The 207,758-nt window shown below is 40.3% G+C and overlaps 1 protein-coding gene across 4 annotated transcripts; it reads right to left on the reverse strand.

Moving 5' to 3' along the window:
- Positions 1–36,102: 36,102 nt before the first annotated feature.
- PDGFD (platelet derived growth factor D) lies at positions 36,103–174,099 on the reverse strand. 4 transcript variants are annotated; one of them, XM_063148924.1, is made up of 8 exons: positions 173,664–174,099; positions 94,755–94,941; positions 90,602–90,782; positions 89,892–89,933; positions 66,316–66,375; positions 60,880–61,081; positions 50,327–50,541; positions 36,103–39,496 (listed from the first exon to the last, which is right to left on the reverse strand). In XM_063148924.1, the coding sequence occupies exons 1-8, from the start codon at positions 173,791–173,793 to the stop codon at positions 39,362–39,364; spliced, it is 1,152 nt and encodes a 383-aa protein (XP_063004994.1). In that variant the 5' UTR covers positions 173,794–174,099; the 3' UTR covers positions 36,103–39,361. The 4 variants fall into 4 exon arrangements, with proteins under 4 accessions (XP_063004994.1, XP_063004992.1, XP_063004996.1 ...); XM_063148922.1 differs by having other exon boundaries at positions 94,755–94,959; XM_063148926.1 differs by lacking the exon at positions 89,892–89,933.
- Between the last annotated feature and the right edge of the window lie 33,659 nt (positions 174,100–207,758).

Raw genomic sequence — 207,758 nt, forward strand, 5'->3', positions numbered from 1 at the left:
GTTTCTTCCTCCTTCACATTAAGGGGGAGGAAGATACATTATGCAAAATATTGTTACAATCATCAGCACGGAGGCATGAGCCCTTCAATTTCTGACACTTAGTTGTCTTTTTCCTGAAATTTGAGCCTTTTAGGTTAAGTTGTAATAATTTCTAATGTATTTTCTCTGGCAGAATCCATCAGGACCTTAGCTGCTGTAGTCACCAGCCATTACTGCCAGCCAGGAATACTCTGCCTCCAGTGCAGCTGTGGGCTCCTCTGCGCAGTGCAAGGAGACACACTGGCATGTAAGCAGGGAATTTTCAGAAAACACAGTGAGCTAAATATGATGTGTCTAATAGGTGCAGACATTTGATGGATCCCTGCCATTTAAAAGCAGTGGATATCCACCTGCTCTTGGCATTCCCATCAATGCATCCAGGTCAGCACTTTACCATCCATGAAGGACCTTAAAGTCTACTGCCAATGTGCTCCATAGATGAGGTCTGTGTCCTCTCTTCTTTCCCATAATTACTGAAGAGTGTAGTTAAATAACTCATGACTCTCTGTCATGCTCCTGTGTTTTCTTCCAGAAAGAAGAAATTGTCACGTCCCTGAGCTATTCGACTTAACCTGCTCCAAGAAATGTACTTCTCTGTGTTTTGTGAGGATAATCACCTTGTTTAGCCTCAGATGGGGTCAGCAGCAGCTAAGGTCCTGATGGATTCTGCCAGAGAAAATACATTAGAAATTCCTGGAACAGGAATGCAGACATGAACAAAAGCAGACATGAACATAAGCAACTAATGGATGTTGCTGTATGTTTAGGCTCTCAGCTGCTTTAATGTTAGGCTGTAGTTGGGCAGAGGGCTTGAGAACTGAAATGGTACTTAGACAGCCAGTCCAGTGTGTCTCTGGAGAGACCTGAAACCTGTATCTGCCATGGTGTGGGTATTTGGTTTCCTGCAACTGAGAAAATGTTCCTTGAGAAAAAGGAAAACACACCTTTTGAGGGGAAAAGGAGATTAAAAATGATGCAAGAATTATAAATTAATTTTGTCTTTTTTCTCCCTAAAGGATTGAAACACAATAGATGAGTAGGTCCTACAACAAAACTCTGATAGTGGTGAGAAGGTTGTGTGACCCTACATATTACAGATTTACTCTTGAAGCTGAAGTGGGGTTTGCAGCAAAACAGCAGTGCCTATGGTGACACCTGGCCTCTGTGAAATTGGTGGGAAAACTCCAGCAACCCCAGAGGATGAGCAGCCTTGAATGTGGGAACCAGTGAGCAGGATCCAATCTGCTGTCTGTCCTGTCAGCTTCTGAATCTCTCACAGAGGGGCGCTCAGTTACAAGTACTTTGGAAGAATATTGTAAGTGTAGAATACTCAATTCCTAGGCCAGTATCTTGTAGCCAAGATATTTTCACTGCTTTTTTGTCCTTAACCATGATTTTAGATTATTTAGATATGTTTATCTCATTGCATGAGATATTACATGTGTTCTTTGGACATGGAAAAGCCACATCCTCAGCCCTGAAGACAAAATAATTCAACATTTCAACTTCTTTTTCGCTGAGATTAAGGTGATAATTTGTGCTCTCTTTGGAGCAGAATGCATTTTTTCATGGTCCAGACTACAGTTTTGTCCTATGCCTTCTCAACCAAAAAGATTCTCCCTTCCCCAAGGGCGCATCATCAAAACCCACAAGATACCAGCGCACTATGAAGTTTTCTTCTTTCCATTTAGCATTTACCATGAGTTGTACAGGGAAATACAGGGTATGCAGAGCCCCGAGACAGTCTGGCACAGTTGCTGAGACACGTCAAATGCATTACTGCGTGTCAGCCTGGGCCAGGTTCTGCACAGGTTGGGAAGTAACGGAGCCTCAGTCCCAGTCACCACTGCCCTCCCAGGGGAATTCCGTGCATGCTTGTGAAACTTCTCCTAGGGGATCTCCCTGGCTGGGAGGGTGTGAGAATAGAGCAATGGACACAGCTGTTTTCCTCATTCTGTGCGCTGAATGTTTTCCCTTCTTGTTTACAATGCTATAAATTATTTTTTAGTTGAACCTTTGTTCTGGGCGCAGCTTAGCCTTGAGCTGGGTTTGCTTGTTTGTTTCCGTTCCTGCTTCATTTCCTCTGCTTGCCTCCCGGCATGACTAACGCTGTCTGTGCTGCTTCCCTTGTCTCCACAGCTTCCCCTCCAGTGCTCTGGCCTGGACATGGCAGCTGCCATGCTGGTCCTCCCTATCCTGCCTTCAAAGAGCAGCCTGCTCGGCATGGGGCAGCACGGGGAGGCTGCTAACAGCGACAGAGAGGTGCTGACTTCATAGAATCACAGTTGCGTAGGTTGGGAAAGACCTCTGAGATCATTGATCAGGTCATTAATCCAGCGCTGCCAAATCCCCCAGTTAAGGACGTCCCTAAGTGCTACACCCACACATCTTTTAAATACTCCAGGGACAGTGACTCCACTATTTCTCTGGGCAACAGGCCTTTGTTTCTCGTTATGAAAACTTTGCTAGGCTTTCCTTTTTTTCCTCTTGCGCTACATGAGCAGAACAAGATGGCTGTGTGACAAAGAGAAAGAAGTCCTGTGTTCCCTGATGATGTGGTCTAGCTGCCAGCAGCTGACCCCCACACAGCTGCTTGCTCACTGCCTCCAGGGGCGTGGGAGAGAGACTCTGAAAGGTGTAAGAAAACTCCTGGGTTGAGATTAAAGACATTTCAATAGGTAAAGCAAAAACTGTGCATGCAAACAAAGCAAAACAAGGAATTAATTCATCCCTTCCTTCGGTCAGGCAGGTGTTCAGCCATCCCCAGGAAAGCGGGGCTCCATCACACAAAACCATTTTTGGGAAGATAAACTCCATCCTTCTGAATGTGTCCCCCTTGCTTCTTCTTCCCCTGCTTGGTATGCTGAGCATGATGCCATAAGGTCTGGAACACCCTTTGGATTGGTTGGGGTCAGCTGTCCCAGCTGTGTCCCCTCCCAGCTCCTTGTACACCCTCAGCCTCCTCACTGGTGGGGTGGGGTGAGGAGCAGAAAAGCCTTGGCTCTGTGTAAACCCTGCTCAGCAGCAATGAAAACATCCCTGTGTTATCCACAGTTTCAGCACAAAACCAAAACACAGCCCTATAGTAGTTACTAGGAAGAGCATTAACTCTGCCCCAGCTGAAACCAATACCCGATGTAGTTTTTGATGGATGAATATGTCTGGGAGATGTAAAGTGGCACCTGCCTTCATTTGATCATTCATATTCATTTGAACTGATACGCATTTTTCTTCTTTCACTTTGTCCTATATTTTGCTGGTCTGGGACAAGCTTTTTGCTCTCCTGTAATCGATATGATACATCTTCATACATAACAACTCACTTTATCATTTCAAGCCTGCTAAGCCTCCCTGCAGACCTTCACCACAGTCCTTCAGATTCTGCAGTGTCTTTGCTGCCTTTGCAGCTGCTGGCAGCCTCTGAGCTCGTGGGTTTTCAATGATTTCAGTGAGCTCTGCTTCATGGGTTTTCAGTACTTCTCAGAAAGTGCAGACAGCCCCTTAGCACAGGAATGGCTTTGTGCAATTGTGGGTGAGTATGCACTGCAAGCGTGGACCTGGTGAGCTGACTGGCTTGAGCAAAAGGGCTCAAATATTTCCCTTATTTACTACTCCATTCATGTCTTTTGCAAGTTGAAGTGAAAATGAACTTGAACTAAATCCCACTGTGATCAGTGAAAAAATTACTGCTTATGTCAGGGGATACTAGAAACTGGCCCTGAAATCTACAGCTCCTCGGGTACCTACATTTACCAGCTTTGCGCCTCAAGTTATCCTACTGACTTTAGGCAAGTATTTAGAAGCTTTGCTGCATCCATTGGGAGTTCAGAGACCGTGCTTCAAAGGTTGTGTGGCAACAGAGTGATAACAGCTCAAAATTCAGCAAAGTAATGGGAAAAGCAAGAGTTCTGTTCCTTAGCAGGAATGATTCAACAGAATCAAAATGAGTCAGTATAAGTTTGTGAGTGGATTTAATGAAAGTTTTGCCAAACCTAGCACATGTTTTGGAATGGACAGATTTCACAAAATACCTCTGTTTCTTATCTGGTTTTTTTTTTATTTCTCTGATATAAATTAAGATGTTGATGGCAGTATTTTTCACTCTGTTACCTGTTTCCTCTCAAATGTTAAAAACAGTGCTTTTAACACTGGGAGTTATTGTATCCACAGCCTGGGACACCTGCTGGGACTCAAAGGACCTGGATCATTCTATAGCTTCATCATGGACATCATGGATGGTGTGTGTCAGCTACTGCATCTCATTTCCTCATTTATAAAATATGGATTGCAGTGCCTCTCTGTTTTAGAGAATGCTGTCAGGATAATTTCTTCTAATGATTATAAGACACCTGATAGTGATTGAAAGCACACATGTGGATAGATGAAACCTGCTGAGAGACACAGATTGACAAAAATAAATGGGGATGATCTGAATCCAGGGAATTGTTTTCTGCTGAACTACACTGTAGAAAATCTGCTATTACATGCATCACCCCAACACAAAAATACAAACATTGTGTACATCCTTTTTCGGAATCTTTCTGAATGTATCCGAGGTCCCAGCAAACAAGGGAAAGTATTTCAGGATATGCTCTGTGCACAATCTTAGTCATTACTCACTGGCAGGAAGCCAGCTAAGCATTTCCCCAGCTTGTCATCTTTCTGGGCAGCTGAAGCCAGGTCCTATTGCTAGGCAGGACTGCCAGTGGAAGGCTTGTCTTTCTTGTCCTCCTTTCTGTGGAGCCCAGCCCTGGACACAACACCCCAGATGTGCCTCACCAGGGCTGAATAGAGGGACAGAATCACCTCCCCTGACCTGCAGAACTGCTCTTCCTGATGCACTCCAGAATCCCACTGGCCTTTTGGGCCACGAGGACACTGCTGGCTCATGGACAGCATGTTGTCCACCAGGACCCTCAGATCCTTCTCCACAGAGCTGCTCTCCAGCATTTGGCCTCCAGCCTGTGCTGGTGCCTGGGATTATTCCTCCCCAGGGGCAGGACCCGGCCTTTGCCTTTGGGTATCTCTCCTCCCAGTTCTCTATCCTCAGCAAACTTGCTGGGCTGCACTCTGTCCCCACATCCAGGTCACTGATGAGTAAGTTGAACAGCTTGTTCAGTTTAGGCAAAGCTGCACAACCTGCTGACCATGTATAATGTATTTCTGATTGCACATTTATTACTGTAAAAGTCTGTTAAAATGTTCTAGCATGGAGGCATATGAGCTTAAATAAATGTTAGAATCCTGTGTAAAAACTACTTGTATTTTAAGCAGTAAGTTCCCCGTGTTGTATGGTTCTTTTAGGTATCATTCAACAAATGGAATAAGGAATATTTATCCTTATTGATTTAAAATGGACTACAATTTAAAATTAAAAATAAAATTTAAAATAGTATTAAAATTTAAGTAGGCTGAAAAACAATGTCTGTTACCCTTCCTGGCCTAAGCCAAATATCTTACTTGTATGAAGTCTATATGCCAATTATAAAGTGTACAGTGCAGTGCAAGTTCCTGATGCCAGAACATTGCATTGCCCAAGTTCTTTATTCAGAGTATCAAACAACATGTTCATAAATTATTTAAATGCCAGTGCATCCAGTAATTTCATGTTTTGTGATTTAATTTATTCCCTAATTAAACTGAGAAAACTAAGGCAGGAGAAGAAAATAAAAAAAATGGCAACGAAGGTGAGATTGGAATGTAAATGTGACTCCATCAATGATTTGAGGTTGGGAAGAAAGTATGCATCCCATAATCCATATTCTTTATCAGCAAAATAAACATAAAATATGGTAACCTAAAAAAGGTAGCATCTGGACAGCTCAGTGTATAGACAATGCAGAGAGAGAGAAAACCTTTGGCTTGCTCTGAGAAACTTGTTCCAGAAAATTAGTTATTGAGGTCCCAAAGAAAACTGAACAAAACTAAATAACTTGGAATAAAGAAAGGATAAGAAAAATTATAAAATAATTTTTCTGCATAAGAAAAGGATAAGAAAATTTATAAAATGATGCAATGTGCACCACAAGACAATAAGAATAACCATCTAACCTCTCCTGAAGAAAAGGAGGAAGACATATTGCTCCCAGCCTTCCTCCATGCATAGACCTCAGGATGCTGACACCCCCCAGACTGACTATCAGTACCCAGAGCAGCACTGACAAGAGTGAGCAAAACACCAAAGAAAAGGAGGACATACTAAGAGGGCTTTTCTATATAAAATATTTTAAAGATATTGCATTTTTTCTGTATAAAATATTTTAAAGATATTGCAGTTTATCTGTATTAATTTCTGTACTAATTGGGTTAGTGTACAGAGTGGAGAGATGGATGTGATGGGTACATTGTGAGATGGAGGGGAAAGTGGTTAGATGGTCACATCCAGAGGGTGGTAGTCAATGACTCAGAGTCCCAGTGAACATCAGTGACAAGTGATGTCCCTCAGGGGTCCATATTGGGACCAGTGTTACTTAATATCTTCATTAATGACACAGGTTAAGGGATTGAGTGCACCCTCAGCAGGTTTTGAGAGGACACCAAGTTGAGTGGTGCTGTTGACACACCTGAAGGACAGGATGCCATCCAGAGGGACCTGGGCAAGCCTGAGAATGGGTCCATGGCAATCTCCTGAGGTTTTACTAAATGAAGTGCAAGGTGCTGCACCTGGGTCAGGGCATCCCTCAGTGTCAACAGAGGCTGGAAAGAGATGGAGAGCAGCCCTGCTGAGGGGGACCTGGGGGTGGCTGAGAGGCTGGCCATGAGCTGTCAGTGTGCTCCCACAGCCCAGAGAGCCAAACGTGTCCTGGGCTGCATCCAGTGGTGGGCAGCAGGGCCAGGGAGGGGATTCTGCCCCTCTGCTCTGCTCAGAGCCCACTGCAGGGCTGCATCAGCTCTGGGGCACCAGCACAGGGAGGACAGGGACCTGCGGGAGTTGGTACAGAGGAGGTCACAAAAATGATCGGAGGGATGTAGTACCTCTTATTTGAGGAAAGCTGAGAGAATTGGGGTTGTTCAGCCTGGAAAAGAGAAGGCTCTGGAGTGACCTAATTTCAGCCTTTGAGTACCTGAAGGGAGCCTGCAAGAAAGACAGAGAGATGTTGTTTACAAGGGCATGTAGTGACAGGACAAGGGTGAATGGCTTAAAACTGCAAGAGTAAGTTTTGATTACATATGAGAAAAAGACTTTTCATAATTATTCTTGACATTATAAATAATGTATCCGAGTTTCTGAAAATAGCCTAGCTGTTCAGCAAAGCAACTAAAGTTCCTCAGACCATGGGGAGCCTATCCCTTTCTATATGGTGGTTTCACACATTGTAATAATTCTTCTTTGCAAGGCTATGATGTGTTTTATTTCCCACTGGTAGTATTATACACCATGATATAAGTTTTGGAGTACAGCATTTCAGTTTAAGTAAAACTTCCTTCACCGAATAATTTGCAGTAAAGCTTTTTTCAGTGACTAAATTATTATTCTGTTAGCAGCTTCCTGTTCTATTTTATTTCTACAAAAAAACCCCTGTCTATTGAAAGGAGTTTAAAAGAATAAAAAAATATGGTTTAATTAGGAGTTCAGCTGCATCAGAATGGATTCATTTTTGACAACCTGCTCCTGAGCTGTTAGTTTGGCTGTTTAGAGAGTTCAGGCACAGGTGAAGTTTCCAGGTACTTCATAACTATCCTATAGGTAAAAACATGATCCACAGGAAATACATGTACCCTGTTGTGGCATTTTCACTAGAAAAACAACTTAAGCCTGAGAGACCATATTTTAGGAAATGAGCGATTAAGTGACTTCCTTCAGAAGAGTATTTTCAAACCTAGTTTGTTTCTTTTTTAATCAACATTTTGGTGACTGAAAATAGGACAAAGTTTTTAAAAGAACTTAAATGCTGCAAAGATTAGAAGTGAAGTGTTTGATGCAGTGTAATGCCATAGCCTTTGGCAAATCAGGTAATAGTTTTTGTGCTGGGTTATGCAGCATGAAGCTGGTCCCCACACATAGAGGAGCCCACAGAATCAGTGTGGGGAACCCCAAATATTTCCCAGGTTGCTGCTCTTTGGGCATCCAAAGAGGGTGGCTAACCCCCTGAGGGCTTGTTCCCTACAATGAAGGCCCCTAAGGCACAGAGACATGCAGACTCCTGGTGTCCCCATCATTGACATGGGGCCCAACACCCCTCTGGGGTGTTCTGGGGAGCCTCAGGCCCTGGGCTGGAGCACCTCAGCACCACAAGCCAAAGGAAGAGTTGCCATCCCCCCATTGACAACGGGATGTGAGGATCACCACTGAGGGGCAGGGAATGGATACTTTAGGATTGAATGGGCTTTAGGGGATGTTCTGTGAAGGATGGGGGAAAGGGGGACTGAGGTGCTTTGGTGAGAGGTGAGTGGGAAAACAGTAGGATAAGGGGATGCAATGTACACCTGTGGGATGGTGAGGGCACCTGCCTGGCTGTGCCCTATGTGTGACCAGTGTAGTCCATCCTGGACTCTGACTAAACCCCACTTGTAGTCATTTTCCCAGGGAAACAGCCCTGTGCTCTGTGCAGGGTGTCTCACTGACAGCCCCTGCACTGAGACTAGGGGCTGGAGGGCACCACCCTTATCTGGTGAAAAAGAGACTCTGGTGTCTGGAGAGACCAAGTTGGCTGCTGGAGGGACCAGAGGGTCCAGATCAGAGAGACTGGAATTGGGATGTCTGAGACCCACCTTTGTGTGTGTGTGTGTATGTGTGTATGTGTGTGTGTGTTTGCATGTCAGAGAGCTGTCCACAGCAGCAGCTGCAGGGTGGCAGCCTCAGAGGCTCAGATGTCCAAGTGCCAGCAGCTGGGGAAACTGGGAACCCAGGACAACTGCTGAAACAGCTGAGTGTCTGAGCCCAGTTACTGCAGGAATTCACCTTGCAGGATCACATTTCCCAGCACAGGACATTCTGCCTGAGCTGACAGACAGAGGACAGAATGAGGCCATTTTGGTGTGGTTTGTGTCTTTTGGAGAGCTGTATTCTCTAGCTCTGATGCTCTGTGTGGCTAGCCAGGTATATATGTACATATTATGGATAAATGTGCTGTATATGCACATGTGCCTTTGGGGGACACCAGTGCACTCTCACTGATGGCTGGATCTGGGGCTATGGAGATGTGACAGCCTTGCTCCTGTCAGGTTGCAGGATTTAGCAACCTCCTAACATCATGTGTAGCTTCACCTTCCTGTAAGTGCCAGCAGCAAGGCAGTCCTCTGTTCTCTAACATATGAAGTTCAAATTAAAGAAGTTGTCCTTAAACAATTTTTTACTTAGAAAAAAAATATGGTGTTCAAAGGACTCAAAGCTATGGTTCTGTGATTGTGTGGTTGCTGATCTGAGCTGAGATGTGAGGCCAGGCAGTTCAGGTGAATAAGGAAATTATCTGGTTTCCAGGAATGGGAGTGCAGAGGAAATCTCAATGAAATCACTTGGAAACTCAGGTAGAGACTGAACCATGAGGAAGTTATGGCTATTGGGCTCTAGTCTTTTTTTTTTACAAATTTAAAACTAAGTTGTGTTAATTTCCTTATCTGTGTTGAGATTTTGTTTCATGAGTCAGTGCAAATAATTGTCTGGAGAACTACAGTAATTACTGGGAAACAAAGCTGAAATCCCAGACAGTGACTCTTGGGTCAAAGCAGCTTTGACATTTATCAAAGATTTGTTTTCTGTCCTGTACCCAAGCTGTGCTGATGTGACAACTTCCTCTATAGCAGACAATAGGGAATGATTCCTGAGACCGAAAACACCAGGCTTAGCCAATGACCAATTTTCAGTCTATTTTTTCCTTGACATAAGAGGGTCATTTTCTATTTCATATTTCTACCCATGTCTTGCTGCCTGAATGGCAACAACATTACTGACATGTGAGGTGAGATGGATTGCTGTGATGGATTGCTTGAGCAGCAGATCCAGTGTGGGGAGAATACCAACAACATACACAGAGAGAGAAAACAAATAGAGCAGGAACCAGCAGATGGCTGGGATACACATCTATGAGAAATGTTTGTCAAGCACCAAACAGAAGCTCTAGAGAGTCATTTTATGGGCACATTTTATGCATTATCTGGTGCTTGTTTAGAGATTTGCCACATCTCTTTCCCAGTGAAGCCAGGTTGCAGAAAAACATAGCAAGCAGTTACATGTGAGACATGGCCCATGGATTCTGGTTCAATTTGGTAATTGGTGTCTAATGGGCAGTGGAAATTCAGTGATGTAATAATAAGTATTAAAATTAAAGGACAAGTGATTTGCGGTTTCTCAGGGTCTCACGATGCAGTGGGGTGTATTGCTCTGTCTTTGAAATCCTCATTCTTCTTGTAGGAATCAAGGATAATTTTTGTCCCCATAACAAGAAAATCCTGACCCTGCAGCATCTCTTCAACATTCTCTATCCTTAATTATTTCTCTGTATCTATCATATTTCTCTGTATCTATCATGTGGTTTGCTTATTTAATTACAGAGCCCAGAGAAATCCAAACCCGTGAACCTTTGTTCTTCATTCTAAACTATGAAGTGAAGAGAGGTGAAGGAGCTAGTTGATAGACTCTTTTGAAGACAAGGGTCAAGTAAGAATATATTCAGCTTATTGGTAAGTAGGATGTTGTTCATGGGAAAGGCACTTGGACTTTCCATGCAGTTCATCTCACAAGCTGCTTGCACAAGCCAAAAAATATGAAAGGTGTGGGGGCTGAGGGTTTTTGTGCACTGGGTGAACTTATCATATAGTGGTGCAATACTGCAATGTTCAGAGAGTTATAAGCATAGGCAAGGTTATGCACAGGAGCCAAGGACCCTCACACAGGCATCAAATTTTATAAGATGGGCTCTTACATTTAAAACTTAAAGCAATGTATTACCACCCTGAAAGTTTTTTTGCTTTTAGAAAAAATGCCTTTAAGAAAAAATGTTTTGTTGCAGAGCACAGCCATGCTTGCCTATCCTTGTCCTGTCTTCCTAGAATTTGTACACCACATGGGAGCAGATCATCAAAGCTTTGTCTGCTCTGGCAGTGTAAGAGAATCAGTTCTCAAGCCTAAAAACAATATACAGATTACAGCACCTAAAGGCCATGGGTATCAGCATTCACACAGAGCTGTGTTGCAGGATAGGGGTTTGGGTCCAAAATATCATTCACAGGAGAAAAAACCAAAACAGAATACACCAGTCTCAGAGTCTGTTTTGGGGGGTTTTTCCTCAAAGGGGAACATGAGCTGATTTTCAGCAGTGTTTTTTCCTCATGATGGCTCCTCATGACTGGCAGATTTTTGAGTTTAGATGGTTAAAACAGGTTAATAAAAGTGGCACAGGGTTGATCTCCCCAATCCCCACTCTGAAGTAGGGCATTTGGAATAACTGTGCTGAGTGTTGCTGACTGCTGCAACTTGTGCAGGTCCATGCTCACAGCTGCATTGTTTCTATGTGCATGTGCAGTTCACCAAGGGCACAATGGTATGTTAATTCTGCAACTTGTGCTGCAGTTTGGGGAGTTTTCATGATATTCTCAGTATTTTAGGTGAGGAGGGTTGCTCTTTGTGGACACCACCAGTCCCTCCAGCCCCCACTGTGCTGCCTCCAGTCCCACGGTTTGGCCATCCACAGACAGCTACAAGCAGGGGTAGTGGGTGCTGCTGCCACCAACAAGGCTTCTGCAGCTGAGCTTGCACTGCCACAGCTGAACTCACAGCTGGCTAAGAGCAGGGTGATCTGTGCAAATGCAGATTATGATATTCTTGGGTTTAGATCACCTTCTATAGAGTGGCAGGGACTGCTTTGCACCAGCAGCTGATGGGATGAAGCTTACGTAGTCACAAAATCTTATCTCATGGTATTGACATTGCCAGGATGGGCACTCTCAGATTCATTATTAGATGATGGTTAACAACCCTTAGAGACAGAGAGGCTATACAGTGACAGTGATTTAGTGCCTGGGCATCCAGATGCTCAGAGCTTTGCTGAAATCAATACCTGTTAGTTATCTGACCAGCTCTGAAGATCTGGGCCAATGGACTCTAAAGCTTCATCAGCTCAGCAAGCACAGCTTTTGCTCGGAAAAACAAGGACAGAGGCTCCTGCTGAGTGTCTAATAATGCCTCATTATGCCTGCTGATTTTACATAAGAGGTGCTCAGACCATCTGCAGATGGACAGCAGCACAAATCTTTCAGGAGCTGCCTAGAAAACAGTGTTGGTGTTCAGTCCACTGGATGCTGCTGTTTCCCATCGATGCTGCTTACGCTCCTTCTTGTTACGGCAGTGATAAACTGTCAGGCTTATCAGCAAGTTCTTGTCAAAGGTGTGACTTGCATGTGCATTCAGAAATCTCCTTTTTCAGTCCTACTCTAGAGCTATCTATCAGCATAAATTTTAATCATTGCTATCTCAAGAGGAAATGCTATACTGCAATTAATGGCTCAAATAATTGTGCTCAGTGTGTGATTTGGCTGACAGTCACAGCTCCTGTTAACTGTATGATCGCTTCTGTGGCGTGTACTGGAAAATCATGTTATTACCATTCCAAGATAATCAGCATTAACTCTGTGAATTGGAGGCTGAGCAGGTCAGAGGCACACAGACCAGAGTTACTCTCTGTAACATACTGCATTGCAGCAAGACAGCTAATAACAGTGCAGCAAAGCACATTAGCTGTCAAGCAATACACTACGCAGTGGAGAACAGAGTGACACCATGTCATATTTTGTAATCATGCATACACTGGCGGATTTTTTAGGAGCTGAGGTGTACTTCTAACAGGGATGCTAATATAATGAGCACTCAAATGCATTTCTTTCACTGTTATTTGCAAAACATTACCACTCTGCTATTTGTAGGTGTTGGTGAGATAATTCTCTATCTGTTAGAGTGCAGTTTGTCTGATGGCATATCCCGATGGGGACAGAGAAGGATGTGATGTTGCAGGAGTTACACCCTGGTTTAAAGCAAAATCCAACAGCAAGAATTATAGAGCCATAGCATTTTAGGATGAATATACCTTTTCTGTGAGGATTTTTTCAGCCACACAAACCAGAGATGGACCTTTGTTTTCCATAAATATGAGCTGTTCCTCTAGAACAAATGGAATTTTCACTGCATAGTTATCATTGCTGTAATGGTTGTCACAGTTTAGCCTTGTAATTGAGGATCCTTGCAGAGAAAGTATGAGAGCCAGCCCTGCTCCCATGAGTAAGAAACTACAGACCACAATACATTCTCCCATGTCTTTGCAAGCAATTTGGGAAGCCCCTGTTAACTCAGCTGTCCTGGACATTCCCACTGGCCAGTAAGGGTGGTGGTGGGAGAAAAGGCCAAGTCTGATGGGCGGTCAAGTACCTTTACAGACCTAAGCACAGTAATCACACTTTGCAGCACCTTTCAGACTGTGAGGTGACTTGCACTTGTACCTTTTGCTTTGCACCCTTTCCTTACACAAAAACATGTACCAATCCCAAGAACTGGAGGTTTTTTCCTCCCTAGGGCATGTCAAGTAGTTATGGGTGCAAATGGAGTGGTTAATAAATCCCTCTCAGACAAAATATCCCTTAAGTCTGTCCTTTAAAATCTGTCATGAGAAATTATCCTTCCATTTTCTACACATCCAAGTTATCTAGAAATGCCCTGGTAAATAGGATTTAGTAAAGGCTAACCATTACTTTACTGCATAGTTGTACACTAACACATATTTAGCGTCACCTAGGAGAAAAAAATCTGCTGGTTTTCTATGCACACATGGAGGAAAATTTTCAAAATACCTCCAGAAATATTAACAGAAGACGCCATTTCATAAGTGGGAGGTGAATCAGGTGGAAGACTTCTGCAGATTTTATTTTATTATGACAAATAAATAAAACAGCTTTCTGATTTTGCACTGAAATACTGAAACTGCTTTTAAACAGCTCACATAAATTGCACAATGATCCAAAGTTAAAATCAGAAATTTTTACCATGAACACCGCAGTAAGATTTAGCAAATTCACAAGGATATACTTTAAAAAACCACACTCATTTACTGTATACAAAAGTAGCTACAGAGAAAACTGAAGAAAGGAAAGCATCTTGCTGCCTTATATATGCCAATAAATGGTTACATTATAGATATACAAATCAGGTATAGCAAATTTTAGTGCAAACATAAAGAAAACAAAGAAAAGCAAGAGACAATAGCTGCCTGTCTGGCTTCTACATTTCTGATTAATTGGAAATGTATTATTGTGGAGAAGAATTTAACTGGTCTATAGTCTATAAGGTCTTTTAACTTTGTCATGAAATAAATGAAGAATCATGCATAGAAATGTTGATCTCTTTAAAAGTGCTTTATATGAATGGAATATTTTAATAATAAAACAAAACAAATAGCAACAGCTGTTTAATGACCTTCAAGTGATTTAGCTCAAACTCCCTCCAAATGCTCCTCTTGTCAGAGATAAATACAGAAAACTCCAGGTTTATAGACAGCTTTTTGAGAAAAAAATGAGGGGTACATGATAATTGTTTCCCGAATTCATAACCTTAAATATAGTGCCTTTTTCAATAAATTAGGACTATTTTTTTGATTCTGAAAATACAGATTTGTCTTTGCATCTTTGCATTCATAACTTCTATGAACATAATGATATTTTTATTAAGGTGATTGCTGAAGTTGATTAGTCTTTATCAAACAAATTTTAGGTTATGGGCAATTTTTGAGTGGTTCTCTGCACTATTTCTTCAACAGTGTGACAGTTTTAAACCATCATGATGCTTGTGTTGCTACTGAAGAATTCAGAAGGTGAAATTAGTTTTGTACAAGCAACCCATGCAAATTATTTATGCCTGCCATGAATAAATCGATCGTGATTTCCCCAGCAGTGTATGATCAAGGAGACTTGTTTTTTATGCTACTGCTGTTATTTCCATCTTTGTAGCATCTATAAATATTTTGTCTCTAATTACTTAATTCTGGTAACAAGGCAACCTTTTAATCAAAATGTATTCTGCTCCATATTCAGGGAGTTAGTCTTTCAGCATCCCTCTTGCTGACCAGTTAAAAAAATCTCCTGTAAGGTACACGTGAGAGGCAATACTAAGTTAACGAAAAAATATGGAGATGAACAAACTACCCTTTATTTAAGAGTATTGATTTCCTGAAGTGCTGAGTTGTAGAGCTCTGTGCTCCTTATTTTAGCCTCAGAGTGAGGTTTTTTTAATATTCTTTTAACAATTCGTAGGATTTTGGTTTGGAGAAGAAACAATATAGCCCAGCTAGGAAACATCACTTTCCCACCAGTAGCCTTGAATATTTTATCTCCAAGTAGCTAACAAAATGGAAAGTACTGAAAAAATATTCTCTTTCTTTAAAGTCATTTGGGCAAAAGAATGGCATCAAAGAAACATTTTCTGCAGAGGATGAAAGGTTTCTGGGCTACCTAGCTGCTAGTAGAGCTTTTTGTGCTGTTTTGGGGTCAGTTTTTGCTCAGAATTAGGCCTATGTCAATCTCAAATGGAACATGAAGAACCATGATGGTCTGAGAATAGCCTGGCTCCATCTTCTCTGTAATATCCCATCAGATAACTGTAGACAACATCACCTGTTTTCCAGCCTTTTTTACAGGATGAGCAGTGCCAGCTCACTCAGCTTCTCCCACCAGGACAGATACTCTAAAACATAATCCAGCTTTATTTCCCATCACTATCAAGATCTGCACTCTGCAAAGCTTAGTTACAAATACCACACCAATGGATTGCATCTAAGCATTGGCTGAAGAAGTGAAGGATTCGTATGTTCAGCATCAATGGATCTCTGCTGTCACAAGCTTGAAAAGTTATAATTTCAGCAAATTCAAAATAATTAGCATCACTGAAAAAAATACAATCCAATGCACTAATTTTGGAAATGGTCATGGCTCTCTTTGTCATAGAGAAAGCAAGTGTGGTTTTGAGTCACTTGGCCATTCTTGTGAATTCGAATTTCTTCTGTTCTTGTTTGCACAGAGCCCTGTTAAGGTTCACTTTCCACCTGCTCTGATTTGAAACAGGCACTGAATAGTTATCTACAACAGAGACAATGCATGTCCCCTATCTACTTTTGCAAGTTGCTTTCCTGGGCACAGGTAAAACAAAGCATCCACAGATTAATTTGTTCCATGCTCAATAAAAGAGTGTTAATCATTATGAACTAATGTGTTTTTAATGGGAATGTCATAAGTTCCCCAATGCAAATTCTATTTTAATGTAGCCATTAATTGTGCTATAATTTCACTAAATGAGATAGCTTGCAATGCAGCATTAGAGCTGGTGCACTGAAATGATGTGACCTTTGATGCAGACCTGTGTTACTGACAGGATCCTCCTACACAAACCTTGAAAACAGTGTGGGTTGGGTGGCTGGAACGAGGTACGTACAGTCCAAATTTCATTCTCTACTCTTGTTCCTTACAAAGTAATTACGCCAACTGAAGGAATCAAAAGCAGGCTACTAGAGGATGGCTGGCCAATATTTGGGGTAGAGATACCTAGTTTATAAATCAATTAAGGCAATAATCCCCAGTTCTCACAGGGAAAAGGACCTCTGTCTGCACTGACCAGCATGACTCATCTACCTCTACTGGCACTTTCCCATTGCCTGTAGCATTTCCAAGAGTCGTAGACAGAAGAACAGACCTTCCCATCCCACAAAGAAGTATAGAAACTCCCTCTGTAGTGCTGCTGAACGAAATGGCCATCTTCCCAGTGAGCTGGGACAGTAATGAGGGCACATAGCCCTCAGTACCTGCATCAACAGCCAAGAAACAGCTGTTTGGAGAGGTGTTTTGAGGCTGATATGCTCTGTCCCACACTTCTATGACTACCTTACACTGAAGTGATCTTCTCACACTGCCCAACCCATGTGATATCAATCATAGAACTGCAGTGACCTCCAAAGAGAGGAGAGAAAGGGGTATTAACTCTTCACAGCTACTGACAGACACAGGTGGTTGTCCTGACTTTGAGCAAGTCTTCTCTATCAGTGCATAAGGGAAAGGGTGACGTCCAGGTAACTGGATACAAGCAGGAGTCAGGCTTCCTCCCAGACATATTCTGTCCTGTCAGCTGGAATTTGACTTGCCTTCTTGTGCAATACCCCCAGTTCTGCTAGTGTTGTGGCATTTTTTGTGAACTAAGGGCATATTCTGGGAAGGGATCCAAGAATAAGAAATTCAAACCCTCAAAGCCTGAGAAGGAAAAAAAAAAATCCCAAACTTCTTCTTTTTCCTAGGTAGCAGTCTGGTTGGTCTTCCAAAGTAGATCTCTTCTGAGGAGATTTTGAATGGTCAAAGGTGCTACTGTGTAAAGAAAGGGTTTAAAGGTAGGTTGCAAATAAATTGATGCTGGCTCATTGTGAAAATATGGATAATATTTCTCCAAGGTGAGTAAGAGTCATTTGAACTCTAGGACTTCTCTGGCAGAAAACATAATTGGTATAAGTAAATTGGTCATAAATAAAAATAGGTCAGAATTTACAAGAAATTTCCGAAAATTCTAAAGACTGAATCTTTGGTAGATTTTTCCAAAGCTCCTCCAACTGGGGAAAGAAAGTCAACACTCTTTAAGGCAGAGTTAGTTAAAGATAATTAGGAGAAACTTATGGCTTGGATGAATGTAACATCAAGAGACTGGACTGAGTGAATCAGGAAGACTTTTTGGTTTATATTCTTATAGCTATCATCTTAGCAAGTACCTCTGGGGCAAGACTTGGCAGCTTACATGAGAAGATTATGAGGGAATTGCTATTTTTCATCCAGTCAATTTTGCCTCTTGTTTCTGCCATTTCATTTCCACTTTTCATCCAAAGTGATACCTGTGATCAGGTTTTGTTGTTCTTGTTTTCAATCAGGATGAACAGAGGCAATAAACACCTGAGATAATCCCACAGCTGTTAGCAATTGGATTTTTTTTAGGAAAGCCTTACAGCTACTGAAGTGGAATCAGAAATGAATTTGGAAGTCAAACAGTTCCCTGACTGATGCACATTCCTGTTTTCTAGATGAGACTCCCGTCCCCCAGAGCAATGAGAACTACACACAACTCATACAAAGCTTGAGCCTTCACTTGTGGCTGTTTCCTGCAAAATGTTTTCAGAGCAAGTTCACTCTGCAGCATATATCTCAATTACACATTTATTCCAATGGCTAGATTCATTGTCAGGAGGATAATAAGGATAGTGGGGACAAGTAAGATTTATCTGGCTACGAAAAATCACATTGTGTTCAAACTCCCTGTAAACCTTTCATTGACTCTGCTGCCAGCACAGATTAGTGCAATGCAGAAATGTTAAATACAAAACCAGCACTTCCCATTTAAATGGTTCAAATAATTAACAGTTCTTTCCAGTTACATCTTTTTAAGAGCTGGCAGACTCATTTTCAAAAATATATTTTCATGGATTTATCTGCCCCTTTACCGCTTCTGAATTCAGTCTTTTACTGGGCACTCCATAACTATGGATAAACATCATACCCAGTGCAACACCTTCAGAAGAATATGCAAATTAATATATTCATTTATATCAGTCATATAACTCCTATACCTACAGGGTTTTACATTGTGTGGTAGCAAGAATACAATAAATTACTTTCTGATTCTCTTTCAATCAGATTTCTTTCCACTAACAATAGAGAGACCCTGAAGGCATTCAGTCCTATCTTGACTTCAGTATCTAATAGTTTATAGAAAGCTGTCAATGTTTGCTCCCAGGTGTGAGGCAATGCACCCTTTCCGACAGCCTGGTATTCAGCACAGGATAGGAAGGAAGTGAAGGAAGAATGAATCTCCAAAGTGTATTACAGTGTATTGGGTTTTCATGGACATGTTTTGGAATTGGGAGGGACCAGAGGAGTGGTGAGAAGCTGCCAGAAGCTTCTCCCATGTCTGAGAGAGTCAATGCTAGCTGGCTCCAAGACGGACGTACGGCCACCAGCCAAGGCCAAGCCAACTAGCAATGGCGGTAGTGCCTTTGGGATAACAGATTTATGAAGGAAAAAAGTTATTGCATAGATGTAATTGTGTCCAGAAGAGAGATGAGTGAGAATATGTGAGAGGAACAGCCTTGCAGACCCCAAGGTCAGTGGGGAAGGAAGGGAAGGACGTGCTTCAGTCACTAGAGCTGAGATCTCCCTGTAGCCCCTGGTGCAGACTATGGTGAGGCGGCTGTGCCCCTGCTTCCCCATGGAAATCTATGATGGAGCAGAGATCCACCTGAAGCCCCTGGAGGAACCCCACTGGAGCAGGTGGCTGCCCAAAAGAACACTGTGACCCTGTGGGAAGCCCACGTTGGAGAAGGTCCCTGGCAGGAACTGTGGCCCATAGAGAGAGAAGCCCACACGGGAGGAGATTTGCTGGCAGGACTCGTGATCCTGTGGGGGGACCCAGGCTGCAGCACCCTGTTCCTAAAGACTTCACCCTATGAAAGGGACCCATGCAGGAACAGTTTATGAAGAACTGTAGCCTGTGGGAAGGGCTCACTGAGGAGGAAGCGGCAGAGGAAACACCACCATATGAACTGACCATAAATCCCATTCTTGTCTCCCTGTGCCACTGGAGGGGAGGACATAGAGAAATTGGAATTAAGTGAAGCCCAAGAAGGAGGAAAGGGTGGTGGAAAGGTGTTTTTAAAATTAGTTTTACTTCTCATTACTATACTCTGATTTTGAGTAGTAATAAATTCAAGTAATTTCCTTAAGTCAAGTCTGTTTAGCCCATGACAGCAACTGGTGAGTGATCTCTCCCTGTTCTTATTTTATGCCATGAAAATTTTATTATAATTTTTTTCTCTCCTGATTGGTTTGTACAGTGCCATATGAAATTTTCCTTCTTCTGCCTTCTTGTCTGGCTGAATGATACTTGAGGTCTGCAGTAGAAGAGGCTCAGAATTTCAGAGATATGTGGAGAAAATAGTGACAGAGAGGAGGTGCATGCTGTGTATAAATTGTCTACCTAAGAGATGCTGTGTATAAATTGTCTATCTAAGAGCGATTATTGGTTCAGACAAGTTGGGACTCTGAGGGAAAAAAAAAAAGAGAAATGGGACTCTAAAGTCCCATTTCTTAATATATTTCTTAATATTTTTCTTAATAAAGTAAAAACAAGTCTGACCCTGCCAGAAGCCTATCCACCAAGCAGGTCAAGTTCCTCTTCTTGTTTGCATAAGCTGACTTTCCCCAAAAAGCAACAGCAGTGGGATTAAAGAGAACAGCATATATGTTGGCTGTACCATGCAACAACTGCAGGTCCAGCACTAAGTGCAGTGTTATTTTATTATTAGCTTTGATTTTTGCCTTGCCTCCCATTCTTATATCAGATTCTATCTCCTATATCAGATTCTTTTGAGCCTGATATTTGACTTCAGAGAACAGCCTCCATGAATTTGCAGGAATCTCTTTGCTTAATTTTTTTTTTTAATTGCTGGTGACTTCAGGGTGTAAAATGGGAGACAATAATTTGTAGTTGTAATGACCACATGGCTGAAGTCCAACCCTGTAAAAGCTGCTGCCTTCAAATCCTCTGACCTTGATATCATTGTATGTTCCCAGGCAAAGGGTCTTTACACTGGTAACTGTGGAAAATCAATTTTGATTCCCTAAAGATGGAAGAGCTCTTGCTAAATGTCACTGAGAGTTAGCAGCTGCTTTTCACTGGCTGTAGCTTTGAAGAGAAATTTTAAAAAGTAAACACTGGTTTGGGGACTGTATACAGGTTCCAGTGTTTGAGTCGATGTTTCAACTGGGATTTTAAATTTTTGGTATCCATATATGAAGAGATTTTGTCTCAGTGTACACTGTTGTCTTTACCTCTCCTAAGGTTTTTATGTCTTTTGGGGGTCATCCATAGAGCTGTGCATGTTCTGGGTTCTCATTACAGGCAACGAAACTGTGTGGGACTGGTGTTCACATCATTCTGGTCCAATAAATTCTCTGTGAATAATTGGTAAAACAGAAGAACTGAATTCATTAGAATATCTTCTTCTATTAAATTTAGCCAAATAAAACTCAGAACCAAATATCTTAGGAAAAAGACTCCACAAAGATTAATTAGTGCAACTGACAACTGGAACATGCAAATGCGTCCCAGTGTATCTGTGTTTGTGCTTTCTGCTGGGTCTAATGCAACCAGCGATTGAGGTAAATTTTTGTATCTTTGTTGGTTTCTTGATGATTGATATTTTAGGAATATAAATAAATAAATAAAATTAATAAAAGCCAAAAACAACCAAAGGAAGAAAAACAGTACAGGTGATTCAACATGGAATTAATAATGAAAAGTTCCAGAGGTCCCTAGAGTCAGCTAAATCCCTATATTTCCTCAGTGTCTTCAGGAACTCCTGACTCCCTTTTCTCTCTGGAGCATGGGCATTTGTCTAATTCATTGTGAATTTGAGGCTTTCATAATAGATATTTTTATGTCTTAACTGTTGCTACTCAATTTTTTAAACACAAAACTGCTGAAAAACATAATCTTGGAAAAAAAATAGCTATGCTTGTCTTCTGTTTTTCTGTGGATATTTAACTTCTCCTTCAAACCAGCAAATTATAACCCTGCCCAGATAATCCTGTATCTTCCTTTTCTTCCCAAATTGGTAGTATTACAGTTATTAATTTGGATGACTGTTATTTATAATCATTAGTGTCAGTCTTGAATACACAGATTGCAGGGTTAAAGGAAAATAGTGGTTAAAATGTAGTTGTATTCTCCAGGATATTCATAAAGCCTTTTCAGTGTGTTTGATGACAAATACTAGAAGAAAGTACCCTAAGACCCTGAAAATTGTTTCAAATGAGATATTGCAATTTTATGTGTTAATCAGCAGTATCAAATTATTGCTAGCATTAACTATCTGCCACAATTGACACATTTAAACAAAAAAGCTCCACTAAAATATTGGTCTAGCCGCTGTGCTTTCTCAGAAATTGTTTGACTAACAGGGTGGGATGAAGTCTTCTAAATACAGGTCTCAAGCTGCCTTTCCGCACGGGTCTGGGACTCTCCAGACCTTGTTTCACATCTGCTGATCCCATCTGGGTGTCTCAGATACCACAGAGCACCTGAAAAATGTAGTCCTGAATATCAGTGTTCAGGCAACTCTTCTCCTCTCGCTATGTGCCTTATCAAGCAGTTGATCTGCCCTGGGGGAAGGAAGGTAGAGGAAGAGGATACAAATTAGTTGCCAATTTCATATTTGGTGCAGTTTTAAAAGGCCTTGAAATTACTTGACTAATTTCTGAAAATTAAGTCCTCAGTCATTTATACTTTTCATATGCATAAGGACTAAGTGCAAGTCTTGGAGAGTCACTTAAATTGCTGGGAGGAAGTCCTGGAGTCTTCTTGTCCAACCTCTTGCTCAAAGCAGGATTGTTGCTGGCACTAGATGATAGCTACGTGGCTTTAGTGACATGAGTCTTGAAAGCCTCCAAGGATGGAGGTTTGAAAATCTCTCTAGGCAGCCTATGCCAGGGCTGCATCGCTGCAAAAAAAAATTTCTCCTCATGTCCATGCAGAATGTCTCAAGTCAGGAACTGTGACTGTTGCTCCTTCTTACACCATCTTATATCAAAATGAGTTTCACACTGCTGCTTCTCTAATTCTCCTTCAAGCAGCCACTGACAGCTATTAGCTTTTCCCAAACTCTCCTCTTCATCAGATCAAACAAGCCCATTTCCTCAGCCTTTCCCTATGGGCCATGAGCACAAGGTTTCCTCACCATCTTGTGTTTTCTCCAGTCTTTTGATGCTTTTCTTGAACTAGAGGGACTAAGTTTAGACATGGGATTCCTGGTGTTTCCTCATCAGTGGTAAATGTTGGGGGGCACCCACCTTCTCTTCAGCTGATGAAAATCACCCTAAAGTATCTCAGGATGCAGTTTGCACTATTTGCACTGAGAGCACACAGCTGGCTGATGTTCAGCCTGGTGCCAAAAGTAATTGTCCTTTGATCATGACTCTACTCAGCTGGTCATCTCCCAGATTATATTTATTGGTGGACTGAGGTAGTCCACCAAGGCACAGAGGTTTTTGGCTCCCACTACTGAAATCTGTGTAATTTCTGCTGGCTAGAAATAGGGTCCTTCTGGACTGAGACTTTATAATGCACTGTCTTCACTGTGCCTTCCTTTTTTTAACCTCCTATGTATTGTCATTTAAAGATAAAGTTTTTACTTCTCCATATACAGGACAACAATGAAGACACTAAACAAGACTGCTTTTGTACTGGCCTTTGGTTATCTTGTTTACAGTCTTGCAGAAAATTCACATTTGTTATCTGGTTTACATAATTTCCCAGTCAATACTTTGTTGTTTGTTCACATGTATCAGATTACACTGGCACTGCATATTCTTAAACTCAATAGACCTCTTAAATTAAAACAGACAATTAAGGTCTAAGTGCTGGGAACATATACTTCCTGAAGAAAACAAAGACAGCTGGGTGAACTCAGTAACTTTGAAAGAGTAGAGAAAAAACTAGTTTAAATATGGACTTAGGTACTAAATTTTTGTGATTAAATGTCGTATTATTAACAGAATTTATGGCTTGTACAATGTCCAGAGAATGCAATAATTTCTACTGTCAGATACCTAACAGATGCCTAAGGTAGAAGCTGCATCTCATTACATTAAATTCAGTAAAGGAAGATAGGAAAATAGGAAGAGAGAAGCACAGTTCCAGCCACACATAATTTTGTCCAGCGGGTTCTTCATCCCACGTCAGAGGCACCTTTGACTCCTACAGTGAGATTCATCTCACCTGTTGTTAGAGGTCTACAGGCAGATACTGGACATGTTGTTAAAATTGCTGTAGGGAAATAAGCATTTTCAGGCATAATTATTCTGACTAAATGTAGGAATCCATCTTAAGTTGTCTGTTTCTCTATCTTTAAATATATATATATGGGATGTTTTATACATGGGATGTTCTTATTGTTGATTTGCTTGTGAATGTTTATGTTATAGACATCTTCACCTGGTCAACTGAATCTCACCCTTGTTGACTATAGAGGGATCTCATGGTTTACACAAATTCCAAAGTTCCATGCCTAAACCATGTAATTTGAATAAATATGTTTCTTTTTTATGTTCTGCAATGAAATGAAAGCTGTGTCTCACTGATTTCTATGATCTTAGATCAAGTGAAGTTCATCAGTTGCTGTCAAATATCTAAGTGCTTTGTAGCAACTTAAATCCATCTTTGCTGTATTCATTTCTGATTTACATTTTGGTCATTGCAAGAATGGGAGTGGTTCCAAATATCAGAGTTTTCTTTTCTCCTGTATAGCCATAATGAGAGGACACCTCTGGAGATTATCAAAATGCATCCTAGAAAGACATGTGGTTTATCCAAACTATAAAACAAAGAGTGATCAGTAGTTGAAACTGCAGATGACGAAAATAAAAATCTTTGATAGAATCAGAGAGGAAATATTCAGGAAGGATATCTAGAGGGATGTTCTTCCTGAACAAGATACAGAACTCAATGCAATTCACTATCCAAACAGAAAATTAAATGAATCTTGGTTTTACTCAGGTAAGACTGACTCCGTCACAGTGAATAAGCCACTTACATAAGCTGTCATTTTAGTATTAGAACATATGCACAAGATTTTAGTTTCTTGTAATTGAACACAAATAACTAGAGATTTGAATCATTAACATTAACAGGATTGAAGAAGATATCTGCTGTTATTGCCATGTGGGAAGAACAATGGATTGTCCATAAAAATAGTACAGTGCAATACCATTAGCAGTATTAGGTAATTACTAGTATCAAAGAATCACAGAATCATAGGATTTCCTGAGTTGGAAGGGACCCATCAGGATCATCAAGTCCAACTCCTGGCCCTGCACAGGACGCCCCAAGAGTCACACCATGTGCCTGAGAGCATTGTCCAAATGCTCATTGAGCTCTGCCAGGCTGGTGTTGTCAGCACTTCCCTAGGGAGCCTGTTCCAGTGCCCAGCCATCCTCTGGGTGAAGAACCTTTTTCTGGTATCCAACCTAAACCTCCCACAACTCAGCTTCATGCTGTTTCTTTGGGTCCTTACTTTTTTTCTCAGCTATTTCTTGTTACTTGAGATCTGCTACCCAGAAAAACTTGCTTCTGATTGATGTGGATCTTCTTTTGCAAGCCTCAGCAATGTGTTAGCATGGAAGAGCCCTGACATAAGCCTGAGAGCACTCAGAGGCCTTTTTGTGTTATGGAACCACAACTTTCTACTTCAGTGGGGAAACAGGATTCTTCACAAGGCAATGCCAGCCACTACCTAGAAATCATAATTTGTTTGAAAAAAACCTATTTTCTACTGTTTCATATTCTGTTTGTTACATAGAATTCTAGTCTGGAAATTGGAAAGTTGCCCAGTTGATCTCAGTGGGAATTTTCGTAGTGAAAAAAGAGGTAGTTTATGTAGTGTTGCATATGATAAAATTCCTTAATGAAATCATGCTTTTATTGGCTGTAAAACACACCCCTCCTGGTGTAGTAAAATTCTGTAAGTTCTATGGAAAGCGCTGGTGTGCACTGCTCAGATAGTATTTCTTCTCTGGCAAGCTGTTGAATCTTGCCTCAAAATCCAAAGTGGTAATGTATGCTTTTGGCAACTAATAAGGTGGTTAAAGTTTCATCTCTTTTAAAGACTGTGTAAAACTTACAGCCTATTTGTTCTGACTTCAGAGGTTTAAGAATCATTTGCTGACTGCAGTACAGCATTACTCAAAAAAAATTGTTGAAAAATTGGCACTATTTACTGTGCAGTCAGCAGGGGTGGCAGGTAACATTTAATTACATATTTAAATGCCTGCATGTTCTGCTATGAACATTCAAACAAGGAAAAATATGACATTTTATTAATAAGAATAATTCCCAATCTTACTATTATTCCACATGGCAGGTGGTGTTGCTAGGATCACAAAGCTGTAATCAAAAGGGCATTAAAGCAAGATTGATCACTTTCAGAACTCTTACTTTTTTCAACATGCAGGGTTTTTACAGTCTTTCACAATTGTCTCACTTTGTGCCATTGCAACTCCATGCAAAGGCATAATTTTCTGCAGTTGCAGCTCTCTCCTTAGGTGTTGGATTTTTTTATTTATTTATGTGTTTCCGTCTCCTTCCTTCCTTCCTTCCTTCCTTCCTTCCTTCCTTCCTTCCTTCCTTCCTTCCTTCCTTCCTTCCTTCCTTCCTTCCTTCCTTCCTTCCTTCCTTCCTTCCTTCCTTCCTTCCTTCCTTCCTTCCTTCCTTCCTTCCTTCCTTCCTTCCTTCCTTCCTTCCTTCCTTCCTTCCTTCCTTCCTTCCTTCCTTCCTTCCTTCCTTCCTTCCTTCCTTCCTTCCTTCCTTCCTCCCTCCCTCCCTCCCTCCCTCCCTCCCTATAAGCTTGAGTTTAGCTAGCTAAAACAATTAACTATTAAAATTACCTAATTTATGATAAAGAATTTACTTGAACTGCAAAAATACAAAGCTGAATAAGCTCCACACTATGCTGTCAGGGAACAAGGTGATACTGCCTTCCCCAGCCAGACTTTGCTAACAGCTTAAAGTGATGATTCTGAGGTTTTGGGGTTTCAGTTAATTTTAATGCAGATACTTCCATGGTGTAGCTCACTTCATGACTATGTGTCAGCAACAGTGGAGGTCAAGCAGAAGAAGCTAAAGTCCACTAGACTGATATCAAAGCTACTGGAACTTAGCTTTTTGGATGAAGTACAAACCATCCTAAGTCAATGTGACAACATTACCAAACCTCATTACCTTCAAGAAATTAACTTAAGCGTGCACACACAAGCTTTGCTGAAATTCTGTTATGAACAATTCTCTTTGAGATTCAGAGATTGAAGATGTACCCTCTAGACATGCTCAGATCCATGAAACCAGACCAGAATTAACAACACAGAAGTTAACTTATTTTCCAGTTTATGATGAATTTTTCTCAGCTTCCAGCTTTGGGACACTTGTACCCCTCTGGCACTTCTTTTTTTTCTTTAAAGTTATATCTTAAACTCAAAATCTTTTTAACTGCTGGAAACTGATACTTTATATATTCTGTATATAAATATTTCTACCTCATTGTAGAACAGTTCTTGCAATTGCAACAGTTCTTGCAATTGGTCTTCTGGACAATGTTTTCTGTCTCAAAAACTGCACAGGTAATTATTTTTAAGCTCACTTATGATATTTACTGTCTATAATTAAAAAAAAAAATGTTTTGCAAAATATACTGCAGCACAAATTTGTTTTAGTGTTTAGAATCTGTCTCTGTTTACTGGATCAAAACAAAATTAATCCAGTCTTTCTCTACAGCATGAAAGCAGCATTAAATTAAATGGTATCTTCTCTATCATTCTGCCAGTGCTGCTAAGAAATACAGCACTAGAAATAAGATGCCATAGTACCTATCTTGTACTTTAATTCCTGCAAGGCTTCTGTCATTTGTTTCTCTGCAATCTGGGATTTCTTTAGGACAGTAAGAAACACAGAGAAGATTTTTGAGAGAGCAAAAGCATAATTTATAGCATGCTCCTTGACCCATTCCTCAACTAATAAGACCAGTTCTATCCTCTGTGATACCTGAATGTCATGGGGAGTTAATCATCAGAGCTTTTGGCTGTTGTGAAGTTCCCACCAGGCATACTGCACCACGGTTTCTCAGTCTAATGTCTCTTCCCAAATTTATATTGCTTATCCTGTCCATATTATTCTGCTGAATTATTTCTTTGGGATTTTACTAATGCACCACACACTTCAGCTGGCCCAGCATTGATTAAACAAACACATTAGGTTTTTACAAAAATTCTGAATTTCAAAGATGATTTTCAATATCCAGTTTGTCTTTACAGTGACTGGGAATTTATAATCAGCTATGTTAGGCAGCTAGAAAAATATTTTTATTTTTCTGCAGCCAGAATTAGCATATATGTCTCTTAAAAAAATAATCCTGTGAGTGCCAGCTTTCTGTCATTACTTCTGCAATATCTACAGTTTCCTGGAGTGCTCAAGAGTTCAGCTTCTTCTGGCACATTTTATTGGCACCCATTGCTCAGGAATGAGCACTGGCCGATGCCGATGAGGTTTGACTGAGCAATGTTGCTGCAGGGACTGTAGGTGGAATCAGGGGGTCCAAATCACCAGCTGTGCACAGGTTGGAAAGGAACCTGCTTTAAAAATTGGCTGCTTTTCTCAGAAAAAAAATTGGTTTTAGGTGGGATTTTATCTTCAAAAACTCAGGAAAGCCTCTACAGAAAATAAGTATTTGTGAAGAAGGTATCCATATATTTATTCTAAGTTTCGCTATTTTTCCAAATAATATCACACATCAGGAAATATGGGGAAACTGAAACCCTGAGTTATATTCATTTTTGGATGTGTGGTCTTAGAATGTTTTTCTAACTTGTGGTGACATCACTTTGATCCAGGTAAATAAATACTCAGCACAAGCTGAAAACTACGGCTCAAGAGAAGCATGGCTGCTCTGATTTGCACAAAGAGGTTTGCCCTGTCATTCCACCAAAATAAATTTATTGCAGTCAAGATCTAATGTAAAATAATCAGCAGGACAACCACAGAAGGAATAACTGTTTCTTTGTGGACCAGAATCAGTTGACCTGTGAATCCACTGGGGAAAACAACTGACATGGACATGGGGTTAAAATTAAACCTTGCTTTTGCACACTAGCTGATATGGAGGGACCTGAAAAACCTGGAGCAAACTGGTTGTGTTGGAATATAAATAATGGAAATTCCAAGCTCTGAGTTTTAAGCATGTACTCCAGCTAAGCTTGGGAGCTTAAGGATTGGTATTTTCCTGTAGAACTACCTCTCAAAACAATTGTAATGATCCACACCGCAAATGACATGATATATGACATTGTACGCCTCAATAGAATTAGTACTCTACAAGCGTGATAAATCCATCTGCCATCCTTCCCAAAGGAAAGAGGAATTTCTATAGCTTCCTCTGCCTCACGCAATCCATTTCAGCTGAATTCCAAACAACAGTTGGGCAGGGTAGGTTTCCCAGCCACTTGTACATTCTCTCATTATAATTCTTTTGGGGGAACTCAGTCTTCCTGTTATTAGTCAGAATGTACTTTAGAATTGCCCATTGCTTCAGTCTGTCCTAACTGTTCAGAATGAAGAGGCAGCTCAGAATTAATAGACGGGAAGTTTCTGTTTTCTGCAGTTTTTATGACTATTTTGTTACATTGCATCCTGCCATTCAGTCATCACTGGAAAGAACACAGAGCATTGTTTGCCAATAGATACGGGAGAGGACTTTGCAGTGATCTGTCATTTATTTTTAGTTTCAATGGATTTTAGTGTGAAATAATGGATGATGTAATCATCATGGCCAGTTTAGTTGGCGAAAACTGCCTTGGACTAGGCAGTGTGAATAAACAGCATTGTATTAGTAATTTTCTTTAATTAAGAAAATTATTTATTTGCACTGCAATAGTGTGCTTGTGCTTGAATTTACCTTACATTCTACAGAACATGCCAACATATCTGCACTCTAGTCTTGTAAATGCTGCCTCAAGGCCATATTTAACAAATATAATTGCATTTAACCTCATATTCAGTTCAGGCCTGTGTAGCAATAACATGTAAAACCACTGTTTTTGAAGGAAGAGGTGGGGAATGGTTACACAATCAAGTAGGAACAGTGAATCTACATGACCTTTATTCAAAACTCAGGGAGAGGTGTGTTTAGTTACCAGTGACAACTCAGTCCAATTATTCAGCTTTCCATCTACAAATGCTTCTACTGGGACCAGCCTTCAACCTTCATCAGAAAGGCTTCGTAATCCTCTGTATTGCCTTGTATGAGATACTCTTTCCATGCCTCACCAGTCCCCACTTCTTATAGTACCACCTGCTAACTGGTATGCATTAGGAACCAAAGCTGTACAAGTTGTACCAAAGTACAACTTGAGATTTTGGGTGACCTTGACAAGGGAGTGCTTCTTCCTCTCTGTTCTGCTTCCCTGACCTGGTTTAGATATTTGTGTTATGGTCAGGGAAGCTGCCCTGCATTGACTTGATTCTGCCTTGTGACTGTCAGAGCATAAAAGGCCGGGCCAGAGATGCAGTACCAGACATTTTAACAATGCTGGGTTTCTGGGCCAAAGACTCCATTAATTATCCAACTGATAACAGGGTACAGTCATGATATAAAATGGAAGGAAAGCCAGACTCAAAGTCTCAAAGCCAGACTAATCTTGCTGCTTTTAGAGGAAAGAAGGCTCATACTCATCATTCATCCTTGTGTGTCTTTTCCCACTCTGTCAAGACTGCTGTAGTTCATACTGGATAACTTCTTTAAGGTCTCCTCTCTCCGTAGGTTGTGGCCCTATGAACCTGAGACTAATTATCACCGTGGATGAAAATGATGGTGCTAGAGGGTTTTCTAGGAGTCACAGCTCAAGGTTGCTGCTTGCAGGCGAAATAAAGAAAGGGGGGTGTTCATGCTTTCATGCAGTTCACCATTTGCTATATATTGAGACAGTGAGACCTTGGGGTTCTTCTAACAGAGATCTGAGGTCAACAGCAATGTCTAAAATTCAAAAACCTTGGCAGATGTATATGTAGCATTTCCTCTTTTCTCGTGCACTGCATTTCTCTATCAAAGGCACATTTCTTTGATGTAGGCCTTAACACCCAAAAGACAAAGTGTAGCTGCTGGCAATCTTTCAAGTCTTGTGCAGAAAAGCCAAACTGCAAAATGCACAGAAAGAAATTCAGCTGAAGAGTTTCAATGAACTACAACTAACAACCTTCAGTAACTGTGCTGAGCAGACATCTCAGGATTTCTTGTGTGAACAATGGAAGCCTGGAAGAAAAATGAGACTGTCTTGCAGAGCACTTGTATTAAAAGCCTTCAGTGATTTTTAAAGAAAGGAAATTTACCTGCAGTGTAAGAATATTTCTCTTTGCCTGCTGATGAATTTTATCTTAGTGGAGGATTTGAACTTTTTCTGCCTATTTTTAAATATAGAGTTATGGAATAGTTTGTATACTTGTATACAATTTTTTAAAAAAATTTATATATATTATGGCTATAATCCTACACAGATACGTTCCCAAGATGCATTTGATCAGGGAATTGTTGGGGTTTTTATTAAACTGAGGAGAAGCAGGTTCTTGGAACAAAATGCAGTTAAAGAAATTACTCTGGAAACTTCCTGAGATAATAAAAATCACTACATCTTAAAGAGTAATTTATTATACACTACTGTCCAGCAAGTTTCTCTGTTATTTGGTACCTTATCAGGTGCTCTACATGCAGCAAAGTTCATAAGGTCCTTTGCAGTTTTCAAGGACCACCTAGATAATTTGTTTTTTCTGGAGCATGCAGCCTCCATAAATTTTCTCTGAGTTAAAGGCTTTAAAATGGCCTTTTAAAATTTCCAGCATTTACCTATAGGCACCTTTTTTCCTGTTTTATGCTGCCTGTAATTTTGTCACTTGCACACATTTTATAAAGAGTAAATAACAATATTGTGTGTCAGCTTTCACTTTGATAAGCTAAAAATGTCAGGTTGATTCATTGGTCAAACCACTAGTCGAGTGTTTACTTGCACGTTCCTGAAGGTCAATGTCATTGGGAATCAGACATTGCAGTTTGTGTAATGCTAATCTGGTTTAGTGTCAGGATGCAGTGGAAAAGGGAGGAGGTGTCAGTGGGAGGAACAGTTCACTTAGCAGATGCCTCAAATATGGTTTATAGGTGGGTTATCACTTCCACCTGATAGGTAGGTTATTACTTTGCCGACTTATAGTAGGGTCTTACATGAATATTCAACATGGTGTTTTGGGAACTAAAAGCAAACTGCTGCCTGTAAACACATCAGCCACAAGAAAACTCCCTCAGCATACACCCACAATCATTGTAAACATTCTGTGTTGTTTTGTTTTTTGATGTATAGATTTGTGCGTCCATGGGAGCTTTGGTCTATCCAATGAGTACCCTTTGGTCTCTGCTTTTCAATAAACACTTTTGTGAGGGGTAAAGAACAGCAGTTTAGTATTTGCTGAACGCTGCATAGCTTCTTAAAATGCTTGTCAGCCAGAACTCAGATAAAATAAAAAGCTCTTGATGCTGGCCATAGCTCATTGCAATCAGCTATGATATTAAAATGCAAGGACTAGTTTTCATTTCCTCCTTGAATTAGCTTTATGTAGAAGGACTTTTCAAGGGATACTTCCATTTTGATTATTAAAATCGCTGACTCATTTGCTCCTGAACATTTCAGATATGCGGTAGCCGCATTTCCCAGTGAAACTAATTTGCTTACCTTTTCTTGTCAGGGTCCTAATTTGGACCCAAGTGCCTTTATTTTAATTGAAAAAAACAATTAGTCTTCTTCATGCAGCCTACATGGCTTATCTTCATTTAATAATCAGTTGTGTAATTGGTGCTCAGATACAGTTTAACTGAGAAAATTGCAGTGTTTTGCCAATGTGGGGTTATTTGAATACTGAAAGTGCAGCTTCCTATAATGCAATCAATTCCTTGAGGGCACACAAATCCTTGCATGACCTTTTGAAATAAATTAGCAACAGAATCCAAGGGTTGGTATTTTGATGTAAAGGTTGCAATGAATGCCATCTGCCGGGTATCAGAACAGTTTAATGAAGGCCTCTTACATCAGGTGCTCTACAAGTTCAGGAAGATGCTCTGGGGGCTCAGCTCTGTACTGCATCTGACCTGTATATTCTGGGAAAGCTGGACAATTTGCTTTCCTATGCCTTAATGAGAGAACATGTCTGGAAGCTGCAAAATAACTGCAGTCTCCAGTCCTTCCCTGGTGTATAAGGATCCCTGTGATGGCTTGCTGAACAGTGTTAGTGGCCCCTGAGTCTGGCAGCTGGATGGAGGCTGATGCATTCACCCTCCCATGACGGTCCCCTGACAGTGACACCCTCCCCTCTGTGAGGTGACGGGGACCCTGTCCTCTTGGCTTGTGGTGATGCGTATCCCACATCCCTGAGACTCCCCAGGGCAGCCTGGAGGGAGGGTGTTGGTGTCTCCATTGCTGTGGTGAGGTGACTGGGGCTCCCTCCTGGGCCATGTGTCCCTCTGCTCATCTTGTGCACTGGCAGAAGTCTTTAGTCATTTAAGCTAAAAAATTGTTACTTACATTGGGGGAAAAGCCTCCAGCACGGATGTTTGGGCCTCCTTCCCACACCACCTAAGATGCTTTTTCTGGTCCTGGAATTTACCATCCTGGTGATACTGTTGGATATATGTGGCAGGGAGAAAGGCCTGGTCATCACAGACTGGAGAATCTGCCATGAGCCACAGTCGTCGGTGGAAGTCCAAGGGCTCATCAGATTTTTCTCTGTCTCCACACAATTTGTCAAAACCAATGCCTCACCTTTGCTCTACATAATCTAGTAAAAAGAGCTGAATCTCCATCGCTGAAGAAATTCAAAACCCAACTGGACTGGACTGAGCACTGCTGTAGTGCTGTAGATGGCCCTGCCTTGGACAGAGGGCTGGACAAGTCCATCTCCAGAGGTCCCTTCCCACCTCAGCCAGCCTGGGATTCTTCAGTGTAAAATGGTCCCCCATTTTGAGGGAGGGAATCCTCTTTCTTCCCATAATAAATGCAAATGGAAGGACATTATTACCAACATTTTTTTTTTATTCTTTGACAAAAAGTGATGAGAAAGGGACCACAAAGAAAAATTTGACAGAATTGTATTGGTATGAAGGGTGGTTCTCCGGACCACCTTCATCTCAGAAAGGGTAAACTGGTTTCAGACTGAAACGAGAGAGCTCATTTCAGTATCCCCTACTTGAGATGTATCCCCTACTTGAGACGATACTCTCCAAACTCAAAACAAAAAGGTTAAGATGTCTGCTCTTATTATTTTTTTAAGGAAATGCAATGAATAAAAGTTAAGGGTTTTTTCCTTATGTCAAAGAATTTGACCCTTTATGTCAAAATATTTGAAGGTACCCAGTCGTTTTTATCCTATTTGCTTTGTACTAGCTCTGAAACTGAAATTCTTTCAAGTGAAGCAAAAATCTTTGTCAGCTTGAAATTGGAGCATCAAATACATTAACTGTTATTACATAACTATTTCCATTTTTATTAAAGCATGTCTTTGCCACAGCAAGTTTCTATAAGCAACACATAAATGAGGCTTTGAAACTCAGTTTCAAAAAGCAGGTTATATAAACTCAGTTTTGAAATATAAATTTTTGCCAATAGAACTTCAGACTATCTTAAGTCAAATCAGTTTTAAAAGACAGACTGAACCTAGAATATTTCCCTCCTATTATTCATGGCAGAACATTTGCTGGTTTGGAAATTCCATTTCTAGGAGAAGTATTTGGAACTAGATGATCTTCAAGATCACTTCCAACCCAAGCCATTCTATGAGTCTTTGAAAAGAAATAGAAAATTGAATTTGTACTTTGAACATTTAAAGCAGATTTTCACAGCCTGTCAATGAATGACTAAATAAACTATGAATGTTTATTTCAGCATATTTGACCAAGACTGTCAATAAACAAAGTTAAAACTCCTATAATGAGGGACAGGAATACTGATTTCTAAATTTTCATTATGTGCTGCACTGGAGTCCCTGGGAGAATAAGTACAAATTGGACCTCTGCTGAATTTACATTACAACAGTGTGTATGGGCAGTGCACTCTGGACAAGAGCAAGAAAAATCTTGACTGAATTTACAGGCAAGTATTTTTACAGCTGTCACAGTTCTTAAAATTAGCTAGAGGATGATTCTCTTCTTCAAAAAGGAGAAGATGAACATTTAAAAAACCCACTACTTTTAGAAAAAGGTGATGGTAAGTTCCTGAATGATGTTGTGAACCAAATACTTTTACAGATGAAGAGACGCAGAGCTGCTTCCTAAGTTTCAGATTTATTAAAGCTTTCACTTACACATTCCTTGAGGACAAACTGGTGTTAGCTAGTCATTAGTTATGGAGGTGTGTAGCAATGCCAGGTGGGAGGAGCTTTATGCCATCCTTGAACATTTTGGAGTTGCTGAGTTGCTGTCTATGAAGTTTATTCAGTGCATTTCCAAAAGGCAAAAAATATCTCCTCTACCCATGAACTATGGCCCTGTTCACCGTATGCAAGAGAAATGAGAAATTATTCCTTTGTTAGCAAATGTTAGCAAGTGTTATCTTCTGACTGCCTTAAAAAAAAAAAAAAAAAAAAAATCAGTTTTTTTTTTCTCTGAGTAACAAGGAGCAAACCAAAGGGGATAAATATGCTCATCTGAATGTCTGACTGCTTCAGATCAGTAGCACTGTACAGAAAAAGGTGCTCATGCATGAGGACAGACTAAAAAGCTGGGTTCCCAGACTACTGTATGCTCTCTATTTCCCTTATCAGACAGGGGATCTGGCTCGTGAATAATCAATTGGGCAAAAATTTCATGTTCTTATTCAGTTCAAGATCCAATGAAGGCCTAAGGCAGCTCCAGCTTAACACAAGAACCTTAAATTGAAAGTAGTTACCAAAGCTTTGAAGGTTACTATTTGCCGCAACACAGCAAAAGCTGCTTCTGGCAAAGCTGGAGGAAATGCCCAAACCCAGGAGCACAGCTCGAATTTGCCCAGCTCGAGAGGCCCCAGGCTCCTTCAGCTGCCCTGCAGGCATTGCATGCTCAGCTCTGCCCTTGCTGAGGTGAGAAGCAGAGCTCCTGCAGCAGCCTCCTTTGGCAGGAAGGAGCAGCTATAGCGAGATGAGTTCAGACGTCTTTCCTGGAGCCACGCCAAGCCTGCAGGGGCTGAGATCAGCACCAAATATGGGGGGATGTCCTAATCCAGCTCTGAGAAATGCTGTGCTGCTGTCACACTGCTGCTGCTCCACAAGGAAGCTGTCAGCTCTGCCAGCTCGGGGGTTCAAACTCGATTATCCCAAAATTGCGCTTTGGTCCTTCCCTGATGCTCCTGGAAATGACTCCTAAAATTCAGGAGACCTTATGAGCATGGATGGTGTCAAGTTGTGGAAATGTCTTTGATTTTTTCTTCATCCAAATATGAATAATCACTCAGAGTGTCTTCTTTCAAAAGCAGTATTTATTTTTTCTTCATAATAAGACACATTACATACTGCACCAAGTAAAACGTACTGCTAGGAAAGCTGCATTTAACTGAGATAAAAAAAAATATACATGGATTGCACTTGAGAAAGTAGGCTCTATCCCAGAAGAATATAGTAAATAAAAAGCTGATGAGTGGTTTGAAATCAGGACTCTTTCTGAATTGCCTTTGAAAATGTATTTGTTTTGGGGGGTTTCCAATTCCACAAATAAAACTTAACCAGATTAGGTTTTTTTAACATCTTTGTTCTTTAAGTTTGTAAACAACATAACAATTATACAAAGACAAAAGAGGGAAAAAAGTATGAAGATACACCTTTGCAATTTCTGCTAATAAATAAAAAGGAAAAAAATTTTGCTGTTTTTTGTTTCACCAGGGTCACTGCATCTTGGGGCTTGGGTTTTGGGGAGTTTTTCTTATTTCACATGTATGTCATCATCCCCACACTGCCACACAAAGCCCATCCTTGACCCTCCTGCACTGGCTGGGAGCACGGTATCTGTGTGGCAGCAGGAAGCACTGAGTTGGTTCCATTAATTAATAAGTGTCCCAGGAGTAATATTTTAAAATTTGTGACCAACTTAGCTTACACTTAAGAAGGTTAAAACGTCATTAAGCAAGAGGATTTTTCTTTTACTTTGCATGTGAATTTTTCTGTTGGATGCAGGCATCCACTGCTGCCTTTATCTGACTCAGTTAGCTCTAATCATTCTATATAGTCAAAGGAGAGCAAGGAATGCTCCCAAACTGTGTGATTTCAACCTTTGGGCTAAGGCACACTATGGGAGAGCCTCTCCCAGCTGCCTCTAGGCTGAAATCCTCTGATTAGGAGTCGTAAGTGCCCCTCCCAACACTTGGGATGGGACTGGGCAGGCAGGCGGCGCTGTGTGGCACACACCTGGCACAGCACTGCCTGTGGCCCAGCTCCCTTGCAGGGCAGGAATCAAAGGACCCCTCAGAGCACTTTGTGCATCCTGCAACCAGTGCTAACTATGAAATCAGATTGCTTAGGCATGATTCAGACAGAGATCAAAACAGGAGTTCAGTATCTCAGAAACAATCCGTACTGCCAAGGTCTTGCATGCAAATTTATTCCAAACTTAGCTAAAACTTATGGAAGGGCTGGGTCAATCTTGTTATTAAGCCAGGGACAGAAAAAGAATGAGATGTTCTTTAAATAGTCCTGAACTACAAAATGAAGGTGGTAATCTTTGGTTACAGGGCTGTTCTTTAAATGTGAATTGCTTTGAAAAATGATGAATCACTTCCAAAGTAAGCATTCAGGAGCATTTTTAAACAGACATCTGGGAGCCAGAGAGGAAAAATTAATATAAATAATAAAACCCCCACACTTTCTGAATCTCCAAGGTTAAAGAACAGGAAAGAAAGTAACACAACATTTCTAAGGGACCTTTCAGCAAAGTTTTGCTAAAATTATAAAATGCACTTACAAAATACTTGAGTTGATGAAGAGGGAAAATGAGAACATTAGGGTGCTTTTGTAACAAACCTGTGGAGTACTAAAACATACTGGTTTGAAGGCCTTGTATTTTATAGCACATGCCATTTTCCACTAATTATAATGCATTATTGCCAACCTACTTCACTTTTTCAGAGAGACAGAAAGACAAGAGCCAACACAGACAAGATAATTCGATGCAGCCTATGTCTACCATAAAACATAAAACCTCAGCCATTAAATGTGCCACCCTATTCCCTCTGTTACAATCATAATCAAAACTCCAATTCTTTGAAAAACTTAAATCTGCCTGGTTTTTACATTTTTGGAGCAGCACTTGAAAATCCTTAAAGTCAGCTTGGAAGGATTTTTTTTATTTTTCAGCTAGAGCACTTTTGTAATAGTTTAAACGGCATAGGAAGCTATGCTGTAGCTTTTAAAGTGCTAATTTTATTATGAGGTGGTTATTTAGTAATATTCTGAAAGTTAATAAATGATGCACATTTGTGATGACTGACAGACATTACTTAATGAGTTAATATGCTTCAGCAAAATGCAATTAAAAAAAAAAAGAAATTCACTGTTAACACTTTAACCATGGCAATACACGAGCTGGAATGAGACAACTAACCTCAGATAACTAAGATTAATGCATATATGACAAAGTTAAAAAACAAATAAAGAAACCCCAAACCAAATAATGATAATTAAATCTCAAATACAGTTTTGTTTCCCAGTAACACAACTGCAAAACAAATCAATATTTTCAACAAACAAGTGCCCTATCTTCATCTCCTCCACAGGGAAGCACGGCACTCCTCGAACTGCTGCGAGGAGGATCCAAGGGGAGGGCTGGCTCTCCCTCCTTCCATAGAGGGGCTCCTCTTGGGCAACTGTGGGGCCACTCTGGGCAAGGGGCTGGAATCCACATCAGGTAGGTAGTGACCAAAATCAGTCCCAGCCCACAGGTATTCATTCACCTGGGGAGCTGGCGCAGCCCCCTCTTGCAGAAGCACTTGGGCGATGGCTGCCTTGGAGCCACCATGGCAGAAGCGCCAGCCTCGGCACCCCCTACCACCCTCAGTGTCCTGGCTAAGGCAAAGCATCTACTAACTTCAGCACACGACTTGCTCCAGTACAAACAGCGAGATTTGACTTTTCTGATGGGTGATTGATTTTATGTAATGATGGATTTGAAGCATTCTAGCTCACTCTGTCAGGCCAGAATGCTGAGAAGTTCCCTCTGAAAGTGGGGCAAACCATTTTGCACTCCTACAGGCTCAAATTCTCTCCTCATTTACACCCACCATAAAACCTTACCTACCATCAGGAGAGCTGAGGAGGTAGAAATGGGAGCAGAATTTGAGTGTAGGAACTGGTGAGTAAAAAAGAAACACAAGGCTATTTCATTGCCAACTACCACAGAAACCTACACACCTGGTATTTAAATTCAGTGGGCACTGTGTGCCTAAGGACTGCAATTGAGCTTTTAAAATCTCAAGCCTCAGAATCTAGCTACAGATAACCACAATCCTAAATCCTTGGATGCTGATACATAAATGTATGATATATCTGTTTGGTTGCCATGACACTAATCAGCACAGCAATGGTTTTTGCTAATTGCAAAGGCAGGCTAGTAGCAAATTTCAAATGATTAGTGAGTAAAGGTCCTCAGAGCAATCCTGCTTGAAAGTAAATGTCCGGTAAGATGCAATTAGTGTGTCTGGTTTTTTCTTTTCTTTCTTTGTTTTTCCTTTTTTATCGGGGTGGTCTTGAACTGCAGACACAATCACAACGCTCATGGTGATCCAGCTGTATGTCTACCAAGGACATGTTGTTCCTGATTCTGCCTCTTCTTCTGGTATGCCCAGCCTCAGGGACAAACTTCAGCACCTGGGAGGATCAACAAAAATGCATTGAATTAGAAAACGCTGTTAGAGATCTGAGGATGAGAAAGCTGGGGCCCCAAGGGCATCAACAGCCCTTAATGGCCCTGGTCATCATTAATTTGGACACATTTTTGTTTTAATTCCAGCTTTTTCTTTGCACACTTTGACATCCTGCTGTATTGTTTTTCCTGGAGCTTGGACAGACTGTATTTTTTCCTACATCAGGTATCTTTGTATCATGCAGCTTCCTAACCATGTCCAGAGTTGCTCCTTTGCATGCGAACCACCAAGCAGGTTTCCTTTGGCTCATTTTTGCAGTCCCATTCCTATTTGAGTTGCCCTGCCCCTCCTCTCTCTTGTAGAATATTTCTGCTGTTAAGAAAAAGGAACATTTTTTATGCAATTTGAAATTTCTGAAGCACCTATCATTAGATTTGGTCCAAAACTTAAATACTTGTGAAGGGCAGAAGGAGATGAAGGAGCTTGCACAAAATACCTGTGAGATACTACGGAGTTTCGGTGGAATCTGAGTTCTGTTGGCTTATCTTAAAAATCTCTGCCTCAACCTAAATGATTTCTGAAGAATTTAATGTGAATAATGTCAAGCAAAAATGAAAGCAAAATTACTTCCTAGGGAAGCATGCATCATAAGAGACCTTTCTGAAAAAAATTCCATTAAGGCAAGATGATCCTGAGACCCCTAGGAAGGGGGCTGTAAGTTGTAAAAAGGAGCTGGCTTGGCCAAGTGACTGCCAGATCAGCTGCATTTCTCTTGCTTGTTCAAAGATGGAGAGATGTCCGTTAAGTTCATGTCTTCCCAAAGCCAGTGGCCAGCTGGGAAGTGGGACCTAAATGTCTGTAACACCTCAGCACCTCACTGAAGCACCCATGTTTCTGCCCTAACAGATCATACTGGTTTATAAGAGATCACTCTGTTACTCAACAATCCTCTTTTTTCTTCCTTTTTACAAAGCAGTTTCTGTATTCTGATGTCATAATACCAAACGAGAGTTGAGATGGTTTTTAAATGACAGGGAATAAGAGGCTGTGTTCCAGACCAACAGACTATTAGCATTTTCAACAGAATTAGAAAGCCTCGGAAAGCAAATGTGAAGCACTTGCCAAAGGACAACCGGAGATGCTCTGGAGGGTGGGTGGGGAAGGGCAGGCAGGTTAGCAGCTCTCAGGACGAGACAATTTGTTCTCTGCCATTAATGCCTTGAGGCTAGAAAAGTCATGAGATATAACAAAAGTGATAAGCACTGAACAGAGTCTATTATTTTGTTCTCTGTTTTGTGATGAAATTGATATTTAGCCTATGTAATACTGAAAGGAAGGACTGTGCCCAAGCAAGTTACGGACACGCTGCTGTACTGTGTTGGGAAAACAGAATTATTTTGCCCTGTTAGAAATGGAGAAACATAATTTTACTTTTTTTTTTTTTGAGCAATAAAAATATAGTATCTTTGAATTGATTTCAAACATTGGTTGCATCCATATATGCAATAAATCCTGATGGACACTAGGACAATTTGCTGTATCACACTGTCATCCCAAGCACAAAGGAACTGAACCCAATCAGGTTGCTGCAATTATTACAGAGCTAAAAATAGAGCACAACTTCAAAGATGCTTTTTCAAGGAAAATGTACTTTAAAAATCAAGTACAGATGCTGACATGAACCCATGATAAATTCCTTATTTAAAGAAGTCTTCCAGCAAATTATGACCAATCCAGATGACTGGCAGTTTGCAAAATCATAGGGTAGATAGATCTGATTTTTTCCAGCTGAGAACAAATCAAAGTATGCAATGGGATAAGAGCAAAGATGTGGACTGTATTTAAGTTAACAGACCATCCGACAGCTCAGGGACTTTCTCTGTGTTTTTTATCAAGAAGCATTAGCACAGTATATATGCTTTGCTGATAAGAAAATGAACTGTCAGGCACTTCCTCAGACAAGACAGGAAAACAGTGATTGAACACAGCTGAAATTATCAAATCATAGAGTCCTTTAGGTGGGAAAGACCTCTGAGATCACTGGGTCCAACCCTCATCCCAGCACCAGCAAGTCAACCACTAACTTCTGTCCCCTAGCGCCACATCTCACATGCTTTTTGAATACTTCCAGGAATAGCAACTCTTCCACTTCCCTGGGCAGCCTGTTTCAATGTTTGACCATTGTTGCAGTAAAGAAAATTTCCCTTACATGCAGTCTAAACCTCCCCTGGCGCAACTTGAGGCCATGTTCTCTTGTTCTGACACTTGTTATCTGGGAGAAGAAGCCCATCCCACCTGCTTCACCCTCCTTCAGGCACTCAGAGAGAGGGATAAGGTTCCACCTGAGCCTCTTTTGCTCCAGTCTAAATGCCCTGAACTCCCTCAGATGTGAGACTTGTGCTCCAGAGCCTTCCCCAGCTCCGCTGCCCTTCCCTGGACACGCTCCAGCCCCTCAATGTCTCTCTGGCACTGAGGGGCCCAGAACTGAGCACAGGATTGGAGCTGTGGCCTCAGCAGTGCTGGGTACAGGGGGACGGTCACTGCCCTGCTCCTGCTGGCCACACCTGGCTGAGCCAGGCCAGGATGCCATCGGCCTTCTGGGCCACCTGGGCACACTCTGGATCATGTTCAGCTGCTGTTTGCCAGCACCCCCAGGTCCTTTTCTGCCAGAGAGCTTTCCAGGGACTCTGCCACATCCTGTAGCACTGCCTGGGGCTGTTGTGACCCAAGTGCAGGACCCAGCGCTTGGCCTTGTTAAACCCCACACAAGTGGTCTCAGATTCAGCCTGTCCAGATCCCCCTCCAGAGCTACTTTAATAGCTGATCACAGAGCTGATATTCAAAGCTCCCTGTCTCACTCCCACCTAACAGTTTTATTTTCATCTAAGTATAAGGAAATTAAAAAGAATCTGGAAATAAGGCCAATTCTGGTGACCACAGTGGAAGGAAGACAACCCTTTATTCTGCAAACAGCTGCTGGTTATTTATCACATGGTCATGTCCTTAAAACTGAGAAACTACTGAATTGATGAGAACGGCTCAAATAAATTATGCTCAGGACACTTTATCACTCATTTTTTCATGGGATCAGTAGCTGTAAGAAAATATGGATATGACAGGTCTAGAATGCTCAAAAGGCTTGTTTTTTGTTTTTGTTTGTTTGTTTGTTTTCTTTTCTTTTTTAGGGGTGAAAAGGAGCAACCTTGTAGTTTTCAAATTAAAGGATCAGGGTCTGTCACTTCTCACCAAACTGCTGTGCCTCAGCTACTCAGATCATTGCCTCACAAAGAGCATGTAACTACAGTCATGTCCCTCTCATCAAACACGGAGTAAATTATGGTTATCAAACTATTAAAATAATTAAAATAAAATCAAGACATTATTCTGCTTTTGAGCTGGATTTGGTGCTTACAGGTAACACAAGAAAAAAGGCAGTAGGGCATTTTCTGTGCAGAGAGGCCCATAGGAGCACACTAAAATGCTGGATGGTATTTTACTTTGTAGATGTGTCTGAGTATCTATCTGAGAAGTTTCAAGGTAAGATGACTGTAGCCACCACGCAACTTTCCTTTCCTTGGGGGCAGTGATCTAGGAAATATAAGGAAAATGCTTACATGTGTTTCCCTGCCAGCAATCTTGCTCACTGATCATGTATTGGATCTGGATGCCAGTTTCTGAAAGCCTCTTTAAATGAGATCAAAGCCACGAAAAAAACCAGGATCTGGAATCTGAAACCAGAAAAACTTCAAGTGGAATTAGGGCACACATGTTTAAGTCAGGCCCACGCATCACTTGGACAGCCCTCCAAGGAACTGCGGGGTTTGCAGCCTGTTTGAGGACTGCCTTTCCAGGAGGTGTATGGGCTGTGCTCCGGCGGCAGCAGGTGCTCTCGTGTCGCCTGTGGAGCACAGGAAGTCAGGGCTGATGGTTCCTATCATCTCAGCAGGTCTGTAAGAACACTCAAGAACTCTTAACACGTCAAGATGTGGGGCTGAGGACAGCAGAGTGGCAGTGACTGCCAGGAAAAGGACCCAGCTGGAGAGAACTTGTTCACCCTGATCCATGCATGGCATGTCTCCAGTAGAAGCCGGAATGAAGCAGCAACTCCAGAGCATGATTCACCTGAAACACCCACCTCTGGCAGGGCTAGCTCTGAGGTCTAGGAAAGGAGCCCAAAGCTTGGACTCAAAGTGTTAGATGGGTAGAGGCAGATGAGGTGAACCATCCCTTCAGCATTTGCTCATGGTCCTAGCCAGGTATCACTGACCCTTGCAGTCAGGCAACATTTAGCCATGGCAGTCCATGATGGCTGATTTCTGTTTTATTAAAAAGCAAATGGAGATAGCAAACCCAGTCAAAACTTAAAAAAAAATTCCCCACAGGCATTTTTGACTTATCATTTACTTATCAGTAAAAACAATAACATTGTTTTTATAAATTCTTCACCAGTATTTTAAGCACCAACAGAAAAATGAAGCCTCACTCAAAAATCTGCTTTTTTTTTCTTTCTGATTGGCTTAAGAAGCCTACAGAAAATCAATAATATGACTATGGCTTACCCAATATCTAATTAGCTTCATATTCTTGTGACAGAGGTTGGTGAGCGACTGTGGATGCTATTTTAGATAGCAAAATTTGTACTTTGCAGAACTTATTTTAAAATTCTGCTATGCAGCATTATCTAATCTCCTTCTGCACATCTAAAAATAACACCATTCTAGCATGAAAACCAAATTATATTTGTCTGAGATTCATGAAAGAGGAAGCATCAAAAGTGCAAAACATTCAACACAGATCCAAGTTCTGATAGACATAAAAACTCTTACTCTGCAGTCTTTGAAAGTTATCTAATCCAAAGGTCACACATGGTTTAGCTGTGCTCTGAGTATAAGAAGCCAAGTATCATGGGAATGTGGTTCATAATTTAGTACAAGGACCTTTGCTCTAGTAGGAACACAGACTAAACCAATGACAGACCCAAAGATGTATTCTTTCTTACCAGAGATAAATACAGGTTATCAGAGACAAGAAACTGAGTTGGCTTGCTGATCACTGGTAGCAGGCAAACTAAGGGATTATTAAATATAGATGGGATTATTGTTTCTATTTTTTTTATTTGTATGTATAAGAAATACCTGGTTTTAATACAACTAACATGGGAAACAATTAATTGGCTTAAAACTCAAGTACCTGAAGCATTCACTAAAGCGATGATGTTTTTGACATATGTGACATCAACAAGACCCTCACTTTTTCTGATCTTGTCAGGAATTATGTGTGCATTATGCTACAGCTGTTGTTTTCTAACTGACTAGACACAGGTGTTCCTCCTTCCCAAACTGCCTCTCTGTCCTGACATGTTACAGGACGTCTCACTTAACTTCCAGTTGTCAAACAAAGAACTTCATTTTTCATCTAGTTTAAAATAAACCTTTTTCTCTCACTGCACTTCTGTGTTCTCTCTGCTCATCCTGTGACCTAGCAGTAATTTCTGACTCATTTTTTTTCCTTATACTTGCATTCCAAATAAATCCCATTGCTGCTTCTTGTACAATATTCCATGAATTAACTCTTTTGTCAGGCTAATTCTATGCCTTTATTACCATAACAACCTTTTATCTCCTTTATACGTGTACTATCAACTCCAGGACATACAACAATCAGACCATAGTCCTTGCACACTGCTTTGATGATTCTAGCTCCTTTTAATACCTTAGCAAATTTCCTTTGTTCTGTCAGCAGCATTTGGATCATTTTTTGACCAGTTTTCTTATGTTTCCCTGTATAAGGATAGGCTGAGAATTATTGTCCTCTCTCTCAAGTGCCTGCTTGATGTTTGCTTCTCATTTCTCCAAAAAATGAAAGAAGAAAAGAAAAAAGCCCCGGCACCATCAAATTGTATTAGTTACATTTCTTAACTCCACTGCAGTAAGTTTGTCTCACTGAAGTTCCACTTTTTAATTCTCTATTGTGCTCCTGTGTTCTTTTCTCCTGTATAATATTCCCTCTGTCTTGTTTTCCCTTTGCACTGTTGGGTTCAGTTGAAGCTGTTTTTATGCCCAGCAACTCGTGACAAGAGCTGTGTGCTCTGGGGTACCTACTGCCTCTCTCAAGGCAACCAAAGGTTATGAAACTGCCACCCTACCACTGATCAAAACCTTCTCTCTGAGAATTAACTGAATCTATGTCCTGTGAAGGCACCAGACAAGCTGCAGTCAAGATCGAACTTGAATTGAGGCATAATGCTTCATAAAGGGGTGGGGGAAGAATCACCTTTTAGACAGTCGACAACATATCAGGATTTACAGGAGAGACAGATAAGTAGGTAAAAGCTGCAATCAGCTATCACCACTTTTCTTTTTTCCTTTTATGTCCCTTAGGCGTGCAGCTCAGCACTGTGTTTGCAGAGGTTTATACATTCTGACAAATTCTGGTTGCTACCTTAAGAGCACTTATTCCCCAGGGAAACTCATTTCACATCTCATCAGTTACAGCAATGAGATGGGGAAACTGATTTCTTGTTTCTCTGAGACATGCGCATGCTGGCTGGATGGCACAGCCACAGCCACAGCCGAACTGAGTCCTGGCCTGAGCTCCCCCACACCTTCTCTGTGCTCAGTAATCTCCAGGTTTAGAGCCTGTGCCTCTTTAAAGAGAAGCTCCAGGCATTTTTAAGGAAATTAACTGCAATGGGAAGCACATTTTTATATCAGGTCCGCTTTAGAAAGTTAAGACAGCTGTAGGGCTGAGCTTTGATTAAGGTGTGCTGCATCCATTTCCATGCACTGCTTTGTCCTTCCCTTGCACAGAGCATTGCAACATAACTCAGTATCACTCATGGCAGACTATGCCTAAGAGATGTTTTCAGACACTGCCAGGACTTGGCCTGTTTGGTTTGAAGGGTTCGTGACACTGTGTGGTAAGTCAAGAATATTTGTCCAGAGTATTTGCTCTGCTCCAAAGCAAACCCAGAAGCCATGGAAAACCACAGAGCATCACAAGACTCCAGCAAGGGGAAAAAAAAAATCCAACCCCACCAATAAAACTATCTGTTTACCCAAGTTATGACCCCATTCATTTCTGAAAACTGCTGAGTATTTTGGTAAAGTCAGGGCAAACTTCCAGGCTATAAAGAAGACTGAAGATCTCATGATTAACATCTCCCAGGGCAATAAAGAAAAACCTACCCCTTATTGTGGCCATCTCATGTTCTCATTTTCCCTGTTTTTGCATCACTTCCTACAGTCAGACATGATAGAGAAGAGCAGTACATTCCGTTCAGGAAACTGGAGCAGCACTCTCCAGCTTGGGAGAATTAAAGGCTCCACATGACAGCTATTAGTCCTGAGAGGCCAGGCTAGGACAGAGTGCTCAGTGATTACACTGGGAGGCTTTGAACAGCAACTCAGAGGGAACTAAAAAGCAGTAAGAGCATAAGGAGAAGATAACCTTGAAATCTCTCTGGACTAGAAGCCTCTCTTTCAGGAAACACCCTGGACTTTAGGGTCCCCACGGTTGCCAGCATGCAGCTACTCCAGCACTGGCCACAAAACCAAAAAGGAGCCTATTGCTTCTGGAAAATTTGCCTGTCTTTCTCACACAGAAATGCTGGGTAGCTCAGAAATGCCAGGGAACTTTTAAGTGATCTCCAGAGACACTTTTACTTTTGAGGACTAGCATATCCATGTGCAGGACACAAAGCTCTTGCAGGTTCAGGAGCTCAGCAGAAGAAGCTCCAGGATAGGGAAAATCTGTCTGGCAAGAGAAGGGGTCCAGAGTCTGCAGGACTCAAGTCTCATCTACTACAAACACCTTCTTTGCTCCAACACCTAGTATTTCCTTATGGTGTCTTCTGTAAATCAAATTAACTGAGACTTGTGTTTGAATCCGGCCTATGTCCTCAGGCAGTAGAAGGCTGAGCTTTTTAACCAAATTAATGGTGCTGGGGATTTCATAAGTGTAAAGCTGCAGCCTTCGTTACGCAAGTAAAGGCTCTTTGGATAAGGTTAGTGGGTTTCAAATAGGCTTTTAAGAGAGTAAACTGGCTCTACAGTTCTAAAACTGGCATGTGGAGAGGCCTCTCCTCAGTGCCTTTTCCACCTGGTATTTAAGTAAAATTAAAGTGTCAAAGGAGAATAAGAATAAAACTGATTAACTGTGTGTGGCTAATAATAATAATAAAGTGGAAAACATTTTGGACTAAAATTAATGGACACATCTTTAGTATGTCATACATGAATTTATCTGCATGACTTCCACTCATGTTAATGGGAGACACTAGGCTAAGTATCTGCTCAGTGAGCTGTTAATTCATCCCTAAGGGATAAAATTTAAATTTAAACTTACAAAGGCCATTTAATGTTAAAGATGAAACACTGTCTTGAATTCATATGGTTTTCAGAGTAGAAATGAGCAGGAAAATAAATTAGCAGTGATACATTTGTGTGAATGTTGAATGTTGAATTTCCTGAATTTCGTGATTAATTTAGGGCAGTCATAAGTCGTGACATCCTAATGCTGAGCAATATCTGGCTAGTGTGATATTCTGGTATTCCAGCACTACCTGTTTCCAAACACCTGAAAAAAAGTGCTTTACAACATATTTATAATCAGCACTTTTCTTTCTAGCTACTGTCAGCAGCTGACTTAATTTTTGATACAGCTGTAACCCAGGATTCCTTAGTTTATATTGGACTTCTGGTTCTTTCAGAAATCTTCTGAATTATGCACCACTCATAGTTGAGTGTTGAAATTCCATACAGTTTTACCATGAAAAAACCCAATTCCTTTTTATAATTTTAATTTCGTTTCCTTCCAGTCTCTCTCTTGTTCTTATCTTAATGAAAAGATTACTTAGGAAGGTCCAATTTTCCTTTAGTTACTATTCATGATTTCCTATCTTTCGGTGTCCTCTCTTTAGTTTTTTTCCTAAATGAAATGATCCAAAACTTCTGAGCCACTTTCCTTAAAAATGTTTTTGATCTATATCTTCCCCATCATCTCTCATGATGTACGTTTGTTGCTTCTATTTATTTTTTCTAGTCCTGCCTTTGTCCTTTTAAGCACCAATGGTCAAGTCCCACACCAATTTATCCCGACCACAACATTTACTGTGTTATTACCCCTTCATCTCCATTCCTGCAGAAGACTGTCACTTGTCTTTTTCTTATCACTGCACTAAACTGTTTTCCTGAAGCTCTTCACAGTGATTCACAGCTTGACCTTTAGCCCAATTTCCACCCCTCATTTCTTCCTCCTCCCCTCACACACCCAGAGTTGTATAAATGAATAGTTGAGATGTCTCATCCTAATGCTTGCTGCTTTTCTAAACTGCATTTATAAGCATTTACGAAGACCTTCTGAAATTCCTCACAGCCTTCTCTGCTGTTCAAGTATGTTATCTCCTGTGCCACCTGTCATTTTTGCCACCTCTCTGTTCACCTCCCTCCAGACTGAACACACATGAAATAATAATCTTTGTACTGGGGGCACCCTCAGATAGCCCTTTCCCATTTAGAAAATTGCTTGTCTCTTCCACCTCGTTGCTCCTTATCTCTTAACCACCTTTTAATCCATGTCTGATCTTGTCTGGCTGACTGTTTGCTCTCTGCAGGAGATGCCAGTCCTTTTAGCATTCTTGTGTAAATATTGTGGTGCTGTATAAATATTTATTCATATATAAGGCATTCTGAGTTAATTTTATCAGCTCATAGTCATCTAGGTGCTTTATACTATTAATTTTTTTCCAATTAACTTTTCTACCACTGAGATAAGGCTTTCTGCTCTGCAATTACTAGGGTCATCCCTTGTATCTTGTTTAAAATTAGAGAAAATATTAACTATTCTCCAGTCCTAGTATGTGGAGGATGCAGTTATGTGTAAGAAAATATATCTTACCTTTGAAAAGAGTGACCACACTGCTCTGGCCCTCAACAACCCTCTGCTACTGCAGCCCCAGGGTCTCTCAAGATAATGCCTTAATGTTATGAGCCTGCATTACATCCAGGTTTAAAGTCCATCAAGTCCATTTTCTCTTGGGCCTTAAGCCAAGTGGTAAATCAGGCTCTTACAAAGATATGTGTCAGAATTAAGTCAGCATGGCATGCAGCTACCCTACCTTCCAACAACTGGAAGGCAACTACCAAGTAACTTTCTTAGATAGGCTCACTTTAGGGAACAAACATTGCTCATGTCTTGATCTGAAAATACTGTGTTAGTGGTAAGAATACAAAATACTCTTTCATTGTGTTTTTTCCTCCCTAGATGCATCCTGAATGGATTAAATAATGGGCATTGTTCCTATGCAAAAATTTTGCTTTCCTGAAAAATTGCTGAGTGGGGGAAAAAAAGCGAAGGCTGAATGATTCAGCTTTAGTAATATATAAGTAATAAATCTGGAAGGGAAGAGAGTTTACAAGTGACTTAATTGTAATTTCCAAGTGTGAGCATAAGTTTAAAGAAAGAGGAAATGAAGTCAAGTATCTCAAGGAACCCATGTCTCTGTGCTACTAAAAAGAGTATTTCCAGTGGTATATACATTTACTTTGTATTAGTCCTTGACTGGGAAAAATCAGTCTAACATAAGGCTCATTCTTGAAACAAAGTTCACTAGGATGAGTGGTTCTCCAAGTTCGCTGTGGTGGCATCCACTCAGAGGTGGCAAAAGTTCTCTCCAACTTCTTCTGAGTTAACTTACACATAAATACTGCCAACACCCCTTTCTCATACATGCATAGTCTCTTAACAAGCAGCACACACAGCTCTGAGAAAAGACTTCAGAATCCATGGAAGCAATAAATACCCAAAAGAAGTAGCAAAGAAAGAATGAAAATACCTCATGATACTTTTTCACAGTTTTCCCTGACACGCAGGTGCAGGATTTCCAGTTTGGAGTGCCACAGCCACAGTTTCCGCCGCAGCGCTGGACAAGGAGGCAGCGGGGGAAGAAAACGACATTTGTCAGCTTCAGCTCCTCCCTTAAATTGACAGAGTAGTTCCTTGGAGTGCAGCTGTAACGCTTCACATCATCATTCAACCTGTCCAGGTCAACTGCAATGCAAAAAGAAGCTTCATTAGTGAGGTGAGTGTGGGACATTCCTCTGGCTGATGCTGCTCCCCGGGGCAGTCAATAACACAGAATAATGGGGCGCTGGGTGAAAAATATGTGAACTACAGGAGTGATTTCTGAACAGATAAGCCTACCAAATTTAAATCATTACAGGTGGCCATCCAGGCTGTCATCCTTCTCCCACAGACTGCCATAGCATAGATCACACTGACTATAAAGGTGCAGGGAAGGTTTGCAGTAAAATACTGGCCTGAAAGCTGAAGACTGATAATTTTATTTGCTTTGTCACTCCACATAGTTGGATCCTTGGGCAAAAGATCCACCTCTGACACTCTCTTCCCTTCTCTGTTTACACCTGGCTTACTTAGATGCTAGGTTCTATTTTTTTTTTTTTATTATAAGCAAAAACAAGGCCCTTCCTGTGGTCACTAGAGAAACATTTTTGGGGAGTGATTCATCCCTTCCATGGCAAGAGTATTTAGGACAGCCTGCATGACTTTCTTCCTCAAGTCGCCTGTCTGTACTGTTTATGAATAGAATTTAGATACTTCATTTTTAGATGGAGAAATCAATCTAAGCAGCATTAATTTTATCTGGTAAGTGTTAGTATAAGAGGCATACAAATAAATACAATTAAAATTAATAGGCCCATTGAGTGCTAGTAGTTGGTTGATGTTTAAATGCCTAGTATGTGAGATCTGTCATGTAAACAAGTGGTAAAGCCAGCCACAAAAATAACTTACAGACTATCAAATGTAAGTTTAAATGCTGTTTCTAGCTTTGGCTTGTAAAACTAAAACTAAACCAAAAACCGCTTTATAAATATATTTTCCACAATTGTGACACAGACAAAAGCAACAAATTACTATTTCTATAGAAATAGATTTCTTTTTCCTTCCTTTTCTGTCTTCTTTTTTCCTTTGTATTTTGTCTACCAACTAAGTGTTCAAAGCTCAGTAATTCATTCAGGAGTGGGGGGCATGTGAACTTGTGTTGAGTTTGACTCCAAACAGTATTTGCTAACAGAAGCATCGACAGGAAAACAGGACTGGCTCAAATAAGAACTGAGATAAAAGTCTAGTGTTTGTGAACATATCAGATTTTCAGGGCATGTTTAACAGGTCAATATAACCTCTGCTTCTGAGAACACTTGTGCTTTAATACAAATATGTGAAACCTTACAACAAAGACACTTCATACTTTCTGTGATTCAGGCCTTGTCAACATCACTAAGTTAATTGTGGAAAAAGCGGTTGATTTTTAAACATCATGCACCTTTACATCCTAACTTGGAGATAATAAAAAGGCTGATATGCAAGAGACAAGGATACATCAATATCAGAAATGCCATTATAGAAAATCGTAGCAGATTCACTTTTTTGACAAGGTGTTATCTCAGTCAATGGGAATTTAGCAGATAAATTGCTATTTTATAGCAATTATGATACATTCCCCCATGAAATCTCAGTGGTTCTCTCCAGAGAGCTAGCATCTCTCCAGAAAAGGTATAGATCATCCTCTTGCTATAAGCACAAAATCAATGGGACTGGTGGTATACTCATGCACTGAGAGAAAAATACACTGTGAGTGTCCTTAGCCAGGACTGGCAAGTCCAGGGTATATTGATTTCTTTTTTTTAACAGATTATATTTTCTTCTCCACTGTCATTCTTCGAAGCCACGTCTTCTCACTGCAGGCTTTCAGGCTAATTCTTTCCACAAGGAAGTGTTTCCCACACCTCTAAACATTCTCACCAGGACCTTTGCCATCAGCTTTGCTAACTGGTAAAGGAAAGCACTAGCTGGCTACTATTCACTTCAGCCAACTGATTTTTCTGTGACAGAAAAATCTACTAAAGGAAGAGGGCTGAAAATTTGCTCCCTTCATCACTAATGAGATTGCTTGAGGGGAAAGCCTGGATCATCCACACTGACACTGCAGCAATCCAGGGGAATATCTATGAGATACTCAGATAAGCAGAAAGGTCTTATTTTAGTGATGTTGAAAATGAAAATGAGAAATCTCAAGCAGAGAAGAAAAGCCTAAATAAACAATTTAAAAGACAAACAAGTAATCCTCCATTAAAATTCATTTGGAGGTAAACACTTACACTCTTTTTTACTCTGCTCTACAGAACTGCAGTGCTTGATGGGAATAAGGTGAGCACGCAGAGTACTCTGAACAATGTAACCTGTACTCTGATAGCACCACACTGACACACAAGAACAGTTCCCATTGCCTAATTAAATCCTAAGCTCTAGACCACAGTTTATTGCCTCCCAACAAAAGAGCACATTTTATTCTAAAGAATTCTCTCTGCTGAAAGCTTTAATATGCATTTTTTCCTGTCTTTGGATTGTTTTACTGTCTGGAGCTAGTCCATTTCCTCATCCATATAAGAATGAGATTTTACAGTACAGTCAGCTTCATGCATCACTTCACTGCTGTGACTAAAATGTAACCGAGCCTTGGTGTGATTGGTGTGAAATCCAGCTGCTTTACTTATCAAGGTCTGAAACCACTGGAGTCCTTAATTTAAAACTAGAACTAAAAGGTTCTTTAGACTGGATGCAAGTAATTCCCAAGTACTATTGCAGAATGTCTGCATCAGAGACAGCTTAAAAGTAAGGCAAACATGAAAGAGATGCACTGGAGCACTAAACTGGATACTTGGGGGCCAATGTTTGCCCCTTCCTTCCCTTAAATCCTCTAAATAAAACCATCCTCATTGCACATAGCTTTATGGCATGTGTTTACCTTGAAGCTTTCATCAAAATATTTTGTGATTCTATGATCTTCATCAGAGGTAGGCACTGAAATCAGAGATGACAGCTAATGCCAAGTTTTATTCTGAAAAAGGAGGACTTAAAGATTGAGAAGAAAACCTCTGCTGCCGGTCACTGATTAATTTTAATAAGACAGTTGGTCTGTTAGGGTTGCTTTTAACACTTTATCTGCTTCAAATTCACATCTGATCATTCTACACTTTTTCATGCATCAGTCACAGAGCAGAGCTAAGGTGTAAGAGATGGCAGCCACCTTGCCATGGTATTCCTATACCACATGTCAAAGCCTATACCACAAGACAAGGCAAGGCAAGGCAAGGCAAGGCAAGGCAAGGAGGATTCAGGCAGCTGCAGACTGGTCAGCCTATGATGAAATTAAGGGGCAAATCCTTCTGGGAAGCAATGCCCAGGTATATGACAGACAAGGGGGTGACTGGGAACATCCAGAATAGATTTAACGAGACCAACCTCAGAACTGGCTCTGATGAGACATCTGTCTTGCTGGATGAGGTGAAAGCAGCAGAGGCATCTGCTGATTTTTGAAAGTGATCTATAGCATCCTTGCAGCCAGATTTCTGAGCTATAATGGAATAGGTGGACTACAAATTCAGTAGATAACTGGAATATCTGAGACTTGATGAAAATGGTCAGCCATTCCAAGTACAACTGGTCACTGGTTAATATTTGTGTTCCCCACAGGATAATGCTGGGGTCAATACAGCTAAAGATCTGCAGGTAAACTAGAGGCACTGTAAAAGCCATCAAAGACATTCAGAGCAGTGCTGTATCTGAAGCTATGGTTTGGCTGAATTTGAGTTGGAAAATTCACAAATAAGCTGGAGAGGGACTTTTTACAAGGGCAAGTAGTGATAGGACAAGGGGATATTGCTTCATACAAAAAAAAAAAAAAGATAGGTTTAGATTATATATTAGGAAGAAATTCATTACTGTGAGGCTGGTGAAACACTGGAAAAGGTCATCCAGAGAGGTTGTGGATGCCCCATTCCTGGAAGTGTTCTAGGTTGGATGGGTTTTGAGCAACCTGGTCAGGTGAAAGGTGTCTCTGTCCACAGCAAGGGCACTGGAATTGGATGATCTCTAAGTCCTTTCCAATCCAAACCATTCTATGATCTCAACATTGTAACAAAGAATATCTGGATTACCAACATAATGATATTCTCACAATTATATGGCAATAACAAATGAAATATAATTTCCTAGTCTCATCTTCCACTGGTTAAATCATCTAAATGCTCTGACACTGACAAAATAATTCTTCTCCATACCAAAGTTTGACCAAACCCTGTGGCTTTTAGACTTCAACACATATGGATGACGGTTTTGAATGTTCCACGGCACATGCTTAATGATATCACAATAAGCAATTTGTTAAATATACCTGAAAACTTGGGAGCTATCTAAATCCTTCTCATGAGCTAAGAAGATCTTGCAATTTGCATTTACTGTAGGATCACAGCACCAAGACAAATCTCCTCAATACAGCAGCTATTATTTTAGAGGAACAAAAGATCAAGATTTCAGTAGGATTATAACTGTTTTCATGGAACAAAGGGCAAAATATATAGGCCTATTATGGACAGGCAAACCAATTACCAGCTGTGGTACAGGTCAAGTAGCAAAAGCAGGCCAAACTATTGGACACTGCTTCACTGAAATCAATGGAAAAGAGCAGCTTATTTCAGTGATAAATAACATGCTATAAGTTTCACTAGCATTTTAAAAAAGGGTTTAATAAGAAAACCTTTCACTGCAGTGACCAACAATTACACCATGTAACATGCGAGGGAAAATGTCATTTGTCACAGAGAGGGAAGGTAGGAATGTAGATCTGAATTAGATTGTGAAATGAAGGAATGTGCGCAGTTTGCATGCAACAGACAACTTGGCTCCTAACTGAAGAAGAGTAGGAAAAATATTCTGGTTTTTAAGCCCAGGGAATACTTTAAATTATCAGCTATTTAAGAAGGTATTCCATGTACTTGGAATATTCAAATTTGCCATGAATGAGCAAGCATTCGGCATTTGTGATGCCTGCACTCCCTGTCTGGTGCACTGAAACTTGCTGGCAGCCATCCCAGAATCTTTCAAGGAAGAGTGCATGGACGTTTGCAGTAATTTATTGGCCACTGCTTGCAAGCCTCTGAGAAATAACATTAAAATTTTAACTTCTTGCTGGACCATTTTAAGTTATGACAATTAAAAACTATTGTTAAGGACATGGTGAAACTTTCCTGATCTTGGGAACTGATTTGGCAGTGAACAGCAGAAGCATTCCGTGAAGACTCATGGTTTGACTTCACTATTCCCCTTCCAGAGAGCAGTGTGGCTATGCCAGCAAGTGCTTATTTATTTAACTTCTAAAGCTGTCACTGGAGAGAGATGCTATTGCAAGAATGTCCCACCTGATTAATTTCCTCTGATAGCCAAAGGCTTCTTGTGTATTATTTCCAAAAAAAGAAAATGAGCTTAGAGGAAGGGATAGTCTTGTAAATTACCAGAATGTATCTATCTACATGTGCTCCTGCTTCCAAGGTTTATTTATGGGAAAACAAAAAAAAACCCCACGCCATTCCTTTCTAAAGACAACCCCTTTCTTTGGGTACCAGCTCCTTTCTTTGGGTACCAGCTCCATGACATTTGGATTTACTTCTATGTTGAGAAACGGTGACCTTGTTCTTTTCCTTTCTTTCTTCATTTGTATGGAAACTATTTCACAGGTGGAGATCTTTTTTTAATTAAAAATCCTTATTCAATGGGAGGTAAGAAATCAGAAACAACAGCAAAACATAAATGCAAATAAGTATGTGGGAAAAGTTAAATAATGTTTAATTGGTGGATGGAACTGCTTTCAACAGCATCTCTTAGAAGCTCTTCTAATACTATTAGCCAGATAAATTCAGAAATTTATCTGGCTTTCAGAAATTTAAACTAGGATGAAGATGCTTCCTTGAAACATGTCTGAACTCTCCTCATGACTCTCTAGAAGAACAGAAACCTGTCTGTGAAGAACTTCAACATAATTGTGCAGCATTTGTGAATGCTTAATTGTGAAAGTTTACTTCTTTACCTGTGTTCTTGCCATGAACAGTATTAAATAACACAAAAGTGTTATCTTTCTGGAGATGCTTAATATTTGTAATAATCAAATTACTATGACACTGAGATCATCAATATATTACAATATATTACAGAAATGTAAAAGGAATTATTTTAAAATAATACTTTTTTTCTAACAACCTAGGATGAACACAAAGATGAATATTTATAATTTCAGAGTTTCTAAATTGCAGAAATTGGTAGCAACCCTTTATGAGTGTATTTACAACTGCAGAGGTTATTTGAAATAACGATCATATTTTCATTTTGGTGTACACCATAGTTTACAGCTTATACAAGGCTTCTCATTTCAGAATTGTGAAAATCTGAATGTATCTTCTCCTTTCTCTTCTGTCCTGTTCTGCCATCTGGATTGCACTATGATTTTATGGTCAGCTTTCACTGGAGTGGTTAACAGCAAACCTTGCTGAACATATACATAATTAAATATCAAACTTCATGTGGTTATTAGTGAGACATATTTCATACCAATATCTCACTTCAATAGTACGAAATGCAATAGAAATTTCAATAGAAATGCAATTTTGGTTTCAGTAGAAAGAAATGCACTTAACTTAATAGAATTGCATCAATATTGTGGAGGTGTGAGATCAGATTTTGTAGACTGAATGGAGTTACCATAAATATGGATTTAATCCACACACTCTTCAACTTTCAGGTACTTGCAAGAGATATCTAGGAAAAGACTGATCTGTATATGCATACATTAATGTGTACGAATACAAAAAATCACAGAATCCTCTGGCCTGAAAAAGACCTTCAAACATCAAAAATACAACTGTAAATCAAGCACTGCCATAATAATCTCTAAACCATATCCCCACATGCCACATCCATACACCTTTTGAATATTTCCAGGGATGGCATCTCCACCACTTTCCCTGCGTTGTCCATCCAATGCCTGATGACCATTTCTGTGAAATTCATTTCCCTAATATCCAATCTAAACCTCCCCTGTTGTAAATTCACGCTATTTCCTCTTGTCCTGTCACTTGTAGCCTGGGAGAGGAGACCAATCCCAGTTTGGCTGCAGAGAGTGCTGAGGGCCCCCTGAGCCTCCTTTTCTTCAGGCTGAACACCCCCAGCTCCCTCAGCTGCCCCTCACAGCACTTGTGCTCCAGACCCTTCCCCAGCTCTGCTGCCCTTCCCTGGACACGCTCCAGCCCCTCAATGTCTCTCTGGCACTGAGGGGCCCAGAACTGAGCACAGGATTGGAGCTGTGGCCTCAGCAGTGCTGGGGACAGGGGGACGGTCGCTGCCCTGCTCCTGCTGGCCACACCTGGCTGAGCCAGGCCAGGATGCCATCGGCCTTCTGGGCCACCTGGGCACACTCTGGATCCTGTTCAGCCGCTGTTTGCCAGCACCCCCAGGTCCTTTTCCACTGGGCAGCTTCCCAGCTCCTGTCCCCAGCCTGCAGCACTGCCTGGGGCTGCTGTGACCCAGGGGCAGGATGCAGAACTCGGCCTTGCTGGGCCTCATACCATCAGCATCAATGCAGCAATGATGGGAAGAAGCAAGAATGGAGCCAGAGACTACTTTTAAAGAACAAAAGGTTCTGAACTCAAATTTTAATATATGAAAAGCTATTTAAACACTGAAAACTAGATTTGGGGCTTTTTTTTGTTTGTTTGTTTGTTTGTTTTTGTTCAGAGAGTGGTTCCAGAGAGATTGAGCAGCCTCCATGCTTGGAAATATTAAAAACCTGACTTTACATGGTCATGAGCAACCTTCTATTGATGGCCCTGCCTTGAGGAGGACCATTTAAGTTCCTGAGGTGGCCTCCCACTTAATCTATTCCCCGATTCTGTGAGTTTCAGTTATGATAAAATACTGACTTCTTATTTGCTTGACCTTGATAGTTGTATATTATTAATTGGTGAATTAAGAAAACACACCATTTAAATATCATTTATCACCTGACCCTGTTATCAAAATTAGTATTCAGCAACACTGCCTCTCTTAGCTCAATTTTGTGCCAGAGTTTGCTATGGGTAGAAGGTTGGATAGGAGTGAAAGTATTAGTGATTAATTTATACCATTTACATGGTGTGATCTGAAAATGCTGTGAAAGATAGGCAGAGATTACATCAAATTGCTCTTACCTGCCTCAGGGCTGTTCTAACTTAGGATAAAAAAATAAAACTTAAGCTGTAAGCTGAAACAGATAGGTATTGAAATAAATTATGATATAATCTACTGCTCTCTTTGCTGCAAGGTTACCCCAGTGCCTATAAACATTCCTCAGAGATCCACTCTGTCTGTGTTTAAAAGCCACCAAACATTTCTAATTTAAGGATTTGTTAAAGCTGTTCATTACTCCTCACATCCTCCAAGAACAAGCCTTTAATCTTGTCAGAAGTTTATGACTAAAAAAAATTCTTAACTGAAATTTTTAAAAGATTTCTCTGTGGTGAGGTACTTTAGCCCAGAGAGCTGATAACAGTCAGGGAATTTGGCCTTTAGTTCAAAAACAAAAGGCAAACTGTTATAAAACCTTTTTTTTTTTTTTTCCTGTAACCAAACCACCACCAACAAAAAAGCCTATTAAATCAAGTATTAAAACTGTAACTGGAAAAATGTTATGCATCTGAATTTTCTGAGCACTATCAGATCAGTTTGATACCTGCAGCCTGCATAATTAGCATCAATAAAGCATCAAATGCTATTTTATACTTATGTGGTTATTTAAATATATGGGATACTGGGCGCGATAGGATCTGAGAATGAAATGATATTTGGAGAACAGAACCAGTACAGGATACAGGATCCTAATCAGCTTCTATTAAAAACAGAACAGACCCTTCATTTCTTTTTCATACATATCTACTGGCATCAAATCCAGCCTGGATGAATAAGGGACACACAGATCATGTTCCACACACCCACAGAAGATCAAAACACTCTTGAAAGTTACATAGTGATACTTAGGTGAAACTTTTCCCCAACAATGGTGGTGCTTGCCTGAAATTTCTGACATGCCAAAAAGGGAGCAAAGTAAAGGGGTTCACTTCTTGCTGAATGGGTGCTCAGGGCTTTATTACAGATTCCTTTGAAGTGCTGAGCCCAGAAACAAAGAAAGCCAACCTGTCTTGGAAACTGTACACCAGTACTGTGTCTACAGAATAACCTGCAGGTGCCTGAGGTTATTCTCCTGCTCCAAGGATAACAGCCACAGGAGAGCCCACATTCCTGCCATTCACCTCTTACTCTCCAAGTCAAGGTGGGCACATGAATGGCAGGGGGCCTGTGCCAGATCCTGGTTCGTGCCCAACAATGACCAGGCTGACAATTTAGCAATATAATGACAGTATTTCAGGGCCCGGGAACACTTCTTGACAGTTTTCCCTAATACAGATATAGTCTATATACCCCTTTTAAGAGCAAAGCCTCATAATTTGATAACAAGTAACAAACACTGAACTACAGCTCTCTCTTGCTCCTTATAACATGCTTAAGGTATGGGGGGATGGGATCTGAGATGTAAATAAATGATAGATTGCACAGAATTGGAATTGTGATTTGGGAATTATAATTTTAAAGTTACAAATAAGAATGCACGTGATTACATAACTTGAAAATAGATGACAACATGAGAAATCAAATAAAATTTTTAACTCCAGATCTGGTGTGAACACTACAATGGCTGTCATCCTAAAGACTCCTAACAGACCTCCTACATTTATACTGCACATGAAAGGCAATTTCGTCAAGCCCCTCAGAGCACAACTGTGACTTCTCAATAGTGTTTCTTTCTGCCAGCTAAACACCTCTTTGCTTTACCATTTGGTGGATGATTTGAACTAACAGAAGGAAACAAGAAACAAAACCCAGAAATGTGTGCTTTGCTCAATTACAGACAAAGATGTTACACCATAATAATGTTCCCTGCCAACATAATGAAAAACAAGGAAATGTTCACATCCTAAAAAAACCAGCTGCACATACAGGTGTCTGCACCAGATGCTTCCCTAAGCACAATGTGATAAAAGTGATTATTCCTCACTCAACAGAGAACAGTCCCTAAGCAGGGTATTTAAAGAAGGATGATAACACAGGTAATTAGGAGCCCCACGCTTTACACACAAAGCAATGATTAAGAGGGCAAAGCTTAGAATCATATGTCTTTACATGTGGACCTGTGTTTTTATTTGTGAATTTATCGTAAAAATGGGCAGCTTTCAGTCTGATTTCTCAAGTGAGATCCTACCTGGAAACTGATTAAGGATTGAACAACACATCCCTGGTTTTAATAGGTGGTGCCTTGCCCTGTGACTCCAACAGGAACGTGAGCGCCAGAATGTAACACCTGACTGATGGACTTTCCCATGAGGAGTGAAGGAATATCCTGTCCTTTTCCCAAAGTATGTGTAAGTATGTCCCAAAGTATTTTCCTACCTTTGGACTTCCTGTCATGGTAGCTCCTGCCTCGATAATGGTGCCCACTGTCTGTGTACAGATTCTCAAGGTCTTCTTGCCAGGAGTCCGGGTTGAAGTGTTTGAGCAGATCCTCCACCGTGTCAAAGGCAGCAATGGTCTGATCCAGCGCTTCCGCCGTGAGCGTAGGGTCAGTCACTGATGGAGAGGGATAGGATACCCCCTAAGAGTGACATACATCTCAGTGTACTTGGAATAAATCACAGCACCACTTTAAACAACTGAAAACAGTTACTGACAAGCTTGTTTCATTACTGAGAGAAACAGTTACTTCGGGCCATCTTTTCAAGTCTTTGGACCAGGACTTTCTTACACCTGTGGTTTCTTTTTCTAAGAAGAGATACCAAGAAATTTCCAAGTAAATCCCAGAGAGATGCTAGGAGCAAAAGTACTGCCACTGGTGGACTTTCAGTATTCAGATGCAGTCTTCAAATGGAATGATGGTTTGCATATATATAAAGAAGCAATGAAAATGTCTTTTGAAAGCACTGTGATGGCCGTGGCCACAGAAATGGAAATGACAGTTGCTATTTCACATGAGGCAGATCAGAGACCACAGCAGAGAAAGACAAATGCAAAGAAGTCCACTAGACAATCTTTCTCTGGTCAATTTGGACAACAATTTTGGCATGGCTAGAGACTTGGAAAAATGGCCCTTTTTTACCCAAAATTAAATGTATTAAAAAACAAAGATGAATTGACATCGAACTGACATTTTACCAAAAATATAACTTACTAAACAAACAGAAAAAACCATGATATTTGGATCTTGGAGATGTTCGTGGGTGAGAAGCTGGACATGACCTGGCAAAATGTTCGCAGCCAGGAAAGCCAATGGTGTCCTGGGCTGCATCCAAAGCAGCGTGGGCAGCAGGGCCAGGGAGGGGATTCTGCCCCTCTGCTCTGCTCTGCTGAGATCCCACCAGCACTGGGGTGTCAGCACAGGGAGAACATGGACCTGCTGGAGGGAGTCCAGAGGAGGGACACCAAGGTGATTAGTGGGATGAAGGAAAGACTATGAGAATTGGAATTGTTCAGCCTAGAGAAGAAAAGGCATCAGGGTGACCTAACTGTGTCCTTCCAATGTCTGAAGGGAGCCTACAAGAAAGATGAAGAGAAACTTTTTACAAGATGAGGTAGTGATAAGACAAGGTGGAATGGCTTTAAAATGAAAGAGGGCAGGTCTGGATTAGATTTAAGGAAAAAAATCTTTACTGTGAGGGTGATGAGACACTGGAACAGGTCTGAAGGAGTGTGTGGATGCCCCATCCCTGACAGTGTTCACAGACAGGTTGGAGAGGGCTGATAGCAGCCTGGTCCACTGAAAGGCATTCCTGCTCACTGCAAGGGCATTGAAACTAGGTGATCTCTAAGGAACCTTCCAACCCTAAACATTCTATAATTCTACGATCTCAGCAATATAACAATGAGTATTTGGATGAGTAGCATAGTAGTATCCTCACAATTATAACACCAAATGGAATACTTATTTTCCACCAATAAGGACCAAGTACTGTTCTCTGAGTGTTCCCACTGAACTTCGGCACAATTTGACTTTGACAGAATGACTACAGCATTTTCAGTTTTATTGGAGAGGACTTGAAACACTGTTAAAATTCTTAATTTAGTATCAAAATATTCACTATCCTGATATCACTTTTTCCATTATCCAAGCACAAGGCCGAACAGTATGTAAAATATGCACAAGAAAAAGTATTAATACAGATCTCTTACTTTCTGAAGAACAACAATCAATTTTGTCCAAAAACAGGCATAGTATAGCACACAAATTGTTTGGTCTTATAAGTTCAAATGTTAGGGAGAAACCCCTAGAAACCTAAATTCTTTCATGAAAACCCAGCTCTGAAGTACTGCACCAGAAATATGCCAGTTAAAATTAATGGCTTCCCAAAATATTTGTTTTGCCTCATCTCCCAAGTAAATGCATATGTTAAACTATTAATCTTTGTGATTAACTTCACTCAGTTAGGTCAAAATGGGAGGGTCAACTCATTTGAGTAAATTCACTCACTTGTTTGCAGGATTGTGTCTTCCAATTCCTCCTATAATGGTTTAAATGTATATATATATATATATTTTTAATATATCTATTAATGGTAAGCTGTATCTCTTTAATGGTAAGCTGTATCACACAGCTAACAACTCTTCACATTTTCCTGCATATGTTTGCTGAAAATATGGACAGTCCAAATCATTAAAAACCAGGAAGAGAAGAAACAGCAAACATTACAATAGTGCAGTCAAGAAAGCATAGCTGCACTTTACAGCTTAGCACCAACAGCCCAAGAAGTTTCAGTGGGCCCACCTGGGATCACAGTGCCCTTCTAGTGCAGTGCCAAGGCACAGGGCAGAGGCCTGTAAAAATTCATGATCCCTTAAAAAGGAGGGCACCCCTTGAAGCCTCTCTCCTGACTTCTACATGGCGGGGGCTAGAAACTGTCAGAGAGGTGTAAGTCCCAGCAGTAGAAAAGCTCACAGCAGCAAAGTGAACACAGCATTGGTATCTAAAGCAGTGCTGCAGGAGCATCATGCAGAGTGCTAACACAGGGGCTGGGGTTACAAAAGGGAAAGGTGCCTAAACACTACTTTCTTACTGAGGAGAGCTTGGTGGAGCTCATGGCAGTCCAGTAGGGAAAGATCAGCCCCTGACTGCCTTTCAAAAGTGAGAGAGATGCTCCAAGAATGCTGAAGAAACGGGAGCATAAAAATCAGGCCACAGGTGTGTGGTTTACTCAGTGCAGGAGTCTTCTTCCCACATGTTCAACTGCACATTTAATTTCAGAAGTGGAGGTCAAGCTGTGAATATGTAGGGCATGTCAAACTCATACAGGCAGCTGGGATTCCCCATTTTCTTTTCAAATAAAAGCTCCTACTCAAGAGATTTGTGCAGCCTTGCTAAAACACAGAAGAAAGCTTAACTTTTTCTTAGTGACAGCCAAATCAAGAGGAATTATTTCAACAGCTGAGATAGCCTCCTGGCAGCAGCATCATGTGACAGGCCCAAAAACAACTTCAAAGCTGCCAACCCAACTGCCCCTCTTTTGTCCTGCCAAGAATGAGGCGCTGGCTTTGGGAGGCTTTGTGCTTGTCATAATCTGACTTCTGAGATCATATCCAAAGAAGGGTCAAGAAGAAATGTAAGAAGCAACAAGGAGCGAAGATCTTCCACATTATGTACCTCCTCTGCAGTTCTTAAAAGCACTGAGTATATTTTTAATTTACTGCAACACAAAGGTATCTTTTTTTTTTTTATGTGCTCTTGCCCCTAATTTCTGTTCACTCATTCTTTTCACTTTCCTATCTCTATAGTGAGCCTGACAGGCAATTCAATGTGCACCACAGCTTTTTGTTGGTCATAAAATTACTTTACATATAATGGAAACTAACTTTATAAGGAGTTAGGTTTTGTTTCCTTTTTTTTCCTGGGTTTGCTGTGATAGGTTAAGGGTAGAAGCATTTTTTTAAACTCTCTGAGAAAAAACTCAAACAAAAAACCAAGCCAAAATATAACTCTGTAATACGACCTCAGACATGGAAGAAAGAATTTGCTCACTCAAAAATTTTTATTCTGAGAGTTGTAATGTGTCTATATCCTAAAATGAGTCTTTGAGTTACTTGTGGGTTTGAGAGAAGAAACTCAGACCTGCCATGCTACCTGAGCATCAGCAGAATTGCATGTCACCTTGTCCAAGACTCACAGGTCTAAGTTTGTCCTTCTGCTTCTCAAGAACATAACAGAATCCCTGAATCTTTCTCTCCGGAAGAACTTGGATGTCTTCAGACATTTTCCTTTGTGCCTTTGTGAAAAATTGCTCAATTTCCCTGCCTTATTTTCTCTGAGGATAAAAAGGACTTGTGGGTGCAATGTGCTGGAGAAAGTATATTTTATTAGATAGGGAATGACACAGGAAAGCCAATGAAACCGAGGTTCTGCTTCTGTTTTAGCTGTAGGTTTCCACGTGACCTTGGGCATCAGCTTGCTACCTGTAATATTTGTATTGAACTTACTTAGCTGCAACATATTAAAAAATTTTTTAAGAAAAAAAATATAGAAGCAAAAAGATGAACTTGATTTTTCAATATGAAAGGGATACTGGGTTATTGTTTGTTATATTGAGCATTTTATGACACGAAGGATGGTAACTAACATGGCATTTACCATAGGCTTAGTCTCATTTACATACTTACCTGATGAGGGAGCCCTAGGCTTACTTTTTCAAACATCAGACTACCATATTTTTTTACAAAATATGCCATTACACTGAGGTGTTTTTCTCGTGCCCACATTAGAATGAAAAATGGATCTGTGTCTTTTAGTAAACCTGTTCTATCATCTCCTGCTTGGCACATCCAGTAGAGCTCATCCCTGCTAACATCCATCCTCAAGACTTTCAGCACAGTTGGTTCCAGGCAATTAGTGAATCGTATCATGAAGGGCAAGTGTCATTTGCAAATTCAAGAGTAAACACAAGTGAGATTGGCTTAACATCTTCTAATTTTGGCAGCAGAGAGTCTTCTCTCTACTTGCTGCCTCGATTGGACCCCTATCAGTAGAATTAACCCATATTTTATTCACTGCTCATTCACTAGCTACTCCTGGCAGCTACTGTAACAAAGGCACTATTAATAAGCTCTCTTCCATGAATGCTTCAGACATTGGTCTCATTTACCCCCATCTCATGTGTTTTAAGAGGAGTTAACAAGAACCATGACGTGGTGTGGAGCAGGCAGCAAAGCACACAGAAGAGGACTGCCCATATTATGAATTCTCATGCTACTGTGCCATTCCCCAGCATGGGGAAACAGCAGAGAGGGCAGATTATTTGCCAATGACACAAATCAAATGTAATGAAGAGAAAACTAAATTTTTTTACTAGCTTACTTGGGTTTTTTTCTTTCTTGATTTTTCTCCCAAGCTGCAATTCACTGCTGAATATGGAGTAACTGTACCTGACTTCAGATATAATATTTTATTGGAAACACTTAAAAAAAATCTCAGTATTGACAATGAAATGCCAGATCCATTTTCCTGCCAGCCTGCTTTATGTATGGTCTTCCATGTAAGTCGAGACATTAAATGATTGATTAAAAATTTAGGTTTGTATCTGGTATTTTCATACTGGCAGGATGAGTTTGAAAACAAGAAATGTTTCCCAATGGCTGTCTCATGTGTTTACAACAGCAAAGGGCATTTCCTGAATCTTTTATCCCTAAAAACATACTGTTTGAGTCCTGCTTTATCAGTTGGATAAAAACTTTATTCATCTTCTTTCAAAGGTGAATACACGGTTTCTCTGTACAGATGCCATTTTATTGACTTGGATTCAAGCCACTCTATCAATCCATTGACAGGCAAAACAGTGAGAAATTACTTACTGAGACAGAGCTTGTGACTGACTCCCAGTTGGTTTCTGAGGCTGCATGCTGGAAATCATCCTAAGGAGAGAAACACACAGGAAAAATCACCATTAAGGCAATATCCTAAATTAATTACAAAATCTAAAAAATTTTCAGCATTCAACATCTGTCACTTTTTCTAACCCTTTTTAATGCAAAAGTCCCTTGCTATGTGTCACTCCTCAATAAAGCTACTTCTAATCAGGTTCCTCCCTTTTCAATGTTTATAAAATCCTTGTGTGCTTGCTTGGACAAGAATGGATGAATATTATTATTGTTATTGTTGTTATTATTATTATCATCATAATCAGCCACAATAACAGTAATAATAATAATACCAACCCGATCTATGCTGCTTTGCATAGCAAGACCTAATCTGGTCAAGGACATTACATTCATCTGCCAACATAAATATTAAACAACATCTCTGTATGTCTACAACCAGAGTATTAATGCAGTTGCCAAACTGATCTGTTGGAAAGAATGTGAACATGCTAATTCCCTGGTACTACTTAGTCCAGGTGAAAAGCAGGATAATCTAATCCATCTCAAAAGTAGTCCTAACATGACTGCACCGCTTTTGGTACTTGTGCTGAACAGTTCATGATCATCACTGCACTACGTATTGTTACATCAAAAAACCCAGCCACAGTACATTGCCATTAACAGTGTCATTGCAAGAATCCTTGGCATTTATGATTAATCTGAGCACAGGGATGGGATTCATAACATCTATCTTAGGACAACTATGAAGCTAACATCTAAGCAAGTCTTGTTTCCATTTCCAATGAACTAAACCTGGCATTTCTGGGGTGCAAATCATCTGATCTGGGTTAGAAGCTTTACTTGGGATGACAGTGCACCCTGAAAATGGATTTTTGTCTCCATTGTATAAAGGGAACCTGGGAGGCTGATCTTAGAAACAGATGTCAAAACTGCAGATATTGACATGTGGTCATCTAAATCCCAATCCACTTGTCTGACCAGTGATGAGCAATCACTACTAAATAATGAAGAAGCCATTTCTTTAATCTTTTGGCAGCTTTATTCATTTCCAATTGGATAACTAAACTGTGAAAAATGGAAAAAAAAAGGGAGCATTACAGAATGGTTATTAAACACAGACATGCAGTGAATAGCTAATGATCAGCATGAATATGCAGGTAAGGAAAGTGGACTGAAGTGACAGTATACCAAGATTTTAATTTCTAATAATAGAATATATAATGAAAAGGTTTAAGAAACCTGGATCAATGCCTGTGCTCACGACTTCATACTGAGTCAGTATCTGATAAGCATTTTTTTAAGCTGGCAACTGAAAGTGGAAATGGAAAGGAAACTGCACAGCTGATGCTTGCTAGACTTGATCCTGTATTGCACCATACATATATATATATATTTGCATATATTAAATTATTTCTTAGGAATGGAAAACCAAAAATTGATCTCATAATTTGCTAATTCGCCAATAAAATGCTCCTTTACCCAAGAAGGAAGAGAGCTGCTTTCAGATCCAGAATCAATATACTTGGTTTTTTAATGTTTTCCGTTTGCTATAGAAAAATATTTAATGCCTCAAAAGTTACAGGATTGTTTATTCAAAAATGTTACTGTTTCTTCTTCTTCAGTATTTAAGATTAGAAGAAATTAAGAAATCTCAACACTAAGTGACCACTGAAGCTGCAGAGCAATAAAAACATTTATAACTATGTGGTCATTTTCTGCTAAGAATACAGAAGAAAAACTGGTGAAATTTTCAATGCAGATTTTTTTCTTAAAAATAGTAAAGAGATCTGAAAGTTATAATCAGATCATACACCATTCTGAATATGCCTCTTTTGGCCACATTCTCTACACATTTGGTTGCCCAGTTTTTGACAAGCAGCAATTTAAATTAAATAAAAATGTATTTGAAAAGCTTATGAACCCTCTGGTAAAGTCTGCCAGTTGCAGAACTTGGAAATAATTTCCTCTCTGTCATTAGCTTCCATTTAGCACTTCCAGGAAAAAAAGTGGCATTGAGTTCTAAAGCATTATTTTAAAACAGAAACAATTTGCTTCACTGAATGTTTTGAGAAGACTGCAGTCTTATGTTCAAAGGGATGGGCTACTTTTTTATCTAAATGAGGATATAAAAACTGTTTCTTTAGTCTGTGATTCTTTGAGTTGGTTCATGCCAGGAAACCCCTCCAAAATCCTGATATAGACACGTGTACCACCTGCTTCTTGGATCTCAAACCTGATGACTGCACATTTCAACTCTGATTATATTCAATCTGCATAAACTATTCACAACTCTATGGCTTTGTTCCACCACCACTCAAGGCAGCTGCAGTCATTCTTGGCTTTGCGGTGCTTTCAACCTCTACAGTTTGGAGATTATTATTATCTATGGCTTCTGCTCGCAGCTATTTCAAATAATAATATCAAAGTGGTTCTCATTATTACAAAACCCTCTCCTCCTTCTCACCATCGCCCCTAGCAGAAGCTGAAGGACAAATCTATTTTCAGTGCTATCTGTTCAATTCATTCTACCTCGTTCATGTGAATCTGCCTGTGATCGCTTTGGCTGTTGTTTTGCTGTTGCTTCTTCATTACTTGAAACAACATTAAAACTTATAGTTCAAACATTAAAAAACCACCAAAATTCTCATCTGTTTTCTTACTGAATCAGGAACAACAGGGTGGTAATAATTTGGCTACATCACCTTGACAACAGTGCTTCTATTTTTGTATTTGTGTCATGGTAACATAAAAACTTTACTAGAGACTTCAGCGAAGCATTGAATTAACTGTTCTACAAGCAGCAAAAATACAGGCAGAACAACAGAACTACCAATCACCTTCTGATAGCAGCTACACTCAGTGAAGAAAAATTACTTCCAAACATCAACTTCCAAAATTACACATCAGAAAGACAAATTCTGAGTCTGTCCCCAGAGTTAAATATGTATGGACATTGATGTATTGTTCCTGGCTCTGTTTTGGACAAAGAAAAGCTACTCTCTTCTTTGCAGACGGACTTTATAGCCTGTCTCTCACCACTGGTGGCCACTAAGTGACAAGGAGTCACAGGGAATAATCCCTGTTCCACCCAGGTCTTTGCAAGTGGAGATCATGATGCAAAATCAAAGTTATCAATGATATAAGGGACTGCAGAGCCAGATAGCACTGGTTCCTGAGGGAAATGATTTGCAGCCATAACCTGCAGCAGCACAGGCTCTGCTGTGTTGAAGCCATGGGGCTTGGTAGGGACATTAGGAACTGAGAGACATCAGGAAAATACCCGGGATGTGGTTGGGAAGCTTTCCAGTTTGAGAAGCATATTGTCATGACTCACTTTGTTGTACCACCCATGTGGCAAAACTTCCGAGTCCTCCCAGCTATGCTGAGTTACTGCCTGGTCCTCAAATTAAAAGCAAGAAGTACTGTGATTCTTCGCCTTTTTTACATGTTTTCTCACTGTAGACTAGTCTTTTGTCATCTTGGTGCATGACTACTGTGAGGACGGATGCCTGGGATAGGCAATAACAACCACAGGATGAGCACAACACACAGACAGCTCTCTCAGGTGCAAAGAAGCAGCCTCACAACTCTATAAGCTTCTCTATTTTTTCCTAATCTGCATTTTTCTGGGGTGATTGGACTAGTTTTGGTAAAAAAAAATGTTCACCTGACAAAACAACTACAAACTATTGCTCATGAAAGCTGAGGTGATGCTCTCCACTTCAGTGAGTGGGAAAGGTTCTCAAAGGAGTTGTGATTAAGAATTAGATTACAGGCAGTACCCTGACTGATGATTTGGGCTCACTGGTTCAGTAAGGTCCTCTCCTAAAGGAGCCACTTTCTCTACTGTACCCTTGTACTCAGAAGACAAATAGGGAGAAAGGGTCAAATGCAGGCATGGTCTTGGGGAAATAAGCATGAGAAAGAGGAAGAATGAATAAACTAAGAAAAAATTAAGACAGAGAAGCTGAAGCGTTGAGCTCTGCCTGTGGTCATCCAATTTGTGGTATTTAGACACCATAATTATAAATGATCCAAAAGAAAAGCAATTCTAGAAATTTACAGAACGGGGCTAATGGATGTACTGAGACACACAGATGATCCCGCAGAAACAAGTCATGGGTGAAATGGAGCATGTTCAAAGAGGTCCAGTAGAAAAACAAAAGGAAGTTGTGAGCTCTCCCTGGAATGAAAGAATTAGGGATGAAGGACAATGGAAGGTCTGTAAGGAAAAATTAGAGTAAATTGCAACTTGAAGAAAAAAGAGACAAAATTATCTTAACATTTAGGTTAATAGACAGAAACTCAATGATACTCATTGTTGAAAAACAGTCAACATGTATCTATTGCATTCAGAGTTATGTTCAGACAGGTAGCTGATAAGCAGATTAACTTGTATTTGTATAAAGTAACAACAAAATATAATAACCTGGAAATTCTTTTTTTTCCTGCCACAAGCAATAACACTTATATTCTCACTAACAACTATATTTACAGATATTACATTTCTTATACAAAGAGACACATATTTCAAGCAAATAAACTCCAAACTAAGAACATGCTGTATAACAGAAATGGTGTTACATAAGTTAGAGGTAAAAGAAAAATCGTAGTTCCATTCAAAAAAATGCTGTGATACACATTCAAGTTTGTACACTTCAACTGATTAAATTTAATTTCTCATGCAGCATTTTAGGACACTCCAATTTCTATAAATACAAGCATATAGATTAACACTTTGAAATATCTTTTTCTTGTACCATACTTTCATTTTGTCACATTACTGGGTTTTAATTCAGTATCAGAATGATATTTACTAACACCTCCTAAGGATGCTGAAAGATACCTAAAGCAGGCTACTAGGAAGCGAGAGGCTGCATTTTTCTTATAGTAATGGTCAAACTGCTGCTGCTCAGTGTTCAGCTCTGGTGACCAGACATTAATAAAAATAAAAGTTACTGAATTTGGAGAGCGAGCAACAATGATGTCTCATAATCTGGGAATCATGCCTTGCAATGAAACATTAAGTGCAGGCCAGTGTTTTTAACAAAGGTTAGATGAGAATTGACCTTGTCTCTCCAGATAATAACCCATCCTCTGCTAAAAGAGCCTATTACCAATGTCAACAAGTTCCTTCATTTGGCAGTGCAAGCATTAAAAAATCCAGGTAGCTGTAATGTGAAGGCAGCAATATCCAAACTGGAAGTAAGAGCAAATTTTACCACTGACACCAGCTGCTACTGGAACAGCTAAGAAATCAACAAATAACTTTAATCATATTGAATTTTCTTTTCTACTTTTTGATGCAGTCCCATAAAGGCAGGGCATCCATGACAACAGTATTTTATAGTCAGTAACAAAAGGTCAGACAAGCCACCAAACTGTCTGATCTCAAGTGTAATAGTGTGATTCTTGCCCCTCAAAAAAGACATAAATTGAGTTTCTGAAGCCTGGTTGCCACTACATATCAGTAGCTACAACCTTATCAACCAAGTTAATACTAGTGCAAATTAATATATAAAATCCCTCTTGATTTTTTCTGACACATTTACTAGCTATAAATGAATGGGAAACATAAGATACTTAAAATTTCAAAAGTTTAAGGCTGTAATAATGACTTAGGTTAACTGCAGTTTGTTACATTAATTTATGAAAAGCTGAAGTAAAACTGAAGCAGAAGAATGTATTTAGTAAGTTATGTTTCATCAATACTCCTCTTCATCCTTCACAAAGCCCTGGAAACAGGCATTGCTGGGTGCATACTGGAAGAATGTCCAAGACACTGACTTTAAATGATCTGTCTAAAAGGTCACATAATACTTGTTCAAATGAGACAACAGCCTTTGAAAAATCAGATGTCATCTGACACTATTATGCCTATGAGCACCCTGTTTCCTACTCATAACCACAAGGACTTCATTACCAAGCTGTGCAAATTGTGCATTACCATTATTTTTTCCATTTATCACAGAAACCTGTCCTCATATATCCATGTACAAGGGATTTGCTAATAGCTAATCTGCTGCATACTGCAGTTAAGCAATTGTAAACAAAACACAAATCAAATAACATTCATTGTAAATATTCTGCAATTCCTCCTTTGCCATTTTTATCTGAATGGCAAATTTTGATTCTGCAGTTAAACACCAGGACACAAAACTGGAAAGGCTCTCTCTCTTAGGCGGTCTCTTCCAAATCCCTCAGACTGGTTGGCTGTTTCCAAGCTAAATTTATCTTTATTGCACTTATGTAAGTACCAGCTTTATCCTTTTCTTCCTCTCCCAAGTTTGCTTCCTGCAGTAATTCTGAAGAGATGTTATATCTCCTCTCAGCATCCGTTTTATTACACTAAGCAAGCCAAGCTGTCTTGGCCCTTAGTAAGAAATGCCCTCTTCTCCCCATTGTCCCTGAACTCAGTCCAAGAAAAATGTGGTTGCTCTGTACCATGGAGACCAGAACTGTACAAAGTATTCCAGAAGAGATGCAACTACAGCCTCACTGGTCACATGCCTAGTACACTGAGAAATTTTCTCTTCCCCTCTTCAATAACCAGTGATATGCCATTTAAGAGCAAATACTGTTGCTATTAATCTCTACATGAGTGATCTCTTTGCTCATTTTTGGGCTGTTCCATTTCACTGCAAATCAATTCTGTGCTGCTCAAGGTCATCCAGCTTGCCTCTCCGATACTCTGATTTTCCCATTCATGAGCAATGAACTTCAGCATTGTTGAGTGCTGCAAAAACCACTAAAATGCTACTCTGCAGATTGTTCTCTGGCCCCTAAAACACCCCAAAAATAAAACTGACTATGAGATTACCTTTTAGAAACCTTTTAGGATTAGCAAGCTGTCCCTGGCTGGATAGTCCCTTCTGCATAACACTACCTGACCTTTGACAGTCGTGTTCCATCCAAGCACAAGCAATAGTTTCCTGCATTACACTGGGTGAGATGCTCCTCTGAGGTCCAATTACATCTGTTAGACAGCACTTCCTTCCATTCCAGGCTATCCTTCAGTCTGGAATGAGTTTCTTTGATAAAGAGATGTGTAGTTTTATTCCTAAATTCCTGCATGCTTAACCACCTTTTTTGCTGACGAGTGCCCTGTAAGCATTCTAGGTCAGACTTAGGAGTGTGAAGGTGCCCTGGCCACTCTCCTGCCATTGATGCTATAGGCTGCCAGCCATTCACCATCTCTGTGTGAGCCCTGGCTCACCTTACAGCAATCCAGGGATGCAATCCAGCTAAATTACACTTACACTGCATCTGCTCCTCACTCCCTTTCTATTCCTATTGCATGTTAAGCAGACCTGCTTTCAGAAGTGACTCTTGGTGCCTTATGGTCTGCAGTGCCCATCTTTTGGCAGTGACAGGGGAGCAGTCTGAAGGCAACTGGGGTCCTTGCTCACCTTGGGTCTGTGTCTAAGCACACTTGGGCCATGGTGGCATCCCAGTTTGCAGGGCTTGCTGGTCCCCCTGCAATGCCCCATGCTGGCTCTGCCAGGGCAGTGGGAAGCAAACATCCAGAGGAGTCCTGGTCAGGGTGATGCTTCACATCAAAGTGGGAAAAGAGCTTGGGAAGAGTCATCCCATGAGCCAAAAACTTGATGTCAGGTCAGTCCTTCGGAGGACTTTGGTGAACTCCTGCCACACTGACTGGCAGGGTTTTGGAAGCAGCCTCCCTGGTAATAGGTGACTCTGCCCTGAGCAAAACTGAAAAGTTGATACTTCACTTGCCCGGTAGTGTCCAGGTGGGCAAAAAACTCTTTCAGAGTTAACAGAAGGCAGTGACAGCTGGTTATTTCAGGTCCTCCTTCTTGGTGTGACTCATACCAAATGGTAATGTACTGAAAGGCCCCAGTACCAGGGATAGAAGGAAAAATATTAATGAGAGAAAACCTCCTAGGAGCAAGCTATTAATTTTCTAACTTCTTTCCACTTGGGTTTCTACACATTTTTTATAGCTTTAAACATGGTCCATAATCACAGAAAAATAATCATTAACAAATACAATGTAATTTCATTTAATATTCCAAGTTTTCCATTGGAATATTAAATGAATAGGATGTACAAAGTGCTCGGACATGCACACTTACATCTTCAGACGTGATTTGGGAGAAACATGGAAGCAATAATAATAATAATAACAAAAAACTCTAATGGAGCTCAGCAAATTTAACTCTGAACCTGAGGACACAATGTAGAAGGGTACTGGTAAGGGACATTAGCTATCCTAGCAGTAATCCCAGCCTATTGATTTTTTGTGAAGGATCCATTTGTTTTTGAGCTCTCTGTCAGAGGATGGTGTTTAATTCTGCAGTAAGCATGCAGCAGGACCATGTGTTATGTTTCACAGATAATGCAAAACAAAGCAATTTGTTCACCCTCCTGCTTTGACTGGAAGGCATTGCATTTTCTAGGACAACAAAAAAGGACTGCTATCCAAGCTTTCTAAGATGTTCAATAATCATTAAAATAGAGAAAAAACCTAATCTTTGAAGAATAAAATAACTCTTTTCTCGTAGCTTTTCCACGTTTTTGATGTGATCAAAAGCAGTTAATTTACTGCACACAGCACAGGATACTGCTGACTGGGGATTTTGTTTAACATGAGTTTCATCAAAGAGCTAAATTAAGGAAAAATCCAAACTATTCCAACTGAACTTCCAGATCCAGATCTATTCCTCAGAAACACCACTGCTGTTAAAGCTAAATACAAGTACTTTAGGAGCAGTTAAGCTTCTCATTTATCTTATGTATAATTTTGCAAATATCAATTGTGAGCGATACATGAGTAAAGACCAGGTAAAGAGCACCTTACATTTGCCACCTTTTGCAAACAATCTAACAAAATCATGTTAACATTTCGGGATTAGCTTACCAAAAAAAATGGCCTTGAAAATCCTTCTAAACACCAAACTGAGACTATAATCTCAGGACCAGGAGGGTGTGTACTGGGCCACAATTAGTGTGTGACACATTTTATTTGAATTCTGACTAAACATAAGCATAACCAAATAGACTAAGGGTGGCTGTAAAATTATAATAGGCTTAATATTCTCAAGTGATGAAAATCAAGACAAACAGTTTAATTCAGTTTTATACTAATGACATGGAAAATGTCACAGAAAATTGAACTGACAAAAAAAGTAAAAAGAAGCTGTAAACATCATTCAATACAAAGAAAAATGGTAGGATTACCAGAGGTCAGAAGCAGTGGCAGGTAAGAAAAACAAGGTTTCACTTTAAAGAATGTAAGTGGAGAAAAAGGTACAAGCCATAAACCCTATTTGATGGCACACACGGACTCTGAAAGGAACTGGTGCCAAGAGACTGAATAGAATTAAGATAAAAAAACATGACAATAATCTGAAATGTAACACAGTGGCACGGCATGGAGGGTGACTTACGCCTGTACAGAGATCTTCCCCAGGCACAGAGATGCTCTCCCCATACCAAGGGGACACCCACTACCACAAATCATCACCAAGGGGATACCACATCACCATAAACCACCATCTCCCAGGGAACATGGGCACAGGTAGGGCTTCTCCTCACTGGCAGGGATGTGTGAGGATGTTCTGCACCTTCCTATGGGTGCAGAACAGGGTTATGCTCAGAAAAAAGCGATGTTCGTGGGTGCAAGCAGCTCTTCTGGAAACTGAAGATGGGTATTCTCAAGACAACAGGCACAGTAAGGTTCATACTGCATGGATGTGATATCAGTATTGATATAAATTGCAGAAGTAGCTCCATACCCCATCTGTGGAGATGCCAAACCCCTGCCATCCTGGCCCTGCAGTGCTGGTATGCACAGGCCAGGCATTTCAGCTGCCCACCTCCATCAGCAATGCAGGCTTATGTGGAGAAAGCATTGGGGAGGGCTCTCACACACTCCGTCAGAAAGACCTTGCTCTATGGTATAAAAACTCTTGAGCATTTCCTGAACATCAGACAGTATTTTTAAAGTACCAGACCCGCAGACTGTTTAGTTTGTACTGCTGGTTTTTAGCACAGCCCTCCTGGCTACCTTGTCCATCTTTGTCCAGGAGGACTAGACCTGGACTGCAGCAGCAGTAAGCTCACACTCATGCAATACTCTTAATTTCAGCAGCTGCTATTACAAACTTTGTCTCTGCTTTTAATCTATTCCTTAACGCATCTGGAAAATGTACCTGAACCAGCACTGAGCTAGCACTGTCAGCACACAAAGTTGCTGCTAAGGTGAGAAAACAGTGTTTATTTTCACATACTTCTGACAGAGATAAATTATATGTATAGGGAGCAGAGTGTCCCATTTCTGCTGCCTTACATTATCTTCTCTGAGTTGGTTTTTTTGCTCTCTCTTCAGAGCTAAATAATGCCAATTTTTCTGTGTCAAGTCATGCATATGCAAAAAGAGGTGGCAGGCCTGAATAAGAACATGACTGATGCACTCAGGTTCTTTCCTAACCATCAGCAGAAGATAAGCACACAAGACCTTCCCTGTCTGCACCATGCCTGCTTAGAGGAGAGGCGGCTCAGAGATGAATACACACATGTAAGTACAGTGCACATTTGGAAATAAGATCTCATTTCCAATCAGGCACAGAAGTTCCACCTCATCTGTAAAAAAACAGCAATTGCTTTGTGCTTGGTTTAGGTTCCCACACCAACAGAGCATTCCCAATTTTCTGTAGAGAAAGCAAAGTTTTCAGCAGCCTATTTCTATCACTAGTGGCCTCTTCAGCATGCAACACAAACCACACAGAGCAGTCAGACTACTTGTCCACATGATGCCCAGGTTCTTTCAGGATTTTTTTTTTGTTTCAAGTTTATTGAAACAAAATAAAAAAAATTGGCCAGACCTTGGTGTGAGATAAATTTTTGCAATCCCAAGAAGTTTTTTTTCACCCTGTCCTACAACAGTGGAAAAATTAGCCTCATACTTTCTAAGCTGTTTTCTCAGGTTTCAGGTTTTTTTCTAAGTATCATTTTTCTTTCCTCAAAGATAAAATTATTTTTCAAACCTACCCGTAATTCTGCAAACACTGAATTCCAGGTCTCACAAATGCTGTTAACAGTGTCACTCACAATGTTGTCAGGAGTTACAAGAAAATGAAAGAAAAGATGACTTCCATGTAATAACTTCTGGGCTACATCTATATTAAGTGGTAAAATGAGGCAGAGACTGATCAGATACAGTGTGACTCATTCAGACACAACTATGACCCTGTAGAACAGAGTAGCCACAAGAAATTGCACATTAGAAAGAGCCCAGGGCCTGTGCTAGCTCCAAACTAGCCATGCTAAAAATGTGATGGGTGTAAACAATCTTGTGCCTATGCCTTGATTTACATACATCCCATTGAAAAGTCTCTGCTGACAATTCTGGATACATAGATTCCTTATTAGAGGGTCTGATCCTGCAAGAGTGTGCCTTTAAGCCCCATGGCTGGACAACAACAGTGCCAAGAATCAGGAGCACAAAATTAGACAATATAGTGCCCGATTCCTATAGTCTAAGGAAAAGTTTATTACTGTTTTTCACAAAACATGACCTAAGGACAAGATCAGGACAAAAATATTGATTGAAAGGAAGCATTTTTATAGCTGCCAAGATCAGAAGTATTATTTAAAAAAAAACAGGCTTCTTCAGGTTGGGAAAGGGACCTGGAAAATAAGTTTTATCTGCCACAAAACACCATTTTGTACAATTAAGCTATATTTCTGAACAAAAACTATTAAAATTAAAAAAAACCCCTGTTATTACCGGTCACAGAAAAATTGGCTGTTATTTGATTCTGCTGAAAATGATCTAACAAGAAGATATACTAATTCCATGTACCTAAAAGCTATTTTCAGCTTTCAGTGCTACAGATGAGTTGCAAAATCTGACCCTGTGTTGTTACAGGCTCAGACTTTCTCTAATTAAGCTCTGACTAGTTATCAAACTGACAATTGAGGAAAACAGAACTGAATTTTTCTTGGTATTACAAGAGATAGGAAATATGATTTTTTTTTTTTTTTTGGCATGCCATTTATGTTCAAAATCAGTTCAACATGGAGAGAAATCTGTGGGTTGAAACAGAGATGAGGCTGCAGGCAAAGAATGATGAAGAACCCAAGCCCTGGGCTGGAGGAGGTGTTCAGTTCAGTAGCACAAAGCTCAGCAACATGCTGAGTTATTTTATGTAACAGTGCCATTTAGCCAAAAATTTTCAACTAAGATTTATCCTATCAAGTCTAAAAAAATGACAGGAACCCTGCAAGTAATAAAAGATGTGCATGTAAATATACATGTATAAGAGCAAACCAAAACCACTCCGCCATGTGTGTCACCTATTTTATTATGAAGACATGCATGGACTTTATTGAGAGCTCAGGGCAAAACCAAAGGCTGTAAATTTAATAAAGATGCATGCATACAAAACACAATTTGCACAGCACCATGACTGTCTTTGGAAATGTGGTGAAGGCTGCGAAGGCTATTGAAGCCAGAACCACTGTGCTGAGCAAACAAGAGCAGCAGCCTGAGAGCAAACCAGCTTCCCCAGCAGGGAGGAAGGACAATCTGATGACCTGTGCCGGGGGCTACAGAGTCAGACCCAAACTAAGCTTTGTTAAAAAGGAAGTGTGGAGATCCCTAGTGCTCCAGTCATCATTGCAACCTAAGAAGGAAGGCAGGGATGAGAACAGCAACAAGCTTTCTCACACCCACCAGACCAGCGGCTCAGTGTGGTGTGAAGCTGATTTTTGTCCTTTCCCTTTCCTGGTTTGGAACCTGGGATTGCTGTTCTCTATTCTCTAGGCATGTAATTTCTAACACTAGAGAGGACCCAGGTAAATCTGGCAGGCACAGGGAAAGAGAGCATCCAAATGAAACAGCACAGCAGACAAACCCCTTTGCTCATCAGTCTTGGTCTGACCATGCAGCCCACCCTGCTGGCAGTGTCCCAGACTGGAAGCTGGAACACCACCTGATTCTCTTGTGTCTTTTAGAAGTTAATTTTGTGGGATTTTACAATTGATGTACCTATATTTGAGGTGAGAAGGTCTCAGGCCGTGAGCAGGTGTTAGGGCACTGGTGGAGCCTGGCCTGGAGGCCAGCACTCTCCCTCAGGTCATGATGCTGCATCCAAACCCATGGAAATTGCAACTGCATGCACAACCATCTTCACTGAGGACATGCAAAAATCACTGCATGGGTATTACAACCCAACACAAGGAAGGTCTGCTGTGGAAAGATGCAACCTAGTGTGTTTCTGGATTACATGCTGAATGGAAGGAGGAGCCTAGGAAACCTGGGAGCCCAAAGATGGACTGAGTTGACAAAAGAAAGCCCATTAAAGGACACATTCCCAGTGTTAGGGTAGACAGGCTGGTAATTGCCATGCAGACCTGCCTAAGAAGCATAACCTGACAGGTGACACTGATGCCAAAATGATTTTTGACAATAACACCACCCATAACACAGCCCTGGTGATGCCTGAACCCCCAGACCCAGAGAGACATTGTAAAAAGTTAGGAGAACCTGGGGTAGTTCTGACATGAACATCAAAAACTCTGAGGGGATTAAATAGCTTGATTTTTGGGATAAGATTAAAAGCTAAATATGGACATCATTGCTTGACTAAGCAAAAAGCAAAGAAGCATGAAAGCACACTGCAAATATCTAAGGGAGATATACACCCACAACAAAATGAACAGACTTCTTTATCATAAATTAGTAAGAGGTATAATTGCAGGCAATGGTATGGCATTAAAAACAAAAGGAAATTAAAACCTATTATGGAAGAAAAAATGTCTTTCAACAGTGATGTATTAGTCCATCGTTAAATATTCTGTATGTGCTTGTTATATTTAAAAATTATACTAGATGATCAAGTAATGAATTTACAATACAGAAAATTCTTGTCCTGAAGGAAAGTTGACTGAATCACTTCACATCAGAATTCTAGGTTTGTCTGCATTAGACATTACTGGGGAAAAAAAAAGCCTAAATTTAGATTCAGTAATCTTAAAACAATCAGTATCATCTGATCCAGAGATGTAAGTAGTCTACAGCAGTTACAGCTGCTGCAACAAACAAGGCAAAGATTTATTATGTAAGCAATTAAACACCCATTATACACAATGCATTGTGTTCCCTGGCTTGCCAAGAATGGCAAAAACACATTGAACAGTGCTAAGGCTGAAAGAGACTCTGCAACCCAAACTCAGCTAGAACAGTACAAGAGCAGGATTGTGCTGCCAGGCTTTGCAAGGTGCTGACACACAGTCAAATAAATAGTATTGGAGGAGCACAGAACATGAAGTTGTGCCTTCGAGCCTCTCCCTACACAAGGCTGTGAAGACACGCAATCCTTGTTTTGACTTAAAAGACAACTTGCAACCAACACCTGCTGTGATGGATTTTCACAAGTTCCTCAGTGCAGCTGGAGGTCTAGCATGTTTCAATGCACCATACCACTTTTGGTATTTGCTTCTGACAGACTTCCAGAGGGAGCAGACTGACTTCCTGCTCTTCTCCAACACAGTTGGTACACTTAAATTAAGCTGCGCACCTTCATCTTCTGTAGAAAATCTAGAGCAGAGGCTGCTCAACAGGAATAGGGCCTGGGAATAACTGGCTATTTCCTCTTCCCTTGTGGCCATGATAGTAAGTCAGACTAGTGTTGCCACACTGAAGAACCAGAAGAAGTTAATTAACACCTCGTTGCAGCATTGCAATAGAATTAAACTTTTTATAGAATCAAGCATAGCCTCTCTCTTCTCCCAAGAAATCTTTCATTTTAACTAAACTTTTAGGAAACACCCTCCAGGTTTACCAAACCAAGTTCTTCGTGTTACGAACATGTCACATGCCAAAATTCTTCAATTGCTGTTGAAGTGGAAGCAAAGGACAGAAGATGGATTTACAGAGACAGCATTACATCCTCAAGTCAATGGTCTAAAACTGTCCTGCTTTTCAAACAAATAGCTCATGTGATCGACAGGTTAATAATGAGTGCTGTTAAAAAAAGTCTGACAGTACAAACTCACTTCATGCTCATGCATACTGATGTGCTGTTTGGGATTAGTTAACAGGGGAGAATGGTTGCATTTACCCTCCTCTTTAGTGCAGACACAAAAGAGGATCACAAGTCTACCAGCAGCACTGACTGGGTGTTTATGTTGGCTCAGTTTGCTACTGCATTGGCCATCTCCTCTTCTGGTGTCTTCTTAATGGTCAATTCCAAGAAGACAATTTAGCTATGAGGCCTTTCTATGTCTTCTAACAGAAACTGAATTAAAGCTGTGACTGGTTTGTCTCTTCTACAGTGTCAAACACCAGCTCCAGGATATTTATATTTTCCGCTTATTTGCACAGACATGGGAAGCAAAGACAGTGAACAGGGTGGTCTCTGCCTCCTCCCAGGTTATGCTCATTATGGCACATAAAATGTACCCCTCCATTTCATGCACTATGATTTTTGGTGTTGTATCCAGCCTCACTTTCTGCTACCTACACATATGTAATGTTAATTAAAAATGCTGCTTTACTCCATGAGAAAGCTGTCCAACACACCTGGTAAGTAGAATTATGGATTTTAATACTGGCAAGCTCTAAAAAAAACCTTAAGTATTAAATCGTTTTTAAAACGAACTGATTTACCCAGAGTAGTTTTAATAAACAACACCTTAAATATCTTCTATCCATTTTCTAATCAAAATTAATTCTAAAAGTTCCTAGACTACTAGGAATCATTGATTTGTTTCCCTAATTAAAACAACTACATAAGAGTTTCCCAAGTTTGGGAATGGGTTTAATTTCTTACTTGTCCAATAGAACAATTTTGCTGCAATCTGTATCACGAACTCTGGCTCACTGGAAGTCTGATTTTCTTGTACTCCGTATTTTTGTTTAACAGAGATTTCTTGACTATAACTGACATTTGAAGAACAGGGAAAAGATTAACTTTCATACTGAATTTTTTTATGCAGCTAGGCTGGTTTCAGCTAGACTGGAGTTAATTTCTTCTCAGTAGCTGTTACAGTGCGGATTTGGAAAGAGAATGGTGTTGGAAACACACAGATTTAGGTTTTTGCTAAGCCATGTTTATCCTAAGCCAAAAACTCTTTTTTTCTCTCCTAGTTTTATGCTGGGAAGGAGCTGGGACAGCTGACCCAAACTGACCAAAGGGATATTCCACAGCACAGAACATCACTTTTTGTTTACTGTTTATTATCATCACTATTACTGTATTTACTTTATTTTCAATTATTAAACTGTTCCTATGTCAACATACAAGTTTTACTTCAATCCTCCTCCCCATTCCACCACGCTGGAGAGAGGAGGGGCATGAGTGAGCGGCTGTGTGGTGCTTAATTTCCTTCTGGGATTACACCACAACCGCATAAAAGCAAACAGGGCAGATGATTTACTGTGAATCTTCATACATGCCCTCACTTAGTCAAATACCGTGGCAAGATCATGGCCAGCTGCTATGATACCATAGCTCCCTTCATTCAATTAAAATACTGAAGTCACTGTTCTACCAGTACACACACCTTCCAACAACTGCAACATTCCTGTGACTCTAATCTGCTACTCTTACATGCTATGATCTCATTGCTAATATGAATGTGTGCTTCTTGCAATTTGCACTTTCCAATTTACTTCTGCTGCATTTTGCAAGAAATCATCGTCATACTGAATGAGGCTTGTGAGTCTCTGATAGTTTTTGTCTAAGGGTAAGTAACCCTCTTGTACTGCATATGATGATCTTCCCCTGTTGGTGTCTTTTGTTCCTCTAACTTACCTGGAAATAAGTGGAAATTTCCTCTCGGTCACTAATTTCCTCAGGAATTCTTTAAACAGGTAAGTTCTGACTGCAGGAAATGCAATTCTGCAAAATCTAAAGCCGTCCTAAATGAACCTAAATGCCTCTAAGTTTTGCTAGAATCAATTATTTGAGACAGGACAGGATACTGGATTTGAAAATAAAACATTTGTGTTTGTACAGTCCTTTGAAGGTGACAAGTGCTTCATTTCCTCGTTCTTGGCCACCACCATGAGTTTGGTAAATTCTCATCCAGTGAATAGCACATGACTGGAGTTAAGATGTAGCATTTTCAGCAGGAATTGGACATTAGCAGGACTACTGCTATGTTAAGACAGATCAATGACAACATCCTGCGAAGAAGCCACACTTTAACCGAGCTGTCAGCAAATCAAGGACAGAGGAGAGCAAATGGCCAGTTCTCCCTCATGCTGTTCAAACAACAAAACTGCCAGGCACACATGCTTCCAGCTGAGAAAACACAGGCATTAAGGTCTATTTTCCTTTCTGATTAAAACAATTGTTTTATCAGTTGAAGTCTGACAGCTTCCAGGAGCTTCTGTGTGTTTATATGGTCCCACTGCTTCTGCTATCTTCCTTGCAAGAAGGTCTGTATTTCCCTGGCCATAACTCAATTCCTCATTCACACTCCCAATCAACTCTTTTCACTTTTGAAATATATTCAAACCCAGTCCTCAAGTTCATAGCCAGAGGTTTTGCCAAAAGAGGCTGATCTAGCAAAATGATCTTATTTTTGTCTTGCTTTCCACTTGATCCATACCTGCCCTCCCTCCTTTCCTGGACAAAGTCTTCCTTATTTCAAGTCCACTTCCTCTTTAATATCACCCATCCATTTTCCTCTTTTCCTTCTGAAATATGCCACCAGGACTCTTCTGGGTTACCCAAATCCTTCCTTCTCTTCATTGCCTTGTTAAAAATGTTTCCCTATTGCCATTCACGCTCTTGAGTCCAAGTGAAACTGTATTCATGTGACTGCAAAGAAAAGGTGACAGGTGAATACCTTCCTAATAAGGAGGGAAGGCTCCTTCTTTCATGGTGTGCATGGACCAGTTTGATACTGTTAGCCACAGCCTCTCTGTCCTTCCGTTTTTCAAATTTTCCTTTTGTTTTCAAGAATATTTGCTTGTCTGGGGCTTCACCTACCTCTCCCACCATGGCATTTTGGTGTTTCTGCGGCCTTCTCTCTCTCTGTGGACTCGACTCTTCTACTATGTGTGTTTGCCTTACCCACAAAAACCTTTATTTCTGAACCTGGACTGTATTTTACTGTCCTCCTTTGTCTTTGCTGCTGCCACTGTTTCATTGCCATTCCTGAACAATCCTGTATCAGTCCTTCCCTCTAGTACTTGCAGCATCCTCTAATGCCAAGCTGGCAGGTGATTCCTCTTCTCCCTGAAACCTCTGAATTTTGAATGCCTTAAAATTAAGACACAAAACAGGGAGACTCCCAATGAAGTTTAAAATTTAGAGAGTCACGTAGCAGAAGGATTGAGACCAATCTTAGTGTCTGAGACAAGAGTAAACATGGAAGGGGCATCAGACCTTCAGAAGACCTGCCAGGAGAAGGACTCCATTGGGACCACAGCCTAGGGGACACTGGGGGACAATGCAGTCTGGGACAATTGACTGTGAAGGGCTGGGTCATGTCAGGCTTGGCTGCTCTGGCTGCAGCGCCCAGGCTGCCTGTGACTCATGTGCTGCATTCAGCTGGTGCATCTCACACTTGAAAACCTGCAGGTTTTCCCAGCCTGGAGGAAAACAGACTGGGCGGACAAGACTTGGGAGTCAGTCAGTAAAGGTTTAGGGTTTTGGAAGGTGTGACAGGATGCTGAAAGCAGAAAAAGCTCTTGGGTTTGGTGCAAATGTCAGCATGAATATTTTAATTAGAAACTTTGGCTGTCCCTGGAGCAGCCAATGCTGCCTGTGAAACTGACCATCCAGACATGCCTTCTGAATCCAAGAATACCCTTTCCTTATTGCCAAGCTGACTCCCACTTTTGTTTTTTTTGTATCCTTCACTATCTTTTGTTCTGCTCTGAGCACTGGGAGAACTAGAATTTGCCAGCCTAACACACTGCATTGCTTTTCTACCATGCCACCTTCCTTTCTTCATCAAACTCTGCTGAAGGACAGGTTAGGTCCTGTGAATTAAGCAGCAGGTTGAGGATTGCTGGACACTCAGGAGCCCTTATTAAATGGAAAGCATTCCTCCTCCCCATATAAAATTACTCTGAGATGCTCCATGTCTCAAGATACACCAAGAAGTAATATCTCTTTTTGACATGCTGTCATCTTATGTTGGTGTTTAAAAAATTTAACATCTGCCAAAATAAAAAAAAAAATTAATTTTGCATAGATAATCTCTTAAATTTCCTGCTTATGTGAAGTTGGAGAAGTAACGTTAAAGATTTTGAGCAAGCCTTATCTAATTAGAACCTAGGACTTAATTACTTCTCTCCTGAAAGATGAGCCTCTGGGAGATAATTTTATGAGGATAGTATGCCTTGAGCAAAACACAGAAAATAGTTTTCTGTCAAAACTTAAGAAAATGGAAGTTTCATCATATAGATTGTTAACTGTTTTGCACATGGGTTGTATTTATAAAAAGTCAGGCAACCAAAACTGAAATCAGAGAAAGTAGCAGAAGAATTGACAAAAGGTCACAATTAAGTTCTTCTTTCTTCATTGTGTTCATTCTTTCTTCATCAATCTATTTCATGTTCAATCACTTTATTAACCAAGACATGCCAGGCCACTTCATGCCCTTTCTTTTGTACTCCCAGCAATTTACTGGGATTCTTTCTGTGGATTATCTAATAGCAGGGAAAGTACAGATGCACCATTATCACTCCTGTTGTCACATGAGATATATTACATGGAGTTTGAGGCAGAGTATTTTGTCCCGGATACAGAAATGAATTATCTGTCCATTCAGTGAAACAACTGACAAGCTAAACCAGATGTACAGCAGCAGACTCCTGCACCATCCAGGCTGGCTTCAGTTTAGAATTAATCATTCCTTATGATCTTTATGGATCTGTATTCCCACTGGTGAGTCTTTTTATGATCGTGTTAACTCTTAAGGGCATTTATTTATTGACTTATTTAAAAAAACCCTTAAGCCTGCTGCTGCACTACTTGTGCAGACAAGTGTAGTAAAACACAGGGAACCAGTCACTTAATTCAGAGTGATAGCAATGAATACAAGTTCAGGATCAGCTTCTTATTTTTCGCATTTTCATTTTCTGATTGCTCTTCCAATTTTGTTTGTTTTCTTCGGAGCTTAACAGGCAAGCACTAAACAGTTTAAGCCTAGAATTTGAGCAAACTTTGACTGGTCAATATTCTTTGCATGAGAAAGTAAATTTTATTGTGGTGTCTTAGCCCTGTTTGTGACTATGCTCTCTTTTCAATCATAGGTGTGGTGACCTATATACAGAGAGTTTAGCAGAAAGCTATTCCCTGTAAAATTTCACATATGGATCCAAACTCAAAGTTCCTCCCTCCTCCATTCCATTAATTTTTTATGGCTCCCTTATCCAAAAAACTTGATTTTTAAACAAGCCAAAACTACTTACGCTTAATATTTTGATGCATAAGCTTATCTTGGGACAAATGCTCTTATGTGCTCCTGTTTAATACCACATGTGTATGTATGTAAAAAAGACGTACATGTATCCTTACACCTTTACAGACATGCATGTTTGTACATATACATATGTTCCTAGGTTTTCTGGTAGTCTTTGTTTCCAATAATGATTTTAGTCAAAATTCCAAAGTATGGATTTCATTTAGGATTAATCAAGCAATTAGTACAGCAATAGGAATTTATTGCATAAATGTATAACAAATATGTGCCTTTTACAATAAACTTAAAATAATGTTTCTAATTAGCAAATGGAATCCAACATTTTCTAGCTGTCTCATTAAAATGAAATTAGATGCACAGTTGGGAATTTTAATTCCATTCACCTTTATTGTTGAAACATGTTCCTGAATGAGTTCCTAGACTATTACACAAAATGCCCATGCAAATGAAGTTGTAAAACATGGGATTGAATCTTGCTAACACCCCTTTCCAGAATTATGACATTGAAAGAACTTCAGAAGGAAAAAGGGGATAATATAAATTTATCCTCCTCTGTTTCATAGATTTCTACGCTGTTTGTTGTGAATGATTATGTGTGACAACAAAAAAAACCCAAACCCCACAAACAAACAAAAAACCCACCACCCTAGAATACCTCAGTTCCTTCTATAACACAATTTAATATTTCTAAGGCAATTCAAGAAAAGGATTAAAAAATATTAAGGCTCTAGGTGATAACGGTAGGGAGGAGTTTAAAAAAAAATCTGCAATCACATGAGGCTCATGCCTAACAGCTGTCTAGGTCTTGCTCCAGACCATTTCTGCTCTAGATCTGTGAGCCTTAAAGAAAAGGGCGATTTTTAAAGAGGTTCAAGGGAAACAATTCTCCATGTGGATACCCAGACCAAGCCAACAAACCTGGGGCTTTGAACGTGAAGCGTCGAGTGTAGAGAACAGCTTTGCACACCTACCTCCTCCTGCAAACAGCACACAGGAGGAGGGACTTTTTCCAGAGAGGTTAGGACACTTTTGACTCTTAGGCAATTTGACTTCAGCAGTGGGGAAGTGGGACACACACAACTCCTGACTCCTGGAGTCAGGTCCACCCAGGAGCTCCCACTCAAGGGAATGCTATAACTTGGTGAGGGAAGAGTAGATCTGGGACAGGCAACAGCATACTGAACGTGTCCTGTGCCTTCAAGACCCCCCTCACTGCTCCCCTTCCAGCCCTCCGAGTCCCTCAGATCCACAGAGGGGAGAGCAGAGGCAGAGGTGCCAAAACACAGAAGATGAGGGAAGAGGAGGAAGAAGGTGGAGGGAGACAGGGGAGACAGCCTTGACAAGCAAAAGTTCCTAAATGCTCTAATTTGATGGTCAGACTTTATTTTTCTCCCCTGTCGCTCTCTTATATTGGGACAGTTAAATAATTACATGTATCCATATACTTTTCAACCTTATACTGTTAAAGATCATCCTTGTATCTTTCTGGTCTAATTTTCCAGAATCAGTCCGAGTTCTAATCCCAGTGAGCCCTTTCATCCTACATGGGGTGTTTACTTCCTATTGCCTTCACAAAGGCAAATGGATAAAAGTGATGCAAGTCTAATTTATGTCTTCTCCAGAAAAATAATCCCCTTTAGTTTCTCTAAATAGTACTGAAATATGCAGTTAACAGAAAAACACAAGTATACAAAGATGGTGAAGGATGTTTCTGCTAAGCTCTCTGGTGCCTTATTTGTGCCTCATGTAGAGTGCTGACCTAAGTAAAAGCTTGATCTGCATCAAATGTAGTGAACTTCACTGACTTCCTTGAAGATTTATTAATGAGAGGCCAAAGAGTCGGGCTGCAAGGCTGCTTGGCTGCATGAGTAACTGTGAGAAATTTACCCAGTCATTCTGGCATGATGCACAGAAGATGGAGCTGATCAATAAATTCCAAATCACTTATTTTCTCTGGAAAATTATCAGAGTCTGGTATACAAATAAACAACTGCCACACACAACCAAACTCCAAATACAAGAAAAAGCAAGGGAATTAAGAGATTTGTGCATATCTTGTGCACCATGTTCCAAGAAAGGCCCCAGAAGTAGCCCTTTGTTGGAGAAGGTTACGAAGGGAAGGAAAAAAGGCAATGTAAAGCTCCTTAATTTAATCTCATAGAAAATACCATATGCTTTTGCATGCTTCATTAATGCTCCCTGGTTTACCAACTAGAAACACACAGCGAGTCCAACCTTCAGGGGTCAGCAGTGCTCAGGATATCTCTGAACTGCACTCCAGGCACTGTGGGGACTATGGAATACTATGGAATAAGGGCTGACTCTGCTCAGAATTAATCCTGCACTTTTAGGTTGCATGGCTTGGAATCTGAAGAGCAGCTAACTGAAAATCAGCCCCCATCTCACAAATACCACCAATCACCAGGGCTCTTTTCTGAAATAAGGCAGTGTTTCATTCAGAGGGTGCACTTAGAGATTATTCTTGTAAATAGATTTGCTAGATTGCAAATTCTCAGTTTACTCCCTAGTTTTGAAATTAGATAAATACAGTAGCCTTTTCTGAGTTTTCTAGTGCAGAGAGTCCTGTGTCTTATGAGTCATAACATTCACTTTTGGAAAGCCTAATACTATCAGACTATCTGTATATTCTCTGGAATAAAACTTGCTAAATGCAGCACAGTTTCTGTGGCTGTGCTGAAATACAAACAGTATAAAGAAAGGCTGCTGCTTCACTCTCATTTTTATGCCCAGTGGTCTTTCATAGACTGTTCTGCCTGAATTTGAGTTTTAGTAGATTATCTTCAAATTAGAGCTCAGGATGTACTTACAATTTAATGCCTTACTCCACTAGAAGCCTAACAATTTAAATGCAAGGGAGCAAAATCTTTATAGCTTTGCTCTGTCTTGACAATGTGCTGTTTATGGACTCTTTTTAGCATACACAGGCATACATGCATGCAAAGCCAAGAGGTGGAAGTGAAATGACTCAAACAATGAATCTTTCCTGTTACAACGTTATTGCTATTCCAGGCTTTCTTATTCTTGTTAAAGGACAGTGGATTGAATAAAAAGGGAATAAGAAGTGTGATGGATAGGAAAATATAATGATGATAGTATAATAAATTATTGCTTACCATTTCCTGAGTGTTTGCAAAATCTGCCTCTTTCGAGCTACACTGCACCAAAAGCATTATATTATTAATCAGGGTAATACAAAGGAATACATATTTGTATCAAAATCTACTTAAGTGTACTGATCATTCCTGCTCCCTAAAACAAAACCAAAATAAAAACAAACAAAAAAAAAGAGATTTTAATCTCATTGAAACAGTACATGATACACTACTCATAGTTCTGCATACACAGAGGTACATTGATATCTGATTAAAAATACAGTCTGAGCCTTAGCACACTGTCTTGCATGCAGACTTTCATTGAATACATGATAAACTACTCTTTATCTGAGAATCACAGCCATAACCCCTCAAGGTATTTTTATTTGACCTCGAATGAACATGAAAAAGGGGTTCACAGAGCAGCCATTTCTTTGCTATTTCTGCAGCATCTCTCAAGGCAGTGGCAGTGCAGATTTAGTGTAGAAAGTGTTAGTGCTTCTGAAACATGTAATTAGAGTAAATCTTGAACTGAACTTGACTTTATTTTATATTTAATGACACAATCTCAAAAATACTTTGATCTGCATTAATGCAGTTGCTGGAATAAAATTACTTTCAGTCATTTAGTGTTTTGATCCCACATTTAGCTACACTATCTAGTCTTCAAGAACTGATGGTCTTTTACACTGCAAGCTGTCTCTTACCCCTATTACCCCTAGGAGACTTACCACTAGAGAGTAACATATCTTGAATCCAGGTTTAGCCACAAAGTAGTCATCAGATTTGAAGGTTATCTTTATGAGATTTGTCCTTGATGTTATTCTTGGAGGCACTTCCTTGTGTCCACACCACCGCCCTCGAATAACTGTGCTGGTCTCTGACACATCTTCCACTTCCACAAAGTCATACCTGAAAAAGAGTATGCAGAATTAGTTTCTGCTGAATCTGGTTACAGAAGGTGCTTGCAAATTGACAGGAGCACAGCTGGAGACACAAAGACATCTGTCCCCTGTTCTCCACTCCAAAACATCTGACTAAATATTACAAATGGTGGACAAGTCTGTGTGCCACTAAATACACTAAGCTGCAAGCTACTGCCTGAGTGCTCAAATGACTGATTTCTGTGCTCCTGGAACATGACAGTATTTGCTACCATGTTAAAACAGCAATAAGAGGCACTTGCATGTGCTTAGTATACAGTAAGCATACACACTGCGTTTCATGTGGTGGGTAAATAATTTAGCGACCTGATAAAATATTATTTAAGGCAAGCTGCCCAACCTGAGCAGCTGCAAGCACTTGTGCACTTTGTGGTGGTTACCCAACTCCCTGCAGCAGCAGCAGTAGCCACAGGAGTCTGCTCTGTTGGTCAGGGGGCTAGAGAGGGGCAGCCACTGTGCCAGGAGCAAAGGGAGGTGCTGGAAGGACACAGGGCAGTGCATGATACCGAAAGGTGCTTTTTAGGACCTCCCTTGTAGGTGGCACATTGCTCCTGAATCTGGTTTGGAAAGATTTATGTCTAGCTTTCAAGCAGGAAAGCATGCTGCCGCTCTGTGTGCTGCAGTGGGGGGACATCTGCATGCTGTCACCAGGGAAAGTGCAACAGCACATCTTGTTCTCTGAAAAGTCACATCTTGGCCAGGCACCCCTGCCACAGCAGTGGTTCCTGAGCCCAAAGAGGGCACTGCCAGGAGCAGAAGGCACCAAACCCCAGGGATGAAGGGACACAGTGGCAGCACTCACTGCTCCAGTCTGTGCATTTGCCTGCTTGAGTATAAATGAATATAAATAAATAAATACATAAATGAGTATAGTTACTGAGCTGGAGAATAAAGGGGGCAGAGAATGAAGTTCTGCTTTTACTAAATCTATGACAAAATATCTGTCAATATCTTTGGAGGCAGAATTAGGCCCCACACATTGCTGCCACAGAGGCAGAGGTGATGACAAGAGGGGCAGCTTGAGTGCCATCCTCACAGTACAGCTAAGCTTTAAAACCCTGGAGGTCTTTACCAGGAATGTTTTCTATTATCAAAGCATCTGCTCCCTCCAAAGAAGGAGTTCAGGACTGTTGAGTGATTCTTGCTAGCAATGCACTGCTTCCCACCCCCAAGTCTGTGAGCCAAGCACCCTCCTCCCTGCCCAGTTGTGGCAGCTGAATAGCTCTGTAAATAACAGACCTGCTTTTATTTTTCTGCTGAGAGCCCAAGAGATAAAAACCACAAGTACTATGTGGTTTGAGAATATCAGCTCTGCTGCTTTTATATTCACCAACGCCAAATTGCACAGAACAGAAAATAAGAGATCCACTATGACCACTTAAATCTGCCGAAACTCTGCTGAAATATTCTTTTTTTGAAGCACACCAAAATTTAGTTCCAGGTAGAAATAAACTTGTCTCAATCTCCCACTCCCTGCTGGTGATGGATGTGGTACCCAGCAGAGCTCCCAAGGATCCACCCTGGCCCCCTGGTAAGCATGGAATTGTGAATGCCTATTCCAACACAAGGGGTTGTGGTGCTCAGCAGCAGATAACCTTGTAAGCTTTGGTGAAAGCTGTCCTGCCTGGCCTCCCCATTTTTGGAGGCCAGAAGCCAGATTAAGCAGAAAAAACAGAGAAAATCCACGGACTTTCAAGGATTATATCTGCTTTCCACAGCAGAGGCTTTGCTGCAACGATCATGGAAGTAGGCGTATTCTCAGTTGCTTCTGTGCATCCAAGGAGCCTCAGAGGCTGGGTAATTTAATTGCTTTTCAGAATCATTTCTTATCAAGTGCCTGTGGAAATGCTAACAGCACTTCTTGAACATTCTGTAAGACCTTGAATATTTCCTCTCCTTCTTCAGAAGCTCTGAAGAAATATAGCTCTGCTAAAATATACCTTTTCATTACTCAGCCTGAATGAATTTCAATCAGGTCAGTCTTAATAGTATGCAAATTACAATAATTAGTATTAATAAAAAATTGAAAGAAAACACTAGGAAGTTTGTGGAGAAAAAAGCTTAAGGTCAAAAGCAAACACAAAAGCAAGGTAAGGTGCAGAGGTCCTGAATTACTTGTCCAGTATGCCTTCAATCACAGGCTTAGCTCTCGGCATTCATTTCAATTAAAACAGCCCTGGCTGCCTCTCTAAAGCAGCACTGCAGGGATTGTCAGGACTGAAGCTGCAGAAGGGATCGAGTTTTGAAAAATATATTGAGCATTAGCAAAACATCCAAGTGCATACAGTATTTAAAAGACTTAAAGCCATCACAGTCTGTCTGACCAAAAAATTCCTCACTCTGGAAGTAATACTACCCAAACAAAGGTCTTCCAGAAACTCTAGGGTAAGTTTTACTGCAGAAAAGGATGTGATATTTCTCCAGCACTATGGATGATGGAAGGTCTTTGCTTTTCTCTGCATTCTAAATTAGCTGCTCTGGAAAAAGCAAGCAGACTGTCTTCCAAGATGCTCTCCAAGCACATAATGCCAGTAACAGCTTGACTTTCCCTCACTGTGCCACTACATTTGATGGCTTTTGACAGACAATACTTCATCTTTTTTTCCGCAGTAAATTAGCCCTCTGTTTCAAAGTTGCAATGCTTTAAGGTCAGCCACAGTTTATCCACTATGTAAATATTAACAGGCTGCTTCTGTGTGCATTAGGCTCTGAATCTGGGAAAGTGTTTGGGGTACTGGGAGGTTACTGTTGTTACTGACTCTGCTGCTGATCTTGGACCAACATCACCAGAGCCGACCTGCCAAGGAGCAGGGAAGGAGAGCCAATTTTAGGCTGCATTCTTTTATTGCTACATGGAAAACAAACCTGCGGGAACGGTTCCCTCTACCAGTAATGCAGAAAATTTAACAAAGAAAAATAAGGAAAAAAATCCATCCTGTAAAATGCCTGCAGAGATGCAAAGCCCTACAAACACAAATTAATTGACAAAGATAAGATAAGAAGAGGCTGGGTGTGCAGAAACACTAACAACCAAGTTCTGTGCATAGATAAGGTGTAAGTAACAACACGATCATGCAGAGTTGGAGGCTGAGACTTGAGCATTTCAAGTAAGCAGCATCACAGCAATCTGCCTTTTGGAGGGCATGGGAATCCTGAGCCTGTTTTCTCCCACAGAAAAGAAAGCTGGATAAAAGAAATATAAACACATGGATTTATACTGTTTTAGTGAATGCTGGAAAGATTCCCCTCTGTACTTTACTAATGCAAAACAGTTTATCCACCTAGGTTAATCAACCAGATTAGCTGAGCTTAAGGTCACTTCTGCTTAAAAGGGGAACCAAAGCCACCGGGATATGGTAGAGCAGGCTTTAACAGATTTACAGACACATCAGCATGCATCAGTACACTGATATTTGTGGACCTACATTTGAAATTTTTAAAAGGAATTGTACCAGTGAAGAGTAAAAATAAAGATAAGCAAGTAATTTGAACATAATTCTATTTTTCAATACATTTTTATCTGTCCCTCACATCCCAATACAAATGCTTACCTACTCACTCAAACCTTCTAGAGCCCTTCACCTACTGAAAAAGATGTTTCTTGCCTGGCTGAAATGTGGCAGAGGTGATAGAGGACAAAATCCTATTAAAGTAGCACCTATGTTGTTAGATAGCTGGATTTGAGCATACAAGTACCTTGTGCTTAAAATGTTATAGAAGGACTAAAACCTGACAAAACTGCTTTGGGTCTAGGACAGCTCAGTTTATTTATGAACTCAAAGTCCAATTTCAGCTGGGAGGGCCCCTTAAAGGTCTGTCCTCCTTGCAAGGACATCCCAGACCCATCCAGAGATGCCCTGATTTTGCTTTGCAGCCTCATGCCAGTGAGCTCAAAGGTGGCCCTTAGGAAGTGCTTTGCAAACTTTCACTTGGCACTCACCTGCAGATCTCATTTTCGGGTTCCTCCAGCCCAAACTGATTATCAAAAGCCAGCTGGATCCTGGTGCTCTCTGGGGAGTGGAGGCGCCACGTGAGCAGGAGGTTCCTGGGGTAGCTGCTGGGGAAGCGAGGACTGTGGATGCAGCCGTTCCCTGCCACGCTGATGGTCTCCTCCTTTCGGTACAAGTCTGTGAGGTGATTGCTCTCTGTTAGTAGTCACAACTTGTAGAAATTAGTATGTTGCTCCAGTTACAGGAAGGCAAAAAACACAACAGTTTATAACACAGCACAATTATTATTAGCATTTCAAGTCTATAAAATGTTGGGTATAGGAGCAGTTATTAAATGGGAAGTACACTGTATTTTCTCTTTATTCAATCCCCTATTAAACAGTAAGAACAACAGAACTCAAGTATATAGACTCTTTATTTTACAAGAAATGTACAATTAGTTTTTTACATTTATATTGATTATGTAAGTTCATTCTCACCGCTTTGGTTTTAAAACAGAATTAAACTTTAATAAAATCTTGAGAACAATGAAGGAAGAAAGACTGAAATGAAAAATGTAAATAGTCCTGCTTCCCAAATTTTGTGCTCTGGGGAGCAATGCCCTCTGAACAAAAGCAGCAATGAAGGACTGCAGGAAAGTGAGTATGGGTGAATTTATATTTCTTTACTGTGCTTAAGTATTTCCTCCCAGAAACATGTATGATTTTAAAATCATGTTTTTATTTATATGGCTTGAACAATTTTCTGCCTATGGTCTGTTTACTCAAACAGCTACTCCATGCTTATACCAATGTAAATGAGGCCAGATCCTATCCCATCAACCATCTTACTCAGTAACTTCAAGACAAATAGTCAAGCCTTCACTTAATTAAAATTCCACAATTTTTGGTGAACAGATATTCAATTGTTCCTAAAGTTTACTTTTACCAAGGTAAATCCTCCGCTGCTGTAAATCCATGGCTCCAAGGATTACAGCAACTGTGTCAAGATCCAGATCTCTAAATGCCAAAATGTCTTCTCAGTTGCACGGTGCACTTGCACTGCCCAGCTGTTTCTGATACTGGAATTTGGGTCATTTTGCATCAAAAAACTGCAAACAACCATTCTTCTGTGCATTGACAACTTTAGTATGGGGAAATTTTGAGGATCAGAAGGCTCCAAGGCAACATTCAGATGACAGCACGTTTCAGTTCCAGTCAAGACATGCATCTCTGAGCCTCCACCTGTAGGTCAGCTACCTGTGGTCCATCCTCACATGATGTATGGGGATCTACATGAATTTGGACACGTGTTTTCATGTAAACACACACACTCTGGTGTCTTTATCCTAAACTGAACATCATTCCACACTGCTGAATGCCACATCAACCTCCAGTTCCACTGCAAGCAACAGAAATAGAAAACTGGTTCCTTCTCCTGAATCTGGCTACTGAGGAAGAACAAATGGGGGAAAGTACCTCCACCAGGCCACTCTGCAAATGCTGGAAATACAAAACCAAAGCAACGAGCCGCAGCCATCTGTCACACACACTAATCTAAGTCTTCACTTTTAAAATAAAATCTAATCTGTGACTGAATTTTTCTAAGTTCTTTATATGAAATAAATATACTTGTTTTATAAATGCTCATTGAAAAGAAGAATCCAGACAAACAGTACAAACTTCTTGATTAGTACATCTATTTTTTAGGTTGCTTTTCACTGGTTCCTGGCTGTAAATACCTCCCTGCATGCAGCTGTAAACAAAGCACGGTTGTCTAACCATTCATTGTACTCTTCTGACAGCACAGTAATTCTAGCTTCCAAACAACCTAAAACTCAGAAGAAAAAAGTCTATGTTTCTTACAAAACTATCTCCATAGACCTAACTGTGACATCTTTCTAAGATGCTTTCACACTCTAAGCCACCCTTTCTAAGCAAACACAGACCTAGCTCAAAAAGTGCAGAACTAGTCAGTTTTGTTTCGCTCTGCTTTAACCAAACAATTTGCTTTGGACAAGTGCCAATTTGGTAAAAATAAAGACCACCCACCTATTAGTTTTGTTGCAATTTTCATCAGGGACATCTATGCTGAAGTCTGTTTTGTATTTGCTTTTACTCTAAAAAAGGACAAAAAAGACATCTGTGGGGTTTTTTTCCCCTGATCTGGAATGAAACAAAATGTCCAGCCAACACTACTGAGCTCTTACTGAAATCCTGAGGACCTCTGAACTCTGAAAACACCCAGTACGCTAAGAGGACACTATTTCACGGGACTTTATCCAAAACGTCCAAGAAAAGGGATAAAAATAAACCAGATTTGATGATAACAAATCTAGTTAAAGTTAAAAACAACCATTCCCTAAGTTGGAACAAAAGTTACAGCAGTAAAACATGGCAAAACTCATCCTGTGCCTGACAGTCCATTACTCTTCTTTCTTGAACACCAAACTACTGTCATTTTCCCTCTGTCACCATGCACTTCACTGCTTCGTTCAATCTGGTTCATGATTCTGAGGGAAAGGCTCCCTTTTCCTGGGCAGTTCTAGCACAGGCTTTACTCTCGTGTTGTCGGCTGCTGAAATTAAGAGTTCTGGGGACAGTATCTCTGAAATGTGCTCATACACATACCCCCAAACAAAACATCTGTGCACACAGCACACCAACTGAGAATGAGCACTATTTTCTCTCTTGTACGTCAAGAAGAGGGTCTGTCACAGCTTTTCATTTAATTTAAACTCTGAATCGTGAAGACTGCAGTGCCCTGCCTGCAAGGCAGTCACACCTGACCAAGACCAGTGCTGAAATGTCACGGCTGGCACAGCTCTGCAGTATCCAAGTTGTACAGGTACATGAAGCAATAGAGCGGCACATGTTATGAAGTTTATAAATCAAAGCACAGTGACTTGTTATTTCCACCATGGTAAATACGGCAATTATAAAGTCATTGTAGAGGAAAGGCTGCAGAGAAGCATGGGGAGAAAATTCTCACTGTAGTAAAATAAGGGATATTCAAATATTCCACTCTGAGGAAAACCCCTCTCCCTAATGGAATAAAGTATGTTTGATAAGAATGGCCATAAATACTGTTTCTATAGCCCACATGGGATGAAATCTAAAGCTATTCAGAGCCCTCATGCGATGCTGGAGCAGACTCTTCAGGAGCTCTGAAACAGCCTGATTCCCTCTCACCCTCCTCACCATGCACTAAATTACAACCTGAAGTGGTGTAGCCAGCCCTGTAATCAAACACCACAGAATTTTCTAAGGTGATTTTCATTAGGATTTCACAGATAGAACACAGTCAACACAGAGTTGCTCCCAGGAGGTTGGCTCCTCATGAATCATCAAGCATCTGGGAAACAGCCCGAGGAGATGTGAGCAACTCTCATACCTTTTGTATCAACAAAGCTATGAGACTAAAATAAGACCTTTCCAGGCAGGCAAGTATTGTCCTCATCAGATACACTGGGGGAGCTCATGGAAATCACACATTCACCAAGGGAAAAGTTGGGATAAAACCCACTTAATAAAAGGCATAGGCAAAGGAAAAGACACTGAACTTTCAAGGCACTGAACTGTCCCATGCTGTAACACAACACAATGCAGCACTACTCCGTGTCCTGGATGTCACATTCTAACTGTATTCCATAATGCTTTATGGGAGTAAATAAAAAACGACAGCGCATAATGCACTGCCTGTCACATTTACTAAAAAGCATATAAAATCATTTCACAATGAATAAAAGCAGGTGCTAAGTCAAAAGGCAAAAAGGCCATTTAGGCCATAAACAGGAGGAGGATATTCTAGGTGGCAGAAGCCACAAACACATCCTTGCACTGGGGGAGAAAAACTATCTCATAAGGAAGATGAATGGGAAGGAATCTGGAAGACATCCTTTTCAGTGAGGCAATTCCCTGTAGAGAGTCTGAGCTGATTGTGAAGCAGCTTGCTCTATATTTTATTAATCTGAACTAATCTCTCCTTTTTTTTCCCCCCTCTTAATTCTTTCGCAACCACAAATTTTAAACATAACGGCATACATGATATTCCAGCTGTCCAAATTAGAGGAGCTCCTATTTAAATGCTCAAGGCAACTGCATTTTCCAAAGCGTTTGCCTTCCTACCCTGAAAGGAGTGCAGCTGGTTGTCAGAGAGGGAACTGGGATGTACAGTTTAATATTCAGGAAAATGTGCATGTCTCAAGACAGGCCTCACCATGCATGCCCAGTGCATCCAATGTTTCCCATTCCCAGTGAGGCCATGCTGCAGGAGCAGCAAGAATCAGAAAGATGAATTTCATCCCATGTTTTCTCTGGGTGCCTGCACTTCCTTGTGACCTTTAGCAACACATCAACACTTCCCTCTTAAAGCTACTCCTCCTAGTCATGACAAGCCTATTACTATAGACATAAGTCTGCTTGTAACATCATCATCATCATTCAAGAGGCAATGAAGTCCTTCACTAAAAAAATGGTAATATTAATTTCAAAAATCCCAACCAACCTAAAAGGCAATTTCTAACTGATAATAGCTAATCTGACATCTGTTCTGTGATATATCCAGCAAGAAGAGTCTGTAAGTGTCAATTCCTTTAGAAAGAAGAAGAATTGAGAAAATGTCCTTGTATAAGGACCTAACCAACAATATGGAATACTTAGTTCCACCCTTCTAAGGTTTCTGAATTTCAACACTTCCCACATTTCCTAAGGTGTTGTTTTGTTTCTAAGTTTGCTTCTGTCTTTCTTCCCCTTGGGAAAGTTGGCCAACCAACTTTGATACAGCAGTAAAGGCTGAAAAAATACCATATTCTGAATGTATTATGACAAGAAATACACCCTCTGAAATGTCATGGAGCGCAACCTCATGAGCTCATCCCTCTGGTACAGCTGAGGAGAGAGTTTCTGAGAACCGTGGTGAAGTTCATTTTATTACTTATGAAAGTATTTGTTATTTCAGGAAGGGATCTTGGGATTTTGCACATGGGGGTTTTCCAGATATAACTCTCCTCCCCCACTGCTGTTGTCTTAAAAAAAAAAAAATAAATACAGCAGTCAGTGGTTTGCCATCAGTTTTTAAACAAATGAGATAACCTTCAGGGAGAATAATAGCTCTTCAGCTCCTCCAGTTGAAAATTAGCCTGATCTACATAGCTGAATCTACAGAGAAAGAACAGTAAAACACTTTTGAATCCAGACCACAAATCAGCTCATCTCAGGGACAGGAATGTCAAGCGAGTTGTATTTATGGTAGCCTGTTTAGGCAGTCACTGGCTTTTTTTTTACTCCCCACTCTCCTGCAATAAGCAGAAACTTTGTTATCCATAAGGTTCAATGTAAATCAAATGAAAAGATGACACGGTTCATTGTAAAAATAGTGTATGCCATAGCTGGTCACAACTTGTTAGGAAGATGTAAAACTCTAAGATCATTTTCCTTGTTAAAAAAAGAGTTTTTTTTGGATTTGCTCTTTTATTTTTTGTGAGTTTGTTTGTTTAAATGGATATAAACGATAAACTGAATCCTAGACAGTGAACACAACATCACACCTCTGCTTTCTAATGCAGAATATAATCCTATATGGTAGTACCAGTCCTAGACATCTCTGTCCTTTTAATGACAGAGGCCAAACTCATGCAAGTCAGCTCTGCTCCCATCACTATTCACCAGCAGTTCTCCAAGAAGGCAAACCAAAGGAGGGAAAGGATTGGGATGCTCAGTGATAAAACAGGTATAGCACACTCCCAGCCAGCTAAAAGATCCGAATTGTCTCTTATAGAGGCACTAAACTGAGAAACAGCCAATCCAGTATAGGACGTGTATGTAGGAGTACATTAAGGCAGTGGATCCATTCAAAACATCACTTCAAGTTGCTTTCAGCTTTATACAACTTCAATAACCCCATTTATTTCAAGAACACAACAAACCCATAGTTAAGCCCATACTTCAGGAGTTTGCTGGATCAAGACCCAAAAAAAGAGAACAGCATTTTAACAACACCTAACATCTTACTTACCACCCAGTAAATGAGCAATTAAAAAGTGAACCTAAATCCCATGGGAGCTGATGAAAGACTATCAACTTGGCTGGTTTGCCACTGGAGTTCAAAGAAGATGCTCCGGGTACCTGCTCTTTCTCTTATTAACAGGCCTCCTCTTTTTATCAGGAGCAGGAAAGATACTCCAAGCAACATCACAGTTCAAATCTAAAGCACAACCTGTTCTGTCACAGAGGTAATATCAAAAGATGCTCTGTGCATGTTCAGCTAAATTCAGACCTCACATGTAATCTGCTCACTCCAAGTCCCTGAGCTGTGTGTAGATCTTTGCTAGAAGAATATATCCATAGAGGATTTATAAAAGAAATAAAATTGAGCTTTAGTTGAAAGAAACAAGATTAGTCAGGGCACAACACCAGTACAGAAGGTATCAAAGAATGAAAACACTCCAGACACCTAAAATTCAATTCAGAGCTATCATCCATTTGGTAATAGAAGGGTTAGTAGTCTGCCTGTGGTTCTGTGCAGAGCAACCCCACTAGTCTTGGTGGTACACAATCTGTGGTTGAACATGACCTCAGCAAAGACCACTTATCAGAATAGTAAATGAGCAATTGATAAGGAAGTCCAGGCACATAATTCAAAGAGACAGCCTGCCTCTATGCTTCTCACTGTAATAAGCATAGTTTTATTTGCATTTAAAAATATTTTCCCTGTGAAATGGTTGCCACCATAATTGCAATTTGCATACAGAACTGAAAAAACAGTCCTGAAATGAAGAACAGACAGGACCGCATTTTGGTGGGGTGAAGGCCCTCCTTTTGTCTGCTGCAGTGGAGGCCTCGCTAGACTTCCACAGATGAATGCTGAGAAAAAAACTCCTTAATTATGTTTGCAAAGATACCAAACTCAGAGCAGTTTGCTTTTAGCAGTGACTTGTATTACATGCTTTTATTTGACTTCTTGATAGAGATTTTCTTCTACACAAAAGAACACCCTGAATGTGTTATATTAATGCAAAAGTGTCTTTAGAAAAGTAACATATGTTAGGCAAACATATAAAACACTTTGCTAACTGCTAGCTCTTTCATGATGAGTGGTAGTGTTGCAATGCACATCTGCTGGACTCATAAATCAACAGCAAACTCAAGGTTTGTATATTTATATATTTTTTTCCTTGGGATTTCATAAGTATGAAAGAAGAAAATGTGTGTATCAAGAATGTGTAGCTCTAATAATGTGCAGTAAGACTAATGCATATATCCTCATGATTGTGAGCATAAAAACACATAAAACCTTGAGAAACAGTGAGAAAAAAAAATACAGAAGGAAATGGTTCTCCTGGTGCTGCAAAGAGCTTAAGGGAAACATGATAACTAAAGCAGATGTTTGCAGTGAGTGCCAACATCTTTCCAAGAAGGCTGGTACATAAAATTCCTGTAGCGCTTTGGAGAAGATGGTGCCATTAGAGACACAATTGCTATTAAACACGAATACCAACACTGGACATTGGCTCATAACGTTTTGCAAAGAAACAGCAAACTGTGAACTTAGACACTCTGAATTTTCCTGTTTAGGCAGTGGCTTCAAGAAACTAGACCTTTATGGGAAGCTTCCTTCAAATTCTCCTGAAAATATATATTCATATATATACAAAAATATATTCCTTTTCCATTTTTCCTTCATTATTTTCCAGTTTTTTACAACCAAACAAAGACTTTTTGCCTCGTAAATCTGGCATAGCTCAAGTCTTAAAAGAGAATTTGTTTTAAAATACTGTTTTAGAAACTGTTTCACTCAAGCACTTCTATGTCTGAACAAGACATGGAATTTTTTTACAGAAAAAAAAATGCTGATAGAAGGAAAAAGAAAATCCAATCAAAAGGGGAAAGTCTTCTCATGTTGAACATATTGTAGCAGATAGGCAATTACAGAGTGGAGGTCACATGTTGGGACATTAGGCAGTAGAAGGAGATCTGTTCCATAAGACAAATCAAGGCAATTTTCTCTTGTGATGTGATGTTTCCTTACCCTCCATGTCAGCACTGAAGATCTAAAATCTCTCAAAGGGAGTGAAAGGTCACTTCTTACAATGGAAAGTGTGGCAAAAGTATTCTAACAGACAACCTTTCCTTGGACTCCATTTTCCATGGGCATATTTATTTGTCTCTTAGAGTCCACACACCAACCAACTGCACAAAGATAAAAGCTTGTGGGGATACTTCAGTCCCTTTAAGGCAGGTGAACTAAATACCTAATACCATAAAGTTAACTTAATCTTTTTCTAAAAAAGGCAGATCTCAATTCATTAAAGTATGATTGTTAGTAGTCTGTTCCTCTTTGTAGAGTAGCCTAACAGCTAAAAAATGAACTCCATTCTCAAAATCAGGACACAACTTAATCTCCTCCAAGGAAACAGAAGCCTGTGTTGCGATTCTTCTAATTGCTCAAGAAAACTCAGACCACTTCTGTCTCCTCTCAAGAGACAGATAGGTTCTGGATATTGCTTCAAAGATGGCTTGTCCATTTTCCAAGGAATGGATAGAGGTAAAATCCAGGAAAAATTCTTGGCGCAAGGAATAGGACTCCAGATTAAGCCAAAAATTAAAGGCCCAGCAGCTTTTCTACTTTCTGCTCCAAGGCACTCTGTCATCAGTCACTGACAGTTCAGACCAGAGCAGAGCACACCACAGCCTATTTTTTGCCCCCGTGTCTCAGTTTTCTTGTGCTGAAAACCACAGCACTGGTGCAAGGAGAGCAGAAGACATTGAGATCTTTTCCTGGAATGAAGGCAGAATATGAGCAGGGCCACCGGCGCGGCTTTACATCATTTAGATAAATCCCATGTTGAGAAACAAAATTCCCAGTCCGGAAAGTAAATTAAGTCAGGCATTCTGAAAGTACTGAGAACTTGAAGTGCGGGGGATCTTTCCTGTAAGTGCTTAGGATTTTCTCTGGAGGTTTGGCATCAGAATGCTGCAGAGCTGTCATGTGGATAGATACTGCAATTCAACGAAGTTTCCAGGCACATAAAATTCTTGGCTATGGCTTTCTTTTGTTGTTATGATCTTGCACCAAAGGATCATCTAGACATTTCCTTAGTTCTTCACCTAGGAACAAAACTACACATGGTTGGAGTGCAGGAGAGCTCATTCACTGCCAATATTTAGGGACCAGCGGCTGGGAAGATGATACTGGTGTGTATCAGCATAGCCCACAAGCTCAGGAGCTGCTGTACCATGGGCAGCAATCATCTATCATACCAGTACAGACACAACCTGACCACCATAAGCCAAAACTAAAACTGGAAAAAGAGCTATCTCCAAAGGTTTGATTTACACACCTCAGCTTCCCAAGCCCTTTCTGGAAAAACAGCTGTTTGGCTCATTACCAAGAGGAAGTTATTGGAAACATTCTTTCTAGAGTGTATGGGGGGATGTTGATGGAAAAAAAGGAAAAGCCTAACTTACTCTTAGGTTTCTTAAGTTAAAGGCACAACAGATTCTATGTGAGCAGATGAAAGCACACTGAAACCTGTCTGGAGGCAATGATAACCAGAACTTTGCTAAGACTCCACAGGGAGCAGACATTATGTATCTTTATGCTCTGAGCAGGGCTGAGTATACCACTGGCAAATCAGGATGTAATTAAATAATCCTTCACTTTCATAGACCTTCAATGAACTCTCACTTTTAAATGGAAAGCTGAGTCCCCTGTGCAGTTGCACTGGAGACAAAGCCAAACTTCAAAGTCATCTTTGACTGTGGATTCAGTGAAATGTTTGACTAAAAGAAGAATGCAGCAGTGACGATGAAAAATTCAGCCAGCTTTGGGTACAGATCTCACCAGCAGGAACACAAAGGGACACATTTCACTCCTCCAGCTTTCAGAACACACATGAGATGACTCAAGGGTAACCAGCAGGCACAACCAGCACCCCTTCACATTAAAGCTTCCAGAGAGACACGGTGAACCAACCAAACCCAGTTTGCCCCCACCTAGCTGAAAGCATAATACTGAGGAAAACTGCCTGTAGATATCACGGCAGAGGATTTAAGAGAGCAATCTCAGGTTCAGCTTTACACTTCCGGATGTAGATTGCACAGCCAAAAAGGAGAGATGCACACAGTGGTGGTATGCACGTGTCTGCACAGCAGGTAGGACTTGGATGCTTGGCTGAGGCATGACCAGAATAGGTCCCTGAGAGGCTGTGAAACCCAAGAGATCAACACCAAGCCACCGAGGCTTGCAGCCTGCAGGTGAGAAGGCCTAACCTCCATCTGTTTTAGAAGGGGAGGTCAAAGGGGACTATTTTGCTCCTGTGTCACCCCAGTTCCGTGCTGATAGTGATGCTGCACATCTGGGTGAACACCATGTGCTGATGTCCTGTCTGTTCAGAGGGCACAGCTGCGTGCTGACTATGAAACCCAGCTCCGAGCAGCTGTTTGGCAAAGAGGAGCCAGATAAGAGGCTTATGTAAGGGAGATAAAAAGGGTGAGCAAGTCCAGTAAATACAGTACTCTCACATCATTTCATTAACACTCTGTATCAGAGCTATTGAAGGGAGACAGGGACATATTGCACCATTTCCTGCAAAAACTGTTTTCCACACTATTGCTTGAAATGCATAAGGATACCTTGGCACTCTTTGGACTACCCAAACAAATGGCTTCCACTCAATTGGCTTTGCATATTTTTTTGGCATCTACAATTACAGTCCAGTAAGACAAAAAAACCATCTCCACTTGTAACAGCAATGGAATATACTATGTGAGAAAAATGTTTTCGTTCATGTGTTTGACACAAGAAAGAAGAAAAAATAATCTTGGAATAACAAATATGAAAGCTGGATTAATGACAAATTTGGTGTCAAAACTGTGTTCTTCTGATATCTATTTATTGGCAAGAATTCCAGAGACCACTCTTTTTCTTGTTTGAACATCCAACCTGTTTCATTTATTCGTCCTTAGTTTATCTCAGTCTTTTCTATGGAAGCCATGGAAGAAAAGTCCAAAGGATGAAAATTTAAACCTTTCTTGATTTAGAGACTTCAGAAGTCCTACTTTACAGCAAACACTCTAGATAACATAGCAGCAACCATTTTTGGATTCCCTGGGGTGAAATGTTCTGGGTCTTTTTATAGTTTAGACTGTAAATAAGAAAATAACACAAGTATGACCTTAAATAACATCTAGTATAAACTATAATTAAGTAACTGACAACTCTGGTAAATGACAGCTTCATTGCATGTTACTAAAATCAGGTTTGAGACGTTTAAGTATTTAGTACTACTGTCCTATCATTTGCTGGCCTATGTACTGATTTACTTTATTTAGAGTGGTTCATTTTTTGCATTTTCAAGGCGCTCCCCATCTCACAACAGCTCCATCTTTCTCAGTCCTTCATTTCTCATTTGCTACTAAAACAAAGTTCCCGCCTGGCAAACCTCATGAGCTGTTACAGACGCTGATACACTGCATGACTGGCCATTTCTGCTCTGCTCACAGCAGCACTGGGCAGCTGCAAGGACCAGTGAGATGCTGGACTTGGCTACAGTGGTAGGGGAGGGGAGCAGACACCAGCTAAGGGAGGCCCCAAGAGCACTGGTGGAATCACAGCAAGACATTCCATGCCACCTCCTTCCCACACAGCAGATGTGCCAGCCCAGTCTTTGCCCTTTCATTGCCCAAAACGAGGGGCAGTGTTTCAGAGCCATCGCTCTCACTGCGCTCCACAGGGGCATCACGGGCTATGGACACGATGGAGTATGCAATGGCACAGGCTGCCCACATCCCTGCACTTCTCTCAATTACAGGTCTACAGGAGATTTTTAAGCCCACACTGACATATGCAAACACTACCATGATTTGTGCAGCACATATGTGCCAAAGAGAAGGCAATCTTCCCTCTCTCTCTCTCTCTCTCTCTCTTCTTCCCTCCCTCCCTCCCTCCCTGCCCAGGAGCAGCACGGGTCAGTCCTGACATGCAGAAGGCGGTGGCATTCCCCAAAAAGCATCCAGAGACCCTAAAAGCCCAGCAGAACCCCAGGTTCCCACCAGCTGAGGGTTTGTCTGCTACAGCTGCAAGGTAAAGGCTGAGAGTCTTCCCTGATTCATTCACTTTAATTAAGGGACTGGTGGTCCCCAACCTACCAGTTCAAGTCTAGCCACATACACATTTGCTTGGTTATTTCATACAATAAAGCTTTAAATAAAATGCCTTTCTTTTTTCTTCCTACTTTTTAATGGATGCAGAGAACCATTCTGTCAAGAACAAAACAAATGCCCCACTAAACCCATCTCAATGGACAATTTGTTTCTCCAATGCAGCCTTTAAGTAATAAAGAAAAAATAAACATAACATTCTCCTAAGAAATAAAATGAAAACACTCCAAAAAAACCCTTGCTTGTCTGAGACATACTAAGATGTTAATAAACTCAGCTCAGACATTTACAAAAGAAGCTTGCTCACCAAATCCATTTTCATAGAGCAGTAAGACAGCCTGGAACCAGACCACCTGCTTGTGTAAATCAGCAGCATCCCTACAGTGATCACAGCTATTTACACCAGCTGAGGATCTGACCAAAGCAGGAGGTGAAAAGGGGAAGAGAAAACTTTAACCTGAGCAGGACCACCAACAATAAGTGCCCAGTGCTGTGATACACTGAACTCACGAGAAATTGAACTTAATTGGCTCACAGGGAAAATTCAAGGTGTGCCTCTCTGACCTATTAAACAGAATTGAAGAACTTATGCATGTTATTTTTTATTTGCAGGTTAAGTTGGGGAAGATTCCTAATTATATCAACATGGACTGAGTTGTTTGATTCAAAGGAAAACATTTGCATTTGTTTTTACGCAAGTATTAATATATTGGGGTTTTTTGTCATTTCCAAATTATCTTCTGTACATAAATGTAATAGCTGAATTCAGTAAAATTTTTGATTTTCATTCACTCTTTACACACCTTTAGTGCTGTTAGAATTTGCTGGCAAATCAGGCCAGCAAGTCAGGCACCCTTGAGAGTCTCACCCACATGCACTGGGGACTCCCATGTGATTCAGGAGAATTTCAGCTCCTCAACCAGTGCAAACCAGTATTGCTCATGTGATCCAAATCAAGCCTTCACCCAGGCAATTGTTCCTATCATGGTTTTTCCTTTCCTGGTCACAAAATTGCCACTACTGCACAGAGCTAAAACGCAGATTGTGAAATAGGAATTTGACATTGAAATACATAGTTTACGACTTAAAAAAACACTCAGATGCGATACCATTGGTGGATCTTTAAAAACTAATGTAATGTCTGTCACTGATGTAAACACATAGATACTTTCAGGGCCTTATTTCAAAATTCACCTAAAATCTTGTCAATGCCGGATTCATGCATACGATACTTAACTTTAGGGATTTTTTTCCTCCCTTTCTTTAATCATCTGAAATATTTCCATATGGCTATAACAAGACTGCTTTTAAAAAAAGCAAGCCCTGAAAGAAATGCTAACTAATCATTAAAAGCCTAGGAATCAATTGTATATGTGCTGAGTACTTCACATTCTCCAAATACATGTGGCTGTTTTGTCAAGATGCAGAATTATCAGTCTTTATGTACTATAACAATTAATGAAGAAATCCAAGAGCTGAATCCAAGAGCTCCAAAAAAAAAAAATTGGAGGAGGTGGTTTCAAAAAAGTCCACTGGCAGCACCATTTTAAAAAAAGAAATATTAACAAAAAAAAAATCAACTCAAGCCAACTACAGGTTTGAAAAAGAAAAGAAAATTTTTAAAAAGCAGGGATTTTTTTTCTTAAATGAGAATGAATAGAATGGATATAAAGATCAACTTCTTTCTCCCCCAAAAAGACAAGAGCTCATACACTACACCTACTGTTGTAGAGAAAAAGGTTTGCAGAGAACAGCTTTCCACCAGAACATAACACATGGCTGCTTATGGGGAAGCCAGAAGACTGTATCTTCTCTCAGATACAAAAATTAAGGAGCAGGACACAAAGACTTTCAAGGCAACTGATGCTACCATAAATATCTAAGGTTAGTTAGAGAACATGAAAAAAGTATTTCTCTCTACATTAAACAGTGGCAGATAAGAGAAGGGAGTTTTCTTTGCTGCTGGAAAAGATATAAGACATGTTAGAGCTATAAATTATTAGCATCATGGTAGCAGCAGAAATATTTTTAACACACAGTTACTTCCTGCAGGCTAAGACCAAGGCTCTGATATGGCAGGTGTTGACAAACAAAATGGGAAAAAGACTGGAGTCCTAGGAGGTCATGTGTTGAAGAGATACCACCAAAGCAATCTAAATTACCTTGGGATTCAGACAAAATCTGCAATTCGGGGAGACTGGACACTGTACTACTTTATAAGGAGAACCAATACATTTGTCATTACTCATAATATTTGTACTCCAAATTGTGGTTACATTCAAAAATACCACTTGAGCATCACATTTGTTCTACAATTCTGGCAGAATTGTATTTCTTAACTTCACTGTAAAACTGCCACCTCTCTTAGATATCTGCGAGCATCACAGCTTCTGCAGGTCTTTACTTTCCACCTTCTGTCCCAGCCCACATCCAGGAGATCTCAAAGACAGACTGACTGGACACAAACTACCCCTGATTCTGTGTTTGTAAGAGATCATAGTTATTTTCTGACAGATTACAAAAGCTTTTTATCAGGCATGCCATGGAGCACGCATACTGTGACAGAAGTCAAAATGTTGATAGCGTGAATTTCTGTGCAGGCAGAATTATACATTCACAGCCCTTTTTTTGAGAATCTGCATACACAGCTAAGACATTTCTGCATGTATGCCTCTGGTGATTTTTCTTCCCCCTAGATGAGTACATCTATGATTAAATTAGAATAGTTTTCTACATAGCATTCTTAATGTTTAGACAGATTGATAGAAGAATATATTTTACTCCCATTACTTGAAAAAGCTCTCTTACTGAAAGTAAACAGTGATTACAGAAACCATAAACATTGCTTCATTCAGAATTAAAGCCACTTCAGCTACTTCCTTCGTAGAAACTATGGAAAGAAGCAAGGCAGACATGGTGCTGTTACTCCACAGAATCTCCTCACAGCACCGATAATTTTTTAAGTGTCATCATATTTTAACAGGAAGAAATGCAACTATCAGAATAGGGGTGAATCTCAGTATATTTTACTATCCCACTCACTTCCACTGCCAGGAATGAGAGCAACCAAGAAGACAGAAACTGAAAAACTCCAACCACAATTGAGTAGCACTTAGTTATGAAAGGCTCCCTTGTTATAATATCCTTTAATCTAGATTCTGTTTGATTATTGCAGAAGACACCCAGTGGCTTTAATACATTTTGAACAAAAAATAGAGATTGGGAGAGAAAAAGCCCCATTTTCTTGCCAAGCAGAATTTGAGGAGGATAGTATTAACGAACGTTCATGCAGATTCCTTCTTAAGACACAATCTTATTCTTCTTGAAACTGTGCTACTTTCATCAGTAACAGGACTGGGCTCCAATTTTTCATTTATGATGGATTTTGTTTCTGTGCTTCTTTTCTCCTCATCCCTGCTTCATAGCTGGGAAAGATGTAAACCATATAAACAGATGGGATTTTGCTACACTAGTTAACATGTTGATCAATCACATCATCTGCTGTGTGAGCCTTCCATCTCCTCCCTCCCCTCCTTTTGCAATCACACAAAAAACCCCAGCAGACTGCTTGTATATCATTGGTCAGGATGACAGGCAACACATTTCTCAATCTGCTTTCCCCTTTGAACACAGTAAGGTCTACAGAAGGTTTTCACACCTAACTAAACCACAGATACACAATACTCCGGAAAAAGCACCCCGCTGGTTCCTGCTGCGCAGCGTACAGTGCAGGACAGACAGGCGTGCCCACAGCCTCCTGGAAGCCCTCCTCCTGGGCTGGCAGGGGAGCACGCCGCATCTGCCTGGGGACACCTTCAGTGACAACATGTCTCTCCATGACAGGGCTGCTGCTCTCAAAATGCATCATGGCAGCAACCTGCAGTCCTCAGGATTCAAGGCGTTTCCTGAGCTAGGCACCATATGGTTACATAAAACCCTTCTGCAAAAGCTGCTGTGATGACAGCTGGCAGGACAGGAAAAGAACTGGAGATGGAGCACAAAAACCAGGTAAGTGCAACAATGACAAGTAAGAGAAGAACATGTAAAAAGCAAGTCATATCCACATCCGTTACTAATTATATGCCCATCATTTTTCAGAAAAACACTATGTGGTCTGAGGGTAGAAAAGGAAGTTCGCAAGAAAAATTAACATTTTTAGTTAGACTAATTGAATTGGCTTAAAAAGAAAAAAATCAGAATGCCTTTGGGCGCATAGGATTTTCACTGATCCTCTCTGGTTTTGTGTCTGGGTCCCACTGGCGAAGTTTAGAAGTGGATTTTTTTTTAAGATCTCCCTTCTTCTCATGCCAGACTGGGGAGTGCAGGAAGGGCAGACGAAGCACACTCTCCAGACCACTAGGACCAGAGCTTTTCTCCTGGAAGTGAAAAGCTTGAGGAAAATGGAGAAGAGCTAAACCACTCCTGACTTAAACAACAGGCTTCCTTACTGCATGCCAGTGAGATGCCAGGGCTGGACTCCATGTTTTAGCAAAACTCGTAAGTAGAATCATGCCTACTTTATTGTAAGAATTTTTAGCAGTAATTAACACACAGAGATTGCAAAGCTCTTCCAGGCGCAGTGATGCTGCTTTTCTCTAAAGAGGCTCAGGAAGGCATCACACTGTTCCCTGCCTTAAAAACTGCTAATAACAGCAGGCTTTAATTCTGAAGTGCATTCAGAGCACATGGGGGAGCAAACTCAATGCTTGGTTAAACAGATCAAGGAAAACAACTCCTTGGCAAGGTAACCGTGTTTCTCAGACTCCTATGTGCCCTGTTCAAATGCTACCAAAGTCAAAGAAAAACTCCCCAGGGAATTTGACAGATGAAAAAAACAAGGAAAAAAAATCAAATCCAAATCCAAAACCTTGACCAAAGCACATTTAAAATCCAGTCACAATACGCCTCATATTCTCTGAACCCAAGTGTTTTAGTATGAGAATCAGATTAAGGTGCACAGATTAAGGAATCAGATTAAGGTCCCTTCAGTTGGTTCACATATTAGTGAGAGAATTCTGCCAACCATCAAGATTTCAACAGAAATATCACTTCTGTTTAACATTATCTGAAAGAGCTATAGCTTCTAATATTGAAACATCAAAGGAACTGAATGTATCCCAGCAAAACTATTCATCTTTAAAGGCAGAATAAAGCAAATATTTTCAACACAATGAGAGACTGAAGATTTCTCTGCATTATCTTACTATTGTTCAATAATCTGTGTCCATTCAGGGGTTGCAGCACATGCTTAAAATATCGAAGAAAAAGAAATTGTATTCCAGCCATGGCAACAGTATAGATGCAATCGACTCTTGACTTTGATTCTTTTGGAGGAAAAAGGCTGAAAAATGGGGCTGTACTTATGGTAAAAGCAGTGCAAAAGTAGTTAAGAGAAAGACAGGAAGAAAAAATGCTAACGTTTCCCTTTCAAAGTGACATCTGATCTGGAATACAAAGGTTCAATTATTGTTTAGAAAGCTGTGTTCTCAACAGACATTTTCCTAAACCTGTAAAGGAAAAACACTCCAGCATTACATCAATAACTTTTATTTCAACTTTTTTTAAAATTTTTGTGAATAATTTACCACTAGAAAGTGATTGCTAAAAACATATATTAATATCAAAATTTCTTTTAAAAACTTCCAAGCCTTTCCTTAAAAAAATACATAGAATACAGGCAAAGAAATTAAAGAGAAGCCGTGGACAGAATTCATAATATCAAAAATTACTGATCATGCATAAGCATTATGCACCCTGTAAGAAGAAGAACTTGCTCCTCTTCAGAATACAATTGTTTTGTGCAATACTCATTCGTTTCTGCTAAAGAAAAAACATGGGCAACACTACTTCGGTCTTCTTCACCACCAAAATGTGAAAATCTTATGCCTACTGTAGTCTTACAAGTATTTGTGACTGGATTCAAATAATTCAGAACATTTTTCTTACAACAATCAGGCTTTCCTGCAACATTTTTAATTACATTTTCTATGTCTAGATATTGCAATTACATTAGAGAAAGAGACTCAGAACTGACCAGGGACCCAAGATCTGAACCTGATGCACTCTCTCCTGCACTGTTTGCTTCAGGGAAGTCACTGCACAATACCAAATTTCCAGAAATAAAAGTCAACAATTTGGATTAAGTATATTTTTGTGACAAACAGCAAGCTTTATGGAGCACTAAGATAAATAATTCCCAAAGAGGGAGAATTTCTACAGAGAACAGTCTAGTCATAACCAAAGCTCAAAGCAGTATTATTTCTCTGTGTTTTTATATGCATCACTGATACAAGAACTGGTGAATACTACTGTGAAAAAGACACTCAATAATGTATGAAAATAATTATTGTTCATGCCTCTTCGTTGTTCCTAAAGGTGCTAAAACACACCACAGTAATACCTAGACAGGTCTTAAGGACACTCAGGGCCACCCTCATTCAGAAAGCCCATGGCTGAAGCTGGAGTACAATACACAGACAAAGGAAGCAAAATTTGGGATCCCCTTCTTTCAGACCTCACCGAAGAGGTGACTTCAGAGCAGTTGAGAATTAACACGCAGCAGTTAGCTATCTAATTTATAAATAAATAAACCAATAAGCCAGTCACACCAAACCCAAATCACTATCTAAATCCATTATCTACAGCTTATAATCACAGTGTCAGTTAAAAAAAAGGAAAGAGAAAAATGAGGACAAGGTAAGTATTGATATGTATCCAAGAATCAACAAATACATTATTGCTAGACAAAAAGTTCCCAAATGATAAAATCAAAACAGAACATCATGAACATGCATTTTAACTTTGACAGCATACAGGTTATAGCCCACAGTCAAAATGTATTAGATTAGAAACAATGGCTCTGCACAGAAGAACGAATGAAGGTTGGTTTCCTACTGCCTCTCTCTTGCTTGCCCAACTCCTGAGTTCAATTATACTAAGACATTCTGCTGTCTTTGTCTTGCTCCTTATTAATTTTACTTCACAGCATTTGGCAGCATTCTAAAGATCACTCTAGCAAAGAGGTCCCAAAGATGCTATGGCTGCAGCACTCCACTGATCCCTTCAAGGTCATGCAGTAAAACACGGGCGGAATGGGCAGAATAACCTGACATGAACAGCAAGCACCTGACCTTCATGGTGTGCATTTTCCAAGGGTTCATGGACAGCATTTTCCAAGGCCAGCCCCACTCGGTTTCAGACTGAGTGTCTTAATAAGAGGGATCAGAGAGATCTCTGGAAATCAGATAATGCCGAAATTGCCCTTTCTTAACCTCAAATGTGAAGATCAGAGATCAGGAGTTAACTGACAAAATGCTGCATTGGATTTTGCGAGGCCAGGTTTTGGTAGGAGGGCGGGTTCTGTGAGAAGCTGCCAGATGCTTTCCCCATGTCTGGCAGAGCCAATCTCTGGCAAATCCCCAAAATCAGATGGGGCTGCTGTTGGCCAAGGCTGGGGCAATTAGAAATGGTGGTAACACCTCTACAATGATGTTTTTTAGAAGAAAATATAAGTTATGGCACAGATGTAATTGTGGCCAGAGAAAAGTAGAGTGAGAACATGTGAGAGGAACAGCCTGGCAGACACAAATATTTGTGATAACTGATACCTGCATATGGAATAGAGATATGGCACTTGGCTACTTACAGGGAAATATTAACAACTCAACACACAGGAGTCCCCCAGCTTGATTTCAGCACCAGGATGGAATAGATCTTCACGAATCTGATTTCTTCTAGATGCCTCCAGGGATAATGAGCAAAACTAATTAAAACAACATCAGAAAAGTAACGGTATTCTTTTTCCACTAAATTCAGTTATGAATTTAATTCTCCAAATTCTGTGCCAATGATGGACTCTGAGAAGGATTTAACCACATCTCACGGACTGCACATGGCATCTAAAATATCTTTCAAATCAGTAAAATGAAGGATGGAAAAGGAATGCAGAGAAAGTAGCTTCAAGCTAATAACCCTGTCCTTTCCCAGAAATTATCTAGCAAAGCAGACAACATCTCTACTTCAGTTTCATCCAGTGTGACAGCATATATATGTGTTTGACAGGTATGAGGATCATTACTTGTCACAATTCATTTTGGAACCCAACCACTTCTCCTACTTGCTGCTTTGAAAGCACACACATATCAAAAAGGCAGAAAAATAGATTAGCAACTGTATCAATTCATTCCACTTTGGATCCTAACCATTGGAAGGAGCATGTGTGTCAGTGGCTGTTCTGTTGATGGAAAAGGTCAATGTGTACAGAAAGAGAAGTTGCTAAAACAGTATTGTCTGTTTTTTTTTGTACAGGTACTTTTAGTGTAGCCTTTACAGGGAACCCATGTTTAGAAAAAAGGAAGGGTCAACTTAGCAAAAAAAAAGCCAATTATAATATTGGGTAAAGAAAAGAGGGTTAGAACAACTAATCAAACTCACAGTTATGGTGGCAACATCATGAAATTTTGTGCAATCTAGACAATGTCTTAAAGCAGCAGTAGTAGAAGCAAACAAGCAATAAAGACGTCAATTACTATGAGGGGAGAAGGCTTTTATTTGCAGTCTTTTTTGTGAGTTTTTTTTTTTTTTCTCCAAACCTCCCATTTTATACAAGCAAAAATTTACAATTTACAAGACAGATATGTACAGTTCAACTACAGGGGAGATAGCTTTCTGTGACCCTATAAAAAATTCCAGGAACCTTGCAGAATTTTTCCTTAGCAGCAGCACCTTGGCTTTATAATGTGAGTCAGATAAAAGTCCTATGGGACCCAGCAGCTGCTCCTTAATATTCTGAAGACATTCAAATCACACTTAGTCAGGCATATAGCGTAGAAAAAATATACTTTTTTAAATAGCTGTTTTCATAAGTCCATATTCAATAAGCAGCACTTTTGACCTTGAGAACCAGGTAGCTATTCACAGAGCTTCACCCCTGCTCAGGGTGAGACTGAGGTGAAGGGAGTTCCTGTCCTTTGCCAAAGGGATCTGAAGGCCTCAACAGCACTTGGTGTGACCTCTCATGTCTCTGAAATTACATATGGACCTGAACGCCTGGAACGAGACCAGTGTCACTGCATTCTCTTTGTTTCCTAACAAGCATGAACAATATATGCAAAATTCCCTCCCTGCCCTCTCAGGATTATCTGTCCTAGCAGAGATAAGGTTGTGTGCATTTGGTTGTCAAAAATTAAATAATGGGCTATACGTATTTGTAGCCCATGCTTGCTGCAAGAACTGCGTGTAGCTCAGCCAGCCCAGCAATGGACCATGGGATGGTGGCATTCTGCACTCATAATTTGTTTGGTTTGCTCCATGTCCTGAGGTCCAGAGCCAGGTCAGGATGCCAATCTGTCAGAGCTGTCATGATGCAAGCAAATGGTCCTGCAGACCCATGTCTGGGCACTCAAAGCAAGCAAGGCTCTATAATGGAGCTGAACATCATGTTGGACTTCAGGTCAGGGGTCAGGCAGCTCTGATATGCTACAGTCAGCAAAAAAGAGCAGCTTTAAAAAAGTTACTTAGAGCTACAATGCGGGGAAAAAATTTTCCAAGGTAAGAAATAGCCCAAAGAAGGGGTTTGGTTTTTTGGATTTCAGGAATAGGATCTTTATGGAAGACTTGTTTTGTTCCAAAGGTAAAACTCTTAATATAAACAACTTCAAGTTTTATTAGTCATGAAAGTCCTTTTGAAGTGCTTCAAAACCAAACTTATGACAACCATTTATTTTTAAAAGATCATGCTCATGGTTTTCAGGGGCCAGAGTCTGAAATTCCTTGTTTGCCTGCTTTCCCCTATTCAAGAGTTTGTTGCAGACTCAACAGCATGCCAAGCTGACAGAGTGCCAAGCTCCTTCCTAATGTGACAATCACAAATCATGTACAAGTGTCCCATTCCTGAGGACTGAAAACACTGATATTCTGCAATTCTAAACAAGAAAATGGAGCAAATCCCCAAACCTGACACTACAATGCTCACAGACTTCTCTGTGTACTTTTACACATAATACAACAGCCATTAAGAAACCATCACTGCCAGGCAGTGAGACATCAAAGCCTTGCTGCACACCCCAAGCCTGGGTAACTCATTTCAATTAACAGCTGACATGCTGAGCTTTGCTGTATCCAATAAAGTAGATATCTATGACAAAAGATGTACTGATAAGGAGAAAAAGAAACAGGTAGTCCCTTACATCTCATTTATAGGGGTTCTACCATCATATTTCCGATCTGTAGTGTTGGCAGGCAGCACCTTCTCACTCCAGGTCCTCTATTTGTTATGTTTGCCATGCATAAGCTGTACCTGTTATCTCACAGCAAGCTGAGATGCAGTCTAAGCTGTCATCTCCACCTTCATCACAAGGACTTGTGCACCATTCATATCTATCCTGAAAACTCCTGCAAACATCATTTTTGCAGGCCTATGCCTTTGATCTCATCACATCACCTATACATCACTCACTGACCCACTCTACTCCACTGCAGCACATACACAGTACTTGTCCTGACTTCCAAAGGCTGTATAATTTATTATGCCTTACTCATAACTTCTTATGTGCTATCAACTCTTGATTATAAACTATGTCCTATGATCTGCAGTCCTTGACTGCCATAATTAGTTTGCTATGTAACTTAGAAATATGTCCCCACCAGCCATTGAGGAACTCATTTATGCTCCCTTACACTCTCCTGCATATAATAACCACAGAAACTTTGACAAGGTTAGACCAGATACTGGCTATTATGCTAACTTGTTTGCATTGAATGGTTTGCATTGGAGGGTACTTTCAAAGAACATCTAGTCCAACCCCCTGCCACTGGCAGGGACATCACTAGGTCAGGCTCCATGCAACCTGGCCTTGAAAACTATCAATGATAGGATATCCCCAAATTCTCTCACCAACGTGTTCCAGAAACTCACCATATCACTGCAGAAATATCTTCCTCACATCCAATACAAACTTACCCTCTTCTCAGTTTAAAGCCATTGTCCCTTGAACTGACACTAAATGCCCAGGTAAAAAGTTTCTCTTTTTCTTATAGGCCTCTTTATGTGTTGAAAGCCTGCAGTAATATTTCCCCTTAGCCTTCTGTTTCCCAGACTGAACATTCCTGACCCTTTCAGCCTATCTTCATAGGAGGTGTGTTCCACTCCTCGGATCATTTTCAGGGCCCCTCTCTGGACTTGCTGTAACAGACCCATGCTTTTCTTTCTGGGCTCAGGGCCTCAGAGTTGGATGCAGCACTTCACGTGGGGATTATCTCAACCTGCTGGCCATGCTGCTTTGCTTTGGATGCAGCCCAGAACATGATTGGCTTTCTAAGTAGTGAGTGCACATTGCACATTTCTAATTTTTTAGCCACCAGTACCTTGAAGTCCTTCTCCACAGGACTGCTCTTAACAGTTTGTAAATTTAATCTAACACTGCTTGTGTTGGACTCCACCTGGTCAGAGTAACCTCCTCTTCTTTTTCATTCATGCCAGACTCAGGACAAAAAAGATGCCCAATGGTACTGATGGCAGAGGATAAGACTGGTTTATCTTTGGGAAATGTGACCTTAGCAGAACCAGGACTGGAATGCTGAAGAAGGTCGTACCTTTGCTGCTGAAAATCCCACTAAACCTGTCACATAAGCTCCATTTACATTCAGTGGATTCAGAATTAATTAAGATATTTATCTGCTGGCAGAAGCATGTGAATCATCTCACTTTAGGATGCTCCTTGTTCGGTGCGGCAATGCCCACCTTGAAGTAGGAGGCTGCAGGCGAAGGCATGGGGCTGTTGGTTTCTCCAGCCCCACTCTGGGGACTCTGGGGAGCACCCATCCCATCCACCAAGGGCCTGCTCACTCCTGGGCAAGGTCCAGCAACCTTCTTTGCTTCAGTCCCCTTCATCACAGCTGGGTACCTTGACCAGGACCATCAAAGTATCTGGTGTTACCAAGAGGGCTGAGGACTTTGGGGACCACTGCCACAAGTTTTAACCAGCTACTAGAATTTAACATAGCTTCTATAACAACAGCAAGTGGGATTTCAGGAAAGATTAATTGGCTTTCTGGTCTGCCTGCCCTGCTGTCAATACACTGCACTCACTGGAGTAACAGGGGGCTTCTCACACACAGCTTGAAGTGAATGGTCTGTATTAAGTTTTAGTGAGAGGCAGAGAGCTAAAATACCTCAGGAGTACTTTGATCATGCCTAACTGGGGACTGCAGAAATTTAAAAAAGATTCACTGTTCTTTTTCTTCTGGACAAGACCACACATTTCAGATCTTTTTCTTCCCCTCCACTAACTCAAAACCAGAGAGACAGCACTCGGGCTGTAACAGACTTGACACAATCTGATACACACTACAATACTTGACAACACTGACAACTTTATCTGATTTTGTAGAAATATATTGTTTCTGACTTCTTCTTGAAAGCCAGCTTTGATTCTGTGCTCTCACTGAGCAGCACAAGCTTGGATACGCAGGCATTTCTTCCTCCTTGTTTCTTATCCATAAACCTCCCCAAACTAGCACACCTTAGGTGGAATAATGAGGTTAAAAAGAGTAGGTCTTGATTTATGTTTTTTTCCCCCTTCCACCATTTGGTGCTGCTGTGGCATCACAAACCCTGGCTCTTTGTCTTTTTTTTTTTATTAACATAAATGTGATGGCCAGCCCCCAAACCATGTGATCATTCTTTACATTGGAAAAAACTCACCTGCACGCACAAGACAAAGTGCCTAGTTCATCTAAAATCACCCCTGGGGTGTATATCAGTTACCTCACCTTCAAGATAAAGCCACTAAACACTTACACAGGCTAGAAACAAACAGAGCACACACCAAAACAGGACTCCCACTATCAGTGACCACTGCTGGCTGGGGTCAGTTGGAGGAGTGTGATTTCCAACCCGGCGCTGCCAGTTTTGGGTATTCTGAGTACCATGACTTGTGAGTCAGGAGTCTGTGAGGAAGCTGTGAGGAGTGAACCAGAGACCCCAAGTGCTGTAGAAGCCAATGATGCACGGGCGCAGGCTCCAATTCCCGTGCTGGAGACAACACACCTGACATGAGGCAGCACATCACCCACTGCCTGGAGATGGAGGAGCAGAGTGTGGGGCCCCTCCTGAGCAGTCCCTTCCTCCTGGTGATCACTGGCAAATAAAGTGCTTCCCCCACACAATACAGCACTATTGTACACCACCCAGCCAGCTGGGATGTCACAGAAAGCACAGGCAGCCCTGTGCTCCCCACAGAAACCCTGGTGTGACCACAGGGAAATTCATCTTCAGCCTCAACCAGGAGATGCTCCACATGGCTTCACTCACAGGAGCTCCACAGATAATCCACTCAGCACCGAAAAATACCCAACTTTTCTCTTGGATATGTGTAGCAGTGGCACAACAAAACCTACTTTTTAATAGGAAATTCAGCCCCTCATCCACACCACCAACCACCCCCCAAGAAATTTCATGCCTTCATCAAAATACAGAGAAGTTATGGCTACTCAAAGTCAACACATTTATCAAGAACAGAAAACAAACTTATTTCCCACCTGCTTTATTCCCAGAAATTCCTGACATTTTCTGGTCATAATTTTTCTAAAGAAAATAATTAAAATAATATGGCTTAGGTCACATATTCATCTTGGAAAAACTCATCCCAAGCTGTCAAAGTGTAGCACAGTCATCAATCTTGAGGGGAAAAAAAGAAAAAAAAAAAAAAAGACAAAGAAAAAGAAAAAGGAGGAAGTGAATGAAGTCTTCATAAGAGATGTCACTCCTAAGAATGCCCGGTGGGACTGTGAGTGGACCCGAGCCGAGCCAGTCCTTCCTCCCAAGACACACTGGGGATGTTTGGAGGGTGGTGCAGCCACACGGTGGGTGGAGTGCCAGCCAGCTCTGGAGTGTGCTGAGCGGTGGCTGCCCTCAGGGGCGCGTGAGCTCTCTCTCCAAGCACAGAATTAGAAGGATAAACTCCAGGCCATATGAGAGAATCGAGTGTAGCTTTAAAAGCAAATGGATATGAACAATAATCCTACAGATAATTTTAAAGAGCACTGTAGCTGTTTGTCCAGGAGCTTCCCTGATCCATCTCCACCACAGACCTCCCCTCTGCTTTGGTGTGACACAAGGGGTTTATCAGCACTCTTCCAAGAAAAGTGCATAATTGTGCCATGGCTCATCTCCAGCAATACAGACAGACCCGGTAAGACTCACAATAAAATTTTTATCTCATATCCCACAGAACACCTTTTTTTCTCCTTGTTCCCTCTCACCCTTCTCTCTACCTATAAACACATGCAACTCACAAGTTTAATCTTGTATAAAATTTAGAAAGACCACCATGAAGTGCCGATCACATTACAACATTCAGATTTTGTAGATTAAGACTGAATAAAATATGCACACATTCACACACATCCACACAAGCTGAGAAGCTGAACATGTGCTCCCAGAGAAGACACCTTTAACTGAAAATTGCCTTCACATCTTGCTTCCTGCCAGGATATAGTTCTAAATGTTGTAAATCTAAGTAGAAAAACCTGCACTACTAACTAATATACATCAGTCTCAACTTATTCTACTCCTCAGGCATTGATGCTTTTGCCCTCAAAGGTTAATCATTTAAGAAGACAATATTATGACTTTTCAGAGCACTGTATATTAAAACTGTTGAAGAAAGAACTTCACTGAAAGCCCTTGACTAAACATTCCTCTGAAAAAGACCCCAAAAATCAATAAAACCTTTGAAGTGTTGTTTTGAAGTACAACTGGTCTCATTTTCTGATGTGCCAACATAAAACTGACTTCTGAGCATTTTCTATAGAAAGAAATAAGTAGGAATTGTCTTATATTAAATTAAAGCCATGATAAAATCAGTGGAAAATGTATGCAATCTTTTAGATAAATGCAGTTAACAATTTCAAAAATTAACAACAGAGACAAATTTTTGAAATCAGTGAGGCTTCTTGAACTCAATGGGTTTGGCATCTACCTGGAATTTTAGACTGAGGGAAGATTTGAGCTTCCTGTTCCCAGGATCCTGTCTCGGAAAGGGAGTTTAAGCAGTCTCTTGGTAGTTCCTGCAGCCTTCCCTGCTTTCTCACCAGCGCTGGTGTGGCTCAGGAAGATGATACACACCACATGGGACAGGGCACACCCAAGCCCTCAGCTGCAGCAGACTTGGAAGTCTGTCTGTGCTTAATAAATGCCAGGTTTTAATAGCAAGCATCATTATTGTTAATTGTACTCAAACCCCCAGCAGGGCCCATGCCCATATTGCATTAATCAATTTGTACAAAAGCTAACAAGCTTTAGCCTCCACATGTGCAAAAGCAGCCTGCATACTGGCACAAACCCAGTATGGGAGTCAGCCTCTTCCCGCAGGCAACCAGTGGGAAAACAGGACAGGACAAACATGACAAAAGCAAACGGAGCTGCACTGCACCAGCAGAGGTTCAGGTCAGACATCCCAAATAATTTCTTCACTGAAAGGGTTGGCAAGCACTGGAATGGACTGCCCAGGGAGGTGGTGGAGTCTTGAACACCCTGTGTTCAAGAAATGTTCAAGAAATGACAAGATGTGGCCCTGAGTGTCATTGTCTACTTGACATGGAGGCGCTCAGTCACAGGTTAGATTTGATCTTGGAGGTTTTTTACAACCTTAATGACTCTGTGATTCTATGATTTGCACCGATGATCCCCTTATCTATTAATTCAACCCTTGACTAGAGTGCTATGGTATCTATGGAATTCTATAATCTCAATTGATACTAATCAATAATAAATAACTGCAAAGTCTACAAAGGCCACTGGAATAATTTGGAACCACTAAATGACAATACTAATGACAGGGCTGCAATAGACTTTGTCATCGTTCCTTATACAAAATCTGTTACATTACAATGAGAAACTGAAGGTGTGTGGCAATATCTACCCATATTTCCAGGACTGTCATAGCATTTATGGGATAGTCAGAAGTATCAAAGTAATGTATAAGCTGATTAAAATATCACCACATTTTCATGTTGCATTGGTGAGGAATGTTATTGATTTAACATGGTGTTTTTAGGAATGTTGCTCCCCTAATGCATTTTCATACAATTGCTCCTTTTCTTTTTTCTTTTTCCTACCGTGATGTTTTATGTGTTAAAGTACCTTTGTGATACTGCTATTCAAAAGGCACTCCTGGAGCAAAGGTTAAAAGCAGTCAGAAGAGGAGACTTCCTCCATTTTCTCCCACGCATCCATCGAGAGATGAACAATTCACTCTGACCACTTCCAAGGGACCATGGGCAATGCTCACATTGCCCCTAAGGATGGATCACTGCCCTGTTCATGTCTCACACCTCTCACCTCTGAAGCCACCTGCTGAAGAGCTGCTTCCACTCCTCTTTTCATGTTCAAAATATTTTTTCCTTTTGAAACACATTTCAGCATCAACCCCCCCCCCTCCCCCCACAGCAACAGTCTGTGCAACTCAGAATGAAATAATTTTCAGTGCACCAATGGGCTAGCAACATTGACACATCCATGCCACCCCAAGCTTATGATGATACACAGTGTCCCTCTGTCCAACCAGACTTGTCACTCTGACCTTCAGGCAAACACTAACTGTCAGCAACTATTAATTTTGCTAAGTTCATTATGCATTGAGTGTTTTTCTTGAAATTATTCTTGTTTGTAATCTTGCACTGCATAATGTTATACTCAGGGTTCTATTATTTTCAGAATGGTGTGGAATCAGACTTTCAATACCTGGAATCAGACTTTGAATACCATTATTACAAAACCAGAATAGCCATCTTTATATTTCCTCAATTTGGAGATAAATAATTGCCAATGATAGTGAAGAAACAGATGGGCAATCACAGCAAGGAGAAGCAGACATGGTCTCTGTTTAAACTGTGACTGCCACCAGAACACCACTGGTGCCAAAATGAGACAACATCCCACTCTTCCACGAGCTACAGGATTTCATGAAATCAGGAAAAATGACAGAACTATGTTGATATTATCATGAAGTCTCAATGTTACTAATTAAATATGTCATAATTTCATGACTGCTGAAATATTACAGGGCTAATTTGTAAAAGAGAAGAAGGGTCCATGCAGTCAGTCATGGACTTACTAAGATCACCAGATTGATGCAGATGACTCTGGACCTTCAAAATGATCTTTAAATGCCTAATCTTTCAATGATCTCTAAATACCTTTTAACAACTTCTGCAATATTAGAGAGTCCGGGTAGAGTTAATGGGAAACAGCTATTCTGAAGTAAGGTGAAAGCCCTCTCAATATCTCTGTTCCAGCTTGTCCTTAATAATAGGTCCAGACTGCAATAATAGTTTTTGTGTCTTAGAACAATTCCTAAGATAGTCCAAATACTTAGTCTGATATGTGTGGGTAATAAAAGGGATATCATTGTCTTTCACCCTTTTTCATGCTTCTGTAAGGAAAAAAAAAACTGGCTTGATGCCTTCATTAATATTTTTCAGTTCACTAATAAATGTGATGAAATACAGCCTCAAGTGAGATAAATGAACTTTCTGAGCCACTGGCAATTAGTTTTGAAAGACCACGTAGATCTGGTGAGCTCTCAAAAAAAGGGAAAAAGGAAAATGTGGCCTCTGTTCTTCAAAAACAGAGTTAAGAAGCACCTGGAGGACAAAGCAATGTGCCTCTTACCCTTCCAAAGGCAGGCAGCTGAGTCCCCAGCCCTCTATTTAACCCACAGGGTGAACATGCTACTTGGGTGTCATATTGAAAAAACATCAAAAGAAGAGAAAACTGAAAAACTATACATGGGACAGTGACCAAACTGTGACATGGAAGAAGAGCATTTTTTGCATCATGACTGCTTTTGCAAAAGCAATAAAGAATGTGGGAGTTCATTTGCAATGTAGAAAATCACATCCAATGTCCCCAAAAAAAGTGCTTGAAGTATTTGGCTTTATTTTTAACCCATTTAATAATTTACAAAGAAAGGCTACCAGTGAACACCTAATCAGAATTTTACCTCCTTGAGTTACAAAAACCAGCAAGTCTGTCATTGCAAACCATCTGTTAGACACAGCTGGCAACACCTCTGCTTATAAATCTGACGCTGCCTTTTACGAGCCCGTGCTGAAGTCATGATGATGAGGTTGTTACTTCATAACTGAATAATGCAGTTTTATAGCTTGTAAATTCCCTGCTGAATGGCTTGAGGTGAACTTGTGGAAAGCAGAGGGAGACAGAATGGCTGAAGAAGACAACTGCTGCAGAAATCTGCCATCCCACTGCCCAGAGGCAGCTTCACGTTCTTTCTCACCAAAGGCTGACTCTGCAGCTTGAGAAGGAACTAGAAATTTGAAAAATATTTTAGGATGCAAGACAAAAATGGTGCAGTGTGTTTTGTCCCTGTTTCCTGCATTGGTTTGAGAGTAGGAAGAGAGCATTCAGAGGCTGTGCTGTGTTCGGATCATCAAATAACATTTTGCTCTCCAAATTTATTTTTGTTGTATTTCTGAACTACAAACCCGAGATTTTTGCAGGTCAGGTCTGGGCTTCTAGAACTTCTTGGATTGTAAAACCACCCTACTACATACAGTTTCTGTTCAGAATAGGAAACGAGGATTCTGGAAAAAATACTAGCAGAGAAAGTCAAATTATTTATAAAGAAAAACAAGTGCTTTATTACAAAAGATAAAGAAGAGAAACTGCAATACAGCATTTCAGCAGAGAAATGCATGAAATTGAATGAAACACTACAGCATAAGAGGGAGAAGAATTCTCAGAGAAATACAGTAAAGAAAATTATTACAAAGCATAAAAGATTAAGCTGTATTTCTATGCCTCATGTTAACCCCTAAGGTACTTAAGGGTATATATTTGCAGACAGTGTGCCTAAACAAGAGTCTGGAGAAAATTATTTCTGTCAATGAAAGGCAGATTTTTCTGTCACCAGTGCTGAAGTAGCCATTTTATTCCCTGCCAAACTACAGACTGCTTTGAAAGAAAAGGGGTTTCGTTTTTATTATGGGGACTCTAAACTAGTTACAGCTGTGCAACAAAACAGATGTGGGACTGCAAAAGTGGAGTAAAGTTCACTGGATCAAATGTAAAGGAAATAATTATGATACAATACACTATTCTGGAACCTGAATTTCAGTGCAGAAATGCTGACATCTTTAATGTGGGTTCCCCCTTCCCAATCCCATGATCTGCTGACAAATCCAAGTACTGTTGAATTGCATTTCCCCGTTCCTGAAAGGCACTGAGGCTGCTCCTGCTGCTGGGATGGTCTCAATTTTAATGCTGCCCTTTCACAAGAAGAAAAAGACAGTAATTCTTATGATGGTGTCCTGCACTTCCTTCACATAATTTCCTTCACATTTTTCATTTCCTACAGTCAAACTGAATACCTGCAAACAGAGAAAAGCACTATTCCTTTTCCACTTTCCATTTTCTATTTTCCATTATCTTGTTGGGTATACCCCATATATTATACAGAATACTCATTCACTGTGTAATCAGAGTACTTATTCACAGTCAACACTCCTGGAGTCCCCAGAGCTCAAGGGAACATATTGGAGCTATCTTTAAATTAGCTATCTCAGTGTTGATAGCAGGGTAGCTATCATAGCACACAGCACATCACAGCATGACAAATATTGCAGCTCCTTGAAACTTACCACAGGTATTTCTAAGAGAGCTACAATCTCAGCAGCATTCGTAATGAGAGGTTCTTTTATTTTTTTCCCCATATTTACTGCAACTATTTTGAGTTTACAAATGAAGAAGGGAGAATAATGAAGTAACAAGAAGAAAGGATGAAAACCATTATGAATTAGCTAAAGGGAGAAAACAAAAAAACAGGCTTCTTCGCCCCTTAAGTCATTGAGGTTATTAAGTAATATTTTTACCATATTACCAGGTAAAACAATCTTTTGGCCTAGATCTGCTCAAATTGAAGTCAATAGCTAAAAATTAAAAAAAAAACAAACAAAACAAAACAAAAAAAAAAAAAAAAAAAAAAAAAACAAACAAAAAAAAAGCCAAACAAAATGAATGGGATGACAGTATGGAAACTACATAGAAAAGTGATGACAAATGAAGAAATTTGGGAACTCATTACTTTTACTAAAACTTAGGACTCTAAAGGAAGCTAAATTTGCAGTTATGTAATGGACTCTTACACATTTGCTTAAATTGTCCCAGAAAACCAAGAAAGCATAAGCTTACTGTCAGGTGTGAGAAGGATGACTTTTCAGGTGACTGAGGCCTGGTCAGCAGAATGAGTAGATATGAGGGAGGCCCTCAGGTATGATGCAAGAAACATCAAAGACTATTTGTTTCTTCAAGATAAGCACACTTCCAAGCTATTAATTGTGGGCAATTGCCCACAACTGGAAATTCATATCAGGCATAATGTATACAACAGAAAGAACATCAGTGAATTGACAACACAACTTGCGAAACAAACTTTGAGATTTCTTGCTGGTCAGCCTTGTTTGACTTAAGCCATCATCTTAGTGACCCAGTGCTGTGTATCAGAGACCTTCACCCAAGGGAGTATACACAGACAGATGAGCTGTCAGTCAGTTCCCTCTCCTTCTGTTTTGAGATCTTTGATCTACCTACTTTTCTTTAAGAAATATCCCTACTGATGCATTTTCAGTATCTCATTCACCTAATCTTCATTTCACCCAGGTTATTTCTTTAGCTAGATAACTTTAATGATTAATATGTTATGAAGACAAGAATTATCAGAGTATATTAGGAAATATTTGGAAGACGTCAATGATGCTACTGGAAAAAGTTGTTTGAATTATATTCCAAAACTAGCACAAAGTCTCAAAACTTGTGTAAACCTATATTAAACTGAAAACTCTTCTCATTCCACTGGATTACCACATGTCACAGGTCTTGTGCAACTGAAGTAGAGATATGGAATAAAAATGAGCCCAAAAGCCAAAGTCTATCATAAAAGATTTAGTTTCAAAAAAAATACTGCTATAAATACCCAGGCAAAGCATTCCTGGCAAGTACCAGAGGGAGTGCCACAGATCTAGGAAGAGATACCAAAGATGAATGTTGGAGCTTAATTTTCTAAGAGATATCAGTTTTTTAATCTCTGTAGCCGCTAGACACAGAAAGTGAATTTGATAATGTAAAAAGATGGTGATCAAAAGCTTGGACAGTCATAAAAATGTTCTGGGGGAAAGGGATAATACTGAATAATACAACATTCCATGTTGTCCTATGGTCTGTACAGCTTCTTATCAAGAAAAAATTGACTTACCTAAACATATCCAGGGCAAATATTCTCCCCAGCTTCACCAAAGCTACTCAACTTTGAGGTCCATGAGTGGAGACAAATGCAGAAAAAGGCAAGATTATATTATTCACTGCAATTCTTCATTTATGAACTATGCTAATAACATTTGCTTGCAATAAAAAAGTAAATGGAAATATCTACATAGATGGTGAGTGGTTAGCTTTTTTATATAAAATTATCTTTCTCTTTTGGGGAAATTAGTCTTTTTTAAAATAATGCAGCATATTCATGGGTGACTATGTCCTCAGAGAACAGTAACATTAGAAATAATTATGAACCATCTTAATTCATTAAAGCTGGTTTTCCACCCACTTAAGTTTTTAATGTATTGCTGTGCTAGCCAACTGAAAAGTGACACACTGACAGTAAGGAACTGATTATATCACCACCAGCACTTTCTGAGAAAGGCAAGAGCCAAACATTGGCTTGTCTTTGGGCAAGAATTCAAGTCTAGCAAAAAAATTCAAACTAAACCTGGTAAAAGCAGTATCAGATGAAAGACCTGAGGTATTTGTGTACTAACGTCTCTTCCCAAAGCCCAGTTTCAGTAAGACATGTTCATACTGGCACAGGTAACAGGCTAGGAAGAGATCAATGCGACAAGCACACACAAAAGACAACAGAACCAACTTAATCCCTCTGCAATGTGAGGGAACAAAGACATGATTTTATGTCTTTAATTTTGGCTTATCTTTAAAAAGGCTTTTCAGAAAGAATGGTGCTCACATGGTCCACATTCAAGGCCACATAGTCTCCAAATAATGTTAAAAATTTTGGCCAGGAATAACTATACTGTGGCTCTGCTTCCCCAAGTGCCACTGCATAGAAATACAGGATATTTCTGTATTAGCAGATGAGAGAAGTAATGTTCATGCAATGGCACCTACAAAAACAGAGCAGGCCACAGTACAAATCTGCTGGACCAAGACTTGTGGGGAATGGTGCTGTGAATTTCCATTCATTGAAGAAAAATAAAAAGTAACAAATACAAGATACCAATGTCTCAGGAAAATGTAATTCATTCCACAAACTTTAAAAACCCTGTGTCTGAGGATTATTTAGTTATGTCCAGCTCTGCTGGACCTTATCTTCACCAACAAGGACTGATCAGAAATGCGAAGGCTGGGGGCAGCCTTGGCTGCAGGACCATGAAATGGTAAAAGTGAGGCTCCTGAGAAGATGGAGCATGGCAAACAGCAGGATCACAGACCTGGACTTTAAGAGAATCAGCTTTGGCCTGTTAGGGGATCTGCTTGGAAGGACTTCATAGGATATCATCCCGGAGCAAAAAGGTGTGCAAGAGCTGGTTGACTTTCAAGGATCACCTCCTCCAAGCTCAAAATTAGTCCATTCCTAAAAATCAGGAAGTAAATGCAGGTGGCAGAGAGTCTCCACGGATGATTAAGGTCCTACTCAAACATAAAGAGTGTAAGAGGTGGAAGCAAGGACAGAAGAAATGCTGAAACAGCTTGAATGTGCAGGAATGGGGCTGTGAAAAACTAAAGCCAATTTGGAGTTTAATCTCATTCCAGGCAACAGCAAAAGCTTTCACAAGTATATCCACAACAGAAAAGCTAAGGGGAAATGCAAGCCTCCCGCTGAATAGGAATTGAGATCTGCTAACAAAGGACAAGGAAACAACTGCAGTTTTAAGCTATGAACAGATGAAGCATAGTCTAGGTGAGTGAGTGTGACTGAAAACTGTCAAGCTCACAGGGCTGTGGCCAAGTGAGATGAAATCCAGACCAGCCTGAAAGCCAGTCACCAGTGGTGCACCCCATAGTTCATAAAGGCATCTACTAAATACTGCCTAGTACCCTCATTAATCACCTAGATGATGGAGGAGAGTGCACCAGAAAGTTTGCAGATGATACCAAATTTGGAGTAGTGGCTGATACATCAGATGGATTTGCTGCCATTCAGAGAGACCTCAAAAAGAAAGGAGAAATCAGCTGACAAGGACCCCATGAAGTTCAACAAAGAACCTGTGAGCAAATAATGCCAAGGACCAGGACAGACTGATCAAACAACTGAAGAGCAGCTCTTCAGAGAAGGTCCTGGTAAGCACCTAGTTCAACACAAGCCAGCAATGTGTCCCTGTGACAAAGGCCAACAGCTCCATCAGGCAGAGCACTGCCAGCAGGCAGCCCTGCCCCTCTGCACAGCACTGCTGAGACACACCTGGAGCGCTGTGCCCAGTTCTGGGGTCCTTAGCTTGAGGGAGACATGGACAGACTGAGAACACCCAGCCAAGGTACACAAAGATGATTATGGTCGTCTTGGAGCACCTGTCATATGATGGGAGGCTGTAAGAGCTGGTTCTGCTCAGCCCAGAGAAGGTAAGCTCTTATCAATGAATGTAAATACCTGATGGGGGTGTAAAGAAGATGAAGCTAGAATCAAAGAAAAAGCGATAATGGGCACAAACTGAAATGCATGGAACTTCATTTAGACATCATTAAAAAAAAACTTAGTCTCAAGAACGGTCAAATTTTAAAAAGGGCTGCCCACAGAAAGTGTGGAGTTTTATCTTTATAGATATTCAAAATGCAGCTGGTCACAGCCCTAGGTCATCTGCTCCAGCTGACCTTGCTTTGAATGGTCTTGATGATTTTCAGAGGTGCCTTCTGACTTCATCTGTCCTGTGACTGCCATTCTGTTTCTCCTAGTATCCTGATAGTTGTCTTCCTACAGCGTGAAAATACAAAGCATTTTCAGAGCACAAAAGCACCGAGGGCATACATGTTTGCATGCACACAAGCAGTCTACACAAGCAGAATAGCAGATGCCTTTACAGGCTTGCAATACTGTGTTGTTGGAAGTTGTACCACAACCTCTGTTCTTCTGCCAAAAGAGAGAACTGACCCAAGTTCCTACACAGCAGAAAAGCAGTGTATTCATCATTTTTCAATCAAATGAAAAAAGAGAAAGTGAGATGAGCGTGCTGCACAGATCAGGAATGTTGGGAAGCAAGCGCCAGCCATCAAACCACATCTGTACTCCTGGAGTATCATTTTACACTGCTCATGGCTGGAATGTGCTGCAGCAGCATGGCCCAATTGGCAGCTGGAGTGTCAAACCCAGTGCCTACATTCAGCTGGCTGCCTTTCCTGGGGCAGCACAAAGAATGGCTGGCTGAGCAGCCAACCCTCCTCCCATGCCAGCTCACAGGCCTCTAGGCTCCTCTGCCTGACTCTGAGGGAGCAGATGGGACAAGTTTGCTATTTCTGGTGGTTAGAGACAGAAGGAAAAACCTTAGGTGGCGCATGGGGGGGGCAGCATACCTAAGGAGGGAAAAGGTGTGAGTGGGTTGCTGCTGCCTGCTGCTGCCTTGGGGTGTGGGGAAGGCAGGCTCTTGTGCAGAAGTGTGGATATGGGAAGATGCTGTTAGAAGAGTGGCTGGTGCTTCAGGGGGAGAAACAGGGAGTGGCCCTCTCTGGGATAACACAGAATGGATCCAGAGTCGAGATCACTCTGCACAAGTGCATCTCCATAAATTCCCTCTGACAGCACTGGTTATGAAATGCCTTGTTTCTAGTATCACAGTCCTATGCTATTTAATTGCCCACCTTCCCACTTCGGGTGTGAGCACATCACTGCCATGCCCTGGTCAATGCCCAGCTCCTCTGCTGCACACAAAACTGCAGCCACTCTGCCATGCAACCATGCATGCAAGACCACAAGGATGGAGCTACCAGCCTGGCAGGCCTCTTCCAAACCTGCACATCCTTCCTTATGTACTCACTTCTTTGACATGATATTGCTTAAGCACCTTCGGTGCTTTGCCTGAATCCTGTCAACAGGAAGATCCCTGTAAATATGAAGATGAGGCATTAGCTTCTTCTCTACCAATTAATAACTTTTACTGGCAGTTTCCTGATTCTCTCAAGTCAATTTTTCAGGTTAAGTTTACTTTACTATAGCTATGCAAAATTATGAGGTAATTTTCCACAAACGCACATGAACTTATCTAGATACATGGACATATGAAGTATCAGACAGAAGGGACACAGCATCAGAATTCATATTAAAATATAGTTAGTAACTTGATTAACCCAAGAGAGAATGTGTTGCACATGGACAATCACGAGGAAAATGTATTTGAAGCTCAGATTCTACACATTCACTGGGCCCATGCTAACTTCATAACTCCTAGGCAGTGCAAATGCAAAACAAAGGCAAATTCTAAAGCCAACTTGCTTGTAAGGCAGACTCACAAAGCTAATTCCCCAGAGAGTCTGAAGTGAGGTGCCCATCTGCTCCTCTCCACTGGAGATACACTTCCACAATGATAAACAGCTGCTAGAAAAACTTTGAGAGACAGCAACTGAGAACAATATAAATTAAGACAAACTATATCAGGAAAGTCACTACAAAATCCCACACATTTCTGATAACAAACCAAAGGGCCTGCCTGAGATGTGAAGACCCTCTCCAGCTAGTGGCCTTGTAATGGCACCCCTAATCCCCCATGATCCATAGCTCCAGGGAATATTTTCTACCCTGCAGGAAAATTATCCATCTCTAATAGCTGCAGGATGCTAGACAGATGGGGAATTAAGGCTACACACTAAAGACATGGAGTTTTCTGTGGCTATCTTTCTTGTTTGTCAGTACAACTGTTATGCCAGACAGGGGGATATGGCCTCAGCTGTCAGGAAGGGGAGAGTCCCTACAGGAGCTGTCTGGAAACAGCTGGGAAACCTCCCCACACTTTCTACCCCATGATAAATCAGCAATAAAACAACGCTTTGTAAACGAAGCAAATACCTGGATTTAGTGTGGGCTTTCTTTCCAGTGACCCTTGCAGTATTGTACAATGATGGGAAAGTGCCACAGTGTTCATTTTACATCAGGGTAACAGCAGTACTTCTAATGGCAGTAATGGAAACTAAATCCAAAGCTGCAACACTAGATAGCTCCATGGCTATCTAAGAAATTTTACCATTAATATAATTGAAGCCAAATTTCACTTAGCTCCTCTGAGTCCTCCACATTTCTTTCAACCTCTTTTTTTTTGGAATGAACTTGCTGTAGCTTTTTTAAGGTGTGGAAAGAGCTGCTTCCTTGGATTCCTCTTAGCAGTTCCTATTTCTTTTTTACAAAAACATTCACTATATACCAGGGAAACAAAGACCACTTTCGCACTTCTTAATTCAGGAGTCCTAAGATGGATATAGGGAAAGATGAAGACATTGAGAAGCTGAGAAAAAAAAAATAATCCTGAAATCCAAAACAGTAACCTGAAAAATGTTACTGACTGCTTTTCCTTGTATTTTAACTGGCAGTATGCATGCACACAATGCAAACATTCTCCATGATATCCCCAGAATACACTATCTCCTGGACCTACTGGAGTCAATTCTAGGAGCAGAGAGCACAAAGATAACTCAATGCCTGTAATTATTAATGTTGAGGCCTCTGAAGTGAGGCACGTGGCAATGTCAGCATCACTATGCCCTGATCATGATGTAGCACCTTTCCTGTTATTTTCTGTCTTAAAAAATATTCATTACTTTTTTCTATCCTATCACTAACTTTTGCTGGAAGTTCTCTCACATGGTTGACTCTCTCACATTGTGTTTGATCCCTCTCAAAATCTGCCCATGATCTTCTGTTCCCACCATGTTAACAGTTCTGCCTTCATGTCTCCCAACAGTGTAGTCCCAGTGTCAAGCCCTCCTTCACTACATGGACACCCATTCCTGCCCCCTGCCACTTTGAACCTTTCTGAAGTCATTCTGTTGGTTTAACACCATTAACATTTACAGAAAAGCCATGGAACTATTGAATATGGGCTTAGCCAGAAGCTCTGGATTTAGCTCACTGAGATTATACACCTCCAGCAGAAACCAGCTCATGGATTTAGGCACAGTGCCAGAACACTAAACCTTGAATTAGTGTCACAGAAGGGCGCTGACTTCTCTTGTCACCACAGACGACCAGACCATGCTCTCTCCTTACTCCAAACTCAAAACCCAAACAAGCAAAAGAACTCAACCCAACCAAAATCAAACCAAAGCAGATCTTTGACAAGTCAAGTACTGTTCTCAAAGATATCCATGCCCCTAAAGGTAATACCACACCCTTGAGCAACATTGAGCCACATCATATCAGCAGAAGCTGATTAATTTCCAGTCATCACAGTGTTTTAAAGAAGGTTGCAGGGAACAATCCTTACAGAAGGAAGCCCCACTCCACACCTGGCCAGCAGTTAGGGCAGGGCCATCACTCACCATCACTTGGAAGAGCAGCAGTGTTCACCACCACCTCTCATCATGGGCAGAGGAGTAAAGCAACTCAATTTGGCTGATGCCAGGATGCACATGTGGTGATGGCTTGATCTGCCTGCATTCAGCATCATATGTCATCCAATACAGTCAGCATGCTACAGACTTTTTAAAAGCCACAATGAGGAGACAGCATGTTCTTCAATGATAGATGACCCTAAACAAGCTCATACATAAAATTAGAAGCCATCTGTAGAACTGCAGTTTCTGTTCTCCCCTGGAATTGAAAGGAGGATGATTGTTATAGCAGCAATTGTTAGGGCTGCTATATCAAAAGGTCAATGTGCAATTACCTACACCCCTCAATACATACACACAGAACAAACAGCAAACCATTCCCATTTCAAGAGCTTGTAACTCCTCCAGACACGTCATGTAGTATACAAATCTGAGCCCAAGAGCACTCACTTATCATAGTAAAACTAGAAGGTCTATTTGTAGGTATATTTGAAGTTGAGAAGGGCTTATAAAACCTGGGTACATTTTCATGTCAGCTTGTTCCACACACTTCAGCAAACAGCTTTTATTTTTTCTTACTGAGAAATTCTGCACCATATTAACCTTTTTCTATTGTATCAGGAACATGTGCACAGCAGCATTATTCGCTTGTGCAGGAACCAGAGGCCAGACTTTGAACAGGGACTGATCCTTGTCATTGATACTTTCACCCTCAGTACATTTGCAGAATGTAACCAACTTACAAACTACATTCCTACAGGATTGAAATGTCTATCAACAGTAAAAGGTCAACTACTTTACTACAAAAAAAACTTTAAACTTGTATTGTCCCTTTAACATTGCAAAAGCTTCTTCTGAAATCAAAGCCATAATATCTATTGGTTTGAAGACATTTTTTAAATTGCTGAATGTCTTGTGATTGTGATCGGAGAAAACGAAATTATTTTATTTCACATAAGAGCTTCAATTTCTAGAAATATTATCTATGATGAAATGATATACCAGCTCAATAAGATGCTCCACTATAATTCCCCACAAGAATATCACTAAAATTTTGGGTGATGAATGCTTTAATATTGAACATTGTATAAGACTGAAGGAAAAAATATGAGGGAATCTTCAGTGCATTAAAAGCAATTACCAACTAAACTAAGATCAATGACATGAAAAAGTACAACATAGGAATTATTTTGTTTGCACTGTTTCATCTGCTTTCAAGTTCCAAACACAAATCTTAGAGCTTCTGAATTTCACGACCTTCTGGTATAATTTGCTTAGTTCACAACAACCTTACAGATAATTTTATAAGTATAGCTATTTTGATGGCATAAAATTAGTCTGATCTGTTGCAATTCATTCTCTTTCAAAGCAAAAAAACACCGCAGATTAGACACTGCCATTATCTCAACCTAGAGAGTACATTTACTCCTGACACCAAACACGGTATTAATTTTTAAACAGCAGATGTAGTTAAGTCATTATACAAAACTACAAGAAAATAAATCTACAGGTTTCAACAGCATCACACAGCTTGGTGTCGATGGCAAGCTTTCTGAGAGTGCACTAAATAACTCTTAGACCCTGAGCCACTGACCCTAACTCTTTGAATGCAGCCATCCCTTTTAAAGCAGCCATCCTCCTCTCCCACTCTACTTATGCAGACATGTGCATGCAGACATTTTCCATCTGCATAGGACTTCACAGCAAACTATTATTACAAAACTACTGTTCCCCCACAATTATCAGCTTAAAAAGAGAAAGGGGAACTCATGTCAGGAACTCAAGCCTCTTTAAGGTTTTAATGAGGAAAGAGAAAGAACCTAGGAAATAATGTGGAACTGTATTTTGATTTCCAGTTTATGTCTGGCATCTTTTGCCTTATAATGACTGTTTCTGCACTAAAAGAGAAGATACAAAAGCTCCACCTCAGTTACAGTCTACTGCCTAAATGCATTAGGGATAATTTGTGTACAGTGTCAAAAACTATGGCAAAAACTAGGCCATTAAAAAAAAAGTACATATCTAAATAGCATGGTTATGTTAAGGATAAAAGGAAAATGTATTGTGCTTGAAGTCTGGCATGTGTTTGGGAATGTAAAACAGAACATACTTGCAGAGGAGACGCTGGCAGAGTCTCAGTTATAACACACAGTTATTTCCACTATAATGTAATTCAGATATTTCAAATATTTCAAACATTTATACTTTTTGTACAATCACAATACTTTTGAAAATTCACTGTGTTTGAGCATTGCATTTATGGGGCTGAAGGACAGGACGTTGCAGGCACAGATGACATTCATCAATCACAAAGCAGAGGGATGCCTCTGCCTGAGGCAATGACACAGTTCTAATGCACACTTTTACATGCAGCTATAGAATTTCGGACTGCAATAACAGAGTCAGCTTTTACTACCTTATGTTTAAAACAGCTTTGTTAAAGGTGTTAAGTACCCTGGTCTTTTGCTTCAGAATAACAATTTTTGCACAGTAGTAGCAGTTTCTTCTTGATCACAGCTAACCATTAAAGCGGTATTAAATTTTAGTACAAAAATGGTAGGGAACTTATGAGCATTTCCTATTTAAAAATGGGACCAAAAAACCTTCAAGCAAACAAAACTTAATGATAACGTCTCTACCTATTCCTATTAAGAGACTAAATTTAAAAAAAACACTATTTAAGCATTTAATTCCTCTAACAATGAAAATCTTACTCAAAAAAAGGAAAGAAAACCGAATATATTTAAAAATTATTCACTTTGCACTTGATGAAATGCAGAGGAAACCTATATCTCCACCTCTGAAACCAGCAAGTTTTAAATATTACTGTGATTTGTTTTCTTTCCATTCAAGGCACTATCTAAATCATTGCTCCAAACCACCAACACAGCCATACTCTCATGCCCTTGCCAGAACCCAGCTTTATTGTCATCTCAAAGAGAATGAAGACTAAATCTTAGTCCTACAAAATCAGACTGAAGCTTCCCTTGTTGTCACCAGAGTACCAAAAATACACAGTGGATGGTTCATACCACTCACCAGAGATATTGATGCTGGAACTGGATGGACCCTCTTACAGAGGTGGACAGCTCTTTCCACCGATTGTGGAGAAAGACTGATGAAGCCTTCCCTGGGTTTGATGTGTAATTTTAAAATCTCCCAAACCAGCTGGATACCAGTCTGAGCAGGAAAGAGCTCTGGCACTTGTCACAGAGGAACACCAGAGCACAGCAGTCACCCGGGGCTGGCTGGGGGAAGGCCCAGGACAGTCGCTGGGCTACACTTCCCTTCCTGGGGCAAGGACCAGCCCTACTGGGGCATTTGCAGCTCTGACTTCTCAGAAACAGTGGCTGTTCAGCACAACTCCATAACAACTTAAAAGAAGCCATAGAAGCACATGGGGTACAACAGGCACCCAATAAAAAAGTGCGTAAGATCCTTAAAAAAACAACCCTTACACCTCAAGTCAGTTTCATCATTCCCTCATTACCCAGAATCATTTTACCATCTGTCCTCTTTGCAATCTGTTTTCCTCTCCCACATGCTAATATATAACTGAACAAGGCGCCATGACCCCCCTGATGCTACTGACACCAATTTCTTTGGAGCATAGGTAATGGATGTCAATCGCACCAACACAATCCTGCAGTTCCTTATGTTGCTCCCTCCAAATAACCTGAATTCACATCATGTCAGTGCGACTACTGTGAGGCCACTCCTTCCAGCAAGAGTTGTTCATACAAATAAAAGTCGCTTCCTTGACCCCAAACGCAAAAGATGTCTACAAGAGTAGCACAGCAATTTCAGCTGTCTGAGGCTGTGAGAGCACTATGATTAGTTTATTAGAGCACTGGAAAGTGCCTTTGCATCAGTGCCAATTTTCTCACATCTGACAATATACTGTATAGAGTGTTTAGCTCTATGTATTTAAGCAAGAAGAGAAACCCAATACACACTATTCACTCCAATCACTCACCAAGATGTGAAGAATCTCTCATCTCATGAACATAAACACAAACTACAGTTGTAACACATATTCCTCTGAAAACAAGCCATGGTTGTTCATAAAGCTTTTGAATTGTCTGGCAAGTCCTTTTTGCTTATTGACAGGCTGTAATTGCTGCCTCTTAGCTGAAGTGAACCTTCAGCCTGATACCTGACCTTGTCCCTGACCCCTACTTTAATCTTTTATATTGACTTAGATATAATCTGGGCCTAACACAATTTGGCAAAGTACCACAACTTTAAACTGTTTTGCTTTTGAAAGGCTTCTCCTAACTCTGGCCACTTCTGTGGTTTCACTCACTGCAACTATCTGGCATTATCAGGGGATTGAAATGTGCAAATGGTATGCTGCTTGTAAAAAAAAATAAAAATCCCCAAAAGCCTCCTTGAGGCCAAAAGAAATTCACTGCCTGCCCTTGAGCTGAGCTGTCCTCACTCTTGGTCTCACTGGGCTTGAGTCTGGAGGCAGAGATTGGCTCCAGGTCAGAGCAGAGGCTGCCAGCCCCCAGCAAGGCTCACGTCTGGCAGAGACCTCGGCAGCAGGCGTGACAGCTGGGACCTGTGACAGAGGTGGAAAGGCTGGAGCTTTCAGAGCAGCCCCGATGAGAAAGCCGGCAGTTCTGCCATTAAACAAGATCTGAAACAGATATTCTGGCCACTCTTTGCTCAGACATTTGGAAACAGAAAGATCATCAATTAAGTTTCTCAACAAGAAAAGCCACAATGAAATCAACATTGCAATAGAGAGGAATGCAGGCCTTTACAAAGATCCAGGATTTCTAAGTAAAAAAAGTCCAGAAAAAGAAGGCAAAGCAGACACTTACTTGGTTGCTGATGCTTTCTGAACAGAAAGATTGAGCTGGCTTCTTTATATCATGCAACTATCCCTGGCTTAAAAGTCTCCCAGAGGGAATGGACCACTCCCTCTCTTCCTGCTTTGAGTCCAAGATACTTACCCTCTTGAACTCACACAGGTAATTTTCTCTCCTCTCTCCCTCTAAGTAGTAGAAAATAAATGCATGTTATGCTACCCAAGGCAGGATTCATCCAAGTACAGTCATCTAAAGCCAAGGTATCTCTGTCACCTCAAGGCTTTTTCTGTTGCTGGCCAAGAGAGGCTGGAAAGGAGCTCAACCTCCATACACCCTTAGAAAAGGCGAAACTTACTTACAGGTGTCCATTTACTTTTAAATGGACAAAGCTGGATAACAAATTCCCATTAGACTAAGTGTGCCATTTTTCAGGTACCTTCTTTCCTACACAAGAATAAGACAATTGTGAGAAGTTAAACCATTGCCAAAATAGTACTAAAATAGAAGTGGTCTGCATCAGTTCAGGGTAATCCTAGCTTCAGATTAGGTCAGGAATTTCTGTAGCAATAATAGTAAAACAGAAATGGTCTGCATCAGTTTAGGGTAATCCCAGCTACAGATGAGGTCAGGAATTTCTGTAGCAGTGAATCGGTGTTCTCTGGATTTCACAGTGAGGTCTGTGGTCTATGTGACAAAGCTACCAAGTTGTTTCTGTGTCATAGGATTGCTCTCCTAGCCCTATTGCAGTGTGTTTGTGGCACTTCTATGCTGGCAGGGGAGCATACACAGACTGTCTGGGACGAGAATCTTCTGCTATAATTTGCTGTGTTTAAGTGTACGAAGGCAGCTGGCTTCAGTTCTTTCATCCCAAGCAAAGTGATGGAGAAGAGAGACAGAGGGCAGATGCACTACTTTAGACGTTCCTTGCATCCTCACTCCTCTGCTCCCTTGGTCCTCATTAAATGTTTGCTCAATCCATCAAATTTATTCAACCATTGTTTTCCCAGCTTGGCTGTTTTGCAGGGACTCTGACAAGACAACCATTCCTGATGAACATCTGGGATCCCCAGCAAAGTATTGCAGAAGAAAGAATGACACATAGTACAGAAGAACAAAAATTGACAAAAGACGTGGCTTTATCCGAACTGTAGACCACAAGATTCAGAACCTCCCCTTTATATGAATGGAAGTGAAGAAGGAAGGCTAAAATGGTACCTTGAATGTAGAATACACTTTGAGATACACTTTGAGAACAGTTTTTATGCATGATAATAAAAAGCGAGCTGGAGTTGATCCATGATTCCTGAAATAGAACAATTTTAAAGCCTCATAAAGAATAGGAAAGGCTACAATGAAGAGGGGATCTAAATTAAAAAAAAAAATAATAATAAAATAAAGCTGTCTAGTAGAAAAGAATCTGACAGTGTTAGTCAATAGCAGCTGAGCATGTGCCCAGAAGGTGGCCCAGAAGGCCGATGGCATCCTGGCCTGGCTCAGCCAGGTGTGGCCAGCAGGAGCAGGGCAGGGACCGTCCCCCTGTACCCAGCACTGCTGAGGCCACAGCTCCAATCCTGTGCTCAGTTCTGGGCCCCTCAGTGCCAGAGAGACATTGAGGGGCTGGAGCGTGTCCAGGGAAGGGCAGCGGAGCTGGGGAAGGCTCTGGAGCACAAGTGCTGTGAGGGGCAGCTGAGGGAGCTGGGGGTGTTCAGCCTGGAGAAAAGGAGGCTCAGGGGGGACCTTATTTAAAAGCAGGTGGTTGTAGAGAGGTTGGGGATGATGCCATGTCCCAGGTAACAAGTGAAAAGATGACAGGAAATGGCCTCAAGTTGCCCCAGGGGAGGTGCAAATTAGATATTAATGCAAATTTCCTCACTGAAAGGGCTGTCAAGCATTGGAACAGGATGGTCAGGGAAGCAGGGGAATCGCTACCCATGGAGGTATTTGAAAGACTTCTACATGTGGCACTCAGGAACATGGATTAGTGGTGAACCTGGTAGTGCTGGGTAAACGGCTGGACCTGATGACATTAGAGATCTTTTCCCATCTAAAAGGTTTTGTGATTCCATGAATGGGTGGTTAGGGTTCTCAAGTCCCTGCACAAGCTTCAGCTGTCTCTGACCTAAGAACTAGATGGAGCTTGGCTCTCCAGGGTGCCTCTTGTCCAACTACAGGTGAGTAGAGGTCAATTAAGAAAGGACCAAGGAGAACATAAACACTGTATTTTTGAAGTGTGCTATTGCATTTGAATTCACCTGTGTCTAATAACCCTATTTAAACTCAAAATGAGAAGAATTATGTCTGTTAAAACATATAACATTAATACTGTTTTACTTACACTGGCTAATTTAAATAATACGTGCTTGTTGTAAAGTTTCAAAACAAGTCAAATACCTAAAGTGGTTTATTAGTAGCGAGTTAAATGGAAGACAGTGGTTAAGCACCTAGAATACCAAGTGCTGAAACTGATTCTGACAGCACTAGTCTCTTCTGCAAATATAGATAATGTATCTTTCTTGACAGTTTATTTAAGTATTTTTGGTTCACTGAATAATTCATTAAAAGCTGAAACTAGCAAAGAGTTGAGGAAATAAGAACCAAAACAAAAAGCTTCAGAGATAGCTTGCTTTCTAATTTCATCTTGTGAGGAAAAGCACAGGGTGAGAGGATGAGCATGCAGTTCTGAAGCCTTGAATGCAGTTATTAGAAATAAACATATTAAGTCAATAATTAAAATGTTATTTTGTTTGATTACTTTATTATAAATGATAAAACTTGCAAAAAATAGTGAAACATATACACCACATACTTTGATTGACTGAAGAAATAGTACCTAAATAAATACGAAAAAGAAGGTGTTCAAAACTGCTTCTTGCTCCCATAGAAGATGATTCAAACCTGTAAATGATCACTACAACTAAGTGCAAAAAAGAAGAAAATGAAGAAAGTCAGTGTGAAGAACTCCTCTTTCAGAGATCATGTTGCTGAAGTATTTGCTTTCTGTTCTTCAATTCTTCAAACTGTGAATTTAAAATATCACAGGTCCTTTATCACTCGGAGAAGACAAATTTACACTGCCTAATTTGTATCCAGAAGAAATGAAGGCAAGAAAGCTTCACCTGACACTCAGTCATGCAGTCTTTTCTTAGCTCTGCTGTATTACTGCACAAAGGAGATAAAATACCATCACTGGTGAAGCTCTGAATGCCTCACTGTAGCGTACAGCCTCCTGGGCGCTTGTCCTTGAACAGCTCTGCAACAGCTTCCCACAAAGTTGGGCTGGAAATGAAGGGCTGGCTGGCAGACTCCAGGAGAGCCTGGCCACTATCTGCAGAGATTCAATTGCTGGAAAGACTCTAAGCAGTTTTCTTCAAAGAGAACACTTCATTAAAACTTCAATATACAAATGATGTTTGGTCATGTCAAACACCGTTTGGGCACAAGAAAAAGACTGCTGCCGTGTCAGACAAGAAAGTCTGCCTGAATTGCATGGTTTGGCACTAGAAAAATCCCAACCCCTTTCTGTACTGCAAGGAAAGAAACAGCAGCAAGAATTGGTCAGCGGTGGGTCACAAAAGCTAAAACAATGCTGGCCTGCTTTATTTCCACTAGCAGAAACCAGAGATCATTCATCAACATACCTGTATAAACAACCTATGTTTCATGCCAAAAAAGTAAAACAAGAGGGTTACTTCACAACGTATGGCTACAACCCAACTTTGCTATGCCTGAGATGCTGGAGAGGAGAGGCACAGTGCCCACACACCCCACCACTCTCCTCACACTGAGCTGGCCAGCTATATTTGGGGGGTCAGAAGGAGGACAAGTGGTTCATTGATTGTCTCCAGTTCCCAGTGCAGAGAGAATCGCAACCACAAAACTGGGAATCTTGGACAATCCTAACTCCACCTGACTTCCCATGCTGCCACCACAGGCAACCAGCACCTGGCACTTCCAGATATCTGACACAGACCCCTCGCTGCTCTCATGATCTCCAGCATCACCATCGCTGCAATGCTACCCACACGATGCAGGACGTCTGAACTCAAGGATCCTTAATTATTTCCTGAGTCCTCACTGAGGGAACAGAAGCTGCTGAAGCATCTTGGCTTCCCAAGACAAAGCTGGAGTTAGCTCTTTTGTTTATTTTCTTGGCTTCTGCCAGGGTGGCCCTGTGTGGTATGTCTTGAGCACAAGAAGTTGCACAAACACAGACAACATTCCTTTAAGAGCATTTCTGGTGGGCATGGAGCCATTCCTCGCCAATACCCCAGCTGCTCCGCCCAGCTGAACTTGAAAAAGCAGTATCTCCTGAAGCCAACCTTTAACCTACCAGATCATCAATTATCTCATTGAGAATCATCGACTTAAGGGAGGATTTAGTCTCTGAGGTGGGGAAGAAAGTTCCTTGGGGAGATGTCAGGAGACAGCACCATGGATAATCAGTGAAACATAAAAAAAAAAAAAAACCAAAAAAAACACTATAAAGCAAGCCAGGCTGTAGCAGAGCAGTCCTGCAGAACAGGTATTCTACATCCAGGACCTAAAGAAATATTAGGAGTTCAAGAGGAATTACTCTAAAGAGCCACAGGATTTATTAGGTGTTAAACTTTCTGTTAGCATTTTGACCTATCACACATAAAATACTACAGGTATGCAGCTTTTGAGAGTATGTTCCCAATATAACTTTTTATTTTTCATATTTTCTATTAAAGGTTTCATGAGCTTTCAGCAAGCATTTTATTCCTATAGAGTTTATTTGAGATCCTTGTCTGTTAGTCCAGTGGTGGTTCAAAAGCACTTGAAAGGTCTCTCAATGACATTTTTCCCTCCACTGTTAGATCTTTGCAAAAGGTGACACATTCTCCACAAACTGCTGGCTAGCTGCCCAGCATAGGAAAGAGATGAAGCACCTGCCACCTCCCCTCCTACTTCTGTAAGGAGAAGAGAAAGGGAAATTCTTTCCTGAACAACATGAGCTGAGCTGCATAGTCATGCTGTTGGAGATGGTTGCTGTGGGAAGACATGTGGGAAAGTCTCCAATGAACAATCCAAAGGAATGAGGAAAAGTGCCATCCTGAGACAAATGGGAATTCCACCTAAAAAGTGAACAACTCGGAAAGACCTTGAAAATTTGCATTTAGGGCTTTTGAGCATTTCTGAGCAATGCTGGCAGACCTGGGAAGATGCTGTGCTGCAAAGCTGATACTGCTGCATTTGCAGGGTCCCTCTCATGCCAGAGGTACTCATTACTGCAGAAAGATCGGCACCAGCTCTGCAAGGAGCACCACATCACACTGGCTTTAAGAGAGAACGCCACCTCCTCCCTGCTCCTTTCTCTTGTGAAAGCTAAGAAACCAGTCCAGCATTCAAATACACACCCCTCCCCCTCAACTTTGTATTAAAAAGAAACAACAGAAACCACTCAGATCTCAATGCATATTAATTTTCACCTTACATACTATTGTTATCCACCATTTAAAATACAATTGGTTGCGTATTAAAAAAAACTTTACATGTGACTTTAGGTTTCTCTTGTTTAATTAGCAGGAGTAAGTGTGTTTAGGAGGCTTAACTAAAATTAACTGAAATAACTGGCTGGTGGTTTTAAGAATTAAATGCCTTTCTATTCCTAGGCTGAAAATGGGACAGCATGTTAGCAACACAGAGGGTGTGGGGAAGGTCAGACATTTCATTGAATATAACTTCACTTTGGTCTCTTTCCAGGAAGTGAGCAAAAGTGCCACTGACACCTTTTTCTGCCAAAAGAAAGCAGACCAAGAAATGGTTGGGTTGAACTTAAAATGAAAAGGATATTCCTTTGCTTTCCTATAGCCAAGGAATGCCACGTAAAGAGGCCAATCACTCCAGTCACGCACAATTTCGCACAGGGGAAGAGGCAAAAAGATGGTCACCATGCACCCATGCTCAGCCAGGTACTCTGAGCCACACTCTCCAAAACCTCCTACCCTCTGCACAGGGACAGGATGAAAGTCACATCACAGCGAGGAAAATGGACATTGTGCAATATAAGCAGAACATTTACAGGCAGCAAAATCAAATAGCTTCCATGCAGCACATAATTACCTTGTACAGCTCACTGTAACAGGAAATGGAAAAGGTTTACATGAGTTTAAAAAATATTAGACATTTGTAGAGGATGGATTCATCATAAGCTGTAAAATATGATAGTTTGGATGCAAACTATGGCTCAGCAAGCCTCCACAGTGATATTGATTACTGAAAGTAGGGATAGTGTAGCAGAGGAAATGTCTCCAGCTTTCCTCTGATTTTATATTCCTTGGCTTGACCTTGTGTTATTGCAGTCTTTGCACAGCTGAAAAGAGGCTCTCTGTGTGCAAGAGGCTACACCAAGAAAGCCAGAAACTACTTTGTATTAGGCACTGAATGTCTTTGTGGCCCCTGGGAAGGCATGTGACCTCAGTTCTCGTTCTGCCATCACCAACGTGCAAGTAGTTTGTTGACAAATAATTAGCTAATGTTTATATGTCTTAACCATGAAACAGAATTATAGAATCATCTAGATTTGAAAATAGCTTTAAGATCATGAAGTTCAACCATTAACCCCGCACTCCCAACTTCACCACTATAAACCATGTCCCTAAGCACCACGTCTTTCAAATACCTCCTGGGGTGGTGACCATCCATTTCCCCAGAGAGCTTGTATTTCCCCATGTATCCAGTAAATGATAGAGATTCTCCTTGACCCTTCTGCTGCTAAGGTATTTGAAAACATATTTTTTGTTGTCTTTTATGGCACTATCCTGTCTAAGTTCTAGCTGGGCTTTGGCTCTTTTCACTTTCTCCCTGCATAACCTCATGGTACTTCTTTGTAGTCCTCTTGAGTTGCCTTCCTCTTCTCCTAAAGGTTACAAGTTCTCCTTTTCTTCCCAAGTTCCACCCAGATCTCTCCATTCAGCCATCCATTCCCCACAGGCTCATTCTTTGACATCTGGGGACAGCCTGCTCCTGCATCTTTAAGATTTCCTTCTCAAAGCCCATCCAGCCTTCCTAGACCCACATGCCCTTTTGTGGCTCACTCCCAAGGACTCTTTTGGCTACCCTTGTAAAATGGATCAAAGTTTGCCCTCTGAAGTCCAAGTTCAGAGGAACTGGAACCAAAAACATGACTGCAGTGCCTAGGACAGCCTCCAACCACCGCACTGCCCGCCAGTCCCTCTCTGCTCACAAACAGGTGGTCCAGGGGGGACACCCTCCCTAGTTGGCTCCCTCACCAGCTTCCAGCTTCAGGAAAGTCTTTTCCACAGCCTCCAGGAATACCCTGTTTCCTCTCTGCTGTGTTGTACTTTCAGCAGACATCTGATAAGCTGAAATCCCCCACAAGAACAAGGGCTAGTAATTGGGAAACTTCTCCCAACTTCTTACAGGATATTTTGCGTGCTGCCTCATCCTGGCTGGGTGGCCTGTAACAGACTTCCACCAGGACAGCTGCCCTGTTGGCCTTCCCCCTGGTTCTTACCCCTAAATGCTCAACCCTATGGTCACCATCATTAGGCTCCAGACAACTGAGACACTCCCCAACACACAGGGCTACCACCCCATCATCTCTCACTGCTTGCCTATCTCTTCGCAAGAACTTGTAGCTGTCCATTGCAGCACAGCAGTTGTGTGAGTCATCCCACATTTCTGTGAAGGCAATGTCACATTTTTTCCTGCTAGGCCACTGTTTCTATTTCCTCCTGCTTGTTGCCCATGGGGTGTGCATTGCTGCTGATACACTTCACAGGGCTACTGATCCCATTGCATTTTTGGGGGAAGAAGTCCTAATTCCAGTGTGACCATTCTCAGGCACATCATCAACCCTTCCATCTTTACTGCTGACTGGATGTCCATCCACAACTTCCACTGAGATGGCAGACAGAATCACCTAGCTAGCACACAATCTCTCAAACATCAGTGTGATGTCCTCTGGCTTTAATCCTTTCCCCTTCAAATCTAGTTTAAAGGTCACTCAATGAGCCCTGATAACATGTGTGCAAAGATACTACATATCATATTCTACATATCATCACTTAATCTCATTTAACAAACACCAAGAAAACTATTTATTAAAAATCCATTTTCTTTAAGAAGTTGTACAAAGAAGTAGCTGCTACTGCTTCTAGTACAGCAACCTGACATTAAAAAAAATCATCAGCATATTAAAATATTGTATTAGAACTGTACAGCTTTGAGGGTGAGATGTAGATGACATAGCCACTTCTCAATTGTTACACAGTACTAGCTTCAAAGTCACAATACAAAGTTTGTATGGATCATGGATCATGCCAGAATTTTGGTGGAGATGAGATACTACATAAGTGCTATCTTCCAGATCAATCTCGAGTCAGAGACTGCAGAACACAGACATGACTATGGCATGGTCTGCTGCAATAGTAATTCACGGAAACCCCTGCCTTATCTTTCAAACTACACCTAAATCTGAATACCTATAACACTACAGGTGCAGCACCACAAAGCTTAAGGTGAAATAACTACCAAGGCATTTACCCAGCTCCTTGGGAAAGCTTCCCCAGTTATCCAGAGCTCTGTATCTATGCTGATGGCAAAACGTATTTAAGGTAGTCCGATGTTGCACTGGGTATACACAAATGCAGTCCCTACAGCCAAAGAGCTTACTAGGTGGGATAAGCCATCTGAAGTTTTCTACCCCATCTAATTCAATGTTTGGGTTTCCTCCACAGTCAAAAGAGCTGGAATGTACAAGCACAGACTAAATCTGACATTTTGTGTGTAACAGTAAATACCCAGTTCTGGACGTGAGATTTTCTGGGTACCAGACGTGAACTACATTTGTACCTCCATACTTCATTCAGGTTTGTCTGCTGTTCTAATTGAATAAAGTAATAAAACTATCACTGTGCTATGTAAAAAGCCTTAATGTGGCTGCCAGAGCAAATTAAAAGACAAAAGGGCCAGTGCTTTATCACATCGTTTATTGCTGAGAAAAACAGTGTATTCGAGCTATTACCACTATTATGCTACAAGTTATAACAGGAAATCAATAAGGGTAAGAAAGAGGAATGTCCACATTTATCCCCAAGGCACAGCAATCTCCTCTCCTTTATGCAAAATGGAAGGAGAGAATTGAATGACTGCAGTGCTACTGAACTATGTCAAAAGGCATAGCGAAGCGTTGCCACCACAGCCGCTTAGTGAACTTTGAATATTTTAAATTCAGGGAATTTCCTACCAGACAAGCATCACACGGTAGCAAATGGGGTGCAGAAGCACATCCTCTGCCCAGCAGAGCCCTCCCCAGCCCTGACACTGACTGCAGCTGGCACCTCAAGATGCTGACAGTCAGGTCTGACACCCATCTCCTGTGCAAATGGAGCAAGGAAAGCAGGAGCAAGGAGCTCCTCTCTCCTCCTGCTCTGCTCCTGCTTTCCTCTCACCAAGCCCAGCTACAGCACAGGCTGTTCTTCTCGCCCCAGCTCATAGCTTCCTGACCTTCAGGACCTTTAGCTGAATGTTGCTACTTGCTATTATCATTGGTATACTTAGAAAGAAATACATATGTACTATGGAATAGTAGTAGACCAGCAAGTAACAGACCTCTGAATGAAAGGTCAGTCCATTCTCCTTGGGGGCAAAAATAACACTATTAAGAATTACTTTTATGCAACTATCTAGCATCTATTCTGGTTATAGTGTGGCTCTCCTGAGGATTTGAAGGAGTGAGGTCATGATCACACCTACTGAAATCCCTTCATTCCACTTCATTCCATTCTGCAACTTCTGCTACCACTCACATTAACCCATTTTTGCTGCAAAAAATGCAGAGCTTCCAGCCTGTGCCGTGCAAGGAAAAGTCCAATTTAACCTAAGATGCTAAAATTATGAGGGACAGACTCTCAGTAAACATTCTACATTCCAAGTGATTTTTCATTTATTCTCTACTGCGTCTTTACACAATTTTTTTTACCATATATTAACTGTGTTAACTTCTCTCTAGCAACAAGACACAAACACAGCAATTGGCAGTTTAACATAGCTTTCAGCTTTTCCAGCCATTTTTGGTTCCAGTTGTGCAACATCTTTCATGTGCTACAACCTCTTCACAGCAACACATGGCCTAGCCTATTCATTTACAAAGAGAAAGAAAGGAAGTTGAAAAAATAATGTAAACTAATATATTTTCCCTGGGACAAATAAAATAAGGAACAGAAGGAAGAAGACAGGTCATAGATCAAAGAAATGCCCTAACCAAAGTTTTTAACTGAATGGAAAGAAACATCTAGCGTGCTTTGAAATGTTAACTGTGAGATGCAGACTTCTGTTGCGTAAAACCAGTCCCACAGGACAGTCAGAAGGTTAGGAAAAAAGAAAAAAAGGAAAGATGAGGGGATTAGTATCATCTTGCCTTAACATCAGTCTGAGGTGTGGTAAAGACTTTTCAGGATGAGCCCGTCACTGTTCACTGCCTGCAGACAGAACCCAGATAAACAGCTTCACATACACACTGCTTAAATCGTTGAGTGAGATGAACTGAAAGGTGTCACCAACTCTGCCCCATTTCAGGGGATATTCTTCAGTGAGGAAAAAAAATCTATCAATAAGGCAGCCTCAGGGAACATCTGTGCAAATGTGTGACTCTGAACCCACTGCAAGTCTGTGTTCTACTGCATCTCCCTGTAAACAAGATGATATCTTTTTCTATTTTCATCTTCTCTGGCAAACTATTTCATCAGCATTTCTCCCTTAATCACTAACTGACAACACGTTAGCTTTTTTTTTGCACAATATTTAACATTGTATACAGAAAGATCTCTGCCAAAGTTTCACTGTCTCACTGGCATGTTAGATAATGCTAGAAATATTCTCCAACCAGGAAGCTTGCCACTTCCACAATCTATTCTTTTTATTTTCCTCTGGAAAACTACTTGATATTCACTCTTTCCTGACTTTGCACGACTCTCAAACTCTCTGGAATATTACCTTGGTATTTGAAAGCTTCATTACAACAATTAATAGATTAATATAATTTCCAGTGAACTTCACTACTTCCTTTTTTCATAATGACATTCTGAACCACAATCCCTTGCTTCTGTTAAGCAAGAGGTAACATCTCAGATTAGTTATGTGTGGAGCTAATGAAGTATCATAAAGCTTCACCAAATCTGAAGGATTACCACTGCTGGAGACACTTGCTGGATTCAAATATTTCCCAAACAAAACTTAAACATCTCTCTTCATGATAGGAAAGAAAAAGGAAGATGTGGTTTTACACATAAAGCAGACGTCAGAGGGAACGCAACATGCCCTAACACAGGGAGGAGACAGGAGACAGAGGTCCCCATTTATCAGCTAGAAAATAGCCAATCGCAGAGTTCTCCTGTATGGAAAGAAACAGATCCAACTTCATGGGGGAAAAAATTCTTCTCAAAACAACAACCTTAATGGAGGATCCAGGATATAAAGCAAGGTATGTATTTTTGGCAAAGCAGCTGTGTTATGACCATGATTTTCACTGGTAGAACATAAGCTGCTCTGAGTCTGGAAATCATCCTGACATATACCTCACATAAGTATAGCAGGGCTATTTGACTTCAGGTCACATCTTATTTTAAAGTTTAGTAATAAAGTGTAAAGTTATCTTGAAAAATTTGAATTCCAGTCAGCCTCTTAAGTGACAAAACTATATAAAACTGACATAAAGAACAAGTTGTTTTATTGCTTTAAAATGCTGGGAATAGTCTCTCACACTAGAGAAAATTCACAGACTGAAAATTTTCTTAGCCAGTTCACATCTTCTATTCTCATTACCATTAACACAAATATTTATATTTGAGGCACAGCAAGCTGCTACAGTTCAGACAAGCCTAGACAAATTCAGACTGAAAATGAGATTAAATTAACTCCAAACCAGTGGAATAACTTAACAATGGATTCCAGCAAGTTTAATTTTTTTAAAAAAGATATTTAAGTAATGAAACAAAAATTTTATTCTAACCCTATTCAGAAATATGTCATTGCAATGAAGTAACCTTTTGATGAAATAGTGCACTCTGTTTAATGAAGAATGCCAGAATCAATCTGGTGGTTTTTTCTGGTCTATAACTTGCTTGCCAGTTCTGCAAGAACTCTTGTAGAATAACTACCCTGGGCTAAAACCCCCAGCATTGATGCCAATCATGTGAGCCCACCACGATGGCATTATTTGAAATGCCACTGTCAGCATTGCAGCTATAATGCATCAGGCCTCTCCTCTGCAGCACCCTACTTCTGCTGGAATCATTCAAGCTACAGTGGCATGAAACAAGAAAAAGGTCTCCAAGACTCAAAAAACCACAGCTTTTGTTTAGAAATGAGAGAGATGGTGAGATCAGTGTTTCAATTCAACGTCCACATGGTGATCAGCAACCACGATGGAAATAACAGTAATACACAGATGGTGTGGAAAGAGATCTCAGTGTAAGAGAAAGATTCCTCAGTCTTTCCACCCTAAAACTGTATTCAAGTTTCTTTTATTATACTGTTTATGTTAACCCCATTCATTCTTGAAACACATTATTCCCCTCAACAGAAAAAAAAAACAAAAAACCACCAACTAATAATATCAAATATAAAGTATTGATCACATTTCACCCCGCAGTAACATGTAGAGAGCCCCTCTAGTTCTAGCTGCTGGCACATAGCAGCCCTGTGATCTTCTAAGTATGAGGATTTGACAGTGCATCTCGGAAGGAGATTTTCACCTTTAGGCCACTGGTTCATATCACTTCTGCAATCAGCCCTTTGTTTAGGATGTACACACATGGACATAAAGAAGCTGAATGCTACTGAAGTCAATGGGATGGGAGTTGAGTGTTATCTTGATTTAGGGCCAAAAAATATGTCTCTTGAAAACAAGAGGTTCAAAAAATGGCTATTGGAAGTTGTGACTCTGATGGAGAATTCTTCTAAGTATTTAACACCCAGTAAATTGTGAGTGTCAAAGGATCTTGCTCACTTTCTTACACTCAAGCCAACGGAAAATCCCAGAGGTGCAAAGCTTTAGAGCTCTAACGCTTACCACCTCAATGGGGTGTGGATGCCTGGTATTTCAAGAGTATCATTATCTCCACTTTCCACAAAGAACTGTGTTAGACAGAGGTAGGATACCAGCCTTCAAACTGTTTCCACAAAAACTCTTCAGTCATATATATTTTTTGTCAAAGTATATTACTATTTTTAAGCATGTGACACGTTCACTTGGTGAGCTATAATTCAGTAATTGCACTTTGACTGAAGCATGCACAATGGCATTCAATAGCCAAAGGGATCCTGTACAAGACATACATTTACACACAGGATTTTAGAGCTGGTTATCCATGGAAGCACACAAAGTCACCATGCCTCCTTGTCAATACCCACTACTGGATTTTTAACCTTCAAGCCCATTGGAACCAATGGGAGGTGGGAAAAGAGGCTGCAAAGTACAGTATTTCTGCAAGTTAAGAGAAAACAGAATGCCAGCTAGAAAAGGGATTCTTCTAATGACACTGGTTCAGGAAAAGGCTGCACAGTTGGAGGACCCCTACCAGGTATCAGGGAATCCACACTGGCTCTCATCATAAAGTCTGAAAACCCTAAAGAAACCAATCTTTATTAGCTCACTGCTCATAAAACTACTTATTGTCATTCAGGAAAGCATTTTAATAGCTTAGCACCCAGAACCTAATTCATCTGTCATCTCTGTAAGACTTCAGCCACGCTTAATACGCTGCCCACTGCTTGAACAGCAGTATAGCCCTCATGTGCTAAAACTGGAGACCAGCGTGCTAGTTCTGCATTCCAGAAGGGATTAGGAAACAAAACTACTCAGAACATCTTCCTATTAGCAAGGGTCAGCTTATCAGTACACAACATGCTCATTTTCTATAAATACACCATGGTGTTAATTTCAAAGAAAGAGAAACACCCAACATGGAGGGAAGAGTTCATCTGGGAGCAAACAGATGAAAACTTGGCACTTACAAATCATGGCCAGAATGGTAGGAAGGCTGCTAAGCAGCTTTGTTACAGCCCCCAAGTAGAACCAGCAGTAGCAAAGAATATACTATTTTTAAGATGGAGTTCACTTGACCTGTATACTTGGACTGAGGCAGCCCTTTCAGTTGCAGTGTCAGCAAGAAAAGGGACAAAGGTGAAGTACTGGCACGAATGAAGTATGTGAATTTTAGCAAAGGATTTCATAGAAAGCATGAGGAGCAGGAAATTACCTTAGGAATATTCCCTAGCCAGAAGACAGATGCATCCTCCTTAATGGGAAAAACTTCACACCCCAGAAAAATTAGTTTAATGAAGCATAATAAAAAAGGCATGAGAAGAGTAAGACAACCTGTAGACAGTGTGAGGTGACACTTACCCCTACTGAAGGATACAAAGTGGAATGAGCTGCACAGGAAAATGAAGGACGGAAATAGTTCAGTTGCAGAATGGGAGAGGGCAATCAAGATAAGGAAACTCCAGACATAATGCAAAACAAGTCTCTGAAAGTGGACTATTGCTTAGGGTAGAGAGACCACAGGTTTGCAAAATGTGAAGGACACCAAGTGATCTACTCTAAATTTAAACAAATTTAAATTTGTTGTTATATTTGAGCCATGACTCTCAGCATTTTTCAGACCAAGCCAGAAAGGAGGAAGAAAAAGCCACCTAACAATTGTGAACCTCATGAAGATGTCAAGTGAAAAGATGAAGAGATGCAGGAAGAGAAAGGAGTACCTTAGCTTTACTTTTAATTCATGTTGAAAGCCTTCAATTTGCAGACTAAAATTTAGATATGAAATGCTATTATTCTCTTCAGTTCCTTCATTCTGAACTAGCCTTTCCCACAGTGGACAGCTATTCAGTCCAAGAGAGGACTGATGCTAAAATCCTTTGGTTCTGATCACTTCTGAGTGAATTTTTCAGTGTGTCAACAGATAATAACCAGATGAGACGAAAACCAGCCACAGCTTGTAGAAACCATTATCTCCAACATATTACACACATCTGCCTTTGCTTTTCTGTTTAATCTAAGTGCAATAATAATAGAGGCCAAGAAAGAACTCTGATGAAATAGGTCAAATCAGTCATTCAGTCTGATAACTCTCTACTGATAGTGCTCATGCCAAGTTCCTCAAAGGGCAACTTAAAACAACAACAGGCATAAGCAATTCTGTAATATTAGATAACAAAGAAAAACATCTTTTGGTTCATGCCTTTATTGGTTTTTTTTAATTCTATTTGGACTCCTAGCCCTATAAACATTAGGTTAATTTAAGGACAGTTTCTATTCAATTTCATTCAGGGTCCAGTACTGAACTTTGGAAACAAAGATAGTAATGTCTTTATCTTCCAGGGCATATGGTCAAGTCCAGAAGTTTCCTAGCATTGCTCAAAATATATTAAACCATTTATCTCACATTAGATGCAATCAAATACCTTTAGAAATATTCTGAATCAAGACTTCTACCACATGAACTTCTGCGAGTGAATTTATTGAGTAAATAAATCCTTACGAGACCTCTACAGAATTACTGTTTTTCATTTAAATTGGGTTCCACTATATTCCCAAAGAGGGTCAAAGAAAGAGCCCCAAAGAAAAAGCCCCATGGCTTTTCTGTATTGTGCCATTAACACATGCTCTCACTTCTGCATTTCTACTTACTAGGTCTTTTACTATGATTATTATTATATATATATATACATACACAATTTTTTTTTCTTTTTGGTGCAGTTAATTTAACCAAATAAAAGCAGTAAGACAAAAAAAGCAACACCCAAAGCCCCCTCTGAATGTTTGTGTATATCAGCTTTTCATGCTTAACTTTGAGAAGACGACTAGTTAATAGCTATACCATTTAAACTACAAATTATTTGTGGAGATAAACATCCAAGTTGCAAATAAGTTTTTTTTAACATGAGTAGTTGAAAGAAAATAATGTAAAGGGCTGGGTAAGAGCTGTCTGTGTCTTTTCTTGGAAAGAAAGAAATGGAGCATGCTGAGTTATGAAATTTTAGTTGTGTTGTAAATTCTGTATGTGTGAACCAGAAACAGTATTTGGATGGTCAGAGAATGCTCAGTTTCTAGCTGCAATTATTTTGGTTTCAGAGCTACTGCACAATGCTAAACAAACCTTGCAGATTCATGGTGTTCCTGACACAATATAAATCTCAGTCTAATATCCAAAACGTGATTTACATCTCTACTACTTCTCCCATGCAAACAGCCATTTATATTATGCATCTGTTCTACTTTCAGATAGGAATTATACATTAACTACCTTTACTGGCAAGTTTAGATATACAAGCTTATGTTCATTCTTAATGCAACAGAATCTTTCCAGGCTCTTGCTTTCATTAATTTCTTTTGACTATTACCATTTTAAAGAGACATTAATTTTCTCTGCTTGAAAAACAAGAGAAATTCCATACCTTCTATGACTCTGACTTTGTTCCTTTACGTGTTTAAATTCTAGTATCCGAAATACTCATAACTCTCTCAGAAATAAAAATATGACTGGATGGGGATTTCTGAAAGCTCCCAATACTCTATTCCCATTGAAGTCACTGCTAGTTTATTCCACACTCCTGTGAAATGAGAGCTTAGGCAGCACTGAAGCCTGATTTCATCCTGTAATGTTTCCATAAATGGACTTCTAGGTATACACAAAATCTATTTTTAATCCATAAGCACTCAATAACATCACCAGTGTGGATTTGCTCTATGCCTATATTCCCACTTGTGAGTTTCCCTAATAACTGTTGAACCTGTTGGCTAAATTGAGGATAAAGCCTCAAAGGTATTTCAGTTCTGTAAGCCTTCTGAAGACTAGCAGGAAAAGAGAGAGAAGAGAGACTGTAATAATGTCTCCCAGGGAGCTGGGAAGAGCCTCATCCTCCCTCTTCAGCAGTCAGTCCAGAGGGAGAACATTATGGCATGCCTTAACACTGGGAAAAGTTTAGAATGCAGCTCACATTCACAGAACCACAGAATAATGGAATCACAGAATCAACTGAGTTGGAAGGGACTGACCAAGATCAAGGAGTACAACTCCTGGTCCTGCACAGGACCATCCCCAAGAGCCACAGCATGTGCCTCAGGGCATTGTCCAAACACTTCTGGAACTCTGTAAGGCAGCCTACCAATGAGGTAAAAAGCCTTAAGTTTGCAATACTTCAACAGTACAAAGTATTACACTTGATTTGAACAAAATAAATTATGCTTAAGCCTTAACACAGTAAGATTTGGACATTTTATATCTGCATTTAGGTAATTTAAGGAAGAAAATGCTAAAACAAATTAGAAAAATATTTGGGATTATTTACTTTGCTTCTTATCTTCCGATCAACAAGGGAACACAGTATCTTACAACACGTGAGCAGCAGATGGGCAGCAAGTATCTCCCACTACACAGTGTGAGGTGCAGAACACAGGCAGGAGTCAGTGGCTACATGCACTACAGCTGCTCCAGGGAGGAGGGCTGCAGGCGCAGATCTTTCAGTCAGTGCTATGCCTGAGTGGGTTTGGTCAGGAAGACTTAGTAGAGGGAAAGGGAAAAGATCTGGTTGAGCAGTGAGACAAACACAACTAAAAAGACTCAGAAGGTAGAGAGGTACTGGGCTCAAAATATGTAAATTCGTGTTTGTACTTACATGTTCGTGCAACTAGACCACACCCAAAGTATAATCCTACCAATGTTACCACAACAAGATTTATGATGTTCTTTGCAGCATTCAATCAATCCTCTTTCCCTCCAGCACTTTCAACTCTGCAGCAACACCTGGCTCTATTTTTGTGACTATGTACCTTCAACCAAGTGCGGCCAAGAGCTGCTTCCTTACAAGCAGTGATTTCAGACTCCGCCAGAAACCTCTGATAAATTCATTCTCCATGAGTCAGACACTAATATACCATTATAAGGTCTAAACCAGCTGACAGGAGTGAGCTGTATTAATCTCAGTTGACCTCTGTACACATAAAAAATTGCTAACATAAGATCTTGTGAAGTATATGCTGGCCTTAGTCTATTGAATAACTGCCTGAGATCCTGGGGAAAAAAAAAAAAAAGGAAGCCAAATCTAATCCTAAATCTTCTCATACTCCAACAGTAGTGTCAACCCTCCACATTTTATCCCAGAAGCATTGGTAGTCAATGTTTATTCTTGAAGCTTGCATTTTGCAGAGTAATGGACTGTTACGACTTACTAGTCAGAATATAACTACATATTGTCATTGCTCATCACTCTGAAGAAATCTTTAGTCTTATCCTAAAAATGCAGCATTTTGAATAGATCTAGAAGATCTAAACCATGTTTCCCAGAGAGCAATAAAACCAGAAGTATTTGCAGGTAATTCTGTGAGTTTGCTATGCTAGTGACCTACTTGCCCTAGACTTGCTCTGAGAACAAAAAGAAGACACATGCAGAAGGTAATTCATCCCACCTGAAGGCAGACATCTAAAACAAATGGGATGAGCAGTTCTCTGCAGGTGCCTTTCTCTCCCCCTCAATTGTAAGGGAAGCTTTAGCAAGATGTCCCATTTTTCAAACCACCAAAGTTTTTTAAAATGAACTTTTTTTCTCAACCAGTTGCATTTCAGCCTCCTTTAAAAGGAAAGGCAGACTGAATGTAAATGTAAATGTGTATAAATCCCTTAAGCACACAGCAAACCAACACACAGATACAGATGGCTGTACATACACATACACACACCTTTCAAAGGCCAGCAGCCAGGACCTGAGATGCAGTGACTGACTTCATGACAGATTTTCTGATCTGTTGTGGAGATAGGCAGATGGACTGAATCACATCTGAGATTTCAGCTCAGTTCTAAAGGTACAGGTAGGAAGCCTAGCTTTATCTCTTCGTTTTATTCTGAGTTTTCATTTTTATTTTTTGAGATTGCTTGTTTTAAAAGAATATTTAAAGACCCCTATTGCTCGTTTTAAAAGAATATTTAAAGACACAACCATCAAGAACACACTATCTGCAATTAAATATAACTTAGCACAAGATCAAGCAGTTCTGCTCGCCAGGAAGATGAGCTATGTTTAATAATATTTAAATCTATTTTGTCTCATCATACATGTACTGTGCAGCCTGAATTTTATGATTTTAAGACCTCAGAGAACATATTCATAATAAAGTTGTTTTGACTATAGTAAGCTCCATTTATACAGGAATTAGAATTAAATTAAAATATCTATATCTCAGCATTTTAAATAGTTCTCAGCTAAGAAAAAACACCTAATTGTGTTGAAGATATCAGAAGAAGAATTGCCATAACATGTTTGACTTAGTAAAAAGAAAATTTGCCTGTTAATTAACTCCAACTGCTCCTATTCACCAATAGCAGCCATATTTCTGAAATGATTCATGGACCCAAAAATAAAATGAAAATTTAAATCTTTTCTAAAGCATCTGTGCAGGTGCGTTCCTATTTTTATTTTGGATGTTTTTCTCTGCAGTGCTGACTTTGTACATTTGGGTTTTACTTATGGACTGAAAGAGAAAACCAGTTATTCTGTTTGTGATCTGTTTGGTCTGCGGACTTTAATAAGCCCAAACTAACTTCTCAATTTTGAGTGAACTGAACAAAATGAATAATGAATATTTACTCTACAACTTCAGATCAATTGAAAACAGGAATAATGAAAGCAAAATTTCTGTACAGTAGCAATTGAAGACTGCAGATTTTGAAAAAAAAAAAAAGAAATGCCAAAACTATCATCCAACCTACTGTAAATGTGGTCCATACTGATATTTAATGAACTGCATCTGACTGTGCTATAGTTGCAAAACTTGGGCCGACCTCCAGAGATAAAAATAGTTCTTCACTTCCATACATAATTAAGAAAACAGCAAAATTTCACATAGAATTTAACAGATTTCAATGAAAGCCTTTTACAGTTATCCAGTAACGTGTCTTTCATTTTGCTAAGTATGACATTTTGCTCACAATTTCAAATAAGCTACCATAATTTCAAATGGGTTTCTTTTTCAAGCTAGGTAGCAAATGTTTTTTATTAAGAATGTTTTTATTACACAATGGAGCCCTAGGTAAAAGAAAAGAAAATTTTGCAGATTTCATGGAGATTTGTGCAGAATAATCTGCAGTGTAGCAGCACCACCAGCATTTAGTTTGCAATGCAACAGATATAAACAATACAGAAAAAGTAAACAGACCTTCAAAAAGCTACTAATTTCATCAACACCATATCATACCAACTCTTCAAAACAAGAGAGGATTAGAAAGATTTTCATTGAAATATAAACCAATATTATATCTAAGAACAACACATTTAGTATTGTAGCATTAAAGTTTTATGTCCAGGTAAGTCCAAAACTGTAGAAGCAAAAAAAGGCATGACCTGCTTTTCAATGTCTATCAGAACAATAAGAAGTCCTGCACAGATTTTAAATAGAAGGTTGTAGGGCCTGTTAACAAAATTGTACCATTTTGGCACCTGAATTCAGAGTTAGGTCTCAGGAACTGAGAGATCAGCATCAGCTTGAGACCATGCATACCACCAGGGATTGTGAGCCTAAATGAATCTATAAAACTTTGCACTGATTTGAGAGAAATCCTAACTACATGTGACATATAAACTTTATCATTGGCTGACAATGTCACTCGGTCTGTCAGGAATTCTTTGCAAAACAGAGGCGAACAGAAAAGGATTATTCTGAAATTATTCCAGCAGAAAGAGCCAAAGGAAAAAAAACAAAATGTTACAGCACAGACACTGCCTATTATCTTTGTAATGCTCTATGGAAACAGGTATTTGCACTAGAATCAAGCAAGACTGCACGCTGTTTGATCACCTTTCCACAGACAGACTAGCTGCTATGCACACACCGGCACAGGAACCAACTCTCTTAGACAAAGAGGATGTGGAAGAAGGTGGCAGAATATGGTTAAGGTCTTAAAACTGGATCCTTTAGAGCACTAGAAACCAGAGAACTCCAGAGAATCAGTAAGACTTTCACTTGACATCCCCAGCACTGGCATGATGAATGCAAGCCTCAATCATGTTGCAGCAGAGGACCTTTATGAGGAGCTGTCTGAGGTATTCCTTTTTCAGTTTAGGAATTACTGGAATAAATATAAGGACAGAGACAGTAATCACTAAAGGATAATAAAAGAGTAACTCACAATTTACATACTTAAAATTAGACAGAATCAGCTGCTGTCCCAGTATTGACTGAGTGATCCTGATGGATTTATGAGACACTATGCTAGATACTCTATTCCTCAGTCAAATGTTTCTTTGCATACAGGACAGCATTCATACAGCAAATCTAGAGTGGAGCACACATTAATACATTCCCTCTCATGTTTTCTGTAATGTTCCTTTCATACCACAAGGCAGAAAAGCCATAATTGTTATATTTACTATTCCTTCTCTTCTCTACTGAAAGTCAAATATGGGTTGATAGAGTATGAATGTGAAGATACCAGTTATTACTGAAAAGACAGCCCTCAAGCCACAGTGGCAATAACAGCTTCATTATAGTTTGACAACTTTTAGCAAAGATGTCTAAAAATTGGCAAATTTGAGACACTAATCAGTGTACTGGGGAAATTAGTGCTAATTAAGTTATCTGAGTACCTGAACTTTCACAACAGAAAAACTGTAAAATAGATTAGCATTTTATTTACCATTCATTATCAAGAGGTGAGTTGCAGCTGAAATCACACTACATTAATAAGGTCACAATTACAGTAAATTACTTTTTTGCAAATTGAATACAATCACACAATGCTTAAAATTCCATTATTCCCAGTCATGGGGACAAGGTGAAGACAGGATCTACACCTAGTGTCCATTTTTCACAGGAAGTAAAAATTGCATGTATTGACAAACAAACGCACAAAATATATATATATCCCACATGAGGCGCACATGGACAGTCTCTCCCACACAGCTCTTTGAGGAATACAGAGACTGAACACATAATTTATTTTTCATAGAATCATCTAACCATAAATTGGTTGGAATGGACTTCTGAATGTCATCCAGTCCAATCACCCTGCAATGATCAGGGACATGTTTTTCTTAGCCAGAGCTGCAGTACCACATGGAGGAACTGGGAAAGGTGAAATCTGGCAATATCTCAGATTGCCTGCTGACACAGGGCTAAGATGAGGCTTCAGTGATACGGACACAGGAGTGAGCCCCTTCCAGGGCACACTGAAACAAGAGGATGCCCTTCCACATTCACCAGCGAGACATGGAGCTGTCACTTCAGCAGGAAGCAAGGAGGAGTCTTGGCACACTATCCAACTTCTCTCTGCCTTCCCAGTCATTTACAACAAGCCCTCCCCTTCTACTGCACTGTGTTGGTACAACCAAGGGAAGATTATCTGGGGAAGTGAAGCAGGGCTGATGCTCCTTCATCTTCCTTATGGCACTCAGTACATGGCTGCTGATGCACCTGGCTGAACATACAGGATTTTACCCTTTACTCCCACTGTGTCTGGCCCTACAACGCATCTAACAAAAAATCCCAAAACATAAAAACTGCCCTTACCACCACTACCACCACAAAAAAAGCTTCAAGATTTTTAGTCCATCTGTTTTCTTTATTTTGAACATTTAACAAGGCTGCATAGTCAATTCGGCTTTATACCTAATGTGGTTTTGAATTTCTTTTTTTAAAAAGTATGTTTCAGGTTAAACCCACATGTTCAGTGATCTGACAGTGCTTTTATTTTTTGGGGTTTTTTTATGTCCTGGCAAAAACCAAAACGAAAATATCTCTGATGCTTTCATTCTTTCTCGCTGCTTTCCTTAGCTTTATTTTAAAAGCAAATATTTATTGAAAAGTTTGTGAGAGCAGTGCTTTGTTTTGAATACAGTAAATGTGGGGATTTGACAGGTTCTAGAAATCCTGAGCTTCAAGTATTGCCAGTCTATTCTCAATTTTCTTTTTCTGAGCCCCAGATGTCAGCACCAGTCAGTCAAAATTTACCAGCTTTTTAACAGAAATGCTGTGCATACGTGCATGAAAAAGTGGACATTCTACGTGAAACTATTCAGCAGTCATTATGGGTAACATCTCTTTGCTGGTGCCCATGATAAGCAAGCACAGTGTGTGTCTTAGGTAGCTCTGACAGGGGTTCAGCCAAGCCCCCAGTGGAGCTCCCTGGGTTTCCTGGCGTCAGCTCTTTCACCAGCCCCACTCATGCCCTGTGAAAAGCTCTGCCAGCTGCTGCTGCACACACAGGAACCTCTGGCAAAACCAATTTAGAGAACTGCCTGTTTTCACGTGCTGGCAGCAGATCCTCCATTTTATCTGGCAATTTTAAGCAACTTTTAACTGGAAAGAACATCAAGTCAGCAAGATAATGATAATATAGTGGAGTTCATAGTGGTTTGTCTTTTAACAACAGGCTTTGTGTTAGCTACAGTAACTATAAAATAAGAATTGAAAAAATCTACAATCTTGATTTATAATAAATAACTGAAGGAAATGCTTCTCTCCCAGCTTTGGAAACAGAAGGGAAGGAGAAGTTGCATTAGGTGACAAGGCTGGGTACCTCCCTAGAATGAAGCAAGGCAGCTCACAGTATTTTTGTTCTGGTTTGGCCAAATACCTTTGAAGCTACCTGCAAATACCTTTTTGAAATTGATGTGCTAGCAATTCGTTGTCAAAACTGCAATGACATGTACTTAAATTTGCAATCATTTCACTATAAAAACATATACAGAAATAAATTTTGTCTCACTTCTGATAAGAAAAACAGGTGACACTTTTTCCCTTGCCTAAGGTAAACTTGAAAAGCAATCTGCTTGACAAGGTTTAACTTTAGATCCTGCAAAGGTTGGTGATGGCACAAAAGATAGCAGGAGAATCAGGAAATGGCACGGTCATTGGAGACAAATCCTGAGACGAGATCCCTGTACAAAAATAAAAGGGAGCTCCTGCGAGCCTTGAAAAATATCCTGCACACATTGATAAAAAGGCCTTTAAAGTCATTCTTCAAAAAAATAAACTGAACTGACATATCCAGTCATTGTGATTTCTTCTTCGTGACCTTCCTCTATATCCTTATGCACTAGATGAAACCAAACCCAGAGAACAAAAGTGCAAAGTAACAAAACCAGAATAATAGCTTTCCCTGTTTTGTTCCAGGGTTTCTTCAGAGAAGAGACTGCTATTTAACTCCCATGTCACTGAAGTCATATTCAGGCAAGCATGTGAAAACCAAGATATTTGACTTTTATGCAGGACATCACACTGTCATTTTGTGTAATTCTTTGTTCCCCAAAACTGGCTATTCACATGCCCTCTTATTTTACCTCATGTACGGCACATGGCTCTCAGTCTGCAAAAACAGTGGCAGCTCTGAGCAGGAACGTAGACAGGAGGTAGGACAGCACAGACGGCAAGGCCACAGCATTTTAAGGATGGCTGCACCCTGGTAAGGATCTCCAGTCTTTGCCCATCCGTGGCTGTGGGTGGCACTTCTGCCTCTCCAAGCTGCCCGGGCTCAACCCTGACACTGAAACTAAAGGTATTTACATGCAGTGATTCTGCCTGCAGGAAAATATTGTCAAATGCATGTACACTGCCCAGGAAAGGCTTACTGTGTGTGCTGTGACTGGTGAGGAAACTGGGGAAAGAGCAAGGAACAGCCATACTGATCCACTTCTCATCCTCCTTTGCTTGCCAGTGTGGAACAACACAGGTACAGGATCAGTCCTCAGATGTATGCTGAAGTATAGCATGAGGTTCCTCTGTGGTGCAAACAAGTTTATTTCTGGAGTAATGCTTGTTTCTATGTTGTCACATGGCCAAGAGAATTCCTCATTTCTTTAAATCTGTTGGGAGGCAAGGCTGTATGTATGGAGATCAAGCTTCGCCATGCAGGTCCCAGAACAGACTCAAGACACCCTAACATTACTCAAGGCTTCTGCAAAGATGTGGTTGTCACTGCAGCCACTTCTCAGCGGCACCACTCAAGACACCCAGAGTATGCTGTAAACAGGGCATGTGCGCTGGCAGAGAACTGACCCTGGAGGTTCAAACGCTTGCACAGGCTAATTATGTAACAGCAGACCACACACATACTAGGAGCAGCCAGATCACTGCTACATATGATGCTAGACTTTTGTATTTTGCTTAAAAGAAGAGTTTAATTTTGCAGGATCCTATAAATATCAGGAACTGGTGAGAAATGTATATCATGTCAATAAGCTCTCCTGGGTGATAAGTATTAATTCCAAACAAAAATAAAGCCAAGCTAGGTACAGATCTGTCTTCTTCAATTAGGAGGATGAAAAAAAAACAATCCCTTTCCCCTTCTCACAATTTCAAAGACATCTTACTAGAGTAGCTGTGATACATGCATACCTGGGGGTTTGGGAACCCCAGGTCACACCATATGGCCAGCGACTAAGCAAACCAGCATCCCCCTGTGCAAACTGCCAAACATTCAGAAGCATAACAAAGCAATGTGAATGTGGCTGACAGAGCAAGGGAACAGACTTACAACCTGATCTATAAAGCGAAACAGCGCCGTAACTTTGGGGTTTCTATCAATTTCAAAGCAGAAAATTCCCTGTAGGCTTCTGCAAGGAGGTCTTAAACCCTTTTACTGACATCTGGATGTGTGAGTGAAATCACTCCTATCAGTGATTATCCCTGCTGTGGAATCATGATTAAGAAGCTGCATTGGTCCATCTCCACAAAGAATGCCAAGGCATTATCACCACCTACTTGCTGTTCTCACTCAGCATTACTGCCACCGGTTTGCTAAGGCAAAGGATTTATCTTTCAAGAAAACTGGCTGAAAAATTAAGGGCAGAAGAGTACATAAAGGGTTTCTAGATCCCACAGTACATCTGGTGATCAACATTCTGTGTATCTATTTTTATTCCTTCTCTCTAGCCAGTCTGGGTCTCTGCTTCATCCTCAATCCACTTTTTCTGAGTCACATCAGTTTAGAAATACATTCAACTATGAGAAAAATCTTTTGCAACTGATCCAAAAAGAAACAATAACAGAAAACCCCGCATATCACATTTGGAGCCTCTTTAAAAAACAAACAGAAACAATGCAAGACACTGAAAAATATGGACAAGTTTCCTTACAGTCTTGTTTAGAAGCTAAAGTCACTTGTAGGATATCCTGTGTGTGACACATAAGGCAGTCAGTATAGGACAAAAAGAAACTGGACATTTGAATACAAGGCTTTGTTCTGCATTTTTGCTACACAATCTGTAACTACATCAGTTACCCCTCCATCTCTATCAGTGCAAAGGATTTGTTTGGTTTGTCTCAGTGTATGGACACTAACCAAACATCCTACCTTTGATACTGTACACAAGCCCCTCACTACACGAAAGAAAATGAGGGGCTGAGGTACGTCCAAAGAGAAACAAAACTCAGGAAGGGTCTGGAGCACAAACCTGACAAAGAGTGACCAAGGGAACTGGAGATGTTCTGCCAGGAGAAAAGGAGGCTCAGGGGGACCTTATCACTCTCTGCAACTCCCTGAAAGGAGGGTGCAGCCAGGTGGGGCTTGATCTCCCAAGTAACAAGCAATAGGACAAGAGCAAGTGTCATTAAGCAACACCAAGTGAAATTTTGATTGCATATTAAGAAAGATTTCTTCACTGTAGGGGCTGTCAAACACTGGGACAGGCTACCCAGGGAAACGTTTAAGTCACTACATCTAGAGGTATTTAAAAGATGTGTAGATGTGACACTAAGGGATATAGTTTAGTGATAAACTCAATCTTAGGGTCTTTTTCAAATATAACATTTCTATGAGTCTTTGACTGTATTACAAACTCATCAGTGAATTCCTATGCATTTTATTTTATCTTGTATTAATTTATGTGTGAACTGTGTGCCAGGCCTTGCCACAAGAAGTGCTGATGGAAGTTCTGTCATTGATTTTAGTGCAACAAAAGTCAAGATGGCTATTTTTCAAGTTTTTCATGGACCTAAGTGCTTAATAAATAGTTTTACAGAGTCTCAACATCATCAAGTCCCAAGGCACAGCAAGGCTAAAACACATGGGCATGAAGTTTGAACAGACAGTAAAAGTTTGTCCTCCTCCACCATCTCCAAATACACAGAGCTCTAATTAACAAAGCAGAAACATGGGATGTTGGCCTTCACAGCGTGGGATACAGATCAAAACAGAAACATGAAACTGAAGATTACTCAAGTACAATAGGAAGCTCAAGATCATGGAGCATTTATTCACTACCAAAAATATTAGAGCCAAACCCAAACTCCCAAGAGAAAGTATCTCCAGTTTCACACAAAACAGGACACTTCCTTAGCTTTGTAAACAGGAGACTGATTTGAAACAAACTGCAAAACTCTATGCAATCCAGTACTTCAGCTAAGAGAACATCCCCAGAAGCAATTATAAAAGTGCTCTTTTTTATCCAAAATGTGGTGTAATGTAATCAACCTCACAGATACAATTGCAGGAATTTTGGAGGCAATTCTTCAATACAGTTTGAATCAACTGACTAAAAGATTACTACTAAATTTCCCTGCATTAGTGGGCAAAGTCTTACTACAGAGAATGCCAACAGAGAGCCTTTGTGGTATTTCTTAGGACTCCTTTAGTGTTCTGATGTCAAATCCCTGCAGGTGCATAGAAGCCAGAGCAAGCCAGGGCAGCCCTTCTTTGGTGCTGGGATCATGCTAAAAACTTTTGAGAATTAAAATCATTGAGCTGGACTCATTCTTGGTCCCTTCCAACTAAACGTATTCTGTGATAGGCGAATATCTATTTTGCTATATTAGAAGGTATTCTAAAGATGAAAATTATATTTATTCTGCAAATGCAGAGCTGGCAGAAGTGCTCACCAAGCTACATTCCACCATTTGCCAATAGTCCTAGCAAATCTGGAAGGTCCAGTTAACTGGAGGTCAGCAAATGTGACACCCATGAGGGCAATGTCATAGCACAGCTAGTCCACAGAGTGTCATCACACAGAACATGCATGACAACCAGGGTATCAGGCCCAGCAGCATGGCTGTAGGAAAGGCAGGTCCTGACTGACCAGCCTGATCTCCTTCTGTGACCAGGTGACCCACTCAGTGGATGAGGGAAAGGCTCTGGATGTTGTCTGCCGGGACTTTACGTAATGGGTTTATCTTGACTGGACGCCAAGTGCCCATCAAGTCTCTCTACCACTCCCTTCTCAGTGGGACAAGGGAGGGAAAGTAATATAGTAAGGTGGAAAACAACTTGTAGCTTGATATAAGGCACTTCACTAAACCAAAAAAAAAAAAAAAAAAACCCAAAAATTTGGTGTGTATAAACAAAGAGAAAAAAAGTTTATTCTCTACTTTCCATCAGGGGGTGATATCCAGCTACTTCCCAGGAATAAAAGTTGCAGCTCATGTAGTGATTGCTCTGGAAGGCAAACACTGAAAAATAACAAATATCCCCCATTCGTCCTCCCTCCTTTAGCTTTTATATCTGAGCTGATGTCATATGGTATGGAATACCCCTTTTGGTTAATTTGGACCTGAATTTGTGTCCCATCCCAGGGCGTTTCCTACTCCCAGCCCCTTGAGAGGGGCAGAATATCAGAGATGGCCCTGATGCTGTGCCAGCACTGCTCAGCAGTAGCCACAACACTGCTGTATCATCCACACCTTTTTAAGTACCAATGCAAACCACAGCACTGTGAGGGCTGATGTGGGAAAATTAACTCCGTCTCAGCCAGTCCCAAGGCACTTTAGTAAAGCTTCTGACACCATATCCCACAGAATTATCCTGCAGAAAACAGATGCTCATGGCTAGGAGAGATGCATTGTTTCCTGCATAGAAGACTGCCCTATTATCCAGGTCCCGAGAGTGGTGCTGAATGGAGTTACATCCAGCTGCTCACAAGTCAGTTCAACAGAGTTCAGTCCTGCTGAGTATCTTTATCGATGCCCTGGATGAGAGGAGCGAGTGCACCCTCAGCAAGCCTGCAGATAAAAGCAAGTTGGGCAGGAGTGTTGGCTTGCTGCAGGGTAGGAAGGCTCTGCAGAGGGATCTGGACAGGCTGGAGCTACGGCCCAAGGCCAACTGTAAGAGTGCTGAGTAAACAGCTGGGCTTGCCGGTCTTGGAGGTCTTTTGTGACCTAAACAATTCTATGATTCCTAATTTTGCAAATACTTGGTATACTCGTTTCATAAAAAATATACAGTTTTTTTACTCACCTCATTTACATATAAGCTATTCCAGCTTTCTTATTACACTGTCCTGTGTGACTTGAACCCCTTGACTTTAGCAGGATTATGAAGATGGTCAAAGTTAAGCACATGATGAATACTACTGCACCAATGATCTGTGAATTTTCTATTTATGCCTATTCCTAGATGTTTTATGAAACACAACATCTCTGTGGCAAAACGGTGGTAAAGAACTCCCAACGTTATTTTAGATTTTCAGCGCTGTTCAGTTTCTACAAATCAGAGCAATACAACTATTAAGTGTTCTCTTCCAGCCCTTTAAGAATTAGCTGGCCTAATTCAGTTTCACAGTAATATTTAAAAAAGCCCCAAATGAAAACCAAGAAGTTTCGAGAGACTGAAGAATTTATAGTGTCTTACACTATGATATACATCTGCCTGATAAAACATATTTCAAGTTCCTTTAGAGAATTCCTCTATACTGCTTGCTGGGTTGGAATTCTCATGCAATATGCTTTGATATTTCAGTCCAAACTGTTAATTATACAGATAAGAGACACCATCAAAGTCAGATAATTGTAGACCTAAGTGCATTACTGCAGGGACATTATTAATGCCTTTTTTTCCAAACTGATGAAGCCTGAAATACATATTTCTATAAAAAATCTAGAAAACAAGGAAATAAAGCCTGTAACAACCAATTTATTTTGGCCATTTTACAGTTGACAAAATTTTATGTTACCAGAGTTCTCTAAAAAAATGTATACAAGCCTATTATAAAATAACTCAGTAAGTGCATTCCAAAAGTGACGTTCTAGACCACTAGTGATACCAGAGACACTTCATAAAATCATAGAAACATACAATCACAGAATCATGGAATGGCTTGGGTTGAAAGGAACCTTGAGGGTCATCCATTTCCAATCCCCCTGCCATGAGCAAGGACACTTTGCACTAGACCAGCTTGATGAAACCCCTTGAACACTCTCTGTGCAACCACATCTGGCCCCACCACATCCACAGGAAAGAATTTCTCCTAATACCACAGAATCATAAGATGGCTTGGGTTGGAGGGGACCTTAAAGCATCTAATCTAAACCTATCCTCTTTAAAAAACCAACCAAACAACAAAAAACAACACAATCTTCTCCCCGGACAGACACTTAACATTTGTTTGGTGAGAGAATACCGCCCAAATTACGATACACTTTTCCCTGTGATTAGGCATCAGCCAATACAGGGAAGAAGAGTTAATGGCATGCATCCATTTGGACTGGGCCTTAAAGAGCCAAAAGCTGTGGGCAGTTATTCAGAATTGTAAAGTACAGTTTTTTCTTTGTATTTTGGTGGTACACAAGCAAAGCAAAGTTTGAAAATTCCAGGTTTTTTGGATTCATAATGAAAACCACAAGAGCGTGGAATCTTATCATGAATCATCTGATGTTATGGTTTCAAATCCACATCAGAAGATACTGATTCCATGGCTTTCAGTTGTTTATACACTGAAATGACCTGACACTATGCTGTCTGTTCTGTTCTGTCTTTTCTTTGAACTCTGGAGTTTGAAGTTTAAAGTATGTATGGTGATGCTTCGTCTGAAGATACAGACTAGGCATACTTCCCTATACTAAACAGATGTTTATTCAATAACTGATAAGAAAAAGCATGTGATGTTTCAGTTAGACATTATATAGTAAATAATATTATTTAGCACTTTTTATGTTCTACTTTTCATCTCCGAGGACACATCAACAACCAAAACAGGAGAAACAAAATACCAGACTTCTTGTAATTAGGTAGTATTACCTGCACACTGCAAACTGGGAAACTGAGTCAAAATAGCACAATGGAAGCATCTGGAAGACCTCTGTGTTATTCTGATGAACTTCAAAGTACTTAGCTTAATAGCATTAATAAACACTCTAAGTGAATACCAGTACTTGTGCTATAAATGTCGCTGGCACCTCCAGGACACTTTAAAAAATTGATTAGTGCTATACTGGACTGCTGAGTCATCAGTGACTGTCCTTCAACTAGGACAAGAGGATGTCTGGTAAGCAAGTTATTTATATTCTTAATATCTTCAGCAGAAAGTACTGTCTGGTTAGGTTTGGTAGTCATTAAACAGCAGTTTTTGTATGAGCTGCCCTCCTCCATAGATGTCTTATCAGATCAACTTCAGTCTTAAGTAAGAGCAATTACAAATAGGCCAACTTCTTTTAGTCTGAAAGAAGAAAGGTAATACTGAATCATGCACACTACAAAGGTTTGTTTTGGCCAGAAGCAAGACCAAGCCTTCATATTAAACTCTGTGTATACAGTACCACTGGACCTGGAACTCCAAGGGTTGCTTTTTTTTTTTAATAAAATGTGCAGGTGGTCTTGAACTTCCTAAGATATTTTTTGAAGCTGAATAGGCCTCATTTCCTCTTCTCTTTTAATTTCAAAATCTAATAATCATGATCGTTAATCCAGAGCACAATATTAAACTACTTTTATCTTTGCTGTGTGTTTTGAGAGAGACTGTTGAAACACATTTACCCCAATGTACTGCATGCTCTCAGATCCATTCTGTATTGTCATATCTGCAAATATTTACAAAGCAAAAAATACTGTCTGACTCAGCAACACAACTCACATGTCTTTCATGCTGTTCCATATAATTGCTTCAGACCAAAACAACACAAAAACACCACTGCGAATTACAAAAGACAGAAATACTATTAGTGGCCTACAGCCAACTGTGGTCTAAGCATTTGCTTGTGAGCCCGTCACATGCATGCAACATTTGGAATACTGCTCAAAACCTCCGGCTGTACAAATATTATGGACCTTCAGTCAAGCAACTCAAGCAACAGTTTCATTTGAGTAAAATCAGGGAGATCAGCAGCTGATCTGCTTTAAACGTTGCAACACCACACCAGAACAAACCATCCTTTGCAGAGAAAATTCCCAAGATAGGGAGAGAAGAGAGCAAGGCAGCAGCATGCTAGGGGTCTGCACTTCAATGAAGTCTGTGACCTCTTCAGAACGTCCGTAACATCCACTCAGGAATTGCAGAAGTGTCTGACTTTGGCATGGGCACATCCACTGCAGACTGCAAGGCCCACATGTCCCAGCAAAGACGAAAAGTAGGATGTAATTACACATATATCTGCCACCTTCCAACAGCCCCAGTCTTAGTCCACCTGGTACCCACAAAGATCAATCACTACAAGTTGCCTCCACTAATTTTAAAGGTGCAAAGCTTAATCAGATTGTTAAATTATCACAACTAGAAAGACAGCAATTAACTAATCATTTCAAAGGCTTGTTCTCTTCATCACTCCAAGAAGCAATTTCACCACTGGAAGTCTTCTGAGGCGTAAAACACCCATCACACTGCCATTAATATGAAAATTTTATTTATATTAGGGGTTAGTGATTTTTTCATTGACTATACAGAGACGATCAGTGTAATACACATTTTGATGTTCTAAGTATGTAAGTTTTCAATGAAAAAGCTTGTTTGAAGTTTGAGCTGGATGCAAGCTTGCTTAGACATATTCAGAGATGGTCTCAGTTCTACGAAGATGGCAGGCTAAAAAGTCATGAATCTTGATAAAACACAGAATAATTTTAAAGAATGAAACACAAATAACAAAAATGTACTTTTATTGCAAAAACATACTTTTTTTTTCTTTAATGAGATTAAATTTGACTACTGTATCAGAAAGAACTGCAATTCTATCCTGCTTCCCGACTCAACATTTGCATTATAAGAAAAAATATCCTCCACCTTCTCTAAGTCCTCTTTCAGGGACTAGGAAAGGAATAAAAAATATTATTAATACAATATGGCTCCAAACTTTAAACAAAAACATCTTCCTAAATCAACTGTATACCCATTATATGCATTGTATACATGCTGGAAAATAAACACTGGCAAATACAGTCTTGGAAATGGCTCAAGGGCCTGGGTTTTTGAAAAGAGTTTATAAAATATATAACTGCTGTCAACTGGAAGATGTTAACTTCAAGACTGATGTTAACTCTGTTCATTCACAAGGAGAACATCCTGCATTCCGTCGTCGAAGGTGGTGCACGGCAATGTGCAAAAGCAAGCTCTCCCACGTGAGGCTGGAACATTCCAGGCTGCTCCCTGGCCAAAGGCCCATCACTCTTCCCAAACTTCAAGTCCAGTGCTGCAATTCACCTCTAGAGTGAATTTCACTATTTCTCTATGCAGTCTCCCTGTTCGCTCCCCGTGGGGCCACGGCACACGACCACGTTCACGGGAGGCACCTGCGTCCCGCACTGCCGCTCTGCCGACCCTGGCAGCACCTCGGCTGTCCAGGACATCCCCTGCCGGCAGCTCCCGGAGGGAACGCAGGGGAGCTCAGGCTGAAAACACCCTTCCCACGCTGTCCGAGACCCGCTGCCGCCCTGAGGGGCGCGCACCATCCCCGGCCAGCACAAGGGACGAGGCCAGTCCTGGTGGGGCAGTGCCCAGGGAAGCACCAAGCCCTGGGCTCAGACCCTCCGGCAAGGAAATCCCCTAACCCGGCGAGCAGCACGCCGACAGCTCTCAGAGCAGTCGAAGGCGGCGAGGCCGTGGCAGGGCTGGGAAATGATCCCGCTCCCGCCAGGGAGCCCTGGGGCGACGGCAGCGCCCCCGACACACCGCCCCTGAGAGCCCCCGCAGCGGCGCCGGTGCGGCCGGAGCCGCCACGAAGCGGGCCGCTCGTCCCGCTCTGCCCCGCCGCCGGCACATCACGGGCACACGGGCCATGGGGTGCCGAGGGACGCCCGGCGGGGCCCGCCTGGGCAGCCCGGACCGAGCACTCCGCGTTGTCTGCTCCCCCCGAAGCCCGGACGGCACGCTGGGGATACCGCCGACTCCCCGGACACCTCCTCGGAGTTGCCCCGAGAAGTTTGGGACGGCCCGGAGGTGCAGCCGCCGGGCAGAGTCGCTCCCTCATCCCACACACCTCCCTCCTGCCACCTGGCCACACGCTCCCGGACCGGCCGCCAGGACCGGAGCCCGGGGACCGACCCCACGACCTGGCTGAGCCCCCCGGGACGGGACCCCCCGGACCAACCCCAGTCGCCCTCTGGGCAAGCGGCCCTCGCTGCTGGGACGGGGCAGCGGCAGCCCCGAGGCGCGCTTGAGGGCTATCCCCGCAAAAGCAGTCCTTGGGAATAAATAAAGCAGCAGGACACCTACCATCTCGCCTGATGTTGGAAGCCCGCAGGGCTTTTATAGATCCGCTCTGGGCAGGGGCGGTGGTGCCCTGACGGCTGCAGAAGTTCGCACAGACGACGGCGTAGAGCAGGAGGAGGATGAGCAGTTGCATTGGGACCAGTTGCGAGCGGGACCGTGTCTCTGCGAAGAAACGGGCTCTCCTCTCCCGCCGAGGGTGCTTCCCTCGCTCGTGTTCTCTTCCCCCTTACCGGACTTTTTGATTGTTGCGGGTTGCTTGCGTGTTTGGGGGAGTTGTATGCGGGGGGCAAAAAAGGCACGATCCCCGTAAAAAAAGCTCAAAACCCCGGAGCACGCGAGGCAGCGGTCACCGCCGCCGCGCTACTCTCCGAGCTGCCTCAAAACTTCCTGCATGCTGAACTCTCGGCTGCCCTTCTGGGCCGGCCAAACTCGGCAGAGGTGCGCAGCGCCCGGGCCGGGACCGCCGCCCACTCCCCTCGCCCAGCACGGCCGTGCCCCGGGAGCAGGCGGGGGCTGCCGCAGCCGCGCTCCCCCGCGGCCGCCGCCGGGCTGCACCGCGCCTCGCACCGCCCCCGGGAGCCGCCGGAGCCGCCGGAGCCGGGGTCTGCAGCGCCGGGAGCGCCCGCTCTGCGCGCCGGGGGAGGAAAGGGGGCCCGCGGGAAGGGGGCGGGAGCGGTGCCCGGGCCCTCCCTGCGCTGCCGGCCGCGCCGTCCCCACTCCGGGCAGAGTGGCAGGAGGGATGGTGCGGGGAGGGGGCTGTCCCCGGTGCGGAGTGAGCGCTCCCGGCGACTGGATAGGACGGGAACTGTGTGCCAAGGGCTCTCCGCCAGCACAGGGGCCGCGCACCCGGCGGTCCCGTCACCCTCGGGCCCGCGGTGGCCGCGTAAAAGTCATCGCTGGGCCGAATGCCTCAAATCTCCGAGCTGTGCCAGGGCGGGTGGGAAGACTTAGTGGGACAACTGGGGAATAATCCGCAGTTGTCCCTGGGAGAAATATATGGGATTCTCCTGTCATGCCAAGCACTGTCCAAAGCTTTTAATAAAAAGTTACTTCTTACTAATTTAGACCCTCATTAAATTGGTTCTGGCATTAAAATATTGTATTACTGCCTGGAAGAGTTTAGGTCTAAACCAAAGGTATGTGAGGGTTGTAATCAGATTGCTAGTTTAATATTCTTTTTCTTTCCATTAGTTGCAATGAAAATAATCAAATGGAAGATGCAAAAAACCCCAAAATAAAAAAGAACCCGCTCAGGTTTTAACAGTTCTCTAATAAATTTTTCCCTACTCAGTTTATTTCTTACAACACTTTATGCAGTCTTAGCCAGTCTAACAGACGGTTATATGCTGCCAGATCTTTAACAACATGAAACATACGTCATTAGCAGAAGAATGTCAATATGGTGCTGTATCAGGAGTCTTGGACGAGTCCTGCTACACTGTGAGTTCTGCCTCTGGCTGTGTGAAGCATTTTCTCCAAGAGCATGCTAGGATGACAATGGGACTGAAACATCTTGTATGTCTTAGGAAACCAGTAGGGTGCAATTCTGTTATGCATAATTCATGCTCCTTTATCCCTTTCATGTTCCCCAAAACTGACAGCGAACCTAATCCTGCTCCCATGTGGTAGATAATGGAAAGACTCCAACAGTGCTTCATTTGTGAGCAGATGTGACTATATTTTAGGTGCCCATTTCAGGGGGGAACTAGTGAACAGAGGGAAGGTGGCCAATTCAATCATCCTAATAGAAACAGAATGTCAAATAGAGGACACAGAATGAATGAGTATGGGGGAGCCTGGGAGATGTTCTCTCTTCATCCAGTCAATGGGTCTGCCGCTCCAGTTACCTTACAAGGTAAATGCCGGAAAATGCCAATAGAATCCCTGCTCCCCAACTCTCTTCTGACATTTACCACAACTTGTCTTGCCTTTCTTAGTGCCTTCAGGCTCTCCTTCTCTTTTAGATTTGGGATGCTGGAATCTGTAATTGGTTCTCTTTGGAGAAGTGGCCATTTTAATGTGGAAGAGAAAGAACGACAGATTACCTTCCAGCCAAAAGTCAGACAAAAGATGTTTCGACAGTATCTGAGCAATTGCTCAATTCAGTCAAGAAATGGCAGTATTTCCCAGGTTGTTTCTCTTTCTGTATTGAAATTCATCCATATAAATTTGCTTATATAAAATTCATATGTCTTCCCAAGACCTGGGTATAGAGACAGTCTCTCTGGCCCCATGCCTTGCTGTCTGCAAAGGTCCAACTTTAACAGAAGAGTAAAAGAGACTTTTGTCTTTAACAGTCCACAGCTGTTTGGCTGACATGCTCCCTGGCTTGATAGAGACTGTAAGTTGAAACTTCCTCAAGCTGACCAGGGCACAGAAGTGAGCTTTCCTCAGCACTTTTTTTCTTTTTCATTTTTAAGAGTACATACTGTTTTGGTACATAAGATGAAATTCCTGTTTATGTAGCAGAGATACCTGGTTGCTTAGAGACTTCTCAAGCAAACAGCATGAGGCCTTATCAACTAGGCAATGATGGATACAGGCAAGTGGATTCCACCACCTGTGGCTTTGATACCTGCTAAGAGGAGCCCTATGTAACTAATATCATATGCTCACTGTACATTTCTGTTTCTCCCTGTACAAAGCATGGGATAGTGCCACTCTGTTCTTAAAGCAAAACAATATTTCTCTAGTAGACAAGTCTCTTTCTCAGATCAGAAAACAGGGAATAACATTGTGGGGTCCAAAACAGAGGCCTAGCTCTATGAATTATCAAATATTTATTTTATCCCTAGTATCAAAAACCCTCCAGATTTTCCAATTTGATGTACAGGTGGACAGAAAGATTTTGGGACAGAGAAGCAAAATGCCTCTAACAGTCTACCAAAGCAAACATGCATTGGTAGACTGTTAGAGGAAAGGCCTGCATTCCTATGACTGTTGCTACAGCTTCTACAGTTCACTTTCAAAACCACTAGACTAAATAAAAGACAGAAAAATATCTTTATAATAAGGTGTCATAGAACCCTCATCAAAGAGAGAGAAGTTTGGATTCTACTCAGACAGTTTTATAAGCATATCACTGGGTCTTTGCTTTCTGGCAAAAATTGTAGCACATTGGCTAATCTGCACTCTAAGTGCTTGGAATAATTTAAAGCATCAGGTGGCTTCTATAGGAAGACCTATACCAAGTCATGGTTGCTGCATAAAAAGACACGCTGATGTATAAGTGTGAAATCTAAGTAATTATAGATTTGTCAGCTCAATTGGGATCCTAATAAAAAAGTCTTCACAAAAAAGTTAATTAATAGAAATTAAAAACAAAATAATATAATTGTGTTCTAGCAACCTGGAAAATCTTATCATGCCAACTTGGAAATCTGGATGACTAGCAGAATAGCATCCAATTATGGCTTTCATAACATACGAATTGGTACTGCATGATTTGAATCATATGAAATGAAAGCCATGCATACTAAGTGTTTTCAAAACTTCTTAAATGACAGGCTTAAAAATGTTTATGAAAAAGGGGAAAATTATTAAATGGATTCTCTTTGAGAGAGTGCCACTTAGGCTAATTTTTTACTTCTGCACTGGTTTACACTTGTAGGCACACAGTCTGTGGTGATTGGGAGTGGGGCTGCAGCCAAGCCTCTTCCCCAATGGGCTACAGCTGTGAAAAGCAGGTGAGCAGCATTGGAGGTCATGGGACAGGGAGTGCCCAGGTGCACTGACCAGTCAGGGAAGGGAACAGAGGGCACACAGGTGCAATGCATGAACAGGGGTATAAAAGGTTGGGCTGAAGAGCAATAAAGCCTAGACCACAAAGCTTTTTGGAGTAATGTGCTGTTGCTCTGTATGGGCAGGTGCTTTCTGAAATTGTATGGTGCTACTCTGTGTACAGTGGCTGTCTCTACTGTGACATATGCTGTGACATGCCTTTCCAACAACAACCTGTGAAAATTGCAGCTATTACTGATGACTATTGAAGATGACAAAAACTTTGGGGGAGTAACAATAGGATGGTTTATAGTGTTGGTGATATATTGAGGCAGATGTGTAGTTACTGGATATAAGTGTAAAGCTGAGCCCTGGCCCAGTTTATGCATCAAAATAGCCACTGGCAGCACTTCCCAGTGCCTGTGGCATCTACCTTACCTTGTTTTAGTCCCCTGAAAGTGCCTGGTGTTAGCCAGTTGCAAGTTTCTCATTGTTCATGGAGAGAATTGGGTTCCATCAGAGGATCCTCTAGCCCAGAGGCTTTAGGCAGTCGTGCTGGGGTGGTTTGGCAGGTCCAGTTTCTTTCCACTGACTATGAAGAGAGTACAGGGGGAAAATACATTCATAGTTATAGGATAGTGTTTAATTCTAGAAAGCACTGATGCAGAAAATAATGATGGGGGTAGATTATCAAGAAAGTAAATGGGCTGTAGCCATCTCTGTTATCATTTTTGACTGGGAGATGCTCCAGAGTAATACAGTTTGTCTGTGGAGCTCAAAGCACTGTTTTTCCAGAACATTTGAGCTATGTTGATTAAGTAGCAAAATCCAAGATATCTGTGAGTTTTCTCTGGGATCCTTGAATATTTATTTTAAAAAGAAAATATCAGTTAAAGTAGGGGCATTATGCCTTTTTCTGTTATTATTAGACTGTTGCCTGAAGTTCCTATGAATAAAGTCTTAGAAAGGATCATAATAAAGTGAGAAACACTGAGAGGAAAACCACAGGGTTAGCTGGAGGTTGAGAAATATGCCACTCAGGGAAATGCTTAAAAAATCGCAAGCCATTTAACTTGTCAAGGAGAAAATCAGAGGGGTCACAGCTACCTCCCGGAGGTAGGATATTGATCCTAGAAGGCTGTTTTGTCTAGTGGACAATGACATATCAAGGTGAAAGCTGGAGACAGACAAATTAAGGTTAGAAGTAAAAGGCACATTTTTCTCTGTGGAAAGCTATGGAGGTATCAAAGTTCTTCACCACTGAAAATCTGAAAGGCAAGATTTGATGTTTTCCTAAAACCAGTCAAGTGGTTTCAAGCTGTGCTTAGGAACTCTTGGGGTCTATTGATCACTTCTAGAAAGTCTGTAAAGGCAAGAGAGGAAAGCGTGTTCATATCTTCTATACTACAAGCCACAGATAAATTTTTAAGTTATTCTGCAGTTTCTTGGAAAACCACAACTAAGAAAAATAAACCTCCAAAATTAATTTCAGGCACTGTGATTTTTGTTATATATGAGGGCAATGACCTCATCCCCTAGTTTATAATCTGTGACAAAGATGTAAGAATGAGCAGAGGTACATAGAGTAGGATGGAGAAAAATCTCAAAATTGCTGAAATATCTCTTAAGTAAACAACTGTAACCATGATGGAAGACCAAAAGAATGTAAGGAAAATTAGACCAAAGCCATTATATGTCTGGACTTGGAAAACATGGGCAGAGTCATGTGTTACTAAGAAAATTGCTCCAGGCACCATGACATCAAGAAAAAAAGTGCAGCACAGCGATCTATGGCCAGATTTACTACCTGAGCCTGCAGGCAGTGATTCGACAACACAGACAGAAAATCCCCAGAGAAACTGATCATTTTAGGTGACCAGACCTATAAAACACAAGCTCAAGCAGTGCTGTCTGGTGTCACTACAAATGTAGCATTGATTTGTGGAACCTCATGTTAAAACACTGAATATTAGATCTGGGCCACAGACCTGCTGTTTGTCCTCCTCCAGCAGCCAGCTGTGCAAGTCACTTGTCTGGCCCATTCTTGAGAACAGCTGCAGGCAGGTTTGATTTATCCAGTCTCTGATTTTCCTTTTTGTGCATGCACTGCTACAGGATGCTGGGCCCTTCTCCCTTACATATATGTGCTTCTGGTCCCAACTCTTAAATGAATTTTGCTGGCTTTATGTAACTTTTGGACAGTTTTCCACTGCAAATGTTGAGAGAAATATTGCACCAACATGCACATAGGAAGGGGAGAAAAACAATATCCCAAGCTGAACATGCTGATATATTAAATTTTGAGAAACTGTCATGTCACTCAGACTGTTGCCCTGGTACCTAGATACAGTACCAATTGACTTCTAGTGTGCATGCAATATTCAGAGTCATGCTTTCAAAAACTGAATATAATCCACAATGAAATAGGAAATGTTGCCTTCCTGAGGTCAGGTAGGGTTTTTGCCCACGATTTATGTCAGTGGAACCAGCATTTAGACATAAATTCAGGTTTAAAAATACTGGGCTATGTTTTCTCATAAGCTTTTCATAATAAGAAAGCAATGGCTTCAAAAAGACTGTATTTCTTCTGTAGCCCTGTTCCCAGGTTTGTAGATTTAAAGCTGAAGAGACCTTTCTGACATAATATAGATTGACTTCTTGCATTAATAAGCTAAACTGTTTTGCTGTCTGACCTCCTACTTTGCTTAAAAATGTGGTATCTTTTAGAAAAAGAAAAGATCAAAACTTGATTTTAAAGTAGGAAATCAATTTTACAGGATCTTGAGACACAGAATTGCCCACCATCAGTGTTAGGTAATTCAAGTGATTAATGACTGGTTTTAATTTGGTTGATTTTTTCCTCTGGATCTTGTGTTGTGGATGAACAGTAATGGTTTATCAGGATCCTGTGCTCAGTCTTAAATATTTGGATGTCAGTAATCTGAAACTATTAGTTTGGATTTAGTAAAAGAGCTGTCCTCAAACTCTTGTATCTTCTACCTAACCACTTGTGTTATTTCTGTGATCAATTTCTTTGCATCTGTCAAAATTATGACAGATTTTGTCTTCAAATACATTTGAGTTAGAAAACTGACATCTAAAATTTTAGAGAAATTCTGGAAATGTTTTACAACTGGTAGTATTTCTAGGATCTGAGGTTTCAGACTCAGAATTTTTCATGATAATTCCCGCTTTCTGTCTTTCTGTTGCAGATAATACTTTACAAATAAAACAACAAGTTTTAGTAAGAACAGTAATGGTGTGTAATACTGCCCAGACATTCCTTCTGGGCTGCTCTGTGTTCTCTTCTCTGGGGCAAGATGTATATGCCTTCTCTTGACCTCATCATCTTTTTTCTTCAGCATGTTTTCAGCATGGGAACACTTTTCAAATTCTGTAAATTATCTTGTAAACAAATTAGGAGATATCACCCAAGCATTGTTATAAAGACTGAAATGCATCGTGATGCTGAAGCCATTAACTCATGTCTTGGCACAACAAAGTTGGCACATGAACTTCTTGTCATCTACTGTGTTGCAGTTTGTGCTCAATTCAGAAGACATGTAAGAGCTCAAATATCTTCCTTTGGTGATAAAGACTTCCCCTCAATTTCCCAAGGCTGAAGTTCTGAGCAGCCATCATACATATGGGTCCTATGTGAATTCCTCTACACAGCCACCCAGATAATCATAACTTTATTGAAATATTTTAAGGATTTGACAAGGACGAAACCTTCTAGTTGTGCAAAATTTTCTTGTCCTCCTGAGTTACAACTTGCATTTAATCCTTTGTTAAGTTCAATAGAACATCACTGACTCATATTGTTGACAGTGTTCCAAAACTGCCAAGCCATGATGTTGGGGTTGGTTTTTTTTTTTTTTTTTTGGTTTTTTGTTTTTTTTTTTTTTGGTTTTTTTTCATTCCTGTATGGGTAATTTCATTCCTTTTTGAGGTCTGGGCACACATATGCAATATACATATTTCCTAAATCTCATCATCCAAGAACCTCAGCCCTTTTTTTTTCTGTTTTTCTTTCCCACTCAAGAATTTTTCAACACCACTTCATAAATAGGGAAGATTCTGGCTAGCAGTGAGAAATGTGCAATGCAGAATGGAGAACGATTTTTCCATTGCTGACCCTCTTGGTACTGACTTTAGTTATGTTGTTGGAAAGCAAACTTGTCATATTTTTTCTTGATTTGCCTGCATTTCATAGACATAGCAAAATGAAGCATTTTCAGTCAATTTGCAATCAATAATTTGACATAATTAAACAGAAAAATCCAGAACATAAAAGTAAAAAATGCGAAACTCTGAGCTTTTATCATAGACTCATAGAAGGGTTTGAGTTGGAAAGAACAATAATGGTCACACAGGGAAACCTCCCTGCTATGGGCAGGGACATCTCTCACTACATCAGGTTGCTCAAAGCCCCATCCAACCTGACTTTCAACATTTACTGCAGTGGGAACACCAGAACTTCTATCAGTGATGTGTTTCAGTAGCTCACCACCCCCACAATGGAAAAAACCAAAACAAGTATTACATCCAATCTGAACCTCCCCTATTTTGCTTTAAAACCATTGTCCCTTGTCCTGTCATTACAGGTCTTGGTAAAAAGTCTTCCTCATCTTTTCTATAAGCCCTGTTTGGATATTGAAGGAAGTCAATAAAGTCCTCCCTGAGACTTTTCCAGGCTGAATATTGCCTGCTCTGTAAGCCTGTGTCTGTGGGAAAGGTATACCAGCCCTTGGACCATTTTCAGGGTCCCTCTCTGGACCTGGTCTAACAGGTTGCTGTCTTTTTTGCACTGGGGGCATCCAGACCTGGATGCAGCACTTCAGGTGGAGTATCACAAATGGGGAATTGAGGGGGAAAGCACCTCCCTTGCCTTGCTGGTTATGCTTCTTTTGATGCAGCTGAGGATGTGGTTGGCTTTTTGGGCCATTAGTGCACGTTGACAGGTCATGTCCATTTTTTCATCCACTGATGAAAGTCCTTCTTCCCAGGGTTGTTCTCAATCCATTTATTTCTCCAGTCCATACTGATACTGGGCATTGTCCTGACCCATGTGCAGAACCTTCCAGTCAACCTTGCTGTTGTAAAATGTACCTCTGCGCTTACAGTTTGGGTTTGGTTTCTTTAATGAAGATTGTTTTAGATCATAAAAAAACCAGAACCCATATATAACTGATAAAAATATACAAGTAGCCAGATTTTCAAATTGACATGATTTATAAATAATGAGAAAGCACACAAAGCATGCTTAAGATTTTCTTTTAAATATATGTAGTTCTTAAATCAGCTTCCTAAGAAAAAATATTATCCAATCTGCTTTGGATGGCAATGAAAGTCTTCAACTTATCTTAGGGGCATTGGTGAGAATGACTTCTCTCTGGTTCCAGATTAGTGGGAATACATTCAGGCTGCCCAAATCTTTCTTGAGATCACATTGTCATACAGAGGAGTTGAGTTCACAGTTTTATGCACACAACACATTAACACAAACTAGTTAATCACCTGGCACTGGTTAAGCAGAATTTATGCTGCTACTGTGCTAATGACCTTGCACTATCATTAGACTAAATCAGTCTCCTGGGGGGGAACCCAACAAGGCATACTAATTCAATGCATTCCTAGGAAGTAGCATGTACAGTAAAATATACTTTGTCATTTATTGAGCTCGATTTTTAATTCAAGAAGTATTAGATTAAATACCATAGCCTCTCTGGAGACCTCTGGAATGGCAGAACAAGATAAAAACATGCAGTAGAAAAATACAAAGAAAAGAAAGATTTGTGCATTCCTACAGCAGTTGTGGACATTTTAAAATACTGATGCGCTCAATAAACAAATGTCGGAGTAATCTGCTCTAAACATAGATTTAAAAAACAAAAATTAGAACAGTAAACAAAACTTTGAAGGCTAAATCTGATTTAGACATTGTATATTCCATTTGCAGTCTGAGAGAAAATCAGGTGCCACCAGAGGGTGCTTGATCCAATATGCCATTTTCATAATTAACTTAGAAGTGTTGAGTTCCCCTAACCCTTCCCCTACCTCCAATGGCCTTCTTCTTGCCTTGTAAGACAAATGCAGATGATTAGCACAGACTTAGGTGTTTATCTTAAGAAAACCTAAGTTACCAATCAGGAGTTAAAACATTTCTGAAATAAAGCACTTCATGAAACTTAATTCATCCACCTTTTGGCATATGTTGTAATTACTATGTGTGAAAACTACTTTTTTCAGAAGATTAAATACACCTAATGGAGATAAATCATGATTTTGCAGTACAAAGGGAGATAGCCTGCAAAACCTTTAATTTGTTTGTTGTAGTGTTTAAAGTCATTAATTGAGTGGGGCAGGAGGTAGATGGAAAAGAAAACTGAATCCCTGAGGCAGCTGAGTGTCATGGAAGGGTTTCTACACCCACCTGTGTGTTGTTACACAGATGAAACGAACCAGATTTCTCACAGCTGGTCTTCAGCTCTATGTTTCTCATTTTCTGGATGCCCAGCTGGAGACAGTAGAGTCTCATTAGAAAAAGTTCAGAGAATGCATAACTATATTTGAAGTTAACAGTTGCTGTCCGCTGTTACTTGAATATGTGTAGTGTTACATAATAGCAAACATTATAAATCTCAGTCTACAACTAACAGAAACTTAATCTTTTTGCACCCCAATCCCATTTGAGAAAAGGGATGATGTACTTCACTATACACTGTAGCATCCAAATTAAAAACTAGTATATGATCTGCCAAATAAAACTCTGCATCTAATCATAAATATGTCTGTAACATAGACAAAAATTGACAGGTTTTGAACAGTGTTAATGTGTCTAAGAATAAACTGAGTTGCACCCTGAAGTACCTTTTTTTTTTTTTTTCCTGGGAAACTAAGGGAAACACAAACTGTCTACTTCAGCTGTCGACCTTAGGGCTGCACACATCTGGAGGCAGTGCAGGTGAATCCTGCTTTCTCTGCTGACCTCCCTTTTGGGCACTAAATGAGGCAGAGACTGTAAGAACAAAATAGTCTCAGATCATGTTATTTGTTAGTTGTCTTTGCAATAGCTGTGCACAAGGGACCAAACTAAGTTTGCACAGAATGCTTTTTCAAAGTTTGCCGTGGCAATCTTAATAGCAGTATAATAGTTATTCAGTGGGAATGAAAAGACATCAGCCTGAGGCAAACACTTGAAATGTTGCATTTCAGCTCAAACAGTTAAAGTTTGAAAAGAGATTGAAGAGTAGGAAAAGAGAACAAATTGATAATAGGTAATTTAACCTATTAACCAGGTAATTTAACCAGCTCTCCCTGAGAAGCTTTCATCATTTCTCAGTCCTGTGGTCTGCAACAGAGCTTGCAGGGCAGCCCTGTGCCAGTGCATGTCTCAGCTCTAGTGCTATGTTCAGCATTCCTCTAGAGTTATTAAGGACATTTTAATTTTCAAGAGTTTTCACAAAAATGGCCTAATCCGCAGGAATGGGAAACTGTCTAGGTGTTTGTTGACACTGTAGAATTCACACTGTAGAAATAGGGAAATCATCAACTGCAATTATTTGTCTGAGGTCACATTGCACAAAACTATCAGGTAACAAATGGAAGTAAGAGTCAGTGTTTAACTCACTAGGCTAACATTCCTTACAAAGTTTTCTCTCTGTTTCTTCCTGACAAGGCTGCACTGTCCCATTGCATGTGGGCAATGACTTTGCATGCTGATGTGACAGGCTTGTCTAAAAGAAGGACCTTGACTAAGCCCTGAAAAGTGTGTGATATGATCATTTAAAACAGCTCAGGGATTACGGTGTCTGGCAGGAGGTGATTGTTGTGCTTGATTCACAGTTCCTCAGACACAGTTTATGTTAAGTTTACCAGCCATCTTTCATAGCCATCTTTCATGTGCCTTCCTGGTGTAAGTCTTGTGGATATTTTGAAGTCTTTCAATCTCACCAAACAGTATTAAATACCATTGTACTTCCTTCCAAAGTTTTTTATCTGCACTTGGCTTGCTTAGAAGCTGCCCTGGATGGGGTAAGTCAGTAAGATCAGGCATTAGAGGCTCTGCTGCAGAGTCACTCTGGCTGTGTTGCAATGAAAATTTATTTTAAGCAGGGATAGGCCATGTGAGGTCTTTATTAGCCATTATGAACCCACTGAACAGTATATGAGAACTTGTGACCTTCCTAGGCAGGGCATAAACATCCAACATATTGTAAAAGGGCTTTGGGGGCATCAGTTCTGAGTCTGACTTGATTTAGTTTACCACATGACACCAGAAAACTGATTTTGACCTTTAAATAAAGGTCAAACTGCTAAAACTGCCTACTAATTTTGGAAATCTGATTTTCAGAAGAGTGCATCATCTTCAGCCACAGTAGGATACTCAGGCATTACAATTGTATCTCTATTGCTGTTGCAGATTTACTTGGGAAGGAAAAAGAGAAATGGACCATGAACTTTTTAATAATTCTGTTAACACTGACCAAATCAGCACATTTTTATTGCTACCATTCTCCACCCACAGTTTAAAGAAGAACTGTGGGACTACTCATTGAGTAACCAAGATTTTTTTGAGAACTGCTGTTTGCGTGGCTCTACTACCAGTTAGTTTATATCAAAAGTCACTGGAGGTGGGAATGAATTGTATTTATCAATTAGATATCTGAATTTAGCCTGTGCAGATCTGCAGAACAAAGAGTCACATAGTGATGCTATACACAGACAGCTGTGTGTTAGACTAAGCACATCATGGTTCTGGTGCAGATCTAAGACACCAAGCGAAAACTTCAACAGTCATCTACAGCTGTTTACTGATGAAAGAAATATCCCTGCTTTGAACTACAGAATCTGCAGCTATGGTCTTCGGTCAGGTGTCAAAGTAAACTAATCTGGAGCAAAATCAGCTGAGTCACTGAGATCTGAAAAGAACAATTTGTAAAAGGAAAAATGATCAGTCTCTTTCTTGGATTAAAAGATAAAGGAGGCTTATTGCAGGTTTTACAAAAGCATTCAAACAATGTTTTCTGATCAAATCTCACGGTTTTAACAGAGAAGGAATTTGTTTAGGTAATTGAAATGGAAGTTACGTGCCTATTTTTATTGTAGTCTTACAGATGACACTTTTACCTCTTCACACCTGCACAAACACACACAGAGTCATATATTTGCATGAGAAAGATCTTATGTCCCTCATTGGATATAATCAGTAATGAAAAGGACCTCAGTTCTAGTAATGTAGCTTTGTGACAGTGAGGCAGGCAACCAGTCTATGATTTACAATTTATTTTATAATCACATTTTCTTAACGTTTTCATAACAAAATAATGATAATAACTCTACAGAAGCAATAATAATGCATTCTTCTCATTTCTGGTGCTGAACATACAGAAGAAAAAGCAAATGAGGTGGAAGGGGCAATTTTCTGTTTGTCTGAAAATGCCCTTCAAAGTCTGTTATACTTTTAATAGTGTAAACAGAGATTTAGATGTAAAATTAGGAGGCTTGCTCTTATGTTAGGTGTTTGAGAAGCATGAAGAAAGAAAAGTAATGACTCCAAGGAAGATGAGCATACTTAGCTTGGAATTCAGTACATAATGCTGAGGAAAGAGCCATAGTTTAAAGAAATAAATCAGCAATGGTAGTTCGTAGCAGTTGATCAGTAGGTGAATTTAATGCATGGCTTCCTGTTGGTATTTTCAGTCACAGTCTCAATGTGATTGACAGCTGAGCTGTAGTCCAAGTAATTGCTAGTTATATCCCCACTAGCCAATTATTAATGTATGTTGAACTACCCTGCACAGCATTTATGTGTTACTTTACCTTTACTCTAAGTTTGAAGGTACCCAAGGCAATAATGTTTCCTTTTCTGAGGGAGTGATGGAAATGGCCTTAAGCTTATTTACAAGCAGTACTGATTCATGAGCAGTAGTCTATTTGAAGTCTTTTGTTAGTCTCCATAAAACATTATTAATTTTAAAAATTGAAATGCATCATATTAGACATGCTTGGTTTAGTAAGAATGTATCACATTTTGAGTAAATTCAGCTTTTGGGATCTTATACCAATTTGTATCTTTTCTAAAGTACTGAACATCAAGTGACAATCTACCTGGTAACAGGATGAGGTGTCTCAATATATTCCATACCCACTGTCTTAGGTGGAGTCTGTGATGAGTAAATTTAGAACTGTGTAGTTCATACAGAGGTGATAAACAGGTGTAGTGAAATAATAATACATTTGTGCCTTCCTTTTATTTTTAATTAACATTGCCTTCATTTTCCTGCAATCTCCTGAAATTCAATTTTTCTTCCCTTTTTTGTAGCTATTCTTGAACTTTGTTATGCACATTCTGAAGGCAGGTGTATTGGCCTATGCTGCACTAATCTTCCATAATTGATTTGGGATGTGTGCCAGTGTCTTTTATTATTCTGTGCTGATATCTTTATATGACTGGCTTTTATCCAAATGCTGTCATCTTTTGCATTCTCTTTATCCTTTTGCTCTTTTTGTGCTGAGAGACCATATTTTTAGCCTTTGAGTGTTGCCCCTTCTTCCCTCTAATTTGCAGTGTAGAAGGTACAAAGGACAAACAAATATTGAGATCCCCATGCTTGGTCTTTTAAATTTTCTCTACTCATTTTGGTTAAGGCCATTTTTGCACATAGTTACTGAAACGACATTTAAAGGTTTCATTCATTTTATTCTGATTTAGTGCTTTGGTGAACTTATTTTTATTGCCTTTTTTATTTTTTAAAAAGCGCTTTACTTTGTATTTTCCACACTCTATTTGAGTCATTAAAAAAAAGGATGTGATACATAATCAGAACATTGTGCTCTCACCATGTTCCCATATAGGTTTCTCAAAGGCAGCTCCTCTATGACTGCTCTATGCCCCCATGAGCCCTGGCATGATAGGGCACAGATTTTTCAGGAGTTCAGTTGATAGAGTCCCTTGGGAGGCAGACCTGAAGGGCAAAGTAGTAAAGGAAGGCTGGACGTTCTTAAAGAAGATCTAAAAAACCACAGGGGAAAGCTGTCCCCATGTGCCAAAAGATAAGCCTGAGGGGCTGGCTAAACAGAGAGCTTTATCTGGAACTGAGGAAGAAAAGGAGAGTTTATGGAACACTTTGGAAAAAGGGGCAAGCAAACTCACAAGGACTGTGAGGATGTTGAGAGGTCATGAAAGGGAAAATTAAAAGACCAAAAGCCCAACTAAAACTTAATCTCTCTACTGCCATAAAAGACAACAAAGAATGCTTTTTCAAATACAATGGCAAAAACAGAAGGGTCAAGGAGAATCTGCATCCTTTACTGGATACAGAGGAACACTTAGCAACAAAGGCTGAGGAACTTAATGCCTTCTTTGCCTCAGTCCATAATACTGAGATCAATTGTTTCCCAGTACCCAGTCCTTTGAGCTGGAAGACAGGGATGAGGAGCGGAGTGAAGTCCCTATAACCCAGGGAAATGGTCAGCAGCTGGTACACCCTTTAGATACACATAAGTCTGTGGAGCTGGATGGAGTTTTCAGTGGGGTGTGTGTCAGTCTCTTCTCCTAAGTAACAGATGACAAAAGGAAATGGCCTCAAATTGTGCCAGGGGAGTTTTAAATTGGATATTAGGAAAAAAAATTCCTCACCAAATGGGTTGCCAAGCACTGCAACAGGCACCCCACAGCTGTAGTGGAGTCACCATCCCTGGAGGTATTTAAGAGATGTGTAGATGTGGCACACAGGGACATGGTTTAGTGGAGCACTTGGCAGAGCTGGGTTAAACTTAATTATCTTAGAGACCTTTTCCAACTTAAACAATTCTATTATTTCTGTAAAACATGTTTTCAAATTAATAACTTTATAAAGAGCTTTAATGTAATGGAAATTCATCTTGGTTGTGGTACCATATTCATCTTGATACTGTGGATCACTGTGTTTTCATCTTCATTATAAGGCTCATAATATATATGACTTCTTTTTGATTAAAGGAAAGAAGCTATTCCTAGACAAAAGAAAATTCCTATATTGTTTATATTTGATTTTTTTTTGCATGGTCCAGCTCTTTCTTCATGTGTCATCTGTTGCAAAATGAGCTCTGCTCTAGATAATATAGAGGAAAACCAGTTCCTTGGTATCTTGCTATGACTTTTCAGCAGCAATCTACAGAGGAAAAAAAATATTTCAGTTTAATTGTGGGGCCAAGAGAAAATCACATATAACCAATATCCTCAATACATATTTTTCTAGGTTTTATTCCAAACTCCAACCAAACCATTTGTCATTTCAGACCATTAAACCTTGGATAATAGAGCAGCCTTATTCAGCACAGTGCATTATCATTCCCTTAGCCAAAAATGTGTGGCTAATTCAGTCAGTTGAACTAATATGATTAGTAGGCTGTATGTCAGGTTGACATTGATAAATTAGGTATTTGCTGGAGAAGAGGGCTTCAAAAACTTTTTTTTTTTATCAGCTAGATGCCCATCACCAACATAAGGAAGACCTTGTAGCCATCCTCTCTTGTGTTCAGTTTATGATGTCATCAGTGATTCATTTTTTACTACTCTAAGACCCAATTTTTTTGCATATAGAAAAGTTTTCATGGATGAACCCAGCTGGACCCTAGGTATTTGAGTAAGTGAGTAAGCAAGTGAAAAAGACTTTTAGTTAACGTTCTTTTCGTAAGCAAGATTATGATTTTCATGTCTATGGTTTTAAGGTTGTAAATACCAGAGAATATACACATAGAAATTTGGGATCTGATTCCAGCAAATATAAGGATTTTTATCTGCTTGTTTTAGAGATTACTCTACTTGGATACATTTCTGGAGTATATTCTGGTATCCTTATGCAAATTCAGCTAACACCTTGTAACTGTATATGGGTTCTTTTAGTAGTACTAAAAATAATAATGAATTACCATGTCTTTAATACAATTTCTGTAATATACTATGTGGAACTGATGCAATTACAATCATTCCGTATCTTAAATTGTATCTGAGCTATTTTCAAGATATGTTAATTTCTGTAAGACCTCTGTTATGCATTATTAATTATAACTTGTCATTGTTTTACAGAAGAACTGGACAACAGAGGTTCTGTGTATGCTTTTCTTTGAAGTTAGATGCAGTAATTGCCCTTGTTATTCATGAGGACTGTCAAAAGGCCAGTTTTAGGGTAAGCCAGCTGCTGTACACAGTAGAAAAATTTCTAGTACCTCCTGCACTGTAAAGGGTATCCAAAGGTGCTGTTATCTGCTGTGACAGCAGATCCATCCCAGCAGATCCACCGTGTCTGGCTGTTTTCATACTTCTTTCCCACCTTTGCAGGGGCATCATAGGATTAATGTCATGCATGCAAGAGAGAACAAAATTCTTAGAAGGTACTGATTTATTATTTACAAGGGAGAGTGGAATTTTTAGTCAGTCCTCATTCTAATTGCTTACAAGGACAAGGTATATACCATATCTCATTGTAATATTGTGGATATTTGGCTTTCTGTCCTATAACTGAAGCAACTTATACTTGCCAGCTAGTATGCTCAAAACTTTTGAGAAGGCAGGAGATTATTATCCTGTGTACACAGGTATCAGCCCTGAACCCAAAGGCTGCAGTGTTTAGCTGATTTAGATAATGGATTTGAATTTTCTGAGCAATTTGAAATTCAAGACATAGCACCACAGAAGATCAAATCCTTGTGCAGTCTATCCAAATGATTCAGTAGGCTGTTTTACCATCTTGTCCCATGATTAACTATAGTGAGTAGTAATTAGCAAGGGTGCTTTAAGCTCTTGATTAAATGCGCTTTTAAAATAGATACAAGGTAAATGGAACCCTGGACAATCTTTCTGGCTTTCTCTTCTCTAGTATTTCAAAGGCACCTAGAAACTTGGCTTCTTAGTACTACTAAGCAGATTTTAGATCCAAAGGGCATGAGATACATAAAAATTAGTCTGGCTGTAACAGAAAATGGAAAGGACAGATTGGCAGCATTACATCAGAGAACACCATTTCTTCAGCATAAAAGAGGAAAAGAATATGATACCAGGTTGGACTATCTCTTAAAACTCTTAGACTTCATATGACATTAATAAGCTAATTTTTCTCTCATGCTAGCATTATTATGTACAGGAGAAGAATATAATGCTTTTGTGCATAATTTATTCTTTCCCCAAGCTAATCCCATACTCTGGGGAGAACTTTCAGAGTTCGACTCCAAATTTACAGGACTTGAAGAGATGTTGAAGTAAGTGTAGCTGCAGACACATGAACATGAGTGAAGCTGACATCAAAAAAAACCAAACAGATAAGCAAGTGAAATACTAGTATCATTCATTGCTACAAAATGTATTGAGGCTAAGAGTTCAAGAGGAAACAGAAAATACTGGATGATTCCTGAGTAAGCATAAAGCAGCCTTGTAGTACCCAAAAACAACCTAGATGGAAGCTGGAGAGGGATTTTTAAAAGGACATATAGTGACAGCAGACAGGGGAATAGCTTTAAACTGAAGGAGGTCAAGGTAAGGTCAGATATTAGAAGAAATCCTTTACTGTGAAGGTGGTGAGGCACTGGAATGAGTTGTCCAGAGAAGCTGTGGATGCGCCATGCCTGGGAGTGATCAAGGCCAGGTTAGATGTGGTACTGGGGACATGGTTTAGTGGGAATTTGGCAGTGCTTGGTTAACAGTTGGACTGGATGATCTTAGAGGTCTTTTCCAGCCTAATGAATCAGTGATTTTGTGATTCTTGACTCATAAGTCACAGAAAAACAGTGTGATCCACCATGAAATTTAATGTATATTATCATCTCAAACCACCATAGAAAGAGACTTCTATTGCAAGCTCTGTAAGACCCCCTCAGCATTAATGTTATTTATTTCTTACAACATAGCTTTCACAGTATTTTCCATCAAGAAATTTGCTCTGGACTTTGTTTTCTATTTAAGATTTAAAAGGCTGAGGAATTTGGCTCTATTTTGAGTCAAAAACAGTTGATCCAGTTCTTTAATCAATTGATCTGTTATTAGTACACAAAACTGAAGCAAAAATTGTTTGAAGATAGGATAAGTCTCCAAAATATTGTGGAAAAGGACTGCAAATTATCTGTTCAACTGAATTATTATGGAAAATTAGTTCCTGCTGTGAAATGGGATAAAAAACTAGTGGTTGGAACTGGTCTTTCAGAAAATATTCCTAATTAGAAGTAGCCCAGATTTAGTATCATATTCATTGTATAATTTAAAGTAGAAAAATGAAAGAAAACAAAAACAAGTTGCTGTTTATGAAGGAGAGGTTCCTTACTCCTTTGGTGCAGGGTAGCATGACTGATTTTTCTGGGAATTACATTTTCACATGTAGTATAAAAATGACTGTCCCAGTCTCAGTCACTATGTAAACATCTACATTTAAATAAGCATACAGTGCAGGAGGCTGATTCTAGAAAGTATTTGGGCACCTAATTCCTACCCTTTTGTCCTCCAGTATCTTTCCTAATCAAGTCACATTAATCTATCAAACATTTCCAATACTAAGATAGGAATCTACCTTTCAAATATTATTTATTAAATTCTCAGGGCCCTGTGAGTTTGGCAGACTTTGGACAGCTTTTTTAAAAAGCAGTATATGCAGGTTCAAAGGTGCTAAATTGATGATGAGGAATTGATGATTGTGGAAGAGCTGTGTCAAGTACCTATCGGATTTAAATTCTAGTCCTCTGCAGTCAACACTTCTTTATGGGGTCACCTGTCTATATGAGATACAAAGCCCCAAAAATGTGCACTTCTGTAAAATATCTTGTACTCAGTAATCTCTAGTATATTTCTCTGTAGTATTCTCTTGTACTTGAGATCCAATACATGGATGGTTTCCTAGAAGTCAAAGCAAATGAAATATCAATATGAGTTTCAGTATGAATTCCTAAGGCATTAGTAAATAGGATTTTTCCAAAGTTCATCTTGCTGCCAAAGTTTATTGTGACTTTTTAGTTATTGGGGGTATTTTTCATTGACTGAAAATACCCCCAATCCAAATTTTGTGCAATTTGTTAATCCTTATTGCCACAGAATATAGAGCTGTTCCATGTAGATATTTTTTCTTTTTGGATCAGAGTAGGAAGATACTGACAAAACTTAGACATGGCAAAACTTACTTTATTTGATACAAAATAAAATAGGAAAGATACAAAATTCAATTTTTTCATTCTATAAGACATATTACAAATTAGCTCAACTGCAAAGTACATTATCATTGACTGCTAAATGGCATTCTGAACTGTATAAATTATACAAGGTGCATAAGACAATTTCACAAATAAAGCATTTTTATTTGAACTCTGTAGGGAAAGAAAAGCCACATGTGGTTTGTAAAAGAAATTCATACACACTGCTTAGCTGTAGTGGCTTGCATTTCAGTAAGTGATAGCTGTCACCTCAGCTTTCTCACTGCACATCCACTCAAGGGAGGCAGAAATCCTGCAGCACTGGCAAGCCATAAAATTGTAAGAGCCTCTACGTAAAGGCTTTTCCAGCTGTACTATTTCAAATAAAGAAAAGCTTTGCCATTATTTACGGACTTTTCCATGCCTGTCTTCTCAGGCATCTATGATTACGTTACTGCTGGATGATTTTCTGTGGCCCTTTGATACAGCATGCCTCAGATAGAAGGAAAATAATGAGGCCCTGAGTCTGAAAAATGTCTGAGCCTTATTTTAAACCTTGCAGCATCCATCTTCAAATTGAACCACTTTACAAACCTAAGTATAAGCACCCACTTAGTTATTTTGTGGAATGGGAATTATTTAGTAGAATGGGAACCACAGAAGAGGTAGAGAGAGAAATCTTACTGAAAGCTTTTAACAGAGCTTTTCTCTGTGTCCCAGCTTCTCAGTGTATTGCAACACCAAGGATGTAGACCAACAAACCCCCCTACCCCACCAAAAACCCAAAGAAACCACCCAGAAAACAATTGGGGGGAAAATAAATGGAAAAAAATACACAGTTGCTACTAAGAAAAATGTTTAAAATATATATGTAAATAAATATTTTCTCTTTTTCAGATATATGTTATATGAAACATAATTATCTTAAGAAATGTAAATATATTGAAAATTATTTAAAGTACCATTTAAAAAAAAGGTGTAGTGACTAAAATGAATTATTTTCAAAGAGCTAAACAAATTCCTAAATCCTCTGAAAATCTACCAGGTGCTTTTTTAGATGTGCCAAGTCTATCTCTCTGCTATTTTTCATTTTAGTCTTCCTATAGATTTTTTACAAAATTTGATATATGATTAAAAAGTTATAACTTCTTTTTTTTTTTTTTTTTTATGGTTGATTGATACCACTGTCAAGATCTAAGTTTTTGGGCTGCCTCACTGCTATGAGGGAAAAATCCATCCCTGCTATCTTTTTTTATGAATTTCTACAGGTCAGTAGTGTACCTCCAGTACAGCTTTGGAACATGGGGGTTCTAAGTGAAGAACCTGAGTATTTTTCAGGTGAAACTGATATATGGAAATATCAGTGATCAAATTATGGAAGTCTTGGACACCTTCCCAGGGCTGCATGAAATTTGAACATTCCAGTGCAGAAATGCAGGTACTAATCCCATCCCTCTAATGGTAAGGTTCAGCAGATGCTTTCTGTTCTTATTCTGGGTAAGACCAGGCACATGTCAGTCTGTGATGGGGGCTGAAATGTTCGGCTCCTGACTCAGTAAGAAGTCTTTTCCAGAGAGCAGGAATTCCCACGGTCCATACTCATAGAGCAGCCCAGCTCAGTAGGGTTGCCTTTAATTTCTCTTAAGAGAATCTACAGAATCAGCACAGCATCAGAACAAATGACCTTTGTGTTCACACAACAAGACTTGAGAATATTTAATCTAGTGATTTAGCTATATTTATAGAGGTATACTATACCCTCTAAAATAAAAAGATAAGACGAGACTTAGAAAACAAAGAGGTTGGAGGTTTAATTACTTGGCCGATTCTGTATTATCATCCTTTACAAGCAAAAGAACAAGATTTCTTAGGAATGGAGAAGTTATCAAGTAAAGGGAAAAAGAGAAGGTTAAGTAGTGGAAAGTGTTTTACAGAACAACTCCTTCATTGATGCTACTGCAGAAAGGGAAGAACAGAGTATGTACAGAATTTTAACAATCATCACTTGTCTCATGAGACAGCACCTGAAGTAATGTGTCCAGGGATTATTCAGCCTGGAGAAGGGTTCAGGTGGAATTTTATTGTGGCCCTTCAATATTTATAGGGGTCTTATAAGAAAAATTGAGACCTTTTTAACAGGGCCTGTAGTAACAGGAAAAGAGACAATGGTTCTAAAACAAAAGAGGAGTGGTTTAAAATAGATGTAAGGAAATTTTTTGTTTTAATTTTTTTTTTTTTTTTTACCATAAGGGTGGTATGACACTGGAACAGTTTGCCGAGAGACTTTGTGGATGCCTCGCCACTGGAAATATTAAAAGTCAGGTTGTTTGAGGTTTAGGGCAGCATGATCCAGTGAAACCTGTCCCTGCCTATAGCAGGTATGTTGGACTAGGGGTTCATTAAATTGCTTTCCAACCCAAATCATTCTGTGGCTCAATGTTATGGAATACTTTGTGCAATTCTATAGCCCTCAAATCTGCAGCTTGCCCTGCTGACAGAGTAATCACTGTGGCATCTCTTCTATATGCTTGAGAGTAGACAGAGATACAGAGGCTGGAGAAATTTGTTAAAGTGGTCTGAAGAGGCTCTCCTTGTACTCAGTTGACCTCATGCTCTCACAGCTTGGCAGCACAGAAATGGCAATGATGCAGAAGCTCTTCTGGGTGTCACACCAATTCTTTTATTTATTTGGAGCATACATAGTATGATTCAGTTATCTAAAATGTATGTAAGATTAGAAATGTTCTAGAGAATTCATTGCAGCCTACTGGTACCACTCAGGACTTATAGAAGCCTGTTCCCTTCTGCAGTAGCATCTGAGGGCCCAACAGGATACAGAAGGCATTTCAAATGGCACCAAATACTCTAGAAAAACCAGCCCAATTGGCTTGAAAATGTGTGGGTGGGAAAAAAAAGGCAAAAAGTTCACAGGTTCATTAAAACACCACTCCCACAGGACAGATTTTGGGGCAAAACATCCAGGCAGTAATTTTTAAATCAAAAAGTTACTTTCTTTAATCAGATTTACTCTCATAATAAAAACAAAAACCTTCCAACAATTCTAAGTTGTTACAATATCTATGTAAATTACTTCCTGGCAAATCACATAGGAGTTTCATTCTGATCACTGTTGCACACTGAGCTTGAACGCTTTCTTTTTTTAGACACCAATATATTCTCACGAAGTCACCTTGTATTATATATTTTGGATTTAATTTTTATTATGAGTACCATAACTTGTTGGGAATTACTGTTAGAGGATCTCAGTATTTAAAATACTATTTATTAGGGTATTTTTGTACACAGTCCTGAAAAACCAATAGATAAATAGACAAATTCCCTTATATTCTCTGAACTGGTTCTTCTTTATAAGTGTAATTTATATGTTTCATAGGAAGTATTCATTTTCTTATAGTTCAAAATTACTTTTACTTAGAGGAGCAAGACATGGGTTTAGCTGTTCTTAAAGCATGTCTATTTAGGATTCGCTGGAAAATGGACACCCATTTCAGGAGAGGAAGTCACACCCAAAGCAGGAGGAAAAAGCCCTTTCTGTTACTACAACACCACCCATTACTGAATCATATTCTAGGTAGCCTGGCTTCTACAGAGTGGGTGGAAAAAAGACTCTTTGAAACAATATTTGAATTTGATCACTGCCTATGACAGTTGGCAGCCTTTCGCAAGGCATAGGTAACACTGCCATGATCTTTGTACCATTGGTTTTGTGATCCAGTGCACAAAAGAAGCAGAGAAAATGTGTGTGTGGAAAAAAAGACATGAAGTTCACAGGTGTATCAGTTTAGAACTAGAAAATGGAGAAGTCAGACTTCAGAAAAATTTTAAACTATGAGGAATGCTACAATTTTCCCAGGAAAGTGACATCATCTAAAATGCAGTGTGGAATTTATTCAAGTGCACTTTCTGTTGGATTATTACAGACATTAAAAATAACATGAGGCTCATAAATGTCACCTGGGAATAACACATAATCAAACTACAACAAATGATTTTCTGAACAGCTGGAGTCTACCAGAGTTCTTTTATGTGGCTGGGGTTTTATTTCCCTAGTTTTTGATAACTGTGCTGGACAATTGATTCCTATGTGGGATCTTCACTAGATGACCTTACTAAGCTTTAACACTAAGAAAGAAAGGATTAGGCAATAAAAAGAATTTCTCCACTGAAATAAGTAGAGCTGTGCTAATTTACCTGGACTGGTTCTGGCTCTGGAAGGCCAGTAATGCTCAATGGAAAAAGGGTGTGGTTTAGCAATGCCTTGACCTGCAAGTAAAATGGAGTCACTGAAAAGTAGTGCTGTGGTAAGTGTGATAGAAAAAGCCCTTGGATGCCCTGACACATTAAGCACACAGCTTAAATCTTGTGCAGGATTACTTTGTGGGATCAAAAAAAAAAAAAAGCCATCAAGATGACCTAGCACAGTAGATATGACATACATTAAAACTCACAAGAGACAATAAGAACTGAAAAGTTGCTGCAGGTACTAATAGGAGCAATGAAAAATGCGATCAGTTGTCTTTGTGTGAAAAAAACCATTACCTTTGGCACCACAAATAGTGACAAATAATTCATTATTCCTGGCCAGCATAAAATAGCAGGGAGCAAAATAATTGTTTATGCTGGATATGTAATATTTAGTAATCTGGTCTGTGATTAAACCTAATCAATCCATTCCAAAATGGCACTTTTCAGTGGAATTCTAAAGACAAGGACAAAATTGTGCATACTTGCATTATATTAATACAAATATCAAAATCACTTAAGATTAATGTTTTCTCAGAAGAAGAACATCATATAACAAAAGAGTTAGTGGACTAATTATGAAATTATGAAACTTTACCAAAGCATTTAAAGCTGCAATGATTAAGTAGTTTGGTGGAACCAGTCTTTCAAATGAGATCATCTGGAAAGACTGTAGTGTTGGTTCTGGGACTGTTGGGTACAAACTGACCCATCAGGAAGAGGATTATTTAGGTCTATGAAATAGTGGAAAAGTAAGAAATAATGAGATGTGAAGCTCTCAGTTATTGTTTAGATAAGTCATTACAGTAAGACCAACAACTGTATCTTGCCTTCTGCTCAGAGGATGAAAATACTGGATCCTGAGTTGAGAGCAGAATAAAATTCCACTAATGATTGCTTTGTTATATCCAAGATATATCTAACTTCAAGTGTACCAGAGAGTAACACTATGCATAAAATTATTCTTAGATATTAAAATTCTGGTATGGGGGTTCATTCCAATATGGAACTATTTACCAAATAAGTGATTGAAATGGATAGAGAGCTTCATGCAGCTGTGATAAGATGACTTTGCAGTTTGGCCACAGAGGTGTAGAAATAAGGGTCTGTGAACATCCTGACTCTTTATAAAGCTTATCCGCTTTATAAAGTGTATCCAGTATAATCTGATATATATAGAATTATACATTAAAATTTCATATATATAATTTTATGTATATATATATTCTGAACTCTTTTCCATAGACATTAGTTCAGACACAGTTACTCCTATGTCTGAAGCTGAGTCTACATCTTTGTCTATTTTAAAACCCTAAGCATGACAAAGGCAATATCAACTACAAACCAGCTTTCGTAACAGGAGTGTAACTTGTTTCAGTGAGATCATCATTGAATAAAAATACCAACTCACAACCAAAATATATGAAGTAATACAGACAAAATCCAATCAAAACTAACATTGATGCTTGAAGTGAAGTCAAGGTATTGACCCAACAGTCTATTACTTCACTTCAAGCATCAATGTTAGTTTTGATTGGATTTTGTCTTGTTTGAACTTCCAATGGCTCTGGTCGTTTGGGAAGTGGTCAGAGTATCTTCCTCACTCTATCAAATTATAACTAGAGCACTTAAAAAACTTATATGAGTCATCTACTACTTATATGTAGTCATCATATTGCACAAACATTCCCATCTTATCTGGGATTTACTACTTCCTTACCTCCTCTGATGTGTGAGTGGAAAACTTTTCTCTGGCCTGCACCACTGCAGCCTAGTGCACCCATCTCCATAGGGAACATCCAAATGACAATCTGTGCAATCCTCCAACCATTGGCATTTGACAGTCAGTCCTACAAAATTTCCGGGTGGATGCTTTCGTACCAAAGTCAAAGTGTTGAAGGTTCACACTTACCTTCCACTGAGAGCTCTTCTCTGTGCAGTATACATTTGTTCTCCAGACAACATACTCATAAATGAGCTGAAGAGTGTGAGCTCTGAGGTCTCAAAGTCTGCTGATGATATGAATCTATTAAAAATAAAAGAGACAGGTGATCACTCTGAAGATCTACATAGGGTGCTTATGAGATTGAGTGACTGGGCAATAAAATGAAATTATGTGAAGTGATGCATGTGAGGAGAAAGACACTTAGTTTCCTGTATAAAATGATGGGGTTTGAGGTGACCATTAATGCTATAAAAGTAAGACTTGAGGTTATGACAGATAGATCAGTGGAAAAATGCACTTGGTACCTGACAGATCAACCAACCAACAGAAACAAAAGAAATGCCAAACAAAAATCAACAAATCATATCCTGGAACCTATAAGAAAATTATTTGGGATAAAAGAGAAAACAAAATTATATAAATGTATAAATTCATGGGTCACCCTCATGCTGAATCTGCAAAGTATTCGGAGCAAGAACATTCCTGTCTACACCAAGCAATGTCCATTTTGTGCAGAAACCAGCATTCCAAAGGAAACAAAATTACAGCCTGATGCAAGTTCAGTTTGACAATGAATCATGCTGACAACCATGATCTAAAACGATCACTGAGTAGAGTAATAAAGCCTTTGTTTCATTTGTCTAGCAGACAGAAGAGCACTTAATAAAATGCTTGTGGGAATGAGGAATATTTGTATTTCTCTAGCTTTTGTGTATATACATATATATCTATATATATATCAAAAAGAAGACAAGCTGTTAGAGGAACAAGCTTTCCACGAGGAGTAACACAGTAAGTATCAAACTAAATTACAACTGTGATCAGTTAAGATGGATATATTTTTATACCAGAGAAAAAGCAGACTGGGCAGAGGGAAGAAGATATTGGAAAATTGTCAAGGGTTGTGAACCCATGTTCCTATTCAGTCTATGATTCCACTAGTTGAATGAACTATGAATTTTAGTTGTCGAGATTGTAGATGACCATCGAAGAACATCGACATCAGGCACAGCATGGCCAGCTGGGCAAGGGAGGGGATTGTCCTGCTCTGCTCTGGGCTGGGGCAGCCTCACCTCCAGGGCTGGGGGCAGTTCTGGGTGCCACCACATAAAAAAGACATTAAACTATGGGAGAGTGTCCAAAGGAGGGCAACAAAGATGTTGAAGGGTCTTGGGGAGAAGCCTTACAAGGAACAGCTGAGGTCACTTGGTCTGTTCAGCCTGGAAAAGACTGAGGGGAGACCTCCCTGCAGTCTGCAGCTTCCTCATGAGTGGAAGAAGAGGAGGGATAGGCACTGATCTCTTCACTGTCATGACCGGTGAAAGGACTTGAGGAAACAGCACGAAGCTGAATCAGAGGAGGTGTAAGTTAGATTTTGGGAAAAGGTTCTTCATCCAGAGGGTAGCTGAGCACTGGAACAGGCTTTCCAGGGAAGTGGTCATAGCATCCAGCCTGTCAGAGTATTTGGACAATGTTCTCAGGCATATAGAGTGATTCTTCTGGTATTCTGTGCAGGATCAGGTCCTCCATATTGAGGACTACTACCAAAATATGTCTGCCAACATCCTCTCATAAGCTTGCCTGAAATAAGTTGCAAGTAACTGGTCACAAACTAGTTGCAATTAATGGTGAAGAGGACTGTTTTGTTCTACTGATGTGTATTAATTAAATGGCAAGATCTGAATTGAAGGTGCTGGGAAATGGCTTACTCCAGGTCAGAAGGCTATGACATCTATTTGGTTTCACATACTTTTTCTGTTTCCTACCAAATAGTGTTTTTCTTGAAGGGAAGGAAAAACTATGGGGGGTGAGAAGACAAGAAATATTTGTGGCCCATGTTGAACTGCAGCCAAATAGGGCACAGTAGAGAAGTGGACTTCTGTAAAGTGAGAGTGATATAATTTCCCACGCACCATATCTTACTGTCCCTTGTGTTTAGCTTCAAAGCTGTTTGGGATCAGGCATCCTTTTGACAGAGGTTACAGACAATGACTGCTAGGCTGATATTCTTGTGCAAGGGGATGGATGCCAGCAGCAGAGAAGCAGAACCTGCAGGGACCTCTCTGCCAAGATTTGCAAAGGTGAGAACAGGCAAGACCTGCGCCACTCACAGTAACATAATACTTTGTGCCATGCAAAGGGCAGAAGGGATGCTGGGTTGCTTGGTGCCTGGGGAAAGACACACTATACATACCTGGGAGGAAAAACACTTTTTGTTGACATGTGTAGGATAATCTAAGAAACTTGGATTTGGGTAATCTAAATGGTGGTGTTTGAAAGAGATTATAGGAAAATAAAAGTCAAATTTTCTGTGAGCAAAGCTACTAGGAAAAAAATAATACACATATTTTCTGTTAAATCTCTTTGTGTGAAATTTGGCTTCAAAAACTTGGAATAGGTTCTCTTGTTCTTAAGGTGAGAGAATGGTAAGGGCAGAACAGTAGATTTGGCAAGTCTGAGAAGATATCTATTGCTTATTTTTATTGACCTTTGCATTCACCTTGCTGCTGAAGGAATATTTTTTTCAGTATTATGCAGAGAGGAAATCTGTTCATAATAAAGTCCTGACTTTTTTCCTTCCTGCTCAGATTTTATCCCTAATAAAGGGTGTTGCTACATGGCACAAGTGGCCATGGGAGCTATAAACATAGTACTGAAGTATTTTTTTAACATGAATCATGTTAGAGTAGAATAAGAAATAATAAATTAGAAGAAAAAAGGCTTTTGATGCTACTGTTTATATGTGTTATTCAATAAATATCCCATGCAGATTGCAAAAATAGCCCTGGTGACACCCAAAACTTCCTCCTCTTGTGTGTTTAAAATATTGGTTACAGAATCAAGGCTTAGGGAAGCAGAACAGTTCATGTAGTTAGAGGACTTGCTCCACAACCACCAGTCTGTGATGCTGAAGAGGCATCCTTTGTCCTTAGGACTGATTGTGTTAGACTCTTGTTACAGTCAGTGGAGAGAAACAGGAACATTTAATGTTGCTATTCATCTTAATCAAAGGGGTCATCTGCTGTGGAAGTACTGATCCCTCTCCACTGACTCAATTGTCTATGTACCTAAAGAGACAGACATCTTTATATATGTCAGTAGTCTATTTTCCTGTGCTCAAAGGAGAAAAATACCAATCCCTAGGGATTTTGGTGGTACACAGATGTTACAAAAACGAAGTCAGTATGAGATGAATGATAAATATTGTGCTAAGAGACCTGCAAAACTAGATTTTGAGGCTGGGCATCTCAAATTGGCAGACACTTTAAACTTTCTGTTCCTAAAGTTCTTTTATATCCCTGTAAATAAAATTAGTGCTGATTTATCTTGGAAGGCAGTTATAAAGTCTGTAAATCTGTATAATTTTGACAATAATCAAAAGTAGACCAAAGAAGAGACAATGTGCACTTTGTTTTGGATCAGGACAAAAGTACCTTGCCAAGAAACAACTTATAGGGCTGTGAACGGAGTAGCGCTTTGTCATCATTCTCTAGCTAAATACAATTCATCCTGTGCAGCAACAGCCAACATGGCAGTCATTCTGTTTTCAGTATTTACTAAAATATAGGAATTGTGTAGTAAGTGATTGAACACCCATTCACATAATTATGACTTGTGACATAAAATTTAGAGAATAAAGGGTGACTTCTGGGGCTAAACTACTGTGAGGTGACCACAGCACTGGCCCAAGAGGCTGTCCACAGAGACAGAAGTGACATCAGATCACAATGTTGGCCATTTTTTATCACCATCATATTTTCTGAAAAATCCTTTGCCCAGGATTTCTTCTCCTGGGAAGCTGAGAAGCCTCAGAGAAAAATGAAAACAATAATTATCTGATTCGCTTCTCCTGTGTTTTTCTGCTTTGGAATGTGGTTTGAACATTGTTTACCAACTGGTCATTGTTTCATTGGTTTCACGTGAATTGTTTTAACTTTATGACCAATTATGGCCCAGCTGTGTTGAGGCTCTGGAGGGAGACATGAGTTTTTCATTAGTATCTTTTAGCCTTCTGTCTGTATCCCTTCTCTATTCTTTAGTATAGTTTTAGAATAGTATTCTTTAGTATAATATAGATCATAAAATAATAAAATAGCCTTCTAAGAAAACGGAGTCAGATTCTCAATTCCTTCTCCATCTGGGGAGCCCAGAAAATGCCACAATGTCCCCATGGGCCTGAGCTCTGGGGTTTATCCATCTCACAACATTTAACAAGGCTGAAGAGTGACAGCCCATTTTCTCCAGGCAGCCAAAGGCCTGGGCATTCCCTCTGGCTGTGGCTCCCTCAATTGATAGAGTGGCACCAGGGGGAATGCTGGTTGTTGCTGACAGAGGGGCTCAGGATGAGTGTAGCAAAGGCTGTGTGAGTGCTGGCCCAGAGGGGAGGTGAAGAGGGGCATGGAGGGGAGGCCAGGCTGGCTGAGCCCACACAGCATGCAGGGGTTGTCCATGGTGTGACAGATGGCAGCTGCCACTCCTTCTCCAGAGCCAGAGGCTCACACAAGGCTCTGGCCCTAAGACCTTAGCCACACAGCCACAGGTTCCCTACCTTCTCTTATGACACAGACACCAAGTTATGGAGAGACTTGTAGAGCCATGGGAATGGGCTAAGGCCAGGAAGTACAGATGCAATATTGCCTGTTCTGCCTTTTACAACTCCAGGTACAAAAAAGGACAGGACCAGGAGTGGTATATACTGATCCTAAGCCACACAGAAAGAAAATCTTAGGGCCATGAGATGAGGTGAGAGCAAACACCTCACTTTAACGTGTTAACAGCTCTGCAATGTGTCTGAAGTGCCTGTGAAAATACCAGAAATGACAAAATAATTCCTATCAGGAAAAGAAATGAAATCCTGAAATCAGACAACCAAGCAAAACAAATGCTCTGGTAAGGAGATATGGCCAAATTAAAATGCAATTGAAAAAAACAGAAAATTTGAAATGCAGTGATTATGACCGAATGTACTGAGATGAAATGACATGCACTGAAAAGAACCAAAACTTGAAGAATGTAAACAAAGAGACAAAGAAGAATCTGAAGAAATGAGATACCACAAAAATTAAAAAAAAAAAAAAAATTAGTGAATGAAGTGAAAACAAGAAAAGCTAATAGGATGACATGAAGAGCAGGGAACTGGACCAAATCTTGCCCAGTTGATCCTTATTGAAATCACAAGATTACTTTACCTTTCCTGGAAGGAATTTCTTCTTAAATTGCAGGAAAAAGGGGGAACAAACACTCTGGAAAGGAGATGTGCTCAAATAAAAATACAGTTGAAAAAAACACAGAAAATTTGAAATGAAGAGCCCAAAGGCAATTGCACTGAGATGAAATGAGGTGCAGTGAAAAGGACCAAAACTTGCCAAATTTATTCCCACTGAAATCCAGAAATCAGGGAAGAAATCCAAAAAAAGAGACAGAGAAAAAACTGAAAAAGCTGAAGAAATTAAATTCCACTGATAGAAAGAAAAAATATTGAACAAAGAGAAAACAAGAGAAGCCAATGGGATGACATGACGAGCAAGGAAATGGACCAGAGCTTGCCCAATAGATCCCCATTGAAATGGCAAGATTTAATTCACTTTTTTAGGATTAGGGTAAATAAACATAGGTCAGGAGTGATTTAGGCAGAAATAATTGTGCCCAGGGACAGGATGCACTACATCACTTCCCTTTGTGAATTATGTCCTTATATGTCTCTTTATTGATGACCTTTGAGGAGTCCAGGAATCATGTGAGTATGGAGAATGATTTCTCCTAGTGAGTCTCACCAGTATAGATACAGTTTATTTTAATGGTGCCTTTCTATGGAACATGTCTACAAAAGGCTTTGACAGAATTTCTGGTCTTTTTATGAGTACTTTAGAAAGGGAACACTGTAATTTTTACCAGAGAGTAGTAATAAATTTTGGCAATAAAATTGAAGAGCGTATGCTTTTTTATATATGTTTACAAAAACTACAGTAATTCTCTTTATGTTAGGATTTCAGGGATAAGTCTCATCAAGGACTTCAAAAACCGTTTAGGTGAGATCTGAAACTTTTTTATGACAGCAGAAATTTTCATATTACTTCTTAATTGGCTTCGTGTCAGGCTTTTTATGTGCTGTTCGTGTAGTGACTGCTGTTTTCTTACTCTGAATGAAAACACAGCATGATAAAACTTCCTTTTATCTTGGTTAAAGGAAGATTTTTCCATGTCCCCAGCCAGCTCCATGTGTCCGACACCATGTTCCTGGGCTGTGTTGAGGGAAGCTGTGATATATCTCTTGAATCAAATCCACCTGCCTCAGTGACTGCAAGAGACTTTGGTTTTGCCTGCTAAGAGATCATGATACATCTTATGAAAAGACAAGCAGTGTTATCAGAATACTGTGGCAAGCAGTTACTGCTAGCCACATAGAATAGCATCAAACCCCCTTATTTCATTTCTTTAAATGCATCTCAGACTGCATCTAATGGGGCTGCTATTTTTTTTCAGACATATTTCAGACTGTGCTCACTCTGCCTGACATAGACAATCTCCTTAAAAATACAAAAAGAATTTTAAAAATTGTCTGCAATTGAACCCGTTAACATTTGTTAACATGGCAAGACTAGAAGTCTGAAAACATGTAAGTGCTGTTTAAGATTGCTACAGAAATGAGCATTTTCCCCCCTTTTCCCCTTCCCTATGCCTTTAAGTGGGTTTTTCCCCCACTTCCCTCCCCCTACCAAATGCAGTTACTAGCTGAATTTTTAAACTAGAAACATCTGTTCTTAATGCATTTTAAGAAAATAGTTGCTATTTTAAAAAAATAAAGTATAGAAGTAAGAATTACAGTAAGATGAAGTACCTAGAGTGTCCAGATTTAAAACCAGTAAAACTTAAAGGTGTTTTAGGAGGAATATTAGGGAACTATGAGAATATTTATTACTGAAGAAGGTATGAAAATCATGAATTTGAAACTAGATGGATTCAGACTCTGAATAGCATTTTGGAAGTTTCTCCAAACAGTAGTCCAGCTGTTTTCTCCTCAGATACCTTGTTGGTACCTTTTCCATGCAAAGCAGGAAAATTTGACAAAATACATACTTCCAAATAGCAGCGTTGCCCAAAGTCACAGTTATCTTGCACTGTTTCTGATAGTGAGCCAGTGAGTAACCACACCTTGAAACTTGGATGGTTCTTCTTCAGCAAAATCCAGGGATCTACAGGAAGGAACTCCAGGATGAACACAGCCTGTTGGTTGCTGAAGGCACATCCTGGGGGTCACAGCTTGAGGGTTTCAGAGTTCCTTTCCTCAGAGATGCCTGATGGTTTGTGTGGCCAGAACTTTGAATGTCTGCCTGCCTCCCAGTGCCTTGTTCTTCAGTAACACCCAACACCTCTGCCTACTGTTAAATTACAATTTCAGTCAGGTTGCAGGAGCTAAGCAGATGGTGACCGAATGTTACTCGTGGTTTTGAAGCAGTGACAGGGAGACACCTTTAATGTGTGTCAGTGGTGCAGGGAAGAGGTAAAAGCCAAAGGCTGTGAAGGAAAGACAACTTTGTTTAAAACTTTTTTCTGATCAAAAAACTGGTGAGTGCCTTCCATGAGGAGTAGTGGGTTCTTCATCTTTTTGGATATTGAAAGTCTGTAGACTTTATTTCAGGTATATAAGGGGAAGCAGAATCAGGAAGAACTATAGAAAAGATTGGAATAGGGGATCATGCATCTTGTTTTGGCTTTACTTAATTCACACGTAACAACTGCTCATTTACTTCATGCCTCTCAAGTCTGCTTGTCACATGATTCTGATAAACAGCTAATGACTTTTTGTAAACTGGAGTATTATCTGCCAATATATCAAATACAGATCCAGCTTCTTCTGCAATACTTCCAATAAGTGAGGTAGGTTAGTAAATCAAGGTGTATGGGCTTAAAACAGCCATGAGTCTTCTTTAGTGCATTTACTGGAAACACAGAAAAACAACTATAGGGATTCTAAACCACATCAAATGTAATATAAGGATCAGGATTTGTTTTTT

Source organism: Melospiza melodia, chromosome 2 (assembly GCF_035770615.1).
Source record: "Melospiza melodia melodia isolate bMelMel2 chromosome 2, bMelMel2.pri, whole genome shotgun sequence".
NCBI lineage: Eukaryota > Metazoa > Chordata > Aves > Passeriformes > Passerellidae > Melospiza > Melospiza melodia.

What these genes read in the sequence shown, in the direction of transcription:
- PDGFD (XM_063148922.1), bottom strand. Translation starts at nt 173,793, where the DNA reads ATGCAACTGCTCATCCTCCTCCTGCTCTACGCCGTCGTCTGTGCGAAC. An exon ending in TTGCAAACACTCAGGAAATG is followed by an intron (nt 66,376 to 89,891) that starts GTAAGCAATAAT and finishes TTCTCTCCTTAG; the next exon opens with GATGATTTCCAGCATGCAGC. An exon ending in CAGTCACAAGCTCTGTCTCA is followed by an intron (nt 61,082 to 66,315) that starts GTAAGTAATTTC and finishes TGTCACTCTTAG; the next exon opens with GGGGTATCCTATCCCTCTCC.